The 281,022-nt window shown below is 33.6% G+C and overlaps 14 protein-coding genes, 1 long non-coding RNA gene and 1 other non-coding gene across 31 annotated transcripts; 5 read left to right on the top strand and 11 right to left on the bottom strand.

Moving 5' to 3' along the window:
* The first annotated feature begins 4,770 nt into the window (after positions 1 to 4,770).
* On the top strand, positions 4,771 to 15,402 carry LOC145317492 (growth factor receptor-bound protein 10-like). The gene is made up of 7 exons (XM_080158598.1): positions 4,771 to 4,967; positions 5,907 to 5,990; positions 8,472 to 8,559; positions 12,070 to 12,128; positions 13,078 to 13,171; positions 13,476 to 13,571; positions 14,415 to 15,402. Exons 1-7 carry the CDS (start codon positions 4,810 to 4,812, stop codon positions 14,625 to 14,627), a joined length of 792 nt encoding a protein of 263 aa, XP_080014724.1. The 5' UTR covers positions 4,771 to 4,809; the 3' UTR covers positions 14,628 to 15,402.
* A 5,600-nt stretch (positions 15,403 to 21,002) lies between these two features.
* LOC145318354 (uncharacterized) lies at positions 21,003 to 25,158 on the top strand. Its single transcript, XM_080159651.1, has 7 exons — positions 21,003 to 21,162; positions 21,369 to 21,424; positions 22,056 to 22,212; positions 22,508 to 22,690; positions 23,276 to 23,427; positions 24,444 to 24,522; positions 25,040 to 25,158. Exons 1-7 carry the CDS (start codon positions 21,004 to 21,006, stop codon positions 25,139 to 25,141), a joined length of 888 nt encoding a protein of 295 aa, XP_080015777.1. The 5' UTR covers position 21,003; the 3' UTR covers positions 25,142 to 25,158.
* Positions 25,159 to 28,202: 3,044 nt separating this feature from the next.
* Positions 28,203 to 39,756, top strand: LOC145315505 (uncharacterized). The gene is made up of 4 exons (XM_080155488.1): positions 28,203 to 28,322; positions 28,696 to 29,512; positions 38,631 to 38,779; positions 39,184 to 39,756. Exons 1-4 carry the CDS (start codon positions 28,203 to 28,205, stop codon positions 39,490 to 39,492), a joined length of 1,395 nt encoding a protein of 464 aa, XP_080011614.1. The 3' UTR covers positions 39,493 to 39,756.
* On the top strand, positions 33,096 to 33,299 carry LOC145318443 (small nucleolar RNA U3). Its single transcript, XR_013879336.1, has one exon. It is a non-coding gene; the product is annotated as a small nucleolar RNA U3 (small nucleolar RNA).
* Positions 39,757 to 44,461: 4,705 nt separating the features above from the next.
* On the bottom strand, positions 44,462 to 87,134 carry LOC145317491 (protein Wnt-4-like). Its single transcript, XM_080158597.1, has 8 exons — positions 86,881 to 87,134; positions 64,288 to 64,375; positions 61,693 to 62,134; positions 55,131 to 55,468; positions 54,894 to 55,037; positions 47,933 to 48,031; positions 46,080 to 46,286; positions 44,462 to 45,553 (listed from the first exon to the last, which is right to left on the bottom strand). The coding sequence occupies exons 1-8, from the start codon at positions 86,955 to 86,957 to the stop codon at positions 45,392 to 45,394; spliced, it is 1,557 nt and encodes a 518-aa protein (XP_080014723.1). The 5' UTR covers positions 86,958 to 87,134; the 3' UTR covers positions 44,462 to 45,391.
* An 8,389-nt stretch (positions 87,135 to 95,523) lies between these two features.
* LOC145318353 (mutS protein homolog 5-like) lies at positions 95,524 to 104,891 on the bottom strand. The gene is made up of 12 exons (XM_080159650.1): positions 104,829 to 104,891; positions 104,520 to 104,648; positions 103,950 to 104,007; positions 103,328 to 103,405; positions 102,988 to 103,100; positions 102,478 to 102,559; positions 101,860 to 102,086; positions 101,217 to 101,282; positions 100,471 to 100,641; positions 99,912 to 100,001; positions 96,396 to 96,502; positions 95,524 to 95,960 (listed from the first exon to the last, which is right to left on the bottom strand). Exons 2-12 carry the CDS (start codon positions 104,553 to 104,555, stop codon positions 95,771 to 95,773), a joined length of 1,218 nt encoding a protein of 405 aa, XP_080015776.1. The 5' UTR covers positions 104,556 to 104,648; positions 104,829 to 104,891; the 3' UTR covers positions 95,524 to 95,770.
* LOC145315504 (uncharacterized) lies at positions 104,572 to 116,502 on the bottom strand. The gene is made up of 16 exons (XM_080155485.1): positions 116,240 to 116,502; positions 115,876 to 115,961; positions 114,338 to 115,215; positions 113,743 to 113,897; positions 113,175 to 113,532; positions 112,333 to 112,544; positions 111,539 to 111,666; positions 110,455 to 110,581; positions 109,760 to 109,894; positions 109,041 to 109,091; positions 108,655 to 108,719; positions 107,950 to 107,992; positions 107,042 to 107,120; positions 106,190 to 106,325; positions 105,178 to 105,329; positions 104,572 to 104,579 (listed from the first exon to the last, which is right to left on the bottom strand). Exons 1-16 carry the CDS (start codon positions 116,471 to 116,473, stop codon positions 104,572 to 104,574), a joined length of 2,847 nt encoding a protein of 948 aa, XP_080011611.1. The 5' UTR covers positions 116,474 to 116,502.
* A 768-nt stretch (positions 116,503 to 117,270) lies between these two features.
* On the bottom strand, positions 117,271 to 139,847 carry LOC145315503 (DNA repair and recombination protein RAD54B-like). The gene is made up of 17 exons (XM_080155484.1): positions 139,299 to 139,847; positions 138,568 to 138,738; positions 137,930 to 138,337; positions 137,576 to 137,651; positions 136,707 to 136,768; positions 136,212 to 136,352; positions 135,298 to 135,464; positions 133,865 to 134,089; positions 133,375 to 133,510; positions 132,836 to 132,929; positions 132,315 to 132,391; positions 131,973 to 132,115; positions 130,622 to 130,754; positions 130,075 to 130,280; positions 120,912 to 121,107; positions 119,401 to 119,688; positions 117,271 to 117,879 (listed from the first exon to the last, which is right to left on the bottom strand). Exons 1-16 carry the CDS (start codon positions 139,845 to 139,847, stop codon positions 119,602 to 119,604), a joined length of 2,871 nt encoding a protein of 956 aa, XP_080011610.1. The 3' UTR covers positions 117,271 to 117,879; positions 119,401 to 119,601.
* Positions 139,848 to 139,853: 6 nt separating this feature from the next.
* Positions 139,854 to 145,070, bottom strand: LOC145317489 (NF-X1-type zinc finger protein NFXL1). 6 transcript variants are annotated; one of them, XM_080158592.1, is made up of 7 exons: positions 144,616 to 145,070; positions 143,962 to 144,211; positions 142,907 to 143,230; positions 142,241 to 142,388; positions 140,500 to 142,022; positions 140,271 to 140,356; positions 139,854 to 140,058 (listed from the first exon to the last, which is right to left on the bottom strand). In XM_080158592.1, the coding sequence occupies exons 1-5, from the start codon at positions 144,949 to 144,951 to the stop codon at positions 140,591 to 140,593; spliced, it is 2,490 nt and encodes an 829-aa protein (XP_080014718.1). In that variant the 5' UTR covers positions 144,952 to 145,070; the 3' UTR covers positions 139,854 to 140,058; positions 140,271 to 140,356; positions 140,500 to 140,590. The 6 variants fall into 6 exon arrangements, with proteins under 6 accessions (XP_080014718.1, XP_080014717.1, XP_080014719.1 ...); XM_080158591.1 differs by having other exon boundaries at positions 140,271 to 142,022; XM_080158593.1 differs by lacking the exon at positions 140,271 to 140,356 and having other exon boundaries at positions 139,854 to 140,089.
* Positions 145,071 to 146,109: 1,039 nt separating this feature from the next.
* mle (dosage compensation regulator mle) lies at positions 146,110 to 152,960 on the bottom strand. Its single transcript, XM_080158590.1, has 8 exons — positions 152,782 to 152,960; positions 151,946 to 152,526; positions 150,689 to 150,928; positions 149,994 to 150,156; positions 148,857 to 149,653; positions 147,611 to 148,503; positions 147,433 to 147,505; positions 146,110 to 147,244 (listed from the first exon to the last, which is right to left on the bottom strand). The coding sequence occupies exons 1-8, from the start codon at positions 152,822 to 152,824 to the stop codon at positions 146,264 to 146,266; spliced, it is 3,771 nt and encodes a 1,256-aa protein (XP_080014716.1). The 5' UTR covers positions 152,825 to 152,960; the 3' UTR covers positions 146,110 to 146,263.
* A 2,446-nt stretch (positions 152,961 to 155,406) lies between these two features.
* On the bottom strand, positions 155,407 to 161,986 carry LOC145317483 (uncharacterized). The gene is made up of 4 exons (XM_080158577.1): positions 161,398 to 161,986; positions 160,754 to 160,816; positions 160,001 to 160,657; positions 155,407 to 158,846 (listed from the first exon to the last, which is right to left on the bottom strand). Exons 1-4 carry the CDS (start codon positions 161,464 to 161,466, stop codon positions 155,799 to 155,801), a joined length of 3,837 nt encoding a protein of 1,278 aa, XP_080014703.1. The 5' UTR covers positions 161,467 to 161,986; the 3' UTR covers positions 155,407 to 155,798.
* A 1,974-nt stretch (positions 161,987 to 163,960) lies between these two features.
* On the bottom strand, positions 163,961 to 164,633 carry LOC145317487 (uncharacterized). The gene is made up of 2 exons (XR_013879010.1): positions 164,338 to 164,633; positions 163,961 to 164,101 (listed from the first exon to the last, which is right to left on the bottom strand). It is a non-coding gene; the product is annotated as an uncharacterized LOC145317487 (long non-coding RNA).
* Positions 164,634 to 166,658: 2,025 nt separating this feature from the next.
* LOC145317484 (rho GTPase-activating protein 45-like) lies at positions 166,659 to 176,716 on the bottom strand. The gene is made up of 8 exons (XM_080158578.1): positions 175,878 to 176,716; positions 173,339 to 173,650; positions 172,200 to 172,421; positions 171,364 to 171,774; positions 170,511 to 170,723; positions 168,514 to 169,249; positions 167,979 to 168,209; positions 166,659 to 167,567 (listed from the first exon to the last, which is right to left on the bottom strand). Exons 1-8 carry the CDS (start codon positions 176,604 to 176,606, stop codon positions 166,882 to 166,884), a joined length of 3,540 nt encoding a protein of 1,179 aa, XP_080014704.1. The 5' UTR covers positions 176,607 to 176,716; the 3' UTR covers positions 166,659 to 166,881.
* A 2,479-nt stretch (positions 176,717 to 179,195) lies between these two features.
* On the bottom strand, positions 179,196 to 186,405 carry LOC145317486 (coiled-coil domain-containing protein 6). 7 transcript variants are annotated; one of them, XM_080158581.1, is made up of 7 exons: positions 186,211 to 186,405; positions 185,678 to 185,875; positions 184,803 to 184,974; positions 182,790 to 184,068; positions 182,221 to 182,420; positions 179,751 to 181,917; positions 179,196 to 179,440 (listed from the first exon to the last, which is right to left on the bottom strand). In XM_080158581.1, the coding sequence occupies exons 1-4, from the start codon at positions 186,382 to 186,384 to the stop codon at positions 183,068 to 183,070; spliced, it is 1,545 nt and encodes a 514-aa protein (XP_080014707.1). In that variant the 5' UTR covers positions 186,385 to 186,405; the 3' UTR covers positions 179,196 to 179,440; positions 179,751 to 181,917; positions 182,221 to 182,420; positions 182,790 to 183,067. The 7 variants fall into 7 exon arrangements, with proteins under 7 accessions (XP_080014707.1, XP_080014710.1, XP_080014711.1 ...); XM_080158584.1 differs by lacking the exon at positions 182,221 to 182,420 and having other exon boundaries at positions 179,751 to 181,457; positions 181,761 to 181,889; positions 182,797 to 184,068; XM_080158585.1 differs by lacking the exon at positions 182,221 to 182,420 and having other exon boundaries at positions 179,751 to 181,430; positions 181,818 to 181,889; positions 182,797 to 184,068.
* Positions 186,406 to 186,421: 16 nt separating this feature from the next.
* On the bottom strand, positions 186,422 to 191,758 carry LOC145317485 (uncharacterized). 5 transcript variants are annotated; one of them, XR_013879006.1, is made up of 3 exons: positions 190,623 to 191,758; positions 187,438 to 189,314; positions 186,422 to 187,095 (listed from the first exon to the last, which is right to left on the bottom strand). XR_013879006.1 is itself a non-coding variant. In XM_080158580.1 (2 exons), the coding sequence occupies exons 1-2, from the start codon at positions 191,332 to 191,334 to the stop codon at positions 187,621 to 187,623; spliced, it is 2,406 nt and encodes an 801-aa protein (XP_080014706.1). In that variant the 5' UTR covers positions 191,335 to 191,758; the 3' UTR covers positions 186,422 to 187,620. The 5 variants fall into 5 exon arrangements, 1 of the variants encoding a protein (XP_080014706.1); XR_013879007.1 differs by having other exon boundaries at positions 187,456 to 189,314; XR_013879008.1 differs by having other exon boundaries at positions 187,531 to 189,314.
* A 9,635-nt stretch (positions 191,759 to 201,393) lies between these two features.
* On the top strand, positions 201,394 to 205,376 carry LOC145318352 (uncharacterized). The gene is made up of 5 exons (XM_080159649.1): positions 201,394 to 201,923; positions 202,168 to 202,440; positions 203,196 to 203,336; positions 203,639 to 203,773; positions 204,346 to 205,376. Exons 1-5 carry the CDS (start codon positions 201,816 to 201,818, stop codon positions 204,586 to 204,588), a joined length of 900 nt encoding a protein of 299 aa, XP_080015775.1. The 5' UTR covers positions 201,394 to 201,815; the 3' UTR covers positions 204,589 to 205,376.
* The last annotated feature ends 75,646 nt before the right edge of the window (positions 205,377 to 281,022 follow it).

Below are 281,022 nucleotides of genomic sequence, written 5' to 3'. Positions count from 1 at the left end.
ACTATTGGTCCAATCAATGGATTGTTCCTATGATAGTGTGTTACTATTGGTCCAATTAATGGATTGTTCCTATGATAGTGTGTTACTATTGGTTCAATTAATGAACTGTTTTTATGAAATTGTGTTACTATCGGTCCAATTAATGGATCATTCCTATGATAGTGTGTTACTATTGGTCCAATTAATAGATTGTTCCTATAAAGTGTGTTACTATTTTTCCAGTTGATGGATTGTTCCTATTATAGTGTGTTACTATTGGTCCAATTTATAGATTGTTCCTATGATAGTGTGTTTCTATTGGTCCAATTAATGAAATGTTCCTATGAAATTGTGTTACTATTGGTCCAATCAATGGATTGTTCCTTTGATAGTGTGTTACTTTTGGTCCAATTAAAGAATTGTTCCTTTGATAGTGTGTTACTATTGGTCCGATTAATGGTTTGTCCCTATGATAGTGTGTTACTATTGGTCCAATTAATGAATTGTTCCTATGATTGTGTGTTACTATTGTTCAAATTAATGGCTTGTTGCTATGATTGTGTGTTAATATTGATTCAATTAAAGGATTGTTTCTATGATAGTGTGCTACTATTGGTCCAATAAATGGATTGTTCCTATGATAATTTGTTACTATTGGTCCAATTAATGGATTGTTCGTCTAGACTTATTTATTGCAAGATAAAAGAAATTAAAAAGAATAAGGAGTGAGCTGTGAGGCTCAGTGATATTTTTTCGGAAATTTATTTAGAGACATATAATAGTAATATAGTGTTATACAGTATTATAATAGGAGATAAGTTAAAGGTTCATAAGATTAAGACCCAAAAGTTGGTCAAAAAGTAGTATTATAAAATATTTTGCGTTTAATATGTTTTATGATCTGCCAATAATGGATTTATTATTGTTTGGATCTTAAACCAGATTATAAGTGAAACTAGTAGCTGGCTAAAGTAACGATCCCTTCTATCCGCCCCCTTTACCCTATCCCTTTCCCGCCTATCGGATTAGACGAACTGACCTAAATTGACCACAATTTTTTCCCTATCATAAAATTCATGTATATTCTATATCCAATAAACAGTGAAAATACTTACATTTTTTATCCTAATAATGAAGCTTATTGTAGTAGACATAAGGACATTTTTAGGTGCATATTAAACAAATTTTAGTGTTTGGTTTAAATTTGCCCAATCCAAGAAGTGCATTTGCATAAGGTTTGCACTCATTATACTAAAAACTTACAACCTACCACTCACGTTTTATTTATTACCAATATTTCACTGATAAAACTCATTTACATTTTTTTTATAACTTTTAGAGAATTTGCTGATTCTGCCCCTAACCTCAGGGGATTCACATCAACCTTTGAATTTGGTTTTAGAATGCAAAGGAGAAAAGTATTAAAAGCGAAGCTTCTCTATAATTATCTTTACATAAATGTAACAGGATGTCTTTGCAGCGAAGCATCTAGCTAAACGTTGAACCGATATTATTCTCCTTAACAATAGGGAAAGTTTATAACTATTTTATGGGTGGGTAACACCACCCTTCCAAGAGTAAACATGTCTATTATTGTCGTACTTCGTTCAGACAGACATCTCGTTACCTTTATAAAAGGACTAGCGGCTACGCCCCTTGAGGCCTCTAGGGTAACTTAAGGAGGGGAGAGTCGAAATTGATAACCCAATTTCTTATTTCAGATTGTAAAATACAAATTTTTTTTTTTGTTTAAAAAATTGATTTTTTTTTCTTTTAGGGGGGTCGTAATTTTTTTCTAGGGGCGATTTTTCTTGGGAGGATGGTGGTACCCTCCCCCAAAATAGTTATAAACTTTCCTGGGACCTATGAGAAGCTACCCTGTTAAGGAGATTCCGATCGGTTCAGCGTTTAGCAAGATCCTTCAGTACACACAAATAGACAGACAAACAGACAGACAAATAGACATCCTGTTACTTTATTATAAGGATTATTTACAAGGTTGAGTGATTATTGAAAATTATATAACTGTATAAATAAAGTCCAAACAATGGAATTACAATTGTTTTCTTTTTTGAAGAAAAAACAAGGATGGCAGGATCAATAATTAAGAGCGATGATCAACAGTGATCTAAAGGGATAAGACAGTGGCCGATAAATTGAGGTACAACCCAAATGATGATACATAAAATAACCCCTTCTGTAGATTTTAATTAGTAGTTCTGACACTCAACTCATAACCAACAAATCAAAATTCCATAAAAGTTCTTAAAGTTGAGAATCCAACGAATAAGAAAACATTAATATAAAACTTTGATGACTAGTGTAATAAACAGCCCAATGCCCACTCCCTTCCTGGATGCTAAATACCAGCTTTTACCAACAATGAAATGAATTCGGAAAAAAATCACGAAACCTATACGTGTTTTTCAGCTGTCGTTGGGGGGCAACACATCGTAAAATTGACGACCTCTCCATTTGCCCCCCAAATATTATTTCATATTTATTTCGCTTGTTGGTTATACCTGATACCTGGCTAAATACAGACGGGTCCAGCTTGGAAGTGCCTTTGGATTGGAAGGACTGATCGATAAAGTATCAGTCAGACGACAAAAGTTAACAATATAGGGTGACGTCGCTAATATTAAGAAAACATATCAAGAATTTTAAACAAGAATTGCGTATCAATCTATAGTAAAATTATTTTTAAAAGCATGATGCTTAAATTAGAATTATCATGCATTTTGAGATTTAATTATTTCTAATTATCCTAATAAAAATCGAGTTATGTCAATTCTTGAGTTTCTATGATTTCCAGATTATACCTAACTGTTAAAAGAAGGTTCAAATCGGATGGGAAGATTCTATAATGCCTTATTTAAATTTACAGATTTTGATTTAAAATACACAGCCCTTGTCAAATATTTGCAAATTATACAAAATAAAATATTAATATTTATTACAGAGCTCTAAAGGAAAGAGAGAATGGCCAAATAATTCATGTACATCATTAATGTTAATACACAAAATTAACCCTTCTGTAGATTACAATGAGTGGTTGAAACGTATAGACACTTAATTCAATAAACCAACCAATCAAAATTCATTAATTGTCACCAAAGTTGTTAGCCCAACGAATAATAAAACATTGGGGACTTGTGTAATGAACAGCCCATTGTCCCCTCTCTCTCTCTAATTTATTGGCGCTTTCCTAATGTAAGAATTTGTCAGACAAAGGACATAAGTCACCTTCCTTAACCCTTTCAGATCGGGCCCCAATTCCAACCTTAATATATCGGGGGGGGGGGGGGGGGTCATATTGACCCCCCCTCTCTATCTCGGCTCCTGTTACAGTTAGAGACATAAAAATTTTTTCTGGTGGTTCATGTGTATTTTTAGAGAAAATTACTTTTTTCTAGTCATAGCGGTCAGACCGCTCCTTAGCCGCTTTTTAGCGGCCAGCCGCTAAATATTAAAACAGCTGTAGAGCGGTCAATTTTGCAGCTAGGATGACCAAATTTTTGGACGAACTTTCATTTTTCATAACAAAAAAATTACTTTTTCTCATCATCGCCGAAAAACGACAAATAACGGAAACCGCCATTTTCGGTAAAACGGCGGTTGGCGGCGCCAATTAATATTTTTATCTGTTTATTGTTGCTCAAGGATTTACCAAAAAAATTATAGGTCTCTAGCTGTAATAGAAGCCACGATATTCATGATATATGTCTGCAGAAAAAGGCGGGACAAAAATCAGTCATAAAGTCGGTCAGGGAGCGGTCAAACAATCATAACACCACTTTTCTCAGAAGGTCATTGATATCTAAGTATTCACCAAAAAAAATTTAGGTTTCGACCTTATACACAAAAGTCATAATGTAGAAATTAAGATTTATTTAGAATTTTTTTTAAATTTGGTGCCACCTAACCGACTTTGACCGGACGCCACGACCGACACAGACCAGATATCCTTATAAGATCAACTCTTGCCGACGTATAATTACTAAACTTAAAAAGTCATGAAGTCACAACTCTCTATCTTACCTACAAAAAAATGACATTGAAAAAACTAGAGGGGGGGGGGTCAATATGACCCCCCCCCCGATCTGTAAGGGTTAAGTTAGATTTTGTTAGATGAAGGACATAAGTAGCCTTCCTTAGACCAATTTCCAGTGACTTCTGTCCTAATTAGGAATGACTTTGTTTTCTTTCCATGATCCAAGGATTTTTATGTAAGAAAGAATAATCTACAATCCAAAAGAATGTCTTTGTTATGGTGTACGTCGTACACAGTATGTAACCAGGGATCTAAAGGGATAAGACAATGGTCAATAAATTGGTGTATATCCTTAATGTTAATACACAAAACTACCCCTTCTGTAGAAAAAAATTAATAATTGAAACGTTTGAATTCTCAACTTAATGAATCAACCAACTAAAATTCACTGAAGTCCCCAAAGTTACTAAGGGTACGAATAAGAAAACATTATTTTAGAACTTTGGGGACTTGTGTAATAAACAAACAGCCCATTGTCCCCTGTTTCTCTGGTACGTAACATCTTAAATACATTTGAAACAAAGACAATAGTTTGTCATTTTAAACCAACCAATGGTATTTCTCCGGTAGGTTTGACAGAAAGGTTGCCTCTTTTAGCTTTCTCTGGTATATATATAGTACATGTATACTTTATTTCTCCCAGAGACAAGAGGTTTATATATCGGAGGTGGGTTGAAGGGGGGAGGAGAGATGAAAAGAGTGAGGCACAAATAAAAAGAGAGGAACTGCAAAGATGGATGGTTTAGCATAGTTTCAGTCAGTGCTGCCACAGCGTCATGAAAACAGCGTTCCGGCGGCTGGCGAGCGGCGGCAGCAGCGGGTCCGGCGGCAGCAGCGTCAGCAGCGAGACTGACAGCCAGGATTCAGGGCTCGGCCGGTCGCCCCGCCTTTTTTCCACGCCGCGGAGCAAACGAAATGATTTTCTTGACGATGAGTGAGTTCTTATTTTTATTTTCTTTGATATACACACATGTGTACTATATTTAGTCAGGGAGGAAGGGGAAAAGGGCCGTTTATAACACTAGTCCCCAAAGTCTTATTATAACGTTTTCTCATTCGTTGTCTCAACAGCTTTGTGAACTTTTAATAAATTTTGGTTAATTGATTAAGTGTCCAAACGTTTCAACCAATTATTGTGAAGTACAGAAGAGGGAATTTGTGTATCACTATCATCATTATGGATGTACATTATTTTACAGACCTATTGTCTTATCCCTTTAGATCCCTGATATATAGTACATAATATTTATCTAGGATATGGTTTGTGGAAATAATGTAAAATTTTCCCTTAGAAACAAAGATTTTTTATATAACGGTAGAAACAAAATAATGTGATATTTGTAAATGTAATTTTTTAAGTGAAGCATTGGTACATACAATTAGCGTAGGTCCGTTCGTCTGTTTAGGATGTTAGAATCATCTTATTGATTTCAAACTTTGTATGAAGATTCCTTGTTAAAAAGAGTTGCAACTCTATAATCCTTCAAAAATATTAAGTGTTTATTCTTTTATTTATTTTGACATAAATTTTCACAAGAGTCTTACCTAATAAGATTTTGGAAATTTGATTTATAGTATTATTAGGCAGAATTTGATAGCCGAAGCATATCTTTAATAAAGTTTAAAGGCATCCATACGTCGATGAATGACATGTGACATCTATTTAAGCAGTTACTTTATGATTGTCACTGTTCCTTGTCCGAATGATTTGTTGAGCTTCACTTTTAGGTGGTTTTTTATATTTGCTGATTAAACTTTTTTTATTTTTGGATTTTGAAATTTTGATTCTTATGACAAACAGACACAATGGCACAAGCATAAAATCCCCCTAATATCCCTTGGGATTATTTCTAACTAAATTTTGAATTGTCAGGGGTCAGGTGCACGTACCTATGGACTTCCGAGGCTCCTGTGGAAAATTAGTTTCTTGTGCGGATCTGAAAGAAGAAAGAGACAGGTAATACATCCGGAATTATAAACAATGTCTCGCATATTATCAATATTTGATTACTTGAAATTCCACTTACAGTTACATTGAATAAACAAATTGCCCTCAAGTCCCTACAGGCTCCTAAACCCTTGTGGTATGCAGTCTAAACACTGTGTAGGGGCTGACCTAAACCAACTATGATACAATTTAAACAAATCCAAAATGAATTAACTGATTATTTTTATTGTGCCTATAAAAATGACGTCATACTGGCCTGCTATTGGTCATTTAAATTTATATTGGCCTGTCCTTGGTTAATTTGTCTGAGCATTGGCCTATCATTGGTCATTTGTATTGTGTGTCTTCATTTTTATAAAGGCACTATAAAGAGCATCATACATTTGTACAAAATTGAAAAGAGGTATTTTTATTGAACGATCATGACAATATCCATAAAAGCGATGCTCAAAAGAGCACATTAATGCATTTGAGGTGAGATTAACGATACAAGCGTTGGTATATTTAGAACAGTGGCGTGCAGAGGGTTTTGCCAGTCTACAAGGGGGTGTTATTTTAATAAATACATCCCCCTAAATTATCAATCAACTTTCTTAAAGGTCAAAAAGCGTCCTTCGATTAGAAGAACGCAAATTTTTTTCAATAAAACCCCTAGATTTAAGATGGGTACGTAATGCTTTTGTACCTGAAAATCACCCTAGGATATTTTAAAGGGGGTTTATCTTGTGGGTCCAGATAATCGTCAAAAGGGTGTTTGGGGGGTTAAATGCACGCCTCTGCTTTAAACTATCAAAAAATTATCAATAAGGCCATAAAACATGTTGTATTCAATTGTCTAATAGCTGTCTGAGTTGTTATCAACAAAGAAAAATAAACAATTTAAAAAGAATTAGGTTTTTTCACTGATAAACTTAAGACGAATGTTAAAAAAATAGCGTTAGATTTGGAAGTAAGTAGTCTTGTTTTAATTATAAATGTTTATTGGCTCCGCTTTACTGCAGTAGTATTCTTTTATCTGTTTTTCTTTCAGATAAATAAACAAAGGATATCTAGGTTTACCCTGCGGGGCCACATTCTCTTTCCTCAAATACAAACATTTTATAACATTTCATCTCGGGCAAGATCAGGATTAAAAGATTAAGAAAGTGTAAATTAATCAGAACCCTTTCTTTTCCCAAATATACAAGCTGCCAAATGCAGAAAATTACCCTAAAGAAACCTGCAACACCGTGTCATAACTAAAGACGCTAAAAATGGTTCCTACTGCTGCTATGTCAGGTGTGCGATATTAATATTTAAGGTAGGGCGAATGCCTTGGCCCAAAACAGGCGCACACATCATCATGGAAAGATAAAACTTCAGACAATCAAAGAGTTGTCTGATGGGTGTTACTTACCCTTATACCCCAGGTGTTTTGACAGAAATGGAGAGATTTGGCTGCCCTTTTTTATCCTGGGTTGTTGGCACCCTGAAAAATTGGTGGAAATAACAATAACCTCTCGATGTCCTCTCTCCTATCAATCGAACCCTCTCTTATACCAAATATTTTCTATCTACCGAAGGTAGAATTTTCCAACATTATAGTCTTATGTAAGAGAAAGGATTTTACAAAGGATTAAATTATCCCACAGATACCTTAAGCTTGCCTACAAATTGTATAAAAATCAGCCAATGGTCTTTGAGATTTTAATGGACACCCACATACAGTCATCCAGTTACTTTGTTTATATAGGCCAGTATACAATATACATTTTACCATTTCATTGGTCAATATAAAGGGTGTTAAAAAAATAACCGATCGCTCACAATTTGAACCACCATAAGTACTTCAAATCTTGGAGATAGACCCCATAATGTTTAGAGTTTTTAATGGGGCATGTAAAGACCTTTCTTTAGACACCTTAACAAGGTTTCTAACTCAATCTATGCCAATTTGACATAAAAAAGACTTTCCCATCCAACTTTGAGGCATGACGGCTCTGTCTATTCCTAGTTCTTGATGATTGCCAGGTCTTTCTTTTTGATGCCAAATTGGCTAAGATTGTGTTAGAAACCTTGTGTCTAAAGAAAGGTCTTTACATGCCCCATCAAAAACTTCAAACATTATGGAGTCTATCTACAAGATTTTAAGTACTTATGGTGGTTCAAATTTGTAATAAAAATGCACTTTCGGCGTAGGGCAAATTTCCCTGCAAGGGCTAGGTCTTAATCTCTAGGGCTCTGGAAGGGTGAGTAGATTCAAAATTCAATATTGTTTTCTCATTGTCATTGCTTGGGCATGAATTGTATTATTTTTTAATAGTTTTGGACCAAAACTGTAAGGTTTCTATTGAAAAAAGTGAAGCGATTGGTTTTTATTTTATTTTAACACCCTTTATATATGTATACTGGCCATTGGTCATTTGTATTGTATTGTATGTCGTCATTTTTTATATGCACTATAAGCTGCTTCCATGTATATAACTATATGTATTTATGTATTTGTTTTAGTAAATTTTTACGAGGTTCTAGCCGGCGAAGCCATAGCGGCTACAGAGAATGTAAACAAGAATTTCCCCTACAAATTCCATGGTTCCATGTAAGTTTTTGTTTATGTTTGAAGCTTTTCTACAATTAAGGGTCAGTTCGTCGGTTGATATGTGATGTTCTCGGCATCTATTTAAAATATATAAATCTGATTTTTTTTTGTAAAGATTCATTTGACCTATGCGCATCCAGTCAGTACATTATTTTTTGTGCAACAAAAGATATATATATGTGCTCCGCTACTTATGGATGCTGTAATCCTTGTTTAATCTTATTTTCCCTAACAATCTAAAAATGTTACATATTTGTGACACAATACAATCTGTCCCGATTTTGTATTACTTTTGCGGAACATGATTGCAGTTACGTCATATTTTTCTTTCCCGAAAAAGGGAAGGGGGAAAGAAAAAAAAGGAAAGGGGGGAAGAAAAAAGAGATGGGAGAAAAGGGGGTTTACCCCATCTCTTTTGAAGAGATTTTCTTCCCCCCTTCCCTTTTTCGGGAAAGAAAAATATGACGTAACTGCAATCATGTTCCGCAAAAGTAATACAAAATCGGGACAGATTGTATTGTGTCCATATTTGTAAATAACTTTTTATAAATTGAACAAATGTGACATAATTCACTAGTGACAAAATTATGATAATATAATATTTTCATTCTGGCTTCGAGACCGATTAATATCCGATGGATTAATATCCGATGGATTAGAACCGTAGTGATAAATCATTTATAGCATCGTATAACAGACAATTTTCTACCAATATAAAAAAAAATCGGGCTTACGGTGCCTTGGAGCTAACAAAATTTGTTTTATTGTTATAATTTTAGTTTAAATATCCGCGGAAAGCTTCTATAATACGATGCGATATATAACTATTATTTATTTATGCACAAAATATTTTCTAACATATTACATTTTATGTTTTAGATTATGCAAAAATTTAGAAAAAGAATATGTCTAAACAGCCCAAATTACCATTAGATGATTTAATTTAATAATTAATATTGTTATAAGATGCGCGACTTAGACATTTAACTCGTGTTTTGATCGCTATCTTATAAGCTCCGCCCATTATTACCTTCATCTGAACGTAATCCGTTTCACCTTTCAAAAGCTCACCACCCCTCTCCCCCCTATTTCTCTCTCGTAGTGTGTTTGACCGGAATTCAACCACTAGCCTATTACGAGATGACCGCGCCAAAATAGGCATCAAATTCCAAGCATTCTAATTGCGCAGATACTCTATGATTATTGATAAAATTATAAATCGGCACGACCTCCTTTACTCGACTATTACAAAAACACATAAAAAAAAATTATATTTTATTCTATACATTTTTAAAAGCGAAGCTTTTCTATAATTAGGGTCGGTCCGTACGTCCGTCACAGAGAGATAGCTTTTTTCGTTAATTTAGGCATGTTAGAATTGTCCTATCGATTTCAAATTTTGAATGGTGATTCCTGTAGTAGTTAGGTACGATTTACAAAGTGTAGCAACTCTATAATCATTACAAGAATGTCCGTACGTCCAATCTAAACATGTTGGTTTTTTTTTTTACTTTTTTAACAACAAATTTGATCTAATTATCCGATTGATCTGATTTTTGGTATGTTGATTCCTGGGACAACAAAGTATGATGTTATAAGCGAAGCAACTCTATAATCAAGTCCTATAAATGTAAGAATGTCCATAAACATTATCCTGTATCAAGCTGTTTTTCAACAAATTTAGTTACAATTTTGCTTTGACTCTTATACATTTATATTCTGATTATTCAGTTCTCACACTTTATAAGTGTTAATGTCCGTTTGTTCTACCGTTTTAGTGCTTCGCTTTTATGGATGTTGTCATCCTTGTTTTATTTTCCATCTGCACGTTTAAAAATTAATTAGATGCATAACAATTACTTTAGCTTTATTTAATCTCAACGCTTTGAACACAGTAATAGTATCTGACTGATTATGACGTAACAAATAAAATTAGCCAATGAGAGGCCACTATAAATTTTACCATTGGTCAATAACGGCCTCTCATTGGCTAATTTTTTTTTTTACGTCATAATCAGTCAGACACTATTACTGTGTTCCAACGCTTTTCATGGACGAACATCATTGCCCTTAAATTTAAAAACATTATAGACTAAAACCATTCCGGACCTATATAAATCTTCCATAAAATGGAAACTCAATCGGTTCTGTAGTTTACGAAATCTTAACCCCAAGCAAACCAAAAATTAGTTGATGATAGGATAGAAGATTTAATGGCTAACTTATTGTAAAAAAAGATTTCATGAAATAATTTTATTTGAATTTATTGCATAACCTATTTCCTGAAAGTTGCTTAATTCAACCACCATTTTGATGGCCACGCATGAGCTCCGCCCATTTTCTTCACCTAACCCTAATTCAACCCCTACCAATTTCCCCTTTCAGGAAGAAAATCCGTACCTCCCCTTTTTGCCCAGGTACGGGTGACCGGAACTTAACCAACTCGTGCGCGAACCGCGCCAATATTCGGCCACCAGCCAGAAATATGCATTAGTTTATTTTTAAACTTTGTTGAATCAACATCTTACACTCTAGCTACAATATCCACAGCCATCATGTGTCTTGCTGAAGAAAACCCTGCCGCTGAGTTTAACATTCAGAAGCCTGAGAATTCCATGTTTACATTCTGTGATTATTCCATTGGCTCCTACGACTGTTCCTCCGTGAATTCAACACCGGAGAATCTAACTGACCTGGATGATCCAGATAGCGAGGGAAGTTTCCTTGTGAACGAGAATGAAGCTCTCCTGTCAAGCACACCGAGAATAAAAATATACGGGAGCAACAATTACCATGATTTTGTAATGCGCAGTATGCCTATGTCTCCTATTTTGCCCCATGATGCAACCATCATCTCAAAAAGCCCTGTTTGTGACGGCTACTGGACACAAGAAGAAAATACCTTGAACGGAACTGATGATATTCTTGCTGATACAGTTATTAAAGTTACTGACTACTACAGTTTCTTCTCAGTCTCGTCACCAACACCATTCACTTCTAATAACTCTTTGGGATCCTCAGCATCAAATATGCCGTCATCGTCAGTTTTATCCTTTAAGTTACCATCCACTGATGTCACTTTTGAGCTTGATTGGGAACAAATTAGTGCAAAGAGACGCTGTGTTAGAAAATTATTTTGATTTATATCCAAACTTTTTATATTGCCATCTATATCATATTTTTTTTGTTTACTGTGATTAATTCTGTGTCATTATATTGTAAATATAGATTTATTTAACATGAAAGAAAGCTTAGTTTATTATTTTATAAAGGTTTAGTTAGTTAAGAAAAACTTAATTTTGCAGTGTTGGTTGCGCAATTTTTAAATTGAGTCGAAAAGAATTTGAAATTGTTTATATGTTTACTTTTGATTAGTATGGGATTAAGTGACTTAGGTAATTACAAACTCAATTTCCGGTTATAGTTATGAAAACCCCATTTTATAACTATAAATCCAGTAGATATTAATCGGTTTCAAAGCCATACTGTGGAAAACAAATTTTTATTTAGAATGAGCTAAGCAGAGAAGAAGCCGGAGGAGCTCTGCTCAAGTATGGCCAAGTTGATGGGTAAATATTATATTTAGCATTCCAGATGACATTTTAACTAAAGTATGTCCTTCTTTATGGTTTAATTATCAGTCACATACGGGTAATTTGCTATTTCAAATTAGTGAAATGACTTGTTTGATCTTCTTGTTATATAGAGGCCTTCCGAGGCACGTGAAGGGGGCTGGGTAGGGAGTTGACCCACCACACTTTTAGTCTAAAAAGAAAGAAAAAGTAGTGGGAGGATTTTTCGAGGGGCGATTTTTCTTGGGAGGGTTGTGGTACCCTACACAAAAATAGTTATAAATCTTCCCAGGACCTATAAGAAGCTACACTGTAAAGGAGAACCATATCGGTTCAGAGGTTAGCGAGATCCCTCGTTACACACACATAGACAGAAAAACACAGACACAGATCCTGTTCCTTTCATTTAAGAATTGTATAAAAGCAGGTACCAGGATTCTGGAAAACTAAAATAGAAGAAACATTTCTTCCAATACACGTCTCTTTCCATATACACTTCCCTTCAGTTACACCACAAAACCAGTGTTATCCCAATATTATTCAAACAAAAAATCCATCTTTTCGGCGTCTATATTGCATTCAGACATAATTTTTTAGCAACGTTTCTATCAATCAATCAATGACTTACTATATCAATCAGAAAATGTAAACTGTTGAAATTCAGAGATCTAAAGGTAAATTGATGTATATCCCCAATGATGACACACAATATTACCCCTTCTGTAGATTATAAGAAGTGCTTGATACGTTTGTATACTCAACTTAACAAAACAACCAATGAAAATCATTGAAAGTCCCCAAAATTGTTAAGCCGACAAAGAAGAAAACGTTATTATAAAACTTCCGGGACTAGTGTAATAAACAGCTTAATGTCCCCTCCCTCACTGATTGATATGAGATATCATGTAAAATCATATAAAAAAGTTGACTTATTCTTAATATTTAGGAGTTTTCTTGTCCGTCCATGTGGAAAGCTGGCAGGGGTATGTGTCCTGTCCTACCTATATTCAAACAGGGTTTACCACACCAAAATTCATATGGTGAGTACATTTTTATTTCACATGGCAGGTGTTCTACCAAGGTGTGATATGACTTTATCGTTAGTGTGAGTTGCACTTAAACAACCGTTTTGGCGCTTTCACAAAAGTGCCTGTTGAGCAATGATACCACCAACCTTTCCACCCCTCCACCCCAAAAATATAATTTAAGCTATTGAAGGTTGAATCATAATATCCACCTCAAGTGCCCTAGAGGCATCAAGGGGGCGTAGACGCTAGTTATAAATAAAGAAGTATAGTGTAAAAGTAGATTATACAAATTTTGCAAATAAATATTATTTTCTAGTACACAGAATATGATTTGAAGCTGTTCTCTTTGGATGATGGGAAGACAAAGTTCATGGACTTGATACAGCTTATTCATTTCTACCAAGAAAATAAGGTAAAATGGATATATACGTACGTGGATATTATGAGAGATTCTTGCATACCCTGATAAAATGTTGCTTCTAGCAGGCAATTATACCTATACCCCCCCCCCCCTCCTACTCTTATGACATTACCCTATGCACTCCCCTGACCATGATTGACCAATATCTATGAACTATACTTGGAACCTAAAAAGAAGACAATAATTGTACTTCCATTGCTTTCAACAACCTAAGAAAAACTTGGTTTACTTGCAAATTTTCTGCACACATTATTTTTGTGCTGCGCTCCTAGAGGCCCTCCTAGAGCGCTTGAGGGTGTGGGGGGTGGGAAAGGGGTTGTCCCCAACCCTAACATTCAATTTTAGTTTTTTAAAGAAAAATTAAACAAGAAAACTTGGGAATAGTCCCTTTCGTAACATCGCCCCATAAGGGGCGATTCGTCGTATTTTTAAAATGGCTTTTTCTAGGTTATTTTAGGTTAGATTAGGATATATTGGGTTAGGTGATTGCCCCACAGGGTTAGGTAATTGATCCCGCAGGGTTAGAGCCCCCCGCAGGGGCTAGAAATAGGAGAAAAGCTACTGTGAAAAATACGAAGAATCGTCACATAAAGTGCGATGTTACGAAAGGGACCATACCCGAAAATTTTGGGCTGGGAGATTTTTTCTAGGGGCGTTTTATCTTCCCCCTAACTAGTTATAAACTTTCCTAGAAGCTACACTGTAAGGGGGAACACTATCGGTAGTGCGGTTATCAAAATCCTTTATTATAGACTTTTAAGGATAGGACGGAATGGCTAGGTTTGGTGATTAAAATAAAACTTAAATATTTTCAAATCTCATTATTTCTTTCAGGGGTCCCTGATGACAAAATTAACTCATTACCTGGAACGTAACCAGCCAGTGGCAGCCGGCAACCCTAACACACAAGACAATCAACAATCAGCACAGCTGGCAGCTGGTGCAACAGCTGCTGCTGCAGCAGGAGGGGGACAGCACAAACATAAAACACAGCAATTTCTTTCACCCGATATTTCCATAAAGCCTGACCATAATCCAGAGGAATAATTATTTAAGAATTGACAAAACAAATTTGACGGATTTTGTTCTAAATTTCTATATTGATTTGTTTTCAGCAAACAAGTTGACAAAATCCATAAATGTGGATCAGAAATTCTCCTATCCTTCAGCTTATTGGTTTTTAATTAATGTCAGATTTGGAAAATTTATAAATTGGGGAGGTGGCTTCGGATGGTCCACTTTTGAGCAAAAGATTCTACCTAAAAGACTAAGTCTTTTTTATTTTCTTTTTAATAAACTAGAAATTCATTTCATATTTTGAACAAATTTAAGTTACTGTAATTTTTAAAAAAATATTAAAATATTTTTAGGTGCCAAGCAAATTCTATATATTATATAGTTAGGTAAAGGATTTTTAATTTATTTTTCTATTAACAAAAAAATGAGATTTCTATTTGATATTAGACTAAAATTTAATATTTGTGATATGATATTTAAACTAGGATATTTAATTTTAAACAAGGATGACAACATCCGTAAGTAGCGAAGCTTAAAAATTATGAATGGATATTGGATATCCTGAAAAAATGAACTTGGATAAATTCATAAAAAAATAAACTAAAAAAATTCACAAAACCTTGTAAGATTTATACGTGAAAATCTAGAAATCGATCTAGCACCTCAACTAATAAGCAAATCTTAATGAAACTTTGTTGGGATATGTAAATTGTTAATTTATTTAATCCCTTAAAATATCAGCCGTCTCTCTTGAATAGGAGTAAAGAAAATCACGAATACTTAAAAATCTAGGAATCGAACTAGCACCCCAACCATTAAGCAAATTTCAACAAAACTTAATAAAAGTATGCAAAAAATTCAGGTTTACAATCCCTAAAAATTTCAGCCGTTTAATTTGAAGGAGTTGAGAAAATCATGAAAACTTAAAAATGTAGGAATCGATCTAGCACCCCAATAAATTGACGAATCTTAATGAACATATTTAACATATTTAATCCCTGAAAATTTCAGCTTTCTATCTTTTATAGGAGCCGAGAAAATCACGTTTCCCCCACTTCGTGATTGACGGACTAACGGACGAACATTTCGAATTATAGAGTAGCTTCGCTACTAAAAATGTCAAAAAAATCTAGAATTTCAAATTTAATTTAAAAGTAATGTTGATTAATGTGAAAAAAAATTTGACCAATCTCATTTCTACCTTAATATTTTTATCATGCTTTTATACTATCTTAACAATATATAATATAAATGTAGCCTATATATGTACAATATATTAATTGAATATTTGAATTTGGTCGGAGACACTCTGTATTATTTCATTATTAGTTTTGATGATAGGTTAATTCACGTACCAAATAAAACATATTTTGCACTTATGGGTTTTACAAATATTTGCAAGAAAGTTTATTTTTATAACATGAAAATCTTTTAAAACCAAATATAATTCTCAGAAACAGTATTTTAGTGTTTTTTCCCTTGTACGGTTAAAACTTATTTTTGGTCTACTGGGTATCTGTCACCTAAGTTTTAAGCATTATATTGTGAGATACGGTGTATTTTCGATCATATATCCATACACAGGGTGTCCTAGAAAAAAAACGCTTTCTCCAGTTTTGTAAGACATGCAAACATGAAATAGATATATGAAAGATAAATAATGAAAGATATAATTTTTTTTAAATATTTGAAGTTTTTTAATTTCATCTACATCCAAAATCATACAATACATATTTTACAAAATTGGAGGGAAAAAAGTTTTCCTGGGACACCTTGTATTCTCTTAAAGATATTGGTGTGTAGTTTTAGCTATTAGAATATCCATCATAGGAATGTTGTACTTGAAGAATAACTATTTTACCTTTAACTTTTAAAAATTATTGGAGAAGCTTTTTTTTAGTGCATATAAAAATGACGTCATACTGGCCTACCATTGGTCAATTAAAATGTATACTTGCCTGCCATTGGTAAATTGGTCTCTCTATAGGTCTATTATTGATCATTTATATCGTATGACATCATCTTTATAGGAACTATAAAGAGCTTCAATAATGGAGGCAAAGTAATGATTCTTCGGGTGCAATATACCTTCCTGTATAAGAATTGGTGTGTATACATTTCAACACAAGTATCATATTTTCAAACAAAATAATCGCAAATTATCACAGTATCACAAACCAGGGAGGAAGGGAATATAGGGCTCTTTAATACTCCAGTCCCCAAAGCTTTAAAATAACGTTTTAGTATTTGTTGGCTTAAAACCATGGGGACTTTCTGAATTGTGATTGGTTGGTTTATTAATTTTAGTGTCCAACCACTAATTGTTATCTACAGGAGGGGTAAATTTGTGTATCATCATTGATGATATACAATGTACATCAATTTATCGGCCATTGTCTCATCCCTTTAGATCCCTGATCACAAACTGTCTCTTGTAGATTCTATGCGGATGGGATACAATATGCGGAAATGGATACACACCACAAGAATTGTATTTCAAGTATGGCTTCGAAACCGATTAATATCTGGTGGATTAGAACCGGGTTTTAGTCATACTAAAACTTACATAAAGCATCGTATTACAGACAATTTTAAAGAATTCTAAAATAAAAATATTAATATTAATACCGGTTTTGTTAGCCTGGGCCTTCGGAACCTTGGATCTAACAAAACCCGTTTTAAACTTTTAATATCAGCGGGAAATTGTCTATAATACGATGCGATAAATAATTATAATATTAACAAACTTATATACATAATATGTCATATATACCCTAAATATGCCCTAAAATATTATAATTAATCATATATTAATGTTAAAATTTAATGAGAAAGTTACATAATTTTAGAAATAATGATTTCAATGAAATTTATATATTAACAAATAATCTCTTAATAAAGAGTTGTGGCTACGAAACCAACTTTATAACACCAGAACCTAAGATTCATGTGGCATTTATATTTTAAAAGGCCCATTCCTTTCATTCATTGTAAGTTAGACAAAAAATGGGCACCACTTAAAAAGACTATCCCTCCCCCAAGACAATAAAAAAGATTATATATTTTTTGTCAATTTGTAAATCTTAGTCATCTTATATCAATTTGTAGCTGTAGACCAAAAAAATACTACTTTATTGGCCTTTTTGGTTATTCTAAAATTGTAATTGGTTTTCCATTCTTGCTTCGAAGCCGTATAATATCCGCTGGATTAGAACCGGTTCTGAGCCATACTGAAAAATCAAATATAATATCTTCTTGTAGACAATTTTTTACAAAAAAAAATGAATTTTCATGTTATTATCCGCAATAAAGCTGTCAATTATACGATGCGATGAATAACTATTCAAAAAATCAACAGGGAGGAAATGGGAATCTACAATAATAAAGTTTTTTCGCAGCCCCAACTGAATAATAAAATATAAGAATATAAACTGTACAATGTATAATATATTTACAAACTATATATGCAATAAATTTACATGTCTCAAAATATTAAATTCAAAATGTTTTAAAAGCGAAGTGTTTCTATAATTTGGGTCGGTCCGTCCGTCTGGAACGAATAGCTTATTTCGTTAATTTAGGCGTGTTAGAATTGTCATATCAATTTCAAACTTTGCATAGCGATTCCTGTAGTGTAGTTACCAGAATGTACATACGTCCATTTTAAGCATGATGATTTTTAACTTTGTTTAACAACAAATTTTTATGTGATTTAATTATCTGAATGATCTTATTTTTGGAATATTGATTCCTAGGACAACAAAGTACAATGTTATAAGCGAAGCAATTTATTAATCAAGACCTAAAATCCTGAATTTAAGCATTTTTTCAACAAATTTACTAACAATTTTGTTTCGACTGTTATACATTTATTTTCTGATTATTCAGTTATGACACTCTACAAGTGATAACGTTCGTTTGTCCTTCCATTTCAGAGCTTCGCTTTTATGGATATCCTTGTTTTAATAGTTCTTTTAGTTGAAAAAACATGTTGTATAAAGCTTCGATGCCCTTACTGTATTCTCAGTTCATATGCTTATAGTTTAAAATCCATAGGAATATTTTATCAGACCCAAGTTTAATGTAAAGTCAATCCGTAGAGCTGTACGAATGAATTTATCATCACTTGAATCTTACACCAGATTCATGTTTTATATTAAAGTGAAACTTGCAGCAGGCTAAAATAACGATACCCTCCCTCCATCCCATTTACCCGATTCCCTCCCTTCCTACTGGATGAACGAACTGACCGATAAATGACAGGGGAAATAGAACCCTAAATTGACGTCATAACTCCTTCTCAAAAACATAAAAAACATTAACATTTAAAAAGTCGTCTTTCACAAAGGAAAATATAAATTTTAATGATAACAAAAATGTTTATAGGATACGTGGTGGATAGATTGACAAGGAAAAATTTGTTGTCAATTTAGCTTCCTAATATGGATCTTATTTATTAGTCTGTTCGTTCATCCAGTATATATAAAGGTAGTGGATGGGGTAAAGGAATTCGATGGGGAGTATTTAGTGTTATTTTAGCCAGCTGCGAGCATCACTTTATCAGAGTACATAAAAATCTTGTTGCAACATCAAAGTAATAAAACTATAAAACTATTTTTTAGTACAGAACTTGGTTTCATTTGGTATTATTCCTTAAAACTACAACTCCCCTCCGTCCATGGTTCTGCTAGGTAGGTCAAACCTTTCTAGGTTATGCTGGACTAAAATAGCCTAAACCATATCCCAACCTAACCTAACCTATTCTATCATGTGTATCTGCGTTGATGCCTAGTTTGAAACTAATAGGACATTACTAACACGCCTAAATTAACTATCTGAAATATGGACGGACAGACCAATTCGTAATTTAAAATGATTTCATTTTTATAATAACGTTTTCTTATTCGCTGGCTTAACAACTTTGGGGGCTTAATTAGATTTTGATTGGGTGTTTCATTAAGTTGAGTGTCACGACGTTTCAACCACTAATTTTAATCTACAAAATGGGTAATTTTGTGTATCATCATTGGGGATGTACATCAATTTATCCAATGATATCCCCAATGAAGTTGCACAATTTTACCCCTTCTGTTCATAAAAGTCCCCAACGTTGTTAAGCCAACTAATAAGAAAACGTTATTTTAAAACTTTGCGGACAAGTATAATAAACAGCCCAATGTCTCCTCTCTCCTTGAATATTCTGTTGTATGATTTAGAAAGCAAGGTAGATATAGCTAAGTATACCAACCAATGTAATTGTAAGTAAAATCCTAATATAAAGGTAGTTGATTTCTATAATATACTAAATAACTAAAAGAAAGCAACTTTATAAACCAAAAACATTACAATGTTAAATCAATTTTTACATGAATTATTTTCTTCAAATAATGTATAATATTTCAAAGAATTTATTTCGCTTTTTTACTTTTTGTTTCTTTTATTTAGTGTACTAAAATTACATTATGTTTATATTGATAATGTTTTAATTACTAAAAAATTAGTATTAATATTGTAATTCATTTATAGAAAAAATCTATTTAACTGTAGATCCTAAATTTTCCGAATCATCAAAATTAAGCATAACATTAATTTTCTTTTAAGTTATATGTTATTACATTGATTCTTTTTTAAATATATCACAAATAGTATTCTATGATATCTCTAAAGCATTTGATAAAAGAGTTCAATTTCAAATGGTAAATGGCTAGATTGAAGTTGAAAAACTTTATGCAAATTTTTAGACTAATAAGTTGTTAGGGGATTCTTCATAAATTTTATTTGCAATAATTATTACTAGCGGCTTCGCTCATAGGGGCTCTCATGGGAGGGTGATGGTACCATCCCCTAAAATAGTTATGAACCTTACCAAGACTTTTGAGAAGCTATATTGTAAAGGAGAACCATATTGGTTCAGCGGTTAGCGAGATACTTTCTGCACTTTATTGGTCTAAATATACCAATTTATCAAACTACCCTGTCAAAATTGTTAGCATTATATCAGTTGTAATTTTAATTGTTTTATATCCACTTTATGGCTTTAACAATATCGGTATAATGACAATCTAATAACTATATATTTACGTTGACATAATTTTTTACTGGGATATTAAAACAAATATGTCAAAATACCCAGGGCTCTATAGGGATAAGACAGTGGCCGATGAATTGATGTACATCTCCAAAATTACCCCTTTTGTAGATTACAATTAGTGGTTGTTGAAACGTTTTGTCACTCAACTAAATGAACCAACCAATCAAAATTCTATAAATTCCCCAAGGTTGTTAAGCCAATGAATAAGAAAATATTATTATAAGACTTTAGGGGCTAGTGTAATAGTCAGCCCAATATCCTCTCCCTCCCTGCAATATACCTTAAAATTGACAGATAACTTTCTTTTTAGTGACAATGTTGGGGGAGGATGTGATCCAGGGAGTTGACATTGAGGAGGTTGTCAACTATATTGTTCCTGTCCTCCAGAGGAGGGAGGGAGAGCTCACTATACAGAATCAAACTGACCTCCCTCAGCTCAGCCTCACACAACCTGTCCTGCAAAGCTTAATACAGGTAAGGAGATTAGTTGCTGAATTCCCACTTAATTTTGAGAAAAAAAATTGAATCAAGGTGTAGTTGTTGACAATAAACAGTAAATTTTTTATATATATAGGGCCGGGTATCTTTAAAGAATGTAGTCTATCTTGAATAGTAGCCAAGAAAATCACAGTTCTCCTACAGTATGACGCACGAAACAAACTAAACACTATAATATTTAGGATCACGGGGGTATGCTACAATCCAGGCTTATCAATATCCTCAAAAACAGAATAAGGTAACTATTTATTATTTCTTTATTGAAAAAAAATTTATGCAGCTTCCTAAAAAAAAATTTTTAAAGCAATATAGTAGTAGAAGAATCTATAAAAGTAATTTAAGAGGTCTATTTATTTTAGCCGCCAACAGCTTTTAAAATAGACATACAAAATTTCTTTAAAGGAAGAAATATTTTGGTGGTTTTATAATCCTTCAAATAGCCTTTTGCTACAAACCTTCCCATTTTTGCTTATTTCAGTGTAGGGTAGGGTCCCCGCATGTATATCAATCCCTAGCGATACTGCCCCACAGGTTTATACTCCCCGCCCGCAGACGCTAAAAATATATATTTTTCTTAAAACAAAAGTGTTAGGGGGGTGGATGGTCCAAGCATAAGAGTAAAACAATAGAGGGGAAAAGGGTTAAACAACTGTTTGTCCCCACCCTAAGGATCTGTGCCGACTTTCAATTTGGTCTTTTTGAATATTTACCAATAGCGTCAGAAATATTAATACCGCCGAGTCACTACAAAAGAGCAGAAAGCTCCCAGAAGGAGGATCCAGGTTTTCTGGTTATACATCTATATTTAAAGATTTATTGTCCAAACTTAAGATTGAGTAAAAGATTTCATTTTCATTTTATTTGAAAAGAGAGAGGATGCAGCTCTTACTCGAAGAGGAGCTTCAGAACATAGACAAGGAAACAGAACTGACACCTGACAAAGTGCAGAGCCTCGTACCTGTCATCCTACAGAATCTGGTGCGCTCCAACCAGTGGAAAAGCCTGGTTAATTCAACAAAATCAGAGGTTTCATATTTTTTTACTTTGCCTCTAAAGGATTGGGAAATGACAATAAACTAAAAGCAAAGAGAATCGTGAGAAAAACTTGATCAAATTTTAGGATTTTTTTTCTGCAGTATAGAATGAATGCCTGCTTGTTACTAAAATGCAATGTCGAATATACCCCCCCCCCCTCCTTCTTATCCAAATTTGTAATCCTAAAAAAATTAAAGATAGGACGTCCTAGAGTATGAAGGCAAATCCTTGAATATAAATGGTTAAAGAAATTATACTTTTCCATTAGAATGTATCCTTATTTCAGGTGAGCGCAGCAGCTGAGCAGGCCGCACAGAACATGCGGACCAGCGGAAGCAGCGGCGGAAAGAGAGGTCTGTCACGTGGGGACAGTCTGGCCTCAACATGGAACCAATCCAACTTTCTGTTGATGCAGGATGAACAGACCATTGCCATGATTAACCAAATTAACGGCAACGAGGGGGAACAGGTACAAAATTTTGGAAGAAGCTTATAGTGCTTAAATAAAAAATGACTTCAAACAATACAAATGACCAACGAAAGACCACTATGCATTTTACCATTGGTCAATTACAATGTATTCTGACCTATCACTGGTCATTTGTATTGTATGACATCATTTTTTATAGGCACTACAAAGAGCTTCGAAAAAAAATTGCATTTTTTAGGAACCTTTCTCTTTTAACTTTCTTTTTCTAAATAATACCTATTAAACCTAGAAGAATTTTTTGACATAGAATTGACATAAAAAGTGTAAAAAGAGTGTAAGTGCCCAAGATTATATACAAAACAACACTACTGCTAAATTATCGAATAAAAAAATGTCTCTACTCAAACAACTAATGAAGGCGCCCCTAGCATCAAGGATATATTTGTTATAAGAGCAATGAAGAGAGCAGAAAAAAAAGCCCTAAACCATCTAAAGTCTTGAATCTAAATGTATCAGTTAAGCGAGATCTTAACTGACAAACAAAAAAACTTACTACTATATACAAAAGGATGCAAAATACGGTTGTTCCTATGGATTTTATGTAATCAAAATTTCTAAATTCAGGCGCGCACCAAAGCCTTGAAAAGTTTGTTGCAGACCCAACTGACAGACCTGATAGTTGGGGACAATTGGCAAAATTTGAAGCTGGCACTTAGAAAATGTTTGTCCCTCAACTGCCATCAAACTATCAAATTAACTTTAAAAGTGCACTCTAGGTGATTTTTTAAGCGAAGCTTTTCTATAATTAAGGTAGGTCTGTCCGTCCGTCACGGACAGTTAGCTCCTTTTCGTGAATTTAAACAGGTTATAATTGTCCTAACGATTCCAAATTTTGCAAAGTGATTCCTGTAAAAGTTAGGTACGATTTAGAAGGAGTGGCAACTCTATAATCATTACAAAAATGTAAACATGTTGATTTTTAACTTCTTTAGAAACAAAATTTTAAGGGATATAATTATACGATTGATATGATTTTTGGAATACTGTTTATAAACTTTATCCTTATCTAAGCAGTAATTCAACAAATTTACTTACAATTTTGTTTCAGACATTTTATAAATTCATGTTCTGATTATTCATTTCTGACCTTCTACGATTGTTTATGTTCGTTTATTCTACAGTATCAGAGCTTTGCCTTTATAAATGTTGTCATCCTCGTTTTGACAAAACTTTAAGACTTTAAAGTTCTTATGAATGTTATTTTGCTACAAATATTATGTAAACAAGGATGACAATGTCCATATGTAAACAAAAAAAATAATAAGAATAGCCAAATAAAGAGAGTTAAAGAGCATTGTTCACAGAATCTTCAATATGATTTATAGACGCTAATGGCATAAAGATAAAACCATTTAATATAATTTTTCTATGAAAGCAATTCTAAAATTCCAAATACCTTCATGGACTTCAAAAACGGACTGACATACAAAGTAAAAGTTAAGGTGGATGTTCATCAGTCATTGAATTTTTCGGATGAAGTTTTGAAGTCAATCTAAAGTATACTAGTGGCAATGCCTCTAGCATATAGGGGATTAGTTTTCGATGGATGAAAATTAAGTTGAATTAAAAATGAATTATCCCAATATATATTAAGAGGAACAAAAGTATTGGCTAATTTAACCCACTGACCCTTGTCATATGAGATATTTATGAATGATTTCTGACAGGGGTGAAGTGGGTCAAATCAAGCAATACTTTTGTTCCTTTAAACATATTGTATATGTATATTAAGGATGTTAGTATCAGCCTCCTACATGACAGTAAAAGAGTCCTATCTACAGTTAGTGGATACAGTACTCTCGTGGTATAAGGCACAGTATCTTTAAAGACAGTATATAGCTATATAAAGCTTAGCCTTACTCACTCTGTATGTCAGTATTGTCTATATTGCATAATTTTAATTGATCATTTCTATTTACTTTATGGAAGAAAAATGAAGATTTTTAGGTATTATAGTTTATAATACTTTTTCTTTTAAGTAGGTAAGCTAATTTATAATTCGAAATGTCCGTCTAAAACGTATATTCTTGGCTGTTTTTGAAGATATGTATGTTTATATGAAGATTCTCTGTGTCAATGAAAATTGAGTGTATAACTTACTTTGTCCGTCAGTCTGTCGATTATGCATAAAAAGACATTACAGATATTTGTTATCAATAATTTTTTTCACAAAGGTTTCGTGATTCTATGAATTATTGCATATTTATCAAATGAACATCTAAAATTCATTTTGTCTGTTTTTCCTTCCATGAATTTTTGGTGCTTCGCTACTTATGGATGTTGTCATCCTTGTTTATATTACTGTCTGTAAAGTTACTGTATTATAAGGATTCCAAGCTGTCTCAATATCTCAACACTCAACAAATAGACCAGAATATTTTACTACACCAAAGGAACAAAAACATTGATTTTTTTCTATTTATTTCATAAATATATTTATATTACCAACAGTTCAGATATTAAAAGGTTTCGTGATTTTTTTTAATGAATTTATTTTTAGAATGGGGAAATAAGTGTATACAATAGCCTTATAAAATTCAGTAACTTAAGGTTTTTTTCTTGTTCGTTGCCTTAACAACTTTGGGGACTTTTAATGAATTTTGATTAGTTGATTCATTAAGTTGAGTGTCCAAACATTTCAATCAATAATTGTAACCTACAGAAAAGGGAATTTTGTGTATCATCATTGGATATGTACATCAATTTATTGGCCATTGTCCTATCCCTTTACATCTATGAAACTTTAGGAACTTTATACCAAAAAAGGGCTGTGGATCTCCATTGTCATTAAAAAAAGTTTTTAAAAAATAAATATAACCAATAAAATATGGGGGTATGATAGAAAATTGACCTATCCCACCCAAACTAGCAGAATAGATTAAAATCTTACCTTGAATAAAAGAGAGACTTCCTCAAAATTATAGGCAATTCGGTTTCTGAGATATTACTGGACAGAACTGCAAACATCCATCTATTTTACAGTAGGGTGAATATTTTGAATCTTTTATAACAAACTTTTCCTTTTCTTGCTGAAAATGGCATTTTCTAACTAGGTTCTGGTCAGGGCCGTATGTCAATATGTTGCTCCTAATGATGAACCATTTCACATCAGGGATCCTAAGGGATAAGACAAATTATATGCATCCCAGTTGATGATAAACAAAATTACCCCGGCCCTTCAGTAGATTAAGATTATTTGGTGAAAAGTTTGAACCATAAGATTAGAATTCAATCAAAGTAACCAAAGGTTTCAATTCAATGAATAATACAATAGCATTATAAAACTTTGGGTACCAGTGCTATCTACAGTCCAATATCCTTTCCTATAGATAGATACATGCTTTTTTGTTTGTGACAGTTTGATTGGAATTCTGTCCTTGTTGTGTAGGATAAATAGGGAACTTGCCAAGATTTGGGTCAGGTGGGTAGTTTTACGTAGTTTTACAAACTTAGATCAGGACAGGCGTTCTTGCATTTCAACTAAAAATTCTTATAGAATGTATAAAATTGTACCTTGTTGTCCTGGGAATAATTATCCGAAAATTAAGATAATAGAACCATATTTAATAAAAAAAAAATTTCATAAAGTTTCAAAATTCACATGTTTTAAATGGACCTACGGACCCTTTTGTAATTGTTATAAAGTTGCTACGCTTTGTAATTTTACATGACAATTACTAGAATCTTTATGCAAAGTTGAAAATCGATAGGTTTAATCTAACATGCATAAGTTAAATTAAATATATTTACTATTGTATGAACACTAAAGTTCTAAAGTTTTATCCAAATGTGAATATGTCCTGTTGAGAATAAACCTTTAGATATTTACAACGAAGTAACAAATCTGTTTGAAAAGTTTTTATTATTGGAATTATTTATAACATGCAGCAAGCAAAGTTAATCGGGATTTTTCGGCTAACAGTTTTAAATTTATCCCCCTTTTTTATAGGCACTAAATTGAAAAACTTTTTCCCAAAAATCCCGAATTTCGTCATATTAGAATAATTGACTATTTTAACATGACAACATTTTTAAAACAATAAATAGAAAGATAACTTATTTTTCATGGAATTCAATTGTTTCACTAATTAATAGATCATCAGGTACTATAAAGAGCTTCTCGTATTAGAAGATATATCGATTTCTCTTGGGAAAGTTGTGATACCCTCCCCCAAAATAGTTGTTGACCTTTACAGGACCTATGAGAAGCTTCCCTGTAAAGGATAACCATATTAGTTTAGCAGTTAGCGAGATCCTTTGGTACAGACAGACAGACTTTTATGTAAGGATTTTATATTAGATATCCTGGACGCTATGTTCAAGAAATGGTTGATGGCATGGTTTCCCTGTTGACCCTGAGCACAGGCAGCCTCCTGTCACCTGGACAGGTTCTGGCAGCTCTGGATCCGGATATTATCTGGCTCAACCACTGGTTTCACTCTCTACTATCCAGGCAAGGATTGGGAATAATTATTTATCGCATCAAATTATAAACAGCTTTCCGCGGATATTAAAATGCACATTTATAAGACTGAAACTAGTTTTGTTAGCCCGTGCCTTCAACTGGCTAACAAAACTATAGCGATCTGGTTCTCCTGAAGCTTTACATAGCTTAGGTCCTGGGAAGGTTTATAGCTATTTTGTATGAGGGTACCAACACCCCAAAGATAAATCGCTTCTAGAAAAAAATGGAGATGAACACTAAAGATTTTTTTTTAAACACCTCAAAAATAAAATTATTGATCCCAACCTTGTTGAAACTAGATCCTGCTTTGGAGTACTGCTTCACCAATACCCCTCCTACCTGGCCAACAATGTCAACAAAACTATCCTGACCCTCCTAGACATCACAACAATCACAAACCACATGGACCAAATTGATCATATAAATCTTCTAAACGGAGATCAGATTTCTCAGGATTGGTTGAGACTGGCAGAATTTTCTTTTAATCTAAGATTTATTAGCAAGCTTTTATGTTATACACAAACTAGAAAACTTATTGGCAATAGTGATGCCTTTATTGATGCTATGTTTCAAGCTATCATTGATGCAAATACTAGACAAGGAGTAAGACAATTAATTACTGAATGTCTATGTTCTATTTTATACAAAAATAGTGGACAAATGAATCTCAGCATTCACAAATATTTAGACAAAGTATCCAACTATGAAGAATCTGATCCCTTTATGATAGTAGCTTTGGGGAAAGCATTAGAATCCTGCCAACAAATTGAATTATCCTCAGTTTCAACAATATTTACATTATTTGTAACAGTTCTTAAATCTGATGATAACTTAGACAAAACAAAGCTGGAAATTTTAGAAATATCATCTCGAATCTTTGACAAGGATATATACTTACCAATTCAAAATGTGAAATGTTTAATTTTAGAGTTATGCAGAAATGAATCATGCCTAATGAAACAAACAGAAAGTAAACGTCAGCTTGCAAGTATAATGAATCGGTATTCCCATCTATGTAAATCCAATATGATATTAAAAGAGCTGCAGAGTGACCTGGAGCCGAGGCTGTTCAGTCAGGATCTGTTAAGATATGAGATATCCTCACTGTGGACAAATCTGCTGGAAGTTGACCAGGATTTTGATGATGTTAATAATGATATCAACCAGGAAACATTCTATAAATTTACCCTAATATCCAAAGAAATTAAATTGATTCATCTAATTTTTAGAATACTGATTCCTATTACCACAAGGTACAATATCATAAGAGAAGCATATCTTTAATATTAATTAAGTCCTAAAATGTAAGTTTTTCCTTATGCATTATCCTGTATTTAAGCTGTTTTGCAACAAATTTACTTCCTATTTTGTTTAGACTTATACATTTGTATTCTGCTTATTTAATTCTGACACTCTACAAGTATTAATGTTTGTTTGTCCTACCGTTTCAGAGCTTCGATTTTATGGATATTGGCAACTTTGTTTTATTATGCTTTGTAATTTAAAGAATGTACTTTAGGGAAGACTTGCTTTACTACTTGTGCTTGGACAACAACATCCTGAACAGCCATTTGATCAGCTGATCCAGTTACCTGAAGAGATGCTGGACAATCCAGAGTTCTACCTGGCATACATCAAATCTCTCATCATCTGCTGTTCCAGCTTTCAATTCAAATGCAGCCTCCGTCAAAGCTTCTTTACTGATCACATCAAAGATGAGCTAGAAAGTTGTTATATTGATGAGGAACTTGTTATAGATGAAAAATACCTGGCGCTTCGCTACCTGGAGGCTAACATATCAAATCCTGCCGGGCCGTATGACACACAACTACCATCTCTGACGTCACCAAGTGTAGAGACAGTACCTTTGACACAAGTAAAAAAGTCTTTAAGCGGGCATTTGAAACCACGCCAGTGTATTGAGTTTGAAAATTTAGTTACTAATGAAACTAAAATTTCTGAATTATATGAAGATTATTCAGAATTTACAAAATTGTTTGATATTTACATTCAAGCATCAAAAAATATTGATCATAATGTTAAAAAAGGTATAATCAAATATGTCATAAAAGCACAGAAACCATTGAAAGTACAAAGTGTACAAACAAGACAAATAAGAAATGAAAATACAATTGATATGCTGTACAATTACGGGCACAAGGTCAACAAATTCTGCATTGGATTCCAATCATTCAAAGATTTATTGAACTATGGCCTGGGCCTGAATGGAAATGAGTATGTAGTGTCCAGCTTGATATTTATGTGTGGAGAGGATGGAAGCCTGGCCAGGAACCTCCTGGAGCATGTTGCTTTAACCAAATTCTGGAATCTTTCAGGTAAACCATAAAATCCATGTTAAGTCCTATTTTGTAAAACCTAAAGGCTTTAAAATGAAGTCCAAAGTTTCAAAGTTTTTTGTTAAGCCTCTGGCACTGGGGTAATTGTTAGATTTTTAGGGGAGGGGGTGGGATAACGACCCTGCTTGTACCGTATACTGTTACATAGTTGCAGTGGTGTACGAAGCACTTTGTCCAGAAGGGGAGGGGGGGGGGCATTTTGAACATTTTGCAAAATTTTCATTAATCATTTTTATTATATATACCTATTTTAAACAAGGGCGTTCTAAGGGGGTGGGCCTTCTAATCCCTACCCCTTCCCCTTATCCCTTCCTCCATCCTTTCCTCCCATCCCTTCCCCGATCCCTTCCTCTCCTCCCTTCCCCCTTCCTTATTCCCCATTTATATCCCCCATCTCTTCATCCCCATCCCTCCAGCTAAAAGGCATCTTGCAAAAAAAATAATATTTATCCATCCTAGGGTGGTGTGCGTAGCGCACCAAGAAAATTTTACACCACCTTCAAACTAAAATCAATTAAAGACAACAAGAGTTGTGTTATTTTATCAAGTCAGGAATATAGAGTGTTGTGAGCTTTAATTAGGGTTTTTAATGTAAATTGCTAGACAAAAAAACATGTCTTTTAGTTAGAGGAATAAACACAAAAAAGTTTAAAACTTATCCTCAACATCATATGATATACTCATATATTGTTATTCATTCAAACAGACATACAGTTTTGAGAAAAAGACTTGATAAATGTCAAACCAGTTTGAAATAAACATGTAAATTGGTGAACGAAGCGCACAAATTTTTTTCACTAAAAATAACTTTTCGTTTAAATTTTAATGTTTACAAATGTTTTATTTTTTACTAGCGGCTACGCCCCTAGAAGCCTCTAGTTAGAAGGGGGAAAAGTCGACCTCATCCTATTTTAAGTGTAAAAAAATATTTAATTTTTTTTGGGGGGGGGAGGGGGTGAAGACACCCTCCCCAAAATTAGTTTAAAACCTTCCCAGGACCAATAAGAAGCTTTACTGTAAAGGAGAAAAATATTGGTTCAGCGGTTAGCGAGATCCTTTGGTACAGACAAAAAAACGCTTAAAGTTGCATAAATACATTTTCTTATTCGTTAGCTCAACAACTTTAGGGACATAATTGAATTTTGATTGGTTGGTTAATTAAGTTGAGTTTCCATACGTTCCATCCACTAATTTTAATCTATATAAGGATTAAATTTGTGTTTCATCATCAAGGATGTACATCTTTTAATCGTCCATTGTCTTTTCCCTATAGATCCAAGCAAGTATGTATTTTCTTTATAGTAAAATTTATATATTAAACTAGGATGTCATCCATAAGTAGCAAAGCACAAAAAAATCGTAGTTCATTATTTTAAATTTATTTGAGAAAATAAGAACAAAATCCTATTTTATTTTGTATGATGACTGTTAGACCGACAGTCTAAGTAAATTAAATACTGGCTTCTAAGAACAATGGAAAATCGGACCAAAAACACCAAAGATAAGGGGAAATGTGTAAAATAAAAAAATAAAAAACCTGCTACAAGACAATCCGACCACCATGGATGTTTTATATTTGGTTATGCTCCTTGATAATAGGACTGTTGTCAAAAAGTTGCCTTCTAACTTTTATAGGAACCGAGAAAATCATGTATCCCCCTTACCATGTCTGTCTTTTTCTACATTGCATTAGTTTTTAAAAAAGGATGACAACATCCATAAGTAGCGAAGCTCAAAAATTATTAATCGATATCAGGAAAAAATTACTTTAGAGCAATGTCATACAATAAACATTAAAGTTAATGAAATAGGGAAATCCCGAAAACTTTAAAATCATGAATAATTAAAGATTTAGGAATTGATCTAGCACCGCAATTAATCTTAATGAAACTTGATGGAAATATGTAAAACATGAGCAAATTTAATCCTTGATGATTTCAGGTGTCAATCCTGAATACGAACAGAGAAAACCATGAAAACCTAAAAATCTGGATATCAATCTAGCACCCCAATAAATAGACAAATCGTAATAATACTTAGTGAAAATATGTAGAATGTAAACTTAATTAATCCCTGAAAATTTCATTCCTCTATCTTAAAAAACGAAAATCTAGGAATCGATAGAGCACTCCAATTAACAGAAAGATGGACAAAACAATGTATAAATTAAATGGACATATGTAATAGGAATCTAAAAATTTCAGCTATTTATCTTGAATAGGAGCCAAGAAAATCACGTTTCCCCCATTGCTATGTGGATGGACTGGCGGACAAAGTGAATTATAGAGTAGCTTCGCTACTAAAAATTATTGGTCATAATTTGGAATTTCCAAATAATTGGGGCGAAGCGCCAAAAAATTTTGGGTTATTCTTGATCTTTTGGAAACAATGAGACAGGTTTGCTTTTTGGAGAGGTGAGGGGGCAAAATGGGGCATTTTTGTTCACTAAAGGAGGGGGCAAAAAGGGGCATTTTTCAACATTTAGGGGGGGGGGCAGGGGGGCGTTGTTGATTATAAAATAAAAACATGCTATATATCGTGTACTTAATTTTGCTAGATTAAAACATTCTAATTCAATATTAATGTTATTTTTTAGAATTCTTTAATATGTAACTGCTGATCACGTGGGAGAAAATAACTAGAGCTTTGTGATTGGGGAAAGAGAAACACAAAGGGGAAAGGGACAGACGGAAAAGGAGAGAGAGAGAAAGAGACGGATTTGAATGGAATGGAGAGAGATAGAGGAATGGGGGGGATAGAAAATGTGTACTCCAAAGCAACATTTTAGTGAGACGACGGAAAATAAACGATACAGTTTTTGAATTAACATGGTACTTTTGTCATATTAGCTTTTTTGTTAATTTTATGTGCATCAAATTTTGAGAAATATTCAAATTAGGGATATAAATCATAAAAAGAAGTATTGTGCCCCATCCCCTTTTTTTTCAAAAATTCTAAATGATTCTTATTTAAACAAAATTTATTGTTTATATTTTAATATGATAATATATAATATAATGAAGAAATTGGGTTGTTATTATAAAACATTGCTCTAATAACTGTAAGTTGTTGTTAAAATTATTTTCTAACAAATAGATTTCCATTTCAAATGTAGAAATGATTTTTCCTAGAATGAATCTTTTCTGAAAAGCAGAAAACAATTTTAGAACGGATCGTTTATATAAAAACACATGTTTAAAAAAATAAAAGGCAAAAATATTTGATTTAAGCTAAATGTCAAAAAACTAATAGTAGATTAGTTTCGGTTAAATTTTTGCCGTCTACAATCTGAAGCCTAAAGAATGTTAAGCTAGCACTGGCACAAATTTTACGGGCAAAATAATGTAAGTAAATGTGCCGCTAGATGACTCGGTATTTTAAAAGATCATTTGTTTAATGTATCTGAATTAAAATTTTTATTTTGTTTTTACCTTTTAATAATATTTATTAATAAATTTTACCCTAATAAGCCCCAAAAATTTAATTTTAAAACTTTTATATTTAAAGTCGCGGTAAATTCAAAAATACATCTATAACTAATCAAAATGAAGCAATATCAGTTAAGATTATACTTCACAGAATCATTTCTGTAGTATATATCCATTGTTTCTTTTCGAAACTTTTTAATAGCTAAGCCATGATGATGAGCTAAATGTCCAGTCCTGAGCGTGAGAAGGCGTTGATAGTTAACTCTTTCAACATATCGATGATCGCTTGGAAGTTACTAGTTGACATCCTAGATGGACTGAGACATCGGCTGAGTGGTATATTCTTTTCTAAAGTATGAATTTACATACGCCTTACGTGAAAGGAACCTCCTTCCCTTTATGTGCCCGAGTCATATCATATATAACAATTGTTAAGTTTTAATCCTGTGGATCTTTAATGGACTCAATAAGACCTAACCTATAAAAATGTCCACCCCCTGCCCATCTTTTCAAATTAGGAGAGTTTCTATGCTGGAGTAAGCCAGGGAGTAAGGGAGGGGACAATGGATTGAATATTCAATTTTTAGGAGTCTTAGACTTTGGGGACTGGCTTAAAGGGAACATGCAAAAAATTAGCAGTTTCTAACCAATCTTGGGGACCAATTATGAATGACGTCACGCAAAATCATGCATAATCTCGCGGCAAACTAGCGCGTCAACAAAAAGATAAACAATAACAAGCAGACAGAATATTTTGATTTTGAAAATTATTTTGTAAATTGAATCATTACATTTTTTATATCTAATTCTTGTTTAATGTTAATTCATTCCGATTAGTGCGTTGTAGAAAGAAATTATATTAAGATTATTAGTTATTATGAGCAAAGCCTTCCTATAATTAGGTCCCGCACATTTGTACGTCCGTAACGGTTAGCTCTTTTCGTTACTTTAGACATGTTAGATGTTTCTTATTGATTTAATGTAAAGGCAAAAGATTTTTGTTTTTAGCTTAATATTTCTGTAATTAATGATCCGATTAATTTCAAAATTTTAGGTAAAAAATTCACGAAGTCCTGAGTTGTTCAAGGTTTGTTTATCATTAAAATCTCAAGATGGTGTTATTTTATTTTTCTGTCCTGGATGCTAGGAGCGCAGCTACCAGTTATCCTAAGATATGTTACTTAAACCTTAAGATCTTTAAAATTAAGATGTACTTATGTTCTCAACTATTTTATTTATGTAGTATGAAATTTTGACGCAAGGTATCTCATTTTTATTTCGTTAAATGAAATAACTTGAGTTAAAAGTTCTGTAGGAAGGTAATTGATTTAGTAAGTTTTGTAATATAATTATTTAAAGGCTTTTTCATGTCTAAGCTTTTTAATAAATACAATAAAAAAATTTGGGTAAAAGAAGTTGTTAAAGTAAAATGGTCTGTTTCCTTAATTTTCCGAAGTTTAAATAATAACAATTATGGAAATGAATTGTAAACAAGGGTATTGATCTCTAGAATCAAAGGCTTGTAGTAAAGCATCAGTTTAAGGATGGTGCATTTCGAATTAAAAACAATTCAAAAAGTCAAAAATTTCCACTAAAGGTTGCTATATTGCAAATACTTGTTTTATCTGGAAATATCTGGGTTTTAAACCTTAAAGGGTCACAACTATAAAATTGAATTAACTGCCCATTGTCCCCTCCCTTACTCCCTGGGAGTAAGCACTAATAGGAAAAATGACGAATTTCGTGTAATGATTTTTATGAACTAGCAACTATTCTGAAAAACATTTCGATCCTCAAGGAGGTACTGGACATTGGGCTGTTAATTTCACTTAACCCCAAAGCTTTTAATAACGTTTTCTTAAAAAATTTGGGGACTTTAAATTGAATTGGATTGCATGCTTCATTAAGATGGAGGTCCAACTGTTTCAACCAATAATTTTTTGTATCATCATTAGGGATGTATATCAATTTATTATGCTGTTATGCAATATTTTTCCCTGAAATACAGGTTTTTAAGTTTTTGGTTATGTTTTGTATGATTTGGTTGATATTTTCAGTTTGCGTCTTTTATTCATAGCTTCCCTCCCTTTGTAGTTCACCCACCCTTGTTCCTTGGAAAAGTTTTTAAATTCGTCCATGCATGATATGGTTATTGTCTATTTTAAGGATTTTATATTTTACTATGATTTTATTTATGTAATTACTTGTATGTTATTGCACATTTGTATTTTTCTATTCTCGCTTTTTATGAATAATTGGACTAATATATGATTGTTGTTTTATTTTGGGATAGATATTGTATAACATATGTTATTTAGACTTGGATAAATATCGCCCATTGTCTCATCCCTTTAGATCCCAGGCTTTTCCCCTCACTCTGCTTAGCTGTTCCTTGTGCCAGGTATCTTTATGAGCTTCGTTACTTATGAATGTTATTAACCGTTTTTCGTAGCGAAGCTACTCTATAATTCACTTTGTCTGTCCGTCCATCAGTCAGTCCGTAACGCTATGGGAAAACGTGATTTTCTTGGCTCATATTAAAGATAGACTGCTGAAATTTTTAGTGAAGATTCCTATGACACATGCTCATCTAATCTATACATCGTTTGTCCATCTGTCTGTTAACCCTTTACAGTCGGGCCCCTTGCCGCACCTTAATCAGTCGGGGGGGGGGGCGTTCAACGCCCCCCCTTATTATCTCAGTTCCTATTAGAGCTAGAGGGCTAAATTTTTTTGTGCAAGTCCCCTGTTTGATAATGAATTTCCGACCTTTTATAAGTCTAAGTCAATTTTCGCTTCCTTCACCCTTTTATTTAACAACCTTTGTTTTTAGGTCCTTTTTTACTTAAAAATTTCAAACGGCTGTAATTTTTTTTATTTTTAAAGCTAGAAGAAATTTTTTTTGCAGAAAATGTTTATTTTTGTGTAAATTTTACATAAGAAATATCAAAATATAAATTTCAGCGGCCGCAGCTGTTTTCCAGTCGGCGGTCGGCTGGAAAACGGCGGCGGATCTTCATGAAATTTTAATACGTTATGTAGACATGTAAGAAAAGCTTAAGTTTAAAATTTGAAGGCTCTAAGTCAAAAATTGCGGCCACAGGAGCCTTTTAAAGATTTCTGGAGACCTGGAGGATCAGGACCTGCAGGATCATACCTGGAACCTGAAAGTTACTTGAACACCTGTATTTCATATAAGGATGTACTGCTAGAGGATTTTTTAGTATTTTGGTATGATAAAATGCTTTGTTTTAGTCAAAAAAATATTTTTGCTCTTTACCTGGATGACCCTGCCAGGTTTGCTGGCATCCTGTGCCCGCCAGGATAGAGATATTCAAAAAATTTCAACTCTCAGTTATGTGTCATACCCATACTTAAAAAGTCAAGCAGTTTGGGCTCTTTATCTTTCACACACAGAAAATGAGATAGAAAAAACCGGAAGGGGGGGCGTTCAACGCCCCCCCCCCCCGACCGTTAAGGGTTAATAGGGGTGCTAGATTGATTCCTAGATTTTTACGTTTTCATAAATTTCTCGACTTCTTTTCAAGACAGACGACTGAAATTTTCAGTGATTAAATAAATTCATATTTTCACCAAGTTCCATTAAAATTTGTATATTAATTGGGGCCTGCTAATCGATTCCTAGATTTTTAAGTTTTCATGTTTTTTTCAAACCTTGTTCAAGATAGACGTCTGAAATTTTCAGAGATTGAATAAGTTTACACTCTACATATTTCCATAAAGTTTTATTGAGGTATGCCTATTACCCTGTCCCGTTTTAGAAAAAATTTGTTAAAATTTTTGCCCCTAGCCATAATATGGTTGATTTATGCAAAATAATGACCCGTGCAAAAAAATTTTTCTGTAATGCAAAAATTGCGATGGTACAAGCACGGCAAAGTTTTTAAAACTTGCAAAAAATACCTATTTTTAAAGCTCTTGTACCATCTCAATTTTGAAGATTTTTACAAAATTTCAATTCTTGTGTGTCGATATAAACCTGAAATTTACCAAAAAAAATGGGGGCCATCTCAATTATAGCATAAGGACGAAGGTGTAGCAAGTAATTTTCCAAAGTAAATATTGCCAAATTTCATACATAAATAATAGGGTTGGGCCGAATTGGAGGGTTACGGATATCCGGCTGATTTATAATGCCGGATATCCGGTATTTAGGTTTTTATTGACACACTAGAATTGAAATTTTGTGAAAATCTTAAAATTGAGATGGTAAAAACTTTTTTAAATCTGCAAAAAGACCGTTTTTAAAGCTTTTGTTCCATCTCAATTTTAACGATTTTTACAAAATTTCAATTCTAGTGTGTCAATATAAACCTGAATACTTGATATCCATCATTATAAATCAGCCGGATATCCGTATCTGTCCAATCCATCCCAACCCTATTATTTAGGTATGAAATTTGGCAATTTTTACATTGGAAAATTACTTGCTACACATTTGACCTTCATATGTTATAATTGAGATGGCACCCATTTTTTTTGGTAAATTTCAGGTTTATATCGACACACTAGAATTGAAATTTAATAAAAATCTTCAAAATTGAGATGGTACAAGAGCTTTAAAAAAAGGTCTTTTGGCAAATTTTAAAAACTTTGCAGTGCTTGTACCATTGCAATTTTTGCATTACAGAAAAAATATTTTGCATGGGTCATTATTTTGCATAAATCAACCATAATATGGCTGGGGGCAAATATTTTAACAAAATATTTCTAAATCGGGACGGGGTAATGCTTATTGGTCGGGGTGCTAGATCGATTCCTATTTTTTCAATTTTTTGTGATTTTCTTTACTTCTATTCAAGATAAATGGCTGGAATTTTTAGGGATTAATTAAGTCAACATTCTATACCTATTTTCACCAAGTTTTTTAATGACTTGCATTTAGTTGGGGTGCTATATCGATTCCTAGATTTATATTTTTTTAAAAAAGGTTTCGTGATTTATTTTATCTAAGTTCTTTATGACATACTCTATAGATTATTTTCTCTTCGCTACTTTTGTATGTTACCATCCCCTTTTTCTTTGTTTTATTCATTATGTCATATTTAACTGAATAATTGTATAATTATTAGATTAAACAAGATTGACTACATCTCAGGTATAAGGTATATCCAACAAGCGAAATAAATCTAAAATAATATTAGGGAGGCAAAATATGTTGCCCCCCCACCCCCCCAACAGCAGAAAATCACGTATGGGTTTCGTGATATTTTTCGAGTTAATTTTGGTGTTTGTATAAACTGTAAAGATGATAGTTGTTAAATAATTTTGTGAATTTTTTATGATTGTTCAATAGTGTCGTTCTTTTGACCAAAAATACACTACATGTTGATTAAAAAAAACATACCTTGTCTTCCAGAAGTGGTAAAAGGTATTCAGGTTCGGGATAAAACTGGAGAATTTATATATAATTTAGATATAGCTGGGCTACCAGCAGTAGTGTTGTAGATACTGCGCCAGAGGTGTCCCAGGTCCTGGATGAAACTGGAGGCACTGCAGGCAGCACGCTACATCATATTATATATAATTTAGATATACCTGGGATACCAGAAGTTGTGATGTACATAAAGCGCCAGAGGTGTCCCAGGTCCTGGATGAAACTGGAGGCACTACAGGCAGCTCAATACATCATATTATTTTTAATTTAGATATACCTGGGCTACCAGAAGTAGTGGTGTACATTCTGCGCCAGAGGTGTCCTAGGTCCTGGATGAAACTGGATGCACTGCAGGCAGCACACTTCATTATCGACACTCTTATCATCAAACAAAATTGGTTGACCCTGCTTCCGTTTAAGGTTTATTTAGTTTTCTTATTCTTAATATGTACCATTTCCTTATTCAAAAATATCAAGTACATAGACCAAGTGAAACTAGAATTAATTCATTTTAGATTATATATCAAAATCTTGCTTTAAATGGGTTCAAATTTTACTTATTTTTGGGATGATTTCTTAGAAAACGGCTAAAAAGGATAAAATAGTAAATAATTAAACTTAGATGACAAATAGCTATCTTAGTAGAAAGAGTTAGGATGTTTATCTGTCTGTTTGTTAGGATCTCTGAAACGAGTTCAAACTGTACCTATAAGAAACTTTTCTGTAAAGGATAACCATTTCGGTTCTGTGGTTGGTAAATCTACAAACAGACAGCAATCCTGTTACTTTTATATACGGGTATAATTTACTAACGTCAACTTTAGGAGTTAGAGGAATGTATGCTGTACTGGTTGGTTCACGGAGATAATACTGTCATTTATACCTGTGTAGCGTTCATCAACCATATTCTATCCAACATCACGCAACCTCCCGACCAGGGAGGCCAAGCAACAATCACGCAACCTCTTAAAAATATGCCACCCAAAATGGCGTCGCAAACGTTGACACTCCATAATTTTATTTATTTTACTGGTCCACAGTTCCATATTGGTGATCACGTGGAGTTTATTGAGAATTTGAAACATTTTGATGATATTGTAAATAATATTTGGTCACAGAAATTAGCAATTTAAGAGATAAGTAAATGGACAATAAATTGATGCAAAACCCTGATCATAGAAAGCAAAATTTCTCATGTAGCTTACAATTGTAGGTGCCAAAGTTTGGTCAAGATGCAGAAAAGTACTAGAATTTTTATGGCAAAAGAATGAGAGAATGTATTTATAAAAACTTTGGGGGTTCAATTTGCTGCCCGATGTAATCTCACCGATAAAATCACAATAAAAAATCTGTTATGATAGAAAATTTGATTTCATTGATTTGTTATTTTTGTAAAATCAGCTTATGAGAAAATTGTCAATATTTCTAATCTAAAAAGTTTGTAAATTATATGAAAATTGTTACAATCAAATAAAGATTTTATTCTCATTTGATACTATTTTTTGATTGCTATTTTTAGTTACTATCTACTACTATCTATGTAACCCTAACGATGTTACGGTGCAAAGAACAGAAACGAGCCATGCATGGATCTAAAGAGATAAGACAATGTCCAAAAAATTTATGTATATTTCCAATGATTATACACAAAAGTACCTGGTTTTGTATATTACGCTTAATTTTTGAAACTTTTGAACACGCACGAACTAATGAACCAACCAATCAAAATTCCATATAAGTCCCCAAACTTTAAGGGACTAATAAACGGCCCAATAACCCAATGTATGTCTTAAAGACAGACAGAAGAACGAAAATACTTTCATATCATGTTTACTTCTCAAACTCTAACAAGGATGACAACATCCTTAAGTAGCCAAGCACAAGAACAACGTTTTAGACAAACGGACAAATTGAATCATAGAGCAGATGCTCAGTTGTCAAAACAAAGAAAAGAAAGAGAGAGAATATGCAAAACTCAAAAAATAACGAAATCTTTTAAAGATAAAGCCTATGTCTTTTTATGTCTTAGAAACATGACCGAAAGCCAAACGGATAAAATAATAAATGGGCAATAAAATATGTCATAGGAATCTTCACCGAAAATTTTAGCAATCTTTAATAATACATTTTCCCACAGCGTTACGGCCTAACGAACAGACAAAGTGACCTGTACAGGAGCTCCCTACCAGAAACAAAAGAAAATGTTTCAAATTATTAATAAAAGTTTAAAGAAACTAAACTAAGCTTTAATTGACAAACTATTGATATTGTTTTAAAATTTGTAATATTTATTTTGTGACTCAAAAGTTTCGTAAATATTCTATTTGGGTGTGTGTGGGTGTATGTGATTGTGTGTGTGTGTGTGTGTCTGTGTGTAGGTGGGGAGGAAGGAAATAGTATCTTTCCTAAACAATTCAAGGCCATTTTTATGAAGCATAAAACCATCCTAACACTTTAATTTATAAACTAGCGGCTACAACCCTAGAGGCCTCTGGAGGCACTTATGATGGGTAAGGGAAAGTCGACCTCCCAGTATGCAATTTTGAATAAAAAAAATTTTGGGGGGGAGGGGGAATACGGTGGTAGGTACACTCCTTAAAAATAACTTAGAATCTTCCCAGTAACTACAAGAAGCTACTGCTACATTGCATTGCAAAGAAGAACCATATCGGTTCAATGATTAGCGAGATCCTATGGTACAACAGATAGACATCATAATACTTTTATAAGAGTATCAAAACATCCCAGGGACCTATGTGAAGCTTCTCCAATGTGGAACTAAATCTGTTCAGTTGTTATATAGTGAGATATTAACTGACAGACATAAAAGCTTAATAAATATTGTAATATCATTTATACAGGGTGTCTTGATTTTGGAAAACAACGAGATGGAGTATGAAAAGTATTATAGGTCAATATTCTCTGTAAAAATTTGCATCAAATTTATAACAGGTGTTTTTAGTTATCTTCTAAAACAACAGCACAATTTAGAGCTTAAAAAATTCGAAAGGTGCGTGTGGTGCTTTTTTCTTGTAGAATTTTGTATGTATTTCTTAATGATTGCATCTAAAAAGATGAGATTAAAAGTTCAAGAAGTATGAAATAAAAGACAATCATCCTACTACTTAGACCGGGTCAGATGAGATATGTTAGAAATTGTCGGAAGTTTGACTGTGTGTATTTAAAATGAATCAGTCATTGTTGGAACTAAATTTTATTTCTTATCAAGAAACACCTTTGCATACCCTATCAAACTTGGAATCATTTCGTTGAGATACAATGTAGAAATGGCCATGACTGAAATAACATCGACTTAGCAATAATGAATATAGAATAAACATGGATATTATGACATAGGAAAATTTGTCGTGGGTGCAGACATGGACTAAAGAGGGTGTATGGAGGATCGTTATTCAAGCCAGCTGCAAGCATCACTTTAGTACATAAAAATCTGGTATAACATCCAAGTAATAATAAATCCATTTTGGCTATATAACAACGATAGTATAACTACTATTTAACTATTTTTTAATAATAAGCAGAGTCTTGCAGAAGGGGGAGAAGGGGTGTATCCACCCCCCTGGCAAAATAAAGGGGGTTAGAAATATACATACAAGTTTTTCACTCTCTTGCAACTCTCTACCTCACCCTCCTAAAACAGCCATGCGGGGGTCAAGATTAAATAGTCATGCCCCTCAAATTTAAAGGGGTGTGGATATTTGAGTATGTTGATTATGTGGGTTTATCCAACCCCCCCCCCCCCCCCCCCCGGAAAATAAAATAACACACTCCTAAAGCGAACAAACATCATCGCTTTATGCTTAAAGTTGAGTCAAAAATCATAAGACGGAGGTGTCAAAACCCTGCGCACGCCACTGAATATGAGTATAGTCTTATGTTGATACAATAGCAGCATCAAAGTTTGATATGTCAAAGCTGGCTGTTCGTTACATTGTTTACTCATTTACTCTTGGTTAAAGTTGGCCTCACAGCTCAGTTGGGCAAATAACATAAAATAAAATTTCTTAAAAGCTTGCCTGTTCATTTTATGGAAGCTTCCTTTTAATGAGAGGAAAATGTATATTTTTTAATTCCTAAAATTTAAGAAAAGAAGCACACATAATGGAACAAGTCCTATAAAATTCTTGAGGCTAGGAAAGGAGTTAGAGTTTCATTATCCTTACAAAGATATAAAAGAATAGGTAAGACTTGGGGAACCCTAGCTTCTAGGGCTAGCCTAAGAGATTTTATGAGATTTGGTCATATATTAATTAAAACAGTAATTGTCTATTCCAAATCAAAGGGCATAAATGACTTTTAAGATGCTCAAGTCTTTTATCTGCTCTTCTATTATGTGTCATGTACTTTACGTTTTTATTCAATTTTATATCGCTTATAAAGAAAATTACGTCATATAATACAAATTACCAATGATAGGCGAGTATATATTTTAATTGACCAATGGTAAAATAAACACTGACCTTGTTTATTTTTATTGTATGACGTCAGGCACTAAAAGCTGCTTCGAGTCAAAGCCTAAATTCTGCTTTGACTAACAATTGAGCAAAGCCAACATCTTAACCTGTAGAAAAGTTTCACTTTTAAAATTAATATGTTAGCAATGGTTCACTCAACAATTTCGCACTTCTGTGCGAATTTATCAAATTTATAGTTATACGATATGGCATACACGATGTGCATATACTCGAAAATACCAATACTGGTGTACTAGGGTTTTTTATTTCAGCCTTCCTTCCATAAATTCTATATAATCTTTTTAAATTCTTATTAAAGAAATGTGTTTAAAACAGTTTCTAACATAAACATGACAAATATCAAGCTTCCTTGAATATTACACTTTTTTACGATAAAGTATAATCACCAAACCTTCGGTAACATACTAAAAATCACGCAACCTTATATACTTTTTAAAAATTATATACCTTTTTAAAATTGAAAACATGAACCACAAGCATTTTTGCCATGTGAATGAATGTAACTTTTTAATGCAAATTTCAATTATTTATATATTAAACTTTTTATATGAAACTTGGACTACAGGAAAAGTTATATAGCGCGCGTCAATTAGTGAAAGCAAAAAATTACTCAAAGAATTTGCCCATTTCATTTTTTACCAAAATTACCAGATTATTCATCATTGGTTTTAATTTAACGCAAAAAAAATATATTTGGTGATTTTCCTCAAAGTGTCCATCGAGCACTAAAACTCCCTTCTCCTTTTTTATAAAACAAATTCGAAAAAAGGGTAGATATTTTTTTTAAACAGAACCCTTAATAACACAGAGCCATGGAGAAAGTACAATTTTTAACGTCTTTAGTTTGGTGTGAGGGAACAATTTCACGAGAAAAAAATGAACACAGTAATAGTGTCTGACTGATTATGACGTAACAAAAAAAATTAGCCAATGAGAGGCCGTTATTGACCAATGGTAAAATTTATAGTGGCCTCTCATTGGCTATTTTTTTTTGTTACGTCATAATCAGTCAGACACTATTACTGTGTTCGAAAAAAACCTATTACACATTTTGCGCTGGAGACGAGTATTGGCATTTTGTTATGAAAAAATAGCAGCAAATTTTTAATAGTTATCATTCGAAGTTCTTCAAAATACTCTAGATCGATAGTAGGGTACATTTACCAACCGCCCCATTTACCAATTATTAAACTAGCGGATGCTCCCAACAGAATCTAGGGGCTCTGATCCCACAGGGGTAAGAAGAAGGCAGAAAACCCATTCCAAGGATTAAGTTTAAAAAATAAAGCCTAAAACCATCCTGGTAACTATGTGAACTTCACTAAAAAGGAGAACCTAATCAGTTCAGTAGTTTTTGAAATCTTAAGCTTAAGACAAAAAAAGCCTTACTACTTTATATAACAGGGTTATTGTAGTTTTAAGCTCCACAAAAGGCCAGAAAAAGGAAAGGGGGAAGAGGGAGCTATATGGGGCTAGGATTCTATCCCAAGTTCCGCGTTGCGTGTCATTTCACCTTTCATCAAACAAATTATTTTTTTTGGATAACATCTGAGAAACTCATTTAAGTTGATTCTAACATAACGACCTTAAAAATAACAAAACATTGTTTATCTTAAACTTTTATATTACATTGACTGTCTTACAGCTACATAGTTTTTAACATAACATAATTATTTACATTATAATCATAAAATAAGATAATATTATATTATATATAGGTCATGGAATGTAATATTAACAAATCATATTACAATATTTAATATTGAGAATCAGAATATTAAGCTTATAATCACAAGAATTTCAAGCTTAATATTTTCAATACAAAATAAAATCAAACATTAATATTATTAGTTTTTTATAAATATTGAATAAATTGAAAAATACTGCAATTATTAATCTACATGATGAAACCTTGGTATATGATCAGGATGAATGACAAGCTGGAGAACAAGTCTGCAAGCGCATTTGCCGCGTTTTGCTTATTCACTAGCGTGTTCAATGCCGCGCTGCAAATTATCAGGCAAGCGCAATGCCGCGTTGCAAATTGTTTCCAGTACAACAGAGGGTATTTACCGTGCGCTTAGCTACACTCATTGGCTTTAAAAAATCTTTATCATTTTTATAAAATGACTTTCAGAGGGAGAGAGATAGAATTTGTCTTTTCTTCACTTTAATACATTAAATATATTTCTATATAAGAACATATAGAATACAAAAATGTCTAGATTTAATTAAATGAAATCTGATGAAAGCTGTCACAAAATTTAGGGCAGCATTAGCAATGGTAGGAGATTTCATAAGAATAAATTTTAGCATTTAATTTTTCACAATACATAAAATATTCACTTACATGATTACTGTACATAAAATTGTATGTACAATTGTTTCAAGTTTGTACTTTTAAGTCATATCAATGGTGCAAGTTATAAATGGTCATTTTTTAATCATATATGCAGTACATATTGATAAAAAAAAACACTGCTTCAAATTGGTTTAGAAGTAGTGGGATGTCTATATCCTTTTAACATTGTTAACTTTAATTGCACGTGGATATTTGTACGTCCCGTACACACTCCTCACACTCTACATAGCAGCACCAGTGAAACTTGCATTTACATCTCTCCTTCCTTCTCTCTCTTCTGGTTGTGTAGCCGCGGTTACAGCACAATAAATCACATCCGTCAATACCCTTAGACGTCTGAAAAAAATAATAGAAGTTATGTTTTCATCAAAATTAAGTTTCCATTAAAAAAATCTGATTCATAAATCTACTTTAAAGGTCAGCAAAGTTCAAATACATTTTTGTGTATGTCTTTGTGTGTGTTTTATTCTGGAATGAGAGAATTCTAAAGTATGTAGAAAATTTGATTTCTTAACTTTGTTTAAACCAAGCACCTTCTTTAAACTTATTTTTAGACTTTAAATTTTTCACTTAATATTAATAAATATCGAGTAAACCATTGTATGCATAAGCCATACATTACTTTATAAATAAATAAATTTCTTGAGAAACATAATTTTAAAAACTGAATCAAAAGCTATTGGATGGGGTAAATGTTTTAAGCCATGATCCTTCTAAGTCTGTGGTCATTATAGGCCCACAAGTAAATTCTTTTCTCAGTCAAATAATGTCATTTATTTCTGGTTTTAGTGGATTCTTCTTCTTTTCAAGGGACATTCATGCTTAAATTTTGTGAAATAACTTGAAAAAATGAGAAACTTACCGGATTGCATTCTCGTCCTTTGGTACCAAGACTGCCACGCATGAAGTCAGTCTCGCAGTAGTCGGGGGAGGTCACCAGGTACACGAGGTCAGTGTCGGCGTGGGGCCTGAACCTGTGGTACTTGGGCTGCAGCATCCGCCGTCCGTTCTTGCGCTTCTGCTTCACCTCGTGGGCGCCGTCGAACTTTTCCTTCAACATGGCTCCGATCTAGAAATAAAAAATATTAAATTCAAAATTTTATTTTATTAAAGTGTCCCTTGTTTTTTAGTTTTGGTTAGAATTTTGTTTAAACGAAGCCTTTACTTGACCAGGAAACAAGTAAATTTGCAGCTTTTGTGGGTTATTTTGCGGCTAACAGTTCCTCATTTTCATCACTTTTTTGGTAGAGGAAGGAGGAGGGGGAGGGGGGGGGGGTTGGAAAAATCTAGAAGTAAATTTTCAGTAGAATTGAAATCTATTATCAAAAGGCAATATAAGAGTAATTTAGAGGAGAGGGGGAAGGGTCTGTTTTGAAAAGAACTGCACCTTAATTATTGACATTTTAGCCCCTAAAAGGTTAAATAAAAGGTCAATTGTTTATTGTCTTTTAATGCAATAGAATTTTAAATGCGAAATTAAGGATTTAAGTAATAGGAATTAGAAGGAGTAAAAAGTTAGTTTATGGATCTTTATGGGTGGTTCTGTGTAATGTTAGTGTGTGTGTGTGTGTGTCTGCGTGTGAGCCCAGCGAAGCAAGTGTAAGTTACTGTGACTAAATTTTCAATTCATAAATATATTTTCAACTTTCAATAGAACTGTATTGAAATATCAAATACTGCAAAAAGCGCACATGTTAAAAGAATTAATAAAAATCATTTATTTTTATTTACTTTTAAAATAACTAGGGGCTGCGCCCCTAGCATCTAGGGGCCCTATATTTCCAAAGTGATATGAAATGCAAAAATAGTTTAAGTTATCCAAGGACCTATAAGAATCTTCATTAGAAAGAAGAACCATATCAGTTAACAGGTTAGCGAAATCCTTTGCGTAAGACAAAAAAGCTTCCTATGACTTATATTCTTTTCGTAATTACGATACTAGTATGAAAGACGCCCCCTGATTACGACAATTGAAAATGGCCCCCCCCCCCCTTGGCTACGCTACTATTGGTGACAACCATTCTGCTAATTCACACCAGGAACATAAAATGTGAATAGGGGGGGGGGGGGGGGAAGGGGTACACACACCACCCACGGAGACCTATACATTACACACACCCAAAAAAGTCTATAACTTTTACTAATGTTCAATAGTAACTTATCCCCCCCCCCCCCACCCCCTACACATTAAGGAAACACAAAAAATAGCCATTTTTCTTGTTACCCCTTTCCACTCCCTTAATAAGAGGAGATTGGGATGTTAAAAAAAAAACTAATTGTATTTGGGACAGTATTGACAGCAATGTTTAGGTGTATAATTAGTTAAACAGTTAAAAATCCTAATCAAGTCTTTACAAAATCTTTTTTTTAGAAAATAAAAAAAATTTGTCTTTCTCACCCCCTGGTAGCACAAACACTTTCTTACCCTAATTAGGATACTGTAAAGAAGTAAAGTAGTAAGGATTTTTTGTCTGAAGCTTGAGATCTCAATAACTACTGACCTGATTGGGTTCTAATTTTTAGGTAAGCTTTAACCAGGTCCTGTGATTGTTTTAGGCTATTTCATTGATAGATTTGAGTTTAGGGATAGTTTTGAGCTATTTTTCTTGCCCCTCTTTGCCACTTTGAATACAGAACCCCTTAATGCTAGGGGAGTAGCCGCTAGTATTTGATATATTATTATTCCCTGCTCTAATTTGAAATTGTAAAACTTACCATTCTAAATGAAGCCAAGGATCTCCAACAAGTTTTAAGTTCACAGGACCCGCTAACTCCATGACATTTGCATTCAACTTTCATATTCTTCTCCAATAACTAAAATAAAATAAAATTAAATATAAAAAATGCAAATATAAAAATATGCATATGATAATGTATAAAAATTTACAATTTGTGCCTCGTCCTAAAAGTTTAAGTGTTGAAAACTAAGCTGCACATTTGTTTGGATTTTCTTTTTAAAATTACAGTGATATAGAGCCCGGTCGAGTTGTAAATATTTATCATAATTTTCATCTCCTTTATAGGGGTCTAGGACAGGGGTGCTGCATCCCTGGGAAATTGAACAAATTTTGCATTTCATTAAAATGTTGAGCTGGAAAAGTTTTGATTGGAAAACTGTCAGTCAGATTATTTCAGATTCTTTCAACTTTTCATTAGATTTTTTATTAAAATTTCAAGATAAAATTCCCCCAAAAAGTGTACTATAATGAAGATAAACAATTCATGACTTATTTCTTACACCTTATTTGAGAATTCTAAAATGTGTCATTGGACTTGTCACAAAATTTGAGATCATAAGGATCATTTTTTAAAACCTTTGTTTTGAGTAAAAAGAAGAGTTGAAAACAATGTTTTATTTCACATCAAAATTTGTCCTTAAAATTGTAGAATTCAAGAAGTAGAAAGAATAAAAACTATTGTTATTCAAATCAGTTTGATTTCCTACAAAATTGTGTTCTATAATTTAACATTAAGTGCAATAAAAGTGCTTCTTTATTATGTGGCCTGGGTCTACAAATGGTTTTTCTGTCACATTTATGAGGCAAGGACAGGATGGTGGCAGGGATCTAAAGGGTGATATACATCCCCAGTGATTATAAACAAACTTAACCCTTCTGTAGTTTATAATTAGTGTTTGAAATGTTTGGACACTCAACTTAATGAACCAACCAATAGAAATTGAATAAAAGTCCCCAAAGTTGTTATCCAACTAATAAGAAAACGTAATTAAAAAAACTTTGGGGACAAGTTTAATAAACAGTCCATTGTCCCCTCCCTGCTTGGGATAATGGTGATATTTTCTTACAATATTTTTGTTGTTGTTACTTATCTATATTATAGAATGTCTTACTATTTCTATGATTGTGTGTGTGTGTGTGTGTGTGTGTGTGAGTGTGTGTGTATGTTGGACCCATATACACAGCCATTATATTGTGCTTTTAGATCCTAAGTGCTTAGCTAATACACAAGTGATGGCACATTCCAGAACAAGGGAATGGGGGGGGGGGAGGATTTGACAGCCCCCCTCTCATAAGACACTAGGATCATAGAGGAAGAGAGTGGAGGGAATATGTCAAGTAGGGGGGAAATAATATGAAAAATAAAATATGGAGGGGGGGTGAATTGGGGAAAAATTGGGCGGAGGAAAATGACAACTGTGAAGACAGGCAGACAATACATGAGAGTATTGTACCAGGCTAATATACAAGTCAGCGTATTCAGGGGAGGAGAAATGGGAAAGGCTATCAAATTTTTTATATGAAGATTTACAGAGTGTCTGGAAAGATCAGCCGTGTGACGTCATAAAATGAGGGATGAGAGGAGAAGTGGGAAGGGGAAACCCCTAAAAAAAAGATGGATTTAGACGTATTTTTATGACGTCAGACGGCTAATTTTTTCAGACACTTTGTAAAGCTACTTTAATATACACAACAACGCAAAAATCATAAAAATATAGATAGTCTAAAAAGCATATATATAAACAGACATATATTATGATAAAATAGAAAAAGTTTTATTGTTAATATTGGATGTGGAAGTACTTATTCATTTTTATAGTTTGACCACTCTACAAAACTTTACCCAATTATTAACCTACAAAAAGTTATAAAGAACAATATGAAACATAAACATTTTCTTATTTTCTTACATTATTATGATAGAAGCTCAACTTTTAATAATTCTTATTATACCTATGCTCGTCTTGATAAAATCTTGTTTATTTCATGCGTTTTCTTACTAAACAATACTAAAATTTTACGATTTTTTTGTAAAATATAAAATTTTACTTCCTTTAATTTTTTGGTTGATTTTTTCAAGGATGACAATATCCATTTAGTCGAAGAAAACATCACAAGAAATTATAGATATTTCAGTCGTCTAGCTTAAATAAATCCAATTTAGCTCATGGCATTTCGTACTGACAGACAAGGTAAGGTAAATAGTAACTTTGCTAAAAAAACATAACATTTTTATGAATAAAGATGTTTAAATTGATAGGATAATACATCAAATTAAACTGAATTTAAACGCCACTGTAAAGTTCCGAATATTTGCCTACCACCCCACCCCAGCCCAACTATAGAGCAACATGTAGAGAACAAAATGCTCCTATTGTCATTATTAAGATGGATATCGTGTTCACTGATTTGGTGGAATTTAATAAATTCATTCACTTGTATATGTGCATGTACCCGATATAAATAGGGTACGTCCAAACGTCCGTCACTACGTCATTTTCTATCAATCCATATCAATTATGAAGTTTTAATTAAACTCCAAAAACCCAGAATAAAACATATTCAACCGTTGTAAAGTTATACCAACAACAAAAAGACATACAAACATCGAAGACGAAGAAAGTCCCTCAAAAAATCAGCATCTTATGTCATGAAAACGAGGGATTATCCATCTCTTTTTTAGGCGTTTTCTTTCCCACTCCTCCTCTCCTCGTCCCTCATTTTTATGACTTCATTGAGGGACTTTCTTCGTCTTCCAAACATCCCATTTGTTAAATAAAGATATCTCAAGTAAGGTGTAGAATATTTTGGTCCATTAAAATTATAGCTCCCAGCTATACATGCTTATATTAACTCATTACTTTTTATTTTACTAGCAGTCACGCCCCTTACATCTAGGGGCTCTATATTCGGAGGGATAGGGAGGGTTGCATAAAAATAGTCTAAAACCCAAGCATTAAATCTAAAAATAAACTAGCATTAAACCATCCCCTATGTGAAGGTGCCACAAAAATAGATAACTCAATCGGTTCAGTAGATATTGAAATATTAAAATGTTTTAGGTCATTTGAAAACTTAATACTTCGTAAATATATTTAATTATATTACTTTATGAGTAATACTTTTTGGTGGAAGCTTTTACTAAATAATTCACTAATTACCCCGAGGGGAAGAGCGTGAATACTTGAGCACCTAACCAGACCAGATTAAGTGTTTCAAAAATACCTCCGGGTGTGATAAAAAAAACTTTTGCCCTACCCTTTTAAACAACATTCTAGAATTATATTTGCCCCCCTCCCTCAAAAATATATTGATAGGGCGAACACATGTAGTATACGAGTCAAAAAAAAAGTTCTAAAAGAGACATAATTTACTAAAAGGGTATAATTTAGTCACCAGCCCCGGGGCTTTTTATATATGTATAGGTTGATGAAGAATCACCCTGTACACCAAATATACCAACCTAGCTTTAGAAAATTTGCACCTTTGCGGGGCGTTTTAACGTGTTGTATCGCTATTAGTCTCTCTCTAACATATAATTATCCTCAAAAATTCAGACCATTTCATTTCAATAGAGATGTTTGGGGGGAGGGGGTAAAAAGTTTGAAAAACAATGGGGGGGGGGGTCGTAGAGGGGAGGTGGGGGAATTCGCCCACCCACCCTCATCAGCTAGAAAAAAATGGTCGCACCCACACAGAGTTTCATCCCTCCAGGATATTAAAAAGAAAATTAATACTGAAAAATTGATTTTAACCACGACATGCCAAAAAGGGTTTTAAATATCTTAAATCTCCCCCCTTGCCATCTTAACATAAACAATTATAGTTTATTGTATGAAATGACACTTTCATTTGATTCTCACATATGATAGAATGTTGATTGATATGGCATCAGTGAGTAGTAGCAGCCAGAGAGAGAGGGGACAATGGGCTGTTTATTACACTAGTCCCCAAATTTTCTTACTCGTTGGCTTACTAACTTTGGGGACTTTGGTAAATTTTGATTGATTGATTAAGAGTGTTAAAACGTTTCAACCACATTTTTAATCTACAGAAGGGGTGATTTTGTGGATCATCATTGGGACGACATCAATTTATCGGCCATTGTCTTATCCCTTTAGATCCCTGATTAGCAGGGGTATAGCTCCATATGGATAAACATGTTAAGTAAACTATCACAGTAGGACGTACAACTTTCAAAGGGAAATATGAAGAAATCTCATAAATTGTGTTTCATCAATTGATTTAATAAAAACTGTTTTCAATAGAAGCTCAACTATGACCCCGTGAAGGTTTTGAGCTATTTTTTGTAATAGTATGTCAATTCTAAATCTAAAATAAAGCAAGGAAAAATGACTAAAACTCTAATATTTATAATTTTACTTTTTGGAACTTTTGCAGCTTTATTGAAACAACCCATTTTAATTTCAATGATTTCTATTCCTTATATATAAATAATCTAAGATTTAGGATAAATTGAAAATATGTTGTTTCCTTAAAAGAAACCAGAAATCTGAAGCTATAAATAGACAGACGGACAGACTTCATCTAACTTTGTATTTTACAAATATGTCAACTTGTATACTAGGAAAAACAGAGTAAGTATTTATGTCATACTCTCAAGTGTTTTCATAAATATACTTCACTTAGACAAACCAATATATATCAATTTTATATAAAAATAGATAAATAATAATATAAATATATATGTAGATATTTATCTTCAGAATATAGTTGACTTTTAAACAAAATTAGAATAATTTGTTCAAATTCTTCAAGAAAAAATATTTTTTTGTACTGACGTGAAATTAATTGAGCTTTTACATGAAATTATTTATCTTTTTAATAATATATTTGTGTGTGTGTGTGTATGTGTGTGTGTGTGTGTGTAGGTATGTGTGTGGTCTAAAGGAATATTTTTTATCGGCATCTTAGAATTAATTGTCAAACAATTAAATTTTATATCAATAGTTATAATTTTTTACCTGCAATTTGTTCAAAAAAAAACTGTTCTCAGTTATGTTAATTATATTGAATGACCAAAGTTTGTTTGCAACGCCTTTAGGATGATTTTGTGTGTGTGTGTGTGTGTGTGTATGTGGGCAATTGAAAACAATATCTCTATTTTGAATTATAGGGAGGAAACGTTTATTTCTCATTTAAAATAGCCCGGGTCTAAAATATTTTAGGTTGATTAGATACTGGATATATCTAACTAGATGGTCAATCAGACAAAATACTCGGATCATGTTACTATTAAGTTAAGTGCTTAACCTAATACTCTGCGCACTTAAAAAGGAATTTCTAGCAGACAATGATTTTTGTTTATTTGGTCACAAATGATTCAATCCCATAGAGTGAGCGACGCAAATTTTTGACTAATTAATTCCCCTAAGCCTGTATATATTTTCTTCATTCATTGATTGTAGTTTTTATTGATGCCAAAAAATCATCAGTGGAAAATAGCTCTAAAATTTTGAGTCAGGCTAGTTCCTCCCCCCCCCCCTTTCTCTCATTATCATAATTAAATTTGGTTAAATGTGAAAGCCCAGAAAATTGTGTGAAACCTGCACATAGGATTGCAAATGATATAATTGGGCTACCACACGCCCTACCCCCTCCCCATTTTCTACAACATTAACTGCCTATGAGAAGGAAAGGTATGATCCTGTAAAAACCTCTAGACCACAAAAGGTAACCACCTCTAATCAAGTTATAGGACCAAAGCAGGGTTTCCAAACTTTTTAAAGTCAATTTCATTTATTTTTTTTTAATAACTGAAAACAATACATTTTTTCTGCATTATTTTGCAATATTTAAAGTTCAAGCAAAATATTTTTTTCTGTGTCCCATTTCAAAAATATCACTGACTTTTTGTGTTGGTAACCCTGAATTTTGTTTGAAATAACCCAAAAACTATGAATCCTTGTCATCTTTAACGAACCATTTTTTGACAGGGCTAACAAATATTTTGGTTTCTACACAACATGATAAATTTTTTCACGATTCTTATGATTTGTATTTTAATTTAATATTAGTTTTATTTAAATTAATTTTTAATACTCTATTTAACTCATAAATTTAAGCTCTTTTGTAGATTTTTTTTAATGTTTCTTAAATATTTTAATAAGATGCTTTAAAACGCCTAAAAGTGGGTTGTTTTTAATTAATATGGTAATACTGAATTCCCCCCTTCTAGTATGTCAGTTAATAAAAGTCATAAAGCCCAGATATTTGGCGTTAATATCTCCGCCCTGGGCATAAATTCACCCCTGGTCCGGATGGACAAATTACGAGGAGAAAAAAAGAAGTTTAATAATTCCCCCCCCCCCAAAATAAAAAAATATATATATTTCTCTAAAGATATATTTTGTAAAAGCAACATTTTTTTCAGAATAAAAAAGTTACTTTGAAAAATTGTCTCCAAAGACCTAAAGTGAATCCCATTAATTACGTCTCAGAGAAAATTCACACTAACACACACCCACAAAATTAAACACACACATACTTACACCCACACACACGCACCCACCCACCCACACACACACGCACATGGGTAATTAAGAATTATGTTATTAATGATCATTAGGTAAACTCTCTTTCTATCTAATGAATGGTTTATATTGTGGCTTGAGGTAATAATTTACAATTAAAGTTTCTTAATTTTTATTTTTGTTGCTTAACCTTTAGTGACAAAATACATAAAAATTAAGGTCTCATTATAATCTAGAGTCAGTGAAAATAGAATAAAAGGTTTTAATAGAAGCTTTTTATAGTCCCTGTAAAAATGACGTCACACAGGTCTACCAATGGTCAATTGGAATGTATACTACTGGCCTACCATTAGTAATTTAGTATGAGTATTAGCCTATCATTGGTCATTTGTATTGTATGACGTCATTTATTACAGGCACAACATACATCTTCGTTTTTTTTACCTTTCTGCCAGCCTCGTTGTTGTGAAGGTTCATGAGAGGGATGGGGTTCTTGGGATTCTTCCTGCTCTTGCGCCTGTCCTGGGCGTCCACAAAGGTTCTGGAGAAGGTCACACCAAAGTCCACGTTGTCAGAACAGCCAGACCACTGAACAATAAACATTATCAAAATGTTATTCCACGCCAATACATTAAAAATTTAAAAATATGCTGATTTAAAATCTATGAAACTTTTCTTTACCTGGAATCCTTCTGGAGACATGCCTCTGAGTGACCTGTCACAACCACAGTTCTCCAGCTCTCCGCTGGAACACGACCTCGTGACTGCATGGGCCACACCCGCACTGGATATAGCATGCACAAAGCTTGCCTCTCTTGTACCCGGTGACACCACTGGGTAGGGACCCAGGGCTGCTGCCCACTTGCTTTTGTTCTTGTTCTTAGCCCTCAACTCCTTCTCAACCTTCTTGACGAGATCATTGGTGTCGGCGGTCTCAACGTTGACTGTGCTGTTCAGAGGCACCTCGTTGGTAACAGTGTTCAGATCCGTGGAAAGAAGCGTTTCAGTGTTTCGGCGATCTACAAAAAAGGACACAAAAGTCAAATGCAAATAAATAAAGAATTTTGATAATAAGGATTATAAAATTAAAGAAAGCGCGAAATATAATAAAACAATGACCTGGATTAACTCCAGCGGTCAACTTCATTATTACCCCCCCCCCTCTCCCCCTTCCCTCCCTCCCTTCTCTCTCCATCAGGTGGGAACTAAATTATCTTGGGAACTAGATTAAGAAAGAAGAACCTATAATTAAGTGTGTGTGTGTGGGTGCAAGGAGGGTCATCAAAAAATAATTGAGAAAATAATTATTATTACTATAGAGTTCATAAATCACCTGGAAAATTTGTATTTCTGATTAGAGGTGTCAAACATAAAAAGAAATTGTAAGGGGGTGTAGAAATAAAAAAAAGGAGGTCAACTCTAAAAATTATAAATTTTATTTAGGTTGAATGAATACTGAATAGTTATTTATCGCATCGTATCACAAAAACCTTTCCGCGGACATATGTACAAGTATAAGATTAGCACGGGCTAACAAAACTGGTTTTAATATTATGATTATACATTTTTATATTTGTAGAAAACTGGATAAAATACGATACGATACATGATTTTTCAGTATAAATTAGAACTGGTTCTAATCCAGCGGATATTAATCGGTTTCGAAGCCATGCTGGAAATATAATTTAATTTTCAATTTATAAATGGTTGACTTTTAACGATATTTTCTTCTAGAATTAGGTCCCTGTTCTGTGTCACCTCAACTTTAGAAGAAGCGTGAACAATCTTTAATTAACTAAAATTGGACCTCCGCACAAAAATATTTCCGGAAAGAGTGGGTGGGAGGGACATTTTAATTAAAGGGATTTAAAGCGAGGGGGGAAGAGAGAGGGTGGAATTGTAGATTATCAACAGAAGAGTTAGATTGTAAAATGGAATTAGGCTAATCAATAATAAACAATGGATAGAAACATACAAAATTCAAATTATTTCTTTGTTCTCATAGTTAAGACTCTAGGGGCACTTAGGGTTGGAGGGGGAAAAGTCGACATAATTCCATTTTAAATTTAAGTTTCAAAAGAGTAAAAAAAGTAACTTTTAGGGGAGGGGAGTAACCCTCCCCAAAAATAGTTTAAAACTTTTCCAGGACATATAAGAAGCTTCACTGTAAAGGAGAACAATATCGGTTCAGCGGTTAACGAGATCCTTCAGAACAGACAAAAAACGCTTACTACTTTTTATAATAGGAGGATAGGATTATTATTTAAGGAACACAGTAATTTTGAAACTTGTATGTTTTCAAAATGTTTTTTACAAATAAAGTGAACAATGTGCATAAATGTATATATATGGGGATTATACCCGTGTATTCGTGTCCAAACTTCCGTTAATAATACTTTTTGTCATACCACCCCCTCCCCCTCTCCCCAATAATACTTATAATATCTCTTTTTGATAATGCATCTCTCCCCCTTGCTTACCCAGTATTTTTAGTAGCGTAGCTACTTTATGATTAGATTATATACTCGTCTGTCTGTTAAACTCTATTAATGTAAAGTCTAATTTTTTGTAATAATATATAGCATATTTTTTTATAACTAGACTGCTTATTGAATGCTTTCTAGCTGCTTTAATAATAATACAAAAGAGTAGTTCTGTGCGCTAGATAAATAAAATTTCATCCTAGTCGTGCTACTTTTGGACGAATTGGTTCTTGTTATTTTATGTTACTGATAAGATCTTTAGTTTAACCTTATGAAGTGAAGCATAATAAGATCAGTAGCATATTAATATTATATTCATAATAATAACATCATTGTATGCTTTATATTATCAGTAGCGGTTGCGCTCCTAGCATCTAGGGGCTTTGTATTCTTAGGGGTAAGGAAAGTAGGAAAATAGCCAAAACCAAACTTAGATATAAAGTTAAATAGCCTATATATAAGAAGCATCCATATAATGCAGAACTCAATCAGTTCAGTAGTTTTCGAAATTTTAAGCTACAGACAAAAACCTTACTACTTTTTGTTGCTACTGAAGTATTCACCAAGAAATGAAAAATAATCTAAGTTATTTTAAAAAATTAAAATTACTTCAATGGGATTTTTTAAAATCTAAATAAAAAGAAAATGTTAATTTTCTAAAAGTTGTTGTATTTATCTGTATCTAATTAGTTCTTCTTTTATGGCAAATTTACATTTTCTGATAATGATCCAATTTTAGGACGTGACGATTAAATACTTAAAAATGCACTAAATGAATAAAAAAACAGTATCCTTTTTTTTACCAAATATGACAGTTGAAACTTTTTTAAATGTCTATCAAATTTATGTGAAAATGTCAATTAAAATGAGGGTTGGAATTCCAAAAAAAGATACCTAAGCCCTTTCCCAAAAATGATCTGCTAATTTTTATCAGGAATTAAAAATCAGTTTTTAGATAAATTAATAAGTTATAGGAAAAATGTATTTTTGATTTTTGAAGTTATTTAAATCTAAGTTAACTCAGCGGGCATAATCCTCATAAAAATATTTTTTAATTGTTTTTACAAATACTGGCAGGAACATTTGAATTAAGTAAATTAAACTTACAGGATTAATCACATTCTTTAATTATTTATATTTAACTTTTTAATCCCTTGAAAAAAATTTTTTATTATTTAGATTAAACTTTCATAAATGTGTAAATGAGATTGAAACATAAATATAATGTAGGTAGACCTATCTTCTTTTTCTTTAATAATAAATCAAAATCAATAAATGACAAAATTGTGATAACAGAATAAAATTATATTTTTTCCTGTATAACACACAATGGAACTCAATTAATTGGGGGAAGGAAAGTAGAATTTTGGTTGATGATGAATAAAAAATAATGGTAAATGAAGTGTTAATTACCTGAGAACTATGGCTATTATTATATATTGATCAAAATATAAATGTGTGTGTGTGTGTATGTGTGTGTGTGTGTATGTGTGTGTGTGTATGTGTGTGTATCTGATCTATGATGCCTTTATTCCAATTATTTTTTTCGCATATTAAATCAATAATAATAAAGTTGGTTAACTTTCCACTAAAAAAAAGTTCTTAAATTTTAATATATTTAATAGTGCATCTACTCTATGGTTAGGGCAAGACTGTACGTTCATCACTTGAATATGTCCTAATAAATAAGTTATATAACAAAGTATCATATTAATTGCTTTATTTTTTTAAACATTTTTTTAAAAAAAACATTCCCATATAAACAACCCCTTAAATAGTGGATGTAAATATTCATTTATTTCCCTGGTATCTCATTTATATCCCTGGTATGATTTTAGAAGATTTTTAATTTTTTTTGGAAGATTTTAGAATTTTTATTAATTACTAAAAGAAAGAAAAATTATACCAGGGAAATAAATGAAATTTAAAAACCAAAATCAAACCACATTTTACTAGCATAAAAATGAGTTTTTGTTTAAATGAGAATGATATTCCTGTCCAGTTTTTTGTTTAGGAATGAATATGGACCGATAGGTCATCATTTATTCACGAGGGTAAGAAATATTCATTCCTAAACAAAAAACTGGACAGGAATACCCCATTGTTACATATTAATTCAATAGGGATAATTACCGAAGGGTATTTAACCTAGAATTGTGCTTAATTTACCTTTGCTGTCTATATAATACATGGTTATAATTATGCATAGATAGTCAATAATATAACACAATCCTTACTTCCGTCCACGTTGGGGGGGGGGGGGGGGAGGGGACATCAGGCAGATTTGAAGAGGCGTAGACAGGTGGGAAAAGGAAGGGCATAGTAAATGGTACAATTATAACACTCTACATTAACATCAGGGGGTTCCAATTAGGGGAGGTTGGAGGGGAGGGGGGATGGCAAGGGGGTGAATATTGGCCAGCTCTATAGTTAACCAAAAATAGATATGAAAATAATGATCTAAATTACAGGCTGGACAGATAAACTGGATCTGTTGTAAACAGGACAACAACAGTCATGTCCTGACACGCCCACTGGACACAAACAGATATCCCAGACAAGGTTTATTTACTCAAGGTTGAAAATTTTGTACAATACCAAAAATATAATATAATGTTCCTTCTTAGATTCCTTATTTTTAAGCTACAATAATAATTATGACCTAACTGACCAATATTAGTAATCATGAATTTTATGAAATATTTTTATTAAAACATAATACTCAAACATTTATGTAAATTATCCGTGACATAAAAATTCTTTTAAAAAGTATTCGTTTTTAAAGGTGGAAGTTGCAGGACTCAAACACTTTAATTTGGGGGTTTCAATGAAAACAGACCCAATAATTATCCTAAATATCTTTCCAAATAAACTCAAAGTTTCGTCCCATAATAGGAAAGAAGCACCGGCCTTTATTAACAGGGATCTAAAGGGATAAGACAATGGCACATAAATCCCCAGTGATAATAAAGAAAGTTAACTCTTTTGTAGGTTATAATAAGGGGTTGAAACGTTTGGACACTCAACTTATTAAACTAACTAATAGAAAATCAATAAAAGTTGTTAAGCCAACGAATAAGAAACGTTATTATAAAACTTTGGGGACCAGTGTAATAAACAGTCCAATGTCCCCTCCCTCCCTGTTTATACTCTAAATAATGGTCAAAAATAATTTTTGCTTTAAAATTTATAAAATAATAAAAAAAGAAATTTTAGGTAGACACATGTTCAAATTAAAACTTTATTATATCTAAAAAGCTTTTGACCATAAGTAGCCAACCAAAAAAAATAATTATTTTGCTAAAATTTTAGAAATCTGACCAAAATACCTACATTATATTGAATTTAAGTAGCTTTGAATTGAATTAAGCAGCCTGCAGGGGTCCATATGATAATGATAAATTTGTACCTTGTAAGTTTTCAATAATAATAATATTAAAATAGGCAGATGTAGGAATGATTTGATAATGACAGAGTTACTATATTATCCCTATTCTGTCTGTACTCAATTGCAGCTGCACTGTTTTCATATGGGCTTTACAGTTGCATTTCATCTTATTTTAATTTCATATCATAAACATAATTAATAAAGCATTTTTAAAATCTGTTAGAATTTCATAGATAAAAAATACTAAAAGACAACAAAAATATTCTTTACTTTACAAATAGCTTACACCAGATTTTCATGTTCTCTAATAAAGTGAAACACGCAGCGGGCTATAATAACGATACCTTCCATCCACCCCCTTTACCCTCCTCTTACTGGACGAACGATCTGTCCAATAATTGATGCCTATTCTAGCAAGCTAAATTGACGACAATTTTTCCCTGTCATAATATCCATGTATATATATTCTTCATCCATTACTATAAAATTATATTTAAAATGAGAAAATTGATCATAATTTTCATTTTATTATTTAATATTTTTGAATAAATAAACATAAAAAGCTTAAACCATGCTTTGGTTGAATAAAAGAGAGGGGGGTGGGGGGAGTAGTAAAAGATACAGTTTCTAAACAACTAAATGTAGATGATATGTAAATATTTGTAAGTGAATTATAATATGTTTAACTCCTGGGGGGTTAACACAACACAGTTGAATAGTCACCCACTGGGAGACTACGCAGGAGATATTATATAATTAACTCATTCATACACACACACACATTTTCACATGCTACATGTAACAAGAATTTTTCTCTTTTAGTACTAATTTGTAGAGAGAGAGGGGACAATGGGCAGTTTATTACACTAGTCTCCAAAGTTTTACAATAACGTTTTCTTATTCGTTGGCATAACAACGTTTGATAATATTACTAAATTTTGATTGTTTGGTTTTAAAGTTAAGCGCTGAAACGTTTCAACAACTATTTTAAAATTACAGAAGGTGTAATTTTGTGTGTCATAATTAGGGATGTACATCAATTTTTCAGACATTGTCTTATCCCTTTAGATCCCTGACTAATTTGTATCTATCTATTATCAACAATCTAATAGACCTAAGAGTTCAAAGAAAGTCGAAACATTGATGCTAGAGAGAGAGAGAGAGAGATAAAGAGAGAAAGAGAGAAAGAGAGAATGAAGGATGAGAGAGAGAGATATGGCAAGTCTGGTAAATTAAGAAATAGAAATTAATATAGGAGAGGGTGTGATGTGCTGAGATCAAATAAGGAAACTTGAAACAAAAGTTTAATTGAGTAAAGACAATTTCTCAAAGAATTTGAATATTTTGAATAAATTTTTCAATAAAAACTTACATTTAACACTTCTGCTGAGACTGCGGCTACGTTCTTTTCTCTTCCGTTCTCTGTCCCTCCTGTTACCGCCAGATCTGCGACGCGTGTTCCTGCTCTTCCTCTGTCTTCCCTCTCGTGTGTTGTACCTGTTGTATCCAGGACTCAACGAATTCGGCATGGCATTCATAGTCGATTCCTGCGCGAACGGCTTGACCGCCATGTTGCCGCCGGTTGCGTAGATAGAGCTGGTGGACAACGAGGGAAATCCGGCCGCCATGCTGGCAGAGTCAAGCTTGTTGTTGAGATGGCTGGCCAGGAAGTTGTACTGGCGCTTGTAGTTGTCCTGCAGGGTGGAACAGTTCCATCTTCTGGCGCGGAACTGGTACTGGCATTCATCAATGGCCCTAACAGCACCCAACCGCACGCTGTCCATAAATCCTGGATTCCGCTTGCAAAACTTTACCTAGAAAATATTTTTTTAAAGTTAATTAAAGAACACAATTCAAATTCTTGTTAAAAAATTCGCTGTCATATACTTTTATTATTTGCACTACAGAGCGCTCTGATTGTATGCTTTGGAGCTTCGCGAGATTTACACACAATGAATTTTTCTTTGCCGGCTTCTGGTAAATTATAATTCATGCAGCCCTCAAATTATACTCTTTTTATATTCGCTGTGAGACAAGAAGAATTATATAGAAATGCAAGAAAAAGAAAGAAGGAGAGTAATAGAAAGGGCAGGAAAGAGAATTAAACTCAGATGAATGTCCATGTATAAAAAATAAACACTGTGCACACTGGCTTAAAAAGGGACAAGAAAATCTTTTTATCAAATTTTATCTTTTATTGCTGACACCAATAAGAGTTTTTATCACTATAGACTTACACTTCTGATATAACACATGCAATGCGATGAAGGGATGACGAACGGACATTTAGACCTTTGAGTCATTGAGTTGCAGCGCTACAAAAAAAAGTGAGTAAGGGTTAATATGTAGGATATTCATAATGTGGCAAAAACTTGAGAAATGCAAATTTGGTTTCAAGTAGTAGTGTGGTGTGTGTGTGTGTTGTGTGTGTGTGTGAGTGTGTGTGGTGTGTGTGTGTGTGTGAGTGTGTGTGGTGTGTGTGTGTGTGTGTGTGAAGAGTTAAAAGTTCACATGCAAACCCTATTTACACAAAATAACAAATGAATAAGAAACATTTCAACCCAAAGTAATATTTAAGGTTCCTCTACTCTATAATTTAGGCTTATCTGTACGTCCGTACGTCCAACAATCTGAATTTGACTTTTTTACTATTTATTTATCACACAGACTTAATGTGGTGTCGATGAATCAAAGTTTAAAACAACAAATCTTAAAAACAAAACTCAAATAAAAGTTTGAAAATCAAAAAAGTTAAAATTTTGGTTCTGTTACATAAAAGTTTTTACATTTTATTAAATTCTTATGGAAATCAAAATTCAAATAGAATCTCCCCCCCCCCCCCCCCCCTAATTCTTGCTCCCCTACTCAGTTAAAGTTATAAGAATGGTCAAAACTTTATCCCTCTAGTCTCACGGATTAGGGGATTGGAAACGAAAGAATAAATCCCCCCCCCCCACATTTTAGCTGAAAAAGTTTTTAATTGTGTAATTATTCACTTATATTTATTTTCTATATTTGAGAATATAAATACTTGGAATTTAATAAAAGATTTTTATTTTCTTATCCCTTCAGCCCTGATATTGTCTTCGTTTAAGTTTAACGAACAGAATTTAAATGGCGTTGAAGCAGAACTAAAAAGCATATTTATGTTACTTAAAATTAAATCTTTTGATTCAATTTAAGGTTAAAGTTTTAACTTTACAGGTTAGATTAAAATGTTAAAAGTTCCTATCTAAAATATTTTGCTCAAAAGTTAGTTTGTTAGGTTGAGTGTCCAAACGTTTTAACCCCTAATTGTAATCTACAGAAGGGGTTATTTTTGTGTATCATCATTGGAGATTACATAAATTATCTGCCGTTGTCTTATTCATTTTCCAAAAATAAGTTCAACCTTTTCAATTTGATAAAACTTGTAGACGAAGTTCTTACTGTGTCTAAATTATTCTTCGTGACGCAAACTTGATGAAACATTTATATTTTAATATCCAACCAAAAAAATCGTGTGTTGTAACACTTGTAGAACAAACTAGAAAATTAATACATAATAATATTAAGTTTTTATCTAAAATTGATTACAAATATTGTTTACAAAAAATAATTGTCTTATCTTAATTTTTAGCAACTTCATGGTGATAAAACCAAAAACTGATTGAATTTCAGAAAATAATGCACTTTTCAAGTAAAATTGCTAACATCATATATTTTTGGCAATATGATTCATAAGAATTTAAAAGCCTTAAAGATGTTAATATGTTATTTCTAAACCCTTTTTTTAAGGTTAGGTTATGTTAAGTTAATGGGAGAAATAATTATAATAAATTGATTGAGTTGTACAAATTTACAGTGTTGATAATACCACCAAAAATTGTAATTCTCATAAGGGTTATTTTGTTTATCATAATTAGGGGTTCATTGATTTATCATCCTTTAAGACCCCAGCACAAGTTTTTAAAAAATGGTAGTTTACCTGTTTTTTGATAAGCGATCCTTTCATCTGATCACAAACCCCCGGGTCTCGGGAATTACTTGCTATGCCGCTAGCTTGTGACAGCGCCCTGAACAATAAATATAATAAATATCAGCAATCTTTAAGTCTGGACGGACAGACAAAAGAAACTTAAAGGGTAGGTACGCTTACATATCAGTATGACAAATTTAAGAATTGTATTTCAAGAAAACTTTTGAACGATTAAATATAAAACTCTCTCTTTCTCTAATTGAAAGCAGGCAGGGTGTGAAAGGACATGTATCGAAAAGGCATAGAAAATTGGCACTGTAAATTAGCGAGGGGGGTAGGCCATAGGAAGTGAAAAAAGGGTTGAAATGGTGACATAAATGAGGGTGTTAATATTTCACTAGTTGGTCTCGGTCAATAAAACAACTTTTATTCGGTCATCGTGACACCACTTGCTGACAAAAAATCAGGGAGGGAGGGGACAAGAGTAGTTAGACTATTCTATAATCATTTTACAGCTACCAAAGGCATAATTTTTAGATAAGATATGGGGTATATGGGTTAGCTAACATGAAAATTAAAAACCAAATTGTCAAATGTCGCATTTCTGACGCCTGAAATTAAATTGATTTTTGAAAAAAATTAATAGAAAAAGTTGAATAATATAAAGATATTAAGCTGTAATTTGTGTCAACACTGGATTATCATGTTAAACAATCTGATTCTATTAACATAAAGACACAGAGTTATACCCCTTTGTAATGTTCAGATAAGATCTGAAACATCAGAGTTATGTACATTTATATATGTAGTTATGTATGGAAACAAGAATAATTATGTACATAAGTGGCACAGCAATAAAATTCTCAATAGTTTCTGAAGAATAGGTAAGTATTATACAGAAAAAATTTAAAAACCAGTGAATATTATGACACTTAGTTAATTTGTGTGTAACATTTTAAAAGATATTTTGTGACGTATAGGCAGACATATTTTAATTGCTGAGTTGCTGCGCTCCCTAAGGAAATATGTACATACATACATATTCACTTGAACATATTAAAATAATGTCCTACCATGTTCTTGGGATGAGCTTTTTTTTGGCTGCGTGTGGTCCAAACTTTATTGGAGATATATGCTTTAACATGTATTTTAAACATGTAAAAAGGTCGTGGAATCTCATAGTAATATAAGTTAACCAATGTAGTAGATATGCATACCTATTTTGCGCTTATCATAAGATTGGTATTACATTTTTTTTTACAAAACTACTTAAAAGTAAACTATCAAAAAATAAATCTCCATCCTTTCTTAAGTTGATATTAATGAACCTTTGGCCGAAACATTGGAATTTGTAAAATTAATCAGGCAATGATGACTATAAACTTTATTTTAGCCCCTAGCAAAAATTGCTTAGATTACAAAAATGCTCATTTAATCTTGAAAACCATAAGTCACCTAAAAATCTAGCCTAATTAAAATTTTATGTAAAAAATTCTCTAAAATTGTTGGCAATGTAGGTGTCCATTTTAATATTGCATGTGTTCCCATCCTTCACATGAATTAACACATTGATGCGAAAATGTTTATGATTAAGCTATTATGTCGACACCTTGGTGTCAACACACTTCCGCCAGTTGTTTCATATTAGCAAATATCATCACAACTGAAAATTATTACTATCTGCAATTTCTCTTTTACTTCGATATGCTTATATATTACAATTTACATCTCATCATATCTTAAAATGCCATTTGAGTCTTTTTTGCGAGTATTCAATACTTTGCGAATATGATACTATGCATTATTGATGACACACCCCACACCTTATGCTATAACAAAGAGTAAGAATAGATAGAAAATTTTGAGATGAAATTTTTTTAGAATATTCTTAACTACATACTACTATATCTTATCATATTTTTGCTGAAGACACACTCTTTAAAAGTTAAACTATGCCTTGTTTATCATAAATTGTAACTCGCATGTGAAGATTAAATTGTGAGTTAATTACTTAATTACAGTGATGCTCAATTATTCACACCTAGCTGTAATTACCATATTTAAATATCCTCATTCTCATAATTATACTTAAACGTCTTCATGTATAATGTACGTGTGTATGTGTGTAAAAATTTAAATAAAAACCTCCCTTAGTTAACACTAAAAGGGTAAAAGGTTGAAATTTTAAATTTCTTTTCAAAATTTCCTTATGTTTTATCTGACATTCTCATTAGTGTTTTTGAAATTTTGTAAACTTATTTAAAGTTCTGGCTTAAATTCTAAAATTAAGCCATAAAAGGCAATTAGTAAAGAAAAGGTTCATAAGTTGAAGTTCGTGTATATATGAGTAACTATTTTAAACTTCACAAAAACAAAATTGAGTTATTTGGAAAATTTCTTAATTATCAACAAAAAAAAATTTAAAATATCATGTTTTACCCTATATAATGTTTCCTAATTTGACATAAAAATCTGAATATTTTAGAAATATAAAAACTTAAAAAGTGTATAATTATGAATTTTAGAATAAATTTTGAGTTTCGATGATCTTCATAGAATAAATTATAGTTGTATAAGCTAGGGAGGGAGAGGACAAAGTTTTCTTATTAGTCAGCTTAACAACTTTGGGGACTTTCAATGAATTACGATTGTATGGTTCTTTAAGTTAAGTGTCCAAACGATTCAACTACTCATTGTTATTGTCTTAAATCTTATGCATAAAAAAAACACTAAAATGTCTGCTTAGAAAACAAATTTTTGCCTGAAGAAGATTGAAAAGTTTTGAAATTTGAAAAGTTGAATAAAGATTATCCTAATTAGTTTAAGAAAAGGATTAAAGAAAGTGTATAATAGCATGCAAAATAGTTTGCAAAAATAAATAGAAAATCTTAAATTGATAATCAAAGAATTTGCATAAATTAAACTTATTTTCTAAAAGTCTTATACCTAAAAGAACAGCCAATACTAAATATTTTTTTATATATGTGTGTGTGTGTGTGTGTGTGTATGTGTATATGTGTGTGGATGTGTGTGTGAGTGTGTGTGTATACGGTGTATATATTGTTCTATCCACTATATATAAGAATGTTAGGAATGCCTTACCACTCTGTATAATATACCTACATTATCCCCCCCCCCCACTCCTGGAATAAGCCAACTTTCTTCTACCCCCCCCCCCCCCCTACCATAAATTTCCCTATGAACCTCATCTAATCGTATCAGGACACAATAAAAGCACAAAAGATCAACAATTTTTTTACATTTCAACAAATTTTTCTTTTCATTATTAAATCTGACTTTTATTTGAAGAATTCAATTGAAAAATAAAATTTATTTAATGTACAGATCAAATATCTTCAATTTAAAGCAAAGTAATCGTATATTTACTAATATTAACGATAGGTTTACCTATTTGGTGTATGAGAATACATTTGGGAGATGTATCTACAAATTTAAAATACTTCCAATCTCAAAATCATTGAATAGATTCAGATAAAAATAAATTGCAACAAAATTTTTAGATGACTCAGAAATAATGGCATAGGTTCATGGAAAATAAAATTAATTAAACCACCATTCTTTTCCAATATTTTTTTCTGGGTACAACATACAATTTAATCAATCTTTAATTGGAAGAAGTTAAATTTATCACCCATTGACCCATCCGTGTATAGAGAGGTAACAGTGGGCTGTTATTTCCACTAGTCCCCAAAAGTTTTATTACAACGCTTTCTTATTCGTTGGCTTATCAACTTTGGGTTTTTATAATAAATTTCGATTGGTTGCTTTATTAAGTTGAGTGTCCAAACGTTTCAACCACTATTTGTAATCTATAGAAGGGGTAATTTTGTATATTAACATTGTTGATGTACATCAATTTATCACCAATTAACCTATCCATGTATTCCAGGTTGAAATAAAATACTGGTGGGAAAATGCATAGAAGAATTATTCTTTTTATTCCATGTTCTTCATATTTGGAATCAGGTCCAATAGACTAAGATTGGTTTGCCATTTTTGATGGCTGTTTAATGCCCAACAGCTGAACGTTAAACCTACCTTTGCACATGGATATAAACAATATAAATATTTTGAATGTATAAAACATTATAATATTTCGCAGTATATGCGTAGATAAGTGTGCGAAAAAGACCGAATATCCGCAAAATTTCTCTGGCCGCGCGAAAAATTTCATATTATTTATAAACATTTTTTAATAGTTTAACAATTAGCAGCGAAGGTTTCTAGTTGTATGACTTATTAATTGGGGACTTGATCCAATATTTGTGCATCTAGAAACAAAAGGCCGTAATTTGATGTTTTATGACCTGAGAAATAAAACAATTACTTTGCTGATCAGAGATCAGACTAAAATATATTCCTGCATGGGAGCCAATATTCAGCTTTTTATTTATATCATAATTTACTCTTTTAAATAAATATTTTACCAAATTTAAAACAGTTAAAAAGAATATAGATAAATTGAAAAAAAAGCTTTCTATTGTTTTAATTCTCAGCCATACAGACAATTTTTTTGACCACTTTTATTTTCAACAGGGGGGGTATTCTGATAAATTAATCAGTCTCAGTGTTACTTAATATCTTTATACTAATAAGTTAAAATTTTCATTGTAGCTTGGTTTTAGTCTTAAGCAATTTTTTATAAAAACAACCACACAAAAAGGCTTATAATTTTTTCTAGATTACAACCCCTGGTATAGGACTGGTCCCCATTAGTGGTATATGTAATGGTATCCACCCCTAGAGCCCTCCCCCACCCCCAATTCCGAACCAGATGCCAACAACTTGAAGTGAATTCTATAGATGTTTATTTTCAAGTATTACACTAAGTTTTAAGGTAATGTAAGCAACAAACATGCTGTTATTTACACTTACCATTGAAACCAGTTAAAAACTTAGGGAAAACATGGAAAAACCGTTGCAGTTTTTAGTCAAACTTAGAAAATTTTATCAAGAATAGTCAATCATTATTTTATAAGTCTTATGTTTTATTAAAAATTTACTAAACAAACTAAAGCAAGATTAAATTAAAATAAAAAATTCATTTTTTTTAAAATATAGTAGTTTTTTTAAAAAGTGACCATTCTTGAAAAAAAGTTGTCTAAAAAATGTTGATGATATGTTTATTGATGATACATTTCTGGAGGAAGTACCTGATATCTATGCAACTCAAACTCTCAATAACCCCTTCATAACAAACTTAATTTATATTTAATAGATGGTTTGCACAATTCTCAAGCAACAGAACACTTCAAGACAACACCAAAATGCATGTATATATAATAAACTTTGTTGGTAAAACGAGTGCGCATCATTAAAGGTTGGTTCTATTAACATTAGGTTCTCCTTTATTACTTTATTTCATTTCAAGTTAAACTAATACAGTATTCAACTGTGACAGAAGGACACTATAATAATTCTTAGAACCCACAAAATCAAGGGTTTCAACTTTGATTAATATTTAGATATAAGGTAAGTATGGGGCTGCGTTGATGGAAGGGTGGGGGGTGTTTAAGTTGATTGTAAGCAGAAAGTATTCTCCAAGTAATTCACACCAAGTATTATAGAAATTACTTTGTAACCGAACCTTGCGCCCGCAAGGAGTTTCTCAAGTATTCAATCGGATCAACTACAAATATGCCGAGGTAAAGAAATTAAAATAATTAACTTTTACTTGCATAGGATGGGTTAATGCAAATTTCAAGAATGCAAATTGAGAATTTAGAGGAAGATTAACATTTTGTCTGAAGCTCAAGATTTCATACTACTAAACCGATTGAGTTTTTCATATTAGGAAAGCTTCACAATGGTCCTTGGGATGTTCTAGGCTATTTTAATTTTAGATTTCAGTTATGGGATGGTTTAGGCTATGTTTTGAATCTTGGAATACAGAGCCCCTAGATGCTAGGGACGCAGCCACTATTTTTCATAAAGTACATACCATAATATGAAAGAATAAAAACAATGTTGTTAATTTGTAGTTGCACCTTGGGAGCTCAGTTTACTTGACAATCATCAACTTGATTCAATGAGATGAAATTATAACATCCGATGATTGATAATAAACACTTGAAATATAATAGATACTCATCTATAAAGAGAGAGAATTATAGAGAAAGAGGAGATAGGAAGATGATATCTAAAGAGAAATATGAGAAAATAGATTTCAATCTGAAAATGGACACAATAATCTCCTTTTAAAGAATTTTTATGATTTTTATAAATTAATATTTAATTGAATTTTATTGTGTATAAAGATTAAAATGTAAATCATGCCCAAAATAATTATCCATTGAATAATTTTTAAGATGCTAACAAGTTTTCCAAAGAAATTGCACTCACAATTTTTTGCTCCGAAATGTTTCATGATGAATTATTGACAAGTATCCGGTGAGAAATGCCATGAATTGAGTTAAAAGGGCCACCCAGTCGCACAAACTCATACAATTCAAATTGTGTTAGTTAGTCAATTAACATTAAAGTTAAGCTTTTAAACTTAAAAAAAAAACTTTTTAAACCAGCCAAAAGACATTAAAAAAAAGTTTATAAATGAAATTCCAAATGAAATATGGACATTCAAATGAATAACCACTATCACTTACTTTAATCTCATTAAGTGCTACTATGGTCTCGTGTTTGCAGTTGTATATAATAGTGTGCGGCATCCTACTGAGCTTTGCGCGCATCAGGTGTCATCTGATGACAACATACTATTTGTTACCCCACCACACACACAAACAAATGTTGAGCATATTTGTGACCAAATGAAGATGTAGATAAGCACAAGAACTCCGAGTTAAGGTGTTTTTAGATTATTATCTGTACTAATTCATTCAGTGTTTCTTGCATTTGTTGCTTTGATCAAATTGGACAATTAATGGCCTACAAAATTCTATCCTATTAAATAATACCCATTATAAAGGAATGCTTATATAATATCGGATAATAGAAAAAAAATATAAAAACATGTAAGTAACTATAGTGTGCCAGTCTTTGACACAAAAAAAAATATGTAGAAAAAGATAGTATTGAGAATCACTAGCCTAGAAAATCTAGATTAAATCAATAAACAAGGAAAGGTTTGTTCCAAAATAGCACAAACAATGTTCTGGATTTTAAAGAACAATACTTAAGAGAAAAGATAAAACGTTTCTTCACTCTGCACCAAAGTAACATATTATGAAGGAAATAAGGTAAGACATACGGACAAATCCTAGTTATAGAGTAGCTGTATCTAAGAAAAAAGGGATTAAACTATAAAAGATGTAATGAAGGGAAATATTTTTCTTTGTCATTGTTTAACCAAATACATGTAAAGATAATTTTTCTATACATTTGTTATACTTCTTTTTGATCTTTTATTTCTATCATCATCAACTAGTGGCTTCGCCCCCCCCCCCCCCCTCCCATATTTATTTTGTGGGAATTTTCCCACAGGGGCTGCCACACCACCCACCATTACCAAACTTCCCTGAAAATTATAGAAAATCTTTATGGACATACAAACTCACATTATAAGACAAAACAATAAATCCTTTTTTAAATATTTTGAATTCCTCGGGGGCCTATATCAACAATATAAGAAAATGAATCAAATTCTAGCAATTCAGCTTTGTAGAGATGGATTATCTCATACTAAGATGATTTAAGATGCCTGAATGATGTATCAATTAATGTTTTATGTTAATCTTGTCATGTTTCATATTGATGCGCTCCCACCCAAACCATTAAAACTTGACGCGGCATGGTACACGTGATTAAGTGGTATCTTTCAAATATCTTTTATGATATGATGCTAAAGACAAAAGGCCTTTTAAAATACTGGCCAATCATTATATAAAATATTTCTCAGGAGAGAATAATATCCAGAGAGAGAGGGGACAATGGGCTGTTTATTACACTAATCCCCAAAGTTTTAAAATAACGTTTTCTTATTCGTTGGCTTGACAAATTTAGTGAATTTTAATTGGTTGATTCATTAAGTTGAGAATTCAAACGTTTCAACTACTGATTTTAATTTATAGAAGGGGTAATTTTGTGTATCATCATTGGGGATCTACATACATTTATCGGCTATTGTCTTATCCCTTTAGATCCCTAAAAATATCTCATTTTAAAAGTTGAATTTTTGAAAGAAATGGGTTGAGATGGTCCATTATGCAAGCAAAAGATTTTGAAATATATAAATAATGAAAATAGATTGTTGAAGTGTTGAATGTGTTACTGTGGGAAATTTTTCTTGCTGCTTTTCAAAGCTATTAGGTTAAGTGATCTGACCAATATCACTTAGATTTCCACCACTGATAACACTGACACACAGTCAACCGGTATTCCATATACTACTCATACTACCAGGAAGGGAGGGGACAGTGGATTTTAAATAAAACATGTAATTTCATTCGTTGGATTTATAAACTTTGGGTACATTAAATAATCTTAATTGGTTGGCTAAAAGTAGCAAAGTCCAAACTTCTTAATGACTAATTCTGATCTACAAAAGGTCTATTTTATCATTGAGAATGTACACTCATTTATAGTCCATTGTCTTATCCCTTAAGATCCCTGCATACAACTCACAGAGAGTATATATTTAAATTATTTATACACTTTAGACAAAAGTTGCTAATATTTAAAATCATATCAAATTTTAAATGGAGACCTTTTTTATTTTACACAATTAAAGCATGATTCAAATAAGCCTAGACCTAAATAAATCTCCAGAAATAAAATTTATCATGTTCAAAAATCTATACAAAAAAATTAATTGACAAGTTTTGATTAAAGCAACGTTTTGACAATTATGTCAAACTAATAAGATAGAAAGATAGTGGGCCAATTTTTGAAGCCTTTATCAGGTTGTTGAATTTCTTTTGTGGCTATCTCGTCAATTTTATCCAAGTTTCCTTACAAGAGAGATGACATTTATTTTGTAATCAGATTAAATCGAGCCTGCTGAGTTGAAACCAGTGCCAGTAACAAAATATAAAATAGGTCAAATACTTGTATGTGTTTTTATACCCTTTACACAATGGCTTTTTAAAAATAACTTTGAAAATTAAATTTTCAAAATAATTTTTTAATTTTCTATTTCATCATTTAAAGTTATATTTCAAAAAGATTTTTTATTTACAAAATGATCTTTTTTGAACCAAAGTGCATTTTTAAAAAAACAATAGCTTAGATTTAACTCTGATTTATTTCAGGCTTTTAATCTACATTTGCACAAATTTCAGTTTTTGAAATATTTTTAAAGCCCAAAGATAAAATATAAAAAGTTTAAACCTTGAAAATAGGTAGCACCCGCCTGACAATAGTAGCTGGCTCTATTGTGTATGTACATCATAAAATAATAAAACAGTAAACCATGTTACAGGTTCACACCTTAGCCCAACTCAGAGATCTAAAGGGATAAGACAGTGGCCGATAAATTAATGTACATCCCCAATGATGATACACAAAGTTGCCCCTTCTGTAGAATTACAATTAGTGGTTTAACCGTTTGAACACTCAACTTATTGAACCAACCAATCAAAATTTAATAAAAGTTCAAAAATTGTTAAGACATCGAAGAAGAAAATACTACTAAACACTTTGGGGACTAGTGTAATAAACAGCCCCATGTCCCCTCCCTCCCTAAGCCCAACTACAATTTTAAATTATTCTTTCAACGCCAAATTAGTTTTAGTGTCTTGTCTATTGAGGAACATTGACTCGATTCTTAACAGCTTAATTACAAATTCTTTAAAATTTAACTTAAAATTTTGAAAATGTAATATTCCTTAAAGATTTTGAGTTTTGATATTTTAACCATGTTTATATATTTTCTCCAACCATTGACAAACTTTTATTTAAACTTACAAAGTTAAAGAAGATAAATTTCACCCAAAAGATTTAATTTTCAAAGTTTAGCGGAAATGTGAACTCAAATGTATACAAAACAAAGACATTGTGGCAATCAAAGTTTTATTTCCACATATTCAACTTTAAAATTACAATGCTTTTAAATTTTAAAATAAAATAATCTATTTCTATATTGAAAAGCTTTGCTGTAAAAGTAATAGATTTGGACGTTGTAATCAGGGAGGGGGGGGGACATTGGGCTGTTTATTACACTAGTCCCCAAAGTTTTATAATAAAGTTTTCTTATTCGTTTGCTTAACAAATTTGGAGACCTTTATTAAATTTTGATTTGTTGGGTTATTAGGTCGAATGTCCAAAAGTTTCAACCATTAATTGTAATCTACATATAGGGTAATTTTGTGTATCATTATTGGGGATGGACACCAATTTATCGGCCATTGTCTTATCCCTTTAGATCCCTGCATTGTTATCATCCTTATCAAATTGTGGCTACAAATAGGGGAGGCAGTTTATCTGGGTTTTGTTTTTAGAAAGGCACCAGTTCAAGCCTTCACAAAAACATTGAATGACTTTGTGAGGGTGTGTTTATGATACACATTTGGATATATTAAATTTAAATTTTCCACACAAAAATTCAAGCTTTTTATAAAGTAGAATTAGGTATAACTATGTGCTAGGATAGGTTGTCTGTCATATGTGGTAGATAGGAATACCATACTATTTGATTTGATATAAGTGACCTTTACTTTATCAACATGTGAGGGATGGCTTATATTTTGGTTTATATGCTTAAAGACTAAGACAAATAAATTAATCTACGAACTTTTACATATGTACAAGCTACCTAAGGCATAAATGCATTAATGATAATACTTTTAGACGGAATAATTGCCCATTGTCCTCTCCCTCTATCCCTGTAAATAGAGTGTGAGTGGATAAGAAATATTTGCCAATTTTATTACTTTGTTTAGTTAAGGTGGCAATTGTGACTTGTTTGTGAGTTGCAAGGCCTACAGATACCATACACAATTATAGTCATAGTATTATATCGACATAAGGTTACATGGGAGATATAGGTTTCCGGTAGTAATGTTTGACGTATATATGAGGTAAAAGATCAACTTAGATGACTAAATAAAATGTGTTTGTCAACACATTTTGACTAGGTTCAACATGGATTAGCAAAACCACTTCTGAGAAATGACTTTTATGGTTGTGTTGGTGGCCTTTTTGGCAGCACTTGGGTTAACAATAAAAATTACTAAGAGAAAAGAAGAGGCGCTGCTTATGCACTTTTACAGTATGGCTTTGAAACCGATCAATATCCGCTGGTTTAGAACCGGTTTTCAGCAATACTTAAAAATCATGTATATTTCGAATTACAAACAATTTTCCACAAATATTAAAATAAAATTCATAAGATTAATACCAATTTCGTTTAACCGGGCCATCGGACCCACAGGGCTAACAAAACTCGTTTTAATCTTATATTTTTTTGTTTCTGTTACTGCGGAAAGCTGTCTATAATGCGATGCGATAAATAACTTTTCTAGGACCAACATTTTACAACAAAATAAACAAATTTTATGTAATTTTACCAATCCTAACCTACAGCAACCAGGATACTTTAAAACTACTTAAAAATCATTTTTTATCAAAAAAAAAGTTTAATAATCATGGTTTGCTTTTTCTTGGAAAAATTGAGTCATATTTTGGAAATCCTGTTTTAAAAACAATCATATATTACTCTTTTATTACGGCAAAAAATACGTATTGCATAATATAATAATTAAATTCTTTGTTTTTTCTATATCATACTACTCTTTTCGTCAAAAAGTTTTAACTAGTGCTACTCTATTCAGTCTTCTAGAGGATACAAATTTGGTTTTGACATGTTACTGAAAATAGGTTCACTTTAAATCCTCTTAGAATATTGAACAGAAATTTTTTATCTTTCCAACTACATACTTAGCCGCGATAACATCTTTAAAAAAAACTAGGGCTCAAATATCTTTTTCATTGAAGAAGTATTTTGATGTATGACTGTGTGTGTGTGTGTGTGTGTGTGTGTGTGTGTGTGTGTGTGTATGTGTGTGTGTGTGTATGTGTATGTGTGTGTGTTTGTAAGTGTGTGTGTGGGTATCCTATTATCTTAATAGCACTTTCATTGGATGAATCTTTAAATAGTAAAACTTCGTTAATTGATACACACCTTTTTAAGTTTTTGAAGAAGACATAAGGAAATACAAAGAGTAGCTGCGCTACTTATAAGATGGTTTGTTTTTGTTTACCTGACGTCCCCAATAGTATAGGATGGTTTAATCTTATTGACTCTTTCCCTGTTGGTCATAGAAGAATTTTATTGACATTCAATTTCTATAGTTCTCAGTGACATATTTTAGGCATTCTCATATTAAATGTTGGGAAAATTAAGAAATCATCCATTGGCCTATCCCTAGAGTATATGTCAGACTAAATGCAGCTCTACTAAGAGCCATATAGAACCGCCTTATTCCACATAAATTGCCCACATTAGCTAGAAATACGAGGAATATTTCAAAAACACACTTTTTCAACCCCTCGGCCAAATGATTGGGTTGAGAAATGAAAATATATAGCTAGAGAAATTCTTTCCTTTTTGTCTGATAATCATCATATAAAACATACATATTTGAAATGTTGAATAACATATATATGTATATTTATTCTAAATTTTGGTGATATATGTATCACTAGCGGCTTCGCCCCTAGCCTCTAGGGGCTTTGCCCCAAGAGGTTTGATCAACCTAATTTTTCGTATTTTAGATTTAAAAAGAAAAAGTAAAAAAAAATTTTTTTTTTTGGGGGGGGGTATTTTTCATTTTTTGGGGGGGTTGGGGGTGTCCCACCCCCCAAGAAAATAGCTTAAAACCATCACAGGACCAGTAGGTATATTCCCTGAAGAGTAGAGCCCAATCGGTTCAGTGGTTACTGAGATCTTAAGCTTCAGACGGACAGACAGACGGACAGACGGACAGACGGACAGACAGACGGACAGACATCGTTCTACTTTGTATTATAGATATACATACAAATTGGATATAAATGTATCTTTTATTTATCTACAACTTAAGAGATTAAAATCTTGGACAATAAAATTAAAATTAGCCCATGTTATTGGTGAGCTAATGGAGTTAATAGATTAAGTTACAAATAGACAAACACAGGCATATAAATACAATTGTTAATATATATTTGCTATCTCACAGGATAATCCATGCAATAGTCAATATATAATTGTAAACATCAAACATACACCTCGCTACAAAGTTTATTGGGTAAATATAGTTTTTTTTGCTTCAACCACAAAAAGTTAAAATAGTTTTAAAAATATACCCTATTAAAAACAAAAAAAAATGCAAAAATGATAATTTGAAGGGCTGAAAAGATGATTAAAAAAAATATTTATCCAACCTTTCTGAATAGCGAGTAGTGAAAATTCCTACTCTTAGTATAAAAGCTTAATAAAGATAGAAATCCGATAGCCTGATATCTAGTTGCCGAAAGTGTACGCAGTTTCCTGAGTGTTTCCTCATCCTAGCTCAATATTTACTACTAGCTACAAATCTTCAAACTTCCCTTAAAAAAATCAAAATTTGAATGTGTAAACGATTTATACAATATACATTATAAATTTGAATTTTTTAAATTTTGATTTTTTTTTTTTGAAGTTTGAAGCTTTTTTAGCTAGTAGTAAATATTGAGCTAGGATGAGGAAACACTCAGGAAACTGCGTACACTTTCGGCAACTAGATATCAGGCTACCAGAAATCCAGTACTCGTTGATTTTATCAAAAGGCCGGTTCTAAAGTCCTTCTGTTACATTCCAATTTCATCACATCATAACTAAAGACATTAAAAAGTTTATCAACTGATTGAGATGCTTTGTATTAACATAATTAAAAGAAGGAATGTCTTGGCAGGCAATTTTAGAAACCTATTATAAAGGTCTTGAAAGTGCTTGAAAGCCAAATATGGTGTAAAATATTGAAAAGGTGCCTCTGGAACCCACTATAGAGTTGTTGAATCCTTTACAATGTTAGTGACATATGACAGGGGGGGAAATTGGGCTGTAAAAGTTTCCAATATTTAGATTTTAATCAGGCATTTGTCCTCCGGCAGTATCAAGAAATTTTTATGTAATGGTTGTATGGGCTAAAGAGAAATACTCGACCCTTAAAGTTTTTTTTTTAAAGCGAAGCATAATTATATTTCTTTTATTTATTAATTATTTTAAATAAGAAAATAGAGTTATTTCATATTTAGTTTTTCTTTATAATTTCTTTTTCTATCTCCATTGCTCAGTCTTGATCAAGTCTTAAATTAAAAAGAGTTTTTGTGTTAAGTCCTTAAATTGAAACTGGCAGATTTAATCAGAATTCATTGGCTAAAGGTAGGTATGTGATGGTTTTGTATGCTGGTAAGGTAATAAACCTTATATCTTTATAATAAAACATTTTTCTAAATTCAATTAAAAAGCTAGTAGAGGCTAGGAGCTAAGCCACTAGTGGATTAAAGATAGAAAACTTAAATGAAATAAAAATATTTCGCTACAATCTTATGGAGAAATACAATGTGTGTTATTTGGTTTGGTTGAACATTATTTTTAATGTAATGATTTAGTTAGCATAATAAACAACTATTATACTACAAAACCAATCTTTCTAACAACATTCTTATAACATAATTTCTCAAATTCAAACACACACATAAAATCAGGAATCTAAGGGGATAGGACAGTGGCAGATAAATTTATTTACATCTCCAATGATGATACACAAAATTACCCCTTCTGTAGATTACAAATAGTGGTTTAAAAGTTTGAAAAATTAAATAAAAGTTCCCAAGGTTGAGAGCCAACGAATAAAAAAACGTTTTTAGAAGACTTTAGGGACTAGTGTAATAAAGAGCCAAGTGTACTCCCACCCCCCTCCCTGACATAAAATACACATCCCCATGTGTGTGTATTGCACACGAAATAATTGGAATAACTTGTCAGACCTGATAAACAATCTGTCAAATGTAAGACACGGCATTTCAGCACACAGTCAGAGACAGTAGAAAACTCGGCATTGCGCACAGCATGACATGTCATGAATATGAAAATCATGCAAATAGGAAAGACTTAACTTTTTTCAAGAAAGTGAACCTATGAAATCATATACAACATGTAGGAAAAACACAAAAATGCTCTTAGTTGTATTTGCTCATTTGAAACAAAAAAATCTTTGAGTTGCTATGGTGAACATATCCCCAGGGAGAGAGGAGACATTGGACTTTCAACCAACAAGTTTAATCTACAGAATGGTTTATTTTGTTTCTTATCATTGGGGATCATAAAGATTTTATAATAAGAAATATCGTAGAAGAAAAAAATAATAAGAATAATATAAATTGTTGTATGAAGTAAGTTGCTGGAGAAGTCAGGGATCTAAAGGGATAAGATAATGGCCGATAAATCAATGTACATCCCCAATGATGATACACAAAATTACCCCTTCTGTACATTACAATTAGTGGTTGAAGCGTTTGGACGCTGAATTTAATACACAAACCAATCAAAATCAAAGAAAAGTCCCTAAAGTTGATAAGCCAACGAATAAGAACATGTTGTTATAAAACTTTGGGGATTAGTGTATAAAAAGCCCAATGTCCCCTGCCTCCCTGTGGAGTAGAGTGCATATTGGTTCTGGTCGTCACTACGTCACTATCACGTAATATCAACAGTAGACGAGTTTGCTATGCTTGTCATTTCTTGACATACCCCCCTACCCTCGTCATACAAAAATAGTTTTGCTTATATCAGATATATTTATTATATTATTAATTATTTTAAAATCTATTCATATTTCGTGTTTCCTTCTTTAAAAAGACATATAAAGATTTTTACATCTTTTGCCTTTTCAATTAAAATAGTTGTTCCTTCTGTAAACTAATAATAATCATAAGACAAAAAAGATTATTTTTACCTTTGGAAGCAAAACAGTTTTTCTTCAGAAAGGATCATCTTCCCTATTATTTAGTTTTCAACCCTTTTCCAGCCATTTATATAAGTTCAATGTGACGACAATTTAAATACTTTTTTACAAACCTGAAAGGTCTAATTAGATACCTTTAATTTCCTTTAAAACAATGTTTCATTGGGGGAGTGCTTGTAGCTTGCACCTGGGGGGTAAAACTGATAATTACAGAGGTATTCTCTCTAATTTAATAATTAGAATGAAAGATTTTGTCGGCTAACTTGCCAGATTGCATGATACCCAAGCATTGAATGGGTTTGGATTATAGGGGGGGGGGGAAGGGTTAAAGAATTTAAATTTTGCAAAGTCGGTTAGGAGGGATGGGGGGGGGGGGTTGAAGGGGGTAATTATATTGTTGGCGCATCTCATAATAACCAATAACCACAATATTTCATCCAATTTAATTTTGGTTCCACATCAATTTTATGTTGGTGTGCGATATTTTATTGGAAGCATACCTTGCTATTCTATAATAAGGGTATGTCTGGACGTCTGTAGGTCACAGTTTTTTGCTTCGTTACTTTTGGACATAATTGTCCTTGTATTAGAAGTTATATCACATTTGAAATACGATTATTATGTTTTAATTTTGATGTATTAATTTATGGTGACTAACCTAATAATGATATACTTTTCTATTGTGTTACCCACATCATTTAGATTTTCCAATAAACAAATACACACACACACACACACACATACACACACATTCTTAAACCAATAGAATCTACTATATTTTTATTGGAATTTTTTAGTAAATATACATGTGAGTTGTGAGTGTATGTTATGCTGTATAAGGTTTTATATGTTAGATATTCTATAATAAAGTAATAAAAGATAAGAAGTCCAATAAAAACATTGTATCTATGGTAAGATTCTTATATACAATACAACATATCTTTCAAGTCATTTATACATTATTGGCATAGTAGCCTAGCCATCAAGCAGACTTTATTATCTGGCAGACTTTCAATAGATAACAAGAACATTTTGTAAAATTCAGTGTTTTTAAATATCGAAATACAAAGATTAAGAAATTGAAACTCATTAAAAAATACATTTATTAACTTTCAGATAATTTATGCAAAAATGCAAATTTAAGCTTCTAAAGATAAGAGCCATACAGGCTTTTTTTTCTAGATTTTAAACCTTAAACGTCAATGTACATTGTATTAATAGCATTACATGCATACAAACAGACAGCTTTGGTCTTGAAAAAAAGTTAATTTTTATTGACTGAATTGTTAGGGAAGGGCAAATAAACTTGAGATTTGGACAGAAGTGAAATTTGAGAGGTGTATATAAACATTTACATCCTATAAGCAATCTCTCTCTCTCTCTCTCTCTCTCTCTCTCTCTTACTGCAATGTAACCAAAACATTTCATAATAAAAGAAACAAAAAAGTACACTTTTAGTCAGAGGACACTTGTTGAAAAATAAAAACTTATTGTATATGACTATAGAATATACAAATTAATAAAAAAATATCCTAAAACTTTGTACCTATGTATGTATATGCCAATTAAAAAACTTTCTACTTCGATATAGTTTTTTACTTTTTATTGTACTTTTCTGTGTTTGTTTGTGTGTGTGTATGTGTGTGTGTGTGTGTGTGCGTGTATGTGTGTTTGTGTGTGTGTGTGTGTGTGTGTGTGTGTGTGTATGTGTGTTTGTGTGTGTGTGTGTGTGTGTGTGTGTGTGTGTATGTGTATGTGTTTGTCTGCGTGTGTGTGTGTTAGTATGAGCTAAGAAGATATCAAATGTTAAAAGTTTTTTAAAAAGTTTTCTAATGAGATAAAAAGATTTCCATTCTATATCTGGTGCAACATTAATATGAAATAACTAAGTCATATTTGTCCATAAATAATGCAGCTAAAACAAGCTAAAAATATAATAGATTTTAAAATCTTATGGCATATCCAGTAAATATAATATTTAAACTAAAACATGTAAAATAATCTCTGCTGTGTTTGGATGTGTTTTGATTATGCATGGACAAATTTTGAAATAGCCAACATAACCGACTTGTAGAGAAGCTCCGCTTCTCATAATAAATATTTATAAAACCGTCATTTTGGCCAAACTTTGCTTTGCTTCGCGTAGTCCAATACATTTCAAAGTTTGGGACCAATTTAACAATGCAAATTGCATTTGAAGAGAGAGAGAGAGAGAGAGAGAGTGAGGGAGAAAAGGAAGGGAGATGTTTGGGAAGATAAAATGAAGTTAGAACAATAAATAAAAAGAAAAAGACAATAGGAAAGATAGAAAGAAAGAAATATAAAGACAAACCTAAAGAGAGAGAATGAGTGAGAGTAAAATATCTGGTTAAAAACTCAAGGATCTAAAGGGATAAGATAATGGCCGATAAATTGATGTACATTCTCAATGATGAAACACAAATTAACCCATCTGTAGATTACTATTAGAGGTTAAAACATTTGGACAATGAACTAAATGAAGAAACCAATCAAAATTAAATAAAAATCCCCAAGTTAAATCCAACGAATAAGAAAACTTTGGGGACTTTTCCTCTACCTCCCTGTTAAAAACTCGTCTTTTAATCAACACCTAGAGAGTAATTACTTCTACGTGACTGATATACAATCAATAGCTCACATCACAACTTAAAAACCTTTTGGACCTTTGAGGTCAGGCCTGGGTTTTGTATATACTATTCTATGTAAATAATTAAACCAAAAATGCTATTAATTATAAGGATATTTAAATGACCTTATTATTATCTTATTAATTTTAAATACCAAAAAAAATTACAATGTAAAGATCTAAGGATCATAAAATATTTGGTTTCTGGTTTAACTTTTACTTGATTTCTGACTTGAATTAATTCAAAATACTCCTACAAATCAATTTTAGGTCACACTTCAAATTAAAATGTTGAAAAATAAACTGACATTGTTATCAACAAAAGGTTAAACTTATTTAGCAACATAAAATAAATTCAAACGGTCCAAATAATATCTTAACTTTGAAAAAATGACATATTTATGATAGAATAATTGTATTTTTACAATCTGCCTCGGCTTGTAGTAATTATTTTCAATTTTTTATGGTAAAAGGGGGAAGGAGGAAAGAAAGGGGGATGTTTTTAATAATATTGGGGTAAAAAAGGGGAGGAGGTATAAAAAGCCATTGAAAGGATATATGGCGTGTGACCCTAAAGCTAACCGTGCCAGCGGTCATCATAACTAAACTTCAGTTCATAAATTCTTTTATAATTAAATAGAGAAAGGGGGTATAAAGATATAAGGGGAAGGGGTACATAAAAAGGAGGAGGGGGCATGGTATGAATAAAGGATGAGAAAAGCCGCCTTACAAACAAATTATGAAAGGAGAGAGAATGGTCACTTTGTTAATCAGATAATTCTATTCTGGTATTTTCAATCAAGAGTTTATTTTATTTGACACTCTAGCTAATAGCACCAGGGATCTAAAGGGATAAGACAATGGGAGGTTAGTCAATGCACATCCCCAATGATGATAATAATGGATATTGAAATTATTGGTTGAATAGTATGGACACTTCATGTTTGTAACCAACGAATAAAACTTTGGGTACCCTTGTAATTTACAGTCCATAGTCCCCTCCCTCCCTGGGTAACATAAAGACAGGGGAACAATGTTTTAATCTACTCTTCATGTAAAATAATAAAAGGGAAAAAACTTGGAAATTTTATAATCCGACTCCGAATGAAAGGAAAGGAATGAGATTTGAATTTTCTCAGATAAAAATGATTATATGCAAAATACTACAAATTTTTATCTGTTAAAAATTAAAAATTTAATTTCATTGTACGATAGAAAACTATTGGGTTTCACATTGAAAAAAAAACAATATGATTCTTTTATTTTGGGTTAACCAAAAGTTCAAAATAATAATTTTTATAATCTTTTATTTTGGTTACGGCCCCTAGAAACGTATTCTCTTTATGAATACAGGGATCTAAAGGGATAAGACCATGGCCGATATATTGATGTACATTCCCAATGATGATAAACAAAATTACCCCTTCTGTAGATTACAATTAGTGGTTTAAACGTTCAAACTTAATATACCAACCAATCAAAATTCAGTAAAAATCCCCCAAAGTTGTTAAGCCACAAATAAGAAAACGTTATCACAAAACTTTGGGGACTAGTGTAATAGACAGACCATTGTCCCTTCACTCTCTATGGTATGAATATAAGAATGTAAGAATTGCGTGACTGGTCTATCGTCGGCAATTAGAATAATATGATTGGTTTACCGCGGCCTATCCAGTTCTAGCCGCATAGTTGCAACCTTTTGATCCGCAAATTAGAAGGTCCAGGCCGCGCGAAAAAAGGAGTAGCCCTCTATCTCACCCCCACCACCCCCCTTATTTCAACTTTGACATGCCCTATAGTTTGAAAAGAGTTCACATAATATCAAATATTAACTTTTTTCGGCATCTGAAAATTATATTTCTACGTTTGTTTTTCAATGATGGTAAAGAGTAGAATTACGGGCGATAATTTGAGTGCGAGGGTGTTAAAATGACCATTGAGTAAAAAGGATAAAACTTTTTGGAATCTAACAGGACAAAACAAACATTTTTTTGTTTTTTTCCTTCACCAAAATCAAAAACAGTAAAAAATTGTAGCTACTTATTTTAATTCTCTTTGTACATGTCTTTGAAATTCTGCTTTCAAAATGTTTTTAAAATCTTGAAATTGAATATTAAAGATTTATTTATTCTTGAATTAATGAATAGATGTATACATTGAAATTAAAACAAGGAACCACAAAAATGTATAGGAGAAGAAAAAACCCATTAATTTGCAAACGTCAAAATAAATGTGTAAAACTATTTGGCAAGAAGTGTACAATACATACATTATGCACATGTGTATAGAGCAAAGTAATCAGAATTAAGCATAAATATTTTATCCAGGAAAAATAAACAAAAAGTGTTGAATCTCGAGATGTCGAAATTTCCAGAACAAATAATCATTTTCCATCCCAACTTCCCATTTTTTATCGCTACAAGGACATTTTTGCCCTCAAGTAGCTTAGCCTGAATAGTATAAAAAAAGCCAAAGGCATTTAGCCTAAAAAAGCTTCCTGTTTAGAGAAATAAACCGATAAAATTAAGGACGGATTATCCCTAACAATAACTGAGAAATTCTAGAATTACAGTATTATTCAAAATTTTCCTTATAAAGCAGTCAATTAAATTAGTGATTGTGAAAGATGGACGGACGGATATATTGTCTGCGCAACAAAAATAGTTTTACAGTCAAGATCTGGCTCTTTACATTTCTAAGCAAAAAATAAGGCATCAAAATTTATAACCTTTCTGTTAAAACAAATAAATCTATTCGTTTCTTATGTGCATTTTATTAGAGTTTGATATTTAGATCTACCTGTTTTACAGTAAAGTGTGTAGCTATTCTGCCATTAGATTGTGTCCGTTTGTCCGTCTTAGAAAGACGTGTTTGTTGATGGATTTTTAAAATGTAGATAGCTTAAATTATCTGTCATAGGCTTACGCGAAGTAACCTATAGAAAATTTCTTTTAAAAAAATTAAGTTTCAAAACTTAATGTATAACTTATACTGATGTTATCTATACGTTTAGCTTGGTATTGCTGCGCTACATATGGCCAAACATAAAACTCATGTCCTTGTTAATTTTTACATCTTATTTATTTTGAAAATCTGACTTTTTGACGTATATACACATCCTACAACCCTTTGCTCAACTTTTTTTTTGCAAAATTTTTGATTATTTTATTAGAGAGAATTATGAATTTGATTGCTAGAAATTTATAAACATTTATACTGTGAAAAAATGATACATGTCAAATAATCTTTTTGCCTAAATATTTCAAAATCAACAGATTATGTGTTGATTTTTAATTTTCAACATTTATAGAAAATACAAAATATCAAAATAATATTATTTTTTTCTTCTTTTTTATTGAAATTGTTTGTCTTAAAAGTTGTATAAAAGTTTTATATATAAATCCTGAGGTAATCCTTATATTTACTTCAAAACAAAACAAAAAGATAACTTTTCTCTACAAAATTAAATGTTTTATATATCTTTACTTGTTATAAAAAGAACATTTTTCTATATTTGGGAATTTGGTAATACATAATGTAGTTTTATACTTATGTAACAAAGTTAGGTAGTCAAAATACAAAAATCTATAACTATTTTTATATATCTTTTTTTGCAAAATTATATCTATATTAGTCAGCATTTTCTTAGTTTATACGACCAAAAAGACAAAACATGCCAAAATCATTTATTTACATACATTATTTAGTAAATAAAAATTATAATAAATAAAATTTAAGCTAATTAAAAATAAGTATATTAAAATGCCAATAAAAGTGTAAAGATGAAGAATATTATATTATGCTCGTAACAAATCCTCCTCCCTAATTACGCTCCCAACAAACAGGCCGCCACGTAAGAAGTTGCCGATTAAAAGCAGCGCTTTTCTGAGCGCGTGACCGCAAAGCTATGCGCTTGGTATTTAAATCATTTTAAATAGAAATAGCTTTTAAGATGATTGTGTTCTACCGAAATCTGTATAAATATATGTATATACTAATGTTTTTAAAAAGGAAAAAGAAGCTTTAGGTACAATACACTATGAAAAAAATACTTACAGCCATTTGATGGAAGCAACCAGCTCGATGCAGAAAACAGTAAAAACAAAAATGAATGTTTTAGACCACATTTTCATTATTGTTGTCAGATCACAATGATCAAATTGTCACTTTATATCACTCTGTTGATGGCTCACATGCGTGCTGTGTGCCAAGTGGTTCAACTTGTGTAAAAGTTCACAGATAAATGTCTGTGTATTGATGAGTCAAGATATAGAGCACTACTGGCGGATATCAAAGCAGCGCCCGACTCTGTATTTGCCGCCAAGTTACTTTCGGAAATCTACCCCCCTCGCCCCTCCACCTCAGTTACTCATCTCCCTCCACCATGCCTCCCTCGGTTGATCCTTCCTTCCCTACCAATACCCACCTCCCTTTTCCCATCCAATCACCCCCTCCACAGCCTTCTCTTTTTAAGGATGGAAAATGGTGCTTACCTTCGACACTTTTGGTTTAGTTTCTCTGAATTAAAAGGCTTGTCCAAATGAAAATATTACAATCAACAATTTTATGCTTCTTAATCAATTTAAGAATTTGGCAAAAATAAGCAATTGCAAATTTTAGACGACTTTTTATAACTAGACCACATTTTCAATACAATTCTTAAGTTCATAAGGTAGAAGCTAAATATCTTGAAAACTGCTGGTCAGAATTGATTGTATTTTTCAGGTAAGCTTTATAATATATTTGAGAGGTTTTAGGCTATTTTCCTGACCTCCTTCCCCCTAAGCAACTTATGATTATAAGAGGTGAGTAAACTATTTAATTTAAAACAATATAATTTTGATATGGGCTATGGTTTTGCGGCTTTGCCTATTATAAAGATTAACCGAAAAAAGGTTATCCTTTTCTTTTAACAAAATTCATATTTTTAGTATAGTTGAATTAAAAATTTTAAACTTATTCCTAAAAACGTATGAAGTATATGATTTTCATGGCAATTTTAATTACTACTAGATATATTTTTTTTCAATGCAGTTCAGAATTGGTTTATAACTGAATAAATCTTTTATACAAAGTAGCTTGATGTCTGTCCGTCCGTCCGTCTGTCCCTTAAGATCTCGGTAACCGCTGAACCGATCGGATTCTACTCTTCAGGGTATATACCTATTAGTCCTGTGGTGGTTTAAAGCTATTTTTGGGGGGTTTGGGACACCCCCCCCCCAAAAAAAAATCCTCATCCATTTTTTATTTTTTTTTGTTTTGAATTTGATACTGGGGCAGCTCCAATTTTTTTTTCCTGAAAATTCTGAAATTGATACTGGGGCAGCTCCAATTTTTTTTTAAAATTACCTCTTAGGGCAAAGCCCCTAGAGGCTAGGGGCGAAACCGCTAGTTAATTAAATAGAAATAATATTCATAGCCAGTTTAGCCCACTTAAATATTACTTAAACAGGGATTTTAAGCGATAAGTAAATAATTATTAAATACCCAAGTATGATAAGAAAAATTACCCCTTCTTAAGATTGAAATTATTGGTAAAAAGGTTTGTAAAAATCAATAAAGATATTTAGAAAGAGTGATCAAGTTTATAAAGCTTTGGGTTCTAGTATGGTTTATAGTCCAATGTCCCAATCCCTCCCTGCTTTTATATTTTGTCTTATTTATAATGGAATATTTAATGCAAACTTTTTCCCAGTCATTAATGTTAACATTACCTACACACTTTCATATAGAAAAACTTTGGGAATAGTCCCTTTCGTGGCAACGCTCCTTAAGGGGCGATTCGTGTATTTTTTTAATGGCTTAGGTTAGGTTAAATTGGGTTAGGTGATTGCTCCACAGAGTTAGGCAAATGGCCCCGCAGGGTTAGAGCCCCCCCCCCGCTGGGGCTAGAAATAGGAGAAAAGCTACTGTGATAATAACGAAGAAACTCCCTTTAAAGAGCGTTGCCACGAAAGAGACTATACCTAAAACTTTTTTATATTAAAAACAAAAGAAATATGCAAAAAAGGCACGACAGTCCTTTTATACATGAACTTAGTCACCCTTCTCTTTTTCAAATAATTTTTTCTGTGGATACCCACAACTCCAATACTAAAAGATCACAAGTCATGCATAATGGGGATGGATGGGGGGTTAATTCGCCCATTTTTCCCCCTCAGGTAGAATAAAAAGTCATATACAAAATTACTTTGACAAAAAAAGATTAGAAAATCATATCAAGGTGCCCTTAAACCAGAATATTAATAAAAATTTCAAAAACATAACTGTAAATTTTGCTTGTATTATATTTAAGTAGGTATTTAGTGTTATATAAGGATATTTTGCTTTTTAAGTTAGCTGCGCTACTCATAAATGTTAGTGACTTGTTTATAAGAAATCCTAAATATTTCTTAAAAGCACGACGTCTCTCTGTCTAACAAAACAGCTCAGAAATAGCAATACCAATTAGTTGTGATATTCAAGGAAGCTTACCGCTGATATTTCATAGATCTAAGTAGGAGGAGGGAACATCTGCTCTACAACTTACTTTGTCCATCGGCCTTAATTAATACGCTGCCGAACTGTGAATTTCTATTGGAGAAATAATTCTCAATAACTCACTTTGTATGTTTATTGAAATACGATTTTTAAAAGCGAAGCTTTTCTATAATTAGGGTCGGTCCGTCCGTCCGTCCGTAACGGATAGCTTTTTTCGCTAATTTAGGCATGTTAGAATTGTCCTATTGATTTCAAACTTTGCATGGTGATTCCTGTAGTAGTTAGGTACGATTTAGATAGCGTAGCAACTCTATAATCATTACCAGAATGTCATTGTCCGTACGTCCATTTTAAACATGTTGATTTTTTTACTTTTTTAACAACAAATTTTTATGTGATCTAATAATCCGATTAATCTGATTTTTGGTATACTGATTCCTGGGACAACAAAGTACAATATTATAAGCGAAGCAACTCTATAATCAAGTCCTAAAAATGTAAGTATGTCCATAAACATTATTCTGTATCAAGCAGTTTTCAACAGTTTTACTTACAATTTTTCTTCGACATTTATACATTTATATTCTGATTATTCAGTTCTGACACTATACAAGTGTTAATGTCCGTTTGTCCTACCGTTTCAGTGCTTCGCTTTTATGGATGTTGTCATCCTTGTTTGTAAAATTTGCTGTTTTTTTCCACTAAGCATCTACACAGGGTAGACAATGTCTGGTAAATTGATGTACAGCCCAAATGACAATACACAAAATTACACCTTCTGCAGATTACAATTAGTGGTTGAAACGTTTGGACACTAAACTTAATGAATGAATCAATCAAAATTTAATTAATATCCCTAATGTTGTTAACAAACGAATAAGAAAACGTTATTATAAAACCTTGGGAACTAGTGTAAACAGCCCAATGTCCCCTGGAAACTACATCTTATTTATCCGCTGATGAGTTATGGCATCTTTGTTTATTAATAATTTCTATTCCTCCATTTAATACCATAATTATTATAAAGATTATTATTAAAATACAAATTGCTGACACACAGAAAACTGTCCCGAATTTGTATTAATTTTGAGGAACAAGACTCCAGTGACGTCATATTTTTCTTTCCCGAAAAAGGGAAGGGGGGGAGAAAATCTCTTCAAAAGAGATGGGGAAAACCCCATTTTCTCCCATCTCTTTTTTCTTCCCCCCCTTCCCTTTTTTTCTTTCCCCCTTCCCTTTTTCGGAAAAGAAAAATATGACGTAACTGGAGTCTTGTTCCTCAAAATTAATACAAATTCGGGACAGTTTTCTGTGTGTCAAATTGCTGAAAGGTTTAGTGAATTTAATAGTAGCTACATGAGTAACATACTAGAACTTACAGCGGTGAAGCAAAATCTATCTTTAATTTTTTAATGGCAAAGCTTTTCTATAATTAGGGTCAGCCGTAATGGCTAGATCTTTTTGGTAATTTAGACATGTTAGAATTGTACCTGTTGATTTCAAACTTTGCATGATGATTCCTATACCGATTTAAGGAAGCGTTGTAATTATATAATCGTTACTAATAAGTCCGTACGTTAATTTAAAACAAGCTAATTTTTAACTTTTTGGAACAACTTTTTGTATGAATTAATATCCTATTTATCTGATTTTTGGAACAATGATTTTCAGGAAAACTTGTACAATTTAATATAAGCGATGCAGCTTTATAATTAAATCCTAAAAATGAAAGTATGTCCTTTCGCACAATCCTGTATTTAGGCAATTTAGCAACAAATTTATGTACATACAATTGTGACTTACTTAAGATTTTAAATGATTGCTTAGCCTTTGATCTACAACTCTTTCTGTGTCCATTTCTGTCTATTATTTTTTTGTGCATCTTAAAAATTCCTTTTTTATCTAAAAAATATAAAATCAAGAATATAATATGAAAATGTCATGTTTGAATAATAGTTATAAAATAAAGACATATTATTCAATTACGGATATTAAGTTTTAACTAATCAAATAATAGATAGATAAACTTTTATAATATACACAAATAGTTATTATTTATGGTGTAATGTAAATACAAAAATTAATAAACTTAAGAATTTTATTTAATGTTTCTTTATTTATGATTTTAGTTGATACTTTAAGATCTCACTAACCACTGAACTGGTTTTTTTTTCATTTTGAGGAAGCTTGACTTAGATGGTTTAAGACACGATTTTAAGTCTTTGGAGTGTTTCAGGCTATTTTTTAACCCTCTCTCTATCCCTTCGAATACAGAGACAAAAGGCAGGGAGTAAGGGAGGGGACAATGGGCAATTAATACAATATAAGTGTTATCAAAGAAAGGGCATGAAATCCAGTTTAATCCAATAAATTTGTAGGAAATTATAAAGGGATTGTTAATTGAATAATAGATTTCCATAGCGTCATGTAAAGTGAAATCACAACTTGTTTTTGATGAAATATATTGAGGTTTTTTGGTGTGATTTTTATATTAAAAGATTATTGGACCCGGCCAGCTGCTAGCAAGAATATGACTGCCCCTTTTTATTCTGTTTATTTCCCTTGCCCCTTACCCCCACCTCCCTTCTCCCCGTCTGCTACATTCCAAACTAACACAACGAGTGTTTATTTCCCTTGCCCCCACTTCCCTTATCCCTTCTCCCCGTCTGCAATATTCAAAACATACATAACGAGTAGCGGCATTTCATGCGCAAGTCCCCAAAATCAGTCAGAAACTGCTAAATTCTTGCACATTCCCTTTACGCCAGTCCCCAAAGTCTGAGACTCCTAAAAATTGAATATTCGATCCATTGTCCCCTCCCTTACTCCCTGGACAAAAGGACATTCAAAGCTTTTAGAAGAAGAAAAAGCTGCTAAGGCCCTTTATGAAGATTCCCCGAAAATTAAGAACTCCATCGATTCAGTGGTTTGGGAGATCTCAATGGACATACAAAATAACCTTATAACTGAATACCTAGCATCCAAAGACAGCTTTCCTGAAAAATACAACCATTTCGTACCAGTATTTCCGAGATATTAAGCTTCAGATTATAACTTATAACGTTATACTGTACTAGCGGCTTCGCCCCTAGCCTTTAGGGGCTTTGCCCTAAGAAGTTTAATCAACCCATTTTTTGGTATTTTAGATTTAAAAGAAAAATTTTAAAATAAGAATTTGGGGGGGGGGGAGGTTAGTCGACCCCACTATTTTGATTTTAGTTTTAAGAAAAAATTTTTTTTGGGGGGGGTATTTTTAATTTTTTTGGGGGGTTGGTGGTGTCCCATCTCCCAAGAAAATAGCTATAAACCTTTCCGGGACCTATGAGAAGCTACCCTGTAAAGGAGAACCCGATCGGTTTAGCGGTTAGCGAGATCCTTCGCTACAAACAAACAAACAGACAAACAGACATCGTTCTACTTTGTATTATAGATATGTAAGATTAAACCAAAGAATTATATTTCCTTGAATATAAAATGTTTTGGTAGGTTGGTTTAATATTGAGAGTATTAAAATTATGTAGGTTTATGTACAGACGTTACTAGCAGAATATACTACCAGTAAGGTGGGTAGTTAACATCCCACCCCTTCCTCCCCTTATTAGAACTATTTTTTTACATATCAAGAAAAGTTCTCCCCTCCCCACAAAAAAAAAATTAAACCATTTTGCCCACCTCTCCAGGGATCTAAAGGGATAAGACAATGCGCAATAAATAGTACACAAATTATCCCTTCGGTAGATTATAATTAGTGTTTGAAAAACTTCGACACTCAACTAAATAAACCAGCCCATCAAAATTCAATAAAAAATCCACAAAGTTTCCAAGTCAATGAATAAGAAAACGTTATTATATGACTTTGGGGGCTAGAGTAATAAACAGCCCAATGTCCCCATCCTCCTTCAAAAGAGTTCTGTCTGTGTGTTGATATTATTTGTATATTTTGTGTAATATCAACTATATCTTCATATTTAACAAGGACGACAATGCATAACAGCGAAGCTCTAAAATTAGGGCAAACGAACATTAATACTTATAGAGTGTCATAACTTAATAGGAAGAATACTAATTTACAAGTCTCAACATAATTGCTTGAATAAGATAAGGATATTGTTTGGGACATTTTTAGGACTTGATTATAGTGATTATTCCATATTTCACATAAATGGGATAATTATATCATACAAAAAGATCTTATCCAAAAAAAATATAGGATGTTTTAAATGGACGTATGAAACTTATGCTTATAGAGTTGGTACGCTTGTTAGATTGTTCCTGACTATCACAGGAATCATCATGAAATGTTTGAAATCAATAGGACAATTCTAACTTTTTCCATTTTAAACTAGAAGAACAATAGGTACAATTAAGTAAAATAATATTGAATTTTAATGAACCCTAAAGATTTTAGTTTGATTATTGAAATTGGAAGAACCCACGAGTATTTGTAAAAAAACAATTCCAGAACCAACATAAAGCTTCACTTTAGAAACATTAATACCACCAGTCAGTCCAGTTTTCTATATTTAAAGGAAAAAAACACTAATTGTATAACTTAAATACAACAAAACAAACATACCTACCTGCATTTTATTATAGATTCGCTTTTAATATCTAAACACGGAAAAATAGCAACCAACTATTAAATTTTTTTTTCAAAATGTAAGACAATAAATTCATTATTCCTATACTTAGCAATAGAAAGTGTAGAAATCTAAAAAAATAGGCGAAGGTACACAAAATTTTATTCAAACAGACACAAATGATTTCTATCAATTTAGCAGATTGACTTCAAATCACTGCATGAAACTATGTGAAATCATTTTCTGAAAAAAATTCAAATATGATGAAAAATGACCAAATTACGCAAGGTTTCATATAGAAAGACAAACATACATCCTTCTACTTTGGTAGATAGACATCAAATTACTGCATAAAACAACAGGAAATATTTTCTAATTTAATCAGCCAAAAAATAGCAAATGAGCCGGGCAATATAAAAAAGAGTGATACAAACAATCACACGAAATAACATTTTGAAGACACCTTATTTAGAGGTCTCTAGGACCTTATAATAATGAGAAAGCATTAAAAAAATTGAGGTGAAGGGAGAAATAAAGATAAATGTTCTTTTAAAGACTACAGCATTTAGATCATGATGTGAAACTTTTGAGAGTGAGTGTATTTCCAGGACTAGGCCACACACACACACACACATTCATGCTGTTTTATTACACAACATTAAACTTTGAATGTATGTATGATCAGGGATCTATAGGGATAAGACAATGGCCAACAAATTGATGTACATCCCCAATGATAATACATATTATTAATTAGATTAAAATAAGTGGTTGAAACGTTTAGACGCTCAACTTAATGCATAACATTTCAAAGTTCCATAAAAGTTCCCAAAGTTTTTCAACCAAGAAATGAAAAAAACATTGGGTACTACTGCAATTAACAGCCCAATGTCCCTTCCCTTCCTGATGTATGATGCTTAATTTCTATCTTCTCTTCCTTCTAATATTCCTCACAATTCAATTTATTCCTTTGAATTCTTTATGTACAGGATGAACGAACAGCATAAATTGTCCAATATTTCGTAGCGAGGCTACTCTTTTAGTGTCTACATGGACGTACGGACGTTCCGGTAACGATTAGAGAGTTTATACGCTTCCTAAATCGTACAAAATTGTAATAGAAATGATCACTCAAAGTTTGAAATCGATAGGTCAATTCTTACATGTCTAAAAAAAACTAAGAGGCAACCGTTACGTAACACCCTAATTATGGAAAACCTTAGCTTTTAAAATGAAAATTACATTGGGTACAATAACGTGGGCATAGAAGAACGGTCGAGGGAATATTACCCTGTTTAAATTTAGTTGAGTCCCTACCTAAACATCATATTTTTAAAATAATTGAATAAACGGCAAATAATATACCTTTAAATTCATAATTGGAACAAGGAGGAAAACATCATGAACGAAATATGAGAAAATCATAAAAAACACGAATCTTTATGAATTATTTTTACTTTTAAGTATGGCTGACAGACCTACGGACCAAGTAAGCCCACTAGTGTAGGGAATCTTCATTAAAAATATCAGCTGTCAATCTCAAAAAGCAAGAGATTCACATATTCCAAAAAGCGTTACGACAGATTGACAGACAAAGTGAATTATTGAATAGCTTTACTACTAAAAAGAAAATAATAACTATTTTGAATTATGAATAGATTTATTTTTACAATTAATACATATTAATATCTGTAATAAAACTTTGATGCATAATATTTTAATCTACTATAAAATTTAATAAATAGATATTTATTTATTGTAGTTACCAAAAACATTTTTATTCTAATCCAAAAGTTACAATATATATTTGGTATTTTTTTTTACAAAAATTTAGTTTTTCTAAAAAAATATTTGGTGATTAAATTAGAAAGAAACTAATGTCAAAGTTAAATATTCTCTAACTCGCATAGACCTTTAAGAAACTTTGTAAGATTTTCATTTAGGCGGTCAGCTTTGCGTTGTTCATCTTGCATGTCCTCCAGATCCTCCAGCTTGAGATCCAGGAAGATGCTGACCTGATTGTGGACCTGTGAAATGTCTGGAATATCTTCAGCTATAGGAATTTCTTTACCTTCTCTAAATAATAAAATACAATCATTGAGGAAAGCTAGGAATTTTTGACAAAAGTTTTTTTTTCTTATACTACTATATAAAGATTAAGAAGTAAGGTATTTGTGTCTATAGCTTAAGTTTTCAAGATTGAAGTGAACGGGATGGTTTTACGCTATTTGATTTTAGATTTAAGTCCTAGGATGATTTACGACCATTTTCTTCCCTTCTTTCCTCCTTTTAATACAGATCTCCTAAATGTTAAGGGCGCAACCGCTAGTATTGTATAAAATGTTTAGAGAAAATGAAAAAAAAATAATTAATCGGTAAATATTTGAAATATTCATATTTTTTTTATTGAAACCATCGTAATTTGATATCTCAATATTTGATAAATTTTTTTTGGTATGTCGTGTTATAAGAGGCCATAGACCCCCCCCCCCCACACACACTTTTCCATACCTGATACAAGAAATAACTTGGTGAGCTCTATTCGTGACACTGTCAGGTATTCCAGCTTTATCCAGTATGTCCAGAGCTCCACTATTATCAACTATACCTGGAACTATCTATATATAATATTAATATATTCCAGCTATATCTAGTATGTCCAGAGCTCCACTATTATCAACTATACCTGGAACTATCTATATATAATATTAATATATTCCAGCTATATCTAGTATGTCCAGAGCTCCACTATTATCAACTATACCTGGAACTATCTATATATAATATTAATATATTCCAGCTATATCTAGTATGTCCAGAGCTCCACTATTATCAACTATACCTAGAACTATCTATATATAATATTAATATATTCCAGCTATATCTAGTATGTCCAGAGCTCCACTATTATCAACTATACCTGGAACTATCTATATATAATATTAATATATTCCAGCTATATCTAGTATGTCCAGAGCTCCACTATTATCAACTATACCTGGAACTATCTATATATAATATTAATATATTCCAGCTATATCTAGTATATCCAGAGCTCCACTATTATCAACTATACCTGGAACTATCTATATATAATATTAATATATTCCAGCTATATCTAGTATGTCCAGAGCTCCACTATTATCAACTATACCTGGAACTATCTATATATAATATTAATATATTCCAGCTATATCTAGTATGTCCAGAGCTCCACTATTATCAACTATACCTGGAACTATCTATATATAATATTAATATATTCCAGCTATATCTAGTATGTCCAGAGCTCCACTATTATCAACTATACCTGGAACTATCTATATATAATATTAATATATTCCAGCTATATCTAGTATATCCAGAGCTCCACTATTATCAACTATACCTGGAACTATCTATATATAATATTAATATATTCCAGCTATATCTAGTATGTCCAGAGCTCCACTATTATCAACTATACCTGGAACTATCTATATATAATATTAATATATTCCAGCTTTATCTAGTATATCCAGTGCTCCACTATTATCAACTATACCTGGAACTATCTATATACATATAATATTAATATATTCCAGCTATATCTAGTATGTCCAGAGCTCTACTATTATCAACTATACCTGGAACTATCTATATATAATATTAATATATTCCAGCTATATCTAGTATGTCCAGAGCTCCACTATTATCAACTATACCTGGAACTATCTATATATAATATTATTATATTCCAGCTTTATCCAGTATGTCCAGAGCTCCACTATTATCAACTATACCTGGAACTATCTATATATAATATTAATATATTCCAGCTATATCTAGTATGTCCAGAGCTCCACTATTATCAACTATACCTGGAACTATCTATATATAATATTAATATATTCCAGCTTTATCTAGTATATCCAGTGCTCCACTATTATCAACTATACCTGGAACTATCTATATACATATAATATTAATATATTCCAGCTATATCTAGTATGTCCAGAGCTCCACTATTATCAACTATAACTGGAACTATCTATATATAATATTAATATATTCCAGCTATATCTAGTATGTCCAGAGCTCCACTATTATCAACTATACCTGGAACTATCTATATATAATATTAATATATTCCAGCTTTATCTAGTATATCCAGAGCTCCACTATTATCAACTATACCTGGAACTATCTATATATAATATTAATATATTCCAGCTATATCTAGTATGTCCAGTGCTCCACTATTATCAACTATACCTGGAACTATCTATATATATGATATTAATATATTCCAGCTATATCTAGTATGTCCAGAGCTCCACTATTATCAACTATACTTGGAACTATCTATATATAATATTAATATATTCCAGCTTTATCTAGTATATCCAGAGCTCCACTATTATCAACTATACCTGGAACTATCTATATATAATATTAATATATTCCAGCTATATCTAGTATGTCCAGTGCTCCACTATTATCAACTATACCTGGAACTATCTAAAATAATATTAATATATTCCAGCTATATCTAGTATGTCCAGTGCTCCACTATTATCAACTATACCTGGAACTATCTATATATAATATTAATATATTTCAGCTATATCTAGTATGTCCAGAGCTCCACTATTATCAACTATACCTGGAACTATCTATATATAATATTAATATATTCCAGCTATATCTAGTATGTCCAGAGCTCCACTATTATCAACTATACCTGGAACTATCTATATATAATATTAATATATTCCAGCTATATCTAGTATGTCCAGTGCTCCACTATTATCAACTATACCTGGAACTATCTATATACATATAATATTAATATATTCCAGCTTTATCCAGTATGTCCAGTGCTCCACTATTATCAACTATACCTGGAACTATCTATATACATATAATATTAATATATTCCAGCTATATCTAGTATGTCCAGAGCTCCACTATTATCAACTATACCTGGAACTATCTATATATAATATTAATATATTCCAGCTATATCCAGTATATCCAGTGCTCCACTATTATCAACTATACCTAGAACTATCTATATACATATAATATTAATATATTCCAGCTTTATCCAGAATGTCCAGTGCTCCACTATTATCAACTATACCTGGAACTATCTATATATAATATTAATATATTCCAGCTATATCTAGTATGTCCAGAGCTCCACTATTATCAACTATACCTGGAACTATCTATATATAATATTAATATATTCCAGCTATATCTAGTATGTCCAGAGCTCCACTATTATCAACTATACCTGGAACTATCTATATATAATATTAATATATTCCAGCTATATCTAGTATGTCCAGAGCTCCACTATTATCAACTATACCTGGAACTATCTATATATAATATTAATATATTCCAGCTATATCTAGTATATCCAGAGCTCCACTATTATCAACTATACCTGGAACTATCTATATATATATAATATTAATATATTCCAGCTATATCTAGTATGTCCAGAGCTCCACTATTATCAACTATACCTGGAACTATCTATATATAATATTAATATATTCCAGCTATATCTAGTATGTCCAGTGCTCCACTATTATCAACTATACCTGGAACTATCTATATATATAATATTAATATATTCCAGCTATATCTAGTATGTCCAGTGCTCCACTATTATCAACTATATCTGGAACTATCTATATATAATATTAATACATTCCAGCTTTATCCAGTATGTCCAGTGCTTCACTATTGTCAACTATACCTGGAACTATCTATATATATAATATTAATATATTCCAGCTATATCCAGTATGTCCAGTGCTCCACTATTATCAACTATACCTGGAACTATCTATATATATATGATATAATATGTTAATATGAAGGCGTATATTAAGTTTAATTTAGTCAAATATAGCATTACAATTTTTATTGCTGAGTATGTGTTATCCACTTACTTTTATTTCAAAGCTACTTTTTGTATCTATTTGTTTATCCCTAATAAATGTACACTTAAAATTAATTACCAAATACCTTGAAAAGAAAAACAATGTCTCCAGATTTTCCTTCTGTCTCCATTTTCTTGTATCGCAGGACACCAGTCTCAGGCAACAGTTTCGGAACCTAAACACACACATTTACATTTTTTGGTTTTAAGGTCCTGAAATTATCTGACACCTAGGGGACTACCGTTGCTCATGGAACCTAAACTATTTACAATACAATTAAGCTGTGTGTTTTCCTTGGATAGTCTCTTTTCAACAGCAGTGCCGTGTATTATTCCATTTCCATTTACTATACAACTCTTTAAGATACAGTCAAGCAATCAATGGAATGTTACAGTGGCTTACACATTAATTCACCATGGAGGTGAAACCTCGAAGGGGAGAAAAAAGGGGAAGGCAGACATTTTTTATTTAAATTAAAAAATTTAAATGTGTGTAGTTTTTACGTACACGCAAAATTATTTTGATTTTTACATTTTTTTATAAGAAAAAAAAGTGATTAATTCATTACTAGCGGCTGAGTTACAGTAGTTAAACTACAGAAAAGAAAACCTTACTACTTCATGCATATGTATAATACTATTAACCTGATGATAATGTGTAGAGAGTAGTGCCAGAGGAGCTTCATGTCCTCTGTTAGCAAGTGTACTAACTAGACCAAGGAGCAAAGCTGTTCCATCTGTAGCAAGAGTACCTTTCCCAAATTCATCAATAATGAACAAGGAACGCCTCCCTCCTCCACTCATAGCCCTGCTTACCTAATAATAAATGTGAGAATAGTTATTTAATGCATCGCATTATACCCTGTCTTCTTTCTGCGCATATAAAAATGAAAAATTATAAGATTAAAACCACTTTGCTTAGCCCCGCGTGGCCGAAGCTTTAGTTAAGAAAACTGATTTTATTTTTATGATTCTTATTTCAATATTCGTGGAAACTTGACTGTGCTACGATGCTTTACAAGATTTTTCATTATGTCTATGAAGCAACTAGAATTCTTTAATTTATTTACTTTAACTAGGCCTAACCCTTCTTGTTTTGTTTATCTATCTATGTTACTCAATATAAACAGGGATCTAAATGGATAAGACAATGGCCGATAAATGTATGTAGATCCCCATTAACTATACACAAAATAACCCCTTCTATAGATTAAAATAAGTGGATGAAACGATTAAACACTCAACGTGATTGACCAACCAATCAAAATTCACTAAAAGTCCCCAAAGTTGTAAGAGTAAACAAATAATGAAACGTTGTTATAAAACTTTGGGGACTAGTATAATAAAAAGCCCATTGTCCTCTCTCTCTCTCTGGAATATAAATAAGTTACCTGATTAACATCACAAAGAAAAGAGGATACCCCGATGGCAACAGATTCTACTGTTTGAATCCTTGTCATAACCAATATTAGTTGCCAAAATATATTATTATCCAGGGATCTAAAGGGATAATACAATGGTCGATAAATTGATGTAAACCCAAATGTTAATACACAAAATTATCCCTTCTGTAGACTACAATTAGAAGTTGAAACGTTTGGACACTTAACTTAATAAACCAACCAATCAAAATACATTAAAAGGCCCCAAAGTTGAAAAGCAAATGATTAAGAAAATGTTTTTTTTTTTATAAACTTTGAGAACAATCCGGCCATGTGATTGGTACGACAGGGCAGTTATTTTTTCATATTAAGTCAGCTTTGAATATTTGAATTTCTTAGGTTAAAACTAGCTTTCTGGAGAAAATTGTTGGAATGAGTCACATGTGAGGAGATATAAACAAAAAACCGCGTCTGCAAAAAAAAATTCCTTTTTAACCGATCCAGGGTAATAAATCTATGGAGAATAGCTTACCCCATCATTTCTGCATGGAAATTTTTAAGAGTAAGAGGAACTGAACTTTATATCTAAAAATGCGTCCATCTATACACATTTTTTTATTTGAATACTTTTTTTGGCAAATATTATCCTTGTAAAAATATTATCAACTAGTGGTATAGTAGCCGAGGTTGCTGGAACCCAGCAGCCGAGGTGGGCCAGGTACACAATCAGGCCAACCTGCTTCATGTACACGCTCTTGCCACTTGAGTTGGGACCAGACAGAAGGTGCACCCTCCCTCCCTCCTCTCCCATGCTCGTGTCGTTTGGGATGAATGGGTTTATTGTCCGTTCTTGTAATGGATGCCGACCATTAACTATTTCTAAAAAAATATCAATGGTATAATTTAGTTTTTTTTATGTCTTAGTTATCGTTTTAAAATAATCACTACCAGTGGCTCCCATACAGTTTAGAAGCACTGAAAAATAGCTTAAAATCATCTTAAGGTTTTAATCTTAAAAAAGGAAAGTATAAAACTATCCTGGGACCTATGTGGAGAACCTTTATATTGAAATGAATTGAATATGAATGAAGGAGGGGAGTTTTGCGTTTGTTTGTTTATTAATATAGGTCAGGTAAAATTAGATTAAATTTAATTCTAGGTAGCCCTGCAGGTTTAAGAAGCCGCAGGTATAACATCTCAAGGGTAAGTCATAAGGTTGAGTGCATGATAGGCGCTTTGTGGGAAAGCACCAGACTGATAACTATGTTACCTAAAGGCCCATCCTCAACCACTTCTGGCTTCTTCCAATTATTCTCCAGGATTACAAGGGCCATCGCCATCAAACAATCAACCTACAAATATGTGTATAGCCTAGAGGTTATATTGTCTAGAGAAAGAAAATGCCTAATAAAAGTATATGATAAAGTACTTGATATAATAACTTTTTTAGCAACTTAATTTCAATATTCTTCTTGGTATTTTCAAGTAGTTTGAAAAAAATTGACCCACCCAACACACAGGGCGGCTTTCCCCATGCAGGACTTGGCAGCCGCAAAAAAGCATACCGCATACGGCAGATTGGCAGAATAAAAGTGTTATTGGTGGCACGGAGGAAATATTTAGGGCAATGCTTAGAGGCAAGAAAACTCCTTATGGATGCTGTAAAAAAAATGACGCCATAATAAAATAGTCCATATGACGTCTTTCGGGATATATTGGCCAACAGTTTTTTACTTTATCCCCTTTTTTATAGTCACTTTAAAGGGCTTCAAGACATTACCTCTGACACAAGATCCAAGGCAGTTTCGAGCCTGGGCAACTTGTCCAGGATAGCCTCGGACAACTTCAACAGGGTAGCATTCTCTCTTGTCAAGATTTCAACATAGACATCACCTTAAGTGCCAACAAGAACAATTAGTACAATAGTAATACCGACAAGTACTTTATTTTATATTGGGGCTGTCACACCTCCCGAGAAAATAGCTTAAAACCATCACAGGACCTGTAGGTATATACCCTGAAGAGTAGAGCCCAGTCGGTTTAGTGGTTACCTAGATCTTAAGCTTCAGACGGACAGGCATCAAGCTACTTTGTATTACAGATATGAACAAGATAATTACCAAATTTTTCATCCAATTCTCTCATTGTCTCAGTCTTGTAATGTCGAGCATCATGACTCTCAAACACAAAATCATAGTCTAAAAAACAAATTAATGAAATTTTATGGATGAAGTGTTTCATAAGATTTTCTCCATCTAAATTTAATTATGATGCATGGGGATTGGGGAAGGCACCAGCAGTGAATTTAGTTGATTTCTATGAATAATATATGTTTTTTCAAGGAATCTAAAGGGATAAGACAATGGCTGATAAATTTATGTGTATCTCCGATGATGATACACAAAATTACCCCTTCTGTAGATTAGTGGTTAAAACGCTTGAACACTCAATTTAATGAACCAACCAATCAAAGTCCCCCATCGTTTTAAGCAAACGAACACAAAAAATTAAATACTTTAAATTAAAACTTTAGGGACTAGTGTAATAACAGCCTATTGTCCCCTTCCTTCCTGATGTTTTGTGCTGTTTCTGTAATGAAATGGTTCAGTTTAGGTCAGGATAAGATTCAATGGTATTTAAAAGTATGCAATAAACATTGTGTTTAAATTTAGGTCAGGATAGGTTAGGGAGGGTAGGTTCAGTGTTCGATAGACACTTTGAGGTAAAGCCCCGAGTATATACCTGGAACTTCTGGTTGTTCTTCACTTGTTTTAATTGGTAAAGACAAAACAAATCCAATCTAAAATTTATATTTATTAGTCAATTAATAGCGTCAGCTCAAATTAAATCATAGTGAAGAATGACAGAATGAAGTAGAAACGTTAGAAACTTTAAAAAAAACTGGTTTTTTTTTTCACTGGATTAATTTTGACGTTAGATAATCATATGTGTATTTGAAAATATAAATAATGATTTTATGACAAAGCTACGACTCAAATGGTAAACAGATCACTTTAAAAAAATATCTCTGATCATTGAAAGAAAACAAGGTAGCGGGTTTCGTCGTATTTGCACAGTAGCTTATGGTAGGTTAGTTTAGGTTAGGTAAATGTTAATGATTACCACGCAGGGATAGAGCCCCCCACAGGGGCTAGAAATAGGAGAAAAGCTACTGTGAAATTACGATGAAACCCTCTTCTTCGGTTTCTTTTCTGGTCCTAATATTCCATGACAAAGCTACGACTTAAATGGTAGGTAAGTTTTTAACCCAACATCACCTTAACAAAAATACTTGATTGAAAATTAAAAAACCTGGGGAATGTAGGAAGCAGTACAGACAGAGCCCATCTCCTCTGGAAGTCTCTCACACTCCTCCTCAGATATCTTGGTGAGAAATCCGGGAAGAGAATTGTGAATATTTCTTTTCTCATCAAGCTCTGGATCAAGCTTTTTATAGTGCCTATAAAAATGACGTCATACTGGCCTAACATTGGTCAATTAAAATGTATACTGGCCTGCCTGGTAATTTAGTCTGTGTATTGGTCTATCGTTGGTTATGAGGAAACGTATAAAGTATTGTATGACGTCATTTTTTTACAGGCAATATAAACAGTTTCCTGGGTCAATACCATATCTGATAACTGTACACTCACTGCTCTCCTTACTATTGCCACATTTATGTCATTTTAAATAAAAGTAGAGTATCAAGGTGAGTGCTGTGTTTCTGTGTGTTTGTACCGAATAAGTTAGCTACCTATCATTATTTCCATTTCAGTAAATTATTTTTCTGCCACCCCCCCTCCACCACCTATTTTTTTCATTTTAATCAAAACTAAAATTTAAAGTTGGGGGGGGGGGGGAGGGTTATGTAGACCCTTGTCAAGGGGGGAGATTCCCCTCTCCATAACTTTTTCAAGGGGGTGTAACCCCCCCATAATTTTTCCAGGGGGGGGGGGTAGATGCACCCCACTTCTGCACGCCTCTGGTTTTAAGACAACGAAATTAACGTGTTTCCTGCACTGATCAAAATCCACGACCCTGTTGATGACAGATTTGAGTTTGTAAACATCCTCATCAATAATCTGGAGCAGAGTCCCAAATATTGGAATATCTTCAGGATGTCTGCAATATAAGTATAAATTAATGAAAAGTTTTAGGTATAGTCCCTTTCGTAACATCGAACCTTATGGGGCAATTCTTCGTATTTTTCACAGTAACTTTTCTCCTATTTCTAGCCCCTGCGGGGAGCTCTAACACTGCAGGGCCAATTACCTAACCCTGTGGGGCAATCACCTAACCCAATATAACCTAACCTAACCTAAAATAACCTATAAAAATCCATTTTAAAAATACGACGAATCGCCCCATATGGGGTGATGTTATGAAAAGGACTATTCCCAAAAAAAAGTTAGAAATCAAAGAAATTAAGATAAGTTATTTTCAAAATGAGATATTTTTTCCAGTATGGCTTCGAAACCGATTTATATCCGCTTGATTAGAACCGGTTCTCAGCCTTACTGAAAAATTATGTATATATATAATTATTATATATATCTAAACTGTCTGCATGTCAAATAAGATCTCTAAAAATATGGCAAGTTGTCATCTATTTATTGGGTGACCAAGCCCCCCCCCCCCCCAAAAAAAAAGGGTTAAAGCTACAGTATGAAATTCACAACTTCAATTTTTTTGCTTAACAAAATAAATTTTAATGCAAGATAACTGATATCACAATCTTAACACAAGACAATAGAGGGATAAAAAATTAAATAACTGTATGTCCCCACCCCGTGGACCCTGTGTCAACTTTCAATTGATATTTGATTATCAGCCAATAGCATCGAAAATATTAACACAGCCAAGTAGCTACAAAAGAGCAGAAAACAATATGCTAGAAGACGAAACAGGTCCCCAAGACTTGGGCCAGGTAGTTGTCTGGTTTATAATCTATACTTATTACATTAATTCTCTTAACAACTTGCCTGAGTTTTCTAATGGCTGAGGCAATTGTAATAAAGCCCTTTAGGGACTTGTACATTGCGGACCAGTCTAGGAACCTCATCATGTTTGTGTCCAACTTCTTCATTAATCTGCTCACATTCTTTACACTCCCTAATCCTAGAAAAAAAAAATTGGACATAGAAAAAAAATTAAATGATTAATTTGATATTTTAATGAAAACACGTTTTCAGGTCCAAATGACATGTAGTAAAATAAAAAAAGTCGAGTGCAATCTTATAAAAGAAAAAACACTCAATATAGTTAGATTCTCAAACTCTGCTGCCTTGCTGTTTATGAGCATTTAAAATCAGGGAGGGAGGTGACATTGGGCTATTGATTACAGTATTCCTTAAAGTTTTATAAAAAAAAGTTATCTTATTCGTTTGCTCAACAACTTTGAGGACATTTATTGAATTTTTATTAGTTGGTTCATTAAGTTGAGTGTCAACTAACAATTGTAATCCGCAGAAGGGATGATTTTATGTTTAATCATTGCCAGGTTGTACATCATTAAATCGGCAATTGTCTGATCACCTAAGATCCCTGTCGCTGCGCCCCTAGAATCTAGGTGCTCCTTATTCAAACGGGTAAGAAGGGGATAGAAAATAGTATAAAACCATTCAAAGGATTAAATCTAAAAATAAAATATCCAGCCCTTACTTATGGAAAGTTTCTGTAATATGCATTACTCAATCGGTTCAGTAGTAGTTCAAACCTTTAGCTTCAGAAAATAAAAAAACCTTAGTACTTTATATAATAGGATACCTGACAATGTGAAGTTAAAATTCATCGGGGCTTTGCCACCCAAATAAACGTAAACAATAACATACAACCTTTAATAATCTCCGAAACTGTTTCCGTATTCTTGGAGCTGGATAAAAATTCTAGAGCTTCTTGCCTCCCCTTTATAACCTTAACAAAGCATTTAATTGTTTTTAAAATATTCATAGAACAACTGGAATAGTTAGTTATCGAATCGTATTATAGACAGTTTTCCGAGGATATTAAAATATAAAAAAAACTGTTACTACTTTTATGATTTTTATTTCATTTTATTTTATAATCTGTGTAAAATTGTCTGATGCCGATGGCTAAGGAACGGTTCTAATCCAGTGGATATTAATCCGTTTCGAAGCCGTATTTGAAAATATTTTCTAATGCTTATAGCCATTAAAAATTATAAAATATACCTAATTATAATTATATCATCAAATTACGCAAAAAATGGAAAATCCGATGAAAATCGACTAGTATATACACATTTTCAAATTTGTTGCAAACATACAGAAGGATGCACAGGAAACTTTTAAAGAGACCACTGTCCCTAGGACTATACAAATTCAATTTGTGAAAGAAGTAAATACTACTCTTTTCAAAAATGCATAAATAAATGGAATAATCATGCAAAACGGAATGACAAATTTCACGCTTAAATTGACCAGATTTTCAAAATTTTTAAGCTTACTGACAGTATACTGGGAACGAGATGGGATAATCAGCTACTTATTACCCTAGTCCCCGAAGTCCTATAATAACGTTTAGTGAATTTTGATTGGTTGGTTTATAAAGTTTGGGAACTTAAGTGAATTTTGTTTGGTTAGTTCATTAAGTTTAGTGGACAAATGTTTTAACAGCTGATTATAATCTACAGAAGGGGTTATTTTAGTTTGTGCATCATCTTTGGGATTTACATCAATTTATTTGCCATTGTCTTATCCCTTTAGATCCCTGGTCTGTAGACCTGAATATTTCTTGATGGACATCTTAGCATCTTTCTCAAATATCTAAAATTAAAAAATCATTAACTAAATAACCCAATAATCATAACCTTCATAACTATATTATACAAATTGCATTTAATGGAATATAATATATGATTTACGTAGGAAAAACATTCAAAATCAATAAATGACTTTTAAATATAAAAAAAAGATTCCATGAGCAAATGGCGAGTTTCTCTAAATTTGAGAGTAAATAACGTTTTAGCCAAAACAAATGGCTAAACATGATATTCATAGGGAAACTTAAAAAAAAACATAAACTCATCTAAAGTTTGATTTAAATTTTAAACATTTGCATACAGCACTCTGATGTATCTAGTTACGAGCCAAGATATTCCCCCACCATCTATACTGGTGTCACGCGTCGAAAACTGCAACAGAGTACGTAACATTTTTAACATCTCTTGTATAACGCAAATTGGTCCTAGCTCGAACCAGACAGCAAGCAGGTTTTATAAAGTTTAAATTAAGATACATATCTTGTCTCTTACATATAACAAAATAAAAATACTTGGATCAAGTGCAGTTTATGGTAGAATATTGCTGGTGACAATTGCTTTCCGGTTCCTGGTATTATTTCTTGCATTGCCAGATTCCAGGAACCAGGAAGCTATCGTCACCAGCAATATTTTCCTTATGAAGTCCACCTGACCCAATTACTTTACCTGGAACCCAGAGCACTGCTGCATCTGTTCATAAATGTAAACAAGCTCAAGCCTTCTCTTTCCTTTTATTTCCAATCATAGATCTCTTAAATGTCTTTACCGGCGAGGCAGTTTCAATCAAAGTGCCTGGTCGAGTGCCGAAACCCATGTCCTCTTGTTTCGAAATTGAAAATAAGGAGAGGTGGTGGTAGTTTTTCATGAGTTTGTATTTTATAACTTCAAAATGGGAGAGTGTTTCATCCCCTTAACAATTTATCTTCAAACGATTGTAAATAATAAGAATAGTGTTCTGTAAAAATTGTTTAGAACCATTCTTGTCTTTAATTTTTTTTTATATTGCAGCTTTTCATGAATGAATGAATGAAACATCTAAATCTATGTTCCTTATTCCAAGCACCGGCTCTTGATCCACTCTGCTGTTGTGTTGGACAAAATATCTAAAATGATAGATCTATAAGAAGCGCTGGAAAATATCATGTGTGACGTAATAAAAATACGTCTAAATCCATCTCTTTTTTAGGGGTTAGCTTTTCCACTTGTCCTCTCATCCCTCCTTTTAGACATATTTTTATAACGTCACACATGACACTTCCAGCGCTTTGATTTGAAACACAAAAAATTCAGTTGTGCCTATTTTAAATAGCAGTTAAGTAAATTATATTTCCCCTAATGAATCCCCAATGATATAAATGGGTTAGACTCTGAAATTGGTCAAAGTAATCTTTACAAAAAAAATAGATGCCTTTCTTTAATAAGCATATATGTAGAAGATCTTAATTTCTTTTAATCATTGTTGGCGTAAGGGCTGACAGATGACAGAATGCCATGTGGACAAATACAATTCTAGAATAGTTTCTCCACTAACATGATTTGGATCATGGAAAGAAAACGAAGTAGCGGGTTTAGTCGCATTTTACCAGTAGCTATTCTTCTATTTCTAGCCCCTGTGGGGCACTCTAACACTGAAGGGCCTATTTCCTAACCATGAGGGTCCATCATAAACATTTACCCAACCAAACCTAAAATAACCTATCAAAAGCTTCAGTGAAAATAAGACGAAAACTGCTACTTCGTTTTCTTTCCATGATCCAAAGATTTATACAACCTGTAGATCAAAGAGGACACTGTTGCTGATAGTTAGAACATCCTCCAGGTTTATCTGTTCCACCAGATGAATCTTGCATCCTGTTACCAGCTCAGAGGTGTTGTCCATGTTCAGGCCGCAATTGGCATCAAGATACTGTAAAATAATAAGAGGGTCCTTTATCCCCGCGTATTTTCCGTAAAGTTGTGTGTAAGCGTCTAGTAAAATGCGCATATTAAGTCAAACTGTTCTTAATTATGACCAAATGTATATATATGAAAAGGGTCAAAATAACGAACATTTTGACTTAATAAGAGCATTTGACTAAACGGTAACATAACTTTACGGAAAATGGAAGAAAAAATGACCCGCTTTATACAAAACTCTAAAGCAAATCGTCAAGTATCACTACTGGTTCCGTTATCAATAACTTAGTTAACAAATTTAAAGAGCGTGTTAAAGAACAAAATAATTAAAACTATTGGGCAAGGAAGGCAAATTAAGAGTAATAGAAAACAACTAAATAATGCCATAATGTGAATTTTATAAGGAACAAGCAAAACTCATTGAGATTATTAAAGAGTTAGCGTAAAGGGTTAGGGAGGGGGGGGTAGTGATATTTAACTGTTTATTACACTGGTACCTAAAGATCGTATATTTTTCAATATCAGAAAAAAGCTGTCAATGAATACGTTGGGATAAATAGATATCATTACCCTAATAAGAGCTCCAGTTGCCTTGATCATGTTTTGACTCCTGAGATCCAGGTACGCAGACACGCGGATTTTCTGCTCTTCGTCGGTCTCAGATGCTGGCACCAGGTTCATATTCTCAAAGGTTTTCCTTAAATATAAGGTCTAGCGGCTGCGTCCCTAACATCTGGGGGCTTTGTATGGGGTATGGAGGTGGCAGAATGTACCCTAAAACCAATCCAGCGCCGAAGACAAGCTTCCCTAACATTAAGATCTCAATGGGTTCCTATTGAAATCTTAAACTTCAGACCAAAACATCTTACTACTTTATATAATACTAGCGGCTTCGCCCCTAGCCTTTGCCCCATGAGGTTTGATCAAACCAATTTTTCGTATTTTAGATTTAAAAGAAAAATTTTTATAAAAAATTTCTTTGGGGGGGGGATGGAAATTTTTTTTTTTTTTGGGGGGGGGGTTGTAGACCCCACTATTTTAATTTTAGTTTTAAAAAGAAAAAAAAATTTTGTGGGGGGTTTATTTTTTATTTTTTGGGGGGGTTAGGGGTGTCCCACCCCCCAAGAAAATAGTTATAAACCTTCCCGGGACCTATGAGAAGCTACCCTGTAAAGGAGAACCCGATCGGTTCAGCGGTTAGCGAGATCCTTCGCTACAAACAGACAAATAGACAGACAGACATCGTTCTACTTTGTATTATAGATGATTAGAATAGTTTTCATGAAAACTTTTTATTTTAAAGTTGAAAAAAAGGCTGGAAATTATTTTGTAATTTTCCTCTTAAACCACGATGGCCTAAAATGAAATAACTTTTCATTTAAGATTTATGTTAGGATGAAATTTTCGTGAAATAGTTAAACCGCGGAACAGAAAATAAATACTTTTTATAAGTTGGCTAACAACTATATGGACTTATACTTAAATATGATTGGTTGGTTTATTAAGTTGAGTGTTCAAACCTTTCAATCAATATTTTAATCTACAGAAGGGGTAATTTTGTGTATCCACATTGGGGATGTACATCAATCTATCGGCCAATGTCTTATCCCTTTAGATCCCTGATTATTTTAACAGAACTAAAATGGTGGAATACCTGCATAGTGAATAGGAGAACTCTACACCCTTCCTATAAATAAGCTTGATACTGGAGTGTGCCTGCTCTTGGAGTGTGTCCTGGTTCACTGTACTTGTTCCAGTATTACTATCAGCTTTGCACTGAGCCTATATAATATGCTAGCGGTTTCGCCTCTAGCATCTAAAAGGGAAGGGTAGAAAAATAGCCTAAAACCAATTCAAGGCTTGAATCTTTAAATAAATATTAGCCTTAAACCATCCCAGGACTTATGTTAAGCCCAAAATTGAAAACCCAATCGGTTCATTAGCTATAGAAATCTTAAGCAACAGACAAAAACCTAATTACTTCACATTATAGAATTCTATCCCTTTACCTAGTGTTCTTTAAATCTTACCCTTACGTTCATAAACCCACAATTGGTAAAATTATTGTTTGTTATAAGGAATGTGAAAAATCTGGCGTTTTATGGGCTAATGTATTCTTATATAATATTTATCAAAAGAAATATCGGTACAGACAATAATGTTCTGTTAACCTTACAAGATATGTGCTGAACTCGAACCTGACGACAAGCTAATTAAAAATGTCAGTAATGTAGGGCTGTGGAGACAAAACTTGAAGTTGAGAATTTTATCCCAAATTTATCAGGAATAAGGTATACCTAGCCAACATGCGAAATAAATCTAAAATAATATTTGCGGGGCAGATAAAATGACCGTCTGTACTAAAAAGCGTTGCCCCAAAAATAAAAAAAACAGCTAAAATTATCAATTAATTAAGTTGTTTGATTTTTTTTAATGAGATGCACTAACCTCAAGACAATGAAGAAATTGTTGGCCAAGCCTGACGGATGTAACAATGTAATCTGGACAAGTTTGCTGGATTAGGCTGCACAGCACAGAATATCCAGGTTTTCCATCAGGTAAATCATGGAACAATCCCAGCTTATTTGTTGCTGTATGATAGGAAGCTGCTCCTAGCTTTCCTTCTCCGTAGAACACACTTAATATAACCTCATCCACATCTAATCAAAGCATAATATCTTTTCTCGTATTCATTCGAATCCGGTGGATTAGAACCGGTTCTCATCAATATGAAAAAACTATGTCTAGCATCGAATTATATCCAGCTTTCCACAAATATGAAATGTACAATCATAAGATTAAAACCAGTTATTTAAGCCCGTGCCTTCGGCATCTCGATTGTACATTTTATATTCGCGGAAGGCTGTTTATAATACGGTGCGAGAAATAACTATTCTCGTATTCATTCGAATCCGGTGGATAGGAACCGGTTCTCATCCATACGAAAAAACTATGTCTAGCATCGTATTATATCCAGCTTTCTACGAATGTAAAAATGTACAATCATAAGAATATCCATAATCTTATAATTGTCATTCTATATCAGCGGAAAGCTGTTTATAATACGATGCGAGAAATAACTATTAGTTTTACTTATTTATCAGGGTCAAGGGACCAGGATCCTGACAAATAATTCTAAGTGAAAATTTCCCCACAACACACTTCCTTCTTTTCTCCATTTCTTGCACACTTCTCTTTAGTTACAGCACAAACGAATTCATTTTAAGTGTTATATTGCACAACAAGGGATTTGGCAAAATTGTTTGGTAGATACTTAAAACTAAAAAAACAGTTATGCTTTCCTGGATCTGTAATATTTATCATTGGTTCCTTATAAATTCCAGAGCTCTTGGCAGACAGGCTGACCGGCTGCTTCTTGTTGGATGAATGTACAACTCCAGGCCTCTGGAGGAGCAGGGACATGTTACCACATCCTTGCTTGAATGGCGTTCTGGTGGTTGTCCCTGAATAATCCTTCACATTCGAGGACTGGAATTTACTAGTTCCTGTTGTGTTTTCAATGTTGAAGTCTCCAGAAGACTGGACTCCCTTGCTAGAACTGAACTTTACAGAATTTGCATTTCCTCTGCCTCTCCTACCACTTTGAGATCTAATCAGAGATGTATGTTCTACACAAGATTTTTTCCCCTGATGCAAAATATTTATTTTTCCCCCGCTAGTTTTTTCCCCTTGGGAGGGGGAAAAAATGTTTTCAGTATTCCTTATATTATTCTTTTTTCCCACTCCCACATATTTTTCTTGTTTTTCCCCCCCAAGGAGAGGGAAAAATGTTTTCAGGACTGTTTATTTCTTCATTCCCCCCCCCCCCTTTAGCAGGGGATCCCATGCAGAATATACATCCCTGGATCTATTCCATGTTGATTGAAAGGCTGTTTTGGTTCCTCTATTGTTGTATGTCATATCTCTCTGAATATTTTCCCAAGTCCAAGAGGATATATTTGGTGTCGTTTCAACTTTTTGTCCAGTACCAGCATCTCGTAACAAGGATTTTTCTAGAAAAAAATGAACTTAGTTTCAATCATTTAAGAAAATAAACTAATCTTTAAATCCGGTCTTATTAATTGTTACCTAAATTTCACTTTTCAGAGAAGCATCTTATTTTTAAAGATCCTTCTATATGGATTTTAAAAATTTAAAAGTATAAAAATATAAAAAGTGTATGGGGGATAAACTTTGGATCATGGAAAGAAAACTAAGTAGCGGGTTTCGTCGTATTTTTACAGTAGCTTCTGATAGGTTAGGTAATGTTAATGATTGACCCACAGGGATAGAGCCCCCCTCAGGGGCTAGAAATAGGAGAAACGCTACCGTGAAAATACGACGAAACCCGCTACTTCGTTTTCTTTTCATGTTACTAAAGTTCTACATCACCCAGGAAGGTCCTAAAAAATTTTACAAAAGAAGTCTATACTTTTTAATAATACTTATTTACCTCGAGAAGCAGTATCATCTTCAATTGATGGGACATTATTTTCTACTTCATTCTTTTCGTTACGATCAGCATTTGGAATGTCTTCGTTAATGCTTAGAGGTTGTCCATTTGTATTTGTGGAATTGGCGGTGTTATTTGAGGCAGCATCAAATTTAATCTTTTTAGAAGCTTGTTCTCCAGTGGAATATAATCCACTTAAAACTCCTTTCTCATCTGTAAAGATTTTAACAGATATGTTATTCAATTCATCATTGGATGAGCTTCCATAATTATTGCTAGAAATACTAGAATATTTATTAGTATTATTATGAGGCGTACTTCCACCATGATTGTTGAACTGTGGTTTTGGAACCGCAGTTTCTTGATACTCCATAGATTCCTCGTTATAATCTATTTCAACGGATTCTATTTGAAAATTTGAGACAATATCAAAGAAATGGGATGCTTTAGCAGCAGAAAATACTTCTTTGGTCATAATTTGAGTATTAGGTACAGTTTGATCGTCATTGGTTGCTTGGGGAGCTGTCATGTTTTCTTCATTGTAATAACTAACATCTTCTTTCTCAATCAAATCTTTGGTTTTTGAGCATTCCATTTCATTGTTTTCCACATTGACTGTCTCATTAAAATCAAAATTAAGAGTTTTGGATGAAACAAATTCTGTAGAAAGATTCATATTGGTGTTGAAGAAAGTTGAATTTACCATTGATTTCATCAGAGCATCAGATTTTGGCGTGTTGAAAAATGAAGACATGTCTGCTGAATTTGGAGTATCAAAACCACTGAATTTGGCATCATTCAAAGAGTGTTGTCCAGTTTCCTCATTTTCCACTGATTCGTCGGTTATATACATGACAGAATTTTCGTTAGAATTGAAACTAAATAATTAAAGAGTGTTATTTGAATGAAATTAATTTTACGCACGTAGACCTCAACAAAGCGTTTGACACTAAACTAAATAATCTTTGAAAATGAATACCTATCTTATATGTATGTAAATACTTAAAAATTGAGATAAAAGTTTTAAGCTTTTTGTGTCTGATCATCAAAAAAAATTAACTAGGCACAGTTAGACCTCGTAAGATAATTATAGTCGAGTAAAATCTATATAAAAGTAATCTTAAAAGAGCTATTTTTTTAATAGGTGAATACTTCAAAATTTCAGATATTATGCTATGATTGTCTGATAACAAAATTACAGGGGTGTATATTCTGCACAAGATTTATTTTTTTTCCCCTGCTACAAAATTTTTTTTTTTTTTTCCCCCCTAGTTTTTTCTCACCAAGAAGGGGGGAAAATGGAAAAATATTTAAAGAACTCTATATTTTATTTATTTTATCCCCCCTCACACAAATTTTTTTTGGTTTTTCACCAAGGAGGGGGGGAAATGGAAAAAATAATTTTAGTTTTCTTAATTTTTACATTTTTTTTCCCTTCAACCACTTATTTTTTATTTTTCCCCCCCCCCCCCTGAGCAGGGGATCCCATGTAGAATATACACCCCTGCAAAATTAACTAAATTTATACTCCGCTAGACCTTGTGAGAGAATTATAGTCTAGAACTATTTCCATGGATTGATATGCAGTAGATGTGGAACAGGTAGAACCGTTTAATGCTTCTGCCTGAAAATTTTTGACCATTTCTATAAATGAGAAAATAAATTGCTATATAGTTAAAAAAAAACCACGTAGGTAACTAGGACTATGTTTGGTAATTAGGATTCCGCTATGGATTCTAATCTGATTGATATAACGATACCCCTGGCCATGTGGGGGCGTATTAACCTATATCTGAGATTATATCAGCAACCTTAATTGACGACACTGTCCCAATATTTACGTATTCTATATAATTTATACGGGCGGTACATTTTAACAAGCTTAGGTTCCTATAATCGTACCAGCAATTCATTGGAGCTCGGAACTGCATCTGTATCATTGAATATATTTGTTATATGCTCTGCTGCTTCACACAAGTGTGATTCTTGTTCCCTAGCTTTGCACAAGGTCGAGATTGGTTCAACAGTTTTCTTCATAGCTTTCCCGTAGCTTGGTAGGGTTAATATGCTCTTTAAATGAACTCCCATGTTTGTATGTGATTTCTCGTCATCTTTAGGCGTTTCTTCATTTTCCATTTCTATTTCTACCAAATAATATAAAAAAAAGTTAATCTTTGAGCCCTAAAAGCCTGCCCATAACACCCCAAAAAAACTTTTCAAAATAATCATTTTCATCAAATTAAAAAAATAGGAGAAAATAAATAATTTCATATTAGAACTGTTACTTCATGATATAAACATTAGAAGTACATGAACTATTCTTTTGTAGTCATTTCTTTTACAAAAATGTCCAATTTCATATTACACAAGATCATGCTACTTAATTAAAACATAATTGAAAATAAAAAGATGAATTTAAAGAAATGATAAACAAATATTTTTGTAAAAATACCTACTGTATTTCAATTATACATAGCAAAGAGCTTTAGATTCCTATAACTATTAAACCGATATTGTTCTCCATTTAAGGATAATTTTACCTAGGTCCCGGGCTGCTTTAAGGCTATTTTTCTGCTTTCCCTATCCCTTCAAATACAGATAGCCTAGATGCTAGGGACGCAGCCCTAAGTGTTTTTAAATGTAATTAAATGTAACTCTTTAAAAACATATTTATTTACATACCTGGACTAGCCACATCTTGACATAAGAAAATATTCTAAACCCAGGGATAAAGATATAGGACAATTGACGATGTATTATTCTTAATAGAACTACTTTAAGGTGAAAGTTCCGCATTATTTAACACTAGTATGCAGATTAATTAATCTGCAATTGACCCCTCCCTCCCTGCTGTTAAACACATTACTAAACACTCACCTCATTTATTTATACAAATCTAAAAATAACTATGTTACATTAAAAAGGGTAAAAGGCAAGGTTCAGTCTTTATTGGATTAAGCGTAATATGTAATATTATATTCAGGTACATATTAATAAAACAGAATCACACAAAAATAATTGTTAATTGGTTATAATAAATAGGATGTGAGATCAGCATTTTCAGTATAGCTTCGAACCCAATTGATATAACTGTTTCTCAGTCATACTGAAAAATCATGTATCTTACCTTATTATAATATCAAGTTTTCTATGAATTAATTCACTGATAGACCGGGATTATAGTGACGCGAGATGCATTATCCAGAATGAAATTGTGAAAATAAACTAAAATATGGTGGTTAGACCTGGAGTAATAGGCTTACACCAAAATTTAGCAATATATATAAATAATCGGATCATGGAAAGAAAACGAAGTAACGGGTTTCGTCGTATTTTCACAATAGCTTTTAATTGGGTTTTTAGGTTAGGTTAGGTAAATGTTAATTATTGCCCACAGGGTTAGGAAATTGGCCCCACAAGGTTAGAGCTAGAAAAACCCGATTCTTCGTTTTCTTTCCAGGATTCAAATAATCTTTCACATATTTTAAAATCAATAAAATATTCTCTTATATAAAGTGTAAGCTTTAAGTTGTACATATTGCCTAAAGAATTAGATTATACTGCTAAACGTTTGTTTAGGGTTAATAATGGATTTATTATTACTTGGATCTTGCACCGGATTTTCATGTTCTCTAATAGTTAAACTTGTAGCTGGCTTTCCGACCCCCATTTACCCCATCACCTCCCCTTCTACTGGATGAAAGAACTGACCGATAAATGGAAGTGGAAATAACATCCTCAATTGACGACAATTTTTCCCCTGTCATAATATCCACGCATATTCTACATCCATTAGGTTAAGTTAGTCCCATAACGCCAAAAGCTTTTCACAATGGTTCGACTAGAAGCTGGTTATCTTTCTCCATAATTCCTTATTTAAGTGTTAAATAAATGCAAATATCCATTAAAAGCAGACGAGATATATGTGAGAGTTAATGCTGTCTCTCACCTCTATACCCTTATCAAGAGAGAGAGAGAGAGGAGTGAAACCAAAACAAACAAATACAGGTAAAAGGATAAGAACAGCATCTGTCAATATTGAGTAGGAATTTTTACTTAACAGGAAACAGTAAAACTTTTTTTTGCAGCATTAACAATCTTTCCATTTCTCATACAATCCCCCTTTTTTCTCTACATTTTAGGCATGAAAGAAAAGAAAAAGAGCTGAATATCCTTCCTTTTTCACAGTATGTCTATGTGTTTGTCAGTAAATATCTTGCTAACAGCTGGACATATATGGTTCTAATTTGTATTGAAGCTTTTTATAAGTTCAAAGAACTATTTCAGGAGAGGTTACCTCTGTCCTTCACCTTCCTAGGAGAAATTGCCCCAGGAAAAAATATTCTTTAAAAAAACTTCTATACTTTACTTTTTAAAGTTAAAGATATGGAAATTCAACCAGTATTAAAAGAAAACTTAATCATAATATACATATAATCAGGGCATGGCAGCCGCCGCACATAGGCCAACAACACATCAGCATTTTATAGCTTTAAGTATCTACATTTTAAACCTGTTATTAATCTAAAATTGTAACTCCCAAAAGTGTTTAAATTTGCGGCCTATGTGCGACTGTCGAATTCTTGATGTAATAATACAATCCATACAAGACTTTTAATATTTTAAAAATTATCTATGATAAATTTTGCATTGTTAAAATTCGTCTCACTCTTTATTTATTTGTCTATGTTTTGAAGAGATAAGCTTTTTATTTTTACTACTTCTCTATTTCTTGTTATCCTGCCAAAGTTTGGTTTATATAGAATATTGGAAGTTAGGATTGTCCCAGAGAGAGAGGGGACAATGGGCTGTTAATTACACTAGTCCCCAAAGTTTTATAATAACGTTTTATTATTCGATGGCTTAAAAACTTTGGGGACTTTGGTAAATTTTGATTGGTCGGTACATTAAGTTGGGTGTACAAACGTTTCAACCACTAATTTTAATCTACAGAAGGTGTAATTTTATGTGTCATCATTGGAGATGAGATGTACAATGTACCTCAATTGATCGGCCATTGTCTTATCCCTTTAGATCCCTGGGATTGTCCTGTTTTATACTACCTATTTTTCTGCAAATCAACTTAGCAAAACAAGTTCAATGAAAATAATCATTAATACAAAAATAGGTCACTTTGACAAATTACAATTAATTTGCATTTAAATAGGATACTGAAATTTAATGAATTTTAGATTTTTACATAATTTTGGAAACAAAATCACTGGTTTTTAAATAAACTTGATAGAACTATGTATTTGAGTTTGTTATTGTTGATTTGAATCTTGATAATGTGAAAAGATGAAGGTGATGAAAGATTCTGCAGATCCCAGGCATTCATCACTGATTTTTTCCTAAAAAAATAAACAAGATTATAGCAAATTGCTCCCAGGGATCTAAAGGGATAAGACAATGGCCGATAAATTGATCTACATCCCAAATAATAATACACAAATTTACTCCTTATTAGATTACAATTTGTTGTTGAAATGTTTGGACAAGCAACTTGATGAATCAAAATTCAAGTCACCAAAGATAATAAGCCAACGAATAAGAACAAGTTATCAAAAACTTTGGGGACAAGTGTAATAAACAGCCCAATGTCCTCTCCCTCCCTGAATTGCTCCTTTGTGGTGCAATGCATTTTTTTCCTATCTGATTGATAGAAAAATTTTCATTGCTCTTTCTTCCCTTCTATAATTTTATTTTATTAGTTCAAGTTCATCAATACATCAAGGATGGCAACATCCATAAAAGTGAAGCTCTAAAATCAGACGGTTGTAGGAAAACGAACGGTCGAGCGGACCAACACTAACTATAAAAAGCCTCGCATTACAAAACTGTTTTTTCATAACATAGACGCTTGAAAAAGTTTTGTTTGTAAGAGATAATACAGAAGAATGGAAGAAAAGACTAATCTTTCAATTTAACTTAATATAAAGGATTACAATAAAGTTTATCCAGTCTGCTTCTAAACACAACACATACATTCAACATTATAAAGCGAAGCTTTTCTATAATTAGGGTTGGTCCGTCCGTCTGGGACAGTTTTTCGTTAATTTAAACAGGTTAGAATTGTCCTATCTATTTCGTAAACTAGGTACGATTTAGACTTATGCATCAATATTTTTGATTTAGTTATTGAAACTCTACAAGTTTGCTTGTCTTGTCGTTTCAGAGCTTCGCTTTTATGGATGTTGTCATACTTGTTTTTATATGAATGTGCTTTTAGTTTGATTTTTTCTTGGAATTACCTGTCGAGAAACACCCCCCCCCCTCCTTTTGAAATAAGTTGAAAATAAGTGAAGAGGGGTAGTCGTCCTCAACAAGCGACTTTAATTTCTCTCTATTGATAATATATTTTGTGTAGGTTTTTTTTAGACATTGTACCTATTACAAAGGGGCTAATCATAGAAGTTCATCGGTTTAACGATATCTAACCTTCCGTTGCATGGCAATGCCTGTTTATGAGACATAGCATTCTTCCTATTCTTATTATAAACATCACCTGCATGCATAATAGGACACATTTTAACATCGAGCTTTAGTAGAAATTAGAAATTTTGAAATAACTTACATAGATTGGAGCTGTATAATGGCGCCATGCCAATAATTTCTCCATATTAGATGTGTTTCTTTCCACAGGTTTAGCTGCTCCCAGCTGGCAAGACCGACCAGACGTCTGTCTGTCAGTTGACTCATCATTCTGGAGGTAGCCAGAGCCGCCACAGGTACAGTCAAGAAGGTCGTGTGTGTCACAATCTGTGTCTGACCTAATATCATAAATATTTAGTAAAAGGAAGCCTGCAAGAAATACACCGCTCTAACTGCTGAAAGACTGCCACAAGTAGACCCAAAATTTAGAGCCTCCAGCTACAATAACAAGAAAGTTATAGGCATTTTAATATGACATTTGCAGACTGGCCAGCCAATTTTGAAAATAAAAAACGTACATAACGTACACAAAAAAAATACGTTACGTCCATAAAAAAAGTAAAAAAACGTACAAAAAACGTACATTCCTAATAAAAATAAGTTAAATAATTTCCTAGTTACCTATTATCAATATATTTAAGTCTACTAGCAGCTACCTGTAAAGGAGAACCATAGCGAACTGACAGACACAAGATATCCTCTTACTCTATTTAAAAGAACTAGCGTCTACGCTCCTAAAGGCCTCTAGGGGCACTTGAGGAGGGGAGAGTTGAATTCAATAAAAAAACATGGATGACAACATACATAAGTAGCGAAGCTCTAAAGTTATTTATAGACATCTGGAAAAAAATTAACTTAAAATCAGTGAGCAATTAAAATTCATTTTTGGGGGGAGGAGGTATTTTTTTTTCTAAAGTCAATTTCTCTTGGGAGGGTGGATGGTGACACTCTTCCCCAAAATAGTTATAAAACTTCCAAAAACCTATGAGAAGCTATCCTGTTAAGGAGAACCATATCGGTTCCGTGGTTAGCGAGATTCTTTGGTACAAACAAACAGACATCCTGTTATTATGTACAAAGTATATCCTATTATAAGGACCAGCGACTACGCCCTTAGAGGCCTCTAGAGGAACTTGATTAGGGGGGGGGGGGGGGAGTTGAATTAAAAACCCATTTTTTTATTTAAAAATAAAAAGTAAAAAACAAGGATGACAACATCCTTAAGTAGCGAAGCTCAAAAGTTATGAATGGAAATCTGGGAACTATATAAACTATAGAGTAGTTTTGTATAAAATAAGCATTTAACTTATTTAAATAAATCACAAAACCTTTTAAAAATATATAATATCGTGAAAATCTAGAAATAAATTCAGGCCCCCAACCAATAAGCAAATCTCAATGAAATTTAGTGGAAGTATTAAGAATGAAAACTAATACAATCCCTGAAAATTACAACCGTCTATCAGGAATATGAGTAGAGAAAATCACAAAAACCTATACATCTAGGAATCGATCTAGCACTGCAAAAAACAGACAAACCTTAAAGAAACTTTTTGAAAATATGTAGAATGTGAATTTATTTTTTCCCTGAAAATTTCAGCCGTCTATCTTGAAAAGAAGTCGAGAAAACCATGAAAAAAAGAAAATCTAGGAATAGATCTTCTAGCACCCCAACCAAAAGGCAAATCTCAATGAAAATATGTAGAATGTGAACTTATTCAATCAAAAAACAGGAGCCGAGAAAATCACGTTTCTCCGAAAGCATAACGGACTGACAAAGTGATTATAGAGTAGCTTTGCTAATAAATTTTTTAGTGAGGGAGGGGGGAGTAGACCACCCCCATTTCTGATTTCAATTTTTAAAAGAAAGAGAAAATAGGGGAAGGGTGGTGATTTTTTTCCAAGAGTAATTTCTCTTGGGAGGGTGGTTGTACCCTCTCCCAGGACCTATGAGAAGCTACCCTGTAAAAGAGAACCATATCGGTTTAGCGGTTAAGGAGAACCTTCGGTACAAATAAACTGACAGAGAGACATACATCCTGTTATTACGTACTAAGTATATTCTATTAAATAAAGTAGTAAGTTTTTTGTCTGATTCTTAAGGTTTTCATAACTACTTAATACAGAGATGGTTTTAGGCTATTTTTCTACCATTTTGAATACAGGTTCTTGAAGGGATATGGAAAGACAGAGAAAATAGCCTACAACCTCACAATGATCATGTCGGTTCAGCAGTTAGCGAGATTCTTCGTTATAGAAAAAAAGGATTTATAGGATAAATATATAATAGGATATAGGGTTATTTTGTCTATTGCTAAAGATCTCAGAAAATACTAGTCTTTGATACAAAGTAAATCAGTGCCTGTCTGTCTAAAGCTTAAGATCTTGGTAACCACTGGACAGATTGGGTTCTAATCATCAGGGAATATATCTACTGGTCCTGTGGTAGTTTTAGGCTATTTTCTTAGAGTGTGGGAAACCCACCATCCAAAAAAAATCAACCACCCCTCAATTTATTTTTATAAACTAATGCAAATCAGCGGGGTGGGGGAACCCCCACCGCACCCTGGGGCGAAGCCTAAATGAAAAAAATAATCACAACCTTTTTTATATTTTTTTTTTGACAAATTTCCAACAAACGATTCTATAAAAGAGGGGACGAAGCCTCTAATCCTAGTAGAAAGTAAAAAGCTTTAAGTGTCCCTTCCCCTAAAGAAAAAAAAGAAAAAAACCATCACAGGAATATTAGGTATATTCCATGAAAAGTAGAGCCCAATAGGTTCAGTGGTTACTGAGATATTAAGCTTCTGATATACAGACGGACAGACATCATTCTACTTTGTATTATAGATAATATACTATTTTTGTAATACTTTTTGTACAAATACAAATAAATATACAAATACTTTTATACTTATATTTGATTCTTATTCTTTAAAAACTGAAGATACCAAAAAATAAGACTTCTTAATCCTAAACTGAGCACCATATGATATCTCGGAAAATTTACCCAAGTATATAAAGAATTTGAAAAAAATTATCATAAAATCTATTAAAGGGGTAGTTGCATGAAATGCATTTAAACTTGAATTTAGTCAACTGCATATCTCTTTCTGTTCAATAGTTTAAACTAAATCTATAGAACATATATTTCAAATCCATAAATTTAAACTGTAAGTTTTAATAACATATATGCATAATTTACCTACATATTTTTGTTCTATGAAAATTTAAGATAATATTGAATTTATTTAATATAATACACCTATAGTTTTTGTTAAAATTTTCGTACAAAACATACAAATTACTTTTCTGCTAATATTTGATTCTTATTATTTAAAAAAAAACGTAAAACGTACAAAAATACAAATTTCAAAATACGTTACGTACACATATCAAAATAATGTCCAGAACGTACACAGATTTGATGCGTAACGTACAAAACGTACACTCTGGCCAGTCTGCATTTGGGTATATAAAAAGTTTGGAGGCTTCAAATTTTGGGTATTTGGTAGTACTTGTCACAGTCTAGTCTGTCAGCAGTTAGAGCGGTGTATTTCTTGCAGGCTTCCTTTAAGAATTTAACTGAACGAGGCACAAGTAATATAAACAGATTTCGTGATACAAATAACTAATTTTCTATTATAAAAAGTAGTAAGGTATTTTTTTTGTATGTAGCTTTCAAAAACTAATTAAGTTTTCTCTTTTAGTGAAGCTTCAAATAGACCCCGGAATGGTTTTATTTAAGCTATTTTATTTCTAAATTTAAGTCTTGGGGTGATTTAGGCTATTATAAACCCTAACATACCCCTTCGTATACATGGCCCTTATTAGGGGCGCAACCGCTAGTAATAACCAAAAACTTTGTTAAAAGGTAAAAAAAACATTATCTTATTAATATTATCATTATCTTATAAGCAGGTTTAGGGAAGCCCAATCAAATAATTAAATTATAAATATCTATTTATATTTCTTGACAGATAAATAGCCGAGAATTAATGGTATTTCTTAAAATTCCCTAAATATGGCGTCATTTTTTTTCTAAACAATCCATAAAATTGGGTGCAAGCTTCCAGTCAAATGCGTTTATTAGGTCAAACTGCATTTAATTTTGATCAAACGTTTAGTATTATTAAACGCATAAATAATTAAGAACAGTTTTAGCGCATTTCACTGGAAGCTTGCATCCAATTTTACAGAATATTGCGATAAAAATGACGTTCTTTCTATTAATGTTGGCAATCCGAATCCGGAATCCGCCCAATATTTGGCCAATTTTGGAATCCGAATCCGGAATACGTTTTTTAATAGCGGATTCGGCTAGTTAATTGGTAGGCTAAACTTAGCGTCTTGAGTTTTTTAAGACTTGTCATTATCATCATTATATATATCTTTTAAAATCTGGTTCGATTCTCGGAAGTGAATTATAGAGAATACCAAGAACATTAATTTTTAGGACATATGTAGCACTTAAATTTTTCAACTTTTTAAAAAAGCCTTTTAAAATATTGATAAAATCCGGAATCCGAATCCGGTCCAAAAATTTGACGGATTGCCATCCCTACTTTCTATGCTATCTTTAGATTTCTACTGTATTGGTACTGGATACTATTATTTAAAGTTAGTTGTCATAATTCTATGGTCCTAAAGTAATATTACCACTTAGGTAGTAAAGTACTACATCATGTAACATGTCCTACAAGATCTTTAAACTGATTAATTATTATTATTATCATAAACCTGTTATGAGCCAAAAAAGTACCTAAATAACATCAAAATAATTCCATGAATTATAATAGGTAATTCATTGTTTAAAATAAAATAATTCAATCAAACGATACTGATTAAAATCTTTACTCCGTGTTATACACACTAAGTTTGTCCAATATAGAGCAGGGGGGAAAGGGACATTGGGCTGTTTATTACACTAGTCCCAAAAGTTTTGTAATAACCTTTTCTTATTTCTTATGTGTTAGCTTAACAACTTTGAGGACTTTTATTGAATTTTGATTGGCTGATTCCTTAAGTGCTCAAACGTTTCAACCACTAATTTTAATCTACATTAGTGGAAATTTTGTGTATAATCATTGGGCCAATTTATTGGCCAATTTCTTTTCCCTTAAAACCTGATTATAGAGACAAAGTGTACATACACATGTTAGTGACATCAAAGTGTTTGTTTATTCAATGCAATCGAAAAACGTAAAGAGTGTATTTAATTGGGTCAAGTTTCTTTGAGTATATCTATGTATAAACTTGCAGCTCAACCTATAAAGGTCTTTAGAAGCAAAGCAATTTAAAGCGAACGTGGCTCAACACGTAACGCATTCGCTCGTCATCGGGGAAGTGATAAGTGAATCTCGATTTCATAACTAAAAACGTTAAAAATGGTTCTACTGCTGCTATATCAGGTGCGCGTCATAAATAATTAGACTAGGGGGAATGACTTGGCCCAAAACAGGCGTAACTTATGAACATACACAGTAAGGACTTAAAAAGACAAAGGACGTGCAATCAAAGGGTTGGTTGTCTATAGGGCGAAAGAACGCTTTACACCGCAAGTATGACTCGGACCCCAATAAAATAGCTTGAAACCAAAGCAGGACCGGTATCTAAATTCCTTGAAGAGTAGAGCCCAATTAGTACAGCGGTTACTGAGACGGACAGGCGGACGGACATCGTTCTACTTTGTAATATAGATAGCACATTTTAAAATTTCGAATTAAAGGAAAGTAATGAGGTAATTTCAATAATTTTCTCTTGCAATATATATTTGAAGTTGAATCCCCAATTCGAACAAACAAAATGTGCAAGGTGTTCCTTGAACTTAACCCTTATAGTGTGATGTTTGCCACTCTTAGTTTCATCACATACATACTTTAGGGAAACAGGAAAAATAAATAAGTTGTATAGTAGTTAAAATATGTGGTTGTTACAGGAAGGAAGAGGACAATAGACTGTTTATTACACTGGTCCCCAAAGTTTTATTATAACGTATTCTTTTTCGTTGGCTTATCAACTTTGAAGACTTTTATTAAAATTTGATTGGTTGGTTCATTAATTTGAATGTCCCAACGTTTCAACCGCTGATTAACATTGATTTTAAACCAGAAAAATCTTCTAATATTACACATCATTCTGATTAAAAATATATGTAATCCTTTCTAGAAATCATTTCATATGTTTTAACTGTTTAGATAAATTAAATGCAAAACAAACATATTAACTTATTCCTTTATCCCATAAAAGTTAGGTTTAGAAATTGCGGTAAAGTTGAAGATTAAACTGAATCTGTAACTCACATCCTTCCAAATGTATAAGTCTCATTCCTTTTAAGGAAAGTTTTGTTTCTACGCATTTTTTGTTAGTTTTATTTATATCCTTAGTTGTACAATATGAGTGCATTTAGTTAAAAAATAAGGTTTTTTATATATATATATCTAAAACGGTTTGACCGATTAGGCTTTTTTTCCCCAGAAATTTACATCCCTCCCTCCCACAACAAAACCCATAGAAACTAAAGGACGAAGGTAATTCGATTTTAATTTATTTCGAGGCAGGTCGATAGCTTAGGTCAACCCCTTCAAGATAAATCTCACATGCCACTTTAAAAATTTCTAAAACCATTTATGTCTTTGATATTATACTCTAGTCTCTAATCATACTTCGGCTGGCAATGCGACTCCCATCATTAAACATATTATAATACAAAAGTTGGCAATATCTATCTTACGATCCCGTAAAACCATGTGTGATTTAGAAATATCCCACTCAGCTGAAAGTTTATAAATAGCTTTCATAAACAAGTGTTTCTCAATTAAAATCTTATTTTTGACCAAGGAAATACTAGGTACAATTTGTTTGTTATAGACACTAGTTTTTGTATTGTAAAGATGGTTTTACGTAATCGTGTCGCCATTTTTAGTATTTTTATACAGGGAGGGAGGGGACATTGGGCTGTTTGGTCCCAAAATTTTTTAATAACGTTTTCTTATTCGTTGGCTTAATAACTTTGGGGACTTTGAATTTGATTTTTATTTGTTGGTTCATTAGCTTGAGTGTCCGACCACTAATTTTAATCTGTAGAAAGGGTAATTGTGTTTATAATCATTGAGTATGTAGTTGTACATCAATTTATCGGCCATTCTCTTATTCCTTTAGATCCCTAGTTTTTATAACTTAAAATGTTAAAAAAAAAATCATAATGAAATATCATTTTATAATCTCAGTACATTTACTGTACTCTACAGAACTAAGTAAGATGAAACTTCAGCCATTTGGATTTGTACATAGTTCTTTCAAAAGATTATAAGCTTAAACATGAAATAGAAACAGAATTAGACTTTTACAAATTTTACTATGAATTTTAGGAAGAAAAAAAATTATCTATGAATAAAAATTTTTATAGGTATGATCCCACAACTAGATGTATAAATATTTTTACCCCAATGCCAGGTTATACATATAAGTAAGATTTTAGAGACATAGGATAGGGCTATAAACTTTTAATTCTTTATCCAATTTAATAAGCTTTAACTTTTTTCTTTGGTAGATTGTACAATTTGGGGGTAAAAGATAAGAATTTACAACATAGTCACAATACTCCTTACTATGATCCTTTTGGCTAGTCAGAATATAAACAAGAAAACTACTTTTCCTAAAAGTTCCTTTCAAGCACCAAATTCTCCACCTTATTTATTACAAAAATTATAAAATGATTTTTTTGAGAGGGGTGATATTTAAGTTTTATTCTTATGCCTAGCCCAATGTAACCTAACCAAAGTATTAAGTAATATAAGAAAAACTTAAAACCTACCCCCCCCCCCTTTTTATTTTTAATTTACTTTAAACTAGGGGAGTAACAGGGAGGATATGTCTGGGCTCGACTTGGCACTTGAAGGAAAACAAATCATCTTAAGAAGCAGACTATGGGTACCAGGACAAACGTAGGAGTCCCAAACGCAGGAGTGTTAAAATATTAATTTAAGTAAGTATTTCTATACAGGTTAGGTTAGCTTAAGATATGAATACACAAATAAGCCCCCCCGGAAAAACCTAAATTATGGTTTAAAATAGGTTAGGCTAGGTTAAGTGTCCACTCCTGCGTTTATCCACTCCGACGTTTGGGACTCCTACGTTTGTCCTAGGACCAGACTATGCTTTTTTAAAGGTATGTGTAGTGATGTACAAAGGTGTGAGTGTATATTCAGGGATCTAAAGGCATAAGACAATGGCCGATAAATTGATAAACGACCCAAATGATGATACACAAAATTACCCCTTATGTAGATTACAATAAATATTTGTAATGTTTTGAGACACTTGACTTAATGAGCTAACTAATCAAAATTCATTGAAAGTACCAAAAATTGTAATGCCAAAGAATAAGAAAATGTTATTATAAGACTTTGGGGACTAGTGTAATAAACAGCCCAATGTCCCATCTCTCCCTAGTTTATATTGCTTGTGTGTATGGGTGTGTGTGTGAACAGGTGTGTTTCCCACTGTGTGTGTAAAGTTTTATACATGTATATGTGTGTGGTAATCCTATCTTGATCCATGGATTAGAATAAAAGGAATAGAATTAAATTACCAGAACAAACATGGTATAAAACATTTCTTTTCATCTCTCTAACCTCTTACAAAGACTTATCCAGGTTTAAACCCTTGTGCAATTTCTTTATATAATATAAAAACACTTGTGGATGCTCCCCTAGCCTCTAGATGATCTTTATTCATAGGGGAAAATACCCTATAACCACCCAAGGCCTGAATCTAAAAGTGAAATAGCCTAAAACCATTTCAGGACCTTCAGCTTCACTGTAAAGGAGAACCATGTCGATTCAGCGGTTAGCAAGATCCTTCGCTATAGACAAAAAAGCTTACTACTTAGTATAATAGAACTAGCGGCTACACCTCTAATCTTTATAAATGAAAGGATAAAAAATAGCTTAAAACTATCCTAAAATTTAAGTCTAAAAGAATAACCTAAAACAATCCAGGGACCTATGTGAAACTTTCATAAAATGGAGAGCTTAAGCTTCAAACAAAAAAAACGTATTACTTTATATAATAGGATAATACAACAGTTCTATTTTAGTATTTAAGCAAAAGAATATATGCACAATAAAACATTCTACCTATTTTTATAATTATGCATTTGCAATTTTTATAACTGATAATTCATTTGTTAACAATCAAATAATCTTCTTTTTGCAACTAAAAAAACTGGGAAGGAAGAATTTACTTATTTAAAGGTTAAAAACTTGTAAATAAGGCGGAACTAATATTAAACAAAAAATCACCTGAATGTGAAAATATCCTTGAGTTCGTCGGGAGTGAAGTGAGCCCCTTTGCCCAGATCCTCCCAGGATGATGTCTCAATGCCTCCCGCCAGTCCACTCTTCATCACCTGCCTCTGGTAGATCTTTTCCTCTATGGTGCCAGTTGTGACCAGGCGGTAGATGTAGCAGTGCCTCTTCTGTCCGTTCCTCCATATTCTTGACATGACCTGTAACAATGCAATTTTTGTTCATCAATGTAACACGTAGGAATAGGCGCATAGGGATACCTATGCATGGTTTCTGGTCAAAAACTGGTATTAATTTTATGATTTCTGAGTATGGCTGAGCATGGTTTCTAATCCAGAGGATATTAATTGGTATCTTTATTTAAAAAAAAATAAAATTTTCTACCGTGTTCATAATTTAAAAAACAAAAATACATTTTTATTAAGTATGATATTTTTAATTCTACTTTACACTTCCTATCGATAAACTCATACTTTCTTAACATTGTTGTAAATTGAAAATTAAGATTTATATTAATAATTTACAAGAAAAAAGTTTATACCTGTAAATCAGTGGCTGGATTCCAGTCAATATCATATAGAACAATCCTGCTGGCTCCGATCAGATTAAGTCCTGTCCCTCCAGCTTTGGAACTCAACAAGAATACACGTTCAGGATAATCAGGCTTGTTAAATCTAGAGAAATATATTGAATATTTTAATAATTAAGCTACTGTATAATATGTTGTTTATAAATTCTTAATGACTCAGAGAACTTTATAACGAGTTACGTAATGAGGACCAAAATAAAGGGGTCATTTTTTTCGCGTATTTTCCGTATTGTTGTGTGTTAGCATTTAGTCAAATGTGCTTATTAAGTCAAAATGTTCTTAATTATGACCAAGTGTATATATTGATGAAATGGTCATTATTAAGAAGAGTTTTACTTCATACGCGCATTTGACTAAACGCAACGGAAAATACGAAAAAAATGATTCCCTTTTATTTTTACGGTTTGTTAATATTTCTAGTAGTAACACATAAAATATAGTCTACGTGTCAAGTCAAAGGACTTAAGAATCATTGACCGTTGGCTGCGTTATTTTATTCCTATTCTAAATGTTGAGGAATAATGTGTATCCATATTACGCTAGTAATGAAATAACACTAACAATTTTGATGAAAAAGGTGGTTAAATGTTCCTTGCCTCTCATACAAATCTTTTACTTTTAGAAACTAATTCTTTAAAGCAAAAAGGGGGGGGGGGGTAATGCAACCATCTCGTAATCAGTGAGCAAATGACACTTAGAATTCGAATTTCCATTTATAATTTTGCATGAGTAATCCTTGGTAGGTCTATTTTCCCTAAATCGAACAAAAAGTTGGAAAAGTAACGGCTAACGGCTGGCGGCTCAGCTGTTTTGCCATTTTTTTGATATCTATATTGCAAATTAGTCACGAAACCTCTCTCAACACAATACTCTTTTCTACTCCAAAACGCTATCAAACGGTTCTAGACGGTAGCTGTTGGTACTAGAAGTTTTAAAATAGGTTATTGCTATCATTTAACATGAATTAAACCAAAAATATGTTTTAAAAAGTCGATTCCTACGTAATTGATGATTAATTTACCCTGAAAATAGGCAAAAAACGGCTGAGTCGTTACTTTTCCAACTTTTTGTTCGATTTAGGGAAAATAGACCTACCAAGGATTACTCATGCAAAAGTTCAGATCGAAATTCGACTTCTAAGTGTCATTTGCTCACTGATTACGAGATGGTTGCATTAACCCCCCCCCCCCCTTATTTCCTCATTTTTATTGTTGCAAAACTGTTAAATACAGGATATTGTTTAAAGGACAGACTTACGGACCGGCCATAATTATAGAAAAGCTTTGCTTCTAACAATATTGACCTGTTGACAAGGGTTTGTCTGGCAGCCGGCGGAGTCTTGCCATCCAGTCTGAGGGTGGCCAGGTTATACCTGGAGCACAAGGTCTCCAGCAGGTCTAGTGTTGTCGTAGACAAGGAGACCAATACTATCTTCTCTTCGGTAGACTAGATTGATCATTATTATTAATACGAGTTCTCTGATAAAATAAAAATCAGGTATTATTTTAGATTGAAATTATATAAGATGCTATTGGAATTTTAACAAAAAAGCATAATATAACAACTTTTTTCAAGTGTCAACAAAACTGTTATACCAATAATTTTTCATTTAACCATCCGTCTTTAATTTGATGACTAACTTTACCTGCATTACAGTTAGTAGGAGACAGGTTAATGCAGAAAGTTTGCCAGACTGTTCTTCCCACGTATTCGGACCTTTGCCTAATTATAAAGGTGTGTCATCGCTTCCGCAGAAAGAAAACCATGAAAGAGGAAACTGATCAGTACAGTAAAAATTGCACCTTAACTATACTCCTACTAATCAACACCTCCTTTGATACAATTTATATTGTTTTTTTTCCCTCAAATATCAAATACTTAAAAGTATGATACATTCGCGGAAGCGATCAACATTAAAAAAACTAATTTGCGATGCTACTGTCTGCAAAAAAACCCCGCAAAACTCAGAAATTCAGTCTTAAACATGGCCTTATATCCTATCATTTTTTAGAATGTCATTGTTTGATTTTGGGTATTAGTACTATAACTATCACTATTAGGTATACAACAACAACAATAAAAAAAAATTCTCACAGACGTATATTCCATATTAAAAGAAAACGTATGCTATTATTACAAGCAATATATGAAAAAGAATTTACCAACCTTGACTATTGAACTCCTCCACAATAAACGGAGAATTACAAATTTTCTTGAGCCTGCCGATGGCCGTGAGATGAGTGCCTGGCTCAGCTGTCATCTGACAATAGATATATACTGTCTAAATAAGCCAATTTGAAGTTACTAAAGGTATAATGTATATTCAAGACATCTCATTGGTTGAAACATTTTACAGATCATGGTACGTAAGGGCATAATTTTTTCATTTCGTTTGCATTAAAAGTCAGCTATAAACTGTTGTATATCTTAGGATAAAGGTTTTCTTGGGTAAATTAATTCGTCTAAAATTTCTTCCCTCGTATACAATGTAAAGCACATGACAAACATATAATAAGTTAGTTATAAAAAGTTGAATTTCTTAGAATAAAGTTAGCTTTCTAAAAAATTATATCGTCGTTAATGATGTCACACGTATCTCGTATATAACAAAAAATAAACAAAGATTTCTTTCTGCAAAGATCCCTTTTTACGTTTGAAGACAAATAGGTTCAGATGGAGCATCTAGATATATTATGTCTATTTACCTGACTGTACAACTTGTCCACCTCAGCAGAGTAAACCTCAGCCTGGAACTCTGATGGACGACAGAACACGACACATGTGGTCTTGGGGGGCAAATGGCTGCTCAATATGTCGGCAGTTCTTCTTAAAACTAGTTTTCTAAAAAATATTTAATGTATCTTATCTTTATAATAAAGTAACATGATCTGTGTGTTTGTACCGAAGGATCTCTCTAATCATTGAACCGATATGGTTCTTCTTCAAATGGTAGCTTTTCATATGTACTGGGAAGTATTATAACTATTTTTGGGGAGGGTACCATCACCCACCAAATATAAATCACCCCTAAAAAATTAACCTCCCCAAAATTTTTTTTGTCTTTTTAAAACTACAATTGAAAGGGGGTGGGGTAGATTTACCCCCCTACTCAATAGCTCCTAGAGGTCTCTAGGGGCGTAGCCGCTAGTTAATTATATTTTTTATTAAAAATTAAATTATCTCTGTAAAATGTACCTGGATATTTCAGAAAGTTTGTTCAAAGCTAGCTCAGCTTCTTCTGACACCTCAAGTTCGACCCCTGGCTCTCTTCCCTTCTCTATTTTGTTGACATAATCAGCAGTGAAGCTTGCTTTGGATCCTAGAAGGCCTGGCGCAACAGTACTCATGAGGCAGAAGTATTCCTGGAGATCATTCTGGACAGGTGTACCAGTCAACAGTAACTTTTTCTCACAGCCAAGCCTACAAATTCTATCTGTTTATTAAATCCTTTTATATATATGTACAGCATTTTGTTTGTTTGTAGCTTAAGATTTTAATAACCACTTTACCATATATTCAACGGGCCAGTTTTAGGCTATTTTATTCTTATATTTTAGTCTTAGGCTATTATTCTTTTCTTTCCTAACCCTTCGGATTTAAGAGACTCTAGATAATAGGGTCGTAGCTGCTAGCACATGATAACTGTAAATTTGGATAAAGATAGTAGTAATAATTCAAAATTTTTATTCATTTCTAAAAAAATCCTTTTCCTTTATTTAAACTTAATTTATTAACATGAAACTAAGATAAATCAACATGTTGTTATACTATTAGTGTGTGACAGTGTGGATTATACAAGTTTGAGGGAAAGTAGTTAAAAATTCAAATCCGTTGAGTGGATTAACAAGAATTCTTCCCAGAGAGATAGAGGGGACAACGGGCTGTTTATTAAACTAGTCCCCAAAGTTTTATAAAAACGTTTTCTTATTCGCTAGCTAAACAACTTTGGGGACTTCAGTGAATTTTGATTGGTTGCTTCTTTCAGTTGAGTGTTGAATCTGTTCAACCAACAATTTTAATCTACTGAAGGGGTTATTTTGTTTATCATCATTGGGGATGTCATCAATTTATAGGCCATTGTCATTCCCTTTAGATCCCTGAATTCTTCCCCATCCAACAGATTTACAAAGTTATACTTTAGGTTGTGACAGCCGCACTTTGTCAGGGCGGATCAGTTACAGGGTTGGTGGTTAAATCTCTGACGACTGACTGCATCTTCAAATGCTGGTTATTCAAAACGTAGGATTTTTTTCAGGGTTGGATTCCTCCAATAACCATAATTTACGAAGGTCAGGGGGGGGGGTGTTGTGATGGTTACGGCTTAAAGCCCTTTGTCCTAACCCTGTATTGATTTGTAGGCGATCCTCACAGTAAACGATGCATAAACTAGGTAATTTTGTTTGTTTTCTATCAAAATAATAATATAATCTAAAAGTAAACAAGGACGACAACATCCATAAAAGCGAAGCTCTGAAATGATAGAACAAACGAACATTAAAAGTTGTAGAGTGTCAGAACTGAATAAGCAAAATATTAATGTATAAGTCTAAACAAAATTGTAAGTAAATTTGTTGCAAAAATTCTTAAATACAGGATACTGTTACACGTTTTTAAAAATGTTTCTTTACCTGGTCAAAGCAGTACTGGTCTTAATTTCTGAGTTCTTGAGCCTGTGAGCTTCATCACAGACCATGAGATCCCACCTGACCTGCTTCAGCTCCTCCTCCGCCCTCACCAGCATCTCGTAGCTGATAATCAAGACTGGAGCTGTGCGGTAACTCTTGAATGCGGCAACCTTAAAAGATGTCAGAAATATTTATTTCATTATTATCTTAAATAAGGATAGTCCCATAGAAACATCATTTTAAAAAATTTGCCTCTAAAAGTGGTAGGGAATTTCCATTCGAGAAAGGCATATGATAAAAACACTCTCGTGTTTTTCTGTAAAGTTGGGTGCAAACTTCCAGTCAAAGGCGCTTATTAGGTAAAACTGTTCTTAATTATGCGTTTAATTATAATTTTTTTGGGTGGGAAGAAGAAATCTGGGGTTGGAGTATCACACAAGTCAATAAATTATAATCAGAATAGATTTCGAGATATTATAATTTCTTCACCCTCACCCCCCAAATTCAAATAGTAGTGTTCTTTTAGTAAATAGAATGGTTATTTATAGATACATACAATAGTTTTCCATGGAAAGGTTTGGTGAATTCTTATTATATAATTATACAGATTTTTTATTCTAGCCATTCTTAACTAGTTAAGGTTTAGTCGATTTTAAACTAGGGAACTAAAGGGATAAGACAATGGCGGATAAATTGATTTACATCTCAAATGATAACACAAAATTACCCCTTATGTAGATTACAATAAGTTGTTGAAACGTTTAGACACTCAACTTAATGAACTAACCAATCAAAAATCAATTAAGTCCCCAAAGTTATTAAGACAACGAATATGAAAACGTATTCATAAACTTTGGGGACTAATGTAATAAACAGCCCAATGTCCCCCCCCCCTCCTGGATAAAAGTTCAACTGACCTTTTTAACATTGTCCGCGACGTGTATAATTATCCTTGTTGTGCCCAGCCACTTCTTAAACTCGTCTTCCCAGTTGTTGAGCAGGCTGGCCGGGGCAACTACCAGAACCTTTCTGGCCAGGCTGGATCCTGCCACAGGACTCTGAATATAAACTCTTTTTTTATTTGTGATTACATTTCCTTTTACGTATATTTTCGTTTGTTACAGGCTCTAAGGGGGTCTGGATTGTATATCGATGTCGTAAAGGCCTAGTAATTTTAAGTATAGCACTAAGCTGTTTAGAGTTCTCATTCAATATAACGGTAGTGAATTACAGGAATAAGGTATAACCAACAAGGGATTTAATTCTAAAATAATATTTGTGGGGCAAATGGAGAGGTCGTCAATTTTTCGATGTGTTGCCCCAAAACGACAGCTGAAAAACACGTATAGGTTTCGTGATTTTTTCCGAATTAATTTCGCTATTGGTATAAGCTGAGTGTATTAAAACATTACCTGTTTTAGAAGGGTCCAGATTACGCTTATTGTCTGCAGGGTTTTACCGAGCCCCATATCATCTAAATTAAAATATCTACCATAAACCTGGATACTTGTTGTTTTTATTTGCCAATTTAGATCCTCGGAGCCTGTCAATGACCGAAAGTAAAGAATTGAGTATTGTTTCAAAACTTTGCGCAAATTTAATTCGAAATAAATAGTCACAAAAATGTTCTTCTAAAACAAAATGTTGAATAAGAAGCAGCCGACCGAAATACATACTGAAAGTTACTTGTAGAGGTGCTTTGCTACAAAAAAGAACTATCCACGAACAAGAGCAAGTGATTCTAAGCATCTTCCAGCATTGACCCGTAGTATTTTTTTAGTAAATATACTAATTTATGTTTAATATTTGCTTTATCGACTAAAAAGTTAGGTTTCACCATGGTTTTATATGAAAAAAAACTTTGAAATGTTAAGCATTATTTGGTGCAATATCATCGAATGTTTTGATGAGTTCAAACTGTTGTTTAAAAGCTTTGACACAAAAGTATATTACTGTGATTAAAAATGTATATTTAGAAAAAGGGTTGGTAACTTGTATACAGTTTAATTGTTGTACTTTTGCAATTTACAACATTTGATGCTTTTCTGCAGTGTTATTTTATTTTGTCATTTGAACTCAACAAAGCATTTGATGATATTGCTTTAAAAATTGATTTACATTTCAAAGTTTTTTTCATATAAAACCATGGTGAAACCTAACTTTTTGTCGATAAAGTAAATATTAAACATAAACCTAGTATATTCACTAAAAAAATACTATGGGTCAATGCTGGAAGATGCTTAGAATCACTTGCTCTGGTTCGTGGATAGTCCTCTTTTACCTGCCAAAATACAGCCTGTTAGTTTAAAATCTCCATCATTAGTGGTTATTGTTTCCATACCAAGAATACTTCTGTATTACCAGAGATTTATTTCAAAATATTGTCAGTAATTAAAGATACTTTCATTTGAATATATACTTTATTTCTGAACCTTAGAACAAGTTCAGAAAAAAAAACATAACACAGTTGCCGGAGGGAGTAAATTGATTTTATTACATGGTACCTATTGTTATAATATATTACTTGTTCAAACGAACAGGCCCAAATTACATAATATTAATACTGCAATAGAGTATTTATAAAATCAACAGACAATGTTTAAGGAATGTTTTTTTTAATAAATCTTTCCCTGTACATAAAAATAACTCCAGCTCGCTGGTGTTGTCTAAGCTTGATGCCTATGTAAGGATCAACAACAACATCGACAAGCTTATCTGTATGAAGCGGGTGGCCAGGCGGTGGTCGGGGCAGCACAAGGGCCCCTTCGCGGTGTGCATCATACATTGGCGCACCAGGCGCCACGGGTCGGGCAACTGTAAAGGATTCACTGCCGCCGTCGGTCCGACGTGGCAACTGGAACTTCTTGGTGTTTGCCCGCTTTAATAGCGTGGCCAACACTTTGGACTGAGGTGAGGGGGTGGCTTCTTCAGGCTCTTCGACTTCTTCAACTTTTCGTTTCTTTCCTTTGCTCATGTTTTTACTTGTTTGAGTTACCTCTTGGCTGCTTCTGATCAGCTTAGCATTCTCCTTGCCAGAACTTACCTGGAAACGAGATCTATTATTCTAGAAAACAGAGTGCAAGAGTGTAAGTTCTTGTTGAAGTAAGGAATTAAACAATTTTTTTATCAATAAAATATATCAGAAATAATTTACATTATTACTATGAGGTCAGGAATTGAAATTTTCATTTGTAAATATTATATCTTATTTACGAAATAGAATGTGTAAAATTTCTAACGGGAAAAAGAAGAGTTTAAATCAATGCTCTTTACCTTAGCATCCCATTCATGTTTATCAATTCTTCCAGTAATTTCAATTTCTTTGCTTCCAACAGGTATGAGCTGGCCATCCTGTACATCCTGCAGGTCAGCCACCTTGTATCCAGACCCACGACCCAGTTCCTTCCCCTCCTCATCAATCAGGACAACACTACGCTCTCCTATCTGAATATATAATTGAACAAAATATCACATACTTAGATTTTCGTCTTCGTTTGTTAATGTTAAAAAAGCTAAAATAAATCTGACATTGTTTATCTAGAGCTGATGTATAATTTTTACTACATAAGATTGCTTTTTTTTCATACAAGGCAAAACATGAAGAAATAAAGTATTAAAAGTTAAATAAAATGATTAAAAGTGGAAATATTTCCGACGAATGCATTCTCTAAGTAATACGTTTTATTTCAAAAATTTAATTACGCCTGTCTAAGACAATCAACCATACTACAAGGATGTAATTCCAAAAGGAGGAGGGAGGGGGACTAAGTTAAACCCCCTGATAAATTGATTGTGCTTCGCGCGGTGGTTCAAAGTCCTTTCTTTTTACAAATCCGTTGATTTTTTGACATTATATTTAGCAAAATTTAATGGTAGAGGTTTCTATATCCCCCCCAAATAATTAAAGGTAAAAGCTTCCAAAAATATGTATTTTTCAGCAGCCTGTGCATGCACACTGCAGAATGTTATTCTAATCAAATATATTTTGCTCAACTTTCCTTTACAAATCCATCACCTTCCCATTTCTTATGTTTACGTCCTGACTTTTTGCACCAAACACAAGAGAAGTACTTTGTTATATCATCCTTAGATGTACTCTCCGACTCATCAATGCGTGGTTCGTGTATGCTGTTCGTAGCAAATGGTTTATTATATCCAAGGAAAGAACAGCTGGATGTGGCAGATGGTTTTGTTAGTGCTGTGAAGTTTGATTTCATGGAAAATCCAGATTGACCAACATCATTTGAGACCAGTTCTTTATTAAGATTTACAGGTAACGGCACTAATGGACTAGAATTGGTAAATGCAGATTGGATTGAACTTTTCTGTATAGGAGACACAAAATCAGATTTAGGATTTTGAAATTGTGAAACTTGAATGCCTGGAGATTTAGGGTCTTTTTGCGAGGGTGGTACAAATGATTTATGCTTAATTCCACTAAGATTACTTTGATAAGGACTCTGAGAGTTTGAATTCAATAGAGCTAGTATGTCAAGATTTGATTTTTCAGGGGCGTCCTTCCTCCTTAAAGAAGGAGCTCCACTTCGTCGCATTTTAAGTTCTGAAAAAAAATCAAATAAAATACAAAACCCTCAAAACAACATATATATTTCCATAAAAAAATCAACGATTAATAATATATTACCTACAAATATGTGTCAGAAATCACACCGAATGTATCACGAAACAAATGCTTAACATAAACACTGGTAAAGCTCGCTTTTACAGTTAAATACAGCTACAACAAAAGTGTTAACATTCATACTATAAGGAATAGTTGCATGAATTGCATTTGCTGATTTTATAAAAAAATATTACATCTTTCAAAGATGCCTATATTACAAGAGAATAATTTTCAAGTATTCATATTATTTGAACTCCATGTTAATTTATTTTCATTAATATGCTATAAAATGCATATAATATCATAGAATAGGAAAAATAATTAACTTTAAATGCATTTCGTGCAACAATACCTTTAACTTTAACAGATAAAGAAAGATGAAATTTTAATTTTAAGAAAAGAGTTAGGTAAAGATTCGTTGGCCAGAACGAAAATGTTCTAAGTAATTAAACTTTAACAAGTTTTTTTAACATAAACAATAAACATAAAATTCTAATCCTTTTATAGAAACTACCAGTCTTATAAATAATCAAAAAAAATCTAATATTTTTAAAGTACCGTAATTTAAAAAAAAAACTTACCTACAAAAAACGAAGTGTATGATTGGTACAATTATTTTGAAACTAAACAAAATGCTTTGATGATTAATAAATCATAAAATAAACAATAAACTCATTGTGAGATAAAATATCCTAAAACAACAACTACAAGCACTGCTAAACTTATTACATATATTTTATTCTTATCATAAAAACTTTCTTCCTCTATTTCTTCTATTTTCTTATTTTTCTTCTTTTTCTTACCCCTGCCCTCCAAACTTTTTTCAAATCTTTCTGCTTCCTCTTTAGCTAGAATATCCACCTCTATGTTGGACTTTTCAGAAATCTTTCTTTTACTCTCTTCCTCCTTTATTTTCTGACATTCCTTATCACAGCTAAGATTTCTCTCCAGATTATTCACTGTAAGATTATAGCAACGGTCATCCTGTTTGATTCGTTTACAAGGACAGGTCATCTTAATCTTTTTCTTACATTCTTCTGCTGGAGAACAAGGGCCAGAATGACAAGTGCGAATACAACGGTGGCCGCAGCTCATTAGCTTGGGGCACTGGTCTTTACAACAGGTCAACTCCTCTATCTCCTCGTCAGTCATTTTAGCGGTCAATATGCCGCACTTTATAAACATGGTCACTAAGCTACAGTGACAATTTAATTTTATATTAACATCACATGACTGGCAAGGTCCGGGATGACAGCCAAGTTGGCAGGGGTGATCGCAGCCTTCAGGTCGGGCGATCTGGCAATCTCTGCCGCATTTTTTGCAGTTTATGCCAGCTGAGACCTCATCAACTGCCTGTCTCACTCTGTGACAAGGCCGCTCACAGGTATGATTTGTGCAGGCAAGCTTCCTGCCGCAATTCCTAAAACAAGAAGTAGGCTTGCTGTTATGGCAAGGAAAGTCTGCAATCTCGTGCTGGCCCAAACATGGCACTGGCACCGGTATGGGACATGGTGAACATGGTAGCTTCTTCACCACATATTCATCGCCTCTTTCTTCCCATGGACCAACTGGCTTTTCCTTTCTTTCAACCTTTACCAACACATTGTCGTGGCATGGCTCCGGACATGTATGGCCACAACTTCTTTCTTTGCCGCATATCTGTTTGCACTTTGGGCACTTGCCAAAATGGCACATGTGCTGCACTTGCTCCTTGTGATGACATTTTGATTTTGCTTCACATAATTGTCTGCATTTAGGCGGCTTTGTATTATTTTCTTTTCCACATGGTACCTTAATTTTGGTATGACCGCAAGCACAACTAACTTCAGTCTGTTTATTACATGGATAACAAGCACCCTGGTGACAACGAGACGTACACTTATGATTCTTACAATTCAAAGATTTGCCGCACATATTTTCGCACGGGGCACAGTCGCCGCTGCAACATTTCTTGTTGCACGGATGTTTGCGACAGTCGCGAATTTTCTTGCACTTTATGTCACAGCTGAACTGTTTGGAGCACTGGACATCTTTGGACTTGGAGCCACATCTGCAGGTTTTCTTCACCATTTGAATGCATGACGGACAATTACCTCTATGACATCTAAAAAAAAGATATTATGAAAAGAAAGAGAAGCATAATTTCAACCATAAAATTAAAAATTGATCTAATATCATTTTTATTACAAAATAAATACGGTTAAATAATCCCTCAAATTGCTACAGCCTTCCGATTTGTTCTAATTTAGATTGTCAATTGAAATACACAAATAATCAAAGGTCAGTCATTAAAAAATTTCCTTTTTTTCCCGGTAAAATTACCTTTCAGTACAGTAATGGTTACCACAGGAAAGAAGCTTGCCACATGTATCTCCACAGGTTGGTGTGGCCTGCACACACGGAAGCTTGTAGTCAGACTTCCCACAGGGACAGTGACGCACTAGGGACAGCGGGCAAGGCGGACAGTCACCTTAATAGATTATGGCATAAAATCTTTTTTGAGCACTGATAGAAACTCCCCATTCTTATTTTGAGACTATTTGTAAATAAGGAGAAGGGGGAATTTTTATTCCTATGTAATAAATGATGGATTATCCCCGAAAGTAGCCAAAATAAACGGCAAAGTGGCTACCTAAGCCGTTAGCTGTTACTTTTCGACCTTTTTTGTTCAAATTAGGGAAAATAGACCTACCAAGGATTACTCATGCTAAGTTTAATAACGAAATTCGAATTATGATTGCCATTTGCGCATTGATTACGAGATGGTTGCATTAACCTCCCCCCCCCCTCTTACTTAAGGTAGGATTAGGTTAGGTTACATTGGGTACTGTGGGTTACCAGTGCTTAACCGGCCACTTAAAGCCTGAATATCATATTATAATTAACAGGTATTAGTATGCTTTTTTAGAATAAATGTAAAAAGTAATATTTTACATCAATATTTTTATTTCTATGTTTCGATGAAATAAGGCTGGATTATTGCTTTACCTTGTTCATGACAAATATAATCACACACATGATGTCCACATGTCAACTTCTTTCCACATTTTGTACCACATTTCCAGACGGGAGCCGAGCAGGCTCGCGGCTCCGCCATTTTGCCGCAGGCACACGACTGTGTGCTGGACTTGCTGCAGGGCGGACAGGGGCCTGGATGGCAAACCTCTGGACATGTATGACTGCCACATGCCAGTAGGGTGCCGCATGTTGTACTGCAGGACCAGTTGGAGGCTGAACAACGTTTGACTGACGGCGTTGATTTTGCACAGTAGCAGGTTACTGTTACCATCTGTGGACATGGTGGGCAAGGACCTAACATAAAAAGGATATATTATTAAAAAAAAGTTAAGTTAAGTAGGTGAGAAGTTTATTTAGGTTTATTTTTGTAGGTAGAAGGTTCGTCAGTAGTAGTAGGAAATGCTAAATAAGCAAAGTTTGGGAATGTGTGAATAAGAGATGTATCACCCTAGATAGAAATTCATACACAAAAGTTTGTCAAAATTTAAATAGATTATCTAGTAGAAGATCTTTGTTTATGTTTAGTCAAAAGGATTAAATTCAATAAAAAGGGCGAAATTTCCCTAAGCAATGCTAAATCGTAAGGAATTAAACTAGTCCCAGGTCTTATTGCTTAGATGGAATAAAAAAAAAGGTTTTTCGTGCCAAGATGTAAAAAAATAAGCTCTCTAACCGATCATATCATTGATAAGATTAATCTTACACTATGTCCCTATTGGTCTAATTAAGCGATTGAAGATTTAGACTTTTGATATTTATCGTGTGACGATAATTTGATGCATGAGTACGAAATTGTTTTGTTGTAGTACTCTGTAGAGTTCAGGTAGGACGATTGTCAGAGGTTTACAAAATCATCTGTTCAAATAACTATCTTGTCTTTTTTTTTATTGCTTCTTGCTAGAACTACTTAATCTACATATCTTATATTTCTAATGATTGTGTCATATAACACATAAAAATTGTCTTATGGATTAATATTATAGGTAGGCCAATTAACCAAAACTTTTTAAATGGCATATTCTTACCTGGGTGACATAGCAGAACACATTTATGTTTACACTCCGGCTTCAACCTTTTCTGACATTTCTCACCGCAGGAATGCGGATTGAGCCAGGGATCGAACTTGGGATCCACCTGTTTTCCACAGTAGCATAGGTACTTGGAGGGTGTCTCCTTGGGGGTGTAGGTGGTCCGACAGTTGGGACAACTCCAGCATAACTGTATGTTCTTTTCTGGATCTTCCTCTTGTTGTTGCTTCAGCATGAAAATTGAATCCTGAAAAAAAGATTATCTTAAAATAATATTAACTACGTTTATAAAAAAAAATAACTACTCTTGAAAAGAGGGAAATAAGTAACGAAATATATCTCCGATTACGCATAAAAAAAGACAAATTTTGCTGTCTTAAAATTAATCTATAATATTATTATGCTGTTTCTTAGGTTTTAAAGTTTTATAAGAGAATTAAGTAGGTAAAAAAATAAATAAAGCACTCTTTAGACGAACAATATATTTTAATAGACTTAAAAGGTTAAACCAAAGACAAGTTGATTTCATAAATAACTAATATTTGGGGTAGGTAGTTATTAAAATATGAGAGACGCAGTAAATTCTCTCACAAATTGATTTTATAAATATTTTAAACATCTTATGTAACCGGTATTAATATTGAAACTAACCTTGGACCATTTTAAAACGCAATTCAGATGCAAACTTGCATAACATGTCTCGCACGTCCATATTCCATCTGTTTTCCTTATAGTCTCTATACAAATCAGACAAGACGTTGATTGTAGCGCTGTTTTCAGCAGCTGACGCGCGCTAACAATAAACTTTGTATCAGCATTCCTGTAATGCGACAACAGCTCATCTACAATCTTGTCATTAATCTCTTCATCTCCCTCACTCTCGCCGCTGTCGTCCTCGCCAAGCATAGAATCATATTTGGATATGTGACGGCTTAGATTTTCTCGGATATGCCGGCTGGCCTGTTCAAAACTGCGGGTTTCAGACATTTTTTAATTTCTGACAAAATGTTTATTTACACACATATGGAAAAAATAAAGAAAAATCTGTTAGAAACTAGCAATACTTGTTGAAGAGGTTGGGTTGGAATTTGAAGGAAGAATGCCGCGAACTGGTATAACAACAAGTTATTGATTGATTATTATTATCCGCAATATATTAGTTTCATATGAAAATAAAGAGAAAAATATTGCATGGACTAAAATTCATTGAGATATCCTCCTTTTTTAATAAACAAGATTTTTTTGTTAAATCAAACAATCAATATGTCAGAGATATAAGAGCGCTAAACCACTTGTTTTTACCAAGAAAATTCGATTCATTCCATCAAGCCTATGATCTTTCTTAGAACTCAAACCTTTAGTTGAAGTTTAAATACTATTATTTTGGTATCGAGATGAGGGGTATACATTTTCTAAAATCCTCTTCAGTGGGAAGGGAAGATTCAACTAAATTTGAAAATATACACACACCTGCAAGAGAGTTAGAATTTACATTGTAAGGGGGGGGGGGGGGGAGTTCTGCCACATTTGCGTAAACCTGGTATATAGGCTTTATCTTTAGACTGAGAGGATAGGTTATAAAAGATAAAATCATTCTTATATGATGAATTTTCCCAAGTTTTAAGATTTTTTGGATAGGCCTCCAGGTTCCGGAGCTCCAGGCCTCCGGGTGGTCTCTGTACAGGTAATATTTTTTTGAAGAGTTAGAGGTCAGCTTATGAAACAAAATATGCATGTTTTTTTCTTCAAATATGTGAATAACATTAAAAAAGATGCATATTTTGTTTTAAAAGTTGACCTCTAAGTCTTAAAATTTTTTTTTCTTCATTTTTACCTGTACAGAGACCGCCTGGAGGCCTGGAGCTCCGGAACCTGGAGGCCTTTCCAAAAAATCTTCAAACTTAGGAAAATTCATCATATAAGAATGATTTTATCTTTAATATCCTAGCCTCTCAGTCCAATGATAAAGCCTATAAACCAAGTTTACGCAAATATGTCAGAACACCCCCTCCCCTTGGCTAATAGAGAATGTTTATTCAAGAAACTTCAACCCAAGATCGAAACAATATGCATGAAACCTTTAATATCAATTTAATTTAAGAAACAGGATTCCATCAAATTATCAAATAAATGATTTAAATCTTATTAACATAAAAAAACATCCACAATTTATTATATCTTAGGCATACGGTATTAATAGAATAAGAGTAATAATACACATGAAAACTATGTAAATAAATGCTGCGTTTAACATCTACAAAAAATGTAAGTATACAATAAGTAAGGATTCAATTAATAATTAGTATCCCCCTCTGAAGCCTCTTCCACCACCCCCACCTCCTCCGAATCCCCTTCCACCTCCAAAGCCGCCACGGAAGCCTCCTCTGTCATTGCCACCTCGAAACCCGCCTCTAAATCCACCGCCACCTCCGTAACCTCCTCCACCGTAGCCGCCGCCACCCCGACCTCTAAATCCACCACCGGATCCATAGCCGCGGCCGCCAAACATAGAGTTAAAACCAGGACCCCGTTTTGCTGGTGGTTCGTCACTTCCATCAAACTGTCTTGGTGGTCGTTTTGACTGGAAACTTCCGAATCCAATTTGTTCCATGTCGTGCCTACCCGCGTTCAGCTTACACACATTCTTGATAACCTTGATAGTCTTATCCTCCTGATGCGTTGGTTCTGCTATAGTTTCAGGTTCACCTGCGCAACGAATGATCAGCGCTTCGAGGCTAGGTCTCAATGCAGTGATGGCAGCGGCAGCGGTACCGCTCATATTCAACGTGATCCAGTTGTCCAAACGAACAGAACCGCTGGACAACAGTTCAACCTTTCTGGAGGCAAAGAGCATCAGGTGCAGGGGAGTAACCATAGTCATACCCTTGCAGGAAACTGCTCGAGTTCGGATTTTTTCGTTGAAGACAAAGAACGGTACTGGGAAGGTTACCGCTTCTCTAGAACAGTTCACGCTTGCCTTGTGAATGAGCGCAGCTCTGGCCTCTGTGGTCAACACCTTTCTTTTCTCCTTGTGCATGCACACGTTGGGGTACAATCCCATGGCTAACAGGCCAATAACCATATCCAACTTAGGGTCAGGTCCGTTGAAATTATACTCCTGGGGAGCAAAGCATTCCTCCGGGAATCCACAGCTGACTAAAAGATCGCGGAGCTGATTTTTGGCCTCCCAAGTGACTCTCATGGTTGGCATGTTGAGGCTTTTCTGATCACAGAAATGGACCTCTGCCATCTCGCCTCCGTGTCTTGCATTCTCCCAACACTGAAAATTAAGATTGTAAAAATTTTGTATTAGCATAGCACAAATTAATGCATTATCTAACGGATGCCTACAATGTCGTTTTTGAAATAAGAAGAGTTATCAAAAATGTAACTTATCTAACATTCTATACATTACATATATATCAGATACAGATTTTTTTAATGGTAAAATTGTTTGAAGAAATATACCTGAAACGCATTGAGCATAGCCACATGGTCGGAATGTCTGTTTCCAGCAAAGCTTGCTTGACGATATGTCAACCTTTAAAAAAATAAGTTAGAATGATATTTAATATGACTTAAAAACTAATTGGAACATAAACAATACCTAAGAATTAAAATAGTTTAAAATTGTTTAATGCCTAACCTGCCACGCGTCATGTCTGTCATAAAGATATCAGATCCTGTTGCTGACGCAGCAGCCATTGTTGTCAATGCATCTCCAGCAAAGAAAAGTGCTCCTAGCACCATCATCTTGCCTAGCCTCGGCTCAATGGGCAGGCGGGCGAGTATTCTTCCCAGGGGCGTCAACTCATCATTGTTGTCCATAGCTCGCATCTCACGCAGCAAGACCTCTGCCTCTATAACAGCGTCAATTGGAGGCGGCTCCATACACTTGGACAAAAATTGTCCGACAGATCCAAGTCTCAAGAGCTTGATGGAGAGCGCTAGCTCGTGCAACGGTGTGCGGAACATTTCTGGTGTCATATGCTCGTCAAGCTTGTCGTATCTTGCACGCGAGACAAGATGGAAGGCAAAGCCGGGCCTAACACGACCCGCACGACCGCGACGCTGCTTCAAGTTTGTCTTGCTAGCCCACACTGTAGCGTAGTTGGTCATGTTGTTATGAGAGGTGAACAATTTCATCTTTGCCTTGCAACTGTCAATGACGAATACAACATCATCAATGGTGATTGAGGTTTCAGCAATGTTGGTAGACAAAATAATTTTGGTAACATCAGGCGGTGTGTGATCAAAGGCCGCTCGCTGGTCCTCTCTAGGTAACTGGGAGTGCAGAGGAATGATCCTGTATTTGTTGGAGCCAAACACATTGTGTCCCTGCAGATGTTTCATGAGACCAAAAATTTGTGACCATCCTGGTAGGAAAACTAGGACAGCTCCTGGGATGCCCAACCCGCTGATGTATTCTAGAAGGGCATCAACGAGTTCAAAAGGAACTTCTCTCTCGCCCATGGCCGCCATGGTGTTCTTGGTTTGGGGAGTGTATTCGTCAGAACAAACTTTGCTAAGATCTTCTTCCTGAAATAAAGCAAAAAGTTTTAAAACGTCTTTTTGGAGCTAACAAATAAATTCCAAAACTTGACCACGTGGTTTCTTAAGTGTATTAAGGCACAGGTTTAGACAGTCTAGTTATACCCAAACAGAGTATTAATTAAAAAATTTTTCGTAATTTTACTGTTTTTGGAAGCTACTTTATTATTTACTTTGACTGCCCCATAAAATCAGCTGAAATTACGAAATATTTTTCAGAATTAATTCAATTGTTGGTTACAGCTGATTTAAGCAGAATTTATTTGATTTAAGACTCATTTTATTATTATCTTTTTAAAAATATCATGGACTTGGGCCATTTTCAGAACAAGAAAAAATACCTCATCATCAACGCCATCTTCATCATCGTCATCATTGTTACTTTTCTTATTCTTCTTGTTACCACCGCCACCACGCATATTAGGAGCAGCAGTAAAGTTGGTCATCTGGATACAATCCTCCAGAAAATATTCCTGAACAGGATGCGCTCTGCCGGGCACTTCAACAACCGGACAATTGCCGAAATAGGAAGAGAACAGGGTTGTGTCGATTGTGGCAGACATCAATATGATACGAAGATCAGGGTAGGTGTGCACCATGTCACGAAGGACAACCAGAAGGAAGTCACTATTGACGTCTCTTTCGTGGATCTCGTCGACAATAACATGTGAAACTCCTCTAAGTCCGGCTTCTAGTTTTCTTAACAATACTCCGACTGTGCAGAATAAAACAGCGCCGTAAGGTCGTGGCAAGACAGACTCAAATCTGACCGAATAGCCGACTGACAGACCGAGCTCTTCCGACTTTTCAGTGGCGACTCTGTCGGCGACAGACACAGCTGATATCCTCCTTGGCTGTGTACAGATTATGTTACAGAATGCTCCCTGTCCACTGGAGATGTAATCATCAAGAATGTATTGACAAACTTGAGTGGTCTTACCACATCCTGTGTTACCACGAATGAGGACAACAGAATTGTCTTGTATAGCCTCCAAAATTTCTGCCTTCATCTTGAAGATGGGTAGTTCGCTTCTTTGCTTTTGGCGCTCAATCAAAGTGTTGTCTGATTTTTGTCTGGCTGACCAGTCGTTGTTAAGGTCATCGCTGATTGCGTCCATGGAAGCTGTGGCTAGAGGACCTGGAAGAAATTAGGATTTAACAATGGGGAAGTAGTGTGTGGGTGTGACTGAGTGTTTTTGTGTAAAAGAGATTAAGGTTTAGTTCAAGAGAAAACTTAATTTTCTAATTTTTATCATGCGTGCTTAGTTAGGTATTTTAAAAGCCATTTAGCTTTAAATTACCAAAATATGGTTAATGTAAGATTTTTAAAAAAAGTTCTCGACTACATAACTTGTTCAGTATCAATCACGTCTTTTTCTTTACATGTTATTACAAATTTCGTAAAAACAGAATTTTTTTCCTAATTTTTCCACTTTGTCTTTCATATCCCTTGGTTCTATAAACATGTCAGAACATACCTTCATCAATATTAGCGCCAATCCAAGGATTCCAATTAGGTTGGGGTGGAGACCAGGAAACTATTCCAGCCTCCAGTGGATGGGATTCTGGAAGCAGATGATCCAAAGATATGTCTGGGATTAAACTTAAAGTTTCATCGCCATTGGGTTCACAACCTTCAACCTGGTAAATAATATGTTGCTGTTTTTAAAAATATAATACAATACAATAAATATCATGTATAGGCACTTCAACATAATTTTTGCTTGTTATTTAACAAGGATGGTAACATTCATGAAAGCAAATATAAACAAATTCGACGGTTAGACAAGCGAACATTAATAAAGAGTTATAACTCATTAAATATTCAATATTATTTATAATTCTGAACAAAAATTCCTTAGGTTTTAATACAGGACGCTTAATGTGTGCATACGTACTTATTTCGCTTTTTAATTTCTACTATTACAGAAATCACCCAGCAAAGTTAGTGCATGATAGGACAATTCTAACATGTCACCATTAACGAATTGAAATTAAAAAGAAATTATTTAAGGAATATTTTAGTTGATTATCCGATATAAAATCATATTTTTGTAGATTAAGTTAAGTAAAAAAATAAATAAGTAAAAAAATAAAAATAGTAGACTTCAGGCCACGTAAAAAATTCCCTATCAATCTCTATGTTATGCATTTATTTAGATATTTATATTACCTGGACGGGAGCCATATCCAGTTGCTTCAAACAATCATGGACCTGGTCAATGAGCTCAGCACTGATTGCAACATCATAGGGTTTTAACTCCTCCACGTCCTTATTCCTCTTTAGGCTACCAGTGAACGCCTCGATGACTCCCAGGTGATAGAGCTGTCTGACAAGGGACAGTGCACATGCTTTGCTGGCGGTCTGTTTGTTGCTGCTCGCCTCACGACCAATCAAATTTCTTCCAAGTTTCTAAATGAAAAGGGATAGTTTCACGAAGTGCATTTTAAAAAAATAGTGAACTGTAAGCTTTTTCTATTTTAAATAACGTAGTAGTGCATAATAAAAAGTTATTGATTAAAATTAAAAGATTTGACCAGGGATTTTCCTTAAAAAATGAGTTTTTCAATTTTATTTTCAACTTCGTTGCATGTTATATATGGCAAAAACTTTTTTGTCATAAATACAACTTTAGATAGCATTTACTAGTTAATAGAACTTCAAACTTTTTATACAACAAAATACACATAACAACAAAGAATGACCAATAAAATATTTAGTATAGTACTTAGAGTAGTGATCTTTTTAAATGTCTTAGTAGAATATATTAGGCATTTGATAGATATGATTGTGATAAAGAATTTTAACATTGACATGACCGAACTTTTTTTATTTCACAATATCTAAAAAAGTTAGTGATTTGCAACATAAATTACATGAGAATGGTCTTTATATATATATATGGTTAGTTGGTATTTCCGCGTGAGATAATGTGTATATTGTAAGTAAACCGGACGGTTTTCTTTATTTAAAAAAAGAAGAATCTATAGAAAACCTGTCCTATAATGAACCGGACGTTATTTTTTATGTTTTTTAAGTAACTTGTCCCAAGGGGAACCCCTGTTCAATTTTTTAATAACTATTGTGAATTATGTGGAAAAAGATTCTCTCATATTGGTGTTTTGTCTATACATATTTGAAAAAAAATAGACCATTCTCATGTAATTTATGTGGCAAATCACTTTAACTTTTTTTAGATATTGTCAAATAAAAAAAGTTTGGTCTGGTCAATGTTAAAAATTCTTTAACATATAATCATATCTATCCAATGCCTAATATATTCTACTAAGACATATAAAAGTTCACTACTCTTAGTACCTTAACTCTTTAAATACACTTCGTAGAACTATCCCTTTTAATAACTCTTTAATCTTAAAAATTACGAATGTAAACGATATTATTTGAATTTAAAAAAAAAATTGTATTTACCTTGACAAAAATACTCATCTCAGCAACAAAACTCATTCCTTGCTTGGAATAACGATAATCCGCATTAATCTTGTTGATCTGCAGGAACTGATGCAACATACCCTTGGCATTGTCCATAGTCCAGTTACCGTGAATTCCAGCATTTACATCAACCTCTTCAGATTCTTCCATGTTCTTTTTGTTCATCTTATCCAAGAAATCTCTTCTGAAGTCTCCCTCTCCTGGGGTCTGATCTTGTCTATGATACGCGGCTCCCAGAGAACGCGGTGAGAATCCATCGTCAAACATTGGTTGCTGTCGAGTAAGGCCAAGGCCACCAGAGCTGCCGCCGCCTGCAGGCATAGCGTTTATCTCTGGAACACCGCTCTCTTTGGGTACTTCATCGCTGTTCATCTTGCCCTGGCGGACCAGGTACGACACAAAGTCCCGGGCAGCGTTGGCCTGGGCATCCTTCTTGCTTGTAGAATTTCCAGCAGCCACATAGTCGAAACCAGGGCACCTGAGTTCACAAAGAAATCTTTGCCTGTGTTTGTTTCCTGCTGGTCGTACGTTGTACTCAGGCGTCACTTTAAATTTCATCCCTAAAAAATATAAATAAGGTCTACTATTTCTTCTCATATTAGTTGGAATCTAAGTAAGAATGGGGTTTTTAAAACTTGCTATGAAAACTAAAGCTTCTTAACGAGTAAATAAGCTATAACTGAATCCTTATTTAAACTTCTCTTGTCCCTAAAAATCCTTCTAAATTAGGTTTAAAGTTGTCAGGGAATATGTTAAGCTTATAAAATTAGGCTCGGTCCAATAACTTTCAAATGAAATATTAGTGAAATAGTTACCTAGCCACGAATGCAGGAAGGCTTTTATATTTTCCTCCGTCATTTTTAACCCTTATCTAAATGTTCCATTATTTGTTTACAGTCTTTGATCCACATATTCAACATTGTACCATGGAAACTGGGAAGGAAGGAAAGGGTGATTACTAAACCCATCTGAAATATCTAATCTTTAATATCAAATAGAGGATGTTGACATAATAATTGAACAAAAATAGTTATAGTAAGTTTACAATTACTCTTTTTAAATTCTTTCCTCTAATTGATAAAAAAATGAGATTATATTTGTTATTGATAAAATCTCATTTTAAAGATTAGATATTTCTTAATTCTTTGTATGAAAGAACAGAATAATGTATTTCTGAACAGATCATACCTTATTATTTGATAGGTTTAATACTGAAAGGATGCCGAAAGGGAGTATTTTATAAATTCCCCCCCACCCCACTCAGTAGTAAGTTAGTAACAGTAGTTAAGGAAGGAATAGCAGGGGTGTATACTTTGGATGTGTAAATTTTGAAGCCCAAACATAAAACACAAAAATTCTCGTCCAAGAAGTTATGACATGATATTACTTTAAAATCACGTCCATTTATAGTGTCTCTTGTATAGACAACTCCTTTGTGTTTAATGTTAGGATTTAATAGGAAAATTTGCCCCCTCAGCTACCTTTTAAATTTTGTCTTTTTATTTTATCCACATTTCCATGGTACCAATGAAAATTTTTAAATATGGATCAAAAACAGATTAGGGTAGGTATATTGTTTACACAATTAAGAGAAATAATGGAAATTGTATCGTGAAAAATAATACAACTATCCATTATTACCCCTGGTATATATCTAATAACAATCTTACATCTGTGGTGATTTGATATTTAATCGCCAGAGATGTCTTTAAGAAGAATTAATATTTGTACAGGGCCATCGGATCAAATTGGCGCGGACTTTGAGTTTTAAAAGTTCGAAGTAGCGCCACTAAGATCCGACGACTCTGTAAATAAGTTCATAGAAAAAAATCGCTCAGTCTAATCACTGATTTATCTAAAGGGGGGGGGGGGGCGTAATGACATTTAAACTTAAACCGTGAGCAAAATGGTCCAAATATTGAGCTTGACACTTGAAACTTGGTACATAAGCCTAGTCCTATAGGTACTACATCTAAATGGAAAAAAAAATTTCTTGGCCTGTTTTGGTGTAATTTGATGTAAAAACTCACTTTTAATTGTTTTTTTTTTTAAAGTTTTTTCCTTAAATACTGTATGTCTATTCATAAGGACATTATTTAAGATGATTCAGCAAGTTTGAGACCAAAACTCAAAAAACCTATATTTGACATATGACACAAAAACTTTAGAAAAAATGCACTTTACTCCTGCGAGCCACCCACCTAGCCCCCTGGGATCGATCCCCGACTTGCTGAATCATCTTAAATAATGTCCTTGAGTATAGATACAGTGTATTCAAGGGAAAAAGCCTAATAAACAATAAAAGGTAAATTTCTACATCAAAAAAGACCAAAAAAGGCCTAAAAACCCCATTTCCGCAGGGTTTTTCTTACCCAACCTAACCTAAAAATAAAGAAATTTGAACTTTTTTGCCATTTAGATATAGTACCTATAGGACTAGGCTTATGTACCAAGTTTTAAGTGTCTAGCTCAATATTTAGACCATTTTGCTCACGGTTTAAGTTTAAATGTCATTACGCCCCGCCCCCCCCCCCCTTAAGTAATGTTAGAGCTAGATATTTTTTTTGTCGAGTTTTGAATAATGGCTAAAAAATATGTTTAAGTCATTCTTGGTACGAACGTACAAAAAAAAAGCATTGATTACGTGGTTTACAAATAAAACCAGTCCTTTTCTTATACAAAACAAAACAAAATCGAGATATATAATCCAACTTGAATTAACAAAAATCAACCAAAAAATTGTTGATTATTGCAAATCCTTGTTTGTGGATTTAAAATTATTAAATAGATATCTAATGAAGATCTAAAAGAAAAGTGAATTGATATTTTCACTTATCCATTAGAAAATCTAAATGCAAATTAACAAACAAAACAAAAAAACTCCAACAGCCGTAAACGTAAAGATTTGGAAATTGTTTAAATAAAAATTTACAAAAAGTACTAGGATCATTTTAAAACTAGCTATAGTATAATTCTTAAAGATATTTGAAAAATGTGCATTTTTTAACAAATTGATGTATCTATTTAGTTAATATTATATCATTTTTACACTTTCAAAATTTGTTTGTTTTTTTCCGGCCGGCAAGGTTGTCCAAAATGAAATTTAGAAAAGGATATTTGATGGTAACTAAAATCCAGAGCTGCCATATGTTTAATTAACAATTTCTTTAAAATAAAAGTAGGTTGCTTATAATCAAAATTGTTTTCCTTCATAAAATAGTTATTTATCGCATAGTTTTAAAGACAGCTTTCCACGGATATTAGAAAAATTATGAGGTTAAAACAAGTTTTGAGAGTTTTATTCTAGTATTCTTATATTTTCATAAATTTTCAATGAAAAAAATTATGGCCACTCTGATGAAATATATCTCGAAACCTCGCTGATAATCTATTTTTTATCACGAAACCTCGAAATAATAAATATGTTCATTTCATAAGAATCTGAAAGAAGGAAATACTGAAAATTTTGTTATATTCTTATAATATATATATGTTTGTACAACCATGAAATAACAAATATCTATCACTAATTTATAAATTGACACATAAAATTTTTTTATAATCACAAAAATATTTACATTAATACATTTTTTAACTTGATATGAATATTATGAAGTGTGATTGTGTTAGTATAAGTTGAAAGGTTTTATTATAAAATTATTGTACAATTGGCATTTATCAAAACAGTCTAAAGTGTTAACTAAAAATTTTCTTATAAACATTAATACCTTTATTTTCATATTATGACTTTGAACAAAATTAAATGCATTTAAAACTTTTTTTGCAATAACATAAAATACACACCGTGTCATTTCAGTGTCTGACAAAAAAATTAATTTTGAGAGAAATCTTCAAACAGCATTTGGGGCTTTTTCTTCATAATTTCTGCTGGCGGTATGCTGGTGAGTAACTTTTCTGGAGTTTTGGCGGGACCCGGTACATTTTCTACCTGGCTAGTCAGTGCTGAATGGAACGGAAATTCGTCAGTTTCGCGCAGCACACTCTCTATGTCGTTGAGTAGGTTTGGGCTGGCGGTGACCCTTGCTGGCATGCTGCTGGATTTATTGCCGTTGCCAACACCGCCACAATCAAAGTCGTTGTCCTTGAGCGGCGACACGCTTGGTATTGGGTGCATTTGATCAGAAAAGGTGACGTGAGTTGAACATTCAAATTCACTGTGACGTGATGGGTGAATTAATGATTCCATCTTTTTAGAGCTGCCAATGTTTTCTGGTAGGCAAGTTAAGGGCAGTGGAACAGTTGGCTTTGTAAATGGAGTGCACGTGAATAGCTGAAAGTCTTTAGCACTTATATCTGGTACACTAGAGCCTCTAGGTGGCGTGTCTAAGAACATTGGCAGGTTATTGCTCGTATTCATGGATAGATTATTACTATTGTTCATAGACATGTTGTTGGTAGTATTCATTGGCAAGTTATTGCTTGTGCTCATACCCATGTGACTGGGACTGCTAACTGTACTGAAAACACTGTAAGAAGTTGTTTGAAAACTATTTGTTCCGGGGGTGGGGGTGCGCAGAGGACTTCGTATGTTTGACATTGATCTTTCTTTGATTATGTCAGAAAGACTGTCAGATTCAAATGAATACCGCCGTAGCTGTGTATCCGGTGACATTGAGGAAGAGTGCACGGAAATAGGATCTGAACACATACTTGAGGATCGATCCATGTGCATTGATGAGCTCATTGGGGGTGAGTGAACGTCGCGTAACTGGTTCATGGTCTGGCTATTCTTTCCTGGAGAAAATGGATGCGCTGATGAATTTTGACCAACTAGTTTGTTGGTGGCACACATTAGGACTTGGTCTACAGAACTGCGACGCTGCTGAAATGAGTGTGAAACACTTGCACATGAAATGTTTACTAGACCCGGAACAAATTCAGAACCGGGAGAAACTGGCGCTGACTCACTGACCCCGCCTCCCTGTGGGCACATATCTTTGGAGGTTCCAATCTTATCAGATGAAAGATGGTGAGAGTCTAACAGCAACGGAGAGTTTCCTTGTTCAGATGCTTCTGTAATAGAGGCCTTGGGACTCCCGCAGATAATACTAGAAAATGAGGGAAGCTTCGTTTTGGCCGACTCTGTAAATATGCTCCTCCCACTCTGGTTGTTTATTTGCGAAGCTGTGCGTGTTATAATATCTTTTATGGGAGTATTGCAGGACAACTCATCAACTTTACTGTCTGTCTCGGAAAACCCTCTGACGGAAATGTCATCTATATTGGGATTTTCTGGCAAATTCAAATCTTTACCCAGATTTGATGATGAAGATAGATTGCTTTCATCTTCATGATTCAGAAATTCTGGTGTCTGGGGAGGAGGGGAGGCTGCGGAGTGCGACTCAGAGTCTAGTCTCGGTCTCTTTGTCATGCGCGAAGAGTCCTGAGTCTCCTCATCAATATCCTCTCGGGTCCCAAGGTTCGCCTCCAACACAACCTTTTCAGCAATTGGACGTTCAGGTGTGTCCGATGCCATGGACATTTGGGAATTTTCTTCTTCTGGTGGAAATATATCATTGGTTGAGTCAGGGGATAATAAATCTGGCGGCTGACTGTTTTTAAGTCCTTTTGGAAAACCCAGCAGAGTGTGATAGTGAACCGGTATTTGGTTGTAGGGCAACACAAACCTTTCTCCGCCTCCATTCTGGCCCAGAATAGTGGATATCATAGGAGACACAATAACACTAAAACTGTCACTGTTGATTCTTACATTGTTCAAGCATTGGTCAACCATATTTTTCAGATCCATGACAAGAGCCTGTATATCAGCAAATATGCTTGCTAAAATTTCTGGAGTGCCCAATTGTTTTATTGCAACTTTCTTGCCTAAAAGTTCCCATAATGTGAAAGAGTCAAATAACTTTGGTGCAACAAGATTCAAAATAGTACTTGCATCCGTTTCTTTCACCCAAGTTTCAGGATTGAAGACTTTAGCTTCATCTTTTGTTTCTGTCTGTGTATTAAAGCCATGATCTGGGAAATTTTTAAGGTGAAGAGCGACATGTTTTGCACCAAGATAGAACTTACCACAGACTTTACATGTCCACCTTAAAAACTTGGCATGGTTCTTAATGCCTCCCATGGAGCTGACATCTACAGCAGGTGGAGGAGCAAAGCTCATATTTGTAATAGCTCCAGTTGTAGCCAATGGTTCCGTTATTGGGGGAGAAGGGCTTTCTATACGAATACCATTGGATCTAAAATTATCCAAAGTTTTCTTAGGCAGCTTTGACACACGACCTGACCGAGTAATGCCACATTTCATGGTCTTTATTTCTTTGTCGTTTTCCATATTCTCATCATCGCTGAGATCTTCTTTCTTCTTCTTTTTAGATCTTTCTCCAACCTCAAGAAGATCAAGTGCACGAATACGAGATTCCCCAACACCCATTTCAGCCTTAATGTTTTTTATTTGCTTTTTTTCCTCGTCTGAAAAGGGTTTCTTTGGCCTACCAGGGCCTCTTGGTCGAGAATTCATGACTTCTTTCAAAAATGTTGAAAAACTAAAATCATTTTTAGGAGGTATTTCTTTGTAGTTAGGTATAAAATTAGAAATATGATTGGCTTTGTACTTTTCTTTTAAATCTTCATCTTCCTTTTCTTCCTTAATCTTCATCTTGCCGTTTAAATTTATTTTCCCCACGGAAGAAAAGGTAGTAATATTCGAGTCTTCTAATCTTGAAGCACATGTTTTTGGAATGTGATTTGTGATCAACGGCATATTGTTGCCAAGTTCTTTAGTTGCTGCCATTTGGTTTACAATTGGCTTAGATTTTGTGTTGGCAGGCTGTTTTCTCTTGCCAAGAAGTTTTTTCCGCCGTTTTGGACGTGGTTTCTTCTCAACGCTGACAGATGACGTCTAGAAATAAACATTTGATTTTAATAGATTTATATTTTTTAGGCTATCAAAAAGTTTTCTATTTGTGGTTAAATGTTTGGTCCTACAGTGTTATCATAAGTCCAGCTTTACTAAGGTATTACAAATGTTCTTAAAAAAACTTATTATTTTAGAAATGATAACTGTCTTTCACAACAAAAAAAAACGCAAAACCTCATAGATTGGACATTAGGGTGGGTCGATTTTGAATTTTTTTTCTGAGACCAAAGCGGGGATCTGCAAACGATTTTTATGAGTATAATACACCTCTAGATGATTTAAAATTTATCCTAAGTCTTAAAACCGCTGACGACCAGACGTTCAATTGTAAAGCTATTTGTAAATGGGTGTCAAAAATTTATTGAATAATCAGAACTATGGCTTCATGGTGCTCCCAGGAGACGCATTGAAGAGTAGAATCAGGAACTTTTGACCGTTTCAAAATATCTCGTTCCTAGCCTGAGAAAATCTCAAAAAACCTCTACAAATTGGACAATTCTCAATAAACCTTTAAAAATGGTGGTTTTTTAGTCATTTCTAAGGCTAGAAATGAGATATTTTGAAACGGACAAAAGTTCCTGATTCTACTCCTCAAGGCCTTTCCTGGGAGCACCATGAAACCATCATTCTCATCCAATATTTGGAAAAAGGTTGGTAAATAAAGGGTAAGGAAGCGAAATATGACTTTGACTGACTTATAGTCAGAAATTTATTATATAACTGGGGAAATGCACAAAAATATTTAGCTGTCTAGCACTAATAGAAACTGAGATAATAAGTAGAGATGACTTGAATATCGTCTTTGCACATTTTTTTATTAATGAAATACATTTTTAAGTGGTCGCATTCTAAATGTCATTTTTTTAAAATTCTTTTTCGGTCAGAAATTTTATTTAAGTTAGTATTATTTGTTGCGCATCCCCTCTTTGTCTAATTCCGATATGAACCCGTCCTATTGGACATAAAAAAAAACAGTACTTGATTGGTTTATATAAGACTTCTTGCCTAACGCAAGGAAAATGTGTAGGTATATGATTTTTTAATCTAATGATTAAAGTAGGTAGCACTTATCATAAAATTACAGTAAAGATATACTTTTAACTCATCTTTTTTAAAATTAATAAAAATATCGTTACCTGCTCTATCATAGAACGACCAGAATATGAATTTTTGGTTGGTGATGGAGTTGAGGGAGCTGGCTGGCCTAGAGATCCAGCAGTTTGTGATAAAATCTGACAACTTGTAGTAACACAAGTCCTATCATCTCCTACAGGACCTGGAGGTAGGATAGTCATCTTTGTCATTGGCAAGTATGGGTCTTGGTGATGCAATATTGTTCCAGCAGGTAATAGGTTAGCATTACTGGATATTGATGCCCCCAAAACATGTTGAATGGGGGAGAGTGATGTGTTCTTTATCTTGAATGTTGGATAAAATGGAGACGGCTGCACTGGCTGCATCGGCTTTGGCAACAAAGTTTGAATAGTACGCTTCATGCCATTTTTGTTGGCTGTGGCAATAGTTGGCGACGATGTCACAACAACTTGTGGCTGTATAAAAGATATTGATCCGTTTGGGAGGTATGTTGAAGGTATGAGGATAAGTGGTTGACTGAGGCCAGAGTTAATATGGCTGGCAGCTGGTCTATTAACAGGTACAGAAGGGGCGGCAGCAGCAACAATTGCACTGGTTGTATGACTAACTGATGACACTGGCTGAAGTGAGGTTACAGGTACACAAGAGAGGCTTACCAGAGAGGGCTGCCCGGATTTCAGTGAAAGATTGTCACGTGCCTGAATAAATAAAGTTATTACCTAGATAATACTGAACACAGATAGTCACAATATGTTAATACAATAATATAAAAAAAAACTAAAAAATATATTTACCGGTGATGTAAAATTTTGTGAAAAGTCTGTTCGAGAACTTCCGAAGGATTCTAATCCAGAAACCTGAAAAAGATTAAATTTGTAACTTAACAAGATTCCAAGTTTTAAAATTAAGTACTAATTTTAATTTTATATTTTTTGGAAGCGCTGCTAAAAGGTATATACCTTTTGTGTTTTAAGTAGAACAGCGACTCTAAAATTCATTTTTTCTATTCGTCCGTCAGTCCGTAACGATATGGGGGAAATGAGATTTAATCAGCCGATATTATAGCTAGACGGACCTATTTGGAGCATATTTAAGTATACAACATCCATTGCATTCCGACTGCTTTTGAGCATTTTTAAACTTTTTAGCTGGTTTCCACATTGACATACCTTTGGTGTTTATGGTACGATTTTCATATCTTTTGTGAATATTAATATAAAAAAATATATTTCCTGTCGTACTAAGGGATATTTTAGTTTATAGATAAATGGACTAGTACGTAGCTTCTTTTTATTATTACTATGTCTTTAATTTCCTCTCCTACTGCATTATTTTGCTGATTTTTTAAAGGATACCTTGTATCAAAAAGCTTTTCCAACTTATGAATTTTGTCATTCTAGTTATAATAACGTAAAAACATTAATAGTGTGGTAATTACCTCTTGGAGAGCTTGCTGAAGAAGATCATCTCCGAGGAGTGTACTCAAATCTCCCGGCTCCTCCTCCATTTTAATCTGAAATTATACAAATATTTATTCACACAGTTGGGACACAATTTAAATAAATTTTTTGATTAGTTACATTTCCGCGCATTTCTATAAACTTTCCGGAAATTCATGTTAATAATATAAGATATAAAATATTCAAGTTTAGCTCCTTGTCGTTATTATTGTGCATCAAGCAAAAAAAAAGGATTTTTATCTTCACAAAAAATGTGCTACCCGGCCGGTGAAAAAAGTAAACTACCTCTACCATTAGCACCACGTATATATATATATAAAAAATATTTATTTCCTTTCTTTTTAGAATGTATAATGAATTCTAAAAATGTATATTTTTACGTGAATAAGCATAACTTTGTTGCTTTCTCTATCAATAATTCCTCTTCCACACATTAAACTACACACACACGCATTTTATAATCAAGCAACACAGACTCGGTGTGTGTATGTGTGTGTGAAATAAACATCTTTTGTTTTCTTTTTTACAATATACGATAGATATCAACACAGGGTTACCAAGAAGTTAAAAAAGATTTTTAAAAAATACCAATTGAAGTAACAAAATGTTTGAATTAATCCCATAAAACATTTGTAGACATTTACATAAAAAGTAAGCAAAAAACTTTTAAGATTGAAATTCCTTAGTCTTAAGAACAAAACATTGAGAACCTTCATTTTTAAAGTTGTTACCCCTAATAAAAATAATACGCGGTCTTCTCCCGTGTGGAAGACGACATTCGGTTCGTGTAATGACCCATTCATATAAGGAAAAATCGGTTGCGCCCCTAGAAGTTGAATAAGGCTCTGTAGCATTTTTACACATAAAGATAAGGAATAAATACATGAATTATTACTTACCACAAAAGCAGAAAAAGGTCAGGTTTGTTCAGAGAAGTTTGGAATGATTTTAAATCAAATCAAAACATTTAGTACATTGAACAATTTCTTCATCTCTTTGACTAAAATTTTAATCCAAACTTATTTCATGGAGAAATTGTTATCCAATTAAGGCCTAAACATAAGCCTTTATTAGCAGGGAGTAAGGGAGGGGACAATGGGCAATTAATTCAATATAAGAGTTATCAAAGAAAGGGCATGAAATCCAGTTTAATCCAATAAATTTGTAGAAAATTATAAAGGGATTGTTAATTGAATAATAGATTTCCATACCGTCATGTAAAGTGAAATCACAACTTGTTTTTGATGAAATATATTGAGGTTTTTTGGTGTGATTTTTATATTAAAAGATTATTGGACCCGGCCAGCTGCTAACAAGAATATGACTGCCCCTTTTTTATTCTGTTTATTTCCCTTGCCCCCACCTCCCTTCTCCCCATCTGCTACATTCCAAACTAACACAACGAGTGTTTATTTCCCTTCCCCCCACTTCCCTTATCCCTTCTCCCCGTCTGCAATATTCAAAACATTCATAACGAGTAGCGGCATTCTATGCGCAAGTCCCCAAACTCAGTCAGAAACTGCTAAATTCTTGCACATTCCCTTTAAGCCAGTCCCCAAAGTCTGAGACTCCTAAAAATTGGATATTCGATCCATTGTCCCCTCCCTTACTCCCTGCTTTATTAGTGAATATTTCAGATTCTAGTAAACTAAATGTTTTCCACACTAAAAATCTCCGTCGCATATGCAGAATATTCTGGCCAAATACTATTTCTAATAATGATATGTTTGAACTTACTAAAAGTATGAGCATAGAGGACGAAATCAAAATGATAAGATGGAGGTGGCTAGGGCATGTAATTAGAATGGGTACTCTAAGATCTCCTAAGGTGGCTCTACACTGGAAACCCGAGAACGGGCGGAGAACCAGAGGCAGGCCCAAGAAGACCTGGAGGAAGACTATCCTGGAGGATCTGGAGATGGAGTGGGAGCAAATGGAGGAGAGAGCCCAGGACAGAACGGCTTGGAGGATGTTTGTGTCATCAGCCCCATGCTACAATCGTAGCGACGGGCATTAAGTAAGTAAATTACTACTTTCTGTTGCTTTTTGTCCTAAGTTTCTTTATCTGGAACAACTAATAGATTTATTTCTGTAATAGAATACTAGCTCTGATGAATAATGAACATATAGTAGAGGAATGGAAACACAGACACGGAAATTAGGAATAACCAACAAGCCGGGATAAGGGACAAGGATTTCGACAAACAATTTCCAATTAAAAATTTCCCTAACAACCCACTTCCTTCTTTTCCCTTTTATTGTTCTTCCCTTCCAATGAAAATAGTATACAAGTGTCAGAAAAATGCTAAAATATTTTGGTGTATTTTTCCTTCTTGAGTTTTTTTAGATATCTTTATTTCTCTTCCAATGTCAACCCGCCCCAAAAAGTTACTGATTTCAACCCCCAGATTTCGTGGGACTTTTAAATTAATTTAATTGTTTATGTCTCTTGTTGGGCACAATTGGAACGGACGCAAAACATTTTAGCTAAACATCAATTTAAATCTAAGTACTAACATGAGCTCATAATAAATTACAAAATTTACAATTAGACCTTTGTTAAACGTTCATTGAAATAAAATTACAATGTTCATATTACAACTAAACAATATACAACTTTCAACATCTAGTCATTTATCACAAATATCTAAGATTAATTATAATAATTATTTCAATTAAATACTTTTTTAATACATATTAATAAAGTTTTAATATGCTTGACATTTTCGAAAATACTTTCTTTAAATATTTGGTAACCAAAAATGGTAAGATTTTTTTTTATCTCAAATAATGAAATGAATTAATTGCACAAAATAAAATAATAACAGAAGTATTACAATTGAATGAAATAAATAAAATTAATTTTTGGATAAAGATTAAGCGTATAAAAACGAATGAAAACTCAAGCATGTTAATACCTTTATAAATTTAGTTTAATACATTACAATTCTTTTCAAAATATATTATAAAATATCGTTTTTACATAAATTCAGATCTTGGAACATTTTGGCCTTTTTTTGTTTAGAAACCGATGGTTGATTGATTTGTAGTTATAAAATAATAATAAGTCAATAATCTACAATTATAATTCATTTTACTCCTACTAAACAATATAGATTTAACATTTAGTTTTTAACGGGCTATAAATTTTAGTTGGAAAAGTTCAAAATAAAGGGGGGGGGGCGAAAGTGACACTTTTTGAAACCAAAACTAAGAGTCAACAAAGGAACTAGACTAAAAAAAGGGTTACAGGTCTGAGATTTTGCATGGCAGTTGCTTTATAGGGGTACAATAGGGAACTGTGAAGAAACGGCGGCGCAACCGCCGAAAACCGCCGTTTCCCGCCGTAATTTTTGTTGCCTTTTCTTGGCGGTTTTCGGCGGTTGCGCCGCCGTTTCTTCACAGTTCCATATTGTACCCCTATAAAGCAACTGCCATGCAAAATGTCAGACCTGTAACTCTTTTTTTAGTTGAGTTCCTTTGACTTTTAGTTTTGGTTTCAAAAAGTGTCACTTTCGCCCCCCCCCTTTGTTGACACCTGCCTTAAACATGAATAAAAATAGGTGTTTAATTAAAGAAATTTTAAAAGCAAGTATTTTTGTAAAAACATTTAAAAATACATCTGAAAAATCAAATTTCCGATAGTTAAATTTTTGTTCAAGACAGGCTTTGTGTATCATGTCATATAGCAACTTTTTTTAGCTGCACTAAACATTAATTTGATATGACTTAGCTGAGGTTTTTGACATCAACACTAGATCTTTTATTGTTAATAAATATTCAACAATTAAAATTTCATACTGTAATAAGTAACTTTCAATAGGTTTTTTTTTTATAAATTTGGCTCTGCAGTTAACAAACAATTTCTATAAAGATCCAAACGTACAAAATGGTATTGCAGCCCTAAATGGCGTCAAAAACTTTTGATATAAAATGTAAAATAATGTAACAACACACAGTAGGTAACTAAAAGGTAAAAATCTTATTGAATGTGTATGCCCAAAATTATAGAAGTTATTTAGTAATACTAAAAGAATATAAATAAGGAGACAAACTGCTTTTTCAAATTTAATTTATTACGACAATATGAGTTAGCAAAACATTACATTAAAACTTTTACAGTCCAGCAACCTACTGTAACAGATAAAGAGTATTTTTTTTTTTACAATATACAAGATATAACCAGAAGAACTTCGAATGCTTAAAAAAATACAATACAGAACCTAAGGTAAAAAACTGAATAAAAAATAGTTCATTGGATATAAATTTCAAACACTTGTCAAATAGGCTGATATCTATAGAATTAATATCTAATTTGTGCCTATAAAAGCTCTTAAAGTATTTCCAAGTGCAATGTGCATTCATACTTTTGTAATTCACCATTCAGCAAACAAAAATGTGTTTTATAACTAAAATATTTTGAATTATTAGCCAATGAAAGCACTAGCTGCATATTATTTGTATTGAAACAATATTTTAATAACACTCAATCGATTAACAAATAATGAAGTCTTTTTTTTGATAGAAAAATGAAATTATGGTTTCAGTTATAAAATCCAGTATTTATTTAGTTTACCTACTCCTTTTCCTCCATAGGGGAAATCAGAAAGGATAGTTAACTTAGGGTCGCAGCTTTTTAGGGAAAGAAATAGGAGAAATCTACTCTTGAAATTAAACTAACAAAAAAAAGAAAAGGGGTATAAACGTAAAATTACAGGGCCGGTACTATTCTTACTAAAATATGACCTTTATTGTACCATTATACCTACTAAAAATATCAAAATGACATTTTTTGCTTTAAAAATCAGACAGCAAATACTTACGAACAATTTGATTGATCTTTTGAAAATAAATAATTTTTTAGATCACTGGTAATTACTTATTTTGTTTCTGTTAAATTATTGAAAAACCTTTTAATAAAATGAAACTAAAAACAAACAATTTTACATGTTAGTTGAATGTATCATATGTAATATGTATATTGTATATAAATATATATTGCTTATTACATTATATATAAAGGTGCTCAGAAAGTTTAAAATCTGTACGTGGTCTTGGTAATTATAAAATATGGCCCCTAGAGGACAATTTGGCTCAATTTGTTTATAAAATTATTTCCTAAAATACATAAAATCTACAACACATTACCATTTTTAGGAATTAAATACTTTAATGGTTCGTCAAAATATTTGTAATCCAAGAAAATCTTGGTAATTTTAAGCTATCACGTATAATAATATTTCCTTTCATTAATAATGTATTTTCTATAAATGTATTATATAACTACTAGGCTAGAAAATTGACAAAGAAAGTAAATTTTCTAGTTATATCAGACAATTAATCCTTTTTTCTTTAAAACTATATCTGTTAAATGAAAAGTAAAACACCCTCGTTATGATTTATAAGAAAATTTTAGTGTAAAATCTTGTATGAGTAGCCTCTCTACAAATCTATATTCATATTCACTGGTCATCAGATTTGTGCGCGCCACTAGCAGACAGCTGTGCTCTACTTGTGGGCTGGTGGTGATGAAATCCTTGTGAACTAGTTGATGTTGTAGTTGGAGTCGAGGTTCTGTTGTTGCCAGGTCCAGGAACTTGAATTTTCACCTTGTTTTCTTCTATTGCAATATTTTGCCGCTGCTCTCCACTGCCTGCCCCACCAGCACCCACGTCACGGTGATGATGAACGTGAGAATGGTGATGGTCGCCAGCTGCCGATGATCTATCTGAATTGGACGGAATGTGTGTAGCGCGCAGCATGTGGTTTACCGAATCAACACTGTCCTGGCCAGCGAGACTGTGGCCGCTACGGATGCTGTCCTGACTCATCATCAGGTGGTGGGAGTAGCCGCTTCGTAAGCTGTCCTGCGACTGCATATTGGTGCTGGAACTGCTGCTACTGCTGCGCACACTGTCCTGTGGTTGCAGATGGTGTGAGCTGCTCCGCATGCTGTCTTGAGATGGCTGCTGGCTGCTCCGCAAGCTGTCCTGACTCGACAACTGTTTAGCTCGTACATTTTCCAGACCGGAGAAGTTTTTCAGTGACACAAGTTGAATTTGTGGAGGAGATCCAGATCTATTCAGCAAAGGAGATTTCTTTACATTCTTCAGGAAGTCTGGGATGGCTTCGTTATCAAGTTCTTCATCTACAAAAAAAAATCAGACTCACAATAATTCAACTAAGTGTTATCCTTGTGGAAAAATGTACTAACTATTAAAATAAATAGGGTTGGCAATCCGCCGAATTTTTTGTTGGATTAATAAAATTAATCTTTAAGAAACTTTAATATAAATATTTTTTTATTTCATATTCTATCAATAGGCCGAAATTTAAAAAAGGGAAGTAGATAATGCCAGACAAAAAATGTACAATATCTTCCCCAAATATTGCTTGCTATTAAAGGCTTTAATTTAATAAGTATTAATGTGGAGAGGATTATCTTAACCCTGTATCAATGAAATATTTTCGCCAATAACCGATCTACTTTAAACAAATTCCAAGAATAAGAGGCCGTTCAAGGTGTGAAATCGTCAACTAAAACCTTTCTAATTCTCACCTGCTTTATCATCTTCTCCGTTATCTTCTTGAACCTCATCCTGTCTGGGGCTCATTTCTCTCTTGTGCCTGTACTTGGGCCGGCTCTCAGGAATCTGACTGGCCTCGGAGCCGAATATTTCGTACGCGTACTTGGTCATAAGCTCTACGACCCTGACTTGTTCCTTGGTGTCGACAACACTAGACAGGGTCGCTGGACTCTCGCTCGTTCGTAGTAGCGTCGGCCCAAACACTGAAAACAATTAGATTATTTCAAAGTTTACAGACAGGGGGACATAAATATTGTATACTTCTCGTAATTCAAATATCTACCTAGTAAATTTAGAAACATCCAAGAGAGTAAAAAAAAATACTTATTGCTACCTAGATAAATTCATTAAAGATGTACATTTTGAAAATAGGACTAAAATGCTCACAAATATTTTGCATCGTTATAATGTATAGGTATTATGTTGATAGGTAACAATTTTATGAATATCTGACAGTATTAATGATAATACTTTACGAGTATTTGAATTATTTGTAAATATTCCTACCTATTGCAAGATTACTGGCGGGCATATTGTTTATTTCAGAATTCTTGGATATTCTATGTAAATGGTGACACAGAAATCCAAGCGTTTTAAGGTGGTAGTTTGGCAGCTGTAAACAAAGTTTTCTGATATTTTCAGCCGCCTCCGACTCGACCCGCTCCCAGTCCGAAGGCTTGGCCTGGCTCGACTCCAGGGCTGGACACCTCCGCCCCTCTCGAATGAATTCCGAGTAGGAACGGAAAGTGCAGAGTGGCTCGGGGAGCTGACGCATGTAAAGCTTTACCACGTTTGCGATCACATTCGGCTGCACGTCCGACAAGTCGACGAGGTCGGCACCATTCTCAAAGGCTTGACACAGCTTTTCGACGCGCGATTTGACACCAGACACCCGGTAAACGCCCTTGATGTTTATGCCCCGCTTGTCAATTTCGGCGACGCACCGACACACTAGCGGCGGAATCTCTGCGCCAACTTGCAACAGGTGGTCGCCAAGAGGAACGCCGAAGGTGGTCATTTTGCGGGGCAGCCGTTTCTGGCCGCACATCAAGTGGATGGTTTCCAGACACTTTTTGTGCGCAGATAATCCGCACTTGACGCACTCGTACACGTTGAAACATAGGAATGTATCGCACTCGCGGCACCGAGATGGTTTGTTTAGCTTCTTGAAGTCATGCGAGTTGGCAGCCCGTGACATCAGGTGACGCTTTGTGTTGGTGACTGCATCTTGGTCTTCAGTCTCCTACAAACAATAAAGTATATTTAGGGCATGTGGCAAGAAAAAGAGGGTCGAGTATCACTAAAAAATAAACAATGTATAATATATGTTTGTGACTTAAGAATACAAACAGATGGACATACCTGAATAAATATCTGCGCTACTAAAAAATGTATTTTAAACTTTAATCAAAGTATTTTATAGAGTAAACTTACCTACCTAGCTTATTATTTACAAGTAAGATGTTTAGAAAGATTCAATAATAGAAATACCTTTAGATAATTAAAAATATTTCTTTTTGTTTTAAAATAATAAGGAAGATTTTTCTATTGAATAAGAAAAATGTCTAAAATTTATATTAAGCTAAGATTCGTTGCCGGTATATAATCATACTTTATGTGCTAAAAGAAAAAAATAACAAATAATTACGTTTCGTCTGCCCGTCAGCAAAAGTGAATTAAGAAAGGGTTGAAATGTCTAGCTTTTTCAAACATTTTATTTTCTAAATTTGACCAATGATATCCTACACACAAAAAATGCTTATTTGTTTTAGTCTTAAAAGTAGTTGGTTTGCCATTGCAGGGCTTATTATGGAAATTCTACGTAATAAAATAGTCGCTACGTATCCCTATGCCATTTTCAGCTTTCTTTGTGATGGGAAATTATATCTTCATCTTAAACTGAGGATCATGGGAACTTTGTTTTCCATAGAGATTTTTTAAGATGTGGTATTAGTCAAAGGCCTTTAGGCCCAAGATTAATATATTAAAACAACGAGATGGAAAACAAAATGCCCATTCCACGACTAAAGTAAAAGATTGAGATAAACTTCAACATTAAATAAAATCCTGACAATGTCATTGGGATAGGTTTAAATGTTTTTTTTTCTCGCACTCCTATGGTTTAAGAGAGGGTGTAAAAATCTCCTTTTATAGAGATAAGTATATCATAAGATTTTCTGTCCGCTAATATAGAGATGTAATTTCCAAGATTATCTAAGTCCTTCTATTTAGGAGTAAAAATAAAATTTCCAGTATGGCTCCTAAAACGATTGATATTCGTTGCATTATAACCGGTTCTCAGCCATACTGAAAAATTATGTCTGGCATCGTATTAAATCCATTTTTCTACAAATATAAACATGTACAATCATAAGATGAAAACCAGTTTTTTGTCCGTGCCTTCGGCATCTCAGAGTTAAAAAAAGGGTTTTAATCTTATAATTATACATTTTATATCCGCGGAAAGCTGTTTATAATGCGATGCGAGAGGTAAATATTCTTACCTCGGTGCTACCATAATTTTGAAAAGGTTTTGCCTCCAGAGTGGGAGACTGGAAAGGACTGGTATCACGTGACTTGACCGACTCCCTGGACTCTATGGACTCCGTATCACTGGGCTCGACGGTGCCGACACTGGGACTCCAGGCCATCCGCGTCTTCAGTCCGCCAAGGCCAGTTCCACCAGGGTCCTCTACATTGTCCAGACCAGAACTCGACTGAAGTTAAAAAATAACATCTATTTTAATATGTTTACCTAATGAAAATAACATCCTGCTGCTAGTCATTCAATCGTATCCTATATAAATCAAATACGGTGTTACGTTCCTTTCATTCAGTCGTATTGGGCAAAATATAATTTCAAGGGCCAGCCACAAAGTATGTGAATACAAAAGAACTCGATTGGTAGTTAAAATTATTACACAATGAGGTAATAAGTATTTCTTTCTTCCCCCTAAACTTATTTTAAAAATATCATTGGGAGAAAATATTAGAACAAATATTAGTTAAGTTAATTCTGAAAGTATTTAGATGAAAGTTTAGTTAATCGGCATCCCGGACATTGATTAATTTAGCAACTATATCAATGTATATTTGTAAATGCTTGTTTTATTCTCCATGTAACAAATTTGGAAACTTATGGAGCAATTTTATTAAGATGCTTATTTTTTAAAGATAATAGGATCATGTAAAAAAAAATTGAAACAAAAAATATATTTGAAAGTATGATACCTATTAAAAATAATAAATTTTCTTCATTCCACTTTGATTTTCTATCTTTCAATTTTTATAAGATTTTTACATAGAGAACGACTTTTTATTCATTTAAATAAAAAAATGTCGAAAATAAAACAATACCTTTCGTTGTTTGTCAAAGCTCAAAACATTGTCGAGTCCTTCTGTGTAGGGTTCAAAGGAGAAGGGGTCCCGCTCAGAAAACCGGTTGAGATTCGAATCAGGGATTCGCTTAACAAATTTCATGTACTGGCTGCCAGGTTCGTACAGCCGCGAGCTTTCGCACAGCGTCTGGAACTGAACCGGCGCTGACGCTGTGAGACGCTGCTGCTGGCCGAAATAGCTGACGGTCACAGCCTTCATGGTCTGATCTGCCTGCATAAGCAGCTCTCTGATTTGCTGGAGAATGGTCGCCTTTACGCTAAGGAGGTTTCTATGCCTTTCATTGGCCTCGTCTACGCAGTTCTTGTAGTGGGCCTCGGCTTCCATTGCCTTTACTGCTGCGTCCTCCTCGTACTTTTTTCTTTTGTCCACCTAAAAAAATAATTCATAAAAAACTCGCATTCTAACATTGAAAATAAAATCTGTACCTAGGTACCAAAAATGTCTTAAATTAGAGGATAAAATGTAAAACTTGATATGAAAAATCTAAAAGCTATTACAATAGAATAGAAAGCTAGAGGCATAATTATTAGTGTGGCATGTTTTATATTTTTGTATCTTTAATGAATTTATTAAGGAATATTCCTCAATTCGTTTGTTTCTCAAAATTACTTGATGAATACATCTGTTTTGTTCAAAATGTTGACATTTCAAACATATTTAATGCAGAATTAATTCAGCTAATAAATGAATTGCTCAAATCAATAATTAATCTAAAACAAAAAAAGTTTTATTCTCCCCTCACCCCTTGAAATGGACTTAATTGATTTATCTATCAAATAATATAAAACAAATACCTTATTATCACCGGTAGCGCCTAACTCTGCGCCCTGTTCTGCAATCCTAGCAGCGTCCCTGCACCTCTCCCACTCCTGGTGGCGCTGGATGTAGGTTGTCTTCGCCTTCTTCAGGTTGCTCACCTCCTCCTGCATCCGTTTCAACTCCCTGTGCCACATGTCCTTTAAATTTTTCCGCGTACGCTCGTGCTCCACACGCCGTGACTGAAGAGGCTCCAAAAACTAAATAAAAACATAGACATTAAAAAGATACCTAATTAATTTACGAAAAAATAGTACCTACCTAATATATCAAAATATTTACATATATATGCTTGCTTAGTGAATGAACATCAAGTATAAAATTTTTGTATGAAAGCGTAGAGGGAAATTTGCTTACTTCTGATATATTACAATGGTGTATAATGTAATTTTGCATAAGATTAATTTGTTTTCTCCTGCTGCAAAAAATATTAAATTACCTCCCCCACCCCCCTAGTTTACTTTAGTAAATAGCTTTTTAGAGCTCCAAATCAGTATCGTCAATTATTATTGAAAAGTTTGGGGTGAAACCAGCTTTCTTTGCCTCTCTGACGAAAATAGAATGAACTTAGTGACAGATTAGTTTTCATTCCCCCCCCCCCTTAGCAGGGGACCCAATACAGAATATACACCTATGATATCAGTGTTTCGGAGCCGGAGCCGGGAGCAGCAACATTTTGGTGGAGCCGGAGCCGTTTTTAACGAAAAATACGGCTCCGGCTCCAGATTAGCTAAAAATGATTTTTTAAAGTAATAATATAATTTGGCAACGGTCTATTTCCATATAATAAACTGAAAAACTATTGTTACTTAACAAATAGACACACATCCTTCTACTTTTATATAGCTTTGATCAAATAAAAACAAAATATTTTATATTATTTATTTTATTTATCAAATTCAATAATGAACAAAAATTGATATATTAATTTTAAGGTCGGAGCCGGAGCCGCATCAAAATTATACGGCTCCGACACCCTGCCTGATATAGTATATTTCTCATCCCTATTCAATTGAAGAATATTGGAATAGCCAAGTAGCTGAGAATTGAATTCTTTATTTCGAATTCATTTCGCAAAGACAGTAAGACCCGTATTATGAAATAAAATAAATAGTACCTTGCAGCCCTGAAGTAAGCCACAGGACGCCTGAGTGAGGGCGCACATCTCCAGATCCTGATCAAGGGCCAGGCAGTAAATGCTTTGAAAGGGCAGAAATATTTCCTCCTGCAGCTGGGGCCGCGACGACTGCACCAGCTTGGTCAGGTTCTTGGCCAACTCCATCTGCATGGACGTGCGCTTCTCCACGTAGTTGAGCACGTCCTTGGCGTACTTGGACCATATTTTGGCCCGCTCCAGGGCAAAGTCGACGCCCCGGTCTAGGATCATGAGTCTGGCGTCAATTTGTTCTGGAGATAAGATATCTTCCACCTAAAATTTTGGATTTGTATAATAAATATAGGAAAAGGCAAGTGATTAGAAAAATGGTTGGATCATGGAAAGAATACGAAGTCACGGGTTTCGTCGTATTTTCACAGTAGCTTATCTCTTATTTCTAACACCTGTGGGGCCAAATTCCTAAACCTACGGGGCAATCATTAACATTTACCTTACCTAACCTAAAATAACCTATTAAAGCTACTGTGAAAATACGAAAAAATACGCTACTTTGTTTTCTTTCCATGATCCAAATGATTAGGTAAAGGACCGGCATAAACCTGTTCTGAAAAATTCCTTAGCAAATCAGAGCTGGACCTTTAAATCATTTAGTGGCTGTAGCAGCACTAAATGATGTAAAGATTAAGCTCTGAACATTTAAGTCTAACCAATGCCATAAGCGCTAACCCTTTAAAATCAAACAAAAAACATCAACTAGTTTAGATTGTTTCAGGGTTGGCAAAATTAGGGATTTTATAGAAAAGTCCGCGGACAAGCAAAAGTCAGGATTTTATTGGTTTAATCCGGGAAAAGTCTGGAAAAAAATAATCTCCGTAAATGTCAACGTATTGACCCAATCTTTTGTATTTAGGTATTAGAGAGGCAATAGCAAGCTGAGAGGACTTCTTGGTAGTACAGATACTCTACAATTTTCTTGAATGAATGAACGTTAGTATATAATTTAGGATTGCCTCTTAAATTATAAAATTAACTTATCGACATCAATATTAAATTTAATTATTAAGGGAGTCAAAAGATCACTGTTCCTAATTTAAGCTAAAAGTATTTGTTAGTTTCTGAATTCTTATTTAATGTTTCATAGATAAATTTTGTAGCATATTTAATTAAAAAAAATTGTATCTGTTAGTTTTATAATTTTTTTAGATACTATCGTTCATTCATTCAAGAGAATTGTAGAGTAACTGTACTACCAAGAAATCCTCTCAGCTCACTATTGCCTCTCATACTTAAATACATTTTTCAAATAAAAATGCTGCTTTCTAAAAATAAGTCTTTTTCGTTGTAAATTCTAATGTTTTAATGCTGTGTGTACAGGCATTTAAGAAAAATAAGAAGTTTCTTAAGAAAAAGTAGTAATTTAGGGCCTTTTAGGAGGCGAAAACAGCATTTTTTTTTCAAGGTGGACTTTTGCTATGGATTTTTGTGGATTTTTGTTGGTGGTTAAAACCGGAAAAAACCATGTGGTTTAATCTGCCCTGGACTTTTTCCTGCCAACCCTGAATAGTTTATGTTAACCTTTAAAACCTGTGAGATTAAAATATAACATATCTAAGAAAAATAAAAGCAACACCTTATGTATATACATGTGATAAAAATCAAACATTTTATTACTATTTATTCTACATTTTGATATATCACTTAAAAGGTTTTTTGCTCACAATAATTTTTGATCACTAAATATATTTGTTCATTGTAAAAAGAAGATGCCTGTTGTATTTACATAAAAATGATAAGAACTTTATGTTTTTATATAATAGCAATATATATATGTTTAATCTATAATACAAAGCAGAACGATGTCTGTCTGTCCGTCTGTCCGTCTGTCTGTCCCTTAAGATCTCGGTAACCACTGAAACGATCGGATTCTACTCTTCAGGGTATAAGCCTATTGGTCCTGTGGTGGTTTTAGGCTAAAAATCCCCCCCATTTTTTTTTTTTTTTAGATTTCCTTGGTCCTTTTAAGAATTTCGCCAAATTTTTTTTTGATCCCCTCTTGGGCACAGCTCCTAGAGGCTAGGGGCGAAGCCGCTAGTGTACATATATAATGAAAATACGCAATGTAAACAAACACTCGTTATCAAAACATTAATAATTTTGATGCCAGTAAACTAATTAATATTATCAGTTTAAGTTTAAAGTAGCATAATTAAAGATAAAACATTAACAAATAAACTAGATAAGTCCAAAAGTCATACAATTGTTATGTTTTTTTGTTATTGACGGATTTAAAACTTAATACCTTTATAAAAAGCTATCCCACAGAATTAAACTTATAGTAATATATTGGTAATACCTGCAAAAATATATCTCAATGTTACTTTTCCATTTGATATGTTAGTTATTAATGCACAAAGTTGTTCTTTTGAATGAGAATAGTTATTTATCGCATCGTATTATAAACAGAGGATAATATGGCTTAGATCCTGTTCTAATCTAGCGGATATAAATCGGTTACGAATCCATATTAGAAAAAATTTACCTGTTGTGGATTTCCTTGATTTAGATCCTGGTCTTGCGAGTGCAACAAGTTTTCGTATGACTTTGTCTTGCTTGAAGCACTCGACATTGAAACATTAGAATCTAGGTCTCCCATCAGATACTCGGAGACACGGGAACTGAAAGCCAAGGCAAGACCGTCCAGAGCCTCGTAAAAGACCTTGGGCTCGACCCCCTGGTAGTGGTGGGCATCACTGTTACTACTCCCACTACCACCCGCCACATCATCACCCGCCGCCGCCGCCCCAGAGGACGACGGCTGGTTTAACGATTTAACCGTTTCTATAAGGTAACTAGCAGCCGACACAAGGTCGTTGGATTGAATTGCTGGATATTTTTCCAAGATATGTCGTAAAATCTTTAATACATCACTTAGGCGTTCGTGGGAGGTTGCACGAATAGTTTCCACGGAGTCACCTTCTTTCTGGTAGACTTTCCGCAGGCGCGACAACACGTCCTTAAAGCTCCTAACATCCTGTGTGAGCGCAATAATATCCTCCTGCTCAACAACATGGCTCTCGGTGCTGCCCTCGGAGCTTATGCTGGCCAGCGACAGCGACCGACTGTTAACATTGGCGAATATCGCCATTCTTTGATTTGGCACTGTTGCGGTGCTGTTAGCTGCTGCTGCTCCCGTAGAGGCGGCCGAGACACTCGCAGCTGCCGCCTGATCTGCGGGGGTTTCGCCTACAGGCGATTGACCACTGGCCATTTAGGTGCAGAGGGGCAAGTCGTAATCGCCTGTGATTGTGTCACCTGCCCTTAACAGGAACAAATTCATTTTGTTTGTGTCTGAAAAAGTTATATGGAAAAGTTAACAGATTTTTTTGCTCATTTTACAGAAAACTAAGCCACAGAACCAATAAGAACATTTCACATTCTAATTTTCACTGAAAAAAAAGTAAAAAGATTATTTCACATGAGAAAGAGTTCTCCTGTTGAATGATAGAGAAATTATCTATGTACACAAGAATAAAAACACACAAATACACACACACACACTTAGACCCACCCTCAGATGAAAGTATTAGAGTCCTCTGTTTTCACTCTCTGTCCCTACAGAGACAATTTTATAGAGGAAAGAGAGAGAGAAAATGATTGGTCTATGTATTTGGGAAGAGAGTTGGGGGCGGTACGTAGTAAGGAGAGAGAGTTTTGTCTTGCGCGCATGCGCTTATCAAGGTGTCCCCGAGAAATTTGATATTAAAACTTGATTTTAACCTGTTAACCACTTGTTCTAAAGCTCATACGCCTTATATGACTAACACAACCAATAAAAATAAATATTTTCTAAAATAATTTAAAATCTAAAATAAATATATTATAAAATTAAAGCTTTCATTTTAATAAATATGATTTCAGCGATTTTTAAAAGGATTTCTTTTAGTTTAAGCGTATAAGAAAGTCCTCTATAATTTTGTCAGCAAATTTTCTAATATATTGTTGCTTCTGACGTAGTCGAATATCCCCCCCCCCCCCCCCCCCCCAATGAACCAAATTCTGTATAAAAATATTGTCCTCGACGTAGAGAAGAGGATACTTTATTAAGATTGAATAAAATAGATCACACCATATCCTCCTTCCTTCTCATATTAACATTATATTCACACAATCTAATACTCTCATCATTATATCATACATACATGCATTTTATATACTTCAAGGACTAAATACATGGGACAAATTTTAAAATACATGTTAGGGGGTAAAATTTTATTACAGTAAAAAAATGTATGACCAATATTTCTTCACATTTTACAGCATTGGAGGTATGGCAAGGTTGTTGGTCAATCGCCATGTCCACTAAGAATCTCGGTAACAGCTTGGCAAGTCGATGTTTCCTTTTCAAAGAATCTTTATGGTCCTTGAGTGTTAAAAGTACCTTCTCCTAATCAAAATTAGAAATACTCACACAATATAATTAATTCCCAAGTTTCATTATGGTTGATAACCTAGCTTTCGGTTAAAGTTCCTAAGGGCACAGCCAAGGGCACAGCCGCTAGTAAATAAATTTTAAAAAGCACAAAAAAAATCTTGATCTAATTAAAATATTTCAATGAAATTACTTTTATAACCCAGATTACAAAATCTTATTACACTACAGAATAAAACTTAATAACCCTATACATAAAAAAAATCATCAATGAAAGAATTAATCAGAATTGAAATGCAAATAATCTTTTTACTATTTGTGGAAACAAAGAAATTTTGCGTATTTTAATTGAGAACAATGACATTGATAAGGATATAGTTCTTATTATTAGAATTATAAGACAAGCTACGCATTGTTGCAAGGTCAAAGTATCATACATCAAGAATTATATCAATAAGAAAAATCGGATCATGTTAAGAAGACGAAATTTAGTATTATAAAGAAATAATAGTTATTTCTCGCATCGTATTATAAACGGCTTTCCGCGGATATAGATGTACAATTATAAGATTAAAACTAGTTTTTTTAAGCCCCGAGGTGCCAAAGGCACCGGCTAAAAAACTGGTTTTTATCTTTTGATTGTACATTTTTATATTCGTAGAAAGCTGGATATAATACGATGCTAGACATAGTTTTTTCGTATGGATGAGATCCGGTTCCTATCCACCGGATTCGAATGAATACGAGAAATGATTTTCAAGGATCTTAAGGGATAACACAATGAACGACAAATTGACGTACAACCCAAATTGCGATAACAAATTTATCTATTCCAAAGATAATATTATTGGTGGAAAAATTAGAACACTGATTCCAATGTACCCTTACTCGTAAGTATTGCATATTTACTATATGCTTAGGATTTGTCCGTCCGTATGTATGAATATATTCTAATACACTATGTTAAAAACATTGTGGGGTATTATTGTACACTGTACAGGTTATCATATTCGACTCCCCCCTCCTCAAGTGCCTCTAGAGGCCTTTAGGGGCGTAGCCGCTAGTCCTTATAATAAAGTAAATTATCTCTGTCTGTTTGTTCCGAAGGATCTCACTAACCACTAAACCGATATGGTTCTTCGTTACAGTGTAGCTTCTCATAGGCCATGGAAAGGTTTATAGTTATTTTGGGGTAGGGTATCACCACCCTCCCAAGATAAATCATAAAAAATTATAACTAAAACTATTTTTTTGGTTAACAGTTAATCTTAACATAAATTGAAAAAAAAACACATTTTACGTGCCCCTATAAGGGGCGTAGCCGCTAGTATTCAAAAACAAAAGCGATGGCGGGTTTGTAGCAATGCTGAAATCTACTTTATAATTTTTACATTTGACAACAACATGCATGAAAAATGACATAAGATATGAATAGCAACAAATGTATTGGCCTTGAAATTTTAACAAAGCATTTTTTTTACAATATAGAATTATTTTTTCATATTATCAAATAAATAAACGGTTTACATAGGAATATCTAAGGTAAGAAAAAAATATTAAGTTCAACAGTTGAGTAAACGTAAAATATGTATTTATTATTGATTGAAACATTTGCTTAAATCCTGCACTAAAAAAAATTTGGCACTTTTTCTCTTGAAAAATAAAACACACATCTTTACAATAAATAATAGATTGTTAGGAAATCTTTTTAAAAATGACGATAGTTAAGCCATAGATGGCATTAAACCTGTACCAATTATCATAAAATAAAATATTAATTCAAGCTACTCTATCTTGGTAGATAATTGAATATAAAAATTATGAAATCAAGAACGTTGCTTTTCATAGGGTGCAATGTTCCAATTTAATTTGAACCTCAAAGATTTTAACAAGGAACAATTAGGAGTTTAGTTTCAATGTTTAATAATTAAAGAAAATGTAAATATTTTCCATTTTGACCGTTTCATTTAATATTTAATCCACAATTTATTAAAAAATGTGTGTTAAGGTGATCTAAATTTTGGGTTTGGTTAATACTCAAGCTGTGAATTATAAAATCTTTTATCTCAATTAAAAATTATGATTGATGGTTAAAGGCAATATTTTTGGTTTTTAAAAGTCTTGGAAAAGAATTTAAAACATTACTAAAATTATAGATATACTTATAATTTTTACTCTGAAGATAAAATCCGTTTATTCAATGTCTTTCACCAAATACAGCAACGGTAATAAAAAAGAATAACAAGAGACTCAACAACATAGATATAATCATATAATATGTATTAGTATTATTTATTAAATTAAGTGTGTTAAAAAAAGCAAAGCTGTTTATTTGTGAACTGTTTTTTTTTAATAAGTAATTCAGATTTTTATCAGATTTTAATTTGTAACGTATAAGCATTGCGGGTAAATTTACATAAAAATAAAGAATACATGAAAACAAAAAGTAAACTTTATAGTGCTATCTGTGCTTAGTTAAGGGAATATTTTAAAATGCGGGAGGGGGGGGGGCGTACCACTTTCAGAAACCCCACAAACAGCCATGCCGAGTGACAGGACTGGAACTCTAGTTTCAAAACTTACAATGTCACCTACCTATCTGTGATTTAAGGTTTTTTTTAATGCAACCATCTCGTAATCAATGTATAAATGGCACTTAGAATTCGAATTTCGATCTGAAATTTTGCATGAGTAATCCTTGATAGGTCTATTTTCCTTAAATCGAACAAAAAGTTGAAAAAGTAACGACTCAGCCATTTATCCGTTTTTTTTGCTATTTTTAGGGCAAATCTGTCATAAATAACGTAGGAATCAACTTTTTAAAACATATTTTTGCTTTAAATCATGTGATAAGATACAAAAAAAAACATTTCTAGATTTCTAGTACCAGCAACTACCGGCTAGAACCGTTTGAAAACGTTTTGGAGTAGCAAAGAGTATTATGTGGAGATAGGTTTCGTGATGATTTTACTTGAAAATAGCCCAAAAAATGGCTAAACGGCTGAGCCGCCAGCCGTTAGCCGTTACTTTTCCAACTTTTTGTTCGATTTAGGGAAAATAGACCTACCAAGGATTACTCATGCAAAATTTCAGATAGAAATTCGAATTCTAAGTGCCATTTATACATTGATTACGAGATGGTTGCATTAACCCCCCCCCCCCCACCTTATAGAAAATTATTCAGTTCAAAGAAATAAAACAAAAGAAAGCAAAAAAATGTGTCTTTGAAAACTTATGAAATTGTTAAGCAAATACTTAATGATGAATTAAATATTATTGGAGAAACTACATATAAATGAATTAAATATCCCTTAACTAAAAATTAAAATATTAAAAGTTTACTTTACAAAGACTAGGTTAAGTATCATTAATTAATCAGAATACTTTTACAACAAATAAAAAAATTACAAAAATTAAATATATAAAAAAAATCACTTCTATGAGTAATTTTCAAACCGTGACTTTAAAAACATCACCAGAAAATTATAGTTCTGAGGACAATCCTTTAAAACAAACTTGAAAAATCGGCTACCGGTTAACCGTAAAAATAATTTTTGTTTCTTTCGTTGATTTTTTCCCGGTTATTTTTAAGAATTGGCCTTAGATGTTATTGTTATTTTAAAATACTAAATGTTTTGGGTGAAACAAAATAAAATAAGCACTCTAGCATACAGCGTGAAAAAGTTGGATCTGGTACAAGTAGTTCGCGGTAACAAGGGATTAATACTCACCACTCACTAAACAATAAACAAAAAATTGTCATGAAGCCAGCGACAATACCGCAGAACGCCTGGTTTGTGAAAAAGCACATTAAATACCATTTTTTCGCGAATTATTAAACGCTGCTAGACATGACGTAATTTTCAGTCTATTTTAGGTTATTTGTAGGCATGATACAATCAGTTTCAACAATGGGCGAACATAACATGTAGATTCAGCCTTTAGGCAGCTAGCATTTCATTTGGGAAAAGGTTCGGGTCTAGGAATAATTACCGTGAATTGTAACAGATCCAAGTAGTAAATTAGAATTATTAAAAGTATTTAACTTACAGATTTGCAGAAGTAAATCATGTATATATAAACATTAGAATAAAATTGTGACTCGGTTTTTAACTGTTTTCTCTTAAAAACAAAATAATATCTACATTAACTTTCGTTTAGATATGTTTTGTTTTGTGTGCGGTGAAAAAGAGCTTTTTTGTATTTTTATTTGTGTGGTCTATTATCTTAGAAAATCTATCGCATATAAATTGGGAATCTGTTTTATACCAGAAGGAAAGATTAAGTTCAAGGTACAAAACTATGGTTTGGATGTATTATGGTTTCAATTAGGAAAATATGTAGGAAACAAAATCAGCGGTAAATTGGGAATTAAGCGGTACTTGAGTCTTCCAACTCGCTTAAGAGAATTTTAAGTTTTTAACAGTATAATTTATAGCTTTTTGCACCGTACACAATACAATGGAACTAAAAGTCCACATTCCTTAATAAAATTATAATTTTTTGTTTTCTCACAAGCTTGATATCGTAATATTGCTATATTGTCTCCAATGTTAAGTTTATATTACTTATTGTATTATGTTATCTAAATATATTAATAAAATTACAAAGATTTTCAGATTGATGAAATTAAACGATTAAAATGTGCAGTGCCTAATTAAGAATATATATTGTAGTGAATGTGCTGTAAAAATTAAACTTATTTAATCATTTGCCTTGATAAATATATTTTAAAGGAAAAAAAATAAAAAAACTCGATACTAAGACTCCACCATGAATATGACTATGATTATAAGATCTATATAATAATGATTATGTTAATGATTTTAGAAAAAAAATATCATTCTATGCTTATTATTATTATAGATTAAATTTGAGATGTAATGAGAGAGGAAGTTATTATTATTAATAGAACCCCACTATTTCCTAATGCCCATTGGCAAATAAAATCTTTGGCAAGATAAACAAAATTATAAGCCCTTTATATTAGAATTCCCTTTCATCTTTTAAATATTAACAAACCTTATACAATATACATTGTTTATAACATAGAAATTTTTAATATCTTATTGGGAATGATTTTCGTTTTTAAACACTTACACGAATACAAAGGTACAGTTTTTATTATACATGAGACTTGCTGACAAAATCTCCTCTCTCGCTCTCTCTCCAACGACTACTATATACTCGACAACGGCTACGTCCGTGCGATGACCTTTTACGCTTGCTTAAAATATATAACACAGTTAGATGTAATGCCGGGTCCGACGACATATCACATTTCAAAATTGGCTTTTTTGTTAGGCGTTCTCATTGTCAGCATCCATGGGGGAGGGTGGCGGGTTCTCCTGCTGGTGTCTGTTCATCTGTACAGCAACACTATTGGGGGATACAGCACCAGTGGCAGCAGGATTGTTCGGCGACAAAGCTTGCGGTTGGGAATTGTTGCTGTTAGCCGACAGATTAGATGGTCCACTGACCGACGGAATCGCAGCTGAAACAGGACCGGGACTTGTTGATATTGATATCGGGGCACCAGGCTTGATAAACTTGTCCGTTCTTGGCAGGCCAGGCCGTAGCTCATCAGGGTATGGGCGGGGAGGTAGAGCACGCGCCACCCCACCAATTGGAGCAAATCCTGTCTGCGCAGATGACGGCAAGCCTGTTGGAAAACGAGCAAGCGCGGCTGGCGGTACAAACGAGTCACCCTGCTGTTGGCAGCCAGGTCCACCAGATTCGCGACGTTCGCCATAATTAAGGCCTGGCGACAGCGGCCTGGAAAGAGTAGGTGACGGTGAGGGAGCTGGAGGTTGAGTGGGATAGGGACTAGGTATTGGGCTCGACAGTGTTCTGCTCCTGTGATGTACAGCTGACAGAGGATGGCCGCCAGCGGCCCCGCCACACAACATCATCTCATTCACGGCTCTCTCTTCCTCCATCTCAAGACTTGACTCAGACTCGGATAAGTGTCTGCACAACGCTTCGCGGCGCTCCATCTCAAGCTGAAGCTTGCGTTGCAACCGCAAGTTTTCCTCTCGAATGTGCTTCTCCTCTTTGGAAAATTCCAGCATCTTTTTGTGATTGTTTTCCTCGGCGCATGACAGCTGTTGCTTCAACCGCACCACCTCCTGTCTCAGCTGATGGATGTTGTTGGCGAGGGTGGCCGCGGTATCGCCGTTCTTGTTATTATGAACATCTCTGGGCGAGGGTGGCTCTGATATTGGCTCATCCAACTTTATCTGTAGGTTACGCTTCTCAGATTCTAGCTTATCCATTCTTTTCCACAGCTTGTTTACCAAAGCTAAACAAAGAAAAAAACATTATTCAAAGTACACTCTTATGTAAATGTAATAACTTAAATATTAAATATAATATAAAAAAGCACTTTATATGAAAATCAACATTTTTTTAATGTTTAACTTATTAAACGTAACAGGCATTCTTTGAAATAAGTTATTTAATGATTTATTTATTGATTTTTTAAAAATTGATTTGTTTATTTAAAAACAAGAGGAAAACATATAATATTATGCAAATCTTATCGGTTTAATCATTAGATATACAAACATTTAATATCTTTATAAGGCTGAATCTCATCCCTATTCATTTTAGCATTAACACAATTATTATCTATTCAATTCATTATTTCAAATGATCATCTAGAGAATCAAAGGGCATAATCCGTTTGTAATACTCTAACACCCACTCGTGGATATTATGTTAAGTAACATCCAACAGACAACCAACCCTTTGATTGCACGACCTTTGTCTGAGAAATCCTAACTGTGCATAGTAATGAGTTGCGCCTGTTTATTGGCCAAAACATTCCCCACTACTCTAACTATTTATGTCGCGAACCTGACATAGGTGCAGTAAGAACCCTTTTTAACGTCTTTAGTTATAACGCGATGACGGGCCTAAATTTGAACCTAGCACCTCCCCGACAAAGAGCAGATGCGTTTGGTGTTGAGCCACGATCGCGGGTTAAGCGTCAACATAACAACAAAATTACATTTCGTGAAAATAATACTGTACCTTCTTGTTCCTGTTCTAGAGTGTTCTCAAGTTGCACCTTTTCTCTTCTCAGTTGATCCAGAGTGTTTTGTTTGGTGGAGGTTTCTGTCTCCAACTTCTCTATCTTGCGCATCAACTTGTTGACGAGGCACTCTTGCTCTTGCTCCAGTGTGTGCTCCAGCTGAACTTTTTCCTAAAACAAAATTAGTTTCTATGAATGGATTTGGATATATTATTAATCGGATCTTATCTTACACCAGATTTTCATTTTCTCTAATTTACTGAAAAACGCAGCGGGTTAAATAACGATTTCCCTTCTTTCACTTCCATCGCCCCATCCCCTGTTACTGAATGAAAGAACTGACCAATTTATGACAGGAGAAATAGCAAACTAAATTGACGACAATTTTATCCACGTATATTCTACATCCATTTTCGTATGAAAACTTTTGTCTTAATAGGACAAAAAGGTAGGTAAATAAATATAAGTGTAACAACCACCAAAGATCGACTAGAAATAAAATACTAGGTATATTTTTTAGCTACCAAAAATCAGAAAAATAAAGGTAAGCAAACTTCAATTAGATATTTCTAATATTTCACAAGAATTGAAAACAAGAAATATCTATAATTAAGTTGTATTCCCATATAAAAATAAACATAATACAGAAATTAGTGCAGTCTTTAAATATAGTTACATGGGTCTTTTATCTGTTTTTTTTGTAACTTAAATCTCCCAATGAAAAAGAATTGAGCGTTCGAGCTTGCTAAACTAGTTACTTGAAGTATCCTTTTGGCTAAACTAAAAAATATATGCTGGTTTACTAAACATCAATGCAATTTATCATAAGAGATAAGATTTAACCACATTGACTAGAACTAAACAACTGACCCACCTGTCTTAGTTGGTTCAACTTGCGAGATAAATCATTAGTGAGCATTTCCTCCTCCTGTTCATAGTTGAGGGCCAGGCTCTCCTTCTCCTTCTTCAGCGCCTGGATCTTCTTTAATAGTGTGTTGGATATGAACTCTTCCTCCTGCTCTGCCTTGGCCTGGATATGGACAGAGGCCTGGCGTAAAGCCTTGTTCTCTTCCTGTAAAATAAAAAGGTCTTAATACTTTTATATAAAGTAGAAAGTTTATTTTATCTGAAGCTTAGGATTTAATTTACTACTGAATAGATTGTGTTAAGTTATTTTTTTTTCGGATATCCTAACTGCTAAACCATAATTATCATATTCTACAAAAATATGTTTCGCTTAAAGCAACTATCCCTTTTCGAAACATGTGGTGGTTTCTTAAGTTCTGACATTTTAGGGGTGTAATTTAGTTAGTTAATGGGGTTAAAGGACGGAAAACCCAATTCATTAAGCACATCGGTATACTTTCCTTTTCTTATTTCGTCACCTAACTAAAAATTTCATATTACCTGTAAGGATTTAACCCTTAGTTTGTAGGCCTCCAGCTCTACAGTCAAAACTTTATTCTGCTGTTGCAAGGACTCGATCCGCTTCTGCATCTGATCCCTGGTCAGAGGACTGGGGGGCTGAAAGGCCATCCCGTCGATGCTGCCGGTGTCGCTCTCGCTGGCAGAATCTGCCATCCTTGCCCCAGCTTTCCCTGTCTTAGGAACAAATTAATCTGCAATAAATTTCAACATTTCATATCATTATTTATGAATATGTATACGATAAATATACAATTGTAGTTTTTAAATAGTTTAGATATTATGTAAAACAATTCATTATTTTACGAGTAATATTGACAATAAATTTTTAATGGTTCATTTAATCAAACAAGACTAAAGGTGCAAAAGGAAGGGGCATTTTTCGTCAAGCTAAAACATACTAAAATTTTATTAGGGGTTGGGGGTGAGGTTTTCTCAATAGGGGGTGATTATTTACCATTACTGGTGGAAATAGAATGGCGAACGATGGACGCAGAAACTATTTTCTCCTCCCTCCACACTTAAACTTTTAACTTTTTATTATATGAGTAGGGAATTTTTGCTTTTGTGAAAAATGCCCCTCCCCTTTCCTCTTTCTATCCTATAGTCAAGAAAAACTAATTTTGTAAATGGAAATTCATGCTTTTTCAAAAATTTCATTGCGAGCTTAACTCTGAATATAAATTTAACAAAATAAAGGCACATTCATTTCATAATTTACAATTCACAAAATTTAAATAAATGTAAATATTAGAAGACTAGAAGATTACAATTTTTTAGGTCAAAGTTTTTACTTTTATATTTCAACGATTTAAAGTTATTCATCGGTTATATCTTATGTAAATCGATTTTAACTCAAATTAGGTACTAAAACAGAACAAAAAAAAGAAGAATTCATTGAAATCATTTGTTTTTACATTTAGAGAACTTAGCATATTTGGTCGACAGAAACAAAGAAGTGTATCTCAAAGATTTGAAGAAAAAAACAAGTTAAGGATCAATCCCAACACTTAATGAAAAAAAGAAAACATACAATTGAAAGAAAAGCGACAAATTTAATAATAATAACGGAAAAAGAACTGTCGGTTATATCTAGTTTTACCAGTAATATGTAAACGGCTTTCATCATTATTTACTTTAAGTCGACAGGCTAGTTTTTAATGACTTTTTGACACAATAAAGTATGTCTTTAATTCTGTAAATGATAACGAAATTTTCAATTTTTACAATCCAGTATAAAAATATTTGATTCAAATGAAAGATGTAAGAAGTAACAAACCACACACGATAATACAAGCTTACTTGTACCAGGCTTACAAAACTATGATAAAATTCTTAAAATTCCTGTCACCCAATTTAATCACCATGTTAACAAACAAAAACATAAATCTACTAATGTTGGACATGAAGTTTAAGAGGAAGTTGTGCTGTCGCTTGCAACAATGCTGCCGTCTCGGCCTCCAGGCTATCACAGAAAATTGTTATCCCACTTACAAACAATGCTGGTATTCGAACATGACTTGTTAATGCTGCATGATCCGTCACCGTAGGCTCTGCTTGGTCATCATTAGTTACCACGGTATTTTCACGCAAAAGGTTGACAATTTGACCAAGCACATTCAGGTCTTGCCATCTTTTGCTAAAGCCCCGCCGTTCCGACAAAATATGCCTGAGATCTGTGCTGGATGAGAATCGTTGTATTATTTCTTCACGACGAATTAACAATTCAGATGGTGAGTCTAATTGTGGAATAACACTCGAGTCTGGCAATACTTCCAGAGGGTTGGTTAGAAAAATATCACGACCAGACACTCCCCAAACCATTCTATTTACCCATGCGTCAGCTGTGGACAGTCCGGAAATTGTATCACCTTTTTGCATGTTTAATGTGGCTACTGGGACACAGCCACGGCTAATCCAATCAGCCAACCACTCGTTTAGGTTAACAAGCCGATTGTGCATTGGGAAAAATCTTGCAACTATCCTTTCGCCACAAAAGTGTTTTATTTCTGATATAAAATCAACATGATTGAAACCAGCTTCTGAACATGATAACAAATATTGACACAAATCACCTTTATCCTGTTTTAACCTCACTTTCACCGACTTCATAAGTTCATGTTCACTTATATTTATATTTAAAGCCGTTAATGCGTTGCAGATGGCTGCGAAACTGCTGCCATGATTACTTGAGCCTTGCTGATGAATGTGTTTTCTGCAGGCGTCCTTGTGCGACCATATCATCGCCCTGGGGGCATCACAAGAATTATTTACATCACTAACTTTAAGTCTGGACACAGCTTCATGTATGTCAACTGTGCCTCGTCCAAACAACAGTGCTTCTCGCAACAATAATCTGTTGCCGCACAAAAGCACGTTCTCGTCCGAACTGGTAGTTTCCGACACTTGGCAAGATATTGAATTGTTTAGAGATTTTGATCTTGGCATAGTAATAACAGGCGAATCTGTGACTGGACTTACTAAAGGAACTGACCTTGCCGTCTTGCTTGGTTGGTTGTCTGTTCTAACCTCCTGTAAGCTTACAGGATTCTGAATTTCATGATTCTGTCTTTCACTATCGTCAGTACTTACCCGTTCAGCGGTATCCTCTTGCATAACTAGTAGCGGGTTTTGCTCATAGACAAGAAGTGGCCGGGGGGATATATCAGCAACAGGCAAAATAGGCTGCAAATTCAATTCTGGCGATATTGACATAGCCCCATCATGAAAACTTGATTCACTATGTTGCCGTGAATCTGATCTTCGTGGTGATAGAATCAAGGAATCGTGTGGTAATTGTGGCGCCACTGGTGGGGGGAAGGTAACTCGCTCTGCTAAAAAAGCTGGAGGCGGTGTGTCTGGCGATAAAAGCTCTGATGTAGAATTTTGAGCTATGTCCTCGTCATCCCTGCCTTGCCCGCTGTCCTCACTGCTAAGATCACTCTTGTCAGAGCCAGGATCAAAGTCTAGCTCCAGAAAGTCTGGTTCATCTGGAGAACTTGGCCTGTTATGGCCAGAAAGAAGTTGGTCTTGTAGAAGCGCAGCGACTCCCGTTGAAAGATTTGACTGGCCGGCTCCTGACACACCTAAAATATATATTTTTTAAATTATAAATCTATAATACAAAGTAGCTTGATGTCTGTCCGTCTGTCTGTCCCTTAAGATCTCGGTAACCACTGAACCGATTGGATTCTACTCTTCAGGGTATATTTCTATTGGTCCTGTGGTGGTTTTAAGCTATTTTCTTGGGGGGTGGGACACCCCCAACCCCCCCAAAAACAAAAAAATCCCCCCCCCATTTTTTTTTTTTTTTTTTTGCTGAAGATTTCTTTTAGGTTTTGTAGAAGATTTCCTAGGTTCTTTAGGTTTTGCAGAAGATTTCCTAGGTTCTTTAGGTTTTGCAGAAGATTTCCTAGGTTCTTTAGGTTTTGTAGAAGATTTCCTAGGTTCTTTAGGTTTTGTAGAAGATTTCCTTGGTCCTTTAACGAATTTCGCCTTAATTTTTTTAATCACCTCTTGGGGCAAAGCCCCTAGAGGCTAGGGGCGAAGCCGCTAGTAAATGATAAAGCTGTAATTCTAGATACAATGTTGATTAAATGTAATAACAAACATTTTAACTAATCAAACACGTGGCTAGTCATTTTGTATTTTAAAACTAGAAAGTGGCGATCAAAAGTATTTTTGTTTCCTAAAGATTATATCTTAGGAATTAAAAACAACATTTAACATTTTTTTGCTGATTATTATACGTTAAACAAATAAAATTTCCACATTTGATTAATGGTAAGAGACTTCTCCTTGCGATTAAATAGTAAACAAAAAAGGTTTTTTTTTTAATGCAACCATCTCGTAATCAATGTATAAATGGCACTTAGAATTCGAATTTTGATCTGAAATTATGCATGAGTAATCCTTGGTAAGTCTATTTTCCCTAAATCGAACAAAAAGTTGAAAAAGTAATGGCTAACGGCTCAGCCGTTTAGCCGTTTTTTGGCTATTTTTAGGGCAAATCTGTCATAAATTACGTAGCAATCAACTTTTTGAATCATATTTTTGCTTTAAATCATGTGAAATGATACAAAAAAAAAACAATTATTAGATTTCTAGTACCAGCAACTACCGGCTAGAACCGTTTGAAAACGTTTTGGAGTGGAAAAGAACAATATGTGGAGAGAGGTTTCGTGATGGATTTCTCTTGAAAATACCCAAAAAAAATGGCTACACAGCTGAGTCGCAAGCCGTTAGCCGCTACTTTTCCAACTTTTTGTTCGATTTAGGGAAAATAGACCTTCCAAGGATTATTCATGAAAAATTTCAGATAAAAATTCGAATTCTAAGTGCCATTTATACATTGATTACGAGATGGTTGCATTAAAAAAAAAACATTATTTTACCTGGAATCGATTCACCGTCACTACCACTGTCAAGACGGAAGAAACTATTTGGAAGATCAGCAGACAGATATGCTGTTCCACCTCTGTAGGTGTATATGTAACAATCATCTTCCAACACGTCAAGATTATCCAAATCAGATGGATCTTCTGTCCTATAGTCACTAAGAGATAAGGTGGAATTTGAGGCACATGTTGTCACACTTTTGCCGTCCAACGGAATGCCGTTATCATGCAACGGTGGAACCCTGTCCGTAACACGACCATAAAAGTTAAGATCAGTATCGGAATTGTCCATAATGTTATGATTTTCTGTCCAATCCTCATAGGAATTACGTTCCCCTGTAGAGTTGGCATGTTTGTATTTGTCCAAAGAACCAGGAATCATAAAAACACTATCACTTGAATTAGTCCTGTGAACTCTACGACGCCGTCGATTAGACGACTTGGGGCTTTTCGCAGTTGTTTGACGATTCTGGCTCTCCTCCCACTCTCGACATCGCTGCTGACGCGTCCTAACGCCAGCACTGCGAGGTGTCACGGTAGCTGCTGTGCGAGTTTTAGGCCGGGCTCCTCCAAAAGCCTCATGTTGTTGAGATAATGATCCATTGTCTAGTTGGTGTGAAGGACTTGGCTCCTCATGACGCTGTCCATTGTGTTGACCAATGTCCGAATCAGGGTCGGAGTTAGCCATATCTAAAATAAGAATATCCATCTTTAATCAGTAATAATAATTAAAGACATTTAGATAAACTTAAATTCAAGAAATAAATGTTATAAACATAAACAAAATAAACATTTTACCGAAAGAGTCCGTAATTTACAATAAATCTAACTCAAAATCTAATATTTTACTGATCCAGCCTAAATTGTAACAATAATAGCAACATTGCACATATATGAGTATCCTTTTCCCTCTCGATTTAAAATTCATGTCATTAATTACGTCTTTTCAAAGTTCTGTAAGTCACAAAAACTTTATTCGTAAAACAAACATATCTACTGCAACAAAAATTTAGTAAATACAATCAAAATAATCGAAAACACGCGAAATTGTCTAAATAAATTATACTTAAAATCAATTAGAATTTTTCAAAATAAAAAGTGAAATTATTTGCAATTTACTACTTGGCCAACTGAAGGCGTGTGAATGCCGCGTTTTCTCGCATCCTATTAATTGGACAAAACTTTCGGTGATATTTATTCTCCCATGACGCATATAAAAATACCCTCTATATTCGACCAAAGTTACAAAAATATTTGTATTTCTTAATATTAAACTTAAGCAAATTAAATTAACGATGTGAAAAATGATATTATAATTAACAATTCTTACTTAGAATTATGGACATTATTAATAAGATATAATATTTTTACCAAATAAAAATACAATTTTCTATTTTAACACTTATATAGCTAAAATTTCTCCTGTTACAGTTTCCTTTTAAAAAGATGAAAACTTTGCTACGTATAATACTACATTTCGCCCACAATCTTCCAAGTTGAAAGTTTTTTTTGTTAGTCCGTTAAGATCTCGTTAACTAACTTAAGAAATATTTCAATTTATGGAAACTTCACATATTGATCCTTGGGATATGGTTGCAGGTTATTTTCAATTTTGGTAAATGATGATTTTAAGCTATTTATCTGTTCCTTCCCTTCCAATTCGAATACAGATACCATAGTTGCTAGGAGTACAGCCAATACTTATCATAAATGAAACTTCATTACAAAAAAGGAATGACAACATCCAATAGGAGCAAAGCTTAGGTATAAACTTGATTTACAAAAATTACAAGAGTAAATACCCATAATGGATATAGGATATCATGGATATATTGACAGGGGAAAAATTATCGTCAATTGCTAATATGTTCCCCTAAAAATTGTCAGTTTGTTTATCCAGTAGGAGCCGGGTTAAAGGAGGGAATGGGTTGATCGTTATTTAAGCCAGCTGCAATCGCTTCTTTATCAGAGTACATGGAAATCTGGTGCAACATCTAAGTAACAATATAACGAGTATCCACATTGATTCACAGATTAATCACAACAAAATTTGTATATGATGTATGTAAATTGCTACAGGGAAATCTTCCTAAAGCACTCAGCTGTCTATTTTAGCGGATTTACAAATAATCAATGTCTGACGAACGGACAGAGAGACAGTCAGACAAGGTGAGTTATAAAGTAGCTTCGCTGCTAAAAAAAAATATCATGAAGACAGGGTTCTCAGCCATCGTAAAGTACAAAATCTGTCTGCAATTTAAAAGGTTTTTCAAAATAAGTCACTTTCGGTAATTGAATTATGGTATATTAGTTAGTATGATGTTAATGAGGAGGGGCTAGAGAGATATAAATGAAGCCAGAAATCATGGATTCTTGGATTTTAAGCCTGGTTTCAAAAAAGGCAGAAATATAAAATGTTTTAAATGGTCTACTAAGTTATAATGGAAACCTCATGAAAACTTTTTGCTGTGTGCCTAAAAAGCTCTGACAGGCAACTTAAATATCAACCATTAGATAAATATTATTACTTTCATAGTTTTATTTACTTTCGTAAACGGAATCTTTTAAATACAGTCTTCTATCTTTAATAGCAGCCGAATAAAGTTAGGAGACTGAATTCGCAATTTACATACACAATTATCTCTATTTATGCCTAGAAAACCTCATTTCTTTCTAAGAAATTTTGGATAAGTAATTGAGTAGATGCCAGCCAAGGGAATGACTGGACGAGGGGGTTTTAACACTATCTTGCAAATTCTGAGCTTCCCACGCCACTATACAGTATACATATAACTGTTGTTTACCCAACAAAATTAAGGGAGGGGGGGAGTTTTGACACATTTGCGTAAACCTGGTGTATAAGCTTTATATTTGGACTGAGAGGTTAGGTTACTAAAGAAAAAATCATTCTTATATGATGAATTTCCCCCAGATTTAAGTTTTTTGGATACCCCTTCAGGTTCCGGAGCTCCAGACCTCCAGGTGGCCTCTGTACAGGTTAAAATAAAAAATAATTTTTTTTAAAGAGTTAGAGGTCAACTCATAAAACAAAAAAGGCATCTTTTGTTCCATAAGCTGACCTCTAACTCTTAAAAAAACAATTTTTTAAATTTTTACCTGTCCAGAGACCACCTGGAGGCCTGGAGCTCCGGGACCTTTAGGCCTATCCAAAAATCTTAAAACTGGGGGAAATTCATCATATTGATTTTATCCTAAATAACCTATCCTCTCAGTTCAAACATATAGCCTATACACCAGGTTAACGCAAATGTGTCAAAACTCCCCCCCCCCCCCCCCCTATTTATGTCCTTACCTGTCTAGGATCCGGTCTAATGTGAGCAGAAGGGTTTCATCTGTTGGTAGACCCATTTTAGTTTTAGTCTGAAGAATGTTGATACTTTTGTTTAAAACAAACATAAAAAAGAAATAAACTAATAAGCAAAAAACACAACAGTTTCTTTATTTAAAACTAAATATGTTTCATTTATTTAGGCTTAGGATTTCTACTTTGAATTTTAGGCATTTATCACTTTAAGATAACCTGTTAAAAAGTGAAACGTAAGGCTGGCTAATATAATGATCTCCCCATCCACCCCTTTTACCCATCCCCTCCTAATGGATGAACGAACTGGCCAATAAACCCACCGCCTTTTATATTTTATATTATATATTCTATTTGTATTTCACTGCTATCTAGAATTTAATTTTAGTCAACTTGATATAAACAATGCATTTAATGTTAACAATTCGTAATATATTCATTTATGAACATTAAATTGTAAGTCTAAATAGATTAGTACATAAATTTGATGCAAAATTGCTTAAGAATACAGGATACTGTAAGCTAGGACAAACTTTCATTTTTAGGAATTAAAAAGCTAGGAGCTAACCGGGACAGACCTACTCTGATTTAGATAAGCTTTGTTTTCAAATTTCTATAATAAAACATGTGTGTTAGTTATTAGTTTTGAAAAGTTTCAAAATTCTGACCTAAGAAATGGAGTTAGCCGGTTGAAATAACGCGCAATTACGATCATGGCTACCAAAACTTTTTAATTAATTTGTAATAAATAATATAATATAATATTATTATTTAATGTCGCTAGATATCAACAAAAGATATTTTAACAAAATAAGTAACATAAAATAGTCGTTAAAGATTTCATGAAATGATAAAAACAAAAAGTATTAAGTATTTTTTTGGTAAATGTTTTTTTTATTATTTTAATTTTGGTCACCTTTATGCGTAACATGTCAGCTGATTGCGTAATAACATATGAGTCAGTCGACATATAACAACTATTGCGCGATAATTAAATGTAATTTCACCGTTCAATAGATAAAATTAATTTCATTTGGATATACAGTAGACATCAATTGCATAAAAATTAGGTTATAAGAAAAAAGGTATGCCATAGGTTCATAACCTTATTTTGGCCTTTTGAAAATACACATCAAATAGGGTATGCACGAGATTGTTGAGTTATATGACACTAAATAATTTTTATTTGAATGTTTTGTCCTCAATTTTTCTTATTCAATTTTATTGTTTGTCTATGAATATTTAATGTCTGTATATTATAATACTGTTATTATTATGTTTTGTTATGTGTGTCATCAATAAATATATAATCTAATCTACCTTCAAACGCCACCCTGTAGATTTGAAGGGGTATATTTACTTTTGAATAGATAGAAGATGAATCAAAATGGATGTGAGCCTATTGTAGTATATTCTACCCTAGATATTAATGTTGCAAGAAATGAAGAAATGTCTGAAGTCACAAATGATCGGTAATTGACCAAGCAACCGTTCTTATGACCCTTTACATCCTATTACATAGAGTAGTAAAGTTTTTTTTTGTCTTTAGCTTAAGATTTCGATAACTACTGTACAGATAAAGTTCTCCAGTTTAAAGAAGCTTTTCATAGGTCATGTGATGGTTTTAGGCTATTTCATTCTCTGATTTAAGTCTAGGGATGGTTTTTAAACATTTTTTTCTGACCCTCCTCTACCTCTCCAAATACAGGGCCCCTAGTTGCGTAGTCGCTAGTATAAGAATATAGTAGCAAATCTGCTCTATAAAAAATGTATGTCCCATAGTAAGTGCGTCTGTTATAAAAACTGACTGAATCTTCTCTTATTGATACGTAGAGGATTTAAAATGCACAATTTACACTGAAATATATTTTCACGAGTTGCTTCGACTCTAGCCCAGGGCGGGGGAGGTCAGAAAATGGCCTAAACCCCATTAAGACCTTTAAAACGATTTTTAAAGAGTACAACCAATTTAAACCATCATTGGTTTCTTAGACCTAATTAGTTTTAGATAAAAAAATACTACCTAATACTTTATAATATAGGATATTGTAGCGGCAAAATAATGGTTCCACTAAAACCATTTCTTCTTGAGAGTGAAAGTTTAAACACATTCTAAATGATTCAATTATTGATACGGTCTGAGGATTTAGTCACTGTTGAATAAAATAAACACCAGCTTAGTTTTATAATTTATTTCACAAAGGTACTTAATAACTTCTGGCACTTATCACTACTGTTTACAGTACATTAATAAAACTCAAGTTGTTCTAATAGAATTGATCATTTTCCTCTGAAATAATCAAAAAATAAAGTAAAGTATAATATCAAAAGAACAACCTTTACACAATAAAAAATGTTCTAAATAATAAACCAAAACACAAATTCTTAAAAATATGTAATAGCAACTCTGAAAAAATGCATTAAACATTTAAAATAAAAAAAAAACTTGATAATATAAAAGACTCACATAAATTTAATATTGTATGAAGCGAATAATTTTAAGTTTTACAACATTCCCGGCAACGGAAGAGCTTCATACAGATGTTGATCATATTACTTTGTGAACAGGACTTAAAGGAGTCCTCAAACAGTGTGGACAGTACAAACGATTTATGGCTGGTTTAAACACTAAACATAACAAAAGAGTTATTAGCATGTTACAATAAAATAGAATTGGATTGGAGTGATATAAAGCTATTCTGCAACATTGCCGCCAGCAAAAGAGCTCCTATCCAATTGCATAAAAAAAATGACAATAAAAAAAACATCTCAGATTTGTCAATAGAGGATAAAAAAACATCTTTATCCACAGTTCTGAGTTTAAACATAAAATAACAATAAAAAATTTGATTAAGTGCCAGACAGAATAAAAAATCACATAATAAAATCATGATAAAATGAAAATATAAAGACTTGTTATTAGATGATTGGTTTAATCAAAACATGTATGTTAAAGAGTTTCAGAAATCAGAAGGCTGGATGATCCCAGATAAAACACTGGTTTAAATAATCTCAGATTCCTAGGAGATTTGGTCTCCCCAGTTTAATAAAAGAAATTTGAAGACAACACAAAGATTCTTCATTAAGAACATAAATCTTACATATCTTAGAATAAAGATCTTGTCAGATTGTGACACTGAATTCTGGAGTAACACAAGACTTATTTGGAGATATTTCTTGCCAGAGAGTAGCATTCTTGAAAGATTCAGTAATATAGCCAACACAATAATGACTATCCAGGACAAAGTCAATTCATTAATCAAATAACTGAACTGAAATTGTACATGACTCATGCAATTGTTAGAGGGCAATTTGCTAGCATGAATGTCTTGCATTTTATTATTGCAATAATTAAGAACACTTTCAGTTTCATCACATTCAGATCTCTCAGGTAAAGTAGGAAAGAAGGTTTCCTCACTCCTGCACTCATTAAAAGTATTACTATCAATTCCCAATAATTGATATGGTGCATTTTTATACTGACTAACAGATTCAGCTAGGTAAATATTGAAATGATTTACATTACCATTTACTATCTTGTTTACCTTACTAAATGTATCATGAGGGCCACCATAGCAGTAGTAAGAGCCAAATATATCTTTAAATGGGCTCTTATAAACACCTATGCCAGAAGGAAGAGTAAATATCAATACTGGATCTAATTCTGTAGATTTGAGGCCAATTAATAGTCCAACCTTGGCTCCACCAATATACTTAGGAAGATTAACTTCATCTGAATAACCAAGGAAATTCACAGCCTCATTGTTAACTTCAGAAAGATCATACAATGGAAACTTGTTGGAAATTCTTTTCATTCCTTGAGCTTGGATCTCAAAGTATTCTCCAGTAGGTGTTGGACCAAGAATCATCTGATATGTTCCATAGTCAGACCAAACTTTACCACCAGAAACAACACTAATGGTACTAACTTCCTTATTAACAACTCTCATGCCAATTTCATGAGCAAGTTGTCCATCAACCAGGTGCTGATTGGCACCTCGATCAAATAAACATAACACCTTTTGATTGTTAATGTTTAAAATTTGCATGATATGCATGGATTCATTATTGCTTTCTCTTTTAACAGTTGAAGGAAAAAGCTTTGCTGCTGTTCCACTTGAGGTATCAAATACTGGTGGTGGAGTAGTGTAATCAGGTTCTTTTGCAATTGACTTCTGTGTAGATTTGTGTCTTGTACCAACTACAACTTGAAATTGACTTGCAAGATTAACAGGTGCTTTTAGCAATTTAGGAGAAAATCCAGGAACATACCTTCCTAAGGCTCTAAGAATGTCTATATTATTAGGTTTTGTATGATCTGGATCAAAACAGAAGAGAATCGAATAGCTGAATTTCTTACTTCTCAACACAGATAAATATTTGCACTCCTTGCAGATAAGTTCTTTGGGAATATATTCAAGGTTTCCACAAGACTTAGAGTTACACAATTCAGATGACTGCAGGCATACAAGGCAATGCTTCCATGGGAACCTTTTTCTTTCTTCAACTCGTTCCCTGGGACTCTTATAAAAGAAATCACAACAGTCCTTTAATTGATGATCATGGCCATCTAATACACAAGGAAATTCAAATTGAGATATTGGTTTGCTTTTAGGATTATCACTTGACTCTTCAGAACTGGGATAATCCCTATCCGAAGAGGTAGCTTGGTTGCTTGAAGAGTTGAGCAATACAAATTGATTAGGCACAGGAATATCTTCAGTTCGTGCAACAACATCAAATGATTGATAACTTTGATTAACAGCTGCAACTAACAAATCAAAGGAGATCTTTCCTTGAATACGAATAGTGTCTTGATCCATAGCTATCATCTTATCAGTAAATTTTAGCTTAGCATGTAGAGGTACAAGGGTAAGCAATAGGTATAGAAAATCTTGAGAGTATATGTAGTTTTCAGCTTCTTCATGTGGGATGTCTTTATGATTAAGTAACTTTTTGATTTTTTGAATTGAAGAATTTAAAGTTCTGTAGTAAGCCAAGTTTGATAATACATTTTCATTGTTTGAAGGCTTAGAAAGTTCCTTCACAGGATTAAGTAAATCACAAGTAATTGTTTTAATATCTCCATATCTATGGATTAACAATCTTTTCATGCCCTCATAATCATGCATACATTCAGACACTTCTTCTTGGATGTTTACTTCTAAGAATTTATTGTAAAGTAACTCAGCTCTCTGCTCAGGTATATCAAAATCTTCAGTGTATGCTGAAAATCTTCTAAAGAACTCATAAACAGATATCAAAGAATTGTTTGAAAACTTGGGTAGATTATCATATATAATCTTTGCCTGTGACTTCTTATACATGCCATGCTTCTGGTACAGCACTCTAACATCAGAACACCAATTGATGGCATTTTCTATCATGTCAGCTACTTCCTCACATAGACTGATATCATGATCAGGAAGAATCATGTAGGAATGAAGATATGTTTGAAGAAGTTTTTGTTGACTGTCAATAGTCAAAAGCTGATTTTTGTAGATATCAGCTAGTGTGCACTCAGATATGGTTGACAAGTTAGGAGAAATAAGTCTCCCCAAGCAATTCATATTAGTAATTAGAAGTTTTTCATGAATACTGTATGACTTGTTGCTTTCAGCATCAGAAACTAGGTGTTGATATGTTGTATCCATCTCTGATGAAGTGTTATAGGTAACTGCATTCATGAGAAAGTCTAGTTCTGTAGGAGAACTCTGACAAGCAAATAAAATGATTTTTTTTTTTTAGTACAAAATTTAGATGCAGTGTTTTGAAAGAATTAAAATCATCCTACACTAAATTAAAATACTGTGGTTTGAATGACTATTAGGATTTCATATCACTGGTTTCTAGAATGGTATAGTAAACTCTAAACAGATTTCTATTAGAACTGTAGCGGCAAAATAATGGTTCCACTAAAACCATTTCTTCTTGAGAGTGAAAGTTTAAACACATTCTAAATGATTCAATTATTGATACGGTCTGAGGATTTAGTCACTGTTGAATAAAATAAACACCAGCTTAGTTTTATAATTTATTTCACAAAGGTACTTAATAACTTCTGGCACTTATCACTACTGTTTACAGTACATTAATAAAACTCAAGTTGTTCTAATAGAATTGATCATTTTCCTCTGAAATAATCAAAAAATAAAGTAAAGTATAATATCAAAAGAACAACCTTTACACAATAAAAAATGTTCTAAATAATAAACCAAAACACAAATTCTTAAAAATATGTAATAGCAACTCTGAAAAAATGCATTAAACATTTAAAATAAAAAAAAAACTTGATAATATAAAAGACTCACATAAATTTAATATTGTATGAAGCGAATAATTTTAAGTTTTACAACAGATATTGAATTTAATTATATGTGAATATTTGATAAAATTGTTTGAAATAATACTTTTTTTCATAATAATCGGATATTTTTAAGTTTTGAAATAAATCAGACTTTCATAACACGAAGCCCAATCTGTCCTGCTTTTGATTCCCGTGACGTCATAAAAATGAGGGAGATAAGAGGAAGTGGGAAAGAAAACCCTTAAAAAACCTTGATTTTTGGTCTTAGAAATATGATACATTTTGATGTCTAATTTAAAGGGAAGAGTCCAATCTAAATAATCAGAAACGCCTCTGTGATGACCTGCCAAATAACTCATCCAAAAGAATGAGAATAGTCAATGAAACCCGTAAGAAAGTCAGAACATTTAGCCGAAAAGATTTTGAACAGTTAGTCAAGGAAAATAATCTTTTTTCTCGTATTCATTCGATTCCGGTGGATAGGAACCGGTTCTCATCCATACGAAAAAACTATGTCTAGCATCGTATTATATCCAGCTTTCTACGAATATAGAAATGTACAATCGGCACCTCGGGGCTAAAAAACGGTTTTAATCTAATAATTGTACATTCTATATCCGCGGAAAGCGGTTTATAATACGATGAAAGAAATAACTATTATGCCTTATTCAGTTGCTCCGTCTGTCTTACGGATAGCTCTTCTTGTTAATTTAGGCATGTCATTGTCGAATTCATGTCGTATGATAATTTCACTAACAGTTAGGTACAATTTAGAAAGGGAAACAACTCTATAATTGTTATTAGAAAGCTGTAGGTCCATTAAAAATAAGTTGATTTTATTTTTTTTGACATTTTTTGTCTGATATAACTATTATATTCGATTCAATTACAACGAGGTGCAATATCATAAGCGTAGCATCTCTTATAATCAAGTCTTTAAATAAAGTATGTCTTCAAATAGTAGCCCTTATTTAAGCAAGAAATTTATGCACGACTTTGTTTAGACTTTAACATTTTATGGATGTTGTTACCTAATTTATATGACAGAGTCCCATAAATGAAAATAAGGTTCTTTATTTGTAATAAAAATGTTCCATTTAATTTTTTGCTGCAAATCTACTATAACTGGGGAGTATCCGACTTTGAACAACCAGCTAGTGGCTGCGCCGCTTGCATCTAGTGACTCTTTATCCTGAAAATATCCCTACAATAAAGTTTAAAAACAAGATGCCCTAAACCCATTTGAAGTTTCATATTATATACCTTTCCTTTAACTTTTTTTAAAACTTTTATAATTCTTTATAACATGTTAAAGTTATTTCCATGATATAAAAATGCAAGGCCTAATTGTAAAAAACCTACCTGCATTAGAAGCCAGGGTTTCCTAAGCCCTACTACATAGATATAAAGGATTATATAAGACTTCTGTTTTACCTAAGATATTATACAGGTAGGATTTGTCAAAGTGTAAATTTTTCCTTTGATGCGCTACTATGTTAATAAAATTAGAATTGAAAAGATTTATTTTTGTGATTACTGCTAGACCCAGCTAGTAAGTTTAATGGTTTATGATTCCCAGCTTGCCGAAATGCAAAAGAAGATTAGCAAACTAGAAGCAGAAATTAAGTTTTGGAAAAATACCTCCCAAAGTTTGGATGCAAAATTACAGGTTTGTCTTTCATAACTTATCTTTTAAACTAGATCTATGAAAAATGTTTAAATGTGTCTACCCTATTAAATTAATGTTTCCAAGTTATAATGTCAAAAAGGAAAAGAAAAAAATGTTTTTGTTTAAACTAGTTATAAACCTTCCCTGTAACTATGACAAGCGGTTAGCGAGATCCTTTGGTGCAAAAAAAATATCCAGTTACTTTATTACATGGTTTAAGAAGAATAAGATATAAAAATTTCAGGATCTTCGCAAGTTATATTCAGAAATAACACAGTCAAAAGCAGCAAATAATGGTAATGAAACATCTGCAAGGAGTGAAGCTCCTCAAAATATTGCAGAAGAACATTCCTATGCAAGCAAACCCATTTCAGAGGAGTCCAAATTTAAAAAACCACAAATTAAAGCATTACAAGGTTCCTGTGATCGCGTTCTCAGATCAAGATCTACCAGACTGAACCAATCTAAGCAAGTTGGGGGAAAGACTGAAGCTCAAGCTAACAGAGAAAATATTCAGGTTAACTTAAATCACAAAGTCCCACATGAGAATACATTATATTTAATAAAACTATATAAGATTAAGCATATAACCCAGACAACTACAAGAATCCAGGTTTAGGGACCTTTTTCGCCTGCTAGCAAATTGCTTTCTGCTCTTTTGTAGCGACTTGGCTGTGTTAATGTTTACGACGCTAATGGCTATTCAAAGACCCAATGAAAGTCGGTACGGGGTCCACAGAGTGGGGATATATAGTTATTTAACCCCTTTTCCCTCTATTGTTTTACTTCAATGTAGTATATATATATCCAGCTAATTTGTAAGTAGGTTTACCTAACTTTTATGTGATTCTGAAAATAAAACATTTTTATATTATTTTTTTTTGTAAAGTTCCTGCGTTTATAACGATAGCACAACGTTGCAAAATTGCGAGCTGTCAATGTTCATTGATTTTTATGCCTTTTTAAAACAAAAAGCATATTTTTTGCTTCTTCCACGAATTCAAAACTAGTTTAACCGCTATTATGTCATTTGTATGGCCCTTAAGGTCTCCAAAACGATGTTTTCTAAAAGGTTTGTGTGTGTCTGTCTTTCTGTGTAAATTTTTTTATGCCATTTTGGAAGAATGTCTTATAGTTTAAAGTTTTTACACCAATTTACACTCTTTTTTTTTTCCTTGTAAAAGCTCATATGCTTGTTACAAATTGTTTATTATTAGTAATAAATATTTTGCATTGTAATATTCTTTATGTTTATCTTAATATTTTTTTAAGCCAATTCAAAAGAAGCCACAAATGAATCCAGGGGAGGCTAAAGTGCCAAACACTGTCGGTCACAAGAAAACACCAAGTGATACAATCAAAAACAAAGATGTCACTACAAATAATGAAATATGCAATAGTCGATATCTCAAGGTAGAGTCCATATAAATCTTAAAGATCTAATATTTTTTTTTAATTTATCCTCCTGTGCTTCTTTACTTAAGAGTAATTAGAAGCCTAAAAGATAATAATATTTCTTTCCGCTTGATAAAAACTTTTGCTGAACCGTGAAGAAAACACATATGTATTATACCTATGGTTATATAGAAATGGTCCGTGGGTAAACAAAAGAAAAGTTATAGGATATATGGCTTTTTAAAATATACTGTTTAAAATACCTTTCAATAAAAATAAATTTAAAAATATTAACTCTGAATTTTGTAATATCGTAACAGGAATTACCTCCAGCGCCTACTCTGAGCACCCATATAACCGCAGAAGGAAGTGTCATGTTGTCATGGAACATGATTCTGGACCCTGACAAGCATGAAGCTGTGGAGTCGTACATCATTTATTTGTACCAGCAACAGGTTTGTTTCCCAAGTTGTTAATTTAAATATATTATAGCGTTTTTGCCTTTAGCATCTACAACGGAATGGTATAAAAACAGCCTAAACCCAATTCAAGATTTGAATCTAAACGACAAATTAGCCTAAAATCATCCTAGGATCTATGGGAAGCTTCACTAAAATGGATAACCCAAATGGTTCATTAGTTATAGAAATCTTAAGCTACAGACAAGATAAACCTCTTAGAAAAGCTTAAAACTCCGTTTGGAAGTTAGTTTGTATTTAATTTGTATCTTAAATTGATTTTATATTTTAGAAAATGAATTTTTTTGTAGCTGTAATTTAAGGTGGGTGTAGACATTGTCAAGGGTGGTGTAGAGGATTGTAGGTGGTTTGACACTGAGAGGATGTATCAGGCCCCCCTCCCCACCCTTAATTTTGCTAAGGGGGTGGATACACTCTTCTGCACGCATTTGGATGGTGCTTTTTGCTGTTGTAAATATTGGTTAGTAAGCAACAAGTTAAATAATCAAATAACTTTGAAGTGTAGCTTCACCAACCACTTCAATTAAGCATTTTCAATATTTATGTAGATTCCTTCAAAGCAAACCAAGAATAAGAAGGATACAGATGCTCCTATGAATGGTGATCATGATGATGGAGTGCAAGGATGCTGGAAACGATTAGGCAAGTGCAAAGCTCTGAAGTTGCCCATGGTCCTGTCCATCAACCACATCAAGAAGCGGAAGCACAAGAAACATGTCTTTGCCATACGTGCACAGGACAAGCTCGGACGTGAAGGACCACTCAGTAAACCATATCAGATAAATATATAGATCACCATGCAAAGAACACGGATGTTGTATTAAAAAATGCGCAACTTCCCTTGTTCCGTCTTGCTTAATGTAACGCTGGGTTTTACTGATTTTCTGACAGGCTGCTGGATTATTTTATATTATGTAACTAATATATAACTATTGTACCTGTAAAAATTTTATTTTCGTATAATCTTGTAAACCTACCTAATATATATGCTAATTTTTATTGCTCTACTATGTTCTCTATACATATATTTTTATGCTGTTTCTCGAATTTGCTAATAGTTGTACTCCATAAAGGAAATCTATAGGTATTCTATATTAATCTAAATTTTTGTGAATTATAGCGTAATAGTCGAGAATTTTTTTTATTTTGATAAAGTAACAAGGCGTGTACATGATTATGCAAGGAGGGTTCGCAAACACGCTGAAAAAAACACTAAATTATATTTTTATATTAGAGGAAAATTCAAGCTAAACCTATTACATTACCTATTGGTTTTGAATAAGAATATTAGTCGAGTTAAGAGTTATTATAGTCCCCCTTCTTACAAGATTATGCACGCCTCTTATATATATTATATAAATGTCCCATGTTAACAGTTGATACAATTACAAATTTTTGAAGCTCTTTATATTGCATCTAAATAATGACGTCATACAATACAAATGATTAATGAATTGGTCAGACCAAAACACAGGGCAGTATATATTTTATTGTCCAATGGTAGGCCAGTATGACTTCTTTTTTTTGTAGGCATTCTAAAAAGTTTCCATGTTGTATATGCTTAGTTTTTGATTTGAATATTTCAGATACAAAATGAAATTTTCTATATAATTATTTACCAACTCAAATTTAATATAATCAATACAGGTATTCATTAATGGTTCCTATTACAAAAACAAGGATGACAACATCCATAAAAGCGAAGCTCTGAAACGGTAGGAAAAACAATTTTTAACATTTGTATAGTGTCAGAACTGAATAATCAGAATAAATGAAGAGGAGTCAAAGCAAAATTATGAGTAAATTTGTTTAAAAACTTCTTGATACAGGATAATGTTTATGGACATACTTACATTTTTAGGACTTAATTATATATTTGCTTTGCTTACAATAATGTACTTTGTAGTAGGGTTGGGCCGGATACTTTTTTGGCTGGATACCGGATATCCGGCTGATTTCAAATGCCGGATATCCGGTGTCCGGCCGGATATCCGGCCAACGCCGGATATCCGGCAAATATCCGGTTATCCGGCCAAATCACCGGATATCCGGCCGGATAACCGGCTAAATTACCAGATATTAAAGTAGCAAAAAAAATTTATTAATAAACTTTTGAGATTTCATATATAAAATTTACATAAAGATAAACATATTCAAAAAATGTTCTTCTAGCTTCAATAATAAGAAAATTATAGCCATATAAAATTTTAAAACGCAGAGATTTTTGGTGTAAAATATAAAAAAAGTTATAGCCGGATATCCGGCCGGATAGTTTCAATATACGGTATCCAGCCGGATATTGAAAATGGCCGGGTATCCGGCCGGATATCCGGCCACACCGGATATCCGGCCCAACCCTACTTTGTAGTCCCTGGAATCAGTATACCAAAAATCAGAACAATCGGATTAGGTATTAGATCACAAAAAATTTTGAAAAAGTAAAAAATCAACGTGTTTAAAATGGACGTACGGAATTCTGGTAATGATTATATAGTTGCTACGCTTTCTAAATCGTACCTAAATACTTTAGGAATCGCTATGCAAAGTTTGAGATCGATAGGACAAATATAACATGCCTAAATTAGCGAAAAAAGTTTTCCGTCTCGGAGGTATGGACGGACGGACCGACCCTATTTTTATAAAAGCTTCGCTTTTAAAAATTAATTGTATTGTTGTGAGTTTTATCTCTAAAATCATAGAAAGAAAAATGGTACTCAGGGAATACAATGATTATTTTTTCTTTTTGATTAAATAAACCCTTTGGGAATTAAATATTCAATAATATGGCTTGCCAGCTGCGCACCTAAAGTACAACTCGATTTAGCTGGACACGTGGTTTAGTTCATGATTTGACGGCTTTCAGCCGGAAAGGGCTGCGGCTACAATGCCCTGATAATGAAACCATTTTTTTTTATTGCAGTAAGAATATTAGTTGTCGACCAATGAGATAATGTTATTCAAACTGTCAAGACCACAGATGGAACCCATTAAGATAGAAGCCAGGCCATAAATACATGAAGATGGTGTCTTGAATATAAAAAGAAAGTTAAAAAAGAAACACTCAAAAGCTCTTACCTACCAAGAAAAAGGTGGTGAAATTTTGAACCTATAACCACAACTTCTAATTCAAAAATTGCCACGCAGACGCCTACCGACAAATCAATCCTAAATATAAAGAGCTTTGCTTTAAAAAAAAATCTATACCGTAATCTTAAATTGTTTTTAATTTTATGAAATAAAGAACCATTGCTGAAGTTGCAATAAATCTTTTCATCTAAATTTAACTGCATTACATTCTGCTTCTGTGTTTAGTTGCGAACATGCTCTACACATTTTTTTTACGTTGGTCTGCATTTAAACTTTGCACGATGATTCATGTAACGACAAGGTACAAGTTTGAAGCGTAGTAACTTTACAAGACAATATAATTATTATAAACATTTTTTGTCTATTTACATGATAGAATTAACACATAATCCTGTTTTTTCGATGATGATGTCTAAGACGACTCGATACAATGTGTTCTAAACAAATAATCTTCAAAATCAAATCCTTAAAGTGAGTATGTTCTTAAAGAACATCTGGTATTTAACCAATTTTGAAATATTTAAAACTTGGCTCAGACTTTAAAAATAATATTCTGCTTCTTGTGTGGCCAGGGTCGTTTATCCGACTCTCTTTTGGATCTTGTCATTCTTGCTTATTTTATGATTATTGTTATAATTCTTAACTTTTGTTTCAATGCTGAATGCATGAAGTTTAGTTTTAGTTACATTTCCGCTAACTTTTTTTTCTAATTTTTTAAATATTTATTTTATTGGTCGTCTGGCGGCGTGAAGCAGTTATTATTTATTGCAATTTGCTCGCGGGTAGGAATTGTGGTGATTCTCTCTGTTGTTCTATGTTCACATGTGCAAGTCTCGAGACATAACAAAAATCTTGCAAATTATTCATGATTTAATTGGTGGATTTTTTGTCATTGATTGCCAAAAAACGTTACATTTTAAAATTTGTTTTTTTAATCTGCGATAATTAAGATAAAATAAACGGACGGATGTAAAGACATCGTATTAGTTGTTTTTGTATATTATAATTTTAGCTTATGGGCAAATAGTTTTACTCTTAATAGGCACGATGACAAAAGATATACATATCCGTATTTTTTTACAGGCAAAAATTTTAGTCTCCGATATTCTGATGTTATGAGCTTTGCCTTGATGGATGTTGTCGTTCTCTTTCCAGACGTACAAGGTAATCGAAACCTGTGAAGTTTACTTATAATCACGAAACCTCACATAAGATTTTTTTATACAGTTTATATTCATAATTCGTTGGCAATATTCTATCCTATAATATAAATTAAAAAGCTTTTTTTGTGTGTGTAGCGAAGGATCTCGCTAACCGCTGAACCGTTATGGTTCTCCTTTACAGTTAAGCTTCTTGATGGTTTTAGGCTATTTGGGTTGGATATGGTATATGGTTATTCTGCCCTTCAAATTTAGAGCCAATAGATACTAGGGGAACAGCATATAGTACTTTAATATAAAGTAGCAAGGGTTTGTGTTTGAAGATCTCGGAAATTACTGGCCTGTATTGGATATATTTTTTAGTTGTGCTTCATAAATGTCTTGGGTTTGTTTTTGTCTATTTTTAAAATTTCCTTACCTTGCCCTGAGGCTATGGACGACGCAACTAGTGTATTTTGTAGTAAGAGTTCGGCAGCCGAACAGAACCGCAGCTGCTTTTTAGATTAGAAAAAAACCCGCAATATTTTGGATAAAAATAAGCCATTCTCGCCAAATGTTGAAAATAATGGCGAAGGCAAGTCGAAGGCTTAACTGACAATAAGTGTAAATAAGATGGCTATATGCAAAGTCAGAAATTTTAAGAACAAGATAAATTTGCCCTTCTGTCTTTTTTTTTGAAGATTGGTATACCTAAATGGATATATGATTTATCTGATTTCAGCAAATGTTAATAATTGTAATTAAAACTGATAAACAAGTATGCCTTACAAGACCTTGAGTTATAATTAGTAAATTACCTATTTTGGAAAATGTTGCAGAATTCTTAAAATTTTGGGCCTGGCTACTTTCCATCACTTTCCTGGTCCGTTAGAAATTACAATAGGTAATTGGCCCCTAGAACTAAGTTGTTCAGGGATCTCAAGGGATAAGACAATGTTCGATAAATTGATGTACATTGTACATCCCCAATGATAATCCCCAAATTTGCCCTTTCTGTAGATTACAGTGGTTGAAACGGCTGGACACCCAACCTAACGAACCAACCAATAAAAATTAAATATAAGTTCCTAAAGTTGTTGAGACAACGAATGAGAAAACATTATTTTAAAACTTTGGGGACTAGTGTCATAAACAGACCAATGTCCCCTCCCTCCCTGAAACTGTTGTTGAATCTTGATTTGAGGAAGTGCACTGCACTAAGTATACTTACACACACCCACACACATTTTAATGTATTATGTTTGATAATATATTATAAAATATCACCTTAGGGTGAGTTTAACTATGCCATGTAATTACATCAGAGCACTAGAGACCAGGAACTTAAAGGGATAAGACAATGGCCGATAAATTGATGTACATCCCCAATGATGATAAACAGAATTACCCTTTCTGTAGATTATTATTAGTGGTTGAAACGTTTTGACACACAACTTAATTAACAATTCAATCGAAATTCAATAAAAGTGCACAAAGTTGTTAATATAACGAATAAGAAAACGTCATTACAAAACTTTGGGGACTAGTGTAATAAACAGACCAATTTCTATAGTTATTCAAGGAAAATTTAAGTGAAATATCCCTCAAGATATATTTAGTCCATTCAAGTAAAATACTGCTGAAAGCGAAGTTGATTTATTATTTTAGAACTCTATTTTTCTTACTGTTGTTTGAATAAACTTCAACATATTTTTTATAGTTTTTAAAGAGGGCTTCGCTATAAATCTTACATTTTTATTGAATTCAAGAATACATTCTTCTACTTTCTTAATTGTTATATTAATTACAAACAAAACAATTGTTAATTTACTTATTTAAAGTTCATGATTTAGATTAAAATGCAAAATAAATTTGTAAAATTGTATATTTGGCAATGATGACAACATATTTAGAGTAGCTTCGACACTAAAAAAGCAAATACTCGACATTCGCAAAAATAACATTGAACAGGGATGACATCCATAAAAGCGAAGCTCTGAATCGGTAGGACAAACCAACATTAACACCTATAGAGTGTCAGAACTGAATAATTCAAGAATTTGTTATGAATTTGACCATTTATCCTACTTTCTCAATTGTTATATTATTCAAATAATTACAAACAAAACAATTGTTAATTTACTTATTTAAAGTTTATATGATTATGATTTAGATCAAAATGCAAAATAAAATTGTAAATTTTTAAATTTGCCAACGATGACAATGATAATGTATATAGAGTAGATTCGATATTACAAAAGCGAATACTCGACAGTCGGAAAAAATAACAAAAAATAGTGACAATAGTAAATTGAAAAGAGAATGCCTAATGAAGAAGTACTTACTTTTTTATGCTTCATTATAAGAATGCGCTTCGCTAATTCTTAAAAGAGGGAAAAAGCTAAGGTTTTAGATAAACGAGTTGACTTTCTGTTAATACAAACTGTACCTAAGTTTTACAGGATTCATCATACAAACTGTAAACAGATTGCGACACAAACAAGCCTGGATTAGAGCTATACGTTACAGACTAACCAACCGACGTACCGAACCTTATTGTATAAAATCTTCAGTTTTAACATTGTTTTAATTATCCAATTTATCGGTGTGTACCTCCGGAAAAATAACTGTTGACAATTTTTATTGAGTCATTGTGGTAAAAAATATAATAGTGAAGCTAATTTAACCAGTTAAAAAAATCTTAATCTTAAAGACATTTTACGTACTTAAACAGTTAAAAGCTTAGGTTGCATTGGGTACTTGGTAATTCCGTAGGTATAGGGGAAAAAAATCACCCCCCCGCCCCCCCCCCCCAAATTTCAAATTACATTAAATTGTAGAGGAGGGGGTGCGATAAGCAATTTCATGAAAAGCACCACCTCTAAAGAGATATCCTCTGATGAGCTAGTGTGGTAATACGACAACCAGACGGACAGGCAGTTTACAGAGTTGCTACGCTGTGACTTATCATAACAAACCCACTGCACTAATCTTATTATATCACCATCTATCTCATGACCGATGTTGACCCCGCTATCTAGCGGTCAAACTGGCCTGCCTAAATGTGGGGAGGGGCTCAAACATGCAACTATCACGCGCCCCTCACGCGCTTATATAACCGGGAGGCGCTGCCTCCCCTTTCACCACCGCTGCCCCCACAGCCTGTCTACCGCCGGGAGCTAAGCCCTAGCGTCCCACACCCCCTTCAAACCTAACCATTGTTATAATCTGTTGTATATATATAGTAAACATTGCTTGTAAATATTATTCAGTTAAATACATAATTTCTGTATGACTAAATCCTGCTAGTTTGTTTTGGTAGAATAATTCAAGGCTAGGCTCGTTGAACTCGAACTCGTTACCCTGTGGGCCGAGAACGCTCGGCTTACCAGAACTTGGTGTCAGCGTGTTTCAATCGAGCCTTACAGAAACTAGCCTATTCTACCTCTGATTGGACCCTTTGGCAAGTAAGGGGACAATCAGCCGCCAACTGAGAAGCCAACTGACCCGCGAGACGGCCTTTTTAGGTCAAATTTCCATCATTTTGAACGCAATATGTGGGCCTCTGGCCTAAGGCAAGCAGATTTAGCCTGCTAAAAGCGCCAGTTAAGACGCTTTTTCCGTACCGTGCAGGAGTAGCGCTAGGTGCGCAGTCACGGTAATCGGATAATTTAGCTCAGACGGCTACAGAACTGAGTCTAAATTGGCAAGTGTAGCTGGGACAAGCCCCAGGACACCCAGGCCAAACCTACGAGACAGACAGCTGGACGCTGGTCTCCTTGAGAAGGCAATGTGTGGCTGCGAAGCTTCAGCACACAAGTAAGCCCTACCACTGCGACGGATAGCAGATTTTGAGCCACAGGCACAGCAGGACGGGACATTCCCTGCCGCCGCCTTCCAGGATTCGAACCCGAGGCGCTGCAGGACGGGCCATTCCCTGCCGTCATTTTCGGGATTCGAACCAGCGGCGCTGTAGGACGGGTCGTTCCCTACCGCCGTCACCCCTCTGAACCTTGCAGGACGGACATTCCCTGCTGCCAGTGCTTCCAGAATCACACCTAGAGCTCCTAGTGATAACAACACATAAGTGTGTATAAATGTCAACCAAGTGATAAGAATAAATATAAAATTGTTGACCCAGTGATAATTAATAAGCTCTAGTGATTCGAAGCTACAGTCTAAGCCACCATGGTAAGCGATACCACCATAGCTGCGGTTCGGCCAGCGCCGAAGTTTCTGCCAACCCCAGCCGAACGGGAGGCCCCCTTGTCTCAAGGGCAGGACCTCCACTTCCCCTGCCATATCAGGGTGAGGTTTCCTACTCCTGACCCTGCCCAGCATGTACAGGTTGATGCCATGATCGATTCTGGCAACCGTGTACCAGGGTCTGCTGTAATTTCTGAACACCTCATGCACGCAATGGGCGTGCAGCGCATGTTGATTCCGGACAACACCCAAATCCTGACTGCTAACGAGGAAGGCCAGCCCCTCCAGGTAATAGGAAAATTGAAAGAATTATATATGGCAGTCTCACACACCCTTATACTCCATCTTTACCACGTGACTGTGGTCCGGAACCTCTCACACCCTCTGAACCTAGGAGGGTATTTTCTCAAGGAGTTCGGAACTAGGCTCTGTTTCGACATGCAACCACCTTGCTTGTGGGTGCGTGGGGAGTTTATCCCACTCCGTGGCGTCCCCATTGACCGGGAGACAGCCGAGAGAGAGCTGAGTTATGAAGGGCCTCTGCCAGGCCCACTGCCAGAGCAGCCGCGTGTGGTCGAGAAAGGCACGCACTGGGTGGATGCTGCGCTTAACGCCCATAAGGGGGCCAACCTGCTAGCCATGGGGTTGCCCCCAGTGCCCAAGGTGCCGCGGGAGAACCTGCCAACAACGTTCCCTGAGATTGCCAGCCCTCCAGAACCAATCTTCTCCTCCGACACCTTTATCAACGGCCAGCCGTGTCCACCTGGCCCCCTCTACCTGGGACCCCCAGCCAGTCAACCAGCCAAGCCCGAGTCCAGACCCGTCAAGTCGCGGTCTGATGCACCCGGAGCCACACTCAACTCCCAGGAATCAGCCTCTCCCGGCGCCGTGCCCGTCAAGTCGTGGCCGGCTGCCCCCGGAGCCATGCATGGCTCCGCTGCCTCAGCCTCTCCTAGCGCCGAGCCCGTCAAGTCGCGGCCGGACGCCCACGGAGCCCAGGCTGGACCCAGCGCCTTGGCCTCTCCCAGCGCCGAGCCCGTCAAATCGTGGCCGGTGGCTCCCGGAGCCGAAGCTGACCCCACACCAGCCACGTATAGGCTAAGCGCTGTCACTCCAACTGACGGCCAGCCACCCCAACTTCGCACGGCCAAGCGGGTGGTCTTGCCTGGCCGCGGTGTCATGGCGGTCCCTGTTGAGTTAGTAGGCCACCGCACCAAGGATGCCATCCAACTAGCTGCCCCAGAACAGAGGTTTGGGGAGGATCTTGTCATCCCAGAAGGCCTGTATGCCCACAGGCCTGGATCCGCCACTGTGTTTCGAGTGCTGGTGGTAAATGAAGGGGAGACGCCCCTCCTGCTGGACGCTGGCCTCCCAGTGGCAGGGGAGCTGGTCAAGCCCGACATTTTAGAGGTTTCTGATAAGCCTCCTCCGAGTCTCCACTCGTTCCAAGAGCCTGTTGAGCCCCCAGACATGCAGGAGTTATGGGAGGCCCTTGAGATGGAAGACAACGAGTTCCTGCGCAAGGATCCCTTGCTCAAAAAGGAGGTTTGGACCATGTTATCAGAGTACAGGGACGTCTTCTCCAACTCTACCCCCGGCTGCACAGATGTAGTCGAGCTGCAGCTGCGCCTCAAGCCAGGGACCCAGCCGATCCGCCAGAGATTTAGGGATCTGAACCCGCGGCAGGAGGCTGAACTGGAGAAACAATTGGACACTTGGCTACAGGAGGGAGTCATAGAGCCGTCAGACTCCGCCTGGAGCAGCCCCTTGGTGCCCATCAAGAAGAAGGACGGGAGCACCCGCTGGGCCGTCGACTACAGGGCCCTCAACAAGTGCCTGGAGCTGGATAGCTACCCTCTGCCCAGGATCCAGCAGCTGGTAGAACGAGCTGGAGGGCACCGCGTCTACAGTGCCCTAGACGCGGTGGCCGCATACTACACCATCCGTGTGTCCGAGGACAGCCGGCCCTGCACCGCCTTCACCACCCCCAGAGGCTTGTATCAATGGAAAAGGATGCCCTTTGGCCTGGCTACGGCACCATCTGTCTATTCCAGATTTATTGCAGGGGTCCTAAACCCATTAGGCACAGCCAACCTCCAGTCATACCTTGACGACGTCCTGACCTTCCACCAGGATACCTGGGCCCACCTGGCTAGGCTCCGAGAGGTCTTGGAAGCCCACCGCAGGGGAGGAATCCGCCTCAAGCCAGCCAAGACTAAGCTGTTCCGAGCCAAGGTGGATTATCTGGGCCACACCCTCAGCCGTGAGGGGATAGCCATGCAAGAGGATTATATTGACCGTATCCTGGACTGGCCGGCCCCCAGCACCCCCAAAGATTTGCTGGCGCTTCTGGGGTTCTTTGGATACTACCGCCTGTTCATCCCAGAGTATGCCGACCTCACCTACGAGATGAATCGGCAGAAGACGGCCAAGACCCTAGCCTGGACACCTGAGATGGAAGCCCAGCTGCTGCAGCTCAAGGACAAGTTCCGTCAAGCCCCCATCAGAGCGCCGCCCAGGTTTGACTTACCAGCGGTATTCCAGCTCACCACAGATTTCAGCAGCCGCGCCATCTCTGCCATTCTGAGTCAATGCCAGGACGGCAAGGAGAGACTGATTGCCGCCGTGGGGCGCAAGACAACCGACCCCGAGACTCGCTACCCGTCCTGGAAGGGAGAGATGGCCGCCATTATGTATGGAATCCGGAAATTCCACGGCATCTTGTCCTACCGCAGCTTCCAGATCAACACTGATTCCTCAGCCTTGCTACAGATGAAGTCACTGAACACATCCACAGGGATGGTGGCCCGCTGGCAAGAGGAGCTAGCGGCCCTAGATTTTACTGTCTGCCACCGTCCTGGCACCCAGAACACCAACGCTGACGCCCTCAGCCGCCGGGAGGACGCCAACATGCCAACGGCCAGCGCCGAAGAATTAGCAGAGCAGGCTGAGTATATCCACAACCTTGGCCAGCTAGGGGAGCCCGCAGCCAGCCGGCCCCCTGCCGCCCGACTGGACCCAGCTAGAGTACTAGAAGCCCAGACACAAGACCCTCTCCTGCTCCGTGTCCGCCAGTGGGTGGCTGATGGCAGAGCCCCAACCAAGGCTGAGCTGCGCGGCAAGGAACGAGACGAGCAGCAGTACGCCAGCCGCTTCCCAGCCCTGGGACTTGACGAGCATGGTTGCCTCACCACCACTGACCAGACCCTGACAGGGGAACGGACAAGATACCTGCTGCCTTCGGCCCTCCAGCAGGACGCGTTCTTTCTAGCCCATGGGACCCCCATGGCTGGACACTTTGGGATGGACGCGACTATCGCCCGCGTTGCCATGCACTTCTGGTGGCCCAACCTGGCCCGTGACGTCCGCCTGATGGTTCAGACTTGTCCTGAATGTGTCCAGAAGGTTACCAAGGAAAGGTTGAAGCAAGGGATACATGTACCCTCCCGCCAGGGGTATCCACAGCAAGTCCTGTTCATCGACCTGGTGGGGCCGCTGCCAGAGACCCCAGCTGGGAACCGCTACATCCTCACCTGCCAAGATGGGTTCAGCCGGTTTGTCAGCCTCTACGCCATCCCCAACAAGCGCACCCTCACGGTGGCTGAAGCCCTGCTGCACCGCCACCTGGCCACGTTTGGATGCCCCCTGAAGATCCACTCCGATAATGGGATGGAGTTCACCGGCCAGGTATTCCAGGAACTGGCCTCCAGGCTTGAGATTGGCCTGACACATCCACCACCCTACAACCCACAGTCCAACCGAGTGGAAAGGTTCCATCGGACGCTCAATACAGGCATGCGTCTGTTTTTAGACAGAGACGACAACAACTGGGAGCCCCACTTGCCGGCCATTGCCTTTGCCTACAACACCAAGGCCTGCAGATCTACCGGCGTGACCCCGTTCCTAGCCTTCTTTGGGAGAGAGGCCAAGCTTCCGGTGGACATGGTGCTCCGGCTGCCAGAAACAGAATATGCCTCGGTTCCAGCCAACGTCCAAGCCCTCCTGCAACGTTACTATGCAGTGTATGATGCCATCCAGCAGAAGGAGGAGGGAGCCATCCGGAGGAGCGCGGCAGCCTACGAAGGCACGGCCAAGTATGAGGTTGGAGACTTGGTCTGGTACCTGGCCCCCCGCCTGGTGCCAGGGAAGGCAGCCAAGATCACCAAAAGATGGACTGGCCCCTGGAAGGTAGTGAGGAAAGCTACAGAAGTCCATTATGTCATCAAACCTGCCTCTCCAATAGCCAGGATCTCGGAAGTTACCGCGCATGTAGGCCGACTGCGCAAGTACACTGGAGATGTGACTGCCCACCAGATTCCAGCAGACATTCAAGTTGACGTGGACGGCGACGAGGATGCCACCGAGCTGCCGGTTGGAGCGGCGGCACCCGCAGCTGGCGACCCAGGACAGTTCCCAGTGCACCAGCCGGCCGCAGCCGCCCCACAGCCCAGCGGCCAGGATCGTGACCCAGTAGAAGAGGACCTGCAGGAGCAACCCAACGAACCACCGCCGCCGCCGCCAGTTCCAGAGCCCCCCAGAGATGCCATCTGGAATCCTGATACAGACATGGAGCACCTGCCAGCCAGCAGCGAGCCTGTAGGAGGAGAAGCAGCTGTTGCAATGGAAGAAGCCGCCCCAGAGGACGAAGCTGAAGCCATGTGCCCCCTGTTGATGACAGCCATCCCTATCCGGGTAGGAGCTAGGAGGCCAAGCAACCTGAACCAAGCAGGCGCCCCCATGGAATTTTATGCGCCCTCATCCATCGTCATTCCCCCCTTGGGAACCACCAGAGTTAGCCTAAGCCTCCGTGTCCAGCTACCCGCTGAGGCAGAGCTAGTCCTGCAGACGAGGCAAAATTTCCAGCGCCGGGGCCTGGCCGTCGCCAACCCCCGTCTAGAAGCCAACCAGGAGCTGACAATGCTGATATCCAACCACAGCCAGACCGAGCAACGAGTGTCCCGTGGAGCCTGTGTAGCCAGAGCTGTCCTCCATCGAGCTGTGCCCCAGGAAGAGCCTGTCCTGCGCAGACATAGGTTGTCGTATCCCCAGGTTCAAGGCCTGGTGGCTCGAGAGCCACGCAACCCTTGAAGGGGAGGTTGTGGTAATACGACAACCAGACGGACAGGCAGTTTACAGAGTTGCTACGCTGTGACTTATCATAACAACCCACTGCACTAATCTTATTATATCACCATCTATCTCATGACCGATGTTGACCCCGCTATCTAGCGGTCAAACTGGCCTGCCTAAATGTGGGGAGGGGCTCAAACATGCAACTATCACGCGCCCCTCACGCGCTTATATAACCGGGAGGCGCTGCCTCCCCTTTTACCACCGCTGCCCCCACAGCCTGTCTACCGCCGGGAGCTAAGCCCTAGCGTCCCACACCCCCTTCAAACCTAACCATTGTTATAATCTGTTGTATATATATAGTAAACATTGCTTGTAAATATTATTCAGTTAAATACATAATTTCTGTATGACTAAATCCTGCTAGTTTGTTTTGGTAGAATAATTCAAGGCTAGGGCTCGTTGAACTCGAACTCGTTACCCTGTGGGCCGAGAACGCTCGGCTTACCAGACTAGAAAACTAAGTGGGTGGGGAAACTGAATTCAAATTTATCGAAGTCTGTCTATGTGTAAGAAAATCTTCTTGGTCACTAAAAAAAGAACGTAACATTGGAGTTATATTTCTAAACTATAAAAATTGTTTTGCGGTCCTAACTGTTAAACCAGATGAAATAAATGCACTTTATTTTTTTTTGCAACACCTTGTTAGAATTTGCTAACATCATTTTAATATGAGACATATTAAATAATCCTTTAATTTGCAGATTAGTTATCGTCTATACGGAAATCTAGGTCTTAAAAAGCACAGGTGTGTTTAGCTGCTTTTTTTTGGTATGCCATAGCCGCCCGTTCTATCTTACTTATCAGCCGCCACAATAAGCTGACCAAGGAAGTGCTTGTTTACAATAATTGTCTTATTTTGAACTCCTTTAGTTAAGCTGTCACAACCATATTCCCCTTAAGATAAAAATTTTCAATTAGCATTACAGACGGACAGACAAACATAGGATAGTTTCTAATTAATAAGTAGAATCTTTTAAAGAAATACATCGTCTATCTTAGATAGACAAGAGTAAATCTCAATTCAAAAAAGGCAATTCCATTCTTCCATTGCATTATTGGTCGGCGGACAAAAGAAGTTATACAGAACTCTCTCTGTTTACTTGAATTATAAAGTAGCTTCGCTAATTAAATGTATTTTGTAGCTAGCCCTTTTGATATTTGTGGAAAATTTTCCAAAATCAACAATTAGGCTTATTTGGTAGCTTATTCAGCTGCACACAGCAGCCAGAAACCTTGGTCTGAATCAGATCTGAAGACGCTAAAATTATATCTTATACTGCTATATCAAAACGCGAATTTAGTAGTAAGAATAGGAGAAATGGCTAGAACCCAAACAGGCTTAACTCATAATTAAGTAAAGTGGGAGCTTCCATACAAAATGGTTGTGCTATCAACTGGTTGGTATCATTAAAGATCTTGAAAATTACTGAACAAAAATATAAGTAATAATGAAGACTACGTTTATAACTGTGTCATCAAGTAAATTGGTTCTAATGGCCGTAAGGCTTACAGTCATTATATTTATTGCATTATTGGATAATTACTGTACACAACATTTTATTGCAGAAAAATAGAAATAGGCCCAGCTTTTTAAAAGAGAAGCTTTTCTATAATTTAGGTCGGTCCGTACGTCTGTAACGGTTAGCTCTTTTTGTTAATTTTGGCATGTCCTATCTATTTCAAGTTTTTCATGATGATTCCTATAATATTTAGGTACAATTTGGAAAACGTAGCAACTCTCTAAACGTTACCAGAATGTCCGTGCGTCCATTTAAAACATGTTGATTTTTAACCTTTTTGACAACAACTTTTATGTGATTTGATTATCATATTCATCTGATTTTTTTCAATAGTCATTCTTATTACAATAAGGTACAATGTTAACGTTAAGCAGTTCTATAATCAAGTCCTAAAATTGTAAACGTGTCCTTAAAATTGTCCTTATGCCTTTTTAAAGCAAATTTTCTTACAATTATGTTTATATATTATACATTTTTATTCTGCTTAATAAGTTCTGACGCTTTAAATTTCATTTTCCGCGCTTCTTATGCCAGTTATGTCCTATACTTGTTAAGAATATAATTAACTAATAAAATTTTAAATTGTACATAACTTTTTTAGTCTTATGTTATACTGATTTAAAATTGTTTTTTAGTTTGCAGATCGTTTGATGGTCTGTCTGTCGGCAGTCGGTAGTTATCAGAATATTTCTGGTAATTACGCTTACTATTTTATCATTTTATGAAATACAAGCGAATCTCAACAAGTCATAGGACTAAAGAATATGAAAAATTATAGAGTAACAGCACCTTTACTATAATCGATATAATACTACTTGGATGTTGCACAAGAATTTTCATGTATTCTGATAAAATGATGCTCGCAGTTGGCAAAAATAACGAGGTCCATATTATTTAGCTAAATTGACGACAAATTTTCCCCTGTCAACATATCCTATATCTTTTTTTTTACTTTTAAATCCGAACAAAATTTTAAAATTAAATCGTCGCAAAATTGTCGTAAAAGAGATTGCTTAACTTGGAGGTAGTTAAATTTTGATTCTTTAATTCTTTTTAAGTATCGGCTTAAAAAGAAATTTCTACAGTATGACCCTCGAAAAAGTATTTTTAAGCATCTGCAGCCCTTATTTCTCAATGAATTATTAAAAAAATGCATATGTCCTTGTTCTCCATAGTATTCCACGTAAGTAGATATAAAAATATTTTTTTTACCTCCATTAACACCGGAGATTTTTAGTGCTAAAGTTTTGAAAAAGTGACTGAGGAAAAAGTAACTTTTAACATGAAACGACTTTTTTAGCAAAATTAAGCTAGAAATCCTTTTATTTTTGTTACTAGCAGAAACTTTATACAAAAATGAAATAAAAAATTTAGTTTTTGAGTAAAAAGCATTTTTTTACACATATTTTTTGAGTCTTTTTAGTTTAATGATATTTTGAAAAACTTACTTATTAGGCAAAATTGTTTAAGATTAAAAAACCAAATAAATCTCTATGAATATAGCAGGAAAATTGTTTTTGTTTCACAATTCTAACTTTAATAACAAAAAAGTTATAAAGAAAATAAAAATAAAACATAATGATTTTTTAGTCTAAAAAGCTTAATTTACCCCCTATTAAATAATTGAGATGTCAGAAAAGTAGGCGGAGCAACTGTCAAAATTAATCCTTTTCTATAAATAAGGGTTGATGAATAACCTAAAATTTGCAAATAATCAATTCATTCAGTAGTATTTTTTTGCCATTAACAATTTATATTTTTTGGTGGAATAAAAAAGAAATATTTAGTTAACTTGTTTTTCTTTGTGTCTCATTATTCAGTTGCCAGAAAAACATAATATAACCATCCAAAAAATAAGAAAAACAAAAAAAATTCTTTTTCTCAGTCACTTTTTCAAAACTTTAGCTCTAAAAATCTCCGGTGTTAATGGAGGTAAAAAAAATATTTTTATATCTACTTACGTGGAATACTATGGAGAACAAGGACATATGCATTTTTAAATAATTCATTGAGAAATAAGGGCTGCAGATGCTTAAAAATACTTTTTCGAGGGTCATACTGTAGTATGTTAAAATTGTTGTCAAAAATCAAATAGAAAATACCTTTTTTACCTTATGGTAACAAGAATCATCATGCAAAGTTTAAAATCGAAAGACGTACAAAAACAAGTGGCATCATATTACTTCACATTATAGTACTAAAAACGATAAATCTATCTTAATTTACATGTTATTAGTAGCGAAGCTACTATATAATTCTAAATCCCCGTCCGTCTGTCCCTTAGAGGCGAAAAGGGAGAAACATGATTTTCTCGACTCCTATTTAAGATACAAGGCTGAAACTTTTTGTCAACATTTCCGTCATGAAGGAGCATAACTAACTAATTTTTGGGCTTTTTTATTTTTCAAATTTTCCCCACATCTTTGGTGTTTTTGGTCCGATTTTCAAATTTTTTTTAGATGATATCAAAATGAAATTTACGTCTGTTTCAGGGAAGTATTCACTGCGGTCGGACATTTTTCTCCATATCTGTGGTGTTTTTAGCCCTATATTCAACATTTTTAGATAAGATTATTAAAAATTAAACTTCCCTTCGCTCTAAGAGATTTTTATATTGAAAGAACAAACAGATTATTGTGATTTTATACGTATTTTCCCATATCTTTGGCGTGCTTCGCTACTTATGGATGTTGTCATCCTTGTTTTGACATATAAATAATCTTGTTTATATAAATGTTCTAGAATTTTGGTTATAAAGTTGTTCTAAAATTTGACCCTAACTGTAAAAATATCCAGGGAGGGAGGTGGCATTGGGATGTTTATTACAACAGGCCCCAAAGTTCTATAATGACGTTTTAGTATGCGTTAAATTAACAACTTTGGGCACTTTTGAACTTTGATTGTTTGGTTCATTAAACCAAACGTTTCAACCGCTAATCTGCAAAAAGGGTTAATTTTGTGTGTTATCATTGAGATGTACATCAATTTATCGGTCATTGTCTTATCCCTTTATATCCCTGAAAAATATCTAAATATTGGACAACCTTCGGAATTATAAAGTTCTCACCCATTCCTTGAAGGCATATTTGGTCCGGTCACGCGTATTTAACCATTGGCGTACACCGGATTTTTATTATGGGGATTGTACATCGCAATGTTATAATTATTTAGTAATATTTTTGATAATTTTGAGGTTGATAAGCCGACCATATTCCAGTGGATTCAAACCGGTTTTAAGCCATAGAAAAGGGTTTTATGAAGATGTCTACAAAAATGTATATAAAATTAGTATTATTAATCCCTAAATTTGGCGAAAAGGACAAGAACATAATACTTCCAAGATTATTATTTCCGTATTCGTGGACAATTGTCCATGAAATCTGATAACATAGAGTATATATTCATCACTTAATTGTGTAAATGTTATATTTATCCCTTTATATATTTTGAACTTAAATTCTAAATAATATTGTTTTAAGTAGGCAGAGATCTAAAGGGATAAGACAATGGCCGACAAATTGTTGCATAAATCCAATAATGACACACAAAATTAACCCCTTTGTAGATTAAAATTAGCGGTTGAAACGTTTGAACACTCAACTTAAAAAAAAACAATCAAAATACAGTAAAAGTCCCAAAAGTTTTTAAGCCAGCGATTAAGAAAACGTTATTGTAAAACTTTGGGGACTAGTGTAATAAACAGCCCATTGTCCCCTCTCTCTCTGGTAAGTAGGTCAAATTGTTGTTGTTGATGGTGTTAAATTGTAAACAAAATAATTTAACAGCAACAACAACGGTTATATAGTTCATAAATATTGTGATAGATTCTCGCATACCCTCATATAATGTTTCTCCTAGCTGGCAAATGTAATGATACCCTGCCTCCTTGTGACTTTACCCCATTCCCACTCCACTAACCATGGAAGGAAGTATTGACCAATACCTGAAGACTATATTATCAATCTAAATTGACGCTATATTTCACCGTCACAATATCCACGTATTCTATATCCATTGCAACAACATGGTATATAGTAACACATAGTAAATAAGCATGATTCCCAAATATTTTAATAGTATCCACAAAAAGACACATGAGAAAAGAATTTAAACTCCCCACCCCCTTTCCCCTCTACTTAATATGTTCCAAAATTAATGTTTACAAGTCAAATTATCATTTTTACAAGAGACAACAACTTGTAGCAATTAAACCGATTAAAATCTTTTTAGTAGCGAAGCTACTCTATAATTCACTTTGTCCGTCCGTCCGTCAGTCCGTCAGTCCGTCAGTCAGTCCGTCAGTCCGTCAGTCCGTAACGCTATGGGGGAAATGGGATTTACTCAGCTCCTATAAAAGATAGAATGCTGAAATTTTTTGACAACATTCCCATTATTAAGGAGCACAATTGACTATAAAACATCATTTGCGGTCGGACCGATTTTTAGCAGGTTTTAGGCTATTTTTATATTTTTCACATTTTTCTCCATATCTTCAGTGTTTATGGTCCGATTTTCAAATTTTTTTCAGTTACAGATATAAAAATTAAATTTTCTGTTGTTTAAAGAAACAATCATGAAGGCCAGACTGCCTTTTTAGCAGGTTTTAGGCTATTTTTATATTTTTCACATTTTTCTCCATATCTTCAGTGTATGGTCCGATTTTCAAAATTTTTTCAGTTATAGATATCAAAATTAAATTTCCCGTCTTTTAAAGATGACAACCATGACGGCCAGACTGCCTTTTCAGCAGGTTTTAGGCTGTTTTTTTTTATATTTTTAACATTTTTCTCCATATCTTCAGTGTTTATAGTTCGATTTTCAAAATTTTTTTCAGTTGTAGATATCAAAATTAAATTTCCCGTCTTTAAAGGAAATAACCATTACGGCCAGACTGCCTTTTTGGCAGGTTTTAGGCTATTTATAAATATATTTAACACTTCTTTCCATATCTTCAGTGTATATGGTCCGATTTTCCAAATTTTTAAAGTTTTTAAGGATTTAAAAATTAAATTTTTTGTCGTTTTAAGAAAACAACCATGGCGGCCAGACTGCCTTTTATCAGGTTTTTGGCTATTTTTATATGTTTTACATATTTCCCAATATCTTTGTTTATTTTGATCCAATTTTCAAACTTTTATGGGATATCAGTATCAAAATAATTTTTCCCATTGTTATGAGCATCTTTAATATAATTTACTTTGACCATCGTCATCATACAAAATAAAACAAGGTTTCATATTTATTTTATCCAATAAATCTATTTTTGATTTTAGTAAAAACCTTTTAAATCTACCTGTACGTATTCCCATCTATGATTTTTTGTGCTTCGCTACTTATGGATGTTGTCATCCTTGTTATAATATAAATAGTGTTTAGGTAAATGTGGAAGGTAATTAACTTAAATTCACTAGAAATTGACAGTTCATAAAAGCTGAAAAGAACACGCTTATAGTTCGAGTGGTTTTAGAGATCTTTTGTTTAAGATATCCAGCATCCAGATATCCAGATACTCTTATTTGAGTAGCGGGACAAAGTCTCTCAAGAATCAGCCACGTGACGTCATAAGAGAGGAGAGGTGGAAAAGAAAACCCCTAAAAAAGAGATGGATAATCACTCATTTTATGTATTTTGATTATTTTTTAGATACTTTTTCCAGCTTCTATATTGACGGAGTATACAGTTGATTTTACGTCGCACGGTCGCATACTAAATCTCGCCTAGCAGCTGGCATTTTTTTAATTGAGTCATAACAATCTGCTTTTTTAAAAAATGTTTTTTTAGTAGCTAAGCTACTCTAACATTAAAAATATCCGTCTGTGCGTTTATCTTAAACTTTTGGAGTAAACGTTATTTTGTAGACCCCTATATATGATAGACAGCTGAAATTTTAAGTGAGGATTTCCTTTACAAATGAGCCTCTAGTGTGATTTATATGATCCTTTAGTCTATCAGTAAATTTATCGACCAAGCTACTAAAGACATTTATGTATATTTATTAGGAGTTCATTAGCATCAAATCTTTTTATGACCACTGAACATCTGCATTATGACTCTGTTCGTTCTTCCATGATTTTTTGTGCTTCGCTTCTTATGGATGTTAACATCCTTTTCTTTTCTGTGTATAGAATACCTTTGACCGCAATTTGGGTATGTTGGAATTGTTCTTCTGATTTAAAACATTTTATATAAGTTATAAGGTGATTCAATTGTTAATTGCCAGATCCCAGTTCGTACATTTCAGCTATTTTTTACAATGTTTGATGGACGCTAACATTTCAAGTTTGGCCCAATCGATTTAGTGGTTTTCAAGATATTTCTGGTCACATTTCAAAGTGGGCGACAATCAGACACTAGCATTAAAAATCGGGGAAATTGCAACAATTACATTTTATTTTACAATTCTTTAAATATCATCATACCCAACTTTTTCTTGAAGATCCCTTTTGTAGTGCAATGCCGCGGCCCTGTTTGGGTTATTTATCATTACACTTTATTGAGACAGGCACACAATACATTTAGCCAGTAATGGTTATAAATATCATGCCACAAAGTAAAAGTCAGGAATCTAAAGGGATAAGACAATGGCCGATAAATTTAGGAACATCCCTGATAACAAAATTACCCCTTCTGTAGATTAAAATAAGTGGTTAAAACGTTAGAACACTTAACTTAAAAAAACAACCAATCAAAATTCAGTAAAAGTACCCAAAGTTGAAAAGTCAACAAATAAGAAAACTTATTATAAAACATTGGGGACTATAGTGTAACAAACAGTCTGTTGTCCCCTTTCTCTCTGGTAAAAGTAATCATTATTTATGACTTATGAACATTGTAATTGGTGGCTAGTTGTGCACCTGTCTGCTTGTTAAGTGTTTCTACGCTTTTAAGAATATTTCTAATTGTCACAGGAATCCTTATGCAATGACTGTAATCTAATGGATTTATTATCATTTACTCCAATAAAGTGAAACTTGTAGCGGGCTAAAATAACGATCCCCCCATCACCTCCCCTCCTGCTGGGTGAACGAACTGACCAATAAATGACTAGGGAAATATCAACCTAATTTGACAATTTTTCCCTTGTCTTTATATCTATCTACATCCACTTCTACCTGACAAATCTTATTGAGGAAAATATGTCTTTTAGGATATTTGTCCTCTTAAAGGTAATAATAATTTATTCTCCTTTTTTAATGATTTTATCAAAGTGACCAAAACATGAAAAGATACTTTTCAGTATGGCTTCGAAACCGTTTAATATCCGCTGGATTAGAACCGGTTCTTAGTCCTACTGAAAAATAATGTACAGCATCGAATTAAAGATAATTTTCCACGAATATTTAAAAAAATAATACATGTTTTGCTAGCCAAGGCCTTCGGACCCTCGGGGCTAACAGAACTTTTTTAAAGCTAATAATTTTTTATTTTAATATCTGCGGAAAGCTGTCTCTCATACGATGCGAAAAATAACTATTATCTATCTAATAAATTAAATTGATAATTGTTATTTGATTACCCAAACTATTTACTCTAAAATGCCTTTGGCGTTGATTTGCCCTTAGTTGATTTTATTTGCTAACAGTTCTTGTTCCACTATTATAATACAGGGCTATAAAGGGATAAGACAATGGACGATAAATTGATGATGCACACGGTGATGATACACAAAATTACCCCTTCTGTAGATTACAATTAGTAGTTGAAACGTATGGACACTCAACTTAATGAACCAACCAATCAAAATTCAATAAAAGTTCTTAAAGTTATTAAGCCAACGAATAAGAAAAGGTTATTGTAAAACTTTGGGGACTAATGAACAGTCCAATGCCTTCTGATTATAATAGTAGATTTAATATTTAGGAGTAGAGTAGACATACTTTGAGTTGTTTGTGCTTAAAAAGTGTAAGTTATTGTTATTTTTTTCTTATTAATGGCCTTTGTCCCTTGTCTATTCATAATAAAGCGTCCCTGAATAGCCGGCAGATATACCGATTTGGTTTTATAAGATCTTACTGGGATTAACATCCATTTTAGTAAATAGGATACACGTCTAAAGATTTTGTTACATACTAGAGGCTTCCGGTTTAGTCGCTAGGGGCTTTGGATTTTAAAATGTAAAGAAAAATAGCCTAAAACTACCTTAAAACCTACAAGGAGCTTCTGTAAAAAGGACAAACGCAATGGGGAGATCTTTTGCATCAAATAATAAAACGTTACTACTTTACTTTATACATATGATAGAATACAAGAATACAAAAAAATCCCCGAAGTTTGGAAAATAATATTATTCGATATATTCAGTAACAATCTATCTTGAAAATTAAAACATAGAGTAACAAACATTCGAAACCGAATAATATCTGCAGAATTAGAACTGGTTCTGGATACTGAAAATCATGTATCGCATCGTATTTTAGACAACTTTCTATAAATAATACAATACATAATTAACTCTAGTTTTAGCCTGGGCCATCGGGTCTAACAGAAGTGGAATTAATCCTGTAATTTTTACTTTTTCTATCCGCGGAAACCTGTCTATAATACGATGCTTTATATAACTATTCTCGTGTATTGTAAAGTACAAACTATCTGAGATATGGATTCTATGGATTATATTTCTATTGTGATGAATTTTTGTGTTAGATCTGCAATTAAATTCACCAGACGCGGACTCAATATTGGTTCATGGCGAGAATCCAATCATTTTATTTCAAACAAGGATGACAACTTCCATTAAAGCGAAGCTTTGAAATCAAACGGTGTACCACACAAACTTGAACACTTGTAGCATGTCAAAACTTATTTAGAAGAATGTTGATTTAAAAGTATAGACAAAATTAAATTAAAACTTGTGCGCAAATTTGCATATATTAAAGACATTAAGATTCTGTTTTAGGACATACTTACATTTTTTATAACTTGATAATAGAGATGTTTAGCTTGAAATATTGTATCTGCTTGTCTTAGGAATCATTGTTTCAAAGCAGATCATACAAATTAGTTTTAAAAAATCAGCATGTTTTTAATGAACATACTGACTTTTTGTAACGATTATAGAGTTACTACGCTTTCTTAATCGTGCCTAATTGTTACAGGAATCATCATCCAAAGTTTGAAACCCATGTGATAATTCTAAAATGCCTAAGAGACGGGCGGACATACCCTAATTATAGAAAAACTGCGTTTGACAAGGAAATTAATATCCAAAATTAGCGTAGCATGTTTAAGACGAACAAAAATTGTTATATAGAAACATCAACGTAAATTGGACGTTTTGTATCTTTAAAACTGATTGGGCTTTTTTGAAAAACGGCTGGTAGAATTCATAGTTGTAATGGAAAGACATAAGACTGGTGCAAATAAGGAAATAAAGTAAAATCCCAGATTTTCATAATGGATCATTTAACGTCCCCTTCTCCACTTTATTACCGAGAAAAGAAATTATTTGTAATCAGGGATCTCAAGGGATAAGACAATGATGTGCATCCCCAATGATGACCCACAAAATTATGATTAGCGGTTGAAATGTTTGGACACACAACTTAATGAACCAAACAATCAAAATTCAGACAAAGTCCCAGAAGTTAATAAGCCAAAAAACAAGAAAACATTACTATAAAACTTTGGGGGCTAGTGTAATAAACAGCCCAATGTCCCCTCCCTCCCTGATTTGTAATGCTTTATTTTGCTTATTTAGGTTTTATAAAGTAAATAACAGACGAGACCCAATGTGCTAGGGCCTTAAAGGTTTCCATCAATTCCCAGCAAAAGTAAGCAACCAATGATGACAACATCCTTAAAAGAGAAGCTTTGAAACGGTAGGACAAACAAACATTAACACTTGAAGAGTGTCAGATATGAATCAGTAGTATATAGATATATAAGTTTAAACAAAATTGTTAGTAAATTCGTTGCAAAACTGCTTAAATACAGCTGCCGTCTAAGAACGAACTTACATTTACTGTTTTACTGTTATATGAATCATCATGCAAAGTTTAAAATGGATAGAACAATTCTAACATATCTAAATTAACAAGCTGAATTAACGAAAAGAGGGGTAAAGAGGTCCACCAGAAGTTAAAGTTATTGTATCTGAATTGAATTGTTGTGATGTATAATAGATTTTTTGCATTTCCAAATAAGGAATGTAGAATATTTTTATGCAATTTGATTTTGTGTGTGCCATCACTTGCACTACATGTTCAAATTTTCAAATAATTTAACTGCAATGACTATTGTTCAAACTATTATTTCGGCGATATGACATTAAAAATAAGTAATTAAGAGGGGGGGGGGGGGGGGAGCGACCAATACATTTTTAATTTCAGTTTGTTCAAGCTACCATCTCGGCGATTTGCTTTATGGCATCAAAGGTAAGAGGAGATATCGACCATCCATTTTTAATTTAAATTTTGTCAACAAAATGAAAATTTGAAAAAAAACTGATTTTTCTTAAGAGGCTAAAGGTAACCCCCAACCCACAGTACGCCCAAAAAACATGCCTTTTGTATTTGGATTTTTGCGATTGTGATAAATTTGCAGAAGTGTTTGGACACTGGATTTTGATGATTTTATTATTGGGGGATGATATTGTGGCTAGGTATATTTTTAGGGGTTGGGGTTGATAATCATCATCAACGATCTTTTTAAAAAAAGATTCTTTTATACGATTATGGTATGACTGTCATGTAATATAAACACTGAATTAAGAATATTTTTCAAATTTCAAATATTGGTTTTATGGTTATATATATGGTTGGAATATTTTATCTTTATATAATGAAATCATTCTATTGGTTTGGTAAAATATATTTAAATTGTGTGATTACTTTGGCGATAAGCTACAACGTAGTAATGAAGCAAAAGCACACTTTAACTAATATTTTGAGGGTGCCTAATAAACAATTGTGTTTTACAACTATTTTTGAAAGGAGAATCTGTTTATAGTGCCTATAAAAAATGACGTCATACAATACAAATGACCAAAGATTGGCCAATACAAAGACTAAGTTACCAATGGCAGGCCAGTATACATTTTATTTGACCAATTGTAGGCCAGTTTTACGTCATTTTTTGTAGGGACTATAAAAAGCTTCTTGAAAGGGATGTTATTATTTTTTATTTGATACTTTAATATGAATGTTGTCATTCTTGTTAGTTTCAGGGTGGAATTATATTTCTGTGGTTTCTGATATGATAAATTTGATGAAAGGAAAAGCAAAGATTGTTGATAATGATTATTGGTTTAAAAACCTTCTAGTGCTCATACATTCTAGAAAATAATTTAAAGTGATGTAGCTTATCATTTATATGTTTTGGATTATTGCAGATATCTCTTTGGAGAGGGGTGGTACCCTCCCCCAAAATAGTTATAAACTTTCCCATGCGAAGATACACTGTAAAGGACAATCATTTCGGTTCAGCGGTTATCAAGATCCTTCGCTACAGACAATAAAGCTTACTACGTTATACAATAGGATAATATTCAAGTTTGCATTATGGGGGCAAAACAGTAGAATTTAAAAAGTTGAAGGTTGCAACTATTATGTTTTAAAATCTTTAAAATTAAACATAAACAAATATTTTTAGCTATACAGTTGGAAATATTAGGAAATATGTGATAAAGGCCAGAGTTATAAGGAAAAGTAAATTTTCGAATTTAGATGCGGAAAAGACATTTTCCGTGCTCAAAAAAAAGGGAAAGGATGACAAGGGTAATGCTCCCTCATTTTAAAATTTAATTTCAATAAGGATGACAACATCCAAAAAAGCGAAGCACTGAAACGGTAGGACAAACAGACATTAACAATTATATAGAATAATCAGAATATACATGTATAAGAGTCGAACCAAAATTGTAAGTAAATTTGTTGAAAAACGGCTTGATACAGGATAATGTTTATGGATATACTTACATTTTTAGGACTTGATTATAGAGTTGCTTCGCTTATAACATTATACTTTGTTGTCCCAGGAATTGTGATAATTCGGGTAAGTAATAAACAATTTAATTATAGTAATTTAAGTTTATATTTCTATTTTCAAGTATTACAATCAACTGAACTAAAATTATTCTATAAAACAACAATATAACAATATAAAAACACTTGTTCTAAAAAAGAAAGAATGGAAAACCTAGTCTATTTTACAATTCTGGTGCAATTCTGCACATAAATGTTTAATATTGATTTGAGAAAAGTTTTACTTGTAAATTTACTCTAATTTAAATAATTTCTACTTTTTCTATAATTCAAATCTAAAAATAACAATTTATTAATGTAACAAATATTAAAAAGTAGTTACAGAATCAACATACCAAAAATCAGATCAATCGGATGATTAGATCACATAATAATTTATTGATAAAAAAGTAAAAAAATGAACATATTTAAAATGGATGTACGGACATTCTTTTAATAATTATAGAGTTGCTACGCTTTCTAAATCGTACCTAACTACTAAAGGAATCACCATGCAAAGTTTGAAATCGAGAGGACAATTCTAACATGCATAAATTAACGAACAAAGCTATCCGTCTGTGACGGACGGACGTATGGACCGATCCTAAGTATTTTTTGTGCGCAACACCCCCCCCCCCCCCATCCCCTCAACAAACGCCTCCATGATACTCTTTTTAAGGGTAGGCTTAAAACCCCCCAAGGCTTTGGTCGAATTTTGGACCAATTTTGTATTGATATATCCCTGTTTAATGAAATATGTCAGAAACTATCTAGGATATTTGTAAATTATCTAAATTAAAAACACTCTAAGCTATTATTGCAGGGAGGGAGGAGACATTGGGCTGTTTATTTCACTTGTCCCTAAAATTTCAAAGTAATGATTTTCTTTTCATTGGCTGAAAAACTTTGGAGACTTTGGTTGGTTGGTTGATAAAGTTGAATGTCTAAACGTTTCAACCACTAATTGTAATTTACTGTATGGGTAAGTTTGGTTTACATCATTGGGAATGTATATCAATTTATCGGTAATTGTCTTATCCCTTTAGATCCCTGCTATTATTGTGTAAACGGATGTTCTCTTTTTAAAAAATAACAAGGACGATAATCTTTATAAAATAGTAGATCAGAAAATCCGAAGGACGAACAAACATTTCAATTCTTACTTCAGGTCAGGTTAGGTTAGATTATATTGTGTACACTGTTAAAAATAATTTTTTTTTTTAGCATCAGATGATACTCTCTATTCTTCACATTAATGTATAGTATCAATCCGTACGTAGTAGGAAAAAAACCTCATTACGATACAAGGAAGTTTTCAATGCTGTATTAAGTATTAGGTAATGTTCTGTGAAGTAACACGTAGTACTAAATAATGTATTTGTCTGTATAGTATTGTCTAATACGCTCTTGGGAATATAATTCAATACGGTAGAAGTAATTTTTCATTGCCCTCCTTCGCAATTGTTGTTACCCTCTATCATAATTTTTGATACTTTGTAGGGAATGAAACTGTTTTACTTTGTATGAAAGATCAGTTTATAATATATGATTATTATATGTACATATACATTTTGTTATATCAACAAACATACCAAGCAGAGCCATAAAACATTAATTTAAATGTAAATTTAGTAAAAAAATTACTTTAAAGATGTTTAGGACTAAACATTATCCTTAAAAATAAAAACTATGGTCAGTCATAATTACAAAAAACAAAACTATAAATCTGAGCATAAATAGTAACATTTCATCTTTGTCTAAAACGACCAAGCATTGAAACACTTCCATGAGAGGTGTGCACGAATGGTGCCTGTTTCAATTATTCTATACAGTACAGATTCGTACCCTAGAACGAATGAATAGTTACTATTTTAATAAACCATTCTCTTGCGTATTGTCTGATACGCTACAGCGTATGAAATAGTACTAAATCAAGAAACATTTCTACAGCGTATTTTCCGATACCCTACAACGTATAAAATATTACTATTTTTATAAACTTTTCTACAGCGTATTCTATAGTACCCTAGAGCGTATCAATCGATACTAAAAAAATGTATGGGTTCTGTATGGTAATAATTATTGTGTTATATAGTATTACATAGTGTTATATATTAATTATATAGTTGTAGGGTACTTACGGGTCCAATACTCTCCAGAGTATCAATTGATACTAAATAAAAAAATTATTTTTAACAGTGTACAGGGCCTGGTAGACTCGCAGGGTTAGAGCACCGCAAGTTTAGGCCCCGATGAGTGTTAGTTATGTCGCCCCGTAAGGGCTAGACATAAAGAAAACAACTGTCCCTTTCCAATTTATTTTAAAGATAATTTTAGGGAGTTTCTGTGCTTGCTAGGTAATTTGAGGGAAAGCACCAAAATTTCATTTCTTGTTGTTTTCAGAAATATTTTACTTTTTATAGGGGTAAAATTATGAAGTTTGTGGTATTTTCATGATTAATTTTTGATTGGATAAAAATCTTATTTGACATTCTGTACATTTTTATTTATGTTGAATTTGTTTCTTTGTTTTCATTCATTTATTTAGAGAAAAAATCACCTTTTCATCAGTTTCAAAGAAGGGCAAAAAGCGAATGAATTAAATTTGCCTTTTCGTCATTAATTTTGTTAGTAGTGAAGCTACTCTATAATTTGAAATGTCCGTCTGTCCGTATGTCCGTCTTAGTTTGGGGGAAACGTGATTTTCTCGGCTCCTGTAAAAGATAAAAGGCTGAAATTTTTTGACAACATTCCCATTATTACGGAGCACAATTAACTTTAAATCAATGGCGGTAGGACCGCTTTTTAGCAGGTTTTAGGCTATTTTTGTATTTTTCACATTTTTCTCCATATCTTTGGTGTTTATGGTCCGATTTCCAAAAATTTTTTCAGTTATAGTATCAAAATGAAATTTCCTTTCGTTTCAAGAAAACAACTATGAAGGTCAGACTGCCTTTAAGCAGGTTTTAGGCTATTTTTGTATTTTTCACATTTTTCTCCATACCTTTGGTGTTTATGGCCCGATTTCCAAAGATTTTCAGTTATAGATATCAAAATTAAATTTCCTGTTGTTTCAAGAAAACATCAATGGCCGTCAGACTGCCTTTTTGCAGGTTTTTGGCTATTTTTATATTTTTCACATTTTTCCTCATATCTTTGGTGTTTATTGTCCGTTTTTTTAAATTTTTGTAGTTAAAAATATAAAAATTAAATTTCCCATTGTTTTGAGCATTCAGTATGTAATTTGCTTTGACCGTCAGTCTGTTGGTCATAGTACTGAAATATAAATATTAAGAAAATAAAAACAAATGTTGAAAAGGTTTCGTGATTTTTTTTCCTAATGTACATGCTTTTGACAACTAATATCTAAATTCTTATTTAATTGTTTATGCTTCGCTACTTATGGATGTTGTCATCCTTGTTTTGTGTTTACTTTGAGAAGTTTGTATACAACTGTCATGCAGTTTTTACAAGCAAAACTACTCTACATAGTCACTCATTAGCCGGTCTTGATTTTGTTCTCTTTACTTTGGATCATGTTAAGCAGTATGCCAATGCACAACAAGTAAGGCAAAGCATGACAATATTTCGTCAAGTGAAGCAGAGCTTGTCAAAAACAGTCGTTAACATGCTATCCTTAAATTAATCGTTTACCTTTATGTCTTAATTTTATCATCTTTCAAACATTTGATTTCAACTCCAATCTAGTGCAGCAAGAAATAATTGAATGTGAACTTTGATGTGGTATAAGTCTACTAGCGGCTACGCCCCCTAGAGGCCACTAGGGGCACTTGAGGAGGAGAGAGTCAAATTTAATAACCCAATTTCTTATTTTAAATTTCAAAAGAAAAAGTAAAAAAAAAATTTTCGCCCCCTTTTTAATTTTAGTTAAAATTTTTAAAAAAAAAAATTGGGGGGGGGAGATTTTTCATTTTTGGATGGGGTTGGGGGTGTCCCACCCCCCCAAAAAATAGTTATAAACCTTCCCGGGACCTATGAGAAGCTACCCTGTTAAGGAGAACCCGATCGGTTCAGCGGTTAGCGAGATCCTTCGGTACAGACACACAGATACTTAGACAAACAAACATCCTGTTACTTTAGTATAAGGATTGTCCTGAGCTTTTCGCCCTGCCCTAGAGGATAGGGACAAACCAAAACACAGAACCTGGTCAGTGCCAAAGTATACTCTATCCTATGTTTAATACACTAGTCTCCAAAGTTTTATAATAACGTTTTCTTATTCGTTGTCTTAATAACTTTGGGGACTTTTATTGAATTTTGATTGGTTGGTTCATTAAGTTTATTGTTTAAACGTTTCAACCTTTATGAATCTATAGAAGGGGTAATTTTGATAATCACCATCGGTCAATATCTTATCCCTTTCGATCCCTGCTATTCTGTAGAAGAGGTGTAAATGAAAACATTTTGAGTATTAGAAACAGGACACAAAACAAGTTGTCAAGATCAGGTGTTCTATTAAGTGAGCCAAGAATACAAGAGCAGTCAAGAAAAGGTGTTTCATTACACAATAAAGGTACTAATTCTCATAATTCTATTCATTACACAACAGTAACTAAGATTAGAGAGAGTTTTGAAGGATGTTTGAAAATTTGAGTTAGTATGATGGATGTCGAATATACGTGGATTTTATGACAGGGGAAAAATTGTCGTCAATTTAGCTTGCTGGCACGTTCCATTTTATTTTATGTTATTTTTTTGTCAGTTCGTCATATAACTGTATGTCCCCGCCCCGAGTCCCTGTGCTGGCTTTCAATTGGGTCCCTTAAATTCAACCAATAGCGTCAGGAATGTCAACACAGCCAAGTCGCTACAAAAAGCAGAAAGCAATTTGCTAGCAAATGAAAATGGTCCCCAACAGGGGGATCCAGGTTGGTTATACATCTATATTTATAGATTTATTTGGGCAGCCATTCAAAATTCCAAATCAAGTCCTTTTGCAACCCTAGGTGAACATTAAAGTGTCAACTGCCAATTTTTAACAAGCCCAATCCATAATATTTATTAATTAATTGAGCAATTCTACTTTTATGGCGTTTAAACCCGCGACCGTGGCTCAACACGTAGCGCATCCGCTCGTCGTCGGGAAGGTGTTAGGTTCGAACCTCGGTCCGACACCGCGTCATAACTAAAGACGTTAAAAATGGTTCCCACTGCTACTATGTCAGATGCGCGACGTAAATAGTTAGAGTGGGGGGAATGCCTTGGCCCAAAACAGGCGCAACTCGTTACCATGCACAGTTAGGACTTCTCAGACAAAGGTCGTGCATCACAGAGAGTTGGTTGTCTGTAATGTACTGTACCACGGGTATGAGGTGAAGGACCAAGAGTCTGGCCTTGAGTTGACAAGTTGACTGTTCAGTCCAGGTGCAACTCACCTATACGACATTAGCAACATTAGCATTTATGGCGTTTAAGAAAAATCAAGTTTTTTTAGGCCACAAAAAGTTATTTCAATTTAAACAAAGTCCATAAGTAATACATTTCGGAGGGGGATAAATTAAGGATCATGGAAAGAAAACGAAGTAGAGGGTTTCTTTGCATTTTCACAGTAGCTTTTGATAGGAAAGTATTATTGATTGCCCTGCAGGGTTAGGTGCTAGAAATAGGATAAAAGCTAATGTGAAAATACGCCGGAACCCCCTACTTCGTTTTCTTTCCATGATCCAAAATAACTTTTTAAAATCTAACTCGAACATGATGGCCCTAGAAAAGATAAATAAACTAAATCCTATTATGAAATAAGGTAATCAGAAATTGTTAAAATACACAGTCCATTTAGAAGATACGAAAAGTGTCATGTGTGACGTAATAAAAATACGTCTATCATCTCTTTTTGAGGGATTTCCTTTCCCACTTCTCCTATCATCCTTCATTTTTAGACGCAATTTTATATCGTCACATATGACACTTTCCGAGTCTCCTCCATTTATCTTTAAGGATTGCTAGATGTACATACAGGCACACTCGAATCCTAGAATAGCTATGCTACTAACAAGGATAATCAAAATAATAAAATGAACAAAGTAAGTTTTGTGGTAGATGCTCACTGATCAAAAGATACAACCATGCTGTACTACCCAGAGAGAGAGAGAGAGAGGTGACAATGGGCTGTTTATTACACTAGTCCCCAAAGTTTTATAATAATTTTTCTTATTCGTTGGCTTAGTAACTTTGGGGACTTCAGTAAATTTTCATTGGTTGGTACATTCAGTTGTGTGTTCAACCACTAATTTTAATCTACAGAAGGGGTAATTTTGTGTATCATCATTTGGGATGTAAATAAATTTATCGGTCATTGTTTTTTGCCTTAACATCCCTGTGTACGCCCCCTTTCCTTCAATTTTAATTCAAAGGGTTTGTCAGGATTGTAAATACGTTTTCTGACTAAATCCTGTGCACGTGCCTGTCCCTCTGTCTATGACTCGTTAAGATTTAAAACATAATTAGCCAGACAAATCATAATAAAAGGACACAATTTTAGTCTAGGTTATTATTTATTTACTTTATAAATGATTTTTTTTGTGTAATTAAATAATTCCACGATTTTTTATGTTGGGATAAAACTCACCCCCTATTACCTACCCAGAGAGAGAGAGAGGGGGGACAATGGGCTGTTCATTACACTAGTCCCCAAAGTTTTTTATAATAACGTTTTCTTATTCGTTGGCCGAACAAACTTGGTTTTTTTTCATGAGATTTAATTGATTGGTTTATTAAGTTGAGTGTCCAAACGTTCCAACAACTAATTGTAATCTATATAAGGGGTAATTTTGTGTATCATCATTGGGGATGTAATTAAATTTATCGGCAATTGTCTTATTTTTTCATTCCCTGCTCCCTACCCCTTACAGAAATTTTAAAAACTTTAGAAAGATAAATCTGAAGTGTATAATAAATATGTTTAATCACGTATGACATACATACATTATATCTTAGTAGTTAGGAAGGATCCATTGGTTTGTTTATTATACTAGTCCCCAAAGTTGAATAAAAAAGTTTTCATATTCATTGGCTTAACAACTTTGGGGACTGTTATCAAATTTCGATTATTTGGTTCATTAAGTGTCTGGTTATTATACTAGTCTCCAAAGTTAAATAATAAAATTTTCATATTCATTTACTAAACAACTTTGGGAACTTTTATTAAATTTCGATTATTTGGTTCATTAAGTGTCCAAACTTTTTAACCAACAATTTTAATCTAGAGGGGGGAATTTTGTTTATCATCATTGGGGATGTATATCAATTTATCGGCCATTGTCTTATCCTTTTAGATACATGATATCTTAGCTATAGAGTAGCTAAGCCACTAAAGCACCTTAAAATATTCAAGTATCTCAAATGTATGACAAATAAAATAAAAACGACAAGTTTCCTCTTAAACAAAAAATATTATTGGAATTTTATTGCCGCTTTATCGTTTTCAGTGGGAAAAATTTGCCTGTCTTTTTAACATAAAGCTAACAGTATTGATTTTTTTAAAGGTTAACAATATGATTCTTAAATAAATTAAAACTGTTTTAAGTATTCTTTGAGATTTAGGATGTAGAGCTATTCTTTAGTTAAAAATAAAAGCGAAGCTATAGGACAAACTAACATTAACACTTTCAGGGTTTCAGAACTTTTATGTAAATTTGTTCCAAAATTGTGTAAATACAGGGTACTGTTTAGGGACATACTTAAATTTGATCATAGAAATCCTCCGCTTGAAATATTAATATTAATTTTGTTTTAAGGTAAAAGACTTTCACAAGTTCTGCGATGGTTTTGGTCTATTTATTAGGGCACTTTCATCCTACGAAAAATCATATTCCTCCGAACATTTTCAAAAATAAAACTATATTGCTACTTAGGTCATTCATTTTTAAAATTTGTTTAAAGTTTCGGACGTAGATCAAAATAGTTATTTATTCAGTTTTATAATCCTATGGAACGAATATTTTAAAATTTGTCAACTTGATAAAATAAAACATTTTCAAAGGTTTTTTTTTAATTTGATTTTTTCATTAATTTAACTGTGGTTTTCCAATCTTTTTGAATAATTTTTCGTGGCTAGACAGTTAAACCTAAAACCAAAATTGTTACAATTAATTTCTTTTATTATCTTTTACAACTAGCCAGTGTCTAGTGAAGCATACAATTCATTGGTTAATGAATTACTTTATTTCTGAATTTTTTTATTCAATTTCTTTATCATTTTCAATTAAATAAAGATAAAAAAATACACATGAAAAAATGAAAATTAAACTATCACTGAATTTTTTTATACGATAAAAAAATTAATTATTTATCTTTTAAGCAAGCTTAATCATATTTGGTTGACGGCATATCTTTGCTTTTAAGGCTAATTGCATAAATAGGTTCTGACACTCTACAAGTGTTTTTGTTCGTTTGTCCTACTGTTTCAGAGATTCGCATTTATATATGTTGTAATCCTTGTTTTTAAAAATTATTTGAAAAAAATTTAATTTTGAAAAGATCTTTTTTTCATCATTCTACAACCTAATAGATTTTAAATTCTCTTTTAAAAAGACTTTAAAATGTAGAAAGATACCATAAACGAATTTTATTAGGTTGCTAGATAAAAGAAGAAAAAAATTTGTAGCAATAACTTTGCCTCGGGGAATTCTAAAAAGAAAGGTTCTTTCTCCTCTCTCTGTCTTTCTCTCCCTTGCTTTCAAAAGCAAAGGTTTTTTATAATTAGGGTCTGTCCGCCCGTAACGGTTTGCTCATTTCGTTAATTTAGGCTTGTTAGAGTTGTCCTATCGATTTCAAACTATGATTCCTATAACAGTTATGTACAATTTAGAAAGCGTAGCAACTCTATAATCGTTACCAGAAAGTCCGTTAAGTCATATTAATCTTATTTTTGGAATCATGATTCTTGGGACAACAATGTAAATTATTTTAAGCGAGGCAACTCTATAACAAAATCCCAAAAAGGAAAGTATATCCTTTTTCTGTATCTATATTTATGTAATTTTGCTACAAATTTATGTACAATTTCGTTTAGACTTAGAAATTAATGTCTTGCTTCGCTTTTATGAATATTATTATCCTTGTTTCTCTCTATTTGTTTGGTTTAGATGGTCATGTTGCTGAAGGGTTGGAAACTAATATTTTCAAAGCATGGGTCACAAGATACATAATTTTGCCACAGGGTCGCGACGCATAAAACTGTACATTGTAAAATTAATAGTGCAAAAATTTGCTTCAAATTTGCAAACAATAGTACGAAATTTAAAGTCTTCACACGTAAAGGATGTTCTATAATACAGTATGATAATCTAATAATTTCTTCAGAATAAAATCATGAAGATTTTTATAGTGCCTATAAAATATTACTTCATACAATACAAATGACCAATGATAGGCCAATACATTGACTAAATTATCAATGTTTGGCCAATACACATACTAAAATACCAATGCTAGGCCAATATACAGTTTAATGGACCAATAGTAGGCCAATATGACGTCATTTTTAATAGGCACTTTAAAAAGCTTCTAAAATGATAAAAATGCTATCTAAAGATTTAATTAGTGGTGCACATTTTGCATTCTGAAAAAAATACAGTTCTGCGCTCCTGGATACCAGGAATATCTAATCTTAATTCTAAAAATTTTGTCATGGGGGGTAATATTTTTTAAGGCTATTTCTCATAAAAAGGTTTGATATATTATACTCTAAAAAGGTGAACCAATAAACGATTTCCATTTTAGCAATCTAAATTGACGACAATTTTTCCCCTGTCATTATATCCACGTATTTTCTACAACCATTTATCCACCCATTTTCTTGTAAATTAAGATAACTAAGTATTTTGGTTTCTTTTCACCTAAAAGTCTGTTCCTTTACTTTTAGAGAAGCTTGTTATTAGCCCTTTATAATTATTATCAATTTTGGTACTTTAAAAGCATACCCGTTAGTATGAAAACAAATAGTAAACTTCAGCTTAATTAGAACGCTTTATTTACGAATGTCAGAATTAGGCAATCGTTTGTATCAGATATTTTCATGGGTAAATTTTACATTGAAAGCAGGCTGAAGCTTTTTCTTTCACCTAATTATATGGCAGTAAAACAAAATAGCCCTCATTTTCCCTTGTCTCTTTTCTTTTCTCCCACCCTCTCCCCCCCAACAGCCTATAATTTAAACAACAGTTAGATTTCCAAGGTTAAATTTTGAGCTTTCCAGTTTCTTTAATCTTTTTTCTGTCAAAGTGTGTAGAAAATCAGGGAGGGAGGGGACATTGGGCTGTTTTATTACACTAGTCCCCAAAGTCTTTACAAACGTTTTCTTAATTCGTTGGCTTAATAACCTTGGGGACTTTTATTGAAATTTGATTGGTTGGTTCATTAAGTTGAGTGTTCAAACGTTTTAACTACTAATTATAATCTACAGAAGAGGTAATTTTGTGTATCATTATTGGGGATGCACTTTAATCTATCTGCCATTGTCTTATCCCTTTGGATCCCTGGTAGAATTTGGATGAATCAAAGATATTTTAGAAAAGTTGAAAGTTTCAAAAAAAACATTACTTTTCAAAAAAGATTAGAATAATAGCGAATTTATATTTTAAGAGCATATAATTTATTACAGCTAAACCTTTGTTACAACTGCGCCACTAGCATCTAGGGAATCTTTAAAGAGATAGAACATGGCTAGAAAAATAACCTAAAACCACCCCAACCCTTAAATCTAAAAACACACACAACAAAATAGCCCAAATCCACCTTGGAACCAATATGAAGCTTCCCTAAAATGAAGAAACAAATCGGTTTTGTAGTTGTAGAAATTATAAGATTAAGACAAAAAAATCTTATTACTTTGTATAAAAGGAAATAGAATTTTAAATTAACATAATATGAAGTTTTCAATAATGGAGATTCGGATTATTTACGCCTCTGTGGCTTTGGGCATATCCAGCCGTTTAAGAGCTCTTACTGGACACATATACAATAAACATGCATGCAGATTAAGTATTACACTAGTAAGCTTAAAAATATAACATTTTTCTAAAGACTTTGAAAAATTTGTATTAAGTTGTGGCTAAGCCAATTTTCTTAATCTTCTGAACAAATCAGAGCACCCTATTATCTCGCAGAGAGAGAGAGAGAGGGGACAATGGGCTGTTTATTACACCAGTCCCCAATAGGTTTTCTTATTTTGGCTTAACAACTTTGAGGACTTTCACTAAATTTTGATTAATTGGTATATTCAATGGAGTGTCCAAACGTTTTAACCACTAATGCTAATCTACAGAAGGGGTAATTTTGTGTGTCATCATTAGGGATGTACATAAATTTAACGGTTATTGTCTTATTCATATATCCCTGATTATCTCGGAGATCATAGGGCCGTAATAACACCACAAATTAAGTTTAAATATTTTTAAATTAATCCCTGAATAATTTTATGTACAGTTAATTTCGGTGTCAGTAAGATTTTACTTATGCAAAGTTTTCTAAGTTTAAATCTCTTAGTCTTCATAATTAAAAACAAGGATGACAACATCCATAAAAGCGAAGCACTGAAACAGTAGGACAAACGGACATTAACAATTGTATAGTGTCAGAACTGAATAATCATATATAAATGTATAAGAGTCAAAGTAAAATTGTAAGTAAATTTGTTGAAAAACTGCTTGATTTAGGATAATGTTTATGGACATACTTACATTTTTAGGACTTGATTATAGAGTTGCTTCGCTTATTACATTATACTTTGTTGTCCCAGGAATCAATATACCAAAAATCAGATCAATCGGATGATTAGATCACATAAAAATTTGTTGTTAAAAAAGTAAAAAAATCAACATGTTTAAAATGGACGTACGGACATTTTGGTGATGATTATAGAGTTGCTACGCTTTCTAAATCGTACCTAACTACTAAAGGAATCACCATTCAAAATTTGAAATCGATAGGACAATTCTAACAAGCCTAAATTAACGAAAAAAGCTATCCGTTACGGACGGACGGACGGACCGACCCTAATTATAGAAAAGCTTCGCTTTTAAAAATTACCAGTCACAAATGAAACAATTTGTCCTATAAATATACTACTATAGATAAGTCAATGTATGAACATGCAACGTCCAAGGGGGAGAGTGGATATTGGAAAAGGAGGTTAATAAATTAAACCATCCCCCCACCTCAAAAAAAAATTGGAACTCATTTTAATAAATATATAGTGGCTAGAAGAAAAAAAAACCTTCTTTTGAATTTTTTGGTATTCCATATAAAATTTCTTTGAAACTTGCACAAGCAGGGTCTGCTATTCAGCCAAATAATTCCATTTAAAATTGCCGAAAATTAAATATTTTGTTGGAGTAAAGTTGGAGTGAAACTTGTTTTTTTTGTGTAACTGAAAGGGAAGTGGGTAAGAAGGGGGTAAAAAAAGATAAGAGAGTTGAGAGGAAATTTTCACTTAAAATTGTTTGTCAGAAACACATTCTCTTTTCCCTGGTGCACAAGAAACAAAAGTCACTTTTATTGGTGAGTAAAAATGATTTATATTTTCAGATATATTTTATTTTTAGTTAGAATAGGACAGAGAAACGAATATTAGAATTATAAGAAAGCAATAGCATTTTTCAGCAGCTTTAATCAAATCATTTTTTTAGCATATTAAGCCATTTAGTCATTTTAAAATTCAACCGATTTCCGTCGTAATAAATTTTCATAACCAGCCAGCAGTTAAAATGTCAAATGAAATAAATCCTTTATAAAAGGATCTGTGTCTGTCTATCTATGTGTACCAATGGATCTTGCTAAACACTTAACCGATATGGTTCTCCTTTACAGTGTTGCTTCTCATATGTCCAGGGGAAAATCATTACTATTTTTGGGGAAGGGTACCATAACCCTCGGAAGAGAAATCGCCTATAGAAAAAAAAGACCCAACCCCAACAAAAAATTTCTTTATCTTTGAAAAACTGAAAATTAAAGAGGGGGGGGGGGCGATTTGAAAATGTGATATCTCTCTCCTGACCAAAAACAAAAAAAGTCTAAAAAAGTGAACAAAATCATTGCCATAGAAGTTTTTGAACGCAGAGGATAACTTAACTAAATTCTCATGTCCTGTGATTGTTCTTAATATTGTATTCTATGTATCGTCACTCATAAAAAATGCTTTGTTTTGTCCATGAAAAGAAAAATATGATCTGCATTGTTAAATCAAAATGTGATGATTATTATTAAAAATTTGTTGTGCTTAAAAAACCTGTTAGAAGAGAAAGGCACTTTCAACATCGCTTGTGTTTATTTTTAACGAAATATCTCTCTCTACAACCCCCCCTCCCCCTCCTTCATCTGTTTATAAATTTTTTGTAGCTGCTTTACAATCTTGGTGTGGCCGTCCGACAGTCCTTTAGTATGAAAATTCGTTTAGAGCACAATAGACAATGGACTCATTTTCATGGGGCGAAAGGGTTTATTACACTTGCCACTCAATATAAATAAGAAAATCCCAAATGTTGCACAATTTCTTTTGTTACCTCGTAATTAGTTGAATTCTTTCTTTTAAGACATATTAATAGGAGGGGCTTCAGAAATATGATTAATAAATTAGATTCATCTTTAACGCATTAAATTTTCAAAGATTTATACAGAAATATTTATTTCAATTCTAAATATTGGAGCAAATATTAAAGCAAATAATCAAAAATACCACTAGTCTTGGACAAATATCAGCTATCAGATCGAAAGATTAGATAAAATACATATAAAATAATTTATAAATCTGATGGATTTTTTTATATTTTCTCCATCTCGAGATCGTTTTATTACATAGATAGGCTGGAACATTTGTTTCATTAAATTTTACTTATAAAATACTTTTTCGTTATTCTTTTAAATTTTACATTTACGATACTTTTTCATTATTCTTTGTCTCTCCTTTAAGAAAGTAATATTAGCATAAGTCTGTTTCCACTCTTATTTACTGCTCTTAATACTTAAAATATCCCTTCTCCCCTATTGATTATTTTTCAAGGGGAGGGGGTGGGGGGGTGTCAAATCTGTGGTCAACCCATATAAATTTTGAAAAGTTTTATGAGTTGATGAAGCAATTGAAAAAAATATATTTATACTGGATTTTGCGTGACACCTGATCAACTAATTCTGGACCCTACAAAGGGTTAGTTGTAGTAGCGAAGCTACTATATAATTCACTTTGTCCGTCTGTCCGACCTTACAGCTATGATTTTCTTAGCTGCTCCTTAATCTAGATTTTTGTCCGATTTTATTTTTTTTTGTATAAAATAGTATCTAAATATAGTCGTTCTATGGGCTTTGTGCCTATAGGTGAAAGGAAAATTTAATTACAAATGATTCCAATAAGGGATGTTTGATAGCTTCATTGCTGAACACCGTAATAGTGTCTGACTGATTATGACGTAACAAAAAAATTAGCCAATGAGAGGCCGTTATTAACTTATGGTAAAGTTTAAAGTGGCCTCTCATTGGCTAATTTTTTTGTTACGTCATAATCAGCCAGACACTATTACTGTGTTCTTCATTGCTTAATGAATTTTGCCTCTGAAATTCAATAAGACGATTCCCCATATTAATTAGCATTCACTTAATATGTTTCTTTATAAACATCGGATTTTTTTTATATTTTTGTTCTTCGCTACAAATTGTTGTTGTCATTCCTGATTTTCTCATTTTATCAATTTTATTATCAAACTTGCTGTTTGAGATAGTAATCATAAAAATATGATTTTTTAATGCTAGGATATGGTTAAAAGTACAACATACATGTTGGTATGAGATGTTAAAACTTTTTTGGTGCCTTCCTTCAGAGTGCCTAACGAGCAATGACCTCCCCCCCCCCCCCCGGATTTTTTAATTCATGGAAATTTAAAGGGGGGTGGTCGTTTTTTTTAGTGTATAGCCCCTGCGGAAGCCATAACCCTGTGGGAATATCCAGTACCCAATTTAACCTAACCTAACGTGACCAAAAGTAATGAACAAACAAACGAAAAACAACCCCCCCCCCCCCCCCGACCACTTTTTTTATATCAAAATAAGGGGGGGGGGATTCTGTGCTCGACTGGTTACTTTTAGGAAAACATCCACTTTTTACTAACCGACGAAAAGTATAAATATATACCTACGTAGTTAAATTTTGCCGCGGGATGTTTTTCTGTCACTGACAGGATTAGACGTGAGGCCGCTGTCACAAGAAATATAAATTAAAACACACACAAGTTTTTAGTTGGAAGGATGGTATTATTTTCTTTTAGCTGTCAGTTGAAAACATCGTTTTAAAGGGACAGTTCCATGAACGAGTTGGGGTATTTGAAGCAGTAAACAGTGAAATATTTATTTTAGAATATGTGTTAAAAAAAGAAAAATTAACTTTAGCCAGACTGCTATGGATGTTATGGCTCAAATATGCCCCATAAAGAAAGGTCCAGCTTTTAAAGCAGCTGAGTAAATCTCATTTCCCCCATGGAAGTACGGTCAGACTGACTGACGGACAGGTAAAAATTAAGCTCACCCTCCTATCTGTAAATTCTAAGCCCCATACTCACAAATAAGACAAGTATAAAATATTGACCATAGTAAATAAAGAAAACTATGTTCACCCTCCCCTCTGTAAATACTAAGCCTCCTACTCACAAATAAGACAAGTATAAAAAATATTGACCATTTAAGTAAAGAAAACAATGCTCACCCTCCCCTCTGTAAATACTAAAATAGTTAGCATTTTACTCACAAATAAGACAAGTTTAAAAATATTGACCAAATTAAGTAAAGAAAACTATATTCATCCTATCCTCTGTAAATACCAAGTCTCCTACTCACAAATAAGACGAGTATAAAAATATTGACTATAGTAAGTAAAGAAAACAATGCTCACCCTCCCCTCTGTAAATACTAAGCCTCCTACTCACAAATAAGACAAGTATAAAAATATTGACCAAATTAAGTAAAGAAAACTATATTCATCCTATCCTCTGTAAATACCAAGTCTCCTACTCACAAATAAGACGAGTATAAATTTATTGACCAAATTAAGTAAAGAAAACAATGCTTACCCTCCCCTCTGTAAATACTAAGCCTCCTACTCACAAATAAGACAAGTATAAAAATAGTTAAGTCTCGAATTTAGAGATAGAGTCTCCTATTAAAAAAATTGTACTTGATCCAAATCTAAATAAAGTTCAAAATAAACCATACATTACACGACTTTTGTCTAGAGGTCTCAGTTGCTCCTGTTTATAAGCAAGAGCATTCCCCCTAATACTACTATTAACGTCGCGAGCCTAAAAACAAGCAGATTGAAACATTTTTAATGTCTCTATATATGACGCGATTGTGTATGTTGTAATTCCTATCCTTATATATAAAAAAGTAAGTTTTTTTGCAGTTTAAGATTTCGTCGTTTCGATATATACTGAACCGATAGAATCCTTCATTTATGGGAAGCTTTTCATAGGTCCCTGGATGGTTTTAGGCTATTAATTTTTTATATTTAAGTCTTGGGATGATCTTATGCTAGTTTTCTGCTTATCTTCTCACCTTCCATTAGGAAGTCCCTAGATGCTTGGGGGGGGGGGGGGGGGGAGGGTTGAATTGTCTAGTACTAAAAGAAAGAGAAACTCAAAATACCTTTATCCTTGTTACATGTGAGGAATGAGGTTTCAAGTTTTTAAAAACAGGAGTTTTAAATTATCAGATCAAAATAACGAAACCGTTACCTCTCATGGAGGGAGGGGACATTGGGCTGTTTATTACACTAGTCCCCAAAGTTTTATAATAATGTTTCTTATTCGTTGGCTTAACAACCTTGCGGACTTTAATTGAATTTTTTTGGCATATTCATTTAGGTAAGTGTTGAAACTTTTGTTGTAATCTACAGAAGGGGTAATTTTGTGTATCATCATTGGGGATTTATATCAACTTATCGGCCATTGTCTCATCCCTTTAGATCCCTGGTTACCTCTGCTGTGCCAACAACCTCTTATGTAAGTAGGAGTGGACAATATGACTCGAATTTTGTTTACTTGAGAGACTTGTTTGAGTCTTAGCAGGGGCGTCCAAGCTTTTTATTTTTTTGGGGGGGGGGGTAAAATTTTTTGAAGGGGGGGTAATTCGTTTTTTGGGGGGGTAAAATGGCTCGCGAAGCGCGCCGCAAATTTTTTTACCCCCCCCAAAAATTTTACCCCTGGGGTAAAATTTGCTTGGGGGGGGTAATTACCCCCCCCTGAAATCTGTTGGCAGGGGTAAATTTAGTTTACCCCCCCCCCCCTTGGACGTCTATGAGTCTTAGTACCACATATTTGTACACAGGAGGGGTATATTAATTAACCAAAGGAGAAGCTGTTTACAGTGCCTATAAAATGACGTCATACTGTCCTTCCATCGGTCAATTAAATGTATACTGGCCTTCCATTGGTAATTAATTCACTGCATTGGCCTATCAGTTTTCAGTTGTATTGTATTAAGAGCTTCAGAAAAGGGTTGTGACCCCCTTCCCCGCACCTCAATTTTAACAAAATAATAAAAACTATAAGAATATGAGGTCTGAGTTAAACAATAAGATTTTATTAGATTACAGGTATTTGTAATAGCAAGTACCCTTCCCTCCGAAAAGTTCCCAGGACCTATGAAAAGCTACCCTGTAAAGAAGAACTATATCGGTACAGCGGTTATCGAGATCTTTCAGTACAAACATACAAACACACAGAAAAACAGACAGACAACATGTTACTTTATGAAAAGGATATACGCTACACAAATGAACATAAGTTCACTGAAACTCTGCACTGTGTAACCGGAGCAAAATTTACTTGTAATTGTGTCCGTTTTTGAGTACACTTAAGCAATAGTTGGGTCTCCGATGACTGTACAAAAATTTACCTCCAAAAAGGTTACTTAAAAACAAGTATATTTTGAAAAATGCGGGTCAAGTGCAGTTCACGGTAAAATGTACCTGGTTAAAGATTATCTCCAAAAATCTATGAACTACAAAGCTTCTAACGGCAAGACGGTGGGACGTATAGATTATGCTCAAACAAAATTTTAACCGAAGAAAGAAGGCCGACAAATAATCAAAATATTCAACCGTAAACTGCAATAGATACAAAAGAATTGCAAAGAATAGTTTTTTTAGAAGGAAAATATATGAAAATTTTAAAAGTGTACAACAAAATGATTGACAGTTGTTATAAACCTGTAAATGTATCAGGTATACCCAGGGATTTAAAGGGATAAGACAATTGTTGATTAATTTATGTACATCCACAATGATGATAGACAGAATTACCTCTTCTGTAGCCTAAAATTAGTGGTTGAAACGTTTTAATACTCAACTTAATAAACCAACTAATCAAAATTCCAAAAGTCCCCAAAGTTGTTAAGCAAACGAATAAGAAAACATTAGTATGAAACTTTGAGGACTAATGTAATAAACAACCTATTGTCCCTTCTCTCTCTGAGGTATACCATATAAGTTAATTTATGCATGTATTTATGTTATGTACATTAAATCTGTGCTTGAAAAGGGAAAATGTGAAGGCAAAATTTGACCATTTTGATTAATGCTAATTTACGGTTGTGGTTGTCTATAGTTGCTGTTGCCATTGAAGCAGAGATGGACAACAGCGGCGGGGGAAATGGGTAAAGTGGTGGTTGTGGGGGCAACAGCTGTTGGGAGGGGGGAGGAAAAGCAGAGAAACAAGAATAATTATGTGTGCAGTTGAGGGGAAGAAATGGGGAATGATGAATTATCTGTAGGGCATAAGGTGGTAAGGTATATTTTAGTGTATATTAAAGAGCCCTTAGGTTAATGCTTAAATAATAATGCCTATAAATTGGAACAGAAATATAGAGATTGAGAGATAAAGAGAGAGAGAGAGAGAGAGAGAGAGAGAGAGAGAGAGAGAGAGAGAGAGAGAGAGAGAGAGAGAGAGAGAGAGTGAGAGAGAGAGAGAGAGAAAGAGAGAGAGAGAGAGAGAGAGAGAGAGAGAGAGAGAGAGAGAGAGAGAGAGAGAGAGAGGGAGAGAAAGAGAAAGAGAGAGAGAGAGAGAGAGAGAGAGAAAGATAGATAGAGAAAGAGAGAGAGAGAAAGAGAAAGACAAAGAGAGAGAAATATAAAATCAGAGATGGAGAGAGAGAAAGAGACAGAGACAGAGAGAGAGAGAAAGAGAGAGAAAAAATAAAGAATCAGAGATGGAGAGAGAAATATAGAGTCAGAGATGGAGAGAGATAAAGAGAAAGAGAAAGAGAGAGAGAGAGAGAGAGAGAGGTGGTGGGGATAGGTGACAAGTACCGAAAGAAATCAATATGAAAAAGATGATTAATCTTTATACATTCATTTAATGATTTTTTTTTCATTTATGTTAAAACAAGAAAACATACTTTCACGCAAAAATTAAGAATTTTTGAATTTTTCACAAATTTCTTTATAACTTTGGTATTTTTGGTCTGATTTTCAAAATTTTGTGAATAATAACATCAAAATTAAACTCCCGTTGTTCTGAATATCCAGTATGTAATTATTACACTGTCAGTCATTATTGGCTTTAAAAAAAAGCTTCTTTAAATCTCCTTGTACGTATTCTTTGAGCTTCGCTACTTATGGATGTTGTCATCCTTGTTTGTTTGATTGTTCTTCCTTGCATCCAAAATTGAAATACATTGACCTAATTTCTAGATATGCCCTACCCATGCACTCACATGCATAGTAACAACTTTCAATCATTATTATATTCATGCATCTAAACACACACACACACACACACACACACACACATACATACATACATACACACACACACACATTTACACACATGTAAACAAAAATTAAATATGTGTTGCCATGTTGGTTGAGGATATGACCCCTCTGGATTTAATTTTTCCAGCTATCCAACCACTCCAAGAGATCTAAACGGATAAGACAATGGCCGATAAATTGATGTACATCCTCAAAAATGTTACACTAAATTACCGCTTCTATTCGTGGTTTAAACGTATGAACATTCGACTTATTGAACCAACCAATCCAAATTCAAGTCCATAAAGTTGTTAAGCTAAAGAATAAGGAAACGTTATTGTAAAACTTTGGGGACTTGCGTAATAAAGAGCCAATTGGCCTCTCCCTCCATGATTCATTTCTCAATTTTCAATTATTAATAACTATTACACTTCAAATGTTGTAATGTGCAATCTGGTCTTATTATTAGTCGCGACTTCTCAATAACAAGAGCCTGTCCGTACCAACTTATCAATATTTTTTACCTGCGTGCTATTTAATGATATTAACTTTCATAAAAAGTATGATTTAATTTTAATTGTTTTTAATCCTCTCAAATTTTCTTCTAGTTTGGGGACGAGAGGGGTTAGAAATTAAAGTTATGATGTATTGAAAACCTAAATTCACTGCATTTGTAAAAACTAAAGGCGAAGCTTTTCTATAATTATGGTCGGTCGGTCCGTCCGTTAGTCCGTGACGGATTGCTTTTTTCGTTAATTCAGGCACGTTAGAATTGTCCCATCAATTTCAACTTTGAATGGTGATCCCTGTAGTAGTTAGGTACAATTTAGAAAGTTTAGCAACTCTATAATCGTTACCAGAATGTCCGTACCTCCGTTTTCATTATGTAGATTTTTTTCTCACTTTTTTAACAACTAATTTTTATATGATCTAATTATCCGATTGTTCTGATTTTTGGTACACTGATTCCTAGGACAACAAAGTACAATATTAAAGCAAAGTGGAATGGTATATTACGTTTTTAGAGGGCCAAAACCGTAATCATAGATTATATTTCTGCTACTATAAAAAATGGATTAAACTCCCTAACTGTACTAAATACAGTAAGATATATAAGTTTTCCGGAATTTTAATGTTAAATCTGCATCAAATTTTAAGGATTTTTTATAAAATTCGTTTTTTGTATAATTCTTTATCTAAAAGCGGAAATGCATTTTAATTTAATTAATTTTGACCAATAGGATAGGTGGATTTTAAACTACCTGCGCTCTAATTGGTTGAATGATGTACGCCATCCAATCAGAGCGCAGATTTTTTAAATCTACCAATCACAGATGCCAAAATTAATTAACTTAAATTGCATTTCCGCTTTTAGATAAAGAATTATAGAAAAAACGAATTTTATAAAAATCCTCAAAATTTGATGCAGATTTCAAATCTCTCCCTAACTTTAAAATTTCGGAAAACTTGTATATCTTAATATACAGTATATGATAATCTGATAAGATCAAAGTAATAATAAACATTCCGTTTCCTTGTTAACATTATTTTCCAAAAGAATGATGTATTTAAGAAAATTGAATTGCATGAATGGCCAGGGTGGGAGGGGACATAGGTCTGCTTATTACACTAGTCCCCAAAGTTTATAATAACTTAAAATTATCAACCACTGATTGGAATCTATAGATGGGGTAGTTTTGTGTATCACAATTGTGGATGTACATCATTTTACCGGTCATTTGTATCCCTGATGAATGGAACATGTTGGAATTGATGGAACACCATTTTCAAGTGGGAAATTAATTAATGAAATTATACTTATGATAATAATAATATCTTTTACATCAGTTTGAACCGTTAAATCTTCTTTTGAAGATTCTTCATGCTAGCCTGGGTCAATTAAACTCCTTAGATTTTAAATTTCTAAATAATGTAATATCATCTATAATACCGCCTGAAGCTTAAGATCTCGGTAACCACTGAACAGATTGGATCCAACTCTTCAGGGAAAAAACTTACTGGCATGTAGTGATTTTAAGCTATTTTTTTGGGGTTACCTCCCCCCCCCCCAAAAAAAAAATCCTCCACAATTTTTTTGTTAAATATGTTTGAAATTAGTGGTTGGATCTAAAATTTTTTTAATTACCTCTTGGGGCAAAGCCCCTAGAGGCTAGGGGTAAAGCCGCTAGTTTTTTAATACTGTAATACTATCTGTAATACCGTCCGTCTAAAGCTTCTCGGTAACTGCTGAACATATTGGATCCTACTCTTCAGGGAAAAAACCTACTGGCATGTGGTGATTTTAAGCTATTTTCTACGGGGCTGGGACGCCCCCAACCCCCCTCTCAAAACCAAAAAATCCCTCCCCAATACTTTTTTACGTATTTAACTTTTTTTGAAAACTATGTGTTCACAAAAAATTGCAACTTAATTCCCTGCAAAGTAACCCAGTTCATTACCTCTTGGGCAAATCTCCTAGAGGCTAAGGGCGAATCCGCTAGTATAATATAAAGTAGTCATTATTTGTCTGAAGTTAGAGCCAATGCAATTCATTGGAGCACAGGAACTAGTAAATATTAAATATTGAATTTTTTTTGTCTGAAGCTAAAAATCGCAAAAAATGCTGGTCCGAATGGGTAGTAATTTTAGGAGAACCTTTATAAATATCTAGGGTTGGTTTCATGCTGTTTCTCCTCGCCTCCTATACCCCCCCCCCTCCCCCCACAGACAAGGGACAAGTCAAAAAGTAATATTATTATATAATTTAAAAGCTCTGCTGATTTGTAGCAAACCATTCTTGTTTTAAAAGAAAGAAAGAAGATTTTGAAATATAATTGTATTTTGGCGAAACTATGTATATTTTCTCATGATTCAACTGATCACACAATTATGTCAAAAAAGAAAAGATCCAACATGTTACAAGTGGAATACCCGTACCCCTACTTTCCACCAAATCCAACAACATTAAATTTATAATTTTAAACATTTTTGTACATATTTGTTATGTACATATCCGTCCCTACCAGATAATGGATGTAGAATATACCTGGATATTATGACAGGGGAAAAATTAGTCGTCAATGTTGGTTGCTAACATGGAACTCATTTGTTGGTTAGTTCGTTCATCCAATAGGATGGGAAGGGATGGGGGTTAGCGTTATTTAAGACCGATGCGAATTTTATTTTATTAGAGAACATGAAAATCTAATGTAACATCTAAGTATTAATATATCCATTGTATTGAATAGATAGATAATTTAGGCATGCTTCTGTTGTTGCTAAACAAATTAACATTAAAATATTTAATAATCTTGTAAGTTAATCAACCTTTTTATTGGTTTTAATTAGTTTTAAAAAATCTGATTTCATATTTTGATAATGTAATTACTCTATAGATTGATTGCATCTTTACTAACATCTCAAAATGTAAGTACGCCAAAAATTGATAGCATAGTTATCAAAAGCATTTCTTGATTTTTCAGTATAAGAGCCCCGCTATTGTATATTTGTTCTTTTTATCATAGACTGGAATCTAAAATATGACAATTGCTGATAAATTTATAATAATCGCTAAAGATGAAACATAAAATATGTTTCTTCTATATGTTACTATTAGTGGTTGAAATATTGGACGCTTAATCTAATGAACTAACCAATCAAATTCAGTAAAAGTCTACAGAGTTATTAAGCCAACAAATAAGAAACAGTTCTTGTCAAACTTTGGGGACTTGTAATAAACAGCTCAATGTGCCCTCCCTCCTTGATTATAAAAGCGCCGCAGAATTGGGTTTTATTTGTATAAAGGGAGGGGGAGTTACTAGTTGACCCACTGATGAAATAAGGTAAGTGATCAACTCTTTTTCTCACACTGCAAGGGGTAAAAATATTCGATTATTCTTCTATTAAATATGTGAAAATCTCAAGAAGACATTGTTTTTAAATTGCATAAAAGTTATTGCATCGCGCCTGTTCTCCACCGTTTAAGAAAAAAGCTAAATAATTAGATATCTTCCTTTTAAAAATAGTCAGAACTCTTTTCATTTACCGTCCAGTTTAAAGATCTTAAGCATAAATTTTAAGAAAAAACAAGGATGACAACATCCACAAAAGCGAAGCTCTAAAATCAGAAGGAAAGACAATCGAACAATAACTCTTATAGAGTGTCAGAATTTAATAAGCAGAACACTAATTTCTAAGCAACAACAAAATTGTAAATAAATTTGTTGGAAAATTGCGTCAACATAGGAAACAGTAAAAGAATTTTTAGTAATAAACCTTATTAGAACCTGTGAGAAGCTACCCTGTAAAGGAGAACCATATCGGTTCAACGGTTAGCGAGATCCTTCTTTACACACAGACAGACAGTCAAACAGACAGAGATTCTGTTACTTTACTATAAAATAATATTATAATAATTGTATGATTCATACAATATTTTCTCTGACAGTTTTTATTATCCTAACGTATTTTTCTATTGGGGTAGTTTAAACATATGTTCATCCCTTTGTCTTAACAACGTAATTTAATGAAAGACTAAATCTTAGAATTGAGCTGTTAGTGCAGCGTAGATACTCTGCAAGTTACCTGTAACGGTCATCCATGTCTCCACTTTAGGCTACTTTTGTTCTTGTAAGTAGCAAAGCTACTCTATGACTAGTTTATGTCCGTACGTCCTTCATAACATCACTTTTTTTCGTCACTGTAAGTATATAATTGACTAGATATATTTAACTTCTAGAGAGTTCAGGACAAACACAGGAGTGAAAAACGTCGGAGTGGACAAACACAGGAGTGTCTGAAGTACTTTGTTAACTAGGTATTTCTATACAGGTTGGGTTAGGTTAAGATATAAGGATACAAATAAGCCCCCCAAAGGGGTTCGGCACTTAAAAAACCTACAAGATGGTTTTAAATAGCTTAGGTTAAGTGTCAACTCCAACGTTTGTTTACTCCGAAGTTTGTCACTCTTGTATAGAACCTTCTAGAGTAAATTGCTGTCAATTTAATGTCAGCACACTTCCGCTTCGTCCCGCAATTCATACCTATTATTTTCATCTAAACTGTATTACAGTTTATCTTTTTTTTCAGGTCAGAATATTGTTGCTGCGCTGCATATGAACACGACTGCCCTTGTTTGATTTGTTATTGAAAGAAAGAACAAATTTTTGGTTGTGTATTTCGTGACTTTCTTACAATACATATTCTAACTCTCACAACAAAAGATGCCCTAGAATTGATGCGCACAATAAAAAAAAGTTCAAAATGTTCGACCTATTTCAAAGCGAACAATATATTATTTTTGGTACAATAAAGACACGGCTAAGAAAAGAAAATGGCCTTAAAAGTAATTATTTTAACAAGGATGACAACATCCATAAGTAGCGAAGCACAAGCAATTAAATAAGAATTTAGATATTAGTTGTCAAAAGCATGTATATTAGGAAAAAAATCACAAAACTTTTTCAACATTTGTTTTTAATTTCTTAATATTTATATTTCAGTACTATGACTAACAGACTGACAGTCAAAGTAAATTACATACTGGATGCTCAAAACAACAGGAAATTTTATTTTGATATTTTTAACTAAAAATTTTTAAAAAACGAACCATAATAGCCAAAAACCTGCAAAAAGGCAGTCTGACCGCTATTGATGTTTTCTTGAAACGACAGAAAATTTAATTTTGATATCTATAACTGAAAAACTTCGGAAATCGGGCCATAAACACCAAAGATACGGAGAAAAATGTGAAAAATACAAAAATAGCCTAAAACCTGCTTAAAGGCAGTCTGACCGTCATAGTTGTTTTCTTGAAACGACAGGAAATTTAAATTTAATTTAGATACTATAACTGAAAACATTTTGGAAATCGGACCATAAACACCAAAGATATGGAGAAAAATGTAAAAAAAAAATAGACGGACAGACGGACAGTCGGACATTTCAAGTAATAGAGTAGCTTCGCTACTAAAAAAGGTAGCATGTTGTTAGTATTATATTAAAGGATGCCCAAGCTTTTTTGAGGGATTTTTTTTAAAAATCTTGAAAAGGATAAAATATGGGGTTTCAAAGTTTGAGAGTTTACTTACAGGGAAGAGGGGGGAGGAAACAGCTCTTTTACCCCCCCCCCCCTAAGACCTATGAATTAATTCATCCAATCAGGAAAAGTCACAAAATTAAAAGAAAATTTAATTTTTTATCCAACACATTCTTAGGTAAAATATCCTGTTGGAACTTTTACATCATAAAATTAGAGCTGGAATTAATAGGGAATGTTAACTGTTTCATTTTAGAGTCAATGCAAAATTGATGGCTACTCTATTCTTTAGCTTTATTCTCACACCGTTCAAAGATTCAACAACTTTATTTTGTGTTAAATAATACCATAGCAATATTATTTATCACAAGAATTAGAGGTATTAATAACTCCACTCAAAACTTCCAAATGATTAAAACGAATAAAAAAAAAAGGAATGGGGGGGGGGGGAGGGATTTTTAAAGTTTTACTTAAGGTTAGCTCAGGTTGGGTTATATTGAGTACAGGCTAGACCCGCAGGGGTAGGCTAATATAGCTCCCGCATGGGTTAGTAATAATGCTTTGGTACCGCTGGACCTATGTTCATTGTTCTCCTTTACATTGTAGCTTTTTATAGGTCCTGAGAAGGTTTATATCTATTTTTGGATAGTGTACCAGATCCCTCTCAGAGAAATTGCCCTAGAAAAAAATGCCCCCCTCCCCCCTTGTTTTTCTTTTTTAAACTAAAATTAGATATTTTTTTCTCGTAGCTTTATGCCTTTAATTTTTGTGAAATTATTGAACATGCTCATCAACTATTACGAACCAGCAAAATTATTCTTTGTCTTATTTTCTCAATAAAAACAAAAACAAAGAACCGGGACAGACTAGAACCAATAAAATAATATTGCATAAATGTATTATTGACGGGTCAGCACTCTAAAATATTATAAGTGGTTTCGCTCCGAGACTAGCAACTTAGAGATTTGTTTAAACCAAAATATTTATAATAATAGTCAATTTAATTTTATTAAAAGAGAATTTTTTTAGGGGTGGGGTTATGTTATTAAGAGCGATTTTTTGAGAGGGAGGAAACAATACATATACCTATAGGAAACTTCATTGTAAAGGAAAACCATAAATGTTTAGAGGGATCATTTGCTACAGACAGATAAACAGAAAGCCAGAAAGACATCCTGTTACTGTTACATAAGGATATGGCTTTAAATTTTCTTTACCCACCTTCTAAAATAACTAAATTTTTTTTTTTTTGGGGGGGGGGTTAAATTTTATAGAAAGATGCTTTCCTCTATAATTCCCCCTAAAGAAAAATAAACTATTGTATGGCCGTCTGCGAGATCTTAAGCAGCGCTCTTCTTTGTGAAATTGATTAAATTTAATCAAAATCTGCAATGTAATGAAGGCCGTAAATGTGTGTATTTTATAATAAAGTTTTCTTATTCGTTGGCTTATCAACTTTGGGGACTTTTAATAAATTATGATTACTTGGTTCATTAAGTTCAGTGTCCAAACGTTTCAACCACTAATTGTAATCTATATTAAGGGTAATTCTGGGGATGTACATCAATTTATCACCCATTGTCCTATCCCTTTAGATCCCTGGTATTTTCTTCTGACAATAAGAAAAATTTAAAACCATAAAAGTAAGATTTCTTGCAGAGTGAATAATTATGGTAGCTTTCATTTAAACAGAGACCTGTACCCTATAAAGAGTCAATTATATGGCAAATTTTTTGATAAGAAAACAGCAAAAAGTTCTCATGAGATAGAGACAATAAACTGGATCGGACAAAAGTTTTTACAAATCACATGGAAAGTGATTTGTATTTTGTGGATTAGTTATGTATCACTATTTGATGAAATTATAATTACATCTATCAAAAGTTAGGCTAGGTTGGTTTAAGTTTGGTTAGGCATTAAGGCTAGTGGCCGTTTTTTTTTATTGGGGAAAGGATTATAAAAAATCCTTATACTAAAGTAACAGGATGTTTGTCTGTCTGTCTGTGTGTCTGTCTGTCTGTGTGTACCGAAGGATCTCGCTAACCGCTAAACCGATCGGGTTCTCCTTTACAGGGTAGATTCTCATATGTCCTGGGAAGATTTTTAACTATTTTGGGGGAGGGTACTACTACCCTCCCAAAAGAAATGACAAAAAAATTGAAAATTTTCTTAAAATCTGGGAGATTTCAGCGTCAAATAAGGTGGTATCGTACATAAAAAATTAACTTTAACAAACAAAAACATTTAAAGTGCCACTAGAGGCCTCTAGGGGCGTAGCCGCTAGTGGAAAATAAAGGAAGGAGGAATATTGGACCATTTTATTTTTTATCCTTATAGGAGGAGCATGTCGTTTTTTGTCTTATCCATCAAGATTCCTGAAGTTTTGGTAAACAGGGATCTAAAGGATAAATTAATGTACATCCCCAATGATGATACACAAAATTCTCCTTCTGCAGCATAAAATTGGTGGTTGAAACGTTTGAACACTCAATTTATTAAATCAACCAATCAAAATTTACCCCCAAAGTTGCTAAGCAGAAGAATAAGAAAACGTTATTATAAAACTTTAATGTCCCCTCCCTCCCTATGTAGACTATGTAATATAACATAAAACATTTTGTCTCTGCCCCTGCTATAAATTTAAATAAAGACCTCACTACTATCTTTTCATCTTTAGTCCATATCTATTGACAGATTATAAGCAGGGCTCGGCAGCCGCGCATAAGCCGCGCATAATACTCAAATTCAAACTCACACGTGTCCAAAAAAAATCCAAAAAAATAATTGTTTATTTTAAAATCTAGCTAAATTAAAATTTATGATATGACGATTTCACTGAGACTTACACGCGGTTGACGCATGACTGCCGAGCCCAGAGTATAAGCTAGTGTTGCCTGTATTTGTTTCTCAATGGTATATCATTATATTATTAAGCAAATGAAAATTATTGCCCATGAAGCTGGCAATGTTAACAAGAAAATTCCTAGGTCTTGCTTTAAGTCTGAGTAAATCTTATTACGTTAAGGACTTTCAGACACACAAAGTGAATTAAAATGTAGCTACAAGCCAAGTTTATTCGGGAATAGTCCCTTTCGTGACATCGCACCTTAAGGGGCGATTTGTTTTATTTTTTAAATGGCTTTTTATAGGTTATTTTAGGTTAGGTTATATTGGGTTAGGTAATTGCCCCACAGGGTTAGGTAATTGGCCCCGCAGGGTTAGAGCCCCCCGCAGGGGCTAGAAATAGGAGAAAACCTACTGTGAAAAATACGAAGAATCGCCCCTTGAGGTGCGATGTCACGAAAGGGACTACACCCGTTTATTCTTCATGGTTAAGAAGCAAAAAATAAATTTCTCATGATGTATTTTAATGCGAAGCTTTTTTAAACCAAAGCTTTTCTATAATTAGAGTCAATCCGTAAGTAACGTATAGCTCTTATCGATAATTTAGGCATATTAGAATTTTAACTTTTTCGAAACTATTTTTGTATAATATAAATATCCTATTTTTAAAACAATGATTCCTGGGACAACAAGGTACAATAACTTAAAAATATAAATCAGAATCTAAAAAATATTCTTTAACAGTATTCTGTATTTACACATTTATGGAAAAGTTTATATTATAATTTTGTTTATACTTCTAAAATAATATTCTGCTTTTCAAGTTTTAACACTCAGCCCAGGCGACAAATATACAGTATTGTAAGAATGTACAAAAATTTTAAAAATAAATGGCGAAAAACTTTGAAATTCTGCTTCCAAAAGTTAAATAATAAAAATATCTTTGTTAATGTACAGTTTGGCAATTAACGTTTAAAAATATTTGTAAAACTCAAGTAAAATCTATTTATGATGTATAAAATCAAACCGTGATTTACCTATCATCACGAGCTTTTGTTACTTGCTACACAATAAAAAATTCTTCTATAATATAATACTTTAATTACAAATTATGAAGAAAAATTTTTTTAACCTCTTTAATATTCAATATACCAAACTTTAAAAAAAATATTCAGATTTTTTTTTATATTTTAAACCAGTGGCGTGCGCGTAGCGTACCCTAAAATTTTTACCCCCCACTACCTTATGATTTTTACCACCCCATAAAACCAAATCGAGGGGTATAGGTGTTGCCGCCTAGGCGGGTGTATCCACCTACCTTAACTTTGTCAGGAGGTTTAAAAAAAATAAAAACCTTTAACAAAATTTGGAAATTGATTTTTACAGTGAATACTTATTGACTTTTCCGGTTATCATTTATTTTTAACTTTTTTTCTCGTGTTCCCACATACACCTTCTTCCCAGGGAAGTAGGGGACATTGGGCTGTTTATAACACTAGTTCCCAAAGTTTTATGATAACGTTCTCTTATTCGTTGGATTAACAACTTCGGGGACTTTAATTGTATTTTGATTGACTGGTTCATTAGGCTGAGTGTCCTAACGTTTCAACCACTAACGTCAATCTCTAGAATGGGTAATTTTTGTATGATTATTGGGATTGTACATCAATTTATCGGGCATAGTCTTATCCCTTTAGATCCCTGCCTTCATCCCAACCTTCCTCCCCAGTTAAGGGCAGCAAAAAATATTACATTTTGAGAATCAACTTTGGAATATGAAACTATAGAACCTCATCCGTACTCAGGAGCAAGCACACTGCACAGGGATCTAAAGGGATAAGACATGGCCAATAAATTGATGTATATCCCCAAATTATGATACACAAAATTAGCCCTTATGTAGATATTAATTGGATACTCAACTAAATGATCAACCAATCAAAATTTAATGAGTCCCAAAGGTTGTTAAAACAACGAATAAGAGAACGTTATTATAAAACTTTGGGGACTAGTGTAGTAAACAGCCCAATGTCCTCTCCTTCCCTGGTAATGTGAAGTTTCAGATGGCATACTAACCACATTTTCCTATACCCTGCCTTCTCCAACAGAATTGGTGTTATTTATTTATGTATATACTAGAGTTCTCTAGGTTGAAGTGGTGGGGGTTAAATCCAACCAGTATTTGTTTATTTTAGTTTCAAAAAAAGTTAATAAAAAAATTTTGAGGGGAAATTTTTTTTTCTGTTAGGGGAGTACCCTCCCCAAAAGCAGTTATAAACCTTTCCCAGGACCAGGAAGCTACATAGTATATGAAGAACCATTTCGGTTCAGCAATTAGCGAGATCCTTCGGTACAGACACACAGAGATCCTGTACAGAGATCCAGAGATCAACCATCTTATCATTCTATTTTTTATTATTGTATGAAAACAAAACTATTGGTTAAATACAGCAATGTCATTGCTACAGCTACTAAGATGTTTTTAACACATTAAATAGACATAAAAACATTTCAGCAACACAGGTTTTAACAGAACAGTAAAAGATAAGCGACGCTTAAAAGATCAAAAGTAAAATGTCGTTAAATAGCTGGAAATTAGGGTATTTCATATCATCGACGTACTAACGTTCTTAGACTTGATTATAGAGATGCTTCGCTAATTACCTAGAGCATATTTGTCCAATGAATCGTCAGTTTAAAAACTATGGTAATATTATAGCAACCTTAAAACTTCTAAAAAATCTTCTTTTTTAAAATGGACAGATGGTCTTTTGGTAACGATTATAGAGTTCGCTTAAAATTTTTATAACTGAAGTAGCGTAGAAACTCTACAACTCTATTTGCATACTGACCAATTAATCTGATAGTCAGAAAACTAAATAATCAACAGAATAGAACATCCATTAATCTGCTAAATCTTTTTGTTATGAAGTTTATTTATTTTATAGTAGCAAAGATATTCTACAAATCTCAAGTGTTGGTATGTCTATCTATCTTTATCTATGTTTGGGTTAAATACCACCTAGACAGAGGAAAAACGAGAGATAATAATGCAAATTTTAAATAAACTTTAATTTTCATCTATATTTTCTTATGTCAATTACTTAATAGGACAAATATGTTTGATCATACCCCTCCCACCCCCTCACTCTCTTATCATATGTCCAGTTCTCTGTGCATTCGCTTCCGCATCTGATCATAACTTTGCAAAGTTTTAACAAAACAGACTTAGGTATCTAGAGGGATAAGACAATGGCCGATAAATTGATGTACTTGTACATCCCCAATGATAATACAAAAAATTATCCCTTCTGTAGATTAAAAATAGTGGTTGAGCAGTAGCACTCATCTTACACTGCGAATTTTAAAAGAAAAAAAGTTGACCCTCAAAATTTCACCTTAAAGTGACACTTTTCTAATAGTTTATAGTCCACTAACTCATAAGCAGTAAGAATTCAAATCCATTAAGTCCCTTCTAACGAGATATTGGCAACTTTTTGCACACATTTTTGCAAACGGCAATTATTTCCTTTATTTGAAGTTTTGGATAATAACATTTTCATAAAAGTTTTCAGTAATAATCATTTAAGATCCATTGTTGAGAAAAAATAACTGAAAAAATGTGTTTCCATGCAAAATAAGCTTAAAATCTAATGATTTTAAATATTTGCGATTTAATGGTAAAAAAGAATATTTTTTTCTTTTTGATAGCCTGAATATGTTTATTTTTGTTTTTTATATAATCTATTCTTTGAATAGACATGCATATTCTTGCAGATTTTAAAAAAAATTTAAAAAATCAAAAATCGAAATTAATCAAAATTTATCTATAGCCTTTGAAAAATACTTTTGATATTTTTAACCTATATAATCAATAAAATCAATGAAAAATAAAAAAGTTTTATAAAACAAACTTTTGGAAAAGGTTTAAGATAACTTCATAAAATTAGCATTTAAGTAGGATATTTTTCTTGTCTATTTTAAAAATGCAAATTAAACATAGTTAACGAATATTTAATTAGCAAGAATAGTAATAGAATATTTCAATAACTACTTAAACCTTTTTGTGGCTATGTTAATTATTTAAACAGAAAATCTATTTTGTCAGAATTATAAAAATAATGAAATATTTTCAAATAAGCTTGCAAAATAAACGTAATTTTATCAAACTTCCTCACAGTTTTTAGAAGATATTGTTGTAAAATATTAATTATTAAAATAAAATCTTTAATTTACAATGTTTAAAACACCTAAAAGTAAATTCTAAGCAAAATTAGATTTATTCTCTAGATTTAGAGTAGCTGCGCTACTTAAAAAAAACATCTAGTATTGAAACCTACAGCTGATCAAAAATCAATAGTCATAAATTGGTGGTTTACAGATATCTAAACATATATATACACCTTACAGATTTATTTTTAAGATGGAATGTAAAGTATGTTATACGAGATGTCATTTAGTCAAATTTTAAACAAAATAATTTTCATTAATTCATTAACAAAAAATAATGTTATAAATTTAAACTCACAAAGAGACTATTGTGTATTTTATTATCATGTTCTTTCTGCAATCTGATTCAAAACAAATTTTTTCTCTCATTCAAGTCAGGGATGAGTTTAGTACCAAAAAAAAAAACAAGTTGAAATACTTTTAATTTAATTTGATATTATTGTATAATATTTTCTTTTATATATAATTTAAGAAATATATTTATAAAATATTTACCTGTCATAAAGACGACATATAAAAACAACATCCTTATAAGGAAATTAAAATCTATTTTCAAAATTTTCAAATTCATTTTATGCTTAAGAAGGGACGAGAAGGAATTGAAATTCAACATTAACTTGTTATTTTGCTTGTATATTTATCATATTTGTTTACAGTTTATTGGTAAAGTTTGGTAATACTTTATTTCGAGTCTATCATGCAGTGCTTAATGAACCAACAAATCAAAATTCACTAAAGTTCCCAAAGTTTTTAAGCCAACGAAAAAGAAAATGTTATTATAAAACGTTGGGAACTAGTATAATAAACAGAAAATTGTTCCGAGCTCCGGATCTTAAAAGATAATTGTGTTCTAATAACTTGATAATTTTGCGGAATTGGTGTCACCCCGTTAACTCCTCATGCCGTTAAAGTTTGGCTTATTTGTGAAAAATGACAAGGATTGGAAAGGTTGACATACGGAACCGTGATTTTCAATTTTTAATTTTGGAGTTGCAGTTCAAGAAGGAGAGCTGCAGGCATACAGGGATATGATACAGACTAGCTTCAGGGATACAGTGATAGGATACAGACTATCTGCAGGGATACAGGGATAGGATACAGACTATCTGCAGGGATACAGGGATAGGATACAGAATATCTGCAGGGATACAGGGATAGGATACAGACTAGCTTCAGGGATACAGTGATAGGATACAGACTAGCTGCATGGATATTGGGATAGGACACAGACTAGCTGCAGGGATACAGGGATAGGATACAGACTAGCTGCAGGGATACAGGGATAGGATACAGACTAGCTGCAGGGATACAGGGATAGGATACATACTAGCTGCAGGGATACAGGGATAGGATACAGACTAGCTGCAGGGATACAGGGATAGGATACAGACTAGCTGCATGGATATTGGGATAGGACACAGACTAGCTGCAGGGATACAGGGATAGGATAGAGACTAGCTGCAGGGATACAGAGATAGGATACAGACTAGCTGCAGGGATACAGGGATAGGATACAGACTAGCTGCATTCATACAGGGATAGGATACAGACTAGCTGCAGTGATACAGGGATGGGATACAGACTAGCTGCAGGGATAAAGGGATAGGACACAGCCTAGCTGCAGAGAATACAAAACGCTGATTGATATATCCCTGGTAAAATGAAAGAAAAAAGAAGGAAGAGAGATAGAAAGAGTACAAACTAAGAAGTGTGCCACTTAAAACGAGAGCTTCATACCTCTTTACTTCTCTTTAAGGCGATGGTTTTTGTTTATATTTAATCATGTATATTTATGTACATGGAACACATTCTTTTTTGGATGCAGATCTCATTATAATATTGTCTGTAGGTCAGTCTATCTGTCACTATGTAAACGCAATTTATGTTAAATGCTGGAAAGAAGTCTCATAATGTGTGTTATGATGTTATGTTCTAATTCTAAGGAAGCTCTTTATAGTGCCTATAAAAAATGACATCATGCAATACAAATGATCAATGTTAGGCCGATACACAGACTAAATTACCAATGTCAAGCCAGTAAACATTCTAATTGACCAATGATAGGCCAGTAGGACATCATTTTCTTGGCACTATAAAAATCTTCATTTCTATCTAGTTTTCTTTAATCTTGTTAAGTTGTTGTTGCTGCGCTTCTAAAAAAAAATATTGTCCTTGTAGTGTGTGTGTGTGTGTGTGTGTGTGTGTGTGTGAGTATGTGTGTGTGTGTTTACATACTCTATGCACACCTGCTATTTAGAATATTTGTGCACTCTGTATTATCATAAGATAATACAGCTCTTTTATTTCAATTAATTTAATTATTTCCTTTATATGGATGGATGTAGCATATACGATATTAAAACAGGAGAAATATTTTCGTCAATTTAGGTTCCAATTTCTTCTCGCTTTTATTGGTCTGGCCGTTTATCATCGACTAGGAGGGAAGTGTATGGGGACAAGGAGGGGGATGGGGGAGATCGTTATTTTAGCCCGCTACAGAGTTCACTTACATATAGAACATGAAAATCTTGTGTAAGATCCAAGTAATAATAAATCATTTTCTATATGTTGGCTATCTTCGGATTGTTATGGAATTAAGGCAGTTAGAATGACTGCAGTTTGTTGGCTTACTGGAATGTTGGATTTATTATTACTTGGATCTTACGCCAGACATTCAAGTTAAACCTGTATCTGACTAAAATAAGGATCCCCACCATCCCCTCCTCTCCTACTGACAATACAAGATTTCTCCTAACATAACATTCACGTATATTCTAAATCTATTCTTACTGGTGAATTATCATTGTTAAAACTGCTGCGGCTTCGGCTGGTAAGATAACGGATGGATGATGTTTCAATTTGGCTTGCGGCTGTGGTTTTTCATAATTCAGCGGCTGATAGCAACGTTGTTTGGCCATAGAATTGCGGCTACAGCTTGATGAAACTTTGCTGTGGCTTCAGCTTCCACATTAACTTTTTAAGATGAATTGAGATATTAGATTTGAGATTGCCTTGGTCGAAATGATGCTTTCACTTAAATCTATATCTTGACCACCGAAACCAAACTTTCCAATGTTTAATTTTTAAAGAAGAAAAAAACATATTTCTAGTTTCCAACTAAAAAACTAAAAAAAATCACAGATACGGTTTTTAAATTTAGTTTCTTTTAAATTCTTCTAATGTTTCACTTCTATGAAAAAAAGTTATGTTATCTACTTTTACAGCTATTCAATAAATTATTTTTAGGGTTTTATTAACATTATTCTGCAAATACCCATCACCAAAGGCGTAAATTAATTTTACAATGCACGAATTTAAAGTCATCTTTAACGAGGAATTTAATGCTTGTTTGTCAAGTCTTACATTTGCAAAGCTTTTACAACAAATATTTCAACAAGGGATTGGAAAAGAATTATGAAATAGAAATTAAAAGAAAAATTTGGCCAAAACTATTCATTTAGCAATTACCAATAGGCAAATCAAATCTACAGCAAGCAGCTTATAGTGCCTAATAAAAGATGACGTCATACAAGACAAATGACTAATGATAAGTCAATATACATTTTAATTAAACAATTGTAAAATGTATTTTGGCTTATCTATAGGCTGCTTCAAGTCGAAGCCGCAGCTATCCAAAAGTTTACAATCTGCTGCCGAGCCATTGATCTGCATTCAACTCCAGGTGGCTGTCGAGACAGGGATCTAAAGGGATTAGACAATGACCGATAAATTGATGTACATCCCCAATGATGATACACAAGATTCTTCTTCTGTAGATTATAATTAGTGGTTGAAAAATTTGAACGCTCAACTAAATAAAACCAACAAATCAAAATCTAATATGAATCCCAAAGGTTGTCAATCCAGCGAATATGAAGATATTGTTAAAAGACTTTGGGGACTAGTGTAATAAACAACCGAATGTCCCCTCCCTCCCAACTGTCGAGCAACATATGTGAATGGTGTTTATATTGATTGGAAATGGATAGAGGTAAGAGAGAGAGAGAGAAACTAACTGATAGCAAGACTTATAAACCGATGAATTGAAGAGAAGGTATGCTTGTAAACATGTAAATAGGCCGTGAAAATTTCACATAAAAGGATTTTTGTGTGTAAGTGTGCGTGTGAGAGGGGGGTGGATGCATGGATATAAAGGGACACGACAATAGCCGATAAATTGATGTACATCCCCAATGATTATACACAAAATTATCCCTTCTTAAAGTTAAAATTAGTGGTTAAAACTTTTGGACACTTAACTTATTAAACTAACCCATAAAAATTCAATTAAAGTCTCCAAAGTTGTTGAGCAAACAAATAAGACAGCGTTATTATAAAACTTTGGGGCTAGTGTAATAAACAGCCTATTGTCCCCTCCCTCTCTGGGTTGAATGAGTGGATAAGATTGTTGCTGTATTATCTGTATTCAGTGTTTGCAGAAAAAGAGTTGTAAATAGTGTTCTCTATTTCTGTATTGTCATGTAATTGAGTTGTATTATCACTACCAACACAAATGAATACAAACTCTGGTGCGTCTTCAACCATGCTTAGAAATAGAGCCATGTCATCTTGCACAATCCTAAATCATTCTAATTTTTCAGAATCTATATTAAATTATGGAGTATCCACTTTAAATTTTATTTTTAACAAGAAAAGATGCCTTAAATTTTTTTTGGTAGGAGGGAATTTTCTTCCAGGGGTGATTTATCTTGGTAATGTGGTTGTACCTTCCCTAAAAATAGTCTCTTGACCAATAAGAACCTTCACTATAAAGGAGAACCATATTGGTCCAGCGGTTAGTTCTTAAGCTACCTAAGATGTACTTTTATACAGGGAGTAAGGGAGGGGACAATGGGCAATTAATTCAATTTAAGAGTTTTTGATGAAAGGCCATGAAAACCAGAATAATCCCGAAAATATGGTGGAAATTGTAAAGTGATTGTTGATTAAATCTAGAAAACCATAAACTAAGAAAAAAGTTCCAAGAAAAAAAGCAATCATTTGAAAATAAGATTACCAGTATTACAGACTGACATAACCATTCTGTAATTAATTACTAGAAATATCTCCCTGGATCTCTTCAGATGACAGGGAAAGAGAAAAGAGATTTGGGGGCAAGTGATGTGAACACGGAAAAAAATGGCAGGCAGGCTTGTAGCTGGATGGGCAAGTATATGACCCGCACGCCTTCCTGCCCCTTTTTATCCTGTTTATTTCCCCCACCTCCCTTCTCCATTTCCCTTTCTCGTCTACTTTTAAAAAGGAGGTGGGAATGAAGGGAGTGAAATATAGTATGGGAGGGGGGCCGTGTATTTATATTTGAACTACTCTCTGTCTGCAAAACTATATATATTCAAAGCTAACATAGCGAGTAACGGCATTTCTTGCGCAAGTCCCCAAACTCAGTCAGAAACTGCTAAATTCTTGCATATTCCCTTTAAGCCAGTCCCCAAAGTCTGAGACTCCTAAAGATTGAATATTCGATCCATTGTCCCCTCCCTTACTCCCTGACTTTTATATGAGGATAGTTGCCAGAACCTAAAAGATTAGTTATGTCAACAATATCAAAAGTTAAAGAACTTTTGTAGCTGAAAATGTCCAGTAAAATAGCGAGAACAACCATTTCTGGAAAGCTTTGTTTTGGTTATTGGCAACTGACCAAAAAATCTTTCCTTTAATACAACAAGGATGACAACAACCATAAAAGTAAAGCTTACCAAATCAGACGGAAAACGAACATAAACAAGGAGGACAACATCCATAAAAGCGAAGCACTGAAACGGTAGGACAAACGGACATTAACACTTGTATAGTATCAGAACTGAATAATCAGAATATAAATGTATAAGATTTAAAGCAAAATTGCAAGTAAATTTGTTGAAAAACTGCTTGATACAGTATAATGTTTCTGGACATACTTACATTTTTAGTACTTGATTATAGAGTTGCTTCGCTTATAACAGTATACTTTGTTGTTCCAGGAGTCAATATACCAAAAATCAGATCAATCGGGTAATTAGATCCCATAAAAATTTTAAAAATCAACATGTTTAAAATGGACGTACTGACATTCTGGTAATGATTATAGAGTTGCTACGCTTTCTAGGATTCATCATGCAAAGTTTGAAATCGATAGGACAATTCTAACATGCCTAAATTAACGAAAAAAGCTATCCGTTACGGACGAACCGACCCTAATTATAGAAAAGCTTCGCTTTTAACAAACATAAAAGATAGACTTATAAAATTAACGAATTTTTGTTTCAAATGAAATATAATACATCACAAAATAGTTTAAATAGGATATTTAGTATTGATTTACCTTCGCTTTCATACTTGAGTTTTAGAGATGCTTCGCATATAAAATGATACCTAATCTTAGGGATAATTACCATAACGAAAATGAAGATAATAGTATATTTACATCATATGAAAAAGTATGCCAAATTTTTTAAAAAGTTTAAAATGAATTTATAGAGTACAGTGATCATGGCATATGCTTTCTAAATTATGCCCCTAATGTTACAGGAATGACCATGAAAAGTTCCAATTCTAAAATTTAAAAAGATAAAATGTTTGGGATTCCCATCAGAATTCCCCAACTCTTTTAAACATTATAAAGTATAACATCCTTAAATGTCTTAACCAAAACGTTTATATGCTTTAAATCAATGACGTCATTCACACAAAAAAACGTGTAACTGTTAATTTTCAAAATTGAGCATGTTAAATGGATTAAAATTTCACCATCTTTTTTTTTGTAAAAAGGTGCATATACAATATCCTGTATGACTCAAATACTTTAGCATGAATAATACATATGGCATAGAGGGAGGGATATGATAATAGATTACAAAAAATTATGAAAGTTACATCAATGCTCATTTTAAATTTATTTAAATTGTTCATAATCTGTTCATAATCCAATTGGTTTATGTTTGTGTATAATATCATATTATATAAAGTAGTAAGCTTTTTTGTCTGTAGCGAAGGATCTCGCTAACCCTTGAACCGATATGGTTCTTATAGGTCCAGAGAAGGTTTTTAATTATTTTTGAGGAGGATATCTTCACCCCTCAATAAAAGTTTTTTTTTCAATTTTCTTTTTAAAACTCAAATTGAAAATGCGGGGGGTTGGAGAGTCTACTTTTTCCCTCCTAACTTAAGTGCCCAGAGGTTTCTAGGGGGCGTATCCGCTGTAAAGTGTAATAAAAAGTGTCATTCATACGAAAATTTCTAACTTCAATTATACCTTCCCCCCATTATATTAGACCTAGATATCTTCCCCTTTCTTTAAAACAAAGGTGAATAACTTTTTTTAAATTTGCGACACATTGATCTATCCCTGAACCGTGGTTATTACCAACCCGTTAGATACCATAAACTAATCATGTGTCATATGTTATCTCATCTTATTCAGGGAGGGAGTGGACAATGGGCTATTTATTACACTAGTCCCCAAAGTTTTACATAACCGTTTTCTTATTCGTTGACTTAATAACTTTGGGGACTTTTGTTAAATTTTGATTGGTTGATTCATCAGGTTGTGCGACCAAATTTTTCAAATGCTAATTGTAATCTACAGAAGGGGCAATTTTTTGTATCATCATTGGTGATGTACATTAATTTATCGGCCATTGTCTTATCCCTTTAGATCCCTGCATCTTATTTGCCGGCTGTTTATTTCATAATTCTTTATTTTAAAATTAAAACTGTTTATTTTTGTTAATTTTTTGATGATTTCATGTTATTTTAACATTTTGTAGTTGATTAGTGCCTTTGCACTAGGACAAGGGGGGTAAATGGGTGTTTATTCTCCTCCACCCCCCACCCAAAATTTTTTTTTTTTTTAAATGGAAATACATTAATCTACCCCCCCCCCCTGACCTTAAAAAACCCATACTTAACCCCCCTCCCCTATAAAAAAAAGTATTGGATGTTTTTAATTAACAAATATTTTTATAAATGGATTTTGGGAAATTTTTTTCATGTCCCATTTATCTTTGAAGAGTTGTCACTCCTCAACAAAATAGATATTGAGCTTCCCTGAAAAGGAGAACCCATTCTTTTATGCCGTTTGCGATATCTTGATAACTGATATGCAGGAAAATGTACTCTGTTTCATTATTTAGCATGAATTTGAAGAAAATCCGTAAAATAAACTAAAAATCTTTAATGGAAAATCAATTCTTTTTAAAATTGATATTTAACATATTCTCTGTCTATCTTCATAACTAGTGGCTAGGGACTCTGATTAAAAAAATAGCATAAAACCATTAATAATTAAATCAACAAATTAAAAAGCCTTAAAACATCCTGGGACATATGTGAAGCGTTCCTTATAAGGAGAACTCAATCGTTTCAGTAGTTATTGAAATATTAATCTTGAGACAGAAAAATCCATACTACTTTGTATAAAAAGATATTTATCCCATACCTTGTTTATATTCGAAATAAATGACAAAAATACGTTGTGAAGCACCTTTACAACTACGTCTAAGAAAACCCAAAAGTAAGTTGTAATATTTTTCTTTTTCTCAATTTCAACCAATCGAAAAACGAACAAAGGAACTTATAGATTCGCCTGTAAAAATAAAAACTACATTAAGATAAATTTTTGTTGTACAAACATTTTTAATAATATTTTGAAAAGTCATGTTTTATATTGCATTTCAAATGTACATTTAATTTTTCTTTATAAATTATTGTAATGTAATCAAGGATGAAATAATCCAATGCTAATGAAGATTGCGTTTTCGGTACTAGAAAAAGTGCGCAATGAGTCTTACAATTATTTTTTCTTTTAAATTGTTGTTATTTTGTTAAGACGCATTTTTTTCATAAATGAATTATGTGAAGAAATGCCTTGGCACATAAACTGGCGCAACTCATTACCATGCACAGTTAGGGCTTCAAAGGCAAAGGTTGTGCAATCAAAGGGTTGGTTGCCAGTTGACTACTTATCCTGTGGGCGTTAGAGTATTGCATTCCATTACAAGCGGATGATGCCTTTAGGTTCTCTGGATGATCACTTGAAATCATAAATGATGAAAGTCGCTCAGAAAAAAGACACGTGACGTCATAAAAATGAGTGATTGTCCATCTCTCCTCTCATCTCCCTCATTTTTATGACATTATCACATTGAGCGACTTTCTCCATTTACCTTGAAATCACATTTAAAAATGAATTTTGAAATTACTTAATCCTGTTCTACAGAATTGGTAAAGTACAGAGTACCTCTGCTTCTGATGGTCAAATATAAATTTACAAATTTAGATATCACGGATGTTACCACAGAGCAATTAAATGATGATAATTTATATATGACAGTGTGGGAGTTGCAGTTGACTACTATCCACCAATGCGGAGGATATTGAAATCAGGGATCTAAAGGGATAAGACAATGGCCGATATATTGATTTACATCCCAATGATTATACACAAAATTATTCCTTATTCAATTAGTGGTTGAACCGTTTGGACATTCAAATGAATGAACCAACTAGTAAAAATTCAATATAAGTCCCAGAAGTTGTTAAATTTGAAGTTAAGAAATAGCCAGAATGAGTAATTAATTTGTCCCTCTTGATTTTGAAATGTAAAAAGCAGGGATGGCTGTTTATTACACTAGTCCCAAAAGTCTTATAATAACGTTTTCTTATTCATTAGCTTAACAACCTAGGGGACTTTTATTAAATTTTGATGGGTTGGTTCATTTAATTGAGTGTCCAAACGTTTTAATCACCAATTGTATTCTAAAGAAGAGGTACTTTTTGAATCATCATTGGAAATGTACATCAATTTATCAGTCATTGTCTTATCCCTTCAGATCCCTGCAAAATGAGAATTTTCCAAATAAAATATTAGAATGGCAGCATAAGTAAATAGTAATCATTTCAAATTCCCCACTTTATATTTCTAATTGCTCTTATAACTTTTAATACTGCAATAATTACAACATACTGAGATTTTAAAAGCCAAGATTTTTTTTCTATGTTATATTTTCGTCCATTGAACGAATAGCTTTAATTCAGAATTTTAGCATTTTAGAATTGACATAGCGATTTCAAACCTTTTAAGAATATTTGTTGTAAAGATTTGACAACATATGGGGATTGTATCAACTCAATAGTCATAAAATTAGTACGACGTGCAACTTAATTTTCTTTTACTTTTGTAAAATTTGAATTATTTCTTATAAAGCTTTCCTAATATTTGATGAAATTGTCCTTGTTTTATGCCCTAGAGTATTTAAAGAAATAATGGTGTACAATAATATCGTCAAAGATAAATTAGGAGAAAAAATAATTTTAAGATCCTTCAAGATCCTTTTCGTTCCATTAATCTAACAATTTAAGGCTTTTTTACATTTAGGGTCTATCTGTTCATCCGTAGCGTACAGTGTTATTATTGACTGCTCTTAGTATGTAGTAAGTTAGTTAACTAGGGTATAACTATAAACAATAAACAATGTTATTATTGACCACTTACTAAGTTCGTTAACTAGGGTATAAACTATGTACAGTGTTATTATTGACCACTTACTAAGTTCGTTAACTAGGGTATAAACTATATACAGTGTTATTATTGACCACTTACTAAGTTAGGTAACTAGGGTATAAACTATGTACAGTGTTATTATTGACTACTTACTAAGTTAGTTTACTAGGGTATAAACTATATTACAGTGTTATTATTGACTACTTACAAAGTTAGTTAACTAGGGTATAAACTAGGGTTGGGCCGGATATCCGGTGTGGCCGGATATCCGGCTCTTTAATTTTTTATACTTTACACCAAAAATCTCTGCTTTTTAAAATTTTAAATGGCTATAATTTTCTTATTATTGAAGCTAGAAGAACATTTTTTCTGAACAAGTTTAACTTTATGTAAATTTATATAAGATTTCTGAAGAAATTTTTTTTTGCTACTTTAGTATCTGGTAATTTGGCCGGTTATCCGGCCGGATATCCGGTAATTTGGCCGGATAACCGGATATTTGCCGGATATCCGGCCGGTTACCGGATATCCGGCGTTTGAAATCAGCCGGATATCCGGTATCCGGTATCCGGCCAAAAAAGTATCCGGCCCAACCCTAGTATAAACTATATAGTGTTATTATTAACTACTTACTAAGTTAGTTAACTAGGGTATACACTATATACAGTGTTATTATTAACTACTTACTAAGTTAGTTAACTAGGGTATAAACTATGTACAGTGTTATTATTGACTACTGTAACTGCCATTTTGTGCACAAAACTAATCACTTTAAAATAACGCAGCCAATCAAACATGAAAAATAACAAGAAAAAACATTTACAAAAAAAAGAGAGAATCATTGACTCGTTTTATTTTAATAAATAGTGCATAAAAATCCTCACAAAATATCTTAAAGGCAACTTTTATTACAAGAGAAGAAATATGCTAGCAATCGATGCTGGTAGGACAAATAATCGATAGTGGCCATATAAACTTAAATTATGAAGCCTTCATTCTGTTTTAAATATATCTCCTATATTATAATTCGTGTATTTATTTTTGTGAATAACTCTGAAATAGGCCTATAAATCCGCTAGGATAATGTGTAACTGTATTTTATATTTTGTGACAAACTATAAAACTAGTACATTATAATATTTCAATAGAATCTAACTATTTATTGAGTCAGAAGTACCTGTCTTAGAATGTAAGTTCTACTTGGATATTTAACATGAACTGTAAGAAATTGGAAAATAACGACCCGACACTTATTTGTTGACTGAAAAGAAAATGGACATAATTGTCTCTGAACATGACGTACTGTCCTAAATTGTATAAAAACTTTTTAAAAAGTATTTACGATATGATAAACCGCGCCATCATAGCTAGATGCATTTAACTATTATGCTACTAGGAATTTTAACAGTCTGGCTAATAGTTCTTTTTGTGACTATAACTATGTTTTTAACACAAGATAAAAACTTTTTAAAAAAAAAATTGCACCATGGCTTGTAGCCGTATCTGCAGCCTTAGATGCTTTCACCCATTACAGAATCTCCGCTCTCAGCTTTTAGCTTGGTGTCATAATCCTCCCTCGCCGAATATTAAGCCACCAATGCTTTACTCAGCATTAGCAGTTTCTAGTAAGCTAAAGTTGAAGCAGCAACAAGCAGCAGGCAGAAACAGCCACCCACAGTATGAATTAAGCCACACAGCAGCGTGACTTCCAAGCCCTGAATTTTATTAGTAAATCCTTATGTAGAAGTAACAGGATGTATGCGAGTCAGTCTGTTTGCACCAAAGATTCTCGCTAACCGCTCAACAAATATGATTCTCTTTTATAGTGTTGCTTCTCATGGGTCCTGGGAAAGTTTATAACTATTTTGGGTGAAGGTACCAAAACCTTCCCCAAATACCCCCCCTCCCTTAATTTTTTTTGCTTTTTCTTTTTAAAACTAAAGTTGAAAGTGGGGAATGATCGACTAAACCCTCTTTAAAAAAAGTGTATGAAAAAAGGTCGAAATATTAAAACAGAGGGTATTAGTATAAGGGGCGTGAAATAGATATAAAAGCAATAGGTATATTTAATAGAGATTACATGTATATTGTATAGTTATAGAACACATTGTGCACCCCTGTCCTGGATAAAATGTTTATTTAAAAAAACATGCGCATTCAGTTTTTTTCATTTCCTGAGAGATTTTTGTCCCCCAATTCCAAAAATGTCTTTCCCGAAATCCTAGCTGTTCTATAAGATCTCCAAAAATGCAGATTACTTTTAGCACTGATTTTTCAATATTTTTTTGAAAAATTAATAAGAAATTTTGTTCAAAACATGTTTTAGTGAACAGTAAAATGGGTTTATCAAACCTTAGATTAAAAATTCCTTGAATGCCAACAAGACCTAACAGAATCAATAAGAAATATCTGTCATTTTGACCATTATTACCTGTTAAACATAGCCATTTCTGATTTTAACCAGAAAAGACATTGAAGGAGCAGTTTTTGGGACTTGACTAAGACAATCAAAGTTGCAGAACTTCTCTAGTAGTAATCCCTTATATAAAATATAGGTTTCAAGTCAATTTAAGGTTCCAGGTATTATCCTCTAAATCTCCAGAAATCTTTAAAATACTCCTGTGACTGTAATTTTTGACTTAGAGACTTCAAATTTTAGAATTAAGCTTTTCTTACATGTTTATATAACGTATTAAGATCTGTTTTTCTGCTGACTGCAGCGGCTGCCAGCTGATAAGTCCAGCTGTGGCTGCTAAAACTTTTGTTTTAAGATTTCTGTTATAAAACTTACTTAAAAATAAACATTTTCTGAAAAAATTGTTTTTATAGCTTTGAAAATAAGAAAATGACAGCCTTTTAAAATTTTTAAGTAAAAAGGACCTGAAAACAACGGTTGTGAAATAAGAGGGTGATGGAAGCGAAAACTGACTTTGACTTACATATAGTCAGTAATTCATTACCAAACAGGGGACATGCACATAAAGTCCTCTACCCTTAATAGGAGCTGAGAAAATAGGAAGAGGGGGCGTTCAACGCCCCCCCCCCCCCCAATAATAATACTTAGGCAGATGCCCTTCTTACAGCTATTGTTAGGCTTGGAGAGTACTACAACATTGTTTTTCTTAGTCAAGTCTGAAAACATGCTCCTTCAAAGTCTTTTCTGGTTAAAATCAGAAATGGCTATGTTTAACAGATAATAATGGTCAAAATGACAGGTATTTTTTTATTGATTCTGTTAGGTCTTGTTGTCATTCAAGGAATGTATAATTTCAGTTGTGTTAGACCCTTTTTACTGTTCACTTAAACATGTTTGGAACAAAATTTCTTATAAGTTTATTTAAAAATATTAAAAAATCAGTCCCTTATGTAATATGCCCTATTTTCTCAGCTCCTATTAGAGCTAGAGTGCTAAAAACTTATTTGCATGTCTCCTGTTTGATAATGAATTTCTGACTATAAGAAAGTCAAAGTCAACTTTTGCTTCCTTCGCCATTTTATTTAATGACCTTTGTTTTCAGATCCTTTTAAAAATTTCAAAGGCTGTCATTTTCTTATTTTTGAAACTAGAAAAACATTTTATTCAAGTAAATTTTATAGTAGAAATCTTAAAACATAAGTTTCAGCGGCCGCAGCTGTACTTGGCAGCTGACAGCCGCTGCAGTCAGCAGAAAAACAGATCTTAATACCTTATGTAAACATGTAAGAAAAGCTTAATTTTAAAATTTGAAGTCTCTAAGTAAAAAATTGCAGTCACAGGAGGCTTTAAAATATTTCTGGAGACCTGGAGGATCATACCTGGAACCTTAAATTGACTTGAAACCTATTTTTTATATAAGGTTTTACTACTAGAGGAGTTCTGCAACTTTGTTTTTCCTAATCAAGTCCCAAAAACTGCTCCTTCAATGTCTTTTCTGGTTAAAACCAGAAATGGCTATGTTTAACAGTTAATAATGGTCAAAATGGCAGGTATTTCTTATTGATTCTGTTAGGTCTTGTTGGCATTCAAGGAATCTATAATCTAAGGTGTGATAAACCCTTTTTACTGTTCACTAAAACATGTTTTGAACAAAATTTCTTATTAATTTATCAAAAAAATATTGAAAAATCAGTGCCAAAAGTAATTTGCATTTTTGGAGATCTTATAGAACAGCTAGGATTTCGGGAAAGACATTTTTGGAATTGGGGGACAAAAATCTCTCAGGAAATGAAAAAAACTGAATGCGCATGTTTTTTTAAATAAACATTTTATCCAGGACAGGAGTGTGTGCACGTTAAAAATGAGCAAATTAACTTAATCTAAATATCTAGTTTTTAAAATTGATTTAAAAATCTTGTTATCTTCTTCTGTACAATCTTTACAAAGGTCTAAATTAGTTTATGCGTAATTAATGACTTTATCTTGAGTTTAATCAGAATCTGCTAATGACATTCTTGGTTGTCAACTTGGAACTCATGTTCATTGATTCTTTTTAAATGAATATGGTTTGGGGTTGCTTTCTTGGGGGGAGAAATGGAATAGGTTAGAAAAGTCAGGAATCTAAAGGGATAAGACAATGACCGATATATTTATGTCATCCCAAATGATGATACACAAAATTACCCCCTCTGTATGTAGATTAAAATTAGTGGTTGAAACATCGAACACTCAACCAATCAAAATTCACTAAAATCCCCAAAGATGTTAATAATACAACGAATAAGATAACGCTATTATATAAAACTTTAGGGACTAGCGTAATAAACAGCCCATTGTCCCCTAATTCTTTGGAGAAAAGTACCAACCGTCTAGAAATAAATATTTTTTTATAGCCAACGTTCAAATATATTTCATTGCAAGAATAGATCTTCCCTGGATTAGGTATATAGAATCTTCATAAACTGAAAGAAGTAGTTTTTTTTATAAATAAACAATCATTGAAAAGAATGCCATATTTTATTTACACATTGTTTATTCAAATAAAAAGAATGTTTATCAACGCCTGTTTTTGCTTCTTCATATTTTTATTTAAACATTTTATTTGGTAACAAGATTTATAAGACAAGTTGGTAAAATCCCAATTTTTCAAGTGGGCTATTAAATATATTCAAACCCCACGAGGTTGTTTTAAAGAACGACTTTTTTTCAGAGTAGTAAAATGATAAAAAATTACATTAGTCGCCTAGTAAGAAATCTACATTTTAGCCCTGGTTAGGTTTAGAAACGTATAAGAAGTATTCCCATAGGGATAAGGTACACCACAGTGGATAGGTAATAAATAAAAAATTGAATTGTGTTTTATCGCCATATTGGTTTGATAATTTACATTGTTTCACTGTTAGTAGATTTATTCTAAAATTTTGGAAGATTTTTTTTCAATTAGGATTAGGTGTTTGTAGGGGTTTGATCTTTTGTAAATTACATCTTTTGTAGGATTAGACCTTTTGTAGGATTAGACCTTTTGTAGAATTAGACCTTTTGTAGTGTTAGATCATTTGTAGCAACGCCGAGATTCAATTTCTTACTGGTGGAGTATGTTTTATACCTGAAGAGCGGTCAATTATTTGGTCAGATACGGGAATGCCATGGTGCTTTCATTTCTTAAGGAATAAAACCCAATAACAGAGATCTTAAGGGATAAGACAAAGAGCAAAATAAATTGGTGTGCATCCTCAATGATGATAAACAAAATGACCCCTTATGTAGATTAAATCATTTATTAAAAAGTTTTGACACTGCTATTTTTATCTAACCAATAAAGATTTTTTAAAAGTACCCAAAGTTTTTCTGATGACTAATAATAGCGTATTTACATAACTTTGGGTACCATCATGTTTGGAATGGGGGATTTGTTGGCAGAAAACTGGATCCAGTTACTGTGTTTGTAACCTATCAAAACCATTATTTAATATTCCCACGACTAATTTGAAGAAAAAAACAGGCAAATATAATAAAACGGAAACATTAATTTATTCTTGGCAATATTTAGATTTTGGTTGTCAGGCTATTTTAGATTAAACCAGGGCTCGGCAGCCGCCTGTAAGCCTCGTGGAATTTGTAATATTAAATATCAGCTGTAAAAGTCTAAATATGGCAATTCATCTTTTAAAAATAATTTTCAGAGCATCCAAACGGGTTTCAATTCAAGGATTATTAATATTCACGGCTGCCGAGCCCTGGATTTAACTGACTTCAATTAAAAAAGAATCATGTAAGTAAAATAAATGTTCTTTATTATTACTCTTAAATCATTTTCCAGTATGGCTTCGTAACCGATTAATATCCACTGGAATTGAACCGGTTTTCAGCTAGACTGCAAAACCAAGAATAGCATCGTATTACAGACAATTTTCCACTATATTAAATGAAAATCATAAAATTAATACCAGTTTTGTTAGCCCGGGCCTCCAACCACTCAGACCTAACAAAACTGGATTTAACTTTATAATTTTTCATTTCAATATACGCAGAAAGCTGACTATAAAACTGCCTTCTTCAAATTTGGGGCTTTTATATATATTTGTTTTAAAATAAATTGCCTTGGCCCAAAACAGGCGTAACTCATTTTCAAGCACAGATAGTACTTCAACACAAAGGTCGTGCATTTAATGGGTTGGTTGTCTGCTATATTATTATTTAAGTTGAATATTGCTGCCTTTAAAAAAAAAATTAAATTCAAGCATTCAAGCAAGAAATAAATAAAGAAAACTTATTAAATAGCTGCTTTGTACATAATTAAAGAAAGAAAGCAATTTGAATGAGAAAAAAAACTTTGTGAAATTTCACAGAATAATAAAAAAGTTAACGGGGAAAATGGGAAAAAATGGACTAGACAAAA

Source organism: Acartia tonsa, chromosome 4, assembly GCF_053477335.1.
Source record: "Acartia tonsa isolate MP-2025a chromosome 4, ASM5347733v1, whole genome shotgun sequence".
In the NCBI taxonomy this organism is placed as follows: Eukaryota; Metazoa; Arthropoda; class Copepoda; order Calanoida; family Acartiidae; genus Acartia; species Acartia tonsa.
Note: the sequence above shows the minus strand (reverse complement) of the source record. Positions and strands in the feature narration are given on the sequence as shown.

Excerpts from the sequence above, each read along its gene's own strand:
- LOC145317492 (XM_080158598.1), top strand. The coding sequence starts at position 4,810 with ATGAAAACAGCGTTCCGGCGGCTGGCGAGCGGCGGCAGCAGCGGGTCC. Across the intron at positions 4,968-5,906 it reads AATGATTTTCTTGACGATGA|GGGTCAGGTGCACGTACCTA; the intron begins GTGAGTTCTTAT and ends TTGAATTGTCAG. Across the intron at positions 8,560-12,069 it reads TACAAATTCCATGGTTCCAT|AATGAGCTAAGCAGAGAAGA; the intron begins GTAAGTTTTTGT and ends ATTTTTATTTAG.
- LOC145318354 (XM_080159651.1), top strand. The coding sequence starts at position 21,004 with ATGTTGGGGGAGGATGTGATCCAGGGAGTTGACATTGAGGAGGTTGTC. Across the intron at positions 21,425-22,055 it reads ATCCTCAAAAACAGAATAAG|AGAGAGGATGCAGCTCTTAC; the intron begins GTAACTATTTAT and ends TTATTTGAAAAG. Across the intron at positions 24,523-25,039 it reads CAGTACTCTCGTGGTATAAG|GATTCCAAGCTGTCTCAATA; the intron begins GCACAGTATCTT and ends CTGTATTATAAG.
- LOC145315505 (XM_080155488.1), top strand. The coding sequence starts at position 28,203 with ATGATATTAAAAGAGCTGCAGAGTGACCTGGAGCCGAGGCTGTTCAGT. Across the intron at positions 28,323-28,695 it reads TTGACCAGGATTTTGATGAT|GGAAGACTTGCTTTACTACT; the intron begins GTTAATAATGAT and ends AATGTACTTTAG. Across the intron at positions 29,513-38,630 it reads CAAATTCTGGAATCTTTCAG|ATATACCTGGGCTACCAGAA; the intron begins GTAAACCATAAA and ends TTTTTAATTTAG.
- LOC145317491 (XM_080158597.1), bottom strand. The coding sequence starts at position 86,957 with ATGAAAATGTGGTCTAAAACATTCATTTTTGTTTTTACTGTTTTCTGC. Across the intron at positions 48,032-54,893 it reads ACAACGAGGCTGGCAGAAAG|TTATTGGAGAAGAATATGAA; the intron begins GTAAAAAAAACG and ends ATTTTATTTTAG. Across the intron at positions 46,287-47,932 it reads CCTTGGCTTCATTTAGAATG|ATCGGAGCCATGTTGAAGGA; the intron begins GTAAGTTTTACA and ends TTTTATTTCTAG.
- LOC145318353 (XM_080159650.1), bottom strand. The coding sequence starts at position 104,555 with ATGGGCTCTGTCTGTACTGCTTCCTACATTCCCCAG. Across the intron at positions 102,560-102,987 it reads CCTTGGATCTTGTGTCAGAG|GTTGATTGTTTGATGGCGAT; the intron begins GTAATGTCTTGA and ends ACATATTTGTAG. Across the intron at positions 101,283-101,859 it reads CACTAGTTGATAATATTTTT|ACAAGGATTCAAACAGTAGA; the intron begins ACAAGGATAATA and ends ATATTGGTTATG.
- LOC145315504 (XM_080155485.1), bottom strand. The coding sequence starts at position 116,473 with ATGGAAAATGAAGAAACGCCTAAAGATGACGAGAAATCACATACAAAC. Across the intron at positions 113,533-113,742 it reads CATGGAATAGATCCAGGGAT|GGGAAAAAATCTTGTGTAGA; the intron begins GTATATTCTGCA and ends ATTTTGCATCAG. Across the intron at positions 109,895-110,454 it reads CAACTGGAGCTCTTATTAGG|TATCTTGATGCCAATTGCGG; the intron begins GTAATGATATCT and ends ATTATTTTACAG.
- LOC145315503 (XM_080155484.1), bottom strand. The coding sequence starts at position 139,847 with ATGCGACGAAGTGGAGCTCCTTCTTTAAGGAGGAAGGACGCCCCTGAA. Across the intron at positions 137,652-137,929 it reads GAGCTGGAGTTATTTTTATG|TACAGAAGTATTCTTGGTAT; the intron begins TACAGGGAAAGA and ends AATCTCTGGTAA. Across the intron at positions 132,116-132,314 it reads TCCTACTAACTGTAATGCAG|TCTACCGAAGAGAAGATAGT; the intron begins GTAAAGTTAGTC and ends TGATCAATCTAG.
- LOC145317489 (XM_080158591.1), bottom strand. The coding sequence starts at position 144,951 with ATGTCTGAAACCCGCAGTTTTGAACAGGCCAGCCGGCATATCCGAGAA. Across the intron at positions 143,231-143,961 it reads TGTTCTGCTATGTCACCCAG|GTCCTTGCCCACCATGTCCA; the intron begins GTAAGAATATGC and ends TTTTTATGTTAG. Across the intron at positions 142,023-142,240 it reads AACCATTACTGTACTGAAAG|ATGTCATAGAGGTAATTGTC; the intron begins GTAATTTTACCG and ends TCTTTTTTTTAG.
- mle (XM_080158590.1), bottom strand. The coding sequence starts at position 152,824 with ATGACGGAGGAAAATATAAAAGCCTTCCTGCATTCGTGGCTAG. Across the intron at positions 150,157-150,688 it reads TGGATATGGCTCCCGTCCAG|GTTGAAGGTTGTGAACCCAA; the intron begins GTAATATAAATA and ends ATTATTTACCAG. Across the intron at positions 148,504-148,856 it reads AAGATGGCGTTGATGATGAG|GAAGAAGATCTTAGCAAAGT; the intron begins GTATTTTTTCTT and ends GCTTTATTTCAG.
- LOC145317483 (XM_080158577.1), bottom strand. The coding sequence starts at position 161,466 with ATGGAGGAGGAGCCGGGAGATTTGAGTACACTCCTCGGAGATGATCTT. Across the intron at positions 160,817-161,397 it reads TTCAGCAAGCTCTCCAAGAG|GTTTCTGGATTAGAATCCTT; the intron begins GTAATTACCACA and ends AATCTTTTTCAG. Across the intron at positions 158,847-160,000 it reads GTCGTTCTATGATAGAGCAG|ACGTCATCTGTCAGCGTTGA; the intron begins GTAACGATATTT and ends GTTTATTTCTAG.
- LOC145317484 (XM_080158578.1), bottom strand. The coding sequence starts at position 176,606 with ATGGCCAGTGGTCAATCGCCTGTAGGCGAAACCCCCGCAGATCAGGCG. Across the intron at positions 170,724-171,363 it reads GCTTTGACAAACAACGAAAG|TCGAGTTCTGGTCTGGACAA; the intron begins GTATTGTTTTAT and ends TTTTAACTTCAG. Across the intron at positions 168,210-168,513 it reads CGCCAGTAATCTTGCAATAG|TGTTTGGGCCGACGCTACTA; the intron begins GTAGGAATATTT and ends AATTGTTTTCAG.
- LOC145317486 (XM_080158581.1), bottom strand. The coding sequence starts at position 186,384 with ATGGCAGATTCTGCCAGCGAGAGCGACACCGGCAGCATCGACGGGATG. Across the intron at positions 185,876-186,210 it reads TAAGGGTTAAATCCTTACAG|GAAGAGAACAAGGCTTTACG; the intron begins GTAATATGAAAT and ends TTTATTTTACAG. Across the intron at positions 184,975-185,677 it reads AGTTGAACCAACTAAGACAG|GAAAAAGTTCAGCTGGAGCA; the intron begins GTGGGTCAGTTG and ends ATTTTGTTTTAG.
- LOC145317485 (XM_080158580.1), bottom strand. The coding sequence starts at position 191,334 with ATGGATATTCTTATTTTAGATATGGCTAACTCCGACCCTGATTCGGAC. Across the intron at positions 189,315-190,622 it reads TGACGGTGAATCGATTCCAG|GTGTGTCAGGAGCCGGCCAG; the intron begins GTAAAATAATGT and ends TATATATTTTAG.
- LOC145318352 (XM_080159649.1), top strand. The coding sequence starts at position 201,816 with ATGGTTTATGATTCCCAGCTTGCCGAAATGCAAAAGAAGATTAGCAAA. Across the intron at positions 201,924-202,167 it reads GTTTGGATGCAAAATTACAG|GATCTTCGCAAGTTATATTC; the intron begins GTTTGTCTTTCA and ends TAAAAATTTCAG. Across the intron at positions 203,774-204,345 it reads TTTATTTGTACCAGCAACAG|ATTCCTTCAAAGCAAACCAA; the intron begins GTTTGTTTCCCA and ends ATATTTATGTAG.